Genomic DNA, 288,358 nt, shown 5'->3' on the forward strand with positions numbered 1-288,358 from the left:
TACTTTATTTATTAGATAAAATAGGATAGAACTCATTAGATAAGTATACCTTGATAAAGAAGCTTGTATAGCTTTGAAACCGGTCGGTAGAAACAATAAAAAATAAGTGGTTAAAAACAAAGTAATTTTTATTTATTTTACAATATTAAAGGTAAAATTTATATCGAAAACTGCTGTGTTAATGCCTGCATACTTAAATATAGTTTTAGATATGTATTAACATATTATCTAAAACTATATTAAAGCATTAGCTGGCATACTTTAATACTGTTCAAGATGTGTTATTGCTTGCATACTTTAATACTGTTTAAGATGTGTTATTGCTTGCATACTTTAATACTGTTTAATATGTGTTATTGCTTGCATACTTTAATACTGTTTAAGATGTGTTATTGCTTGCATACTTTAATACTGTTTAAGATGTGTTATTGCTTGCATACTTTAATACTGTTTAATGTGTTATTATTTGCATACTTTAATACTATTTAAGATGTGTTATTGCTTGCATACTTTAATACTGTTTAATATGTGTTATTGCTTGCATACTTTAATACTGTTTAAGATGTGTTATTGCTTGCATACTTTAGTACTGCTGTAGACTTGTTATTGCTTGCACACATTGTGTTATCACATGCATAATTTAATACTGTTGTTATAGACGTGCTATTGCTTGGATACATTAATAATGTCGTAAACGTGTTATTGCTTGCATAGTTTAATTCTGTAGCAGACGTGTTATTGCTTTCATAGTTTCATACTGTTGTATAAGTGTTATTGCACGCATGCTTTAAAACTATTTATGTTTTTAAATGTGTGCATTTCTTTGAATTTAAAACGGATTTATTTAATTGTTTTATTTACATGGCGAATGTTAAAAAAACGTTTTTTGAATATGGCATCAGTCTACCGAAATATTGTACGCGCAATTAGGCTGTTTATCTAAACAGAGCTTTTATTTCATTATGCATTAAGGCCGTTACAATTGACAAAACAGGTTTAGCAGAAAACGGGCCGCATAATGGGCCTGTCACCGTATAGCAAGGGGCTAAATAGGCAGTGTAATAATAATGGCGTACAAGTGTATTACCCCGCAGCGTTGAGTACTTGACGTTGATTACCCCACGAGACGGCCCACGGAAATACAATATACGGATATGATAATCTGATGGGCCAGAGTGCGTTTGTGGTGAACTTTTAATAGTATATTTAAGGTAAAAAAAAAAACATTTTGTATTTTTATTGGATATGACTGCTATTTTGAGATTCATGTAATTATTAATTCTTTTTTTAATATTCGGTATTCGGCCGAATACTGCGTACAATTCGGCTGAATACTGAATACCAAATAATGAAAAAAAAAACGCACATATTACTAAAAAATGTATTGTATGTAGTTTAATACTTAAAATCTGTCAGTGGTAAGTTGTGATTTTTTCAGCATTTGTTGGTAGCAAACGATTGCGCTTTTCCTCATAAATTATACCTCGCGAGATCTTGTAACACGCAAACACACAGCCAGTTTATTATCTTCTCTACAAATGTCATGGTATTCCCAAATAGGCGATTTTTTCATTAAATGGTGCAATGATGTACACTTAAAAAATAATTACTCGTTACTCATGATTAAAACTAATGAGTATTATTAGTAAACGTGATGGAATAATGAACAAACGCGTGTCGCGAATGAAACAAATACGCCCGCCCCGTCACCCCCGCACGCACTGCAACGAGACAGGCCGTAACCCGTCGCGCGCGAAATGCACACATTTTTTGCCGAATATTTGGCGCTTCGGCCGGGAGCGTGGCCGAATATTTAGTATTCGGCCAATGACTATTCGTGGCATCTCTAATTATCATCATTTCATGTTCGCTCCCAAGTTAGAGCATATGGTGTCCACAAAGAGCCTCCGGGCATATCTTGTCAGCTGCCAGCTCCTGTGCATCCTCCCAAGTCGGGTACGCGTCTCGCAGTTCTGACATGAACTGCCGGCGAACAGTCAGCAGCATACGTCCAAGCCGTCGAGAACCTAATTGTAAAGTAGGCAAGCCTGGATAAGGTTCTTAGGAGGCGGTTGTCACCGGAATTTGCTGCGTCTATTTTCTTATCTCTTTATTCATCACAAAGTCAAACGACATTATACATTAAAAAATATATATATTTAGATACAAAATGAAGAAATGTTTGTATTCTTATGATTTATTTAAATATTTCAATTCTAACGTTACTTACCAGTCGGAAAAAATAGGACTTCAAAATGGAACCTATTTGTGGTTCGAACTGCAGACCTATGATAGCATCATAAGTCACATATTATGTGATTCCGCGACATGTCTGTGAGACCGTAACCCGACCCGGTTAAAATAAACTATAATATGAATCTAAGTTATTATAATAAAAATATTTTGAAAAATTCACAGTATATTAAAAATATTACGTATCTCTAAACTAACTTATTCGTATGCAGATTTATGATAAAAATAAATAAGTTATAACATTTCTACAATTTTATTTTTTTATTTCTTGGAGTGACGTTAATTATTTGAATTTTGTTAATTTATAACCAATATTTTTTAAATATTAAATGATTAAATATTTTTTTAAAAAACGGGACCTCAACATGGCGAAGCAGCTGTCGTTGATGTTGATTATCAATAATTTCTAACATTATTCTTTTGAATATTTGAATATTTGAATACACAATCTCGAACAACATTAGGGTCATTAAACCTTTATCAACAATATTGTAGGTACTGGAACTTATTGCCACTTGTATCTTTAGACAAAATACATTATCACATTTGTCACAAAATGATAATTAAATATTTAAGAGCGTAAATAAATTTACAACTAATTAATGTTAGTAAATATTAGTGTGCAACAACTTTTTTTTTAATTTTAATAAATGTTTGCGTTTTTTTGATTTACCCAAATATTTAATTCTGGGGGCCATTTTCAACGAGTTGTAAATAACTCATTTTTAGCAAATGGGAATCAAGTTGGGGTAGAGAGGGGTTCGAACCACGGACCTTTACTTTTTATATCTACCGGTTTCGACACGTACCCGTAGCTTCGTCAGGACACTCGCCACACCAACATGCCAGTGGCGAGTGGTGAGTTTTTAGATTGGTAAGCTGCGAATATTCTAATAGTCCATAGCGGTAGTATGGCACATCCAAAAAAAATGTCTATTTAATACTTGATAAATAATCCGTAACAAACGGCTAATAGTTTTAGTTACAATATTTTATAATTTAACACAAACATTTGATTTAAAAAAAGGTTACATGATTAGTTCATTTTAAAATACTGATATTTACTAAAATTAATTAAAATGTTTGACCACAGAGTGAATGCTTTGAACATAAATAAAATTTACATCAATTTACAGCATTAAGATTGTTAGTAAATATGTCATGTTAGAAACTTCATTAGATAAAACGATTTAATGACTTTACTTCACTTGTAAAATAATAATTATTTTTAAATCATATGCATCTTTGAGTTAAAAAGATTCTCTTTATGAACTAAAAGCCGTTAAAAGAATTTAGAGTATGAGAGTAGAGTTTTTAATTTAGTCTGTGTCCGGGCGGATTAAAAACATAGTTATGTGCGAATAATAGAATCAGAATCCTGGAAGAGTATTTTCAAATTGAAAGTTGCCCTCAGGTAAAACCCTGAAAAAGGAAATCGGGTGGAGAAAATACCGCCACGCAGTGTAGTAGTTGGCGCATTCGCCTACCATGATCGAGGTCCAGATGATACGAGATAGGTACGCTGCATTTTATAAAACAATGCAGTGCCCTGTGCGCCATCGTGTGCGGATAAGAGTTTGATGATGATGAATTGGGAGTATTGTTTATTTATAAATTAATAACAGTATTATTTGGATGAATTTTGTACATATTTTCAAATGAGTGTGTAGCATCACCCAAACGCAGTGGAATATGAAATTAGTACAGATTAGTCAAGGTCAGCGCTGAGTGCAATGGCTCCTCGGAAGACTGCAAACTCTGCACAGTGCGATATGCTCACAAAGGCCTTTGTTATTTGGTATGCACCTTTTGTGCCAGTGTGTGAAATAAATACATCAGGACAAAACACAGTAATGCCTTTGCGCCACGACAGTTTCGATCCGCCTTTTTACAGTTATCGCGAAATTCGACACACCCTAAAAATATACAGACGAAAATACCACGTAAAAGAATGTTTATAAGAACATTAAGTACTTATGACTACTTAAGAACTTATTATTATAAATATGAAAAATTATGTAGCGCCCTTTTTGTGAAAATTACCGCAAAAAGCCTATATTTTTTAACATTACTATTTAAATGAAAATATATACAGGTTGTTCTTTAAACCCTGTCACATCCGAAACCACGATGATCAGTATGAGCAAGAAGACATATTGGCACATGAAAATATTTTTTTAGAACGAATAAAATTTACAAAAATAAAATATCAAATAAAACAACTGGTTGCTTACTTCTGCAGGGGAGAAACGAGGAGGAGGGAGGGGGAAGTCTGATACACTGTCAAACGCGCGGCTACGTTCCCCTCGCTTCTCCCCTGCAGAAGTCAGCAACCATTTGTTTATTTAAATATTTTATTTTTTTAATTTTCTTCATTCTAAATAAAAAAAAATTATGTGCTAATATGTCTTCTTGCCCATACTGATCATCGTGGTTTCAGATGTGACAGGGTTCGAAGAACATCCTGTATATATATTTACAATTGATACGATGAAATTTTGAACAAAAAATATCTGGCGAATGGAATTAATGTTTTTTAACAGAAAACATACTTTTAAAAAGAGACCTTTTAGTGGGTTCCTAAATATGCTTACTTTAAAACTAAGTTTCGTAGGATTTAGAGGAATTTCTTATTAGTTGCTAAAGCTCGAAAAAAGACATGTAACTGCATTTTTATTTGTTTCCTCAAATTTTCTCAGTCAGTAAACCGACCATATGGAAATCCAGCTATTGTCCACATACATTTTTTTTACTTTGTGATCATTGAGCGCTTTCTGAGCATTTTCGTTATTACGAAGGAGCGCGGATATTATCCATGGCTTTATTCCGCTGAGTTCCTCCAGAGTATGCTTAGTTACAGCAGTTTGGAGACCAGAAGGAATGAAATTATGCGGAACATTGGCTTTTTTACCTTAGACAGCGTCAGCATAGACTGTTTCACATTCCAATATAGAGGACCAACCTGCCAATGGTTATGCCTGTTGAAAGGACTATCTCTATGTTGAACAATATTACTTTGGACATTGACATTTTTCACGTCTCTGGAAGGGAACTTTTTTGTTACAAGATACTCTTACTTTTTTAACATATTATTATCTGAATATTATGTATACTTATGTGTTATTTTTATATATACTTAATTTTACCTTATTATTTTTATTATTTCTATATGTATGAATTAAGATACTCCATTTTGTAATGTAAACATATATGAATAAATAAAATTGAAAATCATAATTTTGTATATTATGTTGATCCTGCTGGTAATCGAACCCCGAATCTTGTGCATGGGAACTACGAGACTTTTATTTTCAGATTTGTCTTTCACATTCTAGATTTCCCTTCCTGTTTGATAAGATTTGTCCGAAGTCCATTAAAAAGTTTAAACTATGTGTAATGGACAAGAGAGAGTATGTGAAACTTTGTGCATCCATTAACGTAAGATTAAAATGCACATATATTGCTGCATCCAGATAAGCGTTTATCACAAGTTGTTAGACAGTACAAGTTTAACCGCCGACGCCCGGTTGAATGTACACATTTAGTAAGGGTAGGATTCTTTGACTGAAGATCTTTAATTACTCAACAAGTTAGACATATCCCAGACACAAAGCATAGAAGTTGAGTATCTTTCCGGGTTAACTTTAGCCAAAGACCCAAGAATTCGATAACAAGATGTAAAAAAAAACACAAGTATTTTCGACAATATTCTATTAAGCACTAACATATAATAAATAGTAACGTTATTATTTTACTAACTGCATATCATAGTTAGAAATTATTACGTTGCAACATTTTTTTAAAGATAGTAAATCACGATACACATGCAAATATTAGAGATAATATGCATATTTCATGTGTTCATAAGTAATGTAATATATTTATTTTAGATAGTTGTACAAATAAAACTTGAACACCTAGTTATACCTTAACTAATAAACTATATATATACAAAAATAAATTCATAAACAAAACATTGTTATAAAATCCAGACGCTTTCCGATGACACTATCTACCGACATGGATGTTTATTTTTAACAAAAATCATCGTCATCCCACGAAACGACGCGATAGACCCAGCATCCCTGATTTCTTTTGGAAAATCATTAAACATCTTAAGTTCTTTATGATGCATATTGTTTTGAGTTGCCAGGATTCTTGTTTTGGGAAAAGGCATAAAATTGGTCGTTTTTACTGTTACGAATTGAAGTAAGTGTTGAATAAATGCACAATTAAATAAAAGGCATAAATTTAATGGTTATTTTTTATGTTATATATGTATTGTCAACTATAGTTGTATTATAAATTAAAATGTGCAACTGCGTGACTAATATTCAAAAGTAGATATATTTTTTATAATATGTATTACATTTACATTTTTAGATATATTATAAGTTTTGTATGATTAGTTATTTCATGTTATGTTTAATTTTTATGTGACAACATTAACAATAACAATATTATGTGGAAGCATCGAATTGATGTCTTTATAATAAAATTGTATCTAGAAAATTGACAAATGTCGTTGGCTTTCCAATGAAATAAAACAAAATATAAAAAAATAAATAAAATAATTTATATTATGTAACAGTTCTTTAATGTACACTATGGTAATTTTAACTTATAAACTATAAAAGAAAAACAAAAATATAAATATGAAAGATCTTAGATCTTAACCAATCTGATGGATGCAGAAAACGAGGAAGACCGAGAAAGACATGGCACAATCAAGTCCATCAAAAACTTGAAGATGGATATGCCAAAAGTAGGCATAATCGGCGTGCGTGCATGAGAAGATGTATGAATGTAGAGGAAGCGAGGTTTGTATGCCAAGATAGAGTGATATGGCGTTCTATCTTCTCTGCCTACCCCTACGGAGAAACGGCGTGATGGTTTGTTTGTTTTGAACTCACAAAAACTAAGATTCACAAAACAAAAGATCCACCCGAGTGCAACCAAACATAATCCGACACATCCCGACCGCAGGTTTCGGCCATTTTTGGCCGAAACCGAAACTTCGGTCAGTCACTAAATATTTCACATTGACATTGTTAGGAATCGAGTTCGATAGCTAATGCATCGTTGCTAAATGCGTCTTTCACTACGCCACGAGGTGAATTTTAGCATTTCGAAAAGTATTTTTTATTTTATTTATTTATTGAACACTTTATATACATACACAACTTATAAACATATGAGGGCGGGCATATTGCCTTACGGCTATTTCTTCCATCCTTATCTCGGCTTACTCGATCCCACCCTTATTCGCTTCATAGCGAAGCTAATCAATTGCAAGTCAAAAATATACGACAGCGTAATAATATTATTTAATAAATAATATTATTTAATAAATAATAAAAACCCTTTTCCTTTTCCGTTACGTTGTAATTCTATCATTTATAATACCGTTTAATACAGAACAGGAATATACGATACAGCTCGAGAGCTAGCTAGCACGCTCGAAAATTTGACTGCAATTTTTTTCGCTACGCCCGAAGATAACAAAAAACAGGATTTTTTTTAGAAGGTCGTGTAACTGTGAATGAAGTTGTTGCAAAATATCAGGAAAATAATAAAAAAATACTTTTTTCTTTTTTTATTTATATTTTGAAGTCCCTCAGCGGGTTTTTACATTGAAAAAAAACTTTATATTTGTAAACTACGACTTTGTGAGGAATGAAGTAATAACAGTCATTTCACGACAGTGGGCCTTCCCTTAGGAAAGCACTTTATAACTTTTAATTTTTCTTTTTGCATTTCAGATATTCAGATATTTAGAACATTACAGAAAAAGACCCAATTCATTCTAAATACAATAATAGATCACAAATTACAGTAGAAAGTTATGTTATTTTTTCATGTTACATTATTTTAATAACATAACTATCTACTGTAATTTGTGATCTATTATTGTATTTAGAATGAATTGGGTCTTTTTTCTGTAATGTTCTAAATATCTGAATAAATAAATGAAATGAAATAAGAGAACGCACGCAGCAAACTCCGGTGACAACTGTCATCAAGTGAGGCGATTCGGCTGGCTGGGCCATATACTGCGGATGCCTCATGAGAGCCTTCACCACGCTTGCCAACTTTACAGAGCATCAGGTTCCCGACGTCCTGGACGTCCACTGCTGACTGTTCGCCGGCAGTTTATGTCAGGACTTCGGGACGCAAACCTGACTTGGGGGGACGCACAGGAGCTGGCAACCGATAGAGATGCATGGAGGCTCATTGTGGATACCATATGCTCCAAATAGGGAGCGGACATGGATTAATAATGACGGTGAAACCACGAAACGATATACGTTAAAAATAAAATGGAAAAAAAAGGAAAAATAAAACCAAATAATAATAATGGGACTTAAACATAAATTGGGTAAACTACAGCTTAATATTCAACAGCAAAAGATAGCAATAGAGAATTCATTGCAAGGTTTATGTATTAATAAAAGTGAGTTTTAATGAAATTAAAAAAAAAAACCTGTTTGTAACTGCGTCATAGTATCAAAGAATCATTAGGATGAATGGGCGATTTTGCATAGCTAAAGGATTTGCACGAACCCAAAAACGCATCAAGTGAAAAATTTTTTTTAAAAAATTAATCGCTTAATTAATTGCTGTGTTTCTAAGGTGATAGAAAACCCCAACAAAATTACGATTTTTTTCTGTATCATTATTTTATAGTGTCAAGCTGAACATCCGATAAAAAAAACGTCGCACGACAAATAATTTTACGTGCGAGAAGTCCCTTATATAGATTAACCGCCTACATCCACGGATAACCCATAACATTTTATATCACTTGGCCAAAGGCATGACGATACTACTAAAAACATAATGATATGATATAATATATTATATTGATGCTTTACAAATGTAAATTGCTATCATAAATAACTTATCGCTTTAAATTGGATCAACAATCATTCATTTATGGCAAGAAAAAAACGATTAACTTATAAGATCATATTGAACAATATACACTTTGCCTTATTTGGTGGAAACTTCTAAAAACTCGTTGCAACATAAGCCATATTTTAATATGCAAACATTAAATAACATAGGAGTTTTTCATATCACACATCGATTAATCAAAGAAGCGTGCCTTATATAGAACTGCACCTAATATTTTTGATTGTATTTTTTTATTTATTTTATTGATTTATTTTACAGAAACAAACAGTCAACAATGATAATAATAACATAAAAAGATACGGTTTAAAGCCAGACCAGCGAAGTTTCAAAATAAAAATCATACATATTAAATGATTGCACAACAAAAGGTGTTTGTGTGTATTTGTTTGAGAGTAAGTGTAGAGGTGTGTTGTGTGTATTAGTGTGGGAGTAAGTGTCCAGGTGTGTGTAAGCGTGAGCACCATTAAATAGCAAGAGGGAGCGTATCGTAGCCAGAAATAATGAGTCTTAATTTATTTTTAAACAAATCTAGGGGCATGTTAAATATATCAATAGATGAAAAAAGCATTATAGTTTGAGCAAGAACGATAGAGGAAAGAGTGTCGTGCATAGTTAGTGCTGCAGTCTGGCAGATGAAATAAATACTTATTTATTGTCACGTAAAACGGGAGATTAAAATGAACTATTAAAATTAATATTTAATATTTCAATTTATTGAACTCATTCAGAACAAAATGGTACTAATTGAAAAAATGCAGTGGGCCCGTTTTAGCCGTGTACCCTATAAATAAAGACATTTTCGTACATATAATTTGCTTTTACTTTATAGACAATTGAAGATAACTCTGTCGAGTTCCCATTGTAATCGGGGCCATGGTGTAGGTAAATACAACACATGGGCGTTTGTTCATGCACAATGTACACGCGTGAAATGCTCGCGATTACTACACGGAGAGCGCTTGCCGAGATAAAATCGACAAAAAATAAACGAAACAATGAACCGGGCGATCAATTAACGATACATGCAGAGGTCCTTGGAACACATAGTAGTGTACGGAATTATGGCGGCCAACAACAAAGAGCGACCGAGATCCGAGAGCACAATATTGCTCAATGCAGAAGTTTCGTACTCACCGGCTCAACTGTCTTGCATTTGCATATCGCGATAGCATAAGAAATTTGGTAAAACAAAAAAAACGCTATGCCACCGGATACGTTAAGAACAGTCGGAAGAATGGCTTTCACGGATTGATCGTAGTCGATTTTAAACTAGAAATTTTATCTGATGTTCAGTAAAATGTATGAAAAGAAAGTTACGCATTTTAAATGAAAGAAACCGTGTTTCCCCAAATCTCATACTTTAAAAACTCTCAAGAAATTGTAACATCCGAAAATAAAACAATTACTTTTGATGTTAATGACCTTATCTCCCTTGGTAGATTCACTACTTTTTTTTATTCTTAAAAGCGTTTTTTATTCTGCTTCTTCTATTTATTCTGCTTGTGTAAGAAAAGGTTTTAGGCGAGTATATTGTTTTTGTATATTTAGTTATAAAAGTGCTAAACTTGCTTTGTTTCTTTGTTGTTCTCAATATGTGTTATTTTCTAAATGCTAATATTATTTATGTCCCGAATTGAGTTGTTGTAGCTCCTGGGAATGTAATTCAACGTATTGTACTTGTAAAATACTTAGTGATATATTTATAAATAAAAAAATATTAATAAGAACAAGACACGATAAGAATTACTCATCATCCAAACGAGAATTTATTTGTGACAATAGTTTGAACTTCGGACCTCTGATCCGGAGTTGTCTGTACTCCGGGGATCAAAACTCGGTATTTTTTTCATAAGTAGTATAAGTACCAATTTTTAATCGATAATATAATTTCTGAACACCTAGCACATATTAATTTATGCCCCATTGCTGTGCCCATTATAATAAATTAATTATTTTGGTTTTAAATACTTCACTTTCCAGACGTCCTAACTGACAGCCATAGGTTCACCGGTATGGAAATAGTAAAAAAAAAATAATAATAATAAAATAAGAGTCACAACAATACATGTAGCCAGTATTTAAGAAGTATTATTTACCTCGTCGGCCTCGTGGTGTAATGGTCAGCGCGTTAGCCTGCCATGCAAGAGGTCTCGGGTTCGATTCCCGACATGGTTGATTTGAAATATAGATTTAAAAGGGTGTTTTCACACTAGAATATTTCATTGTCCCTGGACTGGTACCCGAAGCGTAAGACTGATCATCTTAGCTTCATGTAACAAAAATGGTCAAGATACGCTGCGATTGGTGTTCCAATGCAGTGCCCTTTGCAGCATTAGGTGTGGAAAGGGAATGATTGAGTGAGTGATTGATTTTTTACCTAGTAATGCTTCGTAAAAAGATATATCAGTTAAGTAAAAATAATTAAAATACGAATACTTTTTTGGTATAAATACCCACATCTAATTTTGTAATACTGATACCAGTCTCGACGGTGTCGCGAAAGCGCTGAAACCGAGCACTGGTTATTCTAAATTTGTGGATTTAAGTATCACTCGTCAATTATTTATATGATAAATAAAATTTATTGGTCACTACTTTCGATCTGACTGCTCCTGACGTCACTCCGATGGATCACGTGACGACTAAGGGCCGACATTGAAAACGGGAACGCGGTCTCTTCCAGTCTGGAAGGTCGCGGCGGACACGCAATTACTACAATATGCATGTGGCCAACATTACTAGGTATCTTTAGACCCATTTCACACGCGGATTGATATTTGTCGTAATATTATTTTATTTTATTTTATGTCTGACTAACGCAATAACAAAATCTCCAATATTGGTATAAACATATATTATTAAGTATTGATTTTTGTTGATAAATTTGTTACCGTCTGTACTTTATTATTTACTTAATCCATCCCCGCTCTTTGGTGGAAAATATTTACAGTGACGTGATATCAGACGTGAACTGTCGAGAAACTGTCAGCCGTGGCCCTCCAAGGCCCCGATCACAATGGGAAGCTAACATCGTTGTCTTCAATTGTCTACAAAGTAAAATAGAATTTTCTATACGAAAATGTATATTTTTTAAATATTTTTTTATTCATAAATTTCATAAAATGTACATATTTTTGTAAAATTCTAAACATATCTACTTTTACACGTCTAGTAAATGTTATTTTATTTTATTTTATCACTGTAACTCTCCAAAAAAAGAGACTAACTCTTGTGCTTGGAGAGTGACTTACACTTGTACAAAATTTATATATATTTGAACAAAAGTTTCTTTGTCGGTAACCTGTAATTGAACATTTTTCTGAAAAAAACTCGTTTTCATACACATTTTCACATTTTACACATTTTCGTACAAAAAAATTGATTTTACTTTGTAGACTAAAAAATGAAAACTCTTGTTAAGCCCAGGACAGCGAAAACTTAATAACTTGTAAAGTAGGCAAGCGTGGTTAACGCTATCGGTAGGTATGCGTAATATATGTAGGTGTAGGTGTGTACATTGTTTTTAATACCGTTATTTTATAACATAAAGGCGATTATTATCTTTGTACTGAAATCTAATGAAAATAAAATAGCAAGCATATGATAAATACATGATACTAAATACGATTTTTTAGCATTTTTATTCAGCTTTGAGCTTAAACGCTTTAGAGCTAAAAACAACGGAAAAATCTGTTTTTATTAAATTCTAATACTACAACCCAACAAACGTATTTGTAGATTAGAGTACGGTAAATATATCTTTTGGTGTATTTTATCAAAATTCTTACAAAAGATAGATAAATCCAATCATAAATTATTAAACGAATTATCTAAAAAGGGTGTTTATTGAACCACGGTGATATTAAACAACCTTATCTACCAGAAATTGATATACCACGTAAATCAACTCAGTATTGAGTAAATATTCGACGCACAAAAACGTATACATATTTCTAATAACTCACGGGTAAAAAGATAAATGAAAATGCTGTAATATCGGTATTTTTTCTGTTTTTAAACATCATTTTTATTCAACAATGTTTGAGTATGTCCAAATGCTTGCAGACTGGCTGGATTTTCTCCCTAGGAGTAATTCATATTTATTTATTTCAACAGAGAGGGAAAACATTTTTGAGAAGGGAATATGGAAGTCTAGGCATTCACAGGGCTTATGACCTGTCATTGGCTGGTTTAAGTGGCCACTTTACACAATGTGTAACATTAACCATTCTGCCCATGTTTGAACATCCACATTCATAAGCCCTGTAAATGCCTAGACTTCCATTTTCCGTTCTCAAAAATGTTTTCCCTCTCTATTGAAATAAATTGAAATATAAATTTTATTCTCAGGGACCCAATTACAAACAGATATATCTTCAACTGAATAAAATACAATCGAATTTTTTGTAAGAAACTATGTATATTTGTATAAAATATTCAACTATCTTCGCCAGTAACCTGTAATTCAAGATGTTTTAAAGAAATCGTATGAATATTTAATTTTTGGAAAAAAAAACACACTTTTTTTTAATGAAAATCGAATTTTCCATAATAAAATACGTATACTGTTCGTATACATACCAACCTTCTTCTTCTTTATACCTGTAATGGAACATGTTTCAATTTTTTTATGAATGCATAATATTCCATTTTTAATTCAGAAAATAAGGGTTTTATGTTAGACATTTGAAAACTGTCTAAGTAGAAAGATGAATATTCCATTTTATTACGGGCACTGATGACTATGCTTTGGAACTTACTTTTTATTTTATTTCACCGTGAATTGAATGTTATTTTGAATGTTTATAAATTATTACACAAAGGTAAATAATTAAATTGACTAATAATAAATCCTCAAACCAGCAGGCATGTATGAAAAAGGCATATGACTGTTGCGGTAGTCAGGTAACCTTTAATACCACACTATTTAGGGGCAATTCCACTGAGCCGGAATATCAAGATACCTAGTTAATTACGTAACGTTAAATATTGATTTTAGGGGTATTTAGTAGACTCCATTAATAATATTTTTTAATAACACGTCGAGTACAAGAATAACAGTATTTTACACCATGAATCTTGTCTCGACAGTACGAACATAATTAGTGAAATACAATGTATAACTTTACACTGATTTACGTACATACGATCTACATTACCATACGCGTTAGATTCGATAAATAATTCGGTCAAACGGCTTAGCGAAAGGAATGCTCACTGATCGAGTACCTTTTTCAACAATGAGTACATAAATTGAACTACATAATCACACCAAAATTTAATCGAACTGAGACACGCTATTTGCAAACACTTGTAAATTAAAACCGAACGATCGATCTAATAATATTCAGCCCTTTAAAAAAAGGAAAGAAAGAATTTAAGTAATAATATTTTATTTATTTATGCTTGTTAATATATACATTTGATTTGAACTTTAAAGTCCCGCTGATGAGGAAGGAATCTCGAAACTGGTCGACGTTAAACTAAAAAATTTAAGTGGTTTGTAGAAATTTATAAATAAATAAGTGTAAAATGTCATACCACAAAACGAAAAATGTTTTTTATATTTAAAATGTTTCGAGGCTTTACATTTACTTTATTTCTTCAGGTTACTCATTGTATAATACAATTTTAAACCCTTGTATAATTAATTTTGAGACTCTGTTTTTTTCCTCATGGATGGAGTGATCTCAACTTTTTATATCTAGTTTCTTACGTTTGTCATTGTTGGTTAAATTGAATGTTTTTTTTTTTTTATTTAAGCCCTTAATTATTTTATGAGTAAAAATTGCAACATTACACTTTATTTATTGCTTTACTGTGAGAAAGACAATTTCTTCGTGCATTCTTTCTTCATTTGGATATGTATTTTTTATCGTATAATCCTCATTGCCTTATACCCGTATCCAGAGACAAACCTTAAGGTGAGGAAATTACATTCTATTGTCTTCACCTTCGGGTTATTATTTGCATATGAGATTAGAATGTACTTTCCTCACCTTAAGTGTTGTCTCTGCATACGGGTCTGCAGAATTTTAATGTTTTCGATTTCCTTTTTATTACATAAAAAGAGTATCTTAGAACGGTCATTAAAATGCGGGTAAACTAGAACCTCGTTTTACACGTTTTTTACACGGTTTCAAAACAACACGGTGCAAAAATAAAACTTAACTAATTTTGAACATTCATTTAAAAATGCGCAATAGTATAATTAGACTATTCGTTATTAGAATGCCCTAAATCGCTCGTTTACTTCATCGTCATCGTTCCCTTTCCGCACCTAATGGTGCATGGGGCACTGCATTGGAACACCAATCGCAGCGTATCTTGATCATTTTTGTTACATGAAGGTAAGATGATCAGTCTTAAGCTTCAGGTACCAGTCCAGGGACTATGAAATATTCTAGTGTGTATGCACCCTTTTAAATAAATTATTTCACATCAACCATGTCGAGAATCGAACCCGAGACCTCTTGCATGGCAGGCTAACGCGCTGACCATTACACCACGAGGCAGACTTACTAGGTGTATAATATCTCCATCTTAAAGGATAAACCGCAGAAGTCATATTGAACTCTTAATTGCTCTTTTACTTAGCGTATAATATCTGCACCTGAAAGGGGTTCCGAGGGGTGGGGACGACGTATTAACCTCTGTCCATACAGTCTCCCCCCCCTCCTTAATCTGCATAGAGTTTGTATTCCTCGGGAATATTTATAATAACTTTCCTCTATGCGCAGCTGACAGAGTCCCCCAGGACTCTATAACAGCTGCGGGTAAATGGTGGGAAGGATCCCCCTCAATGCACCTTAAAGGATAAACCACAGAAGTCATATTGAACAAGATTTTTTAATTGTGTGATTTCCAAAACATCATAACTTTTGAACCAAATGAGATCATTTCAACCTTTACAGAACTTATAATGTAAAATAATTATTGTTTTTGATAATAATAACACATATTAAAATAGTGTATTTGGGACTATTGGTGTTTTTTGCATTAAAACAAAGTAAACTTCAGATTTTTATTTCAACATTAAAAAGCATAAGGAAAGTGAACTTAGGTGTTTTATTCAAATATAAAATAGCTTATTAAGATAATTTCTGCATTTTTAACTTCAAAGCGGCAAACAGTAACTCCAGTGTTTTTATCTTCTAAGGCACATATATATATATTCATATATTATAGTGAATCGCCTGTGTTACGATAATTCACGACCACTATCTAAATATTTTTTGTTTAAATCCCGAATAACATATCCAGCTCTGTATTTTCTGGATTCTTTCTTTTATTTATTTATTTTTGGAAAAAACAACAGTTTTTACACATATTGCATACATAAAATAAGAATATATAGAAACTAAAATTGTAAGAACAGTCATTTTAAATTTTGTACATTGATGTAAGCTGTTGATTAAGTTCATTATAGGTATCAAAATAAAAGTAATTTCAAAATTGAAAAATGTGAGGAATCTAGAAATTAAAAATAAAAAATTACAAAATTACATATTTGTATATATCTATTTTACACGGTACGGTGTATAACGCATTTCCCTGTAAAGAGGTTCCAGTGAATATTATTCTTTTATATAAAATAATGCAAGTATTTCAATCTAAAATATCACTTAATCATCCCATAAACGATTAAAAATAAATAAATATATGTATTGGAAATGTGTATACCGTATTTTTCGGACCATAAGATTAACTTTTTTACTCTGAAAATTTCAACCAAAAATTGGGGTGCGTCTTATCGTCCGAAACGTTTTTTTTCTCTAAGAATCGATAGATAAATTTTCGAGTGCGATTTGTGGTCCGATGCGTCTTATCGTCCGCAAAATACGGCACTCCGAGATATTTTATCGATGCAAGTTGTAAATATCAAAATATTGAATTTCATTTAACTTTTGGCCACAGATTCTCGACGCGAGTCTCTTCTTGTAATTCCAATGTAGGCGGAGTCGGCAAGCGATAAAGTTACGTTGGGTTACGCAAGTTACCGTCGGAGAAGAAGCGAGATCTCAGCTGTAATGCCACAAGTCAGTTTTGATCCGCATGCAATAATAAACCGTAAACAAAGATGAATTAGTGTTGACCGAATGTTCGGTCTACAATGTATGTAATTATGATCATGATTGCACTGTGTGCGAATAGGGGAATGATGGTGATGTCAATGAATAAAAAAAAAGTCAAAAGATTTTAAGATTGTCTCAAAGCGAAAGTCTGGGTTCTGTGGTCTCGTGTCTAGTATCTATATTTTAAATATAACAAATGAAAAGGCAGAAGGAGGAAGTTTAGTGGTTTATTTATGTATTTTTTTTAATTTGTTAATAGATAATAAAACTAAGCTAAAACAGATTTTTTAAATTTTTATGTACCGTATTATCAGCGCTCTGACTTTTAAAAGTTTTATATTTTTTAAATTACTCCACGTGTGGCGTCACTAGTTTCCGGTGAGTTGGTCGTGATTTGGAAGAACTAGTGATATCGTTCAAAGTAGTTAGTTTTTATTAAAATCATTTTTATAATGTTTTCATACATTTTCAAGAAACTTCGCCGTACAATCGAATGCTCTAATTTTAACGCGCGTAAGAATACATTTTTTATATCCAATTTCCCGTAGGGTTGAATTTTCTCATTTTGAGTATTTGTATTTATGCACCACGAAGAATTACAGTGGTAAATTCCAGTACAGACCCTTTAGCATGTCGTGTCTTCGTTTTGTAAGTTTGTTCGTATCCCAATCTTACTCTAATGCTATCAAAATCGTACATATTTAAATAGCTGTAAAAATCCAAAATAAAATAAAATAAATTGATACTTTACTCTCATTTTTGCTTCATACGAACCAGCAATCTACGACTCTTGTGCTAACAACTACCCTGTAAGGTAATGTAAAAAACCCTGTAAATTCCTTGACTTTTAAATTATCTTCCATTTCTATCTCTTAAATTTTATTTATTCTAGAAATCACAGTCTTACAAAAATATAAAATACCTATAGAGATAACATTTAAAAATTAAAAGACTTATAATTTCAGATCTCTCGGTTATAATTATAATGGTTTCATTAAAACAAAACCAAAATAAGGGTGTATTTAACTTTCATTAATATTAAAGAAAAATGCAATAATTTTCCATGTACCTACATTTAATAGTTTATCTAATGTAATGTATATAAATCATCATCATTCCCTTTCAGCACACAGTAGTGCATAGGGCACTGCATAAGTAATCCAAGTGCAGCGCATTTTTAACATCTGTTATATAAAGGTAAGGTGATCAATGTTAACACTTCAAGTACCAGTCCAGGAAAAATTAAATATCGCGTTGTAGAACCACCTTTAAAATAAATATTTCACGTTTCACCTCAATACCTCAATAATGAGAGGCGAACGCGTCAACCACTATCCATTATAAATTAGTTTTTTTTATATAAATATTTATTTCCGGCACACTAGCGCCAGTGGTCACATCTGGGGAGTAATGAAAATGAAAAGGAGAAAGCAATAATATGATATTACGAATCGCGACTGCATCTTGCAGAAGTGAAATGAGAGCAGCCATCGTGTGCATAACATTACATTCTGAATGAATAGTAAATCGTTATTATGTGTAATGAACGGTTCTACAGGCTATAGTCTATATTACTCACAATCACTCTTAATTACATTTTGCACTTTTTTATCGCGATAAATAGAAATGGATCAATACGGTTTCTTGTGCCAGTTTAGCGGGGTATTAAATAACGTAATTATTTCAATTAAGTGCAGTTGAATTCATAAAGGTCTCGCTGCCGTGCGAAGGCTCATGAGGTCATATATGAAAGTAGATCGACTTTTCATGCTCACATCGAGAATATAATATTATGTGACCTTGCACTGAAGATGTTGGGTTTTATGCTCCGAACGCGCAGTTTTCGAGAATCCCAATACCAAAAATACGTAATAAGTATGGAAATGGAACTCTCAAATATTTAGTACCTAGCATTTTTAATTTATTGCCGAAAGAACTTAAATTTAACTCACATTGTAACAAGAGCAAAATAAGAAAGTGGCTATTCGATCAAAAGTTTTTATATGAATAGTAGCTTATGTGTAAATATTTTAATTTTACATATATTTTCTTGTATTCCAAAAATAAATTTATATATTATTACTTGTACTATATACACGTATATTCTGATCTTTCCGGCTGTTCATTTTTATCTGTTATTCATTGTTTTTATAAATGTAAATAATATTTTTAAGTTAGTATAAATATAATCTTCACCAACAAGCTACAGAAAGTGGCTTGGTGGGATTTTAGTTTTAGTAAAAATATAACAAGTGAATTTTTTTTTTAAATTGTAGAAATGTATAATTATACAATTAAATAAATAAATAAACTCAGAATAGGGAAATATCACCATTTTTTCCTTTTTTAAAGTAATAAGGGCCTACGAAATACTGTCCAGTAAAACTGTATGTTCAATGGATCATTTTTACCAAAATTGAGTTATGAATGCCAATATGTTCATTATCTTATTAAATAATGATTATTTTTTACGTTATTAAATAGTATTTTCAGCATTTTTTGAGTGCCAATCTCTACTTACTGATTTTACTTAAAAAACAAAAAAATGTCTATTGTAAATTTTGCAAAATAATATATTGAACATACAAGAACTAGGGCAGCGTAGTAGCATAAAAAATATTTTTAAATTTGTAATTTTGGATTCTAGCAAAAACGGTCATTGTATTGGTCACGCTCCTAATACGTCACGATTAATGTTCATTATCACCTTTGTTCCAAACCATTCATTTTTTAATAGAACATCGTCACGAATCTTGACGTCACAACTATCAATAAACATGTCGCGTTTTTCTAGTGACATATTTTTTTAATGCTTTTTTTTAAAAAGTTATATATATGAAAACATTTCTCCACAATATCCACATTGATTTTGAAAATACAATATATAATACAATTAGTTTTCGTAGTACGTGATATTTCTCTATTCTGTACAGCTACAACTCGTTTATATTTATTAGTTATCCCAATTTAACGCCATAAATATTTTGTTTTCTTTGTAATATATTATTAATTCGGTCCAATAAAAATGTATTTAAATTTGAATGTGAAATTAAGTCATATTGATTTATTACTACGGGCTAGTTGCACCAAAACAACTCGAATTTTAAAATGTTTTAAGTTAAATTATTGTTGAATTTCCGTTTCTTTTTGACGAAAACGCAACAATATTTAAGAATAAACTTTTTTAAACTAATTTTTTTGTGGTGCAATAAGCCCCAAGAGCCGTCTTTTTGACTTACGTGAAACCTTCATTTTTATTTCAATATAAAATACAAACTCTGCCATTAAATAAATTAACGTGAAACACAATATCTGATAAATGAGAGCCTTGGCGTTTCTTGCGAGTATTCTTTTGAAAAAAGTTTAAAACACGTTTTTGTTTATTTTATTATTTAACTTTTTGCGCTTACAAATTTATACATAAGCGGGCTCTTAATCGAATGGCAATTTCTTTCAAACAATAAATACATTAAAAGCGTTATTAAGTTTTAGAACGTATGAGATATCAAAAATGGAGACAAACTTAGAACTAGCAAAATGTGCATATAAATCAACGAATATCAATACTATTTTTTTAATGGAAAAAAGGAACAAAGAGAGAGGAAAAGAGGAAAAATTGAGAAAGAGAAAGGAGATGTTTCTTCAGACGCGATTTAAATAGAGCTACTGTAGAAACTTATTTGATAGAAGATGGGGAATGATTCCACAGTCGGACACAACATGAGTTAGAGAAGAAGGAATTGTAGATGGGGATTAAGAGGGTGCTTTGAGAATAAAAACGAAGAGGTTAACTATGAGCTGACAAACCTTTTCACGGAGGTATATTGAAGCGTTAGGACTATGAAGCACAGTAAACAGAAAAGAGGAGGTGGATGGTTTCTGCTGTCTAATTTGAGCCATTTCAGTTACATAGGATAATAATCAGACATGTGGTCAGTGGTCATATTTCTTAAGACCGAATAACATAATCTGGGCTTATATGCGTGAGGGTCATAGTCGATGATACACACATGTGCAATATTTTCACCTAAAATATAAATCAACGACTAAAGAAGCAAGTCATCATTTTATATTGAATACAATACATTATATTCTACAAGACTAACAGAATTGCACATAACGCCGAAAGCAATGCCCTGCAGAAAATTAACATCGTTCCTACCATGGAGACATGGAAAACAAAGAAACGCTGCCTATAAAGAGACCACAGGGTATGGTAGCGTCAGTCAGCCCATCAAGTCATCTCAACGCAGTCACTCAGTTCCAGCATGTAGTTCAAGTGGAGCAAGTTCAACCATAATTAAATTCACTATATATTCGCCAAGTAATAAATACACCTTGAAGCATCAACCTAGCGTCTTCTGTCAATCTCCGACTGGGGTAGGAGCTCCACAACCCTCAACAACAGGGATAGGATCACCGACACTCACCATAAATCCTGCATATGTCAAGAAGTTCTGCTTTGACGTTTTCTTTTTAATTTTCAACATAACACTTTTTTAATTAGTATGTACGTATACTTATCGTGGTTTTAAGCATTTCATCGTACATTTGCATAGTGATGAAAATCACCATCACGGCGTTAGGTCGTAAGCATCGTGGTACTAGCATAAATCACTGCACGGGATCTCGATCAAATATAGGCATCATACATAGATCATAGGCATCAAAGCATCAACAAAGATCATCAGCATCATATTCAGCGCCAACAAATAAACTAGGCGAAGCCCCGGCCTTACTATCGCCATTCATTAATATTTTGTAAAGCATTGCAATACTTTAATTCTATACTGTAAATGCTTTCCTTATTTGGAGGAATAAAAGATAAAGATCAATCAGTCTAGAAAAGGAAATTCAAACATCCATTAATATTTGCATAAAATATCAAGATGGCGTATCTGAGCCAGTTGCCGCAACTGTCGAGCCCATTAATATGGATGGATTAACGTGAAATGAGGATTTAATACAAAAACAAATGCGAAAATACAACATATGGCGGTTAATTGGAAAACGTTATTCAGAATGAGACCAGTCCACGATAAAATCAAATTAAAAAACAATATTTTAGCAAACGAGATAAAAATGAGTAGGCAAATGTCTCGTCACCGTAGCGCAATTGGTTAAACGACCAGTTCAATTCCCGCCAGTTGCAAAGAAAAAATTCAACAAAGATTTTTCTCAATTGGTCTGGGTGTTGTGGTGTATTATTCATAACTTCATTGCATATCCTTTCTTTCGCACCCGCTGACAAGCCCCTAGAATAAAGGCTTAGCGGGTTATTGCTTTAAAAAATATATATTTAAAAAGTGTTGAATAATAAAAATCCCCAAATTAACCACTCTCTAGGGGGTAGAGTAGATTCAGAAAACCACCCCCGGTTGTCAATATTAACATATTACCAGAGATAAAGAAAATTCCGAAAAAGATGAAGAAAATTAAGCAGACAATAATGAACGGTGACAAAAAATATTTACACAAGCTACAGTGCATTTGTATATTTTCAAGGAAAATTTCGTTTTTCATCTTGTGGATTAGTGCATTAATGTGTAACGTCAGCCGATTGAATTACGTTTTCAATTCATTATATTTACATAAGGTTTGTCCTTGTATAGGTAGAACACGATCAATGCGCATTACTAATACACACAAACAAGGTAACCCAATTACCAAATGACACATGTGCCAAGGTACGTATTCTGGTGGGAAGTTAAAATTTATCTACATCGTAAATTTTTTTTTTTGCACCACAACAGGCCAGGACGCCCAATTACAGTGGTGAATTTCACCACAGAAAACCCAGGCTTGAGAAAAATCACATTTTATTTTTTTGTGTTCTCACCGGGAATCGAACCCGGAACCTTTCGGGTGTGAGTCAAGCGTCTTGACCACTACACCACGGAGGCCGCCGAATCTGTTATTATAACTAACTAACTAACCATCACGCCATTTCCCCGGAGGGGTAGGCAGAGAGGATAGAACGCCACACCACTCTGTCCTGGCACACTTCCTTTGCTTCCTTCACATTCATACATCTTCTCATGCACGCACGTCGATTATTCCGACTTTTCACATGACCACTTTCAAGAATTTGTTGTACTTGATCATGCCATGTCTTTCTCGGCCTTCCTCGACTTCTACAACCAGACACATTCGCATCATAAATCTTTTTAGCCGTTCTTTCATCATTCATTCGCTCCACATGACCGAACCATCGCAAAAGACCTTTCTTAATTTTGTCGATAATGCTTAACTCAGCCTTGCATTCTGCTCTAATTTCGACATTAGGGCACCTATCATACATTGTTTTTCCGCACATTCGCCTGAGGGATCGCATTTCAACAGCATTCAGTCTACTTTCGTCCCTTTTTTTCCAACTCCATGCTTCGCTTCCATACATTAGGGTTGGTACCAGAACTCCATTATGAACTGCTAATTTAGCCTCTTGCGATAGACACTTATTTGCTACGACAGACTTTAAGGCACCATTAACTCTGTTACCGGCACTAACCCTCCTTTCAATATCCTTGTCCATATTTCCATCTCTAGTAAACATACTACCCAGATATACAAATTCTTCGACCTGTTTCAAACTATCTCCATTTACTACAATCTTACATTCAGTCATAGTTACATTTCTTTCAAAGACCATGACGTTCGACTTTTGCACATTCATTAGCAAATCACTCTCCTTGCACACTTCGTAAACCTTTGTAACCAAGGATTGCAGTTCCTCTTCGCTGTCAGCTAGGAGGACTGCGTCATCGGCGTACAGAAGGCAACTGACAGTTAGATTACTCATTTTCGCTCCCACATTCATACTTTTCAATTCTTTCATACATTTATTAATTATTAAGGTTTCTGTATGAAAAATAGAATATGTTTCGAATTTTTCTTTCTGAACATGTTTAATTACCGGTTACCGACGAAGATACTTTGAATATTCATACAAATATACGCACTTTCGTACATAAATATCGATATTAGTTTATACCGTCTCAGTATATACCGATGAAGATAGCCGTTCATAATCGCGGCCCTGGCTAACCATACTGAAATATACCTAGGGTACATACAAATCACTCAACATGATATGAGTTTGAATATCAAACTAGCCAATTAACGAATACAAAACGATAGCAAAACCCACGTATTTTAATCATAAATGAGATTTTAAAAAACATAGATATTTTGTAAAAAAAATAATAACATGAAAAAACCGAATAAATTACGATTTATAAATTATTTCATTTATTTGATTTTATTATGGATTTTTACAGCCATTGCGCAATAATATGTGAACATTGCTAGAGGTCATTTAAAACATCCACCGTTGATTGAATAATACAGAATACACAACGAGATAGTTTACATAATCGTGTGTGCGAGGGTGCGTGTGGATGGATGCGTAAGTAAAAAAAAAACCACATATCGACGCTGGAAAGGAAAAAGCTACCAAGCGACATGCTGCAATTTAACAGAAGAGCCAATTCAATTTGTTTTGTTTTAATCAAAATATCATAATACGTATTATTTTGGCGTGATTCTTACATAATTAAAAAAAAACTTTAACTGACTCTTCCGTAAAATTGCTACATGTCCCGTGGTAACTTTTTCCTTTCCAGCGTCGATATGTATGTATAAATATTAATTTATAAGATAAGGCTAGCTGAGGAGTTCCATTGTTTCAAATCCCTTCAAGAAATAGCTCCAAAATACCTATCGGACCTTTGTATTAGGGAAAATACATGTCAAAGAAAATCTACTCTTAGGTCAGCATTTGATTCGGGAAGAGGAAAACTTGTCGAAATCCGGCGCTCCCCAAACACTAGATTTGGAGATCGTGCTTTTGCCGCTGCCGGCCCCTCTGACTGGAACCAATTTCCTTCAAACTTACGAATATTGGACATTCCCAGTCAGTTCAGATCCCAACTAAAATCCCACTTCTTTAGACTATCATACCCTCAATTTTAAATCTGTAAATATAATGTATCACTTAAGTTTAGGTATACAATTGTAAAGCACCCTTGAGGTGATTTTTTACAAAAATGGCGCTATATAAATCAGCCAAATATTATTAAAAAATCGTTAATACATTCAAAACTTTTTTTTGTGTTTTTTTTTTACTGAAATAATGCTACGATGCTTTAAATATGTTTTAAAAATATGGTGAATTACAAAATTTATTTTGAAAAACAGTATTTAAAAATAAAAAAAATTGGTAGGTATACATTGAATTAATAATGTGCAACCAGTCCCATGTAATACGTAGGTAACTACACAATGCAGTGCATACGGTGCACTGTCCACGATAAACGTATTTATCTAAGTATTTCCTTAGTAATTCATTGTCCTATGCACCATTAGGTGCGGAAAGGTGATGACGATAGTTTTTATTTACCGGCAAGTTTTAATGCTTCTATTTTGAATTAATGCACTTCAGTTTTTTCAGTCTGGTTCGGGTGCATTAACGAGGAATGCTGGATCGTGTCACAAAATGAGCGTAACAAAGTAAAAAAAAAAAAAAAGAAAAAAACGAGTGACCGCCGCGTCTCGTGGAGTGTAAATAAAAAGGTCATCCGGGGGCACTAGTCGAAGCTGTTCCTCGAGGTATCGCCGGCCCGCTCCCTCCCACCGCCGAGAGGCGCGAGTGAAGGAGACGGCCGAAGGGAAAAATAAGAAATGAAAAATAAAAAAGATCGTATTGAAATGAAAGACCGGACTGGTAAGTAGTAAGAAATGAGAACTCGGGTCGTGTAATATCAATGCTCTTTATATGGAGCCAAATAAATAATCTCGTACAGGAGTTACTATGCTAACATATCAACGTTAAAAAGGCAAAAATTCAAATTTTCTGCATGCAAAATTGAATATTTACATTAAAAAAATAAACAAACGTGTTTAATTATAGGTTACTTTAAATTTAAGACACTTTAAATTTTCGTACACGTATACACATTTTCGTACGGAAAATTCGACAGCGGGAAGTTACGATTGAATTATGCCCACGTAGAACGCTATTTTAAAAACACAAAAATAAAAACTTTTACTCAAAACTCTATAAAAAAATTTTTTTCCTTTATTAGGGCCTTCTACTAAAACTTGATAACATCGGCCAAAAACAAGTTACATTAATAAAAATAAAAAAAACATAAACAGAAAGGAATAACAATATAGATACAAACAATAGACAACAAAAATATAAGTACAAGAATAACATCAAAATATCAATTGTAATAATAAACACATATCCAAACCAACAAAAATTTCAACATAAATTGAAATAGCGTTGTTTTTTTTTTAAATTCAATAATTCTTATTACAAATTTTAATGATTGTCTATGAGTACTTTTTGTCGCTACATATACGTTTAATAATACGTTTTTTTGGTTTTCTTTCATTTGTATGATATAATATCTTATTTTACGTGGGGGGCACAATTCAATTGTCTGTAAAGTAAAATGGAATTTTCTGCATGCAAAATTAAATACTTTCATTAAAAAAATAAACTAACGTGTTTAATTATAGGTTACAGACAAAGAAACTTTAATTTTTCGTACATGTAAACACATTTTCGTACAGAAGATTCGATAGCGGGAAGTTACCATGGTTATCAATTAAATTATGCCCACGTAGATTGCTATAAAAAAACACAAAAACAAAAACTTTTACGCAATACTCAATTTCATTGTTTTTTTTGAAAAAAAAAACTTATTTTACAAATTTTAATGATTGTCTATGAGTACCTCGTTGCTATATATAGTTTAATAATACGTTTTTTTTTTTTTAATATTTGTATGGAATATGTTCTTTTACGTGGGCACAATTTAATTGTCAATGAAGTAAAACCGAATTTTCTGTATTTAAATAGGTATGCATATTTCTAAGAATTTTTATCGAAACATGTTCAACTACAGGTACCCACAAAGATACTTTATTTTTTTATAAAAATATATGCACAGTACAGACAATTCGATTTTACTTTATAGATAATTGAACACAACTCTGTTAACTTTCCATTATAACAAGGGCCGGGCTCTAGAGAGAAAATTAAAGATGCTTTAAAATATTTAAAAAAAACGAGTACTTACAACTATTTTAATTTTTTATTAATCCCAAAACAATGCAGGTAAAATAAGACAGGTGTAATTTTTTTATTAGGAAAAAAACAAACGCTTTAAAAACACAATTAGTAGATATTCTTTCTAATTTCAAGGCACTCTCTTAATACCCATCCACAATTCCTCTTTCTTCTGTAACTCATATAGTGTCCATGCGGCTCGACTGTGGAATCATCTCCCATCCACCATCAAATATGTTACTACATTATCTCTGTTTAAATCACGTCTGAAGAAACATCTCCTTTCACTTCCTTAATCTCTCCTCCTTTCCTTTTTTCTCTTTCCTCTTTTTTCCTTTTTCCCATTGAGTAATAGTTTCGATTTAAGGTAATTTATAAACAAATACGTTTATTTCTATTTTCTATAAGTAAATATTCGTCGATACAATTCCACGTGCATAATATGTCTTCAATAGCAGAATGATGAAGATCAGTGTTTTTTTAAATATTTTTTTAAATGTATATACTATTAAACTAAGCCATAATTATTATTTTTTACGAATCGTATTATCAGTGCTATGATTTTTTTGTTTTGTTTTTCTGAAATTACTCTGTGTGTGATGTCTCAAGTTCTCTTCCGCTCCTTCTCGGTCAGTTCTGTTGATTGGTCACCCCTCCCTCCCTTAAAATTACAATAAAGTAACAGATAAGCGCTAGATTTTAACGAGTCTGATGGCATTATAAAACAACTGCAGGTGTATTACACAGCAAGTACGTACTACAAAATAAAAACCGGTTCGATAATATTGTAGATAATAAATATGTAGAACTTGGTATATTTTTTAGTACAAAATGAGGTTTCAACGAATATCTACAAAAACTTCGCCTTTTTTTTCTTGCATTAAAAATAACAGAATTTGAACGTTCAATCAAGTTACACTTTCATGTTTAATTACTACTTTAAAGATATTTAATACAATACTGTTAAAATACACAAAAAAATATTAAAATTAGTAACCGTCATCAATAAATACTAAAAAACTACTAAACTGGCTTAAAAACTAGGGTAGTTACTGACGACGGTGCATCGACATAAAAATTACTATGGAGATAGAACGATAGGGAGTATAGTACCTACAAAAACTGTATAACTTTATACCTAGTGAAAATCGCGAGGAGAAAAATTAAATATATTTTTGAAAATCATCAAAACATATTAAAAAATGTGCATAAGAATATTTTCTTCGTTTTTTATTAAACTCTGTACCTCCCTTCTATAAATATATGCTCCTCTGCTTTACGGGAACAGCACTACAATTATGTATGCTATTTTATTGTCAAAATAAATAAATAATAAAAAAAAGGGCTGGTTTTACCCATTTATGAGTTGCGATTTTTGACACGCGATTTTAAATAATAAAAAAATCAAAGCTATGGGGTTCTTCTCCGGTTGATCCGAAGAAAGGGCCGACCCAGACAACCTTGGGGAAGCCCGTAGGCCCGATGAGAAGGGTCAATTCAGGTCAATAATAAAATTTAAAGAGTAGGACCACCCAAACAAGAAAATTAGAAGGCGGTATTCTGGGCCCCGATTACAATGCGAAGTAAACATTTATCTTCAATTTTATCTACAAAGAAAATATTTTTTCTGTATGAAAAGCAGAATATCCATACATTTTTTTCTTCTAAACATGTTCAATTATGGGTTACCGATGAAGATATTTTAAATGTGCATGCAAATATACTCATTTTCGTACACGAATATCTGTTTTTCTTTATAGACAGTCGAAGATAACTCTGTTAACTTCCCGTTGTAATCAGGGCCCTGCTATGCTTAGTGTATCTACATATCGTCCCGTTGGGGAAACAAGGTTTATGTAGATTCATATTTTTATTGAGACATGACAGTTTGAAAGGAAGACATTATTTTATTGAATATTTTTTGTCAACATCATCTTAATAAACTTAATAATAATTAAGGATTGATTTTGTTTTTCTTTAAAATTTTGACGCGGATAAAACCAATATTTAAATATAATTATAATAATAGTTCCATGCAAAAAAAACATATTTTGTTAGATAGAATCTTGTTTCCTCAACACGACGATATGGCTTTTATATTTATTTGAGTGAAAGATATTTAACTTAATAGGGAAACATTAAACACACATCTTCACCATCCTCTAATCCGTACGCTATGGTGCATAGAGCACTACATTGGTACACCAAATGCAGTGTAACTTGATCATTTTTTTGTTTTGGAAATCGCACAATCACAAAATCGTTTCTTGAAGATTTCGTTCAATGTGACTCCCGTGTTTTATACTTTAAACTGTAAGGTACAGAATTTATTTTTAAAGTATTAACTTTGTGGTCAAACATTTCCCTAAATGTTAGTATATATTTGTACATGATCACATACCGACTTTTCTATGTCTACCGGCTTCGAGACGTCTAAATATTTACTTACATATATTACAATTTTATTCGTTGAATAAACAAATAATACGAATCTAAATATAATGAAAATGACGAAACAATAAGGTAGATATCTGTTATACATGTCTTCGTACTAATTGTTAATTTACGATACGATGTTATCAATAAATGTGACTACTAAGAATATTTCAGAATTCATAAATTTAATATCTCTTTTTATTAAGTAGATAAAAAGTAATGCAATGAGTCATCGATAGTAATAATTATTCATTTAAAGTCGATCTGTCACATCAGCAAGCAGTTTACAATAATATTCACAGTGGATAAAACAGTTCCATTGTTATAAAAAGGAAGTTTGGTAAGCAAGCTGAGGAAAGCCAATCATCTTGAAAAGAAATATCTATCATGAATAAACATGGCTAATTGATAAAACATTAATTATTACGCTATAACAAAGGTGGATTGGTCATTCTGTGCAGGAATGTGGAAAGATTAAGCACGTCGAATGAGGTTATTATATCCTTCCTTGTGATAGAAAAATGCATAATGTTTTTCTTGTAGTTTCCTCCGTCAGTCAAGGCCCGTATTACAAAGTGAATGTACCGAGGTTAATTTCAATTCTTTTTGAAGTAAAATCTAAGTTAAAATTCATTTATTTTTAAAAAAACATCTTCAATTACAGCTTAACGAAGAATATATACCAAATATACAAACAAGTTCATGCATTTTCGTACTGAAAATTTGATTCTACTATGTAAATGAAATAAATTGAAGATAACTCTCTAATCCAGGTCCATTCCTAAATACTAACTAATGTAATCGAAGCCCAGAATGGAAATCAACTTTATACGAAATTCTCAACTGTAGTCTGACGAAACAATTGCTAGAAAAAATATACAGATAATGCAAAATTCATTAATCTATGCCGATATTGTAAAAACTAAAGTAATGGGCATCACTTTGTGCATAAGTATTTTTCTTTTTTTTTAAATTAAAATGTTGAACATGTAACATGATAGTCAAAATATTTATTTTCTTAACTTAATTCACTCCTAAAGAAGCGTAGGTCATTGCATTAGTGCAACAGTTGCAGCTAATCTTGAGATTTTATTACACGAAGGGAAAATGATCCGTTCTACGCTTCAAATGCCAGTTCAGAGGAACTATTAAAAACACTTAAATATAATATTTGTCCATTAAGGTGATTCAATTTTTTTTTTTTAAACTTTTTTTATCTAGCTTTGTCGGTCGTGTGTTTATTTATATCAAACGAGAAAAAGATGCCATGACGAAACGTCCATCAACCAAAAGATTAAAGAAAAAGCTTTTAAACCTGGTTTCCATGAAATATAGTATGAGTCTAGACCCTTACATAATATATTTATCAAAATAAAAATAATACTCAATTAACCCTTTATCTTCCCGGAACGGTTGAAAAGGCTTCAGAATCCCAGTAAATTGAAAATATTTTTGCATTATGTGGTAAAGCAGTTTTAACTAAATGCTTTTTAACTCGTGTTTTAGTTCACGAAACAACATGAGATCATGTCGCACATTTAGGACGAAAATGACTCAAAAAATCTACTTTTTGGGAAACTGCAAAAGAAGGAATGTATGTAAATTGTGACACTTTCGTATTCTTTCGACGATTGTTTCGTATTTTTCAAAGAGGGCACCAAATTTTGAGTGAAAATTTATACCGATGGCATTCAGCTATGAATCTATGAAAAGAAGGGTAATAAAAATAAATAATTATAAGTTTAAATAAGACATTTATTTAATAAGTCAGTATTAGATTGAAAAAAACAAACAAACAAATGCACTTTGATAAATAAGATAATGACATAACTTTTATTAGGTCAGATCAGGTCACCAAACACGTGTTTTTTTTTATTCACGAAATGACATAAGCTTAAATAAGTCTCTGAGATTATCGGTAAGTCGGAACGAAACAATTACAAAGCTAAATTGGTCGATTTAATATTTAAAAAATAAAGTAAACATTCCATTTGTATCGGAATAAAATCGACTCAACCGGCTTTTGGTCACTATGTTTGTCTGTGGTGCGTCCTTCACACAGCAATGTAAACACAACACTAATTGCGTCGCTTTCGTACTGACACGGAATCTAAATTCTCCGAGTAACAAGGAGACCGATGTAACGGTTTTGTCCTGTTCCCACCCGAGTGTTACGTTTTTTGAATTGCAGGGAGATGGATAATGTTCATTGAAGTCGTTTTATGATCTCAACTCATTTTAAGGTTTTTTTTAGTTAAGCCGTTTTCGTTATTACCAAAGGAATACACTATGATACATTGCTTCTGTCACTCCAAAACTGGAAAAAAATGTATTTTGTTTTTTTGTCTCGTACGCTATTTTTTTAAAGTTTTAGTTATCAGTTTAAGTGTTAATGATTTTTTCCGTTTGTCACTGAATTATTTTGTTTATGTACACAAGTGTTTTGTTTTTTTTATGATCAAAGCCATAAGCCGTTGAAAAAATAAATAAATCAATATTGAATGAAAACTTATTAATGACGGTATGAATTAATTACTAAATATTCAAACATTCCGCAGAAGCTTGAACACGACAAAGACACATGTACATTATATTATAATATACCTTTCTATATGTATGTAAGGCTGTAGTCTGTGCTACACTTTCGGCTAATTTCTGACCCACAAAATATCAAACGTCAATCACTTTGCGTGGGATTCTTTCTAAAACAAATTGAACTATTCTGGATCGACTAACAATATTCGGTGTAGATATAATACGAACGGCCGACTAACGCCTAAGTCTAAACGCCGCGGGCACATGAGAAAGGTGGCGGTCGATCGCTGTAATTAATCATATTTCGCAGTAATCGACTCGACACTTTTTTATGCACTCTAAAAACTCATTTACATAACTAAGCGTGAGTTAGATTGAAATATGAGTTCGTTGTGTTGAGTAATGTGTAAATTTTTCATACCTACCCCCCAGAATTCGACAAAGTCCTTAATAATCAATATTGATAGAGTTTTTAAAATATTCCCTCGGAGCGAAATCTTTCTTAATTTACTTTACAAATCTACTCGCCATATGTATTGTATGATAAAATTGAAATAAAAAAGGAATATCTAAAGACCAACTCTTAAGATACAGTGCTCAAAATCCCTCTGGAGACGAAGCTGTGATGTCGTCTGCATTAAGCAAAATACGGGATATTTTAGAATACAAGCATTTATAATAAATAGAGATACACTGAAATTTAAAAAAAACACACCGATACCCGAGCGATTCGCTCTTCAAAGAATTTCAAGTGCTGGATATTCGTCAAAAGTATATATTGAGATCAGTAGCGCTCACACATCTCAACAGAGAAAAATACGCAAGGGTTTGTCATGTTCATAATACTAGACACTCCAATAAGGATCTGATTCTACAGAGAGGAGTTAATACTTTTTTGGCTCAAAGGCAGCAATATTATATGGGCCCGAGGGTATATAACCTTATCCCAGATGCATGGAAATGTGGTGGGATTGCCAGGCTGAGGAAGGTGTTGACTGCATTTTTAATTCATATTGGTCGGAGGGAGTCAGAGAAATTGTTGTCCGATGTAGAAGGACGTAAGCTGATTTCTTGTTTTACTAGTAATGACTTAGGACTTAGGATATAGAGATTTTGGTATTATTTATGTTTTCTCTGGATATTTATTGTTTACTTTTGTAGTTTAGATGAACCAACAGCAAAAATAAAAAATAAATATGTTTACTTTTACTACTTAATTAATTTGTTGTATAAATAATTACCTGTAAATTGCTGTAATAAATATGTAAAAAATAAATAAATCATCGCTTTATTGTAATTTTTAAAAATAATCACATAATTAAGGCCTGTTACAGGCTTTACTATTTTGTAAAAATAAGATAGATATATCAAGTCTTTGTAATCTAACTGGACTTAGGTGACATCATAGCGACACTAGGGTTAATAGACTATTCAAAAAAGGTTTGTCTCAGAGTAATAATTCTCTAGAGAAGCCCTTAAGGTCTATTGCACAGAACAAAAGCGTTCCAAATTTTTAGTTGGGTTTTTCGTTTAACAACAAACGTGTAATGGACGGTTTCGGTTTGGGCTCGCAAATCTCAACCCAAGTACTTACGGCCCTGTGTATTGCTGTAATCTGTAGCTTACTTCGTGGTTAATAATCATATAATGGTTTTCCTCCGTATGGATGACTCTATTTAGTTGTGCTATAGTGGTGAATGTAGGAATATGAGCCGAAGAATGGCCGTTTTACTAATGTAAATTATTTTTATCCAAACAAAGCTGCAATTTGTGACCGAACTACCCTATGCAACACGGGGTGAAAAATAAACATAACTTACGTCTGAATAGATTAGATTAATAAATAAATGCATATGAATATTCTAAATGTAATAAATATGTGCTGCCTTTTATAAACAAAGTTTATGGAACCAAACAATACAATGCATCAAGTATTATTAAATAGTAGGTATATATTATATTATTCTTAATAGCCACTCTCTAAGCCTATGGTCTCAATTCTCCATATAAGGCCTTCTCTCACAGCAATACCATGTGCCTCATGGTGTAATACTTCGTTATTAATGTGCCTTAGTGCTATAATGGTTCAAGAACTAACAAATTACATTATTATGGCAAGTTTCATTCAATTATCGCTTTATAGCGTGTTCCTTTGAGCATTGATGGGTGGAAAATTGATAGTAATGCAATTATACTTTTCGGTATTGGAATGCCCTAAATCGCTCTTTTATTAACTAGGAGTAAAATGTATGATATTGAATAATCTTTGTCTAGTTTTTTTATTTAAGTATTTTGATGTCATGTTATAAATAAGAAAAAATAAGGTATAATAAATCGAAGCTATACTGACAGAATGCGTTAACAGGGCTTATGCTCTGTCATTGGCTGGTATAAGTGGCCACTCTGTGAAACATTCACCATTTTGCCTACGTTTAAACATCCATATTTCTTCAATCCTTCTATCTGTTGATTTTACTGAAGTTAAAGAGCTGAGACCTTTATCGTTGTGAAGAGATTTATCTGATCGAATTATTTCAGATATTAGATAACGCCTGAAAACAATTTTCCGATTTTTAGAATTCTTCTTGGACAAAAGGAATAAAGGTCTCAGTTTTCTTCAGTAAAATCAACAGATGGAAGAATCGAAGAAATAAAGATTTTTAAAAGTAGGCAAAATGGTGAATGTTACACAGTTTGTAAAGTGGCCACTTAAACCAGCCAAGGACTGGTCATAAGCCCTGTTAATTTTAGACTTACACGGGGGTTCCCAAAGTGTGCGCCGTAGAAAGTAAAGAGGGGCGCCATGAGTTGATCCTCTATCATTATCCGAAACAACACAAGAGCAAGAGTCTCATTGAACTCTCTTGCGACAACAGCCTCAAAACTAGATTCACCAGTTCCGATTTGGTGGAGTTTTGGATATCGATTCAAAATGAATATTCAACTTTAACTTCAAAAGCATTAAAAAATTTCATTCCGTTTGCCACATCATATTTATGTGAAGCTGGATTTTCAGCTGTAACCGTAATCAAGAACAAATATTGCTCAAAGATCAAGCTCAGGAGCAATAAATGAGAGTAGCAGTCTCAAGTCTTATTCCCCGCTTTGAAAAACTGTGCGAAAAAAAAATCATCAATCTCACCTGTCATATTGATTTGACTGAGTAACTATCGTATTTTATTTTTTCTTAAGTCTTTTTTGTTGTTCTCTGTTTCAATTCTGAATTCTTATAAATATAATAAAACTCGATTTTATATTGTTGATGTTTTAATTTTTATGCCCATCTACCTAACTACTATTATTGTAGGTACCGATTTCTTTCGACTATAATATATACAGGGTGTTCTTTAAACACTGTCACATCTGAAACCACGATGATCAGTATGGGCAAGAAGACATATAAGCATATTTAAATTTTATTTAGAACAAAAAAAAAATTTAAAATAAAATATTAAAAAAAAACAAATTGTTGCTTACTTCTACAGGGGAGAAGTGAGGGGAGCGCGGCGCAGTGTCAGACTCCCCCCTTTCCCCTCCTCGTTTCACCCCTGCAGAAGTAAGCAACCATTTGCTTTTTTATATATATATATATATTTTAAATTTATTCGTTCTAAAAAAATATTTTAATGTGCCAATATGTCTTCTTGCTCATACTGATCATCGTGGTTTCGGATGTGACAGGGTTTAAAGAACACCCTGTATATAGTCACTATATATATTCCAAATAGCTTACTAATGTAGGGCGCCGTGACAAAATACTTAACTTGTAAGTGCGCCGCGGGGTGAAAAAGATTGGGAACCCCTGGACTTACATATTCCCTTCTATAAAATGTTCTCCATCACTGTTGTAATTTGTTAGTCTTAATGACTCCCTAGGGGTGGAAACCAGTCTTTCGTCTACAAATATTTGGACAAACTCAAAACACTGTAAGAGATAAATAAAACTAACGAAACGAAAGGGATGACATGCTTAAAGATCAAAAAATTGAGAGTATGGGCGGATTACATTCGACAGATTTCTTTAAACCACTGGCATCTTTTATTCTGTTTCAGTCGTGCATTAAGAAGTTTAGTTCTACGTATTGAAATTTTCTACTACAAAGTTTGTAGTGCAGCTGTCCGTCCGCCATTGTTGCCCATCCAACCTTTGTACGCCTTCGGTCGTGACCGAACATCTCCGAAATCCGTAACTCCATGGTGACGAAACCGGTAATCGAGTACAAACTCTTCCATCTTGACATTGGCCATTGATAGCTTGTATCGACCACAGGACTCACGATTGTGAAAAAATACAATTCGATTCGTTGATATTTTTGTATTGTTGAAACATCACCTCTGAGGATAGGCCATTATTGACCCAGATTTTTAAATCAAAAAATAAATACTTTTTTTTATAATAATACAACTATTCGCTTCGGGACGTAGTGTCTATCGCAATGGACTAGCATAAATGAAATAATTTTTTAAAACCATAATTTCAATGTGTTATATACACATAATAACGGTTTTATATATTTTGATGTTTTGTATGTACATAACATAAAAAAATATAATCCATCATATTTTTCAGTAGTCTTCAATGATTTTTTTATATTTTTTTTTATTTTTTTATTATTATCCCTACAGAGATGAGGTAGAATTTTTTCAAATTCAGGATTATGGATATTCGAGCGTTTACAGGGCTTATGACCTGTCAATGGCTGGGTTAAGTGGCCACTTTACGTATTTTACAACATTCCCCATTTCCGCTTATTAGCGAATATCGACACAGGTAATTTTTTTTATGTTTACCCACACACAGGCCATGCCTTTGTGCGATTGTTTTGTTTATATGATAAGTGCATTTGTAATGTATACTGTAAAAAGCGAAAAAATACATATTAATAATTTTAAAAAATATGGTGCATAGTGCTCCGCATTGGTCTCCAATCGCAGCGTATCTCGATTATATGTTACATACTAATTTATTATTAATTTATTTATATATTTATATTATATGTAATACACACATATAATGTATTTATTAAGGTAATAAAAGACGAGTGATGCTTAAATCCACGAATTCGAAATAACCAGTAACCGGTTTCAGCCCTATTGCGACATCTTCGAGACTGCTATCATTATTTTAAATCCAATTGGATTTAGTTATCACTCGTCTTTTATTTTTATTATAAATTACAATGAACTTCCACCAAAAAAAATATTTCCAGAGAATCTATATAACGCTAAATCCTTTTAACATTAATATGGAAATCTAACATCACTCAGATAATTCTAAGGTGGAGATTTGATTGGAAAATATGTGGTAGTATTATTAATATTTAAAGCATTTACTTTGCTATCAAACATTTCAATTAATGCAAGTAAATATTTGCATGTACCACTTTTCTACATCTACCAGTTTCGAGACGTACCTGTCTATTCATCAATAAACTAATATGCAAAGCAAAAATAAGACCAAAATGTCAAAGTACAGCCTTTAAAGATTATTATCTTAAACGTGTTTTTAACGGTATCTAGATATAAGTGATAATTTGATATATCGCCTGATTCTTTGTTTCACAATTTTATAATGAACAGACGATCATTTCAGATCCCGACTAACTAGAAAATTCCTTTTTAAGTAGCACCTTCTTTGTTACATGTTTTTTTTCATTTAATGATGCTTAACAATTCAAATTGATAATAATAACATAAAGAAATAATTATAAATTAGACAAAATACCATAATTAAACATAAATGTAAATACTATTAATGATAAAAAATTAAACAAATATAAAATATGAAAAATAATGAGATATTTGAAAACAAAATCTATACAAATCTCAGCAAAAGTAATTAGTTTTGTATCGGAATGGGTTCACATAACAACTGGGAATATAATATGCATTAGTTTGTCTATTACGTGTTTTAATAAATAATCGCATTTTTTTATATTCTAGTGAGGGTACAATAGTATTTTAAATTTGAAATTATTGCTCAATTCAAACACATTGATTTGCAGCTTGCTTTTTTAAACGTGTAAAATAATGAAGTAGTGTGCAAGTGATGTACTTAGGTACAGATTTTTTTGTATGGTAATAATTATTTACATAATCTATACCTCCGCGCGTTCAATTTAATTCGCACGCCTTTTAAGTACGCTGATTAATGATCACATTAGCACACAAGAGAGTTTCAGGTTTCAATATCTATTGTTTAGCACTAAATTAAAGTTTTAACGATCGAGAAATCGAAAGGCGACGAGGTTATGTGGGCTTATAAGATTACGGCTTTAAATCATTTATTTAACGTGAGCTATAGGAAAATCATCGTGTGACGTAAAATATCGCAAATCGATACTTACATAAAAGTATTATTCCTGCCTCGATACGGGGTTACCTAGTGAGGCAGGTAATTAAAAAATAAAATGTTTTGTGGAAAAGAAAATATACAAGTTATTACAAAATACACGTTGCATTTTTTTATTCTTTTTTTGAACATTTATTTAACAATGCGTAATACTAATATAATAAATATATCAATCGTTACTGCAATGCTCTACATCGATCTTTTACTTACTTGGTGTATAATATATTTATGACAGATGTAGTGAATAATCTTTGTTACGATTTGTAAGTATTTTAATGTTATAATGAAAAAAAAATAAAGTACAATAAATAGCGAACATTTTTTTTTTTTCAAATCCAGAAATAATTTTAAACGAGGAAACCTTATTCATGCACAGTATTAGTAGACTTTGTTTACACGGTACTGTGTGAAATATATCCCCGTGTGGTGGTTTCAATGTATAAATATTTCAGCTCTACTTGAAAGTTATTAAAATCACTGTAAAAAGACTTCAAAACAATTATTATTATTATGTAAATGGAGGCTCGAATCTAGAATCGCAACTGCTCGCACTCATGCGCTCTGTAGTTGTAATTCATGTTGTGATGTTACTCGAACATCATCTTTCGGGTAATTTTCAAGCAAACGGCGCTTTGCAAATCATTCTAAATAATTGTTGATATTTTCCCAGGAGGTTTATAAAAATTTTACGATGATGCCAACGAAGAAACCGGTAAGTGATCGTAAATAAAAGCAAGTGATCGTACTGAGTACAGAGTTGACCAATATTAATCCGGGGAAAGACGAGCATTACGTTACACGTACATATTATGGTGTCGGTGCGCAGCGTGCCTTGTGAACCAAATCCACTCGCGAGAAGTTGTAAGAAAAAACAACTTGCGAGAATGTGTGTCGAAAACGATTTAAACCTGCCTACCCTGGCCATATAAGGGGTAAAACACGACCGCATTAATCAATGGCTGGGAATTGAGTCATGGATCAAGCGACAAGCGACCATATGTTCCGTTGCGCAAGGCGGTGTTATCTGGTGAACTTATCTACCGCTATCCGCTATTCGCGAGTTCTGGGCCTCGATTATGAACGCTATCTTCATCTGTACAGTGTACATATTGAGACGGTATACTTAACTTCTGTACTATCTGTATCTACCTCGGTATGTTCTACCGGCTTGTCATCTCGACGTCATATGGCCAAATCTAGCCAATGAATGGCCCCGAAATTTTAGTCCGCGTTTATTACTTCATTGAAATTTAAAATAGTTCTCATTTATATTTTAAATAGACTTGCACATTTCAAAGCGATTATAAACTCCAATAAATCCCAACTCAAGCCAAAAATGCTCGCTTATACATGATTTTTATATGGCTTTTGACAATGGCCAAAACGGTACGCTTAACGATCGACTGTATTTATGTACCGGTTGATTACAAAGCCGGCTCCTTTAACGTCTCGATGCGTACACTCAGAAAGATAGTAAAACAGATGGAAAAAATATAATAACCAATTATTTTTTTATAGTGGCAATTTTTTTTACGCCTTGATACTCTTATATCTAGACAGAATCTAGTCACATTATTTTTTGCACCTAGGCATTCGTTTTGCAAACAGACAGTTATGTCGGAATTTAATTTGACTTTAAAATTTACTCACTTCTCTCTCATGTTTTTAATAGGCTTTTAAGAAAAAAAGTGCCTACCTCAGAACGATTAAAAAGTTAAGTTAAGTTAGATATATGTGTCGAGGGGTACTAGACTCGTCGTTACAAACCGATGTACTTACATCAAAACTTGATGATGGGGGATCTTATCTTCAACCATGACATCATACTGAAGCTATGTCACTTTTATGTATACATACCTGCGCATGTGTACCGTGACGTACGCTTCCCCTTGTTTCATATCGATATACCTACCCGTGGGGGGTCGTTAGTGTATCTTCGTAATCGCTCGAGAGAATTTATCTTTAACTATACCGTCATGGTGAAAGTATGACGTCCCTATCTTTTCATCATAATCGAGCCCCTGGCCTCGATTGCATTGTAAAGCTGGCGCTGGCGATGGTGATGGATCATGGCGCCAAGCGAGGTTCTTGCTATGAGGGCATACGGCATCGATGCATTTGGTCAATAAAATTAGGGGTACTCCACAAGTGCCGACCGATGTTTTTGGAGCTATCTTTTAGAGATTTTGTAGGATAGTTGGTAAATCATATTTTATCAGAGGAGCCCAATGTCTCTGGGTACGAACTTAACTTATATTGTTGTTCTGGCCTTTCACGTCAAAGAGAAGTAGAGTTGCCTATATAATTTATATATGTTATAATTGTCAAATGTAGAAAGTACTAACATTCCTTTCACCGTGACTAGATTAAATTGAAGTAGTTAATTACATTGAAATAGGCGGTGTTGATTATGAAATTAATCTTTTGGTGACTTGCGCGAAGGGCGAAGGTAGAGTTAGGTGACCCTTTAAAATAATGATGATAATAACCTAATAACAGTAACTAGATTATACAAGTGAATAAACAGTTTTTGCTACTGTTGGTGTTATCGCAATTTGGTCATGGGGAAGAATGAATATATCCGACATAAACCCTCCATATAATTCGTCAAACTCACAGTGAAAGGGGCAATGAAAGCAGTAGAGTTCAATTTAATTAAAATCGCGGTTTATAAAATCATAAAAAAAAATTAGGCTAATCGGTTTTTGACATAAAAGTTTTTTAGTAACTGATAAGAGGACGCTTGATCTGTAAAACGTTTTTCGGGTACGTGAAGAGAATGCTTTCAATAAAATAGAATTTTACGTTTTATCGACGACGAGCCCGAACTTTTTCCGAAAGTTGTGGAATGCGGTGTACAAACTATTATTAAAGTTGTTTATAGTTTTTTTTTTTTGCGAATTCAAAATAAATCATAATAAAACACCAAATAGCAACAGATCTAGTAATTTTAATAGTATTAAAAATGGAATCTCGAGTTAAGTGTCGGTTGCCCAAAAAAATTTTAATATTTTTTTAAATTTTAAGTAATATATCTGTAGCGTTTACGTAAAAAAAACTAAACGGGTGGTTTTACCTTTATTCATACATCTCATTTTGACAAAAACGCATTGATTATTTGACTTTTTTTATGCAATTGTTCCCATGTCTTCAAAAGTGAAGCGTCTTTTACGATGAACATTCTCTCAATCATATATATTTTGAAGTAATAAGTTTAAAATTAAAAAAGAAAAAAAAACAGAAAGATTTCCAAACCCATTACTTACATGTTAAGGTAAAAATATCAAATAAAAGATCATGTTTCGATTGGAGCATTGTAGTAAATCAATTCCATTCAATTCCGATATTAATTACGCATTGTTTATTTTTTATAATTGTTCAGTCAAAGAGCAATGATAAGTTGAATAAAAATGCATTAAGAATACATTCTAAGCACTAGAAGTCAAGGAAACACAGAGAAAATACCGGTTTAACACGTTTTTTGCGGATTATTGTAAACCAGATTTCTACCATTAATCTACAGCAGATTGACTGCATCAAACGACACCCATGTCTAAAGCCCGTATTATACGAATCAGAAATCTGGTCAATCAGTTTTCACTAAAATTATTGTGTCGCGTGATACATAAATCGGTTTAAATCTTGTATACAAAAGCAAAGTATCAGAAAACGTCCCGATTTTTATCAATTTTTTCATTTAGCTCGCGCATACAAATACTGCAAAAAATCGGAAAAGAGACCGCCATGATACTATTTCTCGTAGTCATGACACGACTGAACCTCATAAGATTACATTCAATCTCGGACTTAATAATTTCTGATAAGAGCATTTGTGTACGCAGTATCGTGTGCAGGACGCACATTTGTTGCGAATCACTTATTGCGCATGCCTATAGATTAATTTCAAAACACAAACGTGTGTAGGTAGCTTTAGAGTAATGATTCGCTACCCGCTTAAAGAGATGCACTTTCGCTCTATTACATAGAACAAAAGCGTTTCAAATTTTCGGTTTGGTTTTTGGTTTAACAACAAACGTGTAACGGTCGGTTTCGGTTTGCGCTTGCGCTTGCAATTCTCGACCCGAGTACCTACGGCCCGTTGTATTGCTGTAAACTGTTGCAAACTTCGTGATTGATAATCATAGAATGGTTTTGTCCGTATGGGTGACTGTATAAGCGGGTGGGTGTAAATATAGCAGCTTGCACCACACATTCCGTCTGAGGGCTGTGTTTTTGAGCAAATACAAAAAAAATCGTTACCGAAAGAAAAAATCAGCCATAATAAGCTTTCTGTTAGCTGCAAGTAGGTATAATTATGTTTAGATTTTTAATCAATTCCAGTTTTCTGATACGTGTAAAGCAGCCGCAACGCTGTCATTACATTCTTCGGCAACTGATAGGGTTGTCAAGGAAATATTTTCACTCATAACCTGTACAGATCATATTTAATTCTTAAATTCCATAAAGCCGAGCATGAGGCGTAAAAGGTCAGCAAGACTCGAGATTGACCTGAATATTTAAGGAACGAGTTTGAAGTACCTTTATTTAGGTAGGTACTCGAAAGCAATTAAAATTAATTACCCATGTCAATTACCACACTTTATGGATTGCACACAAATTAAAAAGAAAGTATTACGCATTAAAATGAGTTCATACCGGTAAATCAAACTACGCTTATCTTTCAAATAATCGAATCTTATCATTTAAGATATTAAAAAATACGATATTTTTTAAATTATATAAGATAATTTGTTAACACACCGTACGTTAAAGTGTTATTAGTTTCAGCAAAATAAGATAATTAATTTGATTTATATGCAAAAAGCGATCAATTTATTCATAATCCATTACCTAAATTTATTTATTTACAGCACTTCTGCCATTACATTTTATTAAAGAGTGTTTATGTATTATTATAAATAGGGAAAAAGATATTTAGTATACACATATAAAAACATCAACATATATTTAACATTTAACCTAAGGTAATTTCAGACGGTTCAAATAAGTAAAAAAAAAAAAAACAAATAGCTCATTATTTTGTTGAGCTTAAAATTTTAGCATTTATTACATTGAGAGAAAAATCTATTGATGTAGGTGCTATATTATCATTGCATCCCGGGTGTTCATTCAAATATACACGAATTTTAAGATTTTTTTTTTACACTCGTACCAACTGAAATTCGAAAGCGGCGAGTTTATATTTAATTACTGGAACCTTTAACTAAGTCTCTGTTTTTTTTTGTACACATTTTTTTGTGTTTTAGCATTGCGCGGAAAAGTTCGTTGTTAACTTTGAAAGCTGGCTATTGGCTGGTTTGTCAGTTTTAGAGCGAATTCCTGTCTTATAAATTATATGTAAGGAAAATTTCAAACATATTTTGAATCAGGTTGTGGTCCTGTGGCTAGTATCTCGGACTCACGGACCAAAGGTCCGTGGTTCGAATCCCGCTCTACCCCAACTTGATTTCCATTTTCTAATGGCCGTAAAAATGAAATATTTGGGTAAATCATAAGAACGCAAATATTTATTTTGTTAATTTTTTTTTTTTTAAATGAGTAAAATTAAATTAATTTGATCGAATAAACATATTACGTAGTAATATAACAACACATTTTAAATTAATTTTATCGGTTGATTATCAGTTCGAGACCCATTGTTTATAAAAAATTAACGTTAAATAATTTTTTCAAGTATAGAAGAAAAAAAAACATTAAAATTGACAAAAATTTTAAAATAATTCCCTCAGTACATACGGAATAGAAAATATTTTTTAAATCGGCAGGAATTAATTCCGACCTGAACGGGTTAAACGTATATTTGTACACAGGATGCATGAAGGTATGTTATATTATTTGTATTGGCATTGGAAAGATATACATTTAAAAAAATCAATAATTAAGTCCATAAGTACCTAATAATATAGTAATTACGATTAATTACAAAATGCATATATTTTTACAATCTATGCATGGGTTCAGTTCTAAACATCATAAGTTATCAGTCATTGTCAAGTTGAAGAACCATCACCGTAATGAATATAATTACAGGCGCTTGCACTACACAAGTAACATTAATTATGCCTTCCTTTGGGCCTCGGGGTCGGGGGGTTATCAGTTTTGTGCCTCAGTGAGAGCAACCAGGGCCGCGATAATGAACGGCTATCTTCATCGGTATATACTGAGACGGTATGAACTAACATCGATATTTATGTACGAAAGTGTGAATATTTGTACGAAAATTCTAAGTATCTTCGTCGGTAACCGGTAAATGAACATGTTTAGAAAAAAAAAATGTAAACATATTCTATTTTTCATACAGAAAACTTAATTTTACTTCGTAGATAAAATTGAAATTTTAACTTCCTATCATAATCAAGGCCCCGCACTAGAGGAGCGATCAATAATAGTTATTTACAGATATATCGACATGATTATTTTTAATGAAAGTAATTTTATTTAATTTATTTAACACTTTATACATAAAAGGGCGGGCATATTGCCTTACTACCCAAACCATTCAGTTTGAGAAAATTACAAGAACAAGAAACATCTACCTACGTAAAACGTGTTTCTGCGCATCGTGTAAAGCACGAATGCGTGCTCGCTAGCCTACTTCTTCTCCTTCATACGAAATAATAAAAATCACTACTTATTGTGTATATGTTAGGTCTGTCCCATAAACACGGGGGTAGCAAACTTCTTTTAAAATTGACATGTTTAATATTCAATTAGAATATAAATACACTATTATATCATTAGTTTCAATAAAACTGCGAACCGTAAACATAGTAAGACAAACCAAGAAAATTAAGATCGTTGAAGTTCGGACGTAGACTATTAGATGGTATTATGCTAAAATCAGTTAACCCACAAGACAGGCCAAAATTATAAAGATCTATATTTTAGAAAGATGGTATTATTTTAAGTTGGCAAATTCGTTTGTACGTGCAAGTGTTTTACAAAATAATTAAAATCAAATGAAATATTATGTATAAATATAATTATGATCATTTCAGTATCAGCACCTAGTGGTGCATAGGCACTCTAATTGCAGCGTATCTAGATCATTTTTGTCACATGGAAGGTAAGGTGATCAGTCTTACCCTTCGGGTTCCAATTAAGGAACATCGAAATAATGCAGTGCAGAACCACATGCCAGGTTATGTATACAAATTATGTATGCTCAGGTTTTTAAATAATGTAAAACGTATATTGTACTTAAAATTAATTTTATGTTACTTAGGATACGTTGCTAGAGGTACAAAAAAATATCGATTTCGTTAGTTATGTAAAAACAATAGAAAGTTAAATTGCAATTTAGATCAAAAAAAAATAAATTATTTGTTCGTCTGTTAAACAAATTTGTGTAAAGGTTCTACTACTTTTCGTTTATGCATTCATGACATATGATATAAATAACTAATGCTAGAGTTACTAGACTCTACCCTGATGGTGACAAAATAATTGAACATCAACACGGCTTTTGTTTTAAAGAGGATTGGTCAATTTCACGATCAAAGTGTATAACCCACTTCCATTGTCCATAAGGACTATCAGTAAGAAGGTACTCTCTCTCTCTATAATAGCAATCAAGAAGTGGATAATGGAGGTGGGTTGCGCACGTATTGATGAGTGGATCAGGCCAAATTTGAAGAACGTAGTTTTCTTTGTAGCGCTACTTAAAATATAAATATATAAAGTATTTTTTTAGAGATGAAACGAATATCAGATAACTATCCGGCTAATTTTACTTTCCGGTCAGATACCGGATAGTAGCTCAATATCCAGCGGATACCAGATATTAATTTAGCTGTGAAAATTTCATGAAATCAAGCCACTAAATTGATTTATTGATATTGACCGTGTTTGGAAAAAAGGAAGTAACCCTCAAAAAAAATATATATACTTTTTGCATAAAAACGTTCGTCAGTGTTCAGTATATACTCAAGAAAAATAATAAAATAAAACATGTTTATTTTAAAAAAAAAAACATTTGCGTGAAAAAATAAAACGCGGGGAGGTGAAACTACTTAAAACCATTATGATATATTGATATGCAACTTGTCGATCGATAAATAAGAATTTAAAATATCAATCAATTATTTAGACCCCTTTTTGTTTTATGCCAATTAAATGTTTTGTTTTTAACTACGAGAAATTTGATACGCGGCGACACGGATATGCGAATATCCGGCTTAGGGACTCGCCGAATATCCGGTATCCGGCCAAACCACTATCCGTTTTATCACTAAAAAAGGTTTAATATGTATTAAGAGCATGTCCCAAAATGATACAAAATGTTTTTCTCGGCACAGACACCCGAACATATTTTAAAAATTATTTTTAAATACAAAAATGTGAAAGAATAAAAAAATGCTTTTTTTTCTTTCATGTTTCGTTGTTTCATTTTGAGGAAATTCAAAGCTTCTATTGCTAATAAGAAATACAGTAGAGTGCGTTTTTCATATTTATCATAGCTCGATTAAAATACTGAAAATGCAATATTTATGTACACTGCGGGTTGGTAGAGTTGTGATTAACGCCGTCCAAATAGGACTAAGCGAAGACGGCGAAACAATTTGATCCTTCCAAATAATCGTTTTGCGTCAATTTATTTTTAAAAACATGACGGTTATTCGTTTAACGAATTGAGACGTCAAAACCATTCAACGTCCGCTGTACATTACGCAATCCGAGTCGAGAGATTTACTGGGAAAACATTCACCCACGTACTGGGGATCGGTCGCTTGGCGAGACTGCTGTAAGACAAGCCAGACTGGAAGATAAAACTATGAGTTTTGATCAGAATGTGATACAAATAGAATATTTTCTGTACTTGCATAAATAAGCCAAGTTTGATTACTTATAAGCCTTTGTTAAAGCAACTATTACTGAACAAAAAACTACGTTTTATAGTAAATGTATGTGCATTATGTAAATGTTCTTACTATTAGCTCGTGATTATCTCTTTTGTGGCTATGATGCAAGTCTACATAGAATACAAGACTTGATATTTATATCTCTCTTGTTTTTTTTTAATAATGATAAGTCGTATTTTGCTTTAACTGTTTTTTTTGCAAATTATGGAAAATAGATTATTGAATAATACATAGACGTGTCAACTATTTGTTTTTGAATACCTGTATTTCAAAATTTCTCGTCTTTTGCTTAACGTAACACGACGTGGCAGCACCGTTTCCAAGGGATTTTTTAGCAGTCTAGTTATGCACATATGCATAAGTATTTACTTACAATTTAAAACATCATTAAGTTTGATGGAAGCGTGCAGTTACTAATTGTTTACTTATACCTTTCATTCATGTGACCGACGACACACGAATATATTCGATAAAAATATTTCATAATATTGACATTACCTACTGTTTTATAAAATATTTCAAATATGTTTTTGGGGCGTTTAAAAGGTGTATTCTACCGTAAGCGATGAATAAGAACGCGAATATAAAAAAAAACGTCCGTAAATTTTGAGACATAGAGCAACAAACAAAACTCTATAATTAACTAATTGTACTTTGCTCTGTTTCAATCCACTGCTACCTATGTAATAGCTGGCTGGGGGGGTCGTGCGGCATCCATTTTAAAACCTCTCATAATTTTACAGAAATTATTATTGAGAATAATAATCCGGCGCTCTCCAACATACCCGTCAGAACAGTTGCTCCAATACACAAAGGTGCTGTATATGAGACTACTGTACCTGAAAGAAACACTTACACACTTCTGGTCGAACAATAAGGAGAGGTCTCGGCAAAATGTTCGTACGAGGTTTTCCCAGAGCACAAATTATGTCATACCCAAAACCGTACGACTTTTGCTCAGAGACCTCTCATTTGACGCACCGAGATTGTTCAATATTTTGGAAGAGCGTATTAAGCTCTCAAGGACAAAAACTATTTTCAAGGGAGGAGTTAAGGATTGGATTTTCCTTAGTTGATGATTAATGATTTTCCGAATGTTTGAGTTTACTGTTAAGCATATTGATGTGCCATATACATATTTTTAAAAATATTTTTTTGAGTTTCTGATCCTATATCTGTGGTGATATACTCATGTGTCTGTTTCAACTAATTACTCGTCCTTTCTCAACACAGGAATTTTAGTCCCGTGGAGTTGGGACTTATGTCTCAAATAATGTGTAATAAACTACATGTATGTGAACAAATACATAATTATTATTTTATTTTTTCGTATCAAAACACGTCCTTAAATAATAGGGATAATATGGAACACTAAGAAATATGTTTAAAGACTTATCACCTTGTACAGGTAGTAAATTGGTAAGATTTCGTGAAATAAATTTGATATGGGGAAATGGCGAATTTCCGGCACGAAATAACGGGACCCACACAGCTAAGGGAAGGCCTACAGAAAACCCATGAGAGAAAGCAACGGGAAACCACTCTGATTATTATTTTATAATCTATCACTAAAAAGAAGTGATTGCCAACGCCGGGGACAACTGATAGGACACAAGCAGAAGAGCAACATGAAAAAACAAATATTTCAATTTGACGTTACATATTCAATCATAATATTATTCAGAATTTTAAAAACTTTCAAAGGCAGGATCGATCGCAATAAAATATTTCATAAACAAATACATATTGAAATTTGGCACAAATCTGGTTCAATATTGGATATTATGAAAACAGTCTAACCGGGGATCAATCAAGTCACTATATCCGGGTGCCGTGAACTCGGCGTGAAGGTTGGGAACACAAACCTTATAGTAGGAACATATTATTAATAGGAGGCACACAATTTCCTGAAATAGAAGCAGTGTTCCATTTTCGCCCAGTATCCAGCGTGCACAACGCGCCGCGGCAATCTCGAAATAGAGAGCGCACTTTTTCCGTCAATATTGCGCTGGTCGCAGGAGACGCCATGCGCCTTCTCGTCAAGTGCGTGGCTTAGGTCGGGAGTTCTATAAACAAGGGACTTAGGGCGGGTAGGCTGCGACCTGTTACTTTACATCATAGCGTCAACGTCAGAGATTAATGATGTAAAAAAACTCCAACCAAAAGGACACAATAATGAATGCGGTAAAATCGAAGATGCTCCGTATTCATTTATTTAATCATGTATACCTATGAAAAGCTGTTGGAATGTGAATATATTTCACTATCGATCATTATTCGGAGAATAAATGACCATTTAAACGTACCTGTATTTATATGTATCTACGAGTAATTGTATCCTGTATTTAAAGCAAATTGATAATACACGCAATAGGGCTGTTAGCCGGAGAGTTAAAACTCACAAGGTGAGGATAAATATTTGATAATAATTGGTAAGTTCCCGGACTTCTAACAATCAACAAATTCCAAAATTTTGTTGTATTTATTTTTCTCGTGAATTTACACCATTCTTCAGAGTTGATTTTATCTAATAAGGCAACGCACCGATCGAAGCAGCTGTATTGACAAAAAAATAACACGAAGGCAAGGTGTTCAATATAATTATTTAGGTGCCGATATAGAAGCGTCTTCTTAGATAGATTCTCGGAAATTAGTACGGCGAGGCGAAATTTGCTTTAGAAAAATTGCGAAGAAGAACCGAAAATATAACGATTATTAAAATGTAGTAATGTACAGCCTTGCGTGTTGCGTGACATGTTTTGTGACAACTGTTGTTTCTACACTCATCAAGTCATTTCTTCAATAAAATAGTCTTTTGTAACGCGGCCCTTAGATTCGCGAATCGATACGGGCGCGTAGGAGGCCGATTCCTGCTGCGTGGGTCACAGAATTCGTAATAGCATCGCTCTCTTTGCCGACGTGAAGGCTGGTCTTCAATAATACCATCTCGGTACTAAATGGTTCTGGTGGGTTTAGCTGTAGTATGCCCACACTAGCAGATGCGAGTCTCGTACCTTGTATTACAAGACAGCGCCAGCGGAGATATGCACTTGCGGACGCTGTCCGTCTTATCCGACCACGAGCCACGAGGCAGATTCAGTTCAAACAAATATAGGACAATGATTAATTCGGTTGGACAGGCGTATTTAATTTTAGAAGTGTTTGTAAAACACGAAACGATCGTCGGTAAGCTAGATTCGAGTTGAAATATTTACGTATTCAAATCAATACGCCACTGTTGGCGACATACAATGAACGTCATCAGCAACCTTCGGCGTAGGAACCGCGGAACCGCGGAGCCCGAAAAGTAGGATATTGATATGCAGATTTCGTAACATAAAAAGGCGATTGTTTTCGACGGAGTGTGTTCGTGAGACCAAAACGCATGGGAAACACATTCCTCGCTGCGTTTATTGCGGATTCCTCAAGTTCAAGAGTGGAATAATTGCTTCGGGTGTCGACAGGCGCGACATTCTACAAGATGTCGATGTCGGACAGAGTGGTAATGAAATATAATTCATTCTTATTGTGTATTTGGAATAATAGTTCATTCTAATGGAGATTGACAGATAGAAGGTAGTCACTGTACTGGCCAAGGTCGTACGAATACGGAGCTAAAACATACCAGCGCAAAACTTATTGCGAAACTGTCTTTCGAAATGTCGAAGGCTATTTTATTAGATCAAATTATATTCAGAATCCGATCATTTCTATACGAATTTTAAAGCAAATAATATACTGACTTTATTCAAACAGATTGGCAGATATTTGTGCAGTTTCGAGAAATACGTGAAAGGGCAGCGAACCAGACGTCGGACGGGGAGGCTTTCAGACTACCCTTCGACAGGGAACAGGTGCGTCCTGGAAAACCGACGGCAGATTGAGTGTACCGTTAATATGGTGGGGTGCGGTTAGGGAGGGGCAGAAGGGCCATAAACTAGTCGATCCAAAAGTTAGATTGCTGTTAAATTTACAACCAAACTATACACGTACATCTATAAATATGTGAAACATAAACCAGACATAATGTCTGTCCATACAAGGCTTTAATATTACAAAACAAAAATTATCGCACTTATTTTTCATTATTTTAAAATCAATCATAAATGCATTAGGCAGTGGTATTTAGTTTTCACTTTAATAAAACATAGCATATTTACCTGATGATTTCATTAATAAAAAATAAATTTTGTAAAATTACATTGTACTTACGATAAAACTTAACATGAATAATTTACGATCTATCGTCATGTACAGTCCTCCTTATAACAGGTTCCCCTAGTGAGAAGGACTCTTAAAATAATCTTGTATAAAGAATATTTAATTTAGTATATTTTTTTAAAATAATAAAAAATACATATTTTTGTAAATCTTCCCCTCAAGCCGGTTAACTCTAAATTCGTAGCTCCACAATATGCATGTCACTTTCTTATGTAATTTCGTAAACAATGTTAAATTTTTAACAAGAACATTGTGTGGTCGGTGGATTTTTATGGTATTTGAGTCATAAAAAATAACAAATTCTGCAGTAAAACTGCAGTTTAAGGGTTATCAAGGTAACAAGACGGGTAGAATTCTAGTGCATAGAACAGGAAATAAACAGCGAAGCAGAAACCTGGAACCAAATACTAATCATGGGTAACATTGTATTCATCATTTTGTAGCATTCCAGAAAACGTAAAAATTCTTTATTAAAATAATAAATAATTTTGGAATTTAAAACCATTTACTATTGTAATTAGATAATTGTTATCAGACGACATAATTCAAATTAAAGATACGCGCTAAAAATGGCTAATGATTACGTACAGGTATTATATTTGAACCGTCATATTGTGAAATAGTATGGATAAACATATTTTATAGATATTACCACTAGAGAAAAAACACGAAATAGCTTAATGTATAAAGGGTTAAAACTGTACGATATGCCTGAAAGTGTGAAGAATGAAAGAAAACTTATTGATTTTTAAAAAAATGTTATGGTTCTTGCAATAATGTAGTTTTGTAATAATGCAGAACCGTAAAAAACAGTAGATAGTAATTGGAATAATTGTAAATATTAGTTAATATACAGATGTAATATTTATCTTAAGGAAATATTTTTTTTTGAATATAAGCTCTTACTGTAGGTTGGTTGGTACAGGTACTTGGGATTTAACCTAGAATTTACCCAAACAGTGTTGAATTTTTACATCCAAATAACGAATAAGATGAATATTCAAATCAAATATTGTAAAAACTATAAAAATAAACTACTTTTTATATTTATATGAATGTCATATAAAATGTGTTTTTTAATTATACATAAATAAAAACGACGAATTCGTATGGTATCGCTTATTTTAATTTCTAAATAAATTTTAACTATCATAATTCCCTTTCCGCACCTAATGGTGCATAGGGCACTGCATTAGTACACCAATTGCAGAGTTTCTTGATCTTATTTTTTGTTACTTGAAGTTAAGATGATCAGTCTTACGCTTCAGGTACCAGTCAAGGGACTATGAAATATTCTAGTGTAAAAAGACCCTTTTTCATATCAACCATGTCAGGAATCGAACCCGAGACCTCTAGCATGCAAGGCAAACGCGCTGACCATAACACCACGGTTCGACATTATTTACAATTTTAATAAACATTGCACAATTTCAACAATCAACCACGACTAATTTATAAAAAAAAAGATAATTAGATCAATAATTGAAATTTTTCTGCCAAAAAAATTAATTAAATTTGTGAAATAGCATTTTTCACAGTACGCATACACAATAAGTTTAAAGAAAATGCTGTGAGTCTACAGTGGATGCACGATCGTTAGCAGATAGGAAAATAGAATATCATACAACACGTTAAAAAAAACATATTAATTCAACTCGTTCGTTGAATTAAATTCTTGTAATTTAACATGACGATAATAGGAAGTCTGCAAGTATAACATTTTATGGTTTGTCAACATCCCACAAGTCTGTATGAATCATGCAAAAGTTGACCAGGTAACAAACTAAATTAGGTAACCATACCATAATACATATTTTTTGTATTTAAACGTTTTTATTAAAAATTTCATTTATTTTTCAATTTCAATTTTATTTATTCATATTTATGTTAATTACAATATGGAATATCATAATTCATACATATAGAAATAATAAAAAGGTAAAATTAGGTATATAATATATAAAGAAGAAAAAATAAAAGAATTTGAGATGAATGATGGAATTAGGTACCAACATAATATTTAAATTCTTTAATTACACACAAGTCATGGTCAAAATAGTTTTGTCTTCAAAGGTGTAAAAAATTATAATAATCTTCCCAATGAAGTAAAAACTATTAAAAATAATATATCAATAAATAAATTTAAAGTAAATCTTAAGAAATTTTTTGAACACGTGTAAAAACTACATTAAATTTTAATAAGTATGAATGTATTATTGTTTTATGTTTTTTCTTTATATATCCTATGTTTTTTTTTTTTTCTCATGTACTCGTATTTAAAATTATATAAACTCTAATAAATAAACAACGACAACAGTGTAGGTCACTCTCCAAGCACAAGAGTTAGCTCTTTTTTTAGAGAGTTACTTATCCTACTAGTTTATTTATCCTACATTGATAAATTTTCCCCAAAATGCATAATTATAGTCCTTAAAATATAGCTTGATTAAAATGACAGCTGCCAAACTAATGTCACTAATGATGGGAAATTACTGATCACTGATCATGTACCGATCAAATCGATATTATCAGTTTTTTATGCAATCATCAATTTTTGGAAACTCTGTTGCCAAAAATTGATATAAAAACGCAAACACAAGCCTATTATAGTGTGTTTAAGACAATTATTTCCTAAAAAATAAGACATTAAATACTTACTTTTATTCACGAACAACAACAAATGAACTATTTTTTATTCGATCGATTTACATTGATCAATTTGTCCCATCTGACATTTTGCAAAATGACGTAACCTTGTGAGAACGTCGTTTATAATTAGGTTTATTTGAGTTTTTTTTTAGTTTTAAAGCTGATTTTATATGATTATATATTAAGTATTGTATAAAAAAAAAATATATTGGCAGATACAAATGATTTTTCGTGTGTCAATATAAATCACTCCTTATTATACCTATACGCAAACAGCGCACTAAATTCGGTGAACGCGCATTTACGGTCGCAGGTCCTGCGGCATGGAATGCTCTCTCTCTGCAGAGGTGCGAGGCTGTGAGAGTGAAGCGATGTTTCGGAAAAAACTTAAAACCCACTTGTTCATCATCATTTGAATATACTGTAGCATGTGATACCAAAATAAATTGTTTAACTTAAATGACTCATTTAGCCTATATTTACAATATTTAGCTTCGATTAATAATATAAGCCTCTATTAATAATATTTAACCTCTTTTAAAAAAAAGATATAAAACAAACACCACATTTCACACAAATGGAGTCATGCGTTAAACATAATCTTGTCACATTTTGTTGTCCTGTCAGAAATTGTATTATATATTGTGTTGTGTACGTAATTGGTGCTGCGTTAGGTTTATATTTTTTGTAATAACACTGTAATTATACCAATATAGCACTGTGTGTACAACAATAAACTTAAATAAATAAAATTTTAAAAAGCTTCGATTAAATTTATGTATCTAAGCTGTTTGCGTATAAGAGTCTAAGGCTTAGACGTTACTACAAAGTTATGTCGTCACTTTTTCTGACAACTGTCCTTCCAATCTAGTTATATTTTAAGGACTAAAGTTAACTCATCTTTCATACAATAGTACCAGGAACTGGGGCTTGATCGTGGACTGCTAACTTCACCTCTGGGACAACCACTTATTTTCTCAAACTAAATAATCATTATAGTTTACTAAGAGATTTCCACATAATGATCTTTGCAAAAAGGCGCCGCCGTTACCGCATCTTAATTCGTTTTGAAATTATTATTCATTGTTATTTTTAAATTTTATTTTCGCACTGTTAATAATATAACGAAAAATAAGGCAGGTACGTAAGGTACCCGCATACTTTGAAGCGATATGAAGAGTCGATTACACTCGGTAGTTCTATGGAGAGTTCAAACAATTTGATGAGCGAGTCATTGACCTTGTGAATTCGGAATACTAACCAGGAGAGGTGCTATTATGAATGGCTATCAACAGATTTATGAAATTGCGAATGATCATCGCCAGTAACATGTTACCATTTTTTTTTTTTTTTTTTTTTTCCTGGTTGTGTTGCATTGTTTTTCCCTTGCTTATTATTTATCAAGGTGATATATTTGTGCTGTTTTTAGTGTTAGTGCTTTGTGTATGATTTTACGTGTGAGTGTTTGTGTACTGTTAATTAGTTTACAATCACATCAAAAGCACTAACACAAATACATGTGTCAGCGCCCCCGAATGCGACTATACTCGTTTGTGTTATGTATTTTGTTATTTGTGTTCGTTTTTATGTGCGTCATTTTGCGTGTTTGTGTTTTGTGTACCTATAACCTCTGTTTTCATGGGCTAGTTTCGCTTTCCGACATTCGTCCAAGTGTTAAGGGAACCATGAGAAACCTTAACAGGAAAGGGAGGTATCTGTGGAGAAATTTTGATTAGTTTACATTTTAATATTGTTATTATCACAGATTGTTATGACAAGTATAGAGTGCCAGCCTCTTTACTTGTTCATGGGTCTTATTCTATCTATAATTACTTTAGCAAAGTTCACGAACATCCCGGAGAGTAACCTGTTTTGAAGTACCTGCGTAAAATCTTCAAATGGAACATTTAATCTGTTGCACTCTTTTTCGAAAGAGAATCGATCTATGGCAAACATGGGGCAGTGAAACAACAGATGATCTACGTTTTGCTCCGTCTGTGTGTCGCAAGGACAAGCCGGATTATCTTTCAATTTAAATCTGTGAAGATAAGAGAGTGTGGCTCCATGGCCCGTTAGAATCTGGGTTGACTCGAATGTTGGCGTGTTTGATTTTCTGAAGTTTTTGCACTCTTCTAGTGTCTTTAAAAAGTATTTGGTCCCAGAACCAGTGGTGCTGCTTTGGTATCGTTCTTCCCATTCTGTTAAAGTCAGACTTCTTAATTCTCTTTTGGCGTAACTAAGTGGAAATTCAGTGTAAAGCTTTGCGGTTTTTACGTGTAGAGCTGCGCTTTTAGCTAGTTCATCAGCTCTTTCATTTCCCGCAAGGCCATTATGGCCTCGAATCCACATAAATTTGCAATCGATGCCTTTGGACTTTAACCTCCGAGATGAGTTTTGGATGTAGAAAACCATCGGATTGTCGGGAGCCCCGTCTTCAAGTGCTTGAACAGAGCTTCTAGAATCTGACAATAAGTTGACAGTCTTCCAGTTGCTCGTCTTGCTAGAGACCCAGTCTAAGGCTTTCATAATGGCGAAGAGTTCGGCTTGGAATACCGAGCAGTAGTCAGCCATGGGAAGCTTCTTACTGTGTACTTCTCCGTCATTATTAAACACGGGCATGTTACCATTTACCAAACGCGTAGCTAACAAAATACTTTTTAAAAAAATACATTTTCGTATGGAAAAGTTGAGTTGACTAAAATCAATAATAACAGTACGACAGAGAAGAAGAAAATTTGAGAGAAGGTAGTATAGAAGTCTAGGCACCTACAGGGCTTATGACCTGTCATTGGCTGGTTTGGCTAGTAGTGGTAGCCCAGTATTCCTAGTAAGAAGTCAGTCGGGAAAAGCCACGGGTAAAATCCATAATCCCTGAGATACAGATAACGCTTTTTTTTCTGTACCCTCTCTATCATTAAGGAATACGTGGTTTCATTTGGCGACCAAATGATGGAACTAAATTTTAAGCGAATTCTTACCAAGGAATTATACAATGTTTTCAGAACTTGAATATTTGAAAAAATCTTGGCATTTCTAAGAACAATTTCAAGCATTTTAAGGGAGTTACTACATAACGATATTATATGTAGATTAAATAATAACTTAACGTCAAACAGCACCCCGAGATCCCTGGACGTCGACGCTCGTTCAAGCTTTACTCCATCCATGATATAACGGAAATAAATTGTTTTGAACGCTCTCGTGTACGACATGACAAACATTTAGAGACATAGAAGAACAGTTTGTTTCGTTTACTCCATCGTATAATATTTTGAATGTCGTACTGAAGTTTCAAACAGTCCAAAGGAGTTTGTATTTCACAGAAAATTTTCAAGTCGTCCGCAAATAATAAAATTTTAGAAAATTTTATTTCATTGCTAACGGCATTTATAAATATTGTGAACTATGCCTACCCCTACGGGAAAATGGCGTGATGGTAGTAGTAGTCTATTATTCCAAATACACGTGTGAATATATTATGTAGATTATTAGTTTTCAGAATTATTTGCCGACGAGTTGTACAAAATTGAATGTTTTTTGTTAATAATCTTGTGCTCGTGAATAAATTAACGAGGGTAACTGGACTCAACAGCTGTGCGAAGGGTAACAGGTGCTCAGGTAGGTACTAGGTACCTAGTGGCCAAACTTACAACCTTTATAGGGATGTGTGTACCCAGGGTTTGCCAGAATTTGTGCTGACATGGAAATTCTTAGGCACATCAGCACATGTCAGGATTTCGGCCGGATTTTAAGCCTGTCCAAAAGTTTTGATGGTTTTTAATGATATAAATATACTAGATGCATTTAATATTTTATTAGTAAAAAAACTTAAGTTATACATATTTAATACCAATTTTAAATTGGCTAATATTTGTACATTTTTGATGGTTTTATAATATTCATATTGTTATTTAATAAACATTTTATAACGAAATTAATTTAATAAAACAGAAAATTTAAAATAAGTATTCAATATAAATAGTACACTCCCACTTCACTTTACCTTAATAAAGATTAATGTTTAAAAATTGAAAAAAATATTTGATAGTTTTTGTTTCCAAATTAAATTAAATGTATTTAAGTAAACCTTAGCGAAACAAGTTTTGATTTTTACATATTCTTGTGTTAAGCACGTTCTTGTATTTATGTAATTAAATAAGTAAAGTAAGACGTGTTGTGGTCCTGAGGGTAGTGTCGCGGACTCCGGATCAGGGGTCAGAGGTTCAAACCTCGCTCTACCACAGCTTGTTTTCGATTTTCTTACACGGTTATTTACGACTAAAAGAAAATATTTGGGTAAATTATAAGAACGAAATCTGTATTGAACGCCGCAGCGAGACTTATTTTTGGAATCTCTAAATTCAGTCATATCACTCCACTACTTCGGGAATTGCACGGGCTACGTTTTCCACAGAGGGTGGAATACAAACTCTGTTGGCTTATGTATAAGTCACTGCACAACTCTGCTCCAGAATATCTAAGGGAACTCTGCATTCCAGATGAACTAGCTGACAGACGTCTTACGCTTAGATCAGCTACATCTACGTCGAAAGGAAAAGTTATTATACCTCTACGCAAACAGCGCACTAAATTCGGCGAACGTGCATTTGCGGTCGCAGGGCCTACGGCATGGAATGCTCTCCCAGCAGAGGTCCGAAACTGTGAGAGTGAAGTGATGTTTCGGAAGAAACTTAAAACCCACTTGTCCTCAAAATCATTTGAATAAATTCTTGGCATGTGATGAAAAAGTAGTATGAAAAAGTACATTATTTTTCTTAAATTGAAAAGTTAAAATTAAATTGATGTCTTTATATAATCACTTTGTAAAGCGCCCTTGATGTATTTTATTACGAAAATGGCGCTATATAAGTTATCCATAATTATTATTATTGAAACGCAATTTATTTTTACAAAAAATGTAATATATATTTTACTAAAGAATTACGCGTAAATAGCATCACAACAGGTCAGGCCCAATTACAATGGTGAATTACAGCACAGAACACCCCAGCTTGAGAAAAATCACATTGAAACGTGTTCTCACCGGGAATCGAACCCGGAACCTTCCGTTTGTGAGTCAAGCGTCTTGACCACTTCACCACTGCGGCCGCCTTTACAAAACGTACTGAATTTAAAGCAAAAGTCTGGCTTAAAACATCGGATTGTTTTTATTCATGTAAATCTGATTTTTTGAAGGGATTTTTCAGTTTTACTTGTGGGAAGTGGTAACCCTAGACGACTGGTTACCTGGAAATGGACGGGACGCGGGAGTTCTGATATTTGGTGGACCTGTAATATTAATTTACGATAGTGTATGAGCACGTATGATATCTTATTAGTGTATTAGTGCATTTACCGAACGGACTGTGTGGAATGCGTTTAATCTCTTGTGTATGATACCAAAGCACAGACCAGAATCCCCTACCGGCATAGACGAGGCGATCAAATTACTTCGGCGTACGTGAATCATTTCGGAAATTCCGAAAAACGCATAGATATTATAATAACCGGAATGAAATGAACAGCGATGGTTTCTAACACAAGCGGCACAATGCAATCGGCATTAGTGAAGTTCTATTGATAAGATAAAAGTTAATATAGTGTTACATAATCATAAAGAATTATGTAAATTGTAGATTTTATCCATGCAAAATAATGTATTTAATTAATTTCAACAGTTGAGTACTTACGCCATTGTCATGTAAATATTATTATTATAAGTACTAAGTCAAGCAAATTTAAATAAAAATAATAGAGTAAAATAAGCTCTAAATAAGTACAATAAATTCATTAAAGTAACTTAGTGATAGACGAATGCGTGGGGGAAATCAATGTATGACAGGGTTACGAATGATGGAATCAGGCGAGAGTGAAAATCCGACATCATATTTAAGTGTAATTGATAATATTTAGAAAGGGTCACTAAGATGGTTTGTATGAAGAAAGAATGGTAAAACAATATTAATATATGCAACAAATATTTAAGTATAATCAAATTTATATTGCCTAGCAGTCAATAATACAATTTTGAATGATTCTGTAGCATTAATCCAGTAAATTAAATTTACGTCACCTTCCCATACATTTTAAGAGATCTTGGGTAGAAACTAAAATAGTCTTTATATCAAATGAACAGGGTTCATTTCAAGTTTTGATAAATAATATATTTGGACATAATCAAAATATTGTCTAAAATAGTCTCGCCAATGGTAAAAATACAATATAAGATTAACGGGGATGTTTTTAGTACAAATCAAAAGCACTTGTTAACATTCTTACAGAAAAAAGTTTAATATGCTCGATGATAAATATAAGGATATTTAAACTAATAGATAGTTTTCGCATCATGCACAAGAATTGATTTTTATCTTTGACTATACATATAAAAGTGACTTAATTGTATTTCTGATACGTTTGTTTAATTTATTAAAAACAGTGATTGTCGATTCATGAAAAGCTTAATAGAACAATTTTTTTAGCGTTATGAAAAACTTTATTGTATACGAAAATTGAGGAAAAAATTCACAGTAATCACGATCTTTAAAAAATGTGTTTAAATTGTGAGTTTTTAAAAAGTATCACACTTGTGTTCTTTAAATATGTTTTGAAAACCTACAAGTAATATTTATTGGAATATCGTTTTATCTAATTTAACTGTTTTAAGTTTTATTTCAATTGGAATCATAATATTTGAGAAGCAAAATAATTAAGCCGATTTGGATACCGACTTTGGACAATTGACAATCGTACCAAAATGTCATTTTGACCAAATTCTTGAATACAGCTGGTTAAGCTAAATGCTAATATTTTTTTTATATACAAACATTGTGCGCTTTGAAGAGTCGCTGCATTAAGATTTATAGGAGGGAATGTCATATTTGGCAGGTGAGTCATGACCGAGTATAGACTATAGATACAGACTGCCACTTAGCATGTTCCATATAAAGGAGTGTATTGAAAATGCAAGTGAAACTATTTTGAATGATAATAAGGACGAAATACACTCGGAATGTTTCTTGTGTACACAATGCAGACAGGCGGATTGCGCATTCTATTAATAAAATCATGACATTTTGACGTTAATTTCTAAGTTAAATAGTATTTCCGACAAAAGCCCTAGTCGATCGCAGAAAAAACTAGTTGAAGATAAGAAAGGTATATAGTATAAAACAACATTCGCGAAAGTCACGACCGAAATCAAAAGTAACAAATCAATTTTGAGGTTATATTCGCCGACCGTTCAAAAGTACATAAAAGCGGGAGAAATAAAACTTTACTTACATAAATCAAGCCGGAATAGTAGCGATCCTTGATATTGTGTAAAACGGAGGCTTCGTTCAGACAGGTGAGGTCGGCCATATCCTCCACCTTGTTGAACTTCGGAGGGTTCATCTTCTGGATGTCGTCCAGGCCGACCATGATCCGTTTCCCCGTGTCGGCGATCTCCACCTCGACCTCATCTCCGTGCTCTCCCTTGATCCCGGCGGCCACGAAGCCCTGAGTCTCGTGGGGCACCCACACGAGTCTCTTTTGCGTCCATTCCGCCTGAGTCGCCGGATCGTTGAAATTGTTTCTGTCCACTGACAGGTACTTCAGATCCGGGTCGTTCCTGTCGTACAGCTCTTCAGCCATGTTGGCTGTTTGCGAGGAACGCTCAGTTCTATCGTGGATATTGCGAATAACCTAATGAAGATACGGTGTACGCGGACATTAAACGAGCGCGCACGCCGACCATGCACCAAAAATCACTAACAAACACGCCGCATTTACTCAGTGCGCGACAATATACACAATGCACTTTCTAGATATTATAAGAACTGATTACAGAGACTGATGTAAAAACATAAGAACGAGTTAAACACTAAAAGTATAGCGATAGAAAAGATAAAATCCTAACTGCCGCCGGGACGCCCAACGCGGCTCACATAAGAAATGATGACTGACAGCTCTCCCGCAGACGAGACGGTTACAGGCTTGTTGCCATTGGTTGACGCCCGGACTCGACCACAAGTGCTGCCAGTTGTATTCTTAGGTGGGTGTGACCATAGAAAACTTGTGAAGTAAATTGGCGCATTTTTTGTTAACTATTTAGTAGAAATAATATATTTTGAAAAATATCATTGGTTGTTAAAATGCACAATCATATATTGTTGTAATGTTTTTCAATTTAAACGTGAATTTTAATACCAACAAAAGTAATAGTGATTTTAAAACAGGTTTATTTTTTAATTTTGAATTTTTCTGTCGTGCTGCCATTACTGAAAATAAAAATTCCAATTGAATAATATGGTGTAAGTAAAAGGCAAGACCGCATACTTTATATATTTGTTTATAAAAATATACTAGCGCACCTTGTATTTATTTACTTTTTTAGATGCTGTACTTGGCGAGTTTATTACTAAAAAGCAATTTCTTTCGATTACCAAAACGATCAATGAGCAAAAGTTCGTGCTTTTTTTCTATAAAAATATTTTTTTAATTCAGACAAATATCTTGGTGCATGTAAATAATGAAGGATATTGCACAAAAATATTTTTTTTCCTAGATAATCGACATTTGTTTAAAAAACTTTATGTTTTTTTTCAATATTATGATATATAAAAATAAAAGTTATTATGTATAGAAATGTATATAAATAAGTTACTCGTGTAACAAAATAATATTCCTCACAATCATATCGAAGCATAAGGCATAGCATAAAATTTAAAATCAACATCTTTCATCTATATAAAAAAAAATATGTAAAGACTATCTCGATATTTGTTTCAGTTGATATTTAAAAATCAATAATATACTTTTTTTGTTTTGCATCGAAAAATTTTCAAGCAGATTCCATTTTATATGAGTGAAAAAAAATACAAATTATTCTTGTGTTTTATGAAATTATTGTGCTTCACAGAAAACTATTTGTAATGACTGTTTATACATAAATTTATTAGCCACCATAGATAAAACGTATCACAATAATAATACTCTATTGGCAATCAACCAAAGTTTGGTATTATCAGTGACATCTGTGTAGAATATTTGTAACTTTTTTTTTACAGATCCCTACATTATTTTTTTAGTTTTATACATTACGTATCCGTTTTTCTATTTAGCTAGATTATTCGTACTCTGATGTGGCTCAACCACATAAAAAACATTTGGTATGACGCAATAACTAAAATAATACGCATATTGTGTAGGTGTATTTATATACACACAGTTTGCGTGACCCCCAAAAACATGTTCCTGTATTGAAATAGGAAGACCATTGAGTTTGTAAACTTTATTATTTGAATGCAATATAATAAATTAAATAATTTAGTATAACATAATTATTGCTTCCTTACTCACACTTGGTGATGTAAAGGGCACTACATCTGCATTGGTACACTAAAATCAGAATAAAATAGATGTATTTATATGTTACGCGAAGGTAAGATGATTTAAACCACACTTTACAAAACATATTCTTATACAATTTTATACTTACAATCTAAGTTGACTTATAAGATAAACATTTAGCAAAAAGATAATTTCAAAAAGTACAATGTAAACATATTTGTACAGCGAAACAAAAATATTTACATACTATATATTTAGTACATCGGCATTGCTTATAGTCTTACGCTTCAAGTTCCAGTCCAGCGATGACGTAATATTACAGAGAAAAACATTTTATACAAATTTCAAATTTGTTTTAAAATTACAAAATTCCGAAAATATCTTATTTTGTCCTTATAATATTTCATTACCTTTGGAAAGATGTCTATTGGAATCGTGTATGGATCAAGGATAATTTTGCGTACCTACCTACTTCCCAGCTAGATTCCAATAAAAAACTTGTAATTTAGAATTGTATTATTTTTACACCACTTCAGATTTTGTCGGAAATTTAGATTAATTGGTTTTGTTTTAGGATATCAAAAATACATTTATTATTTCCCTATACGTAGCCAGTGATGTATAGGGCACTGCATTAGAACTCTAATTTCAATGTAGATATCTGTTACACGCAATATACAGTGATCGCAGTCTTATATGATTCAGGTACCAGTCCAGGGCTGGTATTCTGAACGCTCTTGCGAGAGTAGAAAGCGCTTCGCTTGGACGTAATTGATAAGTTTCCCCGCTACCTGGAAGGTGAATACGCCAACCATATATAACTAATTGTAGACAAGGTGGACTTTTGTTCACTCGATTTTCTTTTTCAGGATTTGCCTAGCTGAAAATACCAATATGGTCATCGAATTGAAAACACTCGTCCGGGATTCTGGTACTATTTCACACACATAACTATATTCTTCATCAGCCCAATACATCCATCAGACAATACAGCCTATCAGACAAACAAATGGAATGTAAGAAATTAATTATAGTACCTTATTTACTTATACAAAAAATGTTTGTCACGGAGATCACGGAGAGTTTGTCACGATGTTTGGCTATAAGGATATAAAAAAATAACTACTGTTGTAATTAGCTTAGGCCGTATATATATAAAATAAATAAATAATCTTATGGTCACATTAGGAGGGACTCCATAATGGTACGAAAAGAAGAGGGGGCTTGAATGTGTTCGTTGCTAATAATTTGCTGGCTTTATTTTTACTGTTGTTTAGTAGTTTTGTGAAACTATTTCACCTGCACCTACGCCATTTGTGTTTCGCTCTTCGTTGTTGCATGTCCTGTTATTATATATTTAGTTAGACGTTGTTGTTCACAACAATTGTTTAAAAAACTTATAACTTTGGTAACAACTTTTAAAAATAATAATTCTGTTATATTCTTCAAAGCTTGCTTTTATTTCAGTTTATGTTGTATATTACTCTATAATATGCAGATACAGTGTGTTTTATTTGTTTTCATTGATAATTTTAAACATTTCAGTCACCTAGGTGGAAGGATAGAGTGTTGACTGTTGGCATCATAAATAAAAATACATTTTCCGAAACTCACTTCTGCGCGGGAAACGTTTTTTAACCTCATTCGTTCAAATTTTAAAAGTATTTCTATGGTGAATGTCAGTGTTTTCATTTTCACGACGGATGCAGGCGTTTTTGAAAACTCCTGTGCTCCTAACTACTATGTTTTAGGGTGAATATCCGTGGCTTTTACCAGTGTCAAAACATCGTGAAATTGCGCAACCTGTAATTATTATAATGTAATAAATAGTCACAGTATAAAACGAAGTGCATATTATGTATACAATCATAGAATTCTATGTATACAATCTTAATTCATAACTTCCTTGCATTTTCATTTCTTTCTTTTATTTTCCTTGCTCTGATGTTTACCAAATATGTAAGGTATTTTTGTGATTTATTCATGCATCTACTGTGTTTATTTACTGAAGTTACTCAATGCTCAACTACCCTAGCGGTAGTTATTGTTGACGATCAGAAGGAAAAATACATTGACATAATAAATGCTACTAGGCTAGGAATGCGAAAATATTTTTAAAAAAATAATTGCAAAAAAAAATACTTACGCACAATTATATTTGAATAATTGAAGTACCAAAGTACTCGGAATTACAGTCATAATTGAAATACAAAATATGATAAAGATCACCCTCTTGCTGAATGTTATCAATATAGCGAAAAGCAGAGACATGCCCTTCATATTATAGGCATGTAAGCCGCGCCTACTGCCTTCCATACTTTACTATCATAAAATATTATCAGTCTTTCGAAATCGATTTGTAAAAATAATTATTACAAGTCAGTGTATAATTATTTATGCTTGCCTACATCATACCATCCTATGTGATATACAAATTTATCAAGTAGATATTTCTTTTTATTGTGTTAAAATACTTTTGATTTATTTAAATTTCATGGGTTATTCATTGTACAATTTTAAACCCTTGTAAATAAGTTTTGAGTCTTCGTTTTTCTCCTCATTGGTAGTTTTATTTATTTATGCTTTACTAAGTTAATTCATAACATCCTTTTAAAAACATTACACTGGCCGCGGTGCAGCTGGTTAGATGGCTAACTGTGAAACTGGCATCTCGGATTTGATTCTCAACACTTGCTAAAAAAAATCAAAGAAAGATTTATTTGGTCAATTGGTCTGGGTGTTATGTATTTTCATAACTTCCTTTCATATTCTCTCCTTTCCACCTGCTGATAAGCCTCTAAAATTGAGGCTTAGCGTGTTATTCTTTTTTAAAAAAGCGAAATTCCACCATTATCGTTCCCTTTCCGCACCTAATGGTGCATAGGGCACTGCATTGGTATACCAATCGCAGCATATCTCAATAAAAAAGTTACATGAAGGTAACATTATCAGTCTTACGCTTCAGGTGCCAGTCCAGGGACTATATTATATAATAATATATAATATTCTAGTGTAAAAGCACCCTTTTAAATAAATATTTCATGTCAACCATGCCAGGAATCGAATGTATTTGTATGTATTGCTCTATTGCTTGCGAATTTACAACCTCTTTATGTCTTCCCAGGTAAAATAAGCTATACTCTACAACCATGTCTACACCAAAAACTTACGTTGTCGACTTCCGTTCGGACACGGTTACCAAACCGACGGAGTCTATGAGACAGGCAAGTTTTAACGCCATTGTTGGAGATGATGTACTTGGAGAAGATCCAACTGTATATGCCCTGGAGAAGAAAATATCCATGATGCTCGGAAAGCAAGCGGCACTCTTTGTGCCAAGTGGCACTATGGCCAATCTTATAGCACGTAAGCATCTTGATTTGTTCTAATTATTAGATTCTAGACACAGGTTCCCAAAGTGGGCATATTCGTCCCCCTGGGGGCACTGAAAAGGACCAAGGGGGCAATGCTAACCCTGAAGAAAGTAGGGAGACGGTGGAAGAAAAAAGTTGGCGATGAGATAATAATATTTTAATCTTATGAAATATCTATTGTAAAATAGAGCCAAATATATATTTTTTAAATTGGCAAAACACCGGCAAAACATTATGAATTAATAATAGTAGTTAATGATCTACATCGATATAATATTTAATTATTTTATATTAATAAACACCTTAGAGGTTTTTATTTTGAATTGTTTTATTTCCAAAATACTTTTTTGAAATAAAAAAAAAACTAACTTATCTTTGCTTTGCTTAACAAAACTACATACTTTGGTGAAATTTTATTGCAAAACTGAGAATTGATGGCAGTATATCAGATTCATCTGTCTTATTTGGATTATTTAATAAATACTTTTACAATTTAAGTTTTAGCCAAACTTATTTATGATACAGATGATCTGTACATAAAAAATGCATTTATAGGGGGATGTTTACTGTGGTCAAGGCAAATGAATTAAAAACGAGTTGATAAAATATAAAAACACAGTAGAAAGTCTAAAACTAGTAGGTAGTGGCTGACCGAAGTTTCGATGGTGATTTCAGTTTTGGTCAAAAATTGGCCGAAATTTCAGCTTAGCTGAAACCTGCGGTCGAGATGTGTCGGATTAGGTTCTGCTGTACTCGGGTGCATCTTATGGCTCGTGACTCGGACGCGTGACCTTTAGTTTTTTTCTGCTTTCAACCGGTGTTGTCACTTGCGGTTGTTATGTTCTCAGTCAGTCAGGTTTCATGCTTCAAACCACGGTAAAATAATAAGTTATTGTATTGCCATTGTCTAACATAAAAAAATAAAATTAGACTGATTTCGTGATTTGTTGACTATAGTTCCTATAGTGTACATTAAAGAATTGTTACAATGTATAGCATGACAGGGAACCAAAAAACGCTAAAAATAATAGTTTTATTTATGCCTTTCTTTTTTTTGCATATTTTATTTTTAACACTTATTTTAATGAACTCATAAGGTTTAACAATAAAATCACTTAATGTCGGGTGTTTTGAAGTGACTTTTAACTTATTTAAATAAGTTTCGCCGAATCTAGAACAAAAGCTGAAATTTGGTTTCAGTTTCAGCTGAAAACCTTGTTTCGGTTGGTCACTTTCAACTAGTATGAAAACTGATCAGATTTTGTCTCAGAAATGGTTGTGTTGTGTGGTTGTTTGAAATCACATATATATATATTATATTTTTTAATGTGTCTTGGTTGAAATCACATATTTATATTTTGAGTTTATTTATTAATATACACGGCACGCAGTGCCTTTTATGTTACAAAGATACATATTTAAAAGAATATAAACACTTCAATATGATGTTAAAAACTATATAAAAATTATTTATATTATTAACATAATTCGTTTTACTTAACTGAAATGTGCTAAGAGCAATATGAGTCTAAAAACCAAGTTACCTCTTTTGTACATCTGCGGGTTCCCGTCGCCCTGGAAGGCTGTCGATGACACTTTTTCGGCATTATTTGGCGGAACTAAGGGCTTGACGTGGGAGGAGGGGAGACTGCTGGCTAGAAATAGAGTCTCCTTAAGGCATCTAGTGATGTACATATAGAAGGTATTTGTTTACAATTTTACAAAGAATCTTGTCTTGAAAATTATATAAGTGTTATTTAATAATGATCCCAATGAATTGAAATTCCCCACTTATTTTGTTATAATCTTTTATGTTGCAGTAATGGTGCATTGTAATAAACGCGGAGCGGAAGCGATTGTTGGTGACCAATCTCACATCTTTAAATATGAACAAGGTATGCGTGTATCTGATTTTATCCTATCAGGAGAGTCTGATGTCTAGCAGGACACCCAACTGTGCAACCCGGTTAAGTGTGCAACCCTGTCTGCGTAATCTATTAGTGCAAAAGCACTACAATCAATTATGAGAATCATTAACCTAGCCGGACTGAAGGGGGGATTCGAATCCCCCATAGACCGATTTTAATTCAATAACTCGAGTATTATTAAAGCCATTTGCCCTATATTTTTTGTAATCGTGAAAATAATAGAAAGAAGTATTTTTGTTTTTGTTTTCAAATAGTTGTTTTTTTTAAATATAAAAAAAAAAGATGTATATAATACAAGGGTCAATTTCACTTTATGTACATCAGCATTCGGCAAACTAACAAAAATGAATAAAATACACGAATAAGTTAAATATGTGCACGTAAAAACATGAATAAATTATTGCACGATCATAAAGACTTCCAACTTTTTATTCTTGTGACGCTATAAACAAGTAGGCGCTGGGGACGTTTGGTCCCCCCGTTCGGATCATGTGTAATTTTTGGATGCTCAGTGAGGAAAAGGTTAAACAAACAAGCTAATGACAAAAGCAGGAAAAATAAAATAAATTTACATACATGAATTAATTTTATTATTCAATAGTGTTGAAAAAAGAAAATTATAACGGCCCCCGTAAACTACAGACTTAACAACCAACTGATGGTTCTGTTGGATCAGGGCGTATCCGTGCGAACACTACGCAAATAAAACTGTTTAAGAGAGAATGCAGTCCGACCTTTCCTCATACAAATGTACTCTCATATTTTTCTAATATATACATGTCTTTTTTGGCCCCACAACAGGCCAGGAGGCCTAATTACAGTGGTGAGGTACATCACAGAACACCCAGGCTTGAGAAAAATCACATTTAATTTTTGTGTTCTCACCGGGAATCAAACCTGGAACCTTGCATGTGTGAGTCAAGCATCTTGATCACTACACCACGGAGTCCGCCTGACGACCTATACGGCGCTAGAGCAGTGATTTTTTTTTACACGCTATAGATATTTACCATTTTGTCCATCATTTTGTTTTTTTGATAAATACAGTATACGAATATGATAAATAATTTTGAAATACGGAAAATGTATCAACATGGAATATTTCATTATTCAAAGTATCAGAACATACTTCTTCTCAAAAAAAACAACCAAATTGGTTCAGTTTTGGGGTGCGAAAAAAAGGACAGCGAAATGTAAATTTTAGCTAGGCATTATCAGTCCGACGTGCAGTTGAGTTTTTCATACAGTATTGGGGATGCATCTACAGGAGAGTGACAGAAAGACAATGTTCTAATACAAATTCACCAAAATTGTCCGGCGCCGCACATCCTTTGTGGATGTGCATCTATCCAATAGTTGGTCGATTGCTTTATACTTCAGCCAATAGATTTTTCTTGATGTTTGCATAAGAGTACCCTATTACTATGATTGACACCATTACTGCAAGCGACCGTGCACAGCTTAGCCAACTGAGATCATCGCCGATTGAACAGTTGGCAAGTCTGCACGCTCACATAGCACGCCGAAGTTGAGAGACTTTTTAATCGGCCGTTTAAAAATTGTTCGATGTGAGTACTCGCATAGTCTTCATGCTTATTAAAAAACTGGTTAAACTGTTGACCGATCGAAAGACTGTAGTTTGCGAGGAGTCTAAAGTTATTACAGCAGTTCATTCCGAAGAAAGCCCTTAAGATAAATTTAACAAACATAAATCATCCGTAACGATAATAATTTATTAAATTTGAGGCCCCCCTGAAGTGAGGGATACGACACTTGCCTCTTGCACGGGAGTTCCAGGCTCAATCATTTGCTTTTTTGTATTTTTTCTAATTGAGAAACGATGTACTTAAACACCAACAAAAAAACACTATTTGTTTTAAAATAGTTAGGTTGCAATCAATTTTAAAGCCACACTGGAATTTTATACATTTTATTCAGCTATATCAGTACTTTTGTCTACAATCATGTATAAAATCGTAAGGTGCGTAATTCATCAAAATGAAAAGACACTAAGGAATCTTTATATCATATTGATTTCTTTTAATGTTATTCCCAACACTATTAATTAAAGTTAATATTGATTGCAAACAATTCGTTGTCAATCTATACTTTACTAGCATATTTATTTTGTTTAGTATAAAAGTCGTCAATTTAGTGGGATGTTTTTTGGTAATTAATTTATTTTGTAAAAAAGCATAATTATTTTTGGTTGGTATGTAATTACAGTAAGATCACATTCTGTGTGGAGACACGTATGAAATCCTCCAACTTATATTGATAGGCAAGATTGAGGGTCAATGTGGACCTGGCATAAGGCAAACGTTTTGGCTGCGCAATATAAGAGACTGGGCCGGAATGAGGTGTGCGGAGTTGTTCCGGGCAGTAAAAGACAGAGAGGACTTTTTAGAAGTGATTGCTAATGTCGGGGATACCTGAAAGCGCACAGGAAGAAGGAATATAACTATGGGCATTGTTTCAGGTGGTGCTTCTTTCATTGGAGGGGTGATGTTGACTACAATTAAAAACAACTTGGATGGAACATTTGATCTCAAGGAATTGGAAAGTCACATCAGAGGAGAAGACATTCACGAACCGAAAACAACTTTGGTTGTTGTGGAAAACACCCACAACATGTGTGGTGGAAAGGTAAGCATAAATTTGTATTTGGCATCTGACTCTCGTTTTACACGAGGATACATCGGATAAATTAATTATATAATTAGTTCAAAGTTTGATTACAATTTTAACAGTAAAAAAAAGTATGCTTGTAACACTTCTGACCTTCACACTTTTATTGCAACATACGATATTTATCTTTTTTGATTATTACAAATAATAAAATGTTATATTTTGTACTGATAAAAATTACTGTTACCAGGCATTGACCAAAGACAAATCTTTTTCTGATGCTTGAAAAATCACGTTGTGTGTGTTATCTTTTTTAGTTAACTGTAAATGAGTTCTGTTAAAGTATAAGGATTGAAACTATGGTGGCATTCAATATTACAAATTCCGCTTTTAACCGGTTCAGAATTAGGAATGGACAGTGAACAATAAAGGCTTCAACTTTTACTTCACAGAAATCAAAGAATTTATGAAATATGAAAGTTTTAGCACAGGCAGAATGTTAGTGTCTTTACACTTTGGCCACATGAATTAGACGTTTTTTTAGGTGATTCCATTGGAGTGGTTGAATAAACTACAAGAAGTTGCTACAAAGCATTCGCTTATGCTACATATGGATGGCGCTAGAATGTTCAATGCATCACAATTCCTGGGAGTTGATCCTGCGGAAATCGCCAAAGTATTCGACTCCATATCGATTTGCTTCAGCAAGAGTTTAGGAGCACCAGTTGGATCGGCTCTGGTTGGAAGTTTTAGCTTTATAAGGCAGTGAGTATAATTATTTATATAAACAATCATTTGTTTGTTTACTCTAATTAATTTGTTTTTAATCTTAATTGAATATATAGCTCGATAGTGTAAACAATAATATTCTGTGTTTTATAAACATCTATGTTTGTGTTTATAAATTCAATTTCTTGTATTTAAACCTGATAAATGAATGCTATGAATGAGGTTGAGTTATGTAAAAAATAATTTCCACATCTCGCTAATTCTATTGTATACCTATATGTTTGATAGCAAAATCAAAATTACCTACAATATTAATTTGAAAAAATAAAATGGACTTGAAATAAAATTAATATTTATTAAGTAATTTATTACTACTACTACTACTACTACTACTACCATCACGCCATTTCCCCGTAGGGGTAGGCAGAGAGAATGGACCGCCACACACGTCTATCCTGGCATACAATCCTAGCCTCTTCCACATTCATACATCTTGACATACATGCCCTTCGGTTCTGTCTGCTTTTGACATGACCAGACTTAAGATTTTGGTTTATCTGATCATGCCACGTCTTCCTTGGTCGTCCTCGTCTAACGTTGCCGTTCATTTTTGCCATATATACTTGTTTTACCATTCTCTCGTCGTCCATTCGTTCTACGTGACCAAACCATCTCAGAGACCCTTTCTTAATCTTATCAATTATACTTGTCTCAGATTTACACTCTCGCCTGATTTCATCATTTCTCAGTAATTTTCACTCAGTAATTTATGTAGATGTTAAATTGTATACATTTGATTGAAGAATAAAAATTGTACGTTAACTATACTCAATTTATAATAATGGAAAATAAACATTTTGCTTAAATTCCATATTTCTCTTGGATTCCCCAGATTTGATTTCTGGTGAGATCACAAAAATTAAACATGATTTTCAAAACATCACTGTAATTGAGCCTCTTGGCCTGTTGCGGTATAAAACAAATACCCGCAAATACCGACTTCACAATCGACAATAGCACAATCTTTCAGCGCCATTGTCAGAGCCGGACCTGCCATAGGTTCAGTTGGCACAGAGAACCAGACGCTCGCTTGCAAGAGAGGGCAGAATAATACGCTCGTATTAATTTACAAACATGTATATTCCCGTCGCTTTTCAGTAAGTGATGGGATGCTAGATTTGGTGCTGGTCACTGAATAATTTTTTTAATTATTTTATACACTAGTAGCTATTTATTTATTATATACGCCCAGAGGGCTTTTATATGACCGGTACAAAATTAAAATTCAAGCATTTCACGGTATAACAAGTTAGCTTGTAGGTCTAAAAATGTATCTAATAAAAAAAAAGTTTTTTTTAAAGTATTGAATTACTTTATGCTTTAAAAGATAAAATATTACACAAAAGTAGATAGATAGACAATTAAATGTTTTTGAAGAATTATAACAGTTTTAGTAAAAAAAATAAGTTTTCAGTACGTTTAAGTGTGGGTAAGTAAAATAAAAAGTCAAGTGATTTTTACAGCAATCGGATACTGTAAGTTATTTTGATTTTATCGCCGTAAGCATTTTTAATCTAAAAACTTACAATAGGAAATGAAACATATCAATTTCTCCATACTCTTTTTTTGTGCCGGTGTAGTCTGACGATTGGAGAATTTACAAAATAATTATGTCTTCCAGACGCCACATTTTTGTGCCACCCTTTTCGGTAGACTTCAATCAAATAATCTATTAAGCTGATGCGTGATGCACTGTGCTTTAAAAATAGGGAATACGAAAAGAAAACATTTTAAATTTATGTGTGCGTCCAGGCATTTTTTGAACTCATTAACCGAGCGTGCACCAATCAATTTCTTGGGAAGACCATTCCATTTTATGTCATATTCATAAAAGAAAATAGATTTATTTAATTCTTTGTTTAATTATATTTGTACATTGGCAGGCTTATTGTCAAATGTCAATTTTTTCCAACCAGCCATTGAAAAAAAAAAATATGTATCATAATTATATTAACATTAGTCGTAGGCTTATTTATTAATATTTCATTTATATTTTAAAATTTAATGGCTTTAAGTAATGCGGATGAAGTGAAAATGTTATCTCTTTATACAAAAAATATGTAGATTATTTGTGCTGGTATCAAACAAATGTATTTACAAATAATTTATTTTTGAGTGAGAGATCAATGTTCCATTGAAAAAAAAACTGCAGGAAAAAATATATTTACCTACATTAGAAAAGTAGATACATCAATCGTTACCAATAAAATGATTACTTTGCGACAGTATTGGAATTTGGTTTATTTAAATAAATATCATATATCTACTTTGATATTCCTTTAAATTTTGTAACCTGTAAATATGTATGCTTATTTACTTGGGAACATCCAGGTATAAAAGAAAACATTTAAGTTTGTTAATAATTTTTTTTAGTGGAAGTTCATTGTAATTTATTTGGAATAACCACTGACCAATTTTATCGCTTTAACGATACCTTCGGGACCAGTCTCGAAAATAACAATTATTGTTGTTCAAAATTGGTGGATTCAGGTATTACTCGTCTTTTATTTCTTTGTGAAATAATAGAGGTGAAACCTTTATTTTCTTTACTAGAAAATACCTACTTTAAGACTATGTACTATGTATCAAAGCACACTGTTCACCTGTGTTTTGGAAATGGATTTGCGGTGATGTGTCCTCAGCAGGTTTAGTATAAAGAATTAAATCAGTCTATTTGTTTCACTTACTCTTTACTTTAAGGGGAAACACAATCTACAAACAGGAGACACTGCGGAATGTAAAAAGAATACACAATTTTGATAACTTATTTAAATCTATGTTTAAGATCAGATTTGTAGGAAATAGGGAAGTTTTAGCAAATGTTTATTACCATAATCATAATGCCTGTAAATGGAGGTCAGCTTTCTTAAACCTCTTGACTTTAATAATTACTTCTCAAAACAATCACTAAAATAGACAAGATCTTGTTTCGAGGTTGCTATTTTTTCTTTTGTCCTAGCTTTAATTTTAGTAGTTATATTTTATTTTAATAGTTCCTGTGTATATTTTTTAAATGTATTTATTGTTTATTTATTTATTGAGTTTGCATTTATTTTGTAGAACTCCATATTATAATTTTAATTTTAAAAGCAAACATTGATTTGAGTCTACTAATTTAATTTATTTTATTTTTGAAGCAATTTGAAAATGCCCTAACAAGGCGAAACAATGAGGAAGTTCGGTGATTTTTTCTTCTTATTCTGCTTTCTCTAGGACTGCGTCCTGTTATTGTTCGGAGCCTGTTCCTGGGATACAGAAGTCCAACTGTCCCGCCATCTTTTTGGTGGACTTCCGGGGGTCTGCTGCCAACTGGTATTGCACCTGCCACTATATTCACCACTCTTTCTGAATCTGCTCTCTCCAGAAACGTCTTCTTGATCTTCCCCATCGCACAACATCCTCGACGTCGCAGATTCTTCTTATTTCGGAGTTTCTTACTCTGTCTCGGATTGTCGTTCCCGCAATGGGTCGGAGAGTTTTCATTTCACTCGTTCTTAGGAGGATCATTGTTCTTGTGGTGTCGGCCCTTGTTTCAATACCGTATGTCATGATAGGTTTAGACCTATAAAATGGCAGGTTTTATAAACTCGTACTTTGCTCTCCTTCAGCATATGTTTGTTTCTCCATACAGCATTTCTTAAGCATCCAGCCACAACAGCGGCTTTGTTTGTCTGTTCTCTTACTTCTTCATAGAGGTTGTTGCTGCTGGATATCTCAACACCCAAGTACTTAAAGTGCATTGCTTGTTCTATTATTTTATTTCTATTGCAAGTTTACATCGTACTGGCTGTCTTGAGGCTACCATGCTCTTCGTTTTATCTATGGAGATTTTTTAATTAAATCGTTGAGAGGATGTGTGGAATTTGTACAATAATCTTTGGAGTCTATTATTATATGAGCATTATCTGCCTAGCATTTTATATCTATCTTTTTGTCTCCCATGGTATGTCTCGATTATCTTATCCATATTGATATTAAATAAAAAAGGGCTCAAGCTGTCCTCTTGTCTGATGCCGACTGCAGCTGGGATTTCTTTTTATTTGTTAAAAGTTTTTAAGTTACTATGTCAAAAAAATAAAAATATTTATCATATTATCAGCACTATGATTTTTTAAATTTTGTTGATTCGAACTAAAGACGTTCAAAGTAGTTCATTTTTACTAAAATCTTTTTTGTTGTACATTCTCAAGAAACTTCGCCATACAATTTAATGCTCCAATTATTACTGTGCGTAAGAGAACATTTTTATATCCAATTTCCCGAGCACTGAACTTCCTTATTGTCTGATTTTTTTGTTTAGAGAATAAAATGAACAAAATTAGCAGACTCAAATCAGTGTTTAATTTTAATGTTCAAATGGTATTTTATTTGAACTAAATGGACTGTATAAGTCGGTAAATAAATAAATAAAATGTCTTTTGAGAAATCAACCATTTCTTTTAAAAAAATAAATATGTATCTGCACTCTTTCGATGTACTTTAATATTTTTCTAGAGCTCGCAGATTACGAAAAGCCCTAGGAGGTGGCATGCGTCAGGTGGGAGTTATAGCAGCTCCAGCTATTGTAGCGCTTGATGAAATTGTACCAGCTTTAATTGGTGATCACAGGCGAGCTAAATTCATTGCAGAAGGTTTGTATAAATCATATGATTTCATATTTGCCTCCAATCACAAATCATCTCGATTTTGTCTGCCTTTCTCCACATTTCGCTACACCAAACACCAAAACAGCCAGACTTTTTGAAATTTGCAATTCTGAAAGAATAGCTTTTTTATGTTATAATATACTATTTTATTTTTATATGAAGCGTAAGACTGATATGATGATGATGAAATGTATTTTTTTGTTAATATAATGACGACTTTTCTTAAATTTTAAATACATAATATGTATATATGTAGTAATATTTTTTATGTATTACAGATTGTTAAAAATTGGTGCTCATTTAGGTAATTTCAACAAAAATATATGCATTTTCGTTATTATTAAAATCCTACCCTATCATGATAGGGGTTAGAAAGCCTAAAATATTAGATTTTTTTTTCTAATTTACTTTTTTGTGAAAAAAAAAGACCTATAACTATTATTCACTGAAATTAGAAGTACAAACCTAGTGTAATGTTTTAAGTGTTTAAAAAAAAAAAAAAAACTAAAATTGATTCATGTATTATGATTTAAAGTTAAACAATCTGTATATAAATCCATTTTGACCTAAATTACACATATAGATGTTTTTTTTTAATTCTAATTATTATTTTGTATGTTTTATTTTAACAATGGTCACAATCCAATGATCCTCGTCCAATTATATAATAATCATAGATGTCAGACCATAAAACAGAATAAAAGTGTAATCTAGAACACCAAAAAAATAATTACACAATGATAATATAATGGAGTTTAATTAAACAACCTAATTAATGATAACAGGGTTCCTAAAAGTTACGGTCTTACTACATTTTTTTTGTACTATTTAATACTCAGATAACTTATACGATAATTAATTAGTTTTAATATCTCCACAACATAGATTTTATTTGGTTTGCTATGTTATTTGAGAAATTAGATATAAGTATGTATCTTAGTAGGATTTAGTGTTAATATATTTGTTTTTTTTTTTACATAGAACTTTTCTTTTAACTTATGATTGTCAAAATGTTTATTCTAATAAATGGCATCTGCTGGATCATAGAAAATTGATATGTTGTTTTACATTTTTTTTGAATAAAGCTAATTTATAATTTAATAAAAAGGGATATTTTTTATTTTGTTTTATTTATTTTTAATTTTGTATTTATTTCACAAAAAAGAATTATCTTTTGTGGTCGTTTTGTGCGAATAAAAGTGATTTTTGATGCTAACATATATATGTAACGTATTATATAATAAACATTGATTTTTGTTATTTTTTTTTGCATGAGAATAATAAAATTAAAAGTTTCTCAAGTGTTATTCAGATGATTTCATAGTGTTAAGTCAAGAAATTTGATTTCCATTAAAATACTGCAATTATGTTTCAGCTATCAATGCCTTGAAGTTGCCAACATTCTCCGTCGATACTAAGAATGTCCAGACTAATATAATCCTAATTAATATCGACCCGGCGACCGATGTCACCAGTGAGAAGGTTGCGGAAAGGTTGAAGACAGTTACCCAAGCGGAGTTAGATCAGGGTTGCATCACAGCCGAAGGGCAAGGCATTACTGTACAGCTTCTATATAGAGACAGCAAGACAATGAGGATCGTCACATATTTCCAGATATCAGACGAAGACGTCAGTTATGCCATCAAAAAAATTGGCTTTGTGTTCAAAGAACTACACGGGAATAAGGGATTCTTCGGATTTTAGGAATGGGGAAAATTAATTAAGAGAATATTAAAGAGTGAATTTGATTAAAAAATATTTTAAACACAGTGGTCTTGAACAATGCATTCAAAATGCTGAATAAGATGACACAAATCAAATAACATTTTAACCCATTTTATAGGTTAATATATATTTTTTAGCAATGTTCAAACCATTGTCATACATATGCTTAAATTCTTGTTGAATATTACAGCTAATGACATGTCATAAGCCTTGTAGATGCCCATACTTCTTTATTTCATAATAATTCCATTATCTCTGCCGAGATATCTGTCTACATATTTGTGTTGCTTAAACTGATGTGTATTTTATAGCACCTTTATATTTTTTTACTGAATTGTGACGTCCTATGAGGCTATTTTAAAATTAGTGATGTTAAATGTTATTTTACATTTTGACTCATTAACTAACGCAAATAACTACCTCCAGAAATAACCTTACCCACTAAACATTCCACTTTATTTATATGAGCCCGTATAGCTACACTTATTAGGATTCCTATTTACATAATAATAATTTATTTGAAATTTTATACACCAATGTACTTGTATATGCAGTTTTTTTTAAATCCAGCATGTTTTTATTGGAAATACTATGTACATATTTTATTTAACAAAGAATACATTATTTGCACATTTTAAAATTCATAATAAATTATATGGTTGTATTTAACTTTCTAAATAAATTCTGGAATATTTGTAGCTTTGTTTTACTTTTAAAACTACAATAATGTGAACACAATGCAGGTACAGTAAAACCTCGTTTTTATAAAATATTTAGATCCCATTTTTTTTCCATACATTCTCATTCGATTTTCCCCCTAATTAAAGTTTTTCATACCCGGTTTTACGTAGAATTTTTTTCATAACTCATTCGATCTGTCAAAAGAAGAGCCGCGCGCCGCCGCCGCGTGAATGGAGAATAAAATTGAGGTTAATAAAAAAATGTGTAAATTATTGTCTCAAACTAATTGTGTAATTGACCATTTTGTAATTTGGCGTTTTACTAAATAGTGACATGCAGTTGATGCATAAACAGGAAGAATAAAGTCTTTACATCAATAAATTACGATGCAAAAAAAATGGCATATTATTTGATGTATATTACTTGATGTTATACACACATAATGTGAAAAGGAGATACTTTAAACAGTTATCATAAAAGTGTGAAACAGTCCGCGATGTAAATGACAGTTGAAATTTTGTGGTGCCATACTAAAAAAAGTGATACCATATAAATAAAATTTCCCAATATTTAGGGAAAAAATCGTTATATGCATTTATGCAAATTCAAATTCTTATTTTCGTGTTTTTAAGGTTAAGTACCTTAATAAAATTATTTTTGCGTGTATTTTTTTAAATTCAATAAAAAATAACACATTGCAGTTTTGTTGGAAAAAATACAAAATATTATTGATTATATCATTGGTAAATATGAATAATCCTCAATCACGACAATTTTTACAATTGTTCTGCAGTAAATTTAGTACAGTCTTTTACAATAATTATATTTTAATGAAATTGAATTTTTTCCACACATTTTCGCATTTCCTCACTTTAAAGTTTTCCTTAGTTTTACCCTTATTTTGTTGCTCCTTGAAAAACGTGAAACAGGGGTTTTACTGTACATAAAACAAATCAAATTTGTCTGAATCCAGTCTGTATAAATCTAACAATGTTTAAAAAAGCGTTATAAAATAAAGAATCTCGATGAAATACTCGTAGATTGCCATATATTTGTGTCATAATGAATTAAAGAAATAAATAAAAAAAACAAATGTATCAAATAACATATTTTATTTGAATCGACTATCATAATATACATTATTATAAATTTATTGGAAGAGTACATACTGATAATATAAATATCATAAAAAAAACAAATCCAAATTATTTTTAAAATTCTATTTATTAAAAAATCAGCTTTCACCTTGTGGAAAAATTGTTTTTCACTGCTGAAAAGTTCTGATCACTGTTTTCAAGACAAAATATGGGAATATTTTTTATGAAAATACTGTAAACAAACGTCCCTTAAATTCAAATAAATGCCCACACTGCGTAGGAAAATGTCACAAAAGAAAACAAATTGAGCGGTTACTTAAATATTGTGACGATTAAATATTGATCACTTCTTGTTCCTATCACGAGGATATTTGATTAGAAAAGTTCAGTTCAGCCAGCTGGTAGAAGTGACGCTCGCTTTCTTTGTTAAGACACTGTTACCAAGATGGTGGGCTGTTTACATGCGCTTGGTATTAGCATAGGCATAGGGGGGAGCAAATGTATTTTCAGGACCTTCTTCACCACTTTCTTCAGTTCCATCCGACTCGAAGGTGTTGTCGGGAATGTCGTACAGACGAATCATCGGCTTGTTGGGATCTTTCATTATCAAGTATTTACCTACAAAAAAAAATTAAATCTAATTTGATGCATTCTTGCAAATCAACAAAAAATGTAAACAGTTGAAGCGAGCATTTCTGAAACTCCCTGAGTATTTTTACTACACTTGAGTATTTTTTTAAATAATACAAATCAAGCAAAATATCGAATTTTTCTGCAGGGATTAATCACTCAGTAGAAAAAATTACATTTAAATCGACAATTGCCTTCCAGTTGATGTAAATTATGACTTTCCCATTATTTATTTTAATTGGAGCATTATTTTCTTAGGGTACGGAATGTAAAAAACATACAATACTCGATTTCAGAGTGGTAGTATAAACAATTATGGTGATTATTTAGATATTACAATCTATAGTATTGTATTCCTAAAATAAATATTTTTACCATGTTTTAATATCACTAAAGTTTGAAAATTGAAAATGTATTTTTAGAAATGTTTTCATTTCAGTCAGTAATTTTTGGATGAACTAAAAAATTTAAAATCGATTGACTATATTGAAATGGACAATCATATTGGCTCGCTGAGTTCTTTGAATCTTAACAAATGAGAGTAACTGACCATCTTTCTGCTTCATGCAGATGTCCACAATGCACCTGAGGATGCCCCACGCATTGTCCATGGACAAGTTGATCTGGGCTGCCACTTCGCTGGGCTTGTACTGCTGCGTTCCCAGGATCACGTGACGCGAGGAGTCACGTACCATGGCACGGGACACATACCCAAACTTAATATGGTCTGAGCCAGCTAACAGAGCCTGTAAAAAAACACATTTACATCATTTTTTAAAGATTGATATTATGTACATATTGATATTTCTTCTAAAATTATGTCAAATGCACATTTTCAGCTTTGATCACATTTTTATTGCAATCAAAATCATAAGATTGATGAGAGGCCAAATATTTTTTCATGTTAAAAAAATTTGATATATACCTATATTTTAAAATTATTCGATAGATAAGTGTACATTAATGTTTATCTTCTAATTTTGAGATAAATGTAGAGTATGTGGCAAAAACGGGCTCATTAACAAATGACAAATAGAGAAAAGGAGAGCAACAAGAAGAATAAAAACTGTATTTGTGGGACACTGGATTCACATATTTAACACGTTGCGTGCTGGCTCCACGGATCCATGTATCAAGCATTTCACACAGGGTGTTGACTACACGGATCAGTGGCAAAAACGGTCAGTTTACCAGTGGTATTGCTAGTAAGCGGTAGTTTTTTTGATTAAAAAAATATGTACGATTTAAAATGCAATAAAATTGTAATAAGGATATAAATTAACATTAGAAACGAGAAAAAAAGTGAATGACATTTCTAAAAAAAACTTTTTTTTTATGGCAGTGAATGTGTTAATACAAATAGTACATTATGTTATAATTTAGATCTACTTTCAATACTTCTTCTTCCTCAGCCTTCATCTCTCCATTGCTGAATATAGGCCTCTTCCATGCTGTTCCATCCTTCTCTGTAGTTTCCATTTTGTAGGCATTTCCTCCTCCCCCACAGAGGCTATATGGTCGGCTTATCTCTTGAGGTCTTCAGACACCTCTCTTATTCTCCACTTCAGAACATTAGGATTCCAACTTGTGTAATCCGTGATATTCACCACTCTGGTTCTGCACCTAATTTAATTATTTGTTATCCTATCTCTTAGGCATATACCAAGCATGGGCCTCTTCATGGATTGTTGGGAGCATTAGAATTTTTCTGCATTTTTCTTTGTGTCATCGTCTCCAGTTCATACGTCAACACACTAACCAAAACAATTTAGGCTACAGAATGTCTCTTTCTCAAGTATTGCGGGGTGGTGAACATACCTGCACCGTCCACTTGGCCAGCTTGCACGCATTGTTCCTCAGCTCGTTGGCCAGGACAGCCCCCCTCTGGGTGTCCAGCTTCTGCCTCCACTCCACCCCATTAGCCACCTTGGAGTCCCACTCGTTGAGGGCCTTCACCGTCAGGAACTGCAGCTCGCCAGTCGGAGACGGGACTACAGCGTCGTGCTCACACCGAGCAACTAGAACCTGGAAGGAAAAAGAGTATTGAAAAAGAGGGATATTGTGTTTTTGTATTTATTAAAAAACATGTTTAACTATAATAAATAAAAACAATTAAGTTTTGGCACCCATAATTTTTTTATATCATCACACTGGAGATATTAAATTAAAGCCAAATATCTTCTTCCTTGACCTATGTGGTATGTTCTTTAAAGGGTTCTTCCTCCTATGAGGTGGATTCCAAGCTGTCCTTTCATTATTTCGGAGGTCTTTAACGAGGAAGAGTCCCGTAAGGTTGATTAGGTAGTGCAAATAAGGGAGTCTGCTGTCCATTCTTTGGACATGACTGTACCAGTCCATCTTTCACTGTATACTCCATCTTACGATGTCCTCAGCCTGACATATCTCTCCTAATTTGGTGTTCCTTACGCGATCTCTTAAGAGTTTTGTCTGCTATCATCCTTGGTGTTTCAGTGGCGAGCTGAGATTTATTTAAAAGGTAATATACAAAAAATTATCATTAATTTGTACCTGCATATAAGTACATAATATGTAAGTAATATAATTATAAATGACTATTTTTTGTTACAGTGAAAATCAACTCAAACAACAATTAATATCAACCACACGATATACGTAGCTTTATTCTGTACTATTTTGATACAATAGTACAAAAGTTTATTAAAAAATACCACAATGACATTCAGCAGATATTTCTTAAATGTCAACACTGGGCGCTGGCCGATTCCTTTCAAAATGAATAATGCCAAAAATGACCACTGCAAACGCCACATATTCTATGTGATACATGATATGTCAAAGGTATCCTATCAAAGAAAAATAGTCCTTCAGAAATAATGTTAGTAAAGAGTAAAGTAGTTAATAAAACTAGTGAATAGAAAATGAATACGGAGCGTTCTCTAGTTAGGATAGTCTCCATCTAACATGGCTCCGCCTGACTTTTTTATCTTTTAAAGTATAAGTAGTTCTATACTAATAAAACAATAACAAAAACAATGAAAATTACTTAATTATAAATGCATAGCTAATCAAATGTAAGAAATTAATAATCGTAATAGCACTGCATCGCAAATTAATAATCACACTGCATCGGAACATCCAACGAAGTGTAACTTCTTAATTGTTGTATGAAGGTAAGGTGATTAGTCTTTTGTTTCAGGTGCCGCCAGTCTATGGATTATGAAATATTGCCGTGTAAAACCTGCCTTTAAGATGAATATTTCATGTCAAACCTGCCAGGAATCGAATTCGGGACCTCAAGTTTGGTAGACGAACACGCCAACCACTCACTACGAGGTTGGCTAAGCTCTACTCAATTTATTTTTTGGGATTTTTACTCGAGTGACCATCAAGTCGAAAATTGACAAAAATTCTGGTTTCATTTAATACATAGAACTGTATATATATATATTTGCCCGGGCTCGGACAAGCCTATGAAATATCAGTGAAAAAAAAACAAAATGTCAGAAATCAAACCCAGTACCTTTAGCCTAATGTGCTAGTCATAGTACTTTTCACGTGTCTTTATACAAATATAAACTTACAATAATAATATAAAGTTAATATAAATGCAAAATAGAAAAAGTTCTTACAACTCCATTATTGAGATCCCATTTTCTGTAACGGTAAGCTACAGAAGCAACCTCTCCTTCTTCTTCTTCAGAAACGAAGGGATTAACCTCAGGGAATTTGAATCGAGGTTCACCAGGACCACTGCGCAACACCTAGAAACGTAGTATCAAAAATTGAGGTTAAATTATTTTAATATTATATTCTACATTTACTTTCAGTAAAGGGACGTTTGAGTATTATTCAATTAAAATCTATAACCTACTTTCACTGTAAGTCAATTAGTAATGAGAAAATGTTTAAAATGGCTGTAAAAAATAAATGATGGAGGCGGATGGAAGCAAAATGGATTGTGTTATTCGGCCAAACCAATTTTTAATTCTCTAATCTTTAAAAAATATTTTTGTAAATGTAATGTATGTATTTGATTTTAAAGGTTTTGTAAAATTAATCATATACTTACGAGGAATATTAAAAATACATGTACAGAATTTTGTGACTATGGATATTATTATTTTGATAAACATTTTCTGCAGTACTCTGGTTAGTAAAAAATAAAATAAATAAATTGTTAAGTGTTCTCGACACGGGACACATTATTGTTGTATGTTTTATTTATTTTACAGAAATGATTTAAAGGAGTCATGGTACCGTAGCTTGCAAAAAATCTATTTAATTTATTCATAAAAAGAACATTACTATGTTATTTTTTTATGGCATTACCATGCCATAATCTACGGATGATTAGTGTTAACATTACAAAGAAAAATGCAGATTTCCTTAATTTTAAACGAAACTGTGGTAACTATTTTCGCTTTCGATAACTCTCTGTCTTAGAGGTTAAATTATATTCATATGTTTATAAGAAATACAAAAATATTACACATTATCCCCATTATAAGTATTGCAAATACAATTATTAAGAATGTGGATGTCACCTGTTGGCTGAAGTTGTGGTTGATAAAGGTAGCTTCAAGGGCTAGATTTCTTGGGTTGTTAAGGGAACTGCTCTCGTCTGCTGGAGGTTCTACAGAAGTCTCGTTCACGGTCAGTAAGTCAAATTCGGTACTGTCTCTCTTGTCCATGAAGATCTTGTCACCTTAATGGAAAAAGTAAATTTTAGAAAATAATCTTCAATATTCATACTCTTCAGTAGTGAATGTTGTCTTTTTCAAAAAGTAATGAGGGAGTTTAGTGGTTTTTAAGAAAATAAATTATTTGTTTATGGACTATAAAAGTAAGCTAAAATTAAGCCAAAATGAAAAAAATATATAAGTTAGTATTATCGATAATACTAACTTATATATTTTTGAATTAAATGAAACAAGTAATGACGATAATATTTTTTGTTTTTATAAAAAGGTTGAATAGTGCACTATATAAACAAAAAAAATAAAATCAAAAAAATTTAGAAATAACCGATAAGGATATTAAATTGCAACAAAATGTAGATTGTCAAACACATTTTTCATTTTTTTTTTTGCACCACAACAGGCCAGGAGGCAATTACAGTGGTGAATTACATCACAGAACAACCAGGCTTGAGAAAAATCACATTTTTAACTTTTGTGTTCTCACCGGGAATCGAACCCGGAACCTTCCGTGCGTGAGTCAAGCGTCTTGACCACTACACCACGGAGGCCGCCAATTTATAACATTCATGATATTTTTCTTTGATTAGATATCTAGACAGATAGATAGACTCTTGATTTATATAATCGATTACATTAAAATAAATAAGAGTAACAAACCAATCTTCTCAATAACAATATCCCAGGAATAGTTGGAGCGAGTACAGCACATGATGGTGGCTAAAATAGTGTCGGTGGCATAAACAGTACCGACAGTCTTGGAGAGCTTACGGATGATGGGATCGTCAGTAGTCGTCACCTACAATCATAAAAACGTGAGGATAAAAAAATACATAAACAGCAAAATATATTTTTTTTAAATGAAATAAATTTTATACCGTGTGGAAGATTCTATCGATTCTCTGTAGCGGACGTTCGTGTTTCAAATTAACACGATCGTACGACTTATCATAGTACTCCAGAGTACCACAGCAGAGAATATCCTCACCTGTAAAAAAAAAAAAACATTTATTATGTACATATATACATACAGGGACTTTTTTGCACAGATATTTCATTGAATGTAATAGAAAATAAAAAGTAAAATTAGATCTCACCATCCTTGACGGCTGGAAGAGACAGCTTGGCAAGACGCAAGAAGTCCATTTCCTCGATGGTGACCCAGTCCGGTCGCACGGTGACAGAGGCATCACGTATCTTATGGGGGGCTCCTCTCTGTCCCCACCTCTTGCCCCTCTTTTGGTCACGGGGTTTGCCCTTACCCATAGGCCCAGTTCCTCCCTGGCCACGACCCCCGCGTCCTATAAACAAAGGTTATGCGATTTGTGAACAATAATTCAACTATAAATAAGTCATAGATTTGCAAAACCCGCCCTAGACAAACAGGAGGTAAGGGAAATATTTAAATGAGCTGTAAATTAAGTACCCATGGGGCCAGTTCCTCCCTGGCCGCGCCCCCCACGTCCTATAAACAAATAACATGATTCATTAACAACAGTTTAACTATAAACAAAACATAGATTTGAAAAACACGACATTGATATTTGAGTGTACACAGATAAATATGAGTCACATACTATCCCATTTCATTGTAACATGTTAAAATACCAGTTTTTTTTTGGTAAATTGCAAAACCAATTTTGAATTATGTTGTTTTATTCTGATATTGTAAAACAAAACAGTTTTTTTGATACTTATGACAAGTAGGAAAAGCTTCTAGACCAGTTTTGTATCTATATATGAGCCAATTGCAGGTGAAGCGAACCGACAAAATGGTCAAACTCTTGTATTCAAAATTTTAGCTCTATGAGCGTTTTGCCAATATTTTTTACTTAACTGTTTTAATATTTTTAATTAAAATTAATATTTTGTGCATAAAAAACCAGGAAAAAAATGTTTTTGAATTATACTGATTACAGAGAAGTAATATAAGCAACGAGTTTACTTCACTTTTAGCTATTTCTATCACTCGGTTCACTTTACTCTTTGTTAGCCATATTCATCTTTTTGGAACATTATAATAAAAAATATAATCATTTGGCTCATGTGGTTACGCATGCACTAGCCGGTTCTATGGCGATGGCACGTTAGCTGTGTTCGCTTCTATTGGCTGACAATGTATTAGTTGAGTCGTTGAAAATGGTGAAGTGACTTAATTAGACTAATTCACCACTCATAAAAAGATATGCGTATTTTCAATTTAAAAAAAAACCCAAAATTTCCATGTTTCTTGGATCACTTTACTATTACGAAACTTTAGGATATGCAGTGTCAAAACGCTTCTAACTATTTTTTTCTCAAAATGTTAGTTAGTTCACTTAACATGCAATGGGCTCATATAGGACTAAAAGTTTGATCTTTATTTTCATTTTTTGGTGATATTCTATAATACTTACACATCGTCTGTGATACTGTAACACTGGGTAAACAGTTTTTTTTAATGGAAATGTTTTACTGCAGTAAATTTATCATAGGGACTTTTAGTTTTAAATTATTGCAACTTTTACTCAAAATAATGATAGTTTTTCTGATACTCCAGCGGTATTTTTGGTTTGTTAAAATCATAAGTAATATAGTAACAAAACACTTTTTAGGTTCCTTTGCTAAAAAACTTATGTATAGTTACGCGGTATTGCAGTATCACCGACGAAGTCAGTAATTATTTGGTTGTAACACTTGGTTTATAAGGTTACAATTCAAAACTGTTGTTTAAAGTATGAAAGATAATGAAGCAAAATGAGCTCGCAATCATTATCTGCTCTTTAAGAATGGTTTTATGAATCAAAACCAGAATAATATATTTTTTAGAATTTTTTTTAAATACAAAATCAGTTTTAATAGACATCATCAGTCAGATGAAAAAATACAATTGTCACCAATAAAAAAATATACTGTATATTGTGAGACAATACAGGTGTTTGTTTATATATATAATTTACGCAACAACAGGCCAGGAGGCTCATTTAAAATGGTAAATTGCAGCACAGAACACCCAGGCTTAAGAAAAATTACATTGAATTTGGTGTCTTTACTGAGAATTGAACCCAGAACCACCCGTGCGAGATTTAAGTAGCTTAGCCATTACATCTCAGAGTGAAAACTTTGTTTTATAGATTTTTAATTTTATTACGATTCGCTCATTTATCAGACCCAAATATATAAAAGGGTTTTGATCCGTTAATTGGTTTAATAAATAAGATTTTGTTCAAGTTGTGGTCTCGTGGTAGTGTTGCAGAGTCACAGATCATGAGGTTTGTACCCCGCTTTACCACAACTCGATATAATTTTTTAGTACAGTTATTTACAACTCGTTAAAAATGATTTAGAAATATAAATATTCCGGTAAATCTTAAGAGCGCAAATACTTCTTAAAAATAAAAATACCTCCTCGCATGTTCCGTTGGTTTCCGCGGAACCTGCCGCGTTGGTACGGAGGCTTCTGTTCACGCGTCGTGTCCACCAGGTGGAAGGTGGACTCATCCTCTTCATGGTAATATGCGTACTGACTACCACTGCCAAACTGCGAGGCGTACTTATCTGAAAGTACAACGGAGAGAACATTATGAAAGAAAATGAATACACCGATGCATTCTGCCAATACTACGCAATCCCGTTTTGAGTACACATAAACATCATAGCTCAACTAATAGTTAAAATACTGAAACTATTAATCGCTCAAGGACTATGCCTGAGTACACTCAGGCGACTATTACGTGCCGATTTTCACATCCGAGATAACTCAGGCAAACTTTACCTGCAGAAAAGACCACCCCCGAATATACTCAGGTGAAAATAAATCCTATGAGGCAGAGTGCTGTCTGCTGCGAGCGTGACAAAAAGGGGAAAAAGATTCGAAGAGTCTCGGTTCTACTGCGAGCCCTGCAATATGTGCCTTTGTGGTGCTCCATTCTTCAGAATTTACCACACTAAAGAACAATATTGATGATATACCTAATTTTGGTTTTTATATACATTTAGGTTTTTTTCTAGTTCTTAAGCCATTATTTATTGATTACAATGAATAAAAAAGCTTTTTTTACGCTTGCACTATAATATCAACATTCAGTTCTGTTTTGACCCCGAAATGGCTTTTATGATGAATGTTTAGTAAATAAAATTAATTTACATAAAGAAAAAAAAATATTAGCGATTCTTTTTACTCCTTTTATGAAAAACGGATAATAAAAAAAAGTTTAATATAAGTCAGATATAAAGATTACAGATGACATATTTGGGAATTCATATACAAATTTATTTAACTAAGCTAAACAACGTAACAAAAGCCAAAATATATATCTTAATCATTCCCATTTCCACATTCAGTGGTGTATAGAGCATTGCATTTGTACACCAAATGTAGCATATTTTTATCATCAGTCACATGAAGGTAAGGTGATCAGTCCTACGCTTCAGGTGACAGTCCAGGGGCTGCGGTTCTGAACTCTCTCACGGCCATAGAGACCGCTTCTATAGCACGTATTTAAGTACTAAATAGAAAATATAAAAGCGTTTTTTACGGCTGCGAGAGCGTTCAGAATAGCAGCCCAGGAACATTAAAATATTGTGGTTTAAACTACTAATATTTCACATCTATCCTCCTGGGAATCAAACCCAGGACCTGAAGGACCAATATACATACTAAACAAAAATCTAATATATGACAACTACAAATTAATCAAATTATTGTAAACTCTTCGGTTAGTTCAAATACTCAAAAAAACTGATAATTAGTCTGTTGTCAAAGTATACAAGCAGGACCATCCTGAAAACAGTTTTAAGTACCTACTAGAAATTATAAAACGTTTATTTTTAGGTTTAATTTATTCAAAATTAGAAATACTTGATAAAAAAACCTAGAAAACTCTTAATTTAGACGCTGGCCATGTCTGTGTATATTTGTTTTATCAGCATGAAAAATAAATTTTGATTTTGGTTTAAAAACAAGACAATTTTCTCTAGATAGAAGAAATAAAGGAATACACATACTTCTCGAATACGAAATCGAATGTATAATCCGATATATTGCATACAATTTCCACGTAAATTTAGGTTAAGTAATAGTATACCAATATGGATACATTAGACGTGCGAATATCAAGATAAAAATTAATATGATAGTTACAAAAGTTACTTAAAACGTTTGTAATTGATATAATTGTACTGTAATTAATGTTTTTTTTAACTTACTGGCATATTTCTTGTCTTGAACAGCGGTCCAGTCGCTGATTTTGCCAAGCCGGTCTCCTTTACTGAAAGGTTGGTAAGGCATATCTCTGAACTGGTCCAACATTTCGCAAGGGCCCCATCCGAAGGGATTGTCCTGAATCACAGGCGCCACAAAAGTGACAAACTCTTCGTTCGGTTCCGTCATATTCACAAATTATTTACAAATTTGTGTTAAAACTTCTCAATGACAGTCAACAAAACTGCCACACCACGAGAGTGCAACCGGAAAGACAGATTCCATAGAACATGGAAATGTTGAGATCAAATATAACCATAGATTTTAGATAATACCACAAACAAATCTACAGACAATAATTTTGAAAGGCTGTCAAATAAAATGCCGTGAAATAAAAAGCAACCCAGCGTTTTGACATTTTTTCACGAAATAAAAATATAAATGTAATTGTCACGAAAATTCTTTTAAAACTTGAAATAAATTATTTATTATCAAATCTTGTTCTGTTCTTATAAACGAGGGTCAGTACTAAATAAGTTCATCGCTGTGATCTGTGTGTATACGTAGATATATATTGTGATGAGAAAAATATAATTCACTATTCGATGGAGTTGTTTATTTTACAACAAATTAGTTTTCTTCTTTATTCCCTCGTTTGAAAGCGAACAGAAGAACTTGTCGAAAACGCTCACTTTCGTCTACTTGACATTTCATTTTGAAGGCTTGTAATAAAATAAAAAAAAACATGCGACGTAAAAGCAAACACAATATCTTATTTTACAGAAATTTTCTTTACGAAACCTTTACTTTTTTTGTTTATTTTTGGTGCTAATTTTTAAATTGGAATAAAAAACAAAAATTTTAACATAAATTAAATAGATACAAAAATATACCCCATCATGTTTTTTTCTGGTTACCGAGGCCTTTTGCCAAAGTATAAAAATATCGGCTTAAATCTAAGTTTACTGTTTTAAAATCATAGTTAGGCAGCAATAGTAGGTTGTGTAATATTCGTTTTTTCTTCACTGAAACTTATTGAAAGTTAATCAATGTGATGCACACACAGTAAATTTTAATTTGAAATACATATCTGCGCTCTTATGATTTACTTAAATAATAAATAAATTTTCTGACAATTTCTGGTAGTCGTAAATAATCGTGTAAGAAAATGAGAATCAAGTACATAGGGTGTTTGATCTTTGGACCTCTGATCCAGAGACTGCGATACAAAAATGGAACTACTACTTTCGGGTTGTATTCGTACAAAGCATTTAAAATGCCTCTAGCGCCATAAATAATAATTGTAAGACAAAAATTATTATTGTGCTTTATGTTGACTTCATTTTAAAAAAAAACGTTCTCATGCAAAAAAGAACCCTTGCCATTCTTGGTGCCGGGGTAGTGACCCTAGTTAGACTGGCACCAATACAATGAAAAATAAAAGAAAATATAAATAGATATAATGTACACATATGCTCTTTACTTGTATTCATGTAACTATCAGTTATTTTTTTGTAAACTGTTTTGTAAAAAAAATAAATTATTACCGAGTATAAAAATGTGATTGAATTTTATCTGAAATCGCTCCTAAGACATTATTAAATATTGTATCGAATGTTTATAAAGTGAATGTAAGGCGTCGTGACGCAGTAAATTAGGTGGTAACTGTGTAACTGGCGTCGCGGGTTTGATTCCCGCCAGTTGTAAGAAGAAAACAAATCTTAATTAGTCTCGGTATTGAAGCGTATTTTTCGTAGCTATGGAAGGCCATATCCTTTCATTACTACCTGCTGATAAACCTCTAAAAAAAGAGGATTAGTGGGTTATTCCTTTAAAAAATAATACACATAAAAAATCGAAATGAAAATATAGGTAAATGCGTACTTAAAAAAATGTTTTTTACTTATTTACTAACGTAAAAAAAAAAACAGCCCAGCATGTGTTATGGTAAATGGATCATACACATAGTGGTTTGACATTCACAGAGGAGTCGAAAAGGGATGTGTGATGTCACCATGGCTGTGCAACGGATATATTGACAACCGTATGAAAGAACTAAGTACGGGAGGAAGGCTTAAGCACGGGAATAAAAGAGAGTGATTTAACAGTCAATTGTCTTTTATATGCTGATGATGCCGTGCTTTTTGCTAACAACAAAGAGGAACTGCAATCCTTGGTAACAAAAGTCTACGATGTATGCAAGGGAAGCGATTTGCTGATGAATGTCGATAAATCGAATGTGATGGTTTTTGAAAGAAATGAAAGTATGACCAAATGTGAAATCAATGGGGTTATACTAAAACAAGGAGAGGAATTTGTGTATATGGGAAGTATGTTTACTAGGAATGGAATGACTGAGAAAGATATTGAAAGGAGGGTGAGTGCCGGGAACAGAGTAAACGGTGCCCTTAAATCATCTCTGACAAATAAATGTTTATCGCAAGAGGCAAAATTAGCAGTTCACAATGGAACCCTGATGTATTGGAGTAAAGTATGGACTTAGAAAATCAGGAATGAAAGTAGGAGGAATGCTGTCGAAATGCGATCTCTTAGGCGAATGTGTAGTAAAACTATGCACGATAGATCTGCAAATGTCAAAATCATTATGGAAGGCTGATATAAGCATTATCGTCAAAATCAAGAAAGGAGCTCTGCGTTGGTCTGAACATGTAGAGCGAATGGACAGCGAAAGAACGGCTAAGAATATTTATAATTCGGATGCAGAAATAGAGGGAGACCTAGAAAGACATAGCATGACCAAATCCAATAAATACTTGAAGATGTACATGTCATAAGTCAGAATAATCGGCGAGCTTGCATAAGAAGATGTATGACTGTAGAGGAAGCGAGATCTGTATGCAAAGATAGAGTGACGTGGCGTTCTATCCTCTCTGCCTACTCTAACAGAGAAAAAGGCGTGATGGTTTGTTGTTGTTGTTGAAATTAAAAAAAAAAACTAAGTTGTGGTTCCGCGCCTAGTCGCGAACTCGCGGATCAGGGATCACGGTACCAGGTTCTAACTCCACTCTATCGCAACTTATTTCCCATTTTCTAATCGTCGTCGTCATTCCCTTTCCACACCCAGTGGTGTATAGGGCACTGCATTGGTAAACCAAATGCAGCATAGTTCGATCATCTGTTACATGACGGTAAAGTGATCCGTCTGACGCTTCAGGTGCTAGTCCAGGAACAATGAAATATAAAAATCATTTTTTTACGTCGTCCCTGCCAGGAATCGAAACCAGGACCCCGAGAATGGTAGGCGAACGCGTCAACCAATACTCAACGAGGTGGAATTATCTCCACTCGATTTCCTTATTCAGGATTTTTACCTGAGAGCAGCCATAGAGTCGAAAAAGCTCGACGAGGGTTTTGGTTCTATTTCACAAGCAGAACTGTGTTATTCATCCGCCTGGATACACAGATATTTACAACTCCTTAAAAATCTATTTAAAATAAACTACATAAGAGTTTAATATTTAATAACAAAGCTAGTTTCAGGTATTCTGAATTACCCACCATCAGGTGTAAATATGAACTAAACTCAACTATTTTAATTCTATTTACACCTGATGATGGGTAATTCAATATACCCAAATCTAGTTAAACCATTACAGTGGAACATCGTATAAAGGACTATATTGGAAGTTTGTTTGATTATTGATCAAAGGAACATTATTTTTTTAAGTTTTCCTAATGTGAAATATTTCTGTATTATTTACTTTTAACAATTTATTATTTGTATGTAAGCTTTTAACATCTGTATTTTTATTAAAGTCACGATTTAAATCGATTAGGTGAAAAAAATATTTTCCTTTGATCAATAATCAAACAAACTTCCAATATAGTCTTTTATACGATGTTCCACTGTAATGGTCACCCTATTAGACCTATTAAGCTTACCCCCTCCCTCCTTCCCCTCTACCTTTTTATTAATTCTCAAACAACAGAATATTTTCATAATTTAATCAGTGCATGTTTGTCCTAATCAGTGCATGAGCTTATTAAAATGCATGTCGTGATGGTTTTATATTTTTATGCAACAACTATGGTGAAGGTATAGTGGGTTTTGCATGTTGGTTTGCATGTTGGTTTGATTGGTGTCCTAACGAAGAGATGGGTACGTCTCGAAGCCGGTAGACATAGAAAAGTCGGTAAGTGGTTATATACAAATATTTAATAACGTTTAGTAAACAATATCGTTGAAAATGCCCTGTTGAAAGTGTAAAATTTGTGTAAATCATACGAACGCGAATATGTATTTTCTATAAAGACAGTTTTTCAGGGCCATACAGTGAAACTTCAGGGGGTTTTTTTTGGAAAATCGCATTTTGTAATTTAAAAAAGTATTTGACCAACGAAGCGATACGCACCGGACTCGGACTGGTGAAGCGGTTGGCTATTGGCTAGGGGAGGGTTGGGGGTAGGGGTTTGTGGTGTGGATGCTAGTCCGAGGCATAAAGGATTTTCCCCATTTTCGAATTATGATAATAATTAATTAAAAGGATTTATAAAAAAAATACCATAAGGAATGTTCCTCTGAAGTTTCGTGGTCTGGCCCTGAAACACCGTGCAAAGAAAAAAAAATATAGGATCGCAGAGCGAGTTTCGCAAAAGGTCTGTTAAAACCTTTGCCTAAATCCTGATCGAATTATTCTTAAAAAAGAAAAGAACAAAAATTGAGTGTGAGGGTAAAGAGAGAAGGTGTCTGTTATAATCTTATAAAAGCGGTAAAGTATTAAATTTAGCAGGTTTTTGAAAGGTCAGGTTAGGTTTCCGAGCGCTTTGACAGCTAGAACGAATAAATGCTAAGATGAGCAGTCTGTAAAGCCACAGCTTTTGTGCTAACTTTTCCGATGGAATTAATTATTTAGAGCTTTTTCTTGAAGCCTGTCAGTCTTTGGATTAATGGGAGAAATTCTTCCTGACGAGCGCTCTGTTCAGCCATTAAATTTATTTACTTTATTTATAGGAAATATCGCGCAACAAGCGAAATATAACGAGAACCCATTCAAAAACCCGGTTTGTGAATCCTAAATGATTTTATAAAGAAGAGAGATTTGATGAATATGCTATTAAGATTGGAGCTAATAAATCTTTTTCTACAGGGCTTTAACAATATGGAGAGAAATAAGTAAGGTCAGGCGTTTCCAACTTAATCTTATTTACATTCTTGGGTCATATTTTAATATCCATGGGGAGGAGGGAGTATTATAAGGAAAGGAGTAGGGAGTAGAAAGAGTGTTCATGAAACGGACACAAAAAAACATCGTAAAATTAATTAATTTCTACAAATATTAAAAAAAAATGCAAATCATCGATGTTTACGATGAATTCTTTAAATGAATATTAAAAAAATAAACACAAAGGTAATTTTAGGTGTATTAAAAACAAAAATAAAAATACTTGAAAAATGTCCGTTTCGTGAACACAGTCTCATGAAACGGACACAGGGTACCATGAAATGGATACAATACTTACCCGCATGAATAATATTAATTTATCGTGTTTTTTTGTCAAACATAAAAAAGTTTTATTTACAAACAATGCAATTTATAAAATTATAAACATGTTTTATAAACTAAAGACACATGATAGAACTACTTTGTTTTTTAACCACAAATTTGTGGTTAATTTTTTTTTCCACCGACCGGTTTCAAAGCAAACAAGCTTCTTCGTCAAGGTTTACGTAACTAACGAATTGATTCCTTTTTTTATTTTTATCATGTTCACTAAATACTACACGTTAAATCAAGTCGTTTTTTCCTTACACGAATGGTAATTTGATATCACTATTTTCGAAGTTAGACAGGAGAATAAAAAAAATATTTACAACGCAAATTAATATCCATTTGGCGATTCTCGACCTGAGTACGGCCCATTGTTTTGCTGCGAACTGTAGCTAACTTAATACCCAATAGTCATAGAATGGTTTTCCTACGTTTGGGCTCCTCTATAGCTTGCGCATTATTACTCCGAGGATCTATTATTTTTATTAATATAAAAGACCGGTAAAATAATTATACGATGTATTTTTAAAACTATTGAAGTAAAAAGTTGAACAGCGAAGGGTCATTAATGTTGCAGATCTCACGTGTGGTATTGTTTTTATACGTTTTGTAAGAGAAATAATTTTGTTACGAACAAAGCTTTCTTCGTATTTCATTAAGTGAAAACATTTCTGCGAAATGTACTATCTTATGCGCGAGTTAAGCAGGGCCGACATAATATTTTAATTAATAAATTAGCATTTTGATGGCGGAAGGTAAGTACTAGCTTTAAATATAATTATTATAATCACAAATTTGAAAGTAAAATATGACGGAGTAATGCTGAAAAGTTAAATCTTTAGATTAAATGAAATTATAACTTTTCGGTGCTAGGACAAAGAGGATCATGGTCAGTGTGTTATATTTACATGATTCCATACAACAACAAATATCCCCTCTTTGTACCTTGTGAAAACGAGTAGGCTAATAATGTTTGCTTCAAGTTTGAACATAATTCATCATCATTCCACTTCCTGCACTCAATGGTGCATATGGCAGTTGATTTGCAAACCAAATGCAGCGTATTTCGAACACCTGTTGCATGCTGGTGAGGTGATCAATCTTACACTTACGGTGCCAGTCCATAACAATGATTTATTTCAGTTTAAACAACAATTAAAATCAATATTTCACATCCACCCCGCGAGCAATCGAACCCAGAACCCCAAGAACGGTAGGCGATTATTAGGTAGGCAAGATTGACATAAAATATTAATAAAAAAAGGTGTTTTATACCGCAATATTTCATTGTTACTGGGCTGGTACTAAAAGCGCAAGATTAATCACCTTACCTTCATGTTACATATGAACGAGATACGCTACATTTATTTCACGAGTGCAGTGCCCAATGCGCTATCGGGTGTGAATAAGGACATGATGGTGATAATTATGTATTTTTAATTTTGATTTATATAATTTTATATCCGATTATTTGATAAATGAAATTAACACCTTCACATTAATGTAGATGTCGACTTTTTAAAAAATAATAACTTTGTTATATTTTATTGTAGGCTAGTAGCTAATACGAAGAGTTATTGTTCTGCCTCAATTCAAGAAAATTGAAAAATACGTAAAAAAAATAAAAATTATACGTACGTAAGTACTCAAATACACACATACATATATGATTACATGCATGCATGTACAATATGTAAATATACAGGATGATTATTTTGGAACATCAATAATTAAGTGATGTAGTTGTTCCTATAAAAAATATAAAAAAATATATGTATGTAGAAATTGGAATACGAATAATTTTAACAAAATTACCTTTAACTTCTTTTTGTACTGCCATAAATATATCGAGATCTAATAATTGCTTATTTTCAGTATGGTGGGTAATTGCTCGGTTGATTGGTGAATTCTTCACAGGATTTGTTTTATATTTCTAAAATTTGAAACAAGAGCGTATGCCTTATACGTCGTAATGGTACATGTACATTTATTAGGGAAAGTAAATCAGGACAGTCAACTTTGTCGTTGACGATGTTATACAGGAATACCAAATCTGATAAATTTCGCCTATGCTGAAGCGTGGCCATAATCGGAATGTTATCATATTTGTATAGGAGTCTTTTTAAAAGTTTATGTTGTATAATCTCTACGCTATTTTTGTATTTATCATATTGTGAAGTCGATATAGGTGACGCGTACTCCAGCGTGCTTCTCATAAAGCATTATATAGTGTTAGGAACTTTTGAAAATTTCTGACATGTGAATTCTAACAGACATTTTATTTATTTATTTATGCTTTATTAAGTTAGTTCATAACATCATAAGAACTAATATAAACTTTTTAATAACATTTAAAAAAAACATCAAAATTTCTCAATAACATATTTTTTCAAATGAATTTGAAATATTTCGATCTTTTGTACTCCTTTATTTCTTCAGGTTACTCATTGTACAGCTTCAATCCCTTGTACAATGAGTTCTGAGATTCTGTTTTTCTCCTTATTGGTAATCTTATCTTTTATTTATCCCTTGTTTCAAATGTTTGACATTATTGGTTAAATTGTATTATTGTTTTTATTTTATTCATCCCCTTAATTATTTTATGTATAAAAATTGGTACATTATATTTAATTTGCTGCTTTACTGTGATAAAGCCAATTTCTTTGTGCATTCTTTCTATATTAGAATAAATGTATTTTTTGAATATAACCCTCATCGCCTTATTTTGAAGAATTTGTATTTTTTAAATTTCTCCTTCATTACATTAAAAAATTATAGAAAAACAGTAATTTATGTGTGGACATTTGATTGTTTTATATATAAGAACACTACTCTTTACATCTATTACATTTCACAATCTTCCCATAAATGTTTTTTTTTGTTACATATTGGGAATGTGTTTTAAAATTCAAATATCTATCCAAGTAAACCCAGAGATATTTTATTTCGTACACATAATTTATATTTAAATTATCAATGTTAATTTTGTATCCCTGGGGTATATTTTGTCTCCTGATATTCATATATTCGTTGATAAAGTAACCAATTTTTTTATTGACCGTCCAGATTTACTGGAGTTGGTGTGTATTCATGTACCTGGTCGGCATACTCGCCATAGATCTCCTATTTATTTTGCTCAAGTTCTAGAGCCAACTATTACGTGTACGGTGTATCCCCAGACTCCTCAGATATGGTAATAAGTACCAGGATGATCCTCGCATATGGGTTCTGAACTTGCTAATTATAAATCGAGTTTGATTTCATTTTTGAACTCGTAATATAACTCATAGACATTTCTCAAGGTGTGAAAATGTTTTTTTAAAATTAATATTTTTAGTTACTTACGTACAACCAATTTTATTTTGTACATTGTACGTATTTTTTATTTTGAATGGGCATTTTATTATGTTAAAGGCAATTTGTGCAAAAAATCATAAAACAATGGTATAAAATTTAACAGTAATTTAACATAATGAAAAATCATTAAGAATCTCTAAAATATCTAGTCCTAAATATATATTTTTGAAATTGATACGCTTTAAAAATAATAAAATGTTCAGCGCGATGAAGGATAGGACAATAAATAAATAAACAAATAAAACGTAAGGGCCCTTAATGTATAATTTCCATCAAATAACCAACTAACAAACAAGCCGTTACGCTGGCGCCGTTTCCCCGTGGGGGTAGGCAGACATGATTTTTCCATATGTTTTGTATTCAGGTTGTAGTCCCATTCTTGGATCACAGTCTCTAGATCAGAGATCCAAAGTTCAAACACCTCTATACAACTTAATTCTCATTTTCTAACACAATTATTTACGAATATCAGCAAATTAATATATATGCATAAATAAAATAAATATACTTTCAAATAAAAAGTTACTCTTGACTAACAGTAAACAAAAGTCAACCTCATGGTGTTATTTATTGTCAGCGCGTATGCCTACCATGCAAGAGGTCTCGGGTTCGATTCCCGACATGGTTAATATGAAATATTTATTTAAAAGGATGTTCTCACATTATAATATTTCATAGTCCCTGGACTGGTACCTGAAGCGTAAGACTGATTCTTACCTTCATGTTACAAAAATGATCATGATACGCTGCGATTGGTGTACCAATGCAGTGCCCTATGCGCCATTATATGCGGAAAGGGAATGATGATGAAATAATAATGTTCCACAAAGTAAGTGATTCAAACATAAAAAATATAACATTTACTTTACTTTGGGTCAAACATTTTACAAAATTTTATTAAATATTTGTATATAACCACCTACCGACTTTTCTATGTCTACCAATTTCGAGACGTACCCGTCTCTTCGTCGGGACACTAATTAAACAAACATGCAAAACCCAATAATAATAATGCAGCAACTATGGTGAAGGTGTATAGTGGGTTTCGCATGTTGTTTTAATTAGTGTCCCGATGAAGAGACGGGTACGTCTCGAAACCGGTAGACATAGAAAAGTCGGTAAGTGGTTTTTTACAAAAATTAATAACATTGTATTTTCTGATTATTTTATTTCAGTAAGTTTAGTTGTACGTAGGGAATTTAAATATGACTGTGAGTAGAGTGGTGGGCTTTATGCGGTAGCTGGAAAAGGTAATAAAAAACACAATGTAATCACTCTTTCGGTTTCATTAACCATATTCGGTTTCAGAACAATAAAACGAAATACTTTTCGTGAAACCGTTCCCCAATTTCCCAAGAGATGAGTAGGCTACCCTAGTAAACGCGGCATATTGGCGAAACGAGCGTTTTCGGTACACGATTGCTCGTTTAATTTTTGATGAAAGTTCGGACTGTTGTATCTAATAAATGAATTAGCAGTCTATTCAATTATTTATTTTTAATTATTTTCACCGCCGCTGAAAATATCATGCTGATGCTAGTTGACATTTGTGACGCCGCGCCGCGCCGTTTTAATAAAGTAAATATGCGTAGCAAGATAAAATCTGTGTTTTTTATTTTCATAATTAATTGTAATATTTTATACAAAACGTAAACGAATATAACAGTATACTTGAAAATATTATTTTTTCAATTTCAATTTTATTTATTCATATATATGTACATTACAAAATGGAATATCTTAATTCATACATTTAGAAATAATTAAAATAATAAGGTAAAATTAGGTATATATAAAAATAACACATAATTATACATAATATCCAGAGAATAAAATGTTGAAAAAGTAAGACAATCTCGTAACGAAAAACTCCCTCAGAGACGTGAAAAATGTCAATGTCCAAAGTAATATTGTTCAACATAGAGATAGCTCTTCCAACAGGCATAACCATTCGCAGGTTGGTCCTGTGTATTGGAATGTACAACAGTCTATGCTGACGCTGTCTAACGTAATTATCCGGAACATAAAAGTTAATGCTCCGCATAATTTCAGGGTTGTCAATAATACCGCGCAACAATCGAAAGAAGTGCGTAGTTAAATACACATACCTTCTGGTCTTCAAACTGCTGTAACCGAGCATACCCTGGAAGAACTCAGTGGGATAAAGCCATGGATAATATCCGCACTCCCTCATGTAGAGAAAGCGAAGAAATTTCTTCTGAACCCTCTCCACCATAAGAGAGTACTCCCAAATCATCGAGCCACTCTCGAGTCTACTTTGCACCAATGAGTTATAAAAAATTCTCAGTACTTGTGTATTACCAAAAACCCTGGCTATACGCAAGACGAATCCCAACATCTTCAACGAACTACTACAAACTGTTTCGATCTGATCATGAAATGTCAGGGAACTCACAAAAGTGATGCCTAGATCTTTTTGACTATATCTGAACAATATAATGGAACAATTCCATATGAAATTATAGATATTTGGAGTACCAGATATAGAATTCAACGAAGTACCTAAATACATGTTCAATGTATTATGAAATGATCATTTTATTTTATTATTTTAAGAATTTTGAGTTTTGGATAGTGTTCCAAACCTCCTGTATACAAATAATTCTCATGAATATGATACACCAATATATCTATTCACATACATTTCTACATGCCGAGGCCTCAATTACTAATTAATAAGTCAATATAAAGTAATTCAAATTTAAAATGTCTTCGTAGGTAACATATTTTAAATTAAGAAAATAAAAAATATACACATTTTTGTAGAGAATATTTAAAAACATTTTTTTTAGTAAAAGAAATATTAGAGCTCTTATAATTTGCCCAAATATTTCAATTTTGGTGGCCATTTTCAACAAGTTGTAAATAACTTTTTTTTAAAGCCAAGAAACAGGTTTATGTAAGCCCTAACAGATTGGCATTAATGAGTATACATAACACTTAATCTGAACAGCCTTAAAATCTATTTAACTTTACAAAAGGTATAAATATGCATAATCTAGGGGGACACGGCAAATGTGTCATCGCGAGTCAGGAGTGACAACACCGCTTGCTTCTTGAATTCCAACTCTAATTTCCAACTCTAATTTCTTAATTAATGCTGAGCAAACGTTGTCCAAAGCTTTTTTTTTTTTTTTTTGCATTAACATTTTTTTTTTGCACCACAACAGGCCAGGAAGCCTAATTACAGTGGTGAATTACATCACAGAGCACCCAGGCTTGAGAAAAATCACATTTTTAATTTTTGTGTTCTCACCGGGAATCGAACCCGGAACCTTCCGTGCGTGAGTCAAGCATCTTGACCACTACACCACGGAGGCCGCCAATTCTTTCCTTGCTGTAAGAATACATCGACAGTAACGTTTAGTGAGATTTCGTTCACTGTTCTGAGGATTCTTGGCAGGGGGGAAAAGAATCAGATGTTAGTTTTATAATTTTCTACAGCAAAGACAGCATTGGTACGCAAGTTACGGCGAGGAACATTAAGGTTTATCTGAGCAAGGATATCATGGGAATCTATACAGTTAGATATTAATTTGTGCAAGAATATCAAACCAGCTAAAATCCTTCTGAATTCTAAACTGAATGAAAGTACTCAAGACGATCATAATAGTTATTTATACATAATAAGTATTTGGTCCAATTCCAAATATTACGATTTTAAAAATTTACGTTGCACCGAACAAATCCGCGTTATATGAATACTATAATTAGGAAACCATATTATAAAATTTAATTCAAGCAAAATACGAACAAATGATTGATAAAATGTGATTGCAATTTTTGGGCTTTTGAATGGCTTAGATATTCGCAAAATAAATCCACAGATTTTGGACGCTTTCTTGGAAATGTGGTCAATGTGATGGTTAAATTTAAGTTTGTAATAAAAAAGTATCCCAAGATCTCGAATTGTCTTGACGTTCATTAAATTTGTGTTGTCGATTGAATAATTGAAAACGATTTTATTTATTTTTCTTATAAATTTAATAGACGTACATTTATTTATATTTAAAAATAAGTCGTTTTCATAACATAGAATGTAGGTCATTTTGTAGATTACTAAAGTCATCACTTGATTTTATAATTTTTAATATTTTAAGGTTATTCGCATTAAAAAAAAAATGCAAAATTTAATTTCGATATAGAACTTGCTATACTTTATAGACATTTGAAGATAGAACTTGTACGTTTTATAATTGTCATTTCTCCTACTGTATGGGCCGAGACTGGAATTCCGTACTTCTTTCTCAAAAATATTCTCCATCTCTGTTGCAATCATCTCCCTTCGGTTGAACACCATACTTTTCGAAAATAATTCCGAGTGATTTTTTATTCGGTTGAAATATCTCGAATGCATCAATATAAAATTCAATGAGAGAATAATGATGGTTCAATCGTAGAACTTTGATTAAAAGCAGCTTTTATCCCTTTTAAAATCCTATCTTTTCGACAATTTTCTTTGTTACCTATTCGATAAAAGGGCCAAACTTTAGCAATTATCCGAGTTAAACGAAAGATTTATGAACTTTTTGGTGCAGGGAAGATAAAGGTATTAAGACCAGGGACGAAGGAACGCCAAAACATATTCCTTATCAGCTTGTATGTATAATATATTATGTGCGCACACATTTGTACGGCACGTCCTATGCAACTCGGCTTAGGGTTTAGGTATTCCATAATCCAGATCCTTACATCCTCTGTATCTTCCCTTTGTGTACAATCTATGACAGCGTGCATTGTCAACATAAATTGTCTACCCAAAATGGCGGTCTATTCGTTAATTCGAGCTCCTCGTAGCGTTCCACGCATTTTGTTTAGGTGTGAGCACATGGCGCGTTCCTCGGCGGCTGTATTTAATATTCAATTTCATTAAAATGCAAATTCATCCACTTTTGGGAGGAGGGTGGCCATGTTTTTATAGTGTTTGTAACCACCAGACGCTGGTTAATCTATTCCCGCCCTCAGGTAAACGGGAACAACTTTCCTCAGTAAACATTCTACCTTCCGTCGATAGATGGCAGGAGTAGTAGGAAAATTGATGTTTTCCCATTTAATAACACAGGTCTACGAGACGCGTCAAGATTCAACTATTCAGTTCTGATTAGAAGAACTTAAGATTGATTTTTCACAAATTAGATATAAAAGCATTTCTACTCGTTTTGGTGGCAGGATTAGCAATGTTTTAACGGAAATTCTTCATATTACACACAAAACTTTTAGTTAAAAAGGACTTTGTTTTAACACAAGCTCGAATTTGCGAATGTTGCAATTTTTATTTGAAAAAAAAGTAAAATAAGTTCACACTGAAGATTTTTCCGAAATATTCAAATTTGTAACCGCAAGTTGATAAAATTGCCAAAAAAAAAATTTTTTTTTACAGGTTAGAATTCAAAATACAGTATGTAACTTCTTAATACAATGAATCAGTGGTTTGACGGTTAATAAAATGGTACTTATAATATATAAATATCGTCACCATAAGTTGTAAAACTCGTAAGCCCACAAATGGTCAAAAATAATATTTTGGCATCTTCTGTTAAGACTTCAAATAAAAAATAATATGTTGGGTAAACGAAAAAAAAAACACGTCAATCGATCGCTCCGTTGCGATGTGATTTTTTAATTATTTTTTTTATGCAAAGAAATATCCCGAGCACACTTTCGCATTTATAAATGCCATATTATAATAATATATTAGTATGGATAAATGCGGTTCGGCAGCACTGAAACAAAAAATATACATGTATTTTATAAAAACATAAAAGGAAAATATTAAATACATCGAATACCGATAAAAACACACGAAACGGATTTAAAAGAAAATTGTATTCAAAATATGATATTGTGGAGAAATCATTTCATACATGATTTTTTAAATTAAATTTTAAAACGTCTACAAACGCGACATGTTTGACCTTGACAAATGTGACCTCAAGATTTGTGACGATGCTATATTTAAATTTAAACGGTTAAAAAGTTTGAAATTTAACCGAATCATAATGAATTAGGGGCGTGGCTAATGCAATCAACCGTTTTCGCGAAAATTTAATATTATAATTTTAAAAATGTGTTTATTTTATAATGCTACTTATAAGTAAAAAACATTTTTTTTTACTCGACAGTATTTTGTAGATCCTTATTAATTTAAATTGTTAAAAAAATGTTATATTTCCCCATTCTTGTACAAAATTCTCAGTACGTTTTATCTTTGCTGAATACGAAATAAAACAAATTATTTAAGCAAGTATTTCTCTTGAAAATTTGTCCAAATAGTTATGATTAGAATTCTTTAACGTAGAAAATAAAAATAAATAGTTATAATTAGCATTCCTGGGGTTTAGTAAAGTTAGTAAGCCAAAGGCTGACGGCTAAACGAACATAAAGCAATCGAGCAAGTAGTGGCGAACTAACAATTTACGTATTCTACATGTGGTCCTTATTAAGGACTGCGCTCCGCAGGTACTTTGTTTAGAATGGTCCTGCTCGGGACCAATTGAAGTTAGGGGTCCTACATCGCCACAAATATGCTTATCGGTTTTTAACAGGAATGCAAAAATATAAGAGGTAAATCGGAACAACTAAGGGATATAATCATTAGCCGTGTGATATATAAATGATGACGTGATTCCTATTTCTAGCACAATTTGCGAACATTTAAAAATGGTCCCAAAACTAAAGATTTTCTGTTAGGTTTTTGAAAGATTGTTGAATAATCTTGGAATGACGAAATTTGATGTCCCTTTTCCGAAGTATTGTGAGTGAGGGGAAACTTTTTTTTTTTATGTTTCGGATCAACAAAGTGATCTACGATCAATTTGAAGTCATAAAGTTGTTTTATCGGCAGGACATAAAATAATTTAAAATATTGGATTTCACCCATATCTAGATCTCTAGATCTATAGGTAGATCTCTAGATAAACACAGTGTGGAATGAAGATGGATTGGCATGGGTTAGTTCAAAGTTTTATGTGTTGATCGTATTATTTTATTTTTTATTAAAATTTTTCATTGATAAACCCTTACGGGTTACATACATTTAACAAAATATTTTTACTTTTAAAATTTACATTCTACTGTTAATAATAATATTTTTAACATCTTTTGTAAAGGTTGTCTGAGTCTTTTGTTTAGTTTTGTCTGGTAGTTCATAGTATAATTTCAGTACACGGTTTATTAGTCTCGATTGTCCTTTTCTCGTTTTAAAAGGTTGTATATGATATTTTTCTGATATTCTCGTATTGTGTTCTCGTATGTTTACTACAGTTTTTTTCAAGTTTTAATTCTTCGTCTACAATTACAACAGTGACTAATTTATGAATAAATTTAAGGATTCTAGTTTAAAAAGTTAAGTTACATTTAATTGTTTAGTTTGTTTAAAAAGTTCTGTAGTTGCTGTTAGATAGGGTAGGTCATATACTTACTTTGATACGAGTATTATATATTGCTGTCTTTGTAGTCTGTTTATATCGTTTTGATTTCCTATTCCCCATAGTAGTTGATATAAAATATTTTAGTTTTTACATAGGCTTCATACTTCATACATTATTTCTATTGTTAGTCCTTAGTATTTAACATGTTCAATTTCAGTTAGTCGTTCATTATTTTTGTCCTTGTTTGTCTTTGCTACATAGTTTTATGTTAGTTTTGTTCAATTTCTTGTGTACCTATATGTTCCTTAATATATCCGCTGTAATTGGCTTAGATCGTACATATCACAGTAAAAAAATATGTTTTGCCTCACGGATTACGGTATTCGGTACAATCCCCCTTCGCAACAATTTATCCTATGCTGGTTTTTCCTTGACCCATATTCTAAATCTTCCGAATTTTAATGATTTTTTATGCTTAATTACGTTAGATTATAACTAAACACTCAAAGCTGCGATTTTAGAACGTAGTACATAAATATAGTTCTATGGGTGTTCCAGTAAAAATCGATTAGGTTGAAAAAATGTTTTAAAAAATGCTTTTCCTTAATTTTTTTTTTTTTACAATAAATTTCTAGGTTTATATAAAATATTAAATTTCATTTAAGCTCCCTTGCGTTTATTTTTAAAATTGTTAGAATGTATAAATATTTTAATATTATGTTTGTTACTATTTTGATTATTTTGTTGTAATTCTAGTTATTGAGTTTTATCTTCCTTTATATATTTTGCTGTAAGTTTCTCTTTTCTGTTAAATAGGCGCTATCAGGTTTTTGGTGGATTTTTTATGTTAGTGCCTATTTTAATTTATGTTGGAATTTTGTTGGTTTAGTTATATGTTTATTATTACAATTATTATTTTATATTATTTAGGTACATGTATTGTTATGGGTGCATTTAATTAAGGAATGCGATTTTCAAAAATGTAATGACTGTCAGTTAATATTATTTTATTATTACCAAAAAAAATCAGGAAAAAGAAATTAATGATTAGAAACTAATATGAATTTAAGCAAATAATCTGATTGGGATCCATAAAAAAACGAATGTTGTTTGTTAACAAGTTTTTTTCATACACAAAAAAATATAATCTTTACAATTTTTTTGTATACGTATTCTTAGCAAATGCAGCCTTGGTGAACGATAGATTTATTATATTTATAAATATATTTACGCTCCTACCTTTTTTTCTACTAAATAAATTGAAAATTTTAAGTGCTATAAATATGCTTACGGCAAAAATCTACATTTCGCTAAAAGCCGCACGTAAATCGGTCCTGTAGTTATTCAGTGTATCGTGAGACACATACGAACATTGCCTTTTATATTTATAGATTGGTATAGGTGACGCGAGAGAGGCGCAAAAGTTAATCCTCGATAGCCAGAGAGCGCACGAACTAATCCAAGATAGTCCAACAAGGTCAGCCAACACACACTTTATTAAGGACACTTACTGCCACCTTATATACAATGGAAATCAACTTACCTGTTTGAAGTGTTCCCCCTCGCTCCACCAGATATTATATACGGGAATGATGCGGATGTTTAGTTCTTTCTTAATTCGGCTTTGTGTATCAGGGTTATCAGATATTGGATGCGGTGATGATAACAATGCTATTGACACTTGTATATGAAGACAGCGGTAGGCATATAATTTTTCAGTTTTTCATGCGGATCACAGAAGATATATTCTTTTGTTTTTCAAGAAAAATTCAGCAGTCAGTTTAATATTTGAATGTGGAATTTTTTAATTGTTGCAATGCGGTAGGTACTACTGGGCCGCTCAGGTTCCTACTTCTCAGAGCAAAGCCGACAACCAAAACATATAAATGGCAGTAAACATTCACGCGTAACCCAGGTGTGTACAAAATATTCAACTTGTCTTGTCGGCAATCTTACCCGCAGCTCATATTGTCAATGTGGAGAGTAATTATTGTTTTACAGGCCACTTATTCTTTTTTTACGATACACGGTGAGACTATTTACATGCCAACCTCATTTACCGGTTTCCGTTTGGACCGGTGAAGATTTGAAAGCCCTACAAAGGTGCAGTGCCTCACAGAATATTGGATTAGCTATTTCTCATTTACAGCAGCGGTAAATAACTCAATTAAAACTGGAATACGGAATTATTTCTGCCTCATATGAGAATTCAATTATGAATAAGGAACTTCACTTGCATAGATACCCCTTAAGGCACTTACATATGTATGTACCCACGAAGCCTAATTCGACTAACAATATAAATTACTTTGTAAACGAAAGGAATGTGCTGGCTTTTCAACAAGCGAAATATACATAACTATGGAACTAGAAATATAAATAGGATAAATCTAACTCTTAAGAAAAAAAAACCCGAAATAAACTAATAAAAAAATAAATTACATACCTGTTTTTACTAGAGATGTGAAGAAGTCTCAAATGCTGCTTGCATCTGATTTTTTAAATTATGTTTCAACGATTTTCCATTGTGCGATTTGTTGTACATATATGTATTTAAAAATACCGTATTTTTTGTTTGAAAAAAGTTCCGTGGACTCAGTATCACCTCTGTTCAATGTACTTCAAAGTCCTAACGCTCTTTTATACCTGCGTGAAAAATTTCAACGCTTATCAGTTCTTGGTTTACCTCTTCGTTCTAATTCTCAAGGCACTCTCTTAATACCCATCCACAATTCCTCTTTCTTCTCTAACTCATATAGCGTCCATGCGGCTCGACTGTGGAATCATCTCCCATCCACCATAAACATTATCTCTGTTTAAATCACGTCTGAAGAAACATCCCTTTCTCTTCCTTAATCTCTCCTCCTTTCCCTTTTCCTCTTTTTTCCTTTTTCCCATTGAGTATAGTTTTGATTTAAGGTAATTTATAAACAAATACGTTTATTTATATTTTTATGTATCTTTAGCGTTTTCATATTTCTTTTCTATTAAATATGTTCTGTAACTTGAATTATAAAAATAAAACTTTTATATTATTGGTTGGTTGGAAGAAATTGTCGTTTGGCAACAACCCCGCCAATGTACAAATAACATTAAATACAAAAAGTTAAAATAGTAAGTATTCAAATTAAAACAAGTGATAATTTAGCAATGGGGTAAACCATTTTTTGGCCTCGTGGTGTAATGGTCAGCGCGTTTGCCTACCACGCAAGAGGTCTCGGGTTCGATTCCCGACATGGTTGACATAAAATATTTATTTACAAGGGTGTTTTCACAATATAATATTTTAGTCCCTGGACTGGTAACTAAAGCGTAAGACTGATCATCTTACCTCAATGTAACAAGAAAATGATGTAGATACGCTGCGAAAGGTGTACAAATGCAGTGCCCTATGCACCATTAGGTGCGGAAAGGGGATGATAATGATGATTTTTTTATTTGAGTGTTTCAAGTAGCCATTTTAAATGCAAAAATAAAATAGCCATGGAAAAAATAACGTTACAAAATCGAAAGTAAATATTCCGTTTTCATGAAAATGGCCGGCTACTGATATTTTTGCTGATGCTAAATATTTTTGTAGCATGTTTTGAAAGGAAAAAGTAATTAACAATCTTTATATTATCATTACATTACAATTTACCCTGTAAACACCTTTGAAACTTGTATTTTTTCCGTTAAATTTGCAAAATATACTTTTCCTCTATTTGTAGACTTATTTATTTTATTTATTATCATATTATATTACATACACAAAATTATAATTTATACAAAATGGCTTTGACTATCTAACTAGGGTTATTTACCCCGTTCTAAGACAGTCAAAAAATTATAAAAAACAGTAATCAATATAAAGAAACAGTTATAAAGATAGAGGACAAAGTGAAAAACATAGTAAAAAATGGAGTAAAAACATAGTAAAAACAATGCAATAAATGTAGTGAAAACATAGTAAAAAACATAAAAATATATTAATATAGATATAAAAATATTTAAAAACTCAGAAATGCGAAATAAAAACAGAATACATACTAAGAAACATATTTAAAGTCATAGTAAAAAAATTTATGTAAATTGATGTATGGGCAAAAAGCATATTTAAAAAAACATAGCAAAATACCGAGTAGAAAGAAAAAAAAAAGTAAAAGATGTATTAAAAAAAAATACATAGTAAAAACAAATTAAAGTGTCACAAGGATCTTAAAAAATTAAATCAGTAAAAAAATAAAAATATATACATATAAACAATTCAAATTAAAACATGTGTTGGCCATCTAACAGCCACCATCAACCCCTCAGACTCTCAGCGACCAATTTCTCTGAGAAAAGTAGTCAGCGACCTCTTTAGCTTGTGGTTTTCGTAACGTTTCCATGGCTCTGGCATTATATTATATAGCTTTTGTCCTATGAAGGAGTATTGCCTCTGCGCTAAAAAGGTTCTAACTATTTTGTTTATTCTTTCCATACTCCTCTTTATTCACACCAAAACGACGCATAAAGTACTGCAATTGAAAAAAAACGTGTATGGAACGATAGTATAAAAAGATTAGTTATAAAATTTGGGCGCAATTAAGAATTCAGTTCTGTGTGATTTAAGACCAGAACCCCAAACGACTGTTTTTGACTCGATGATTACTCCCAGATAAAATTCCTGAAAAAGGGAGTCAGATGGAGATTAGTCCGTCTCATGATCCAGAGGTAAACGTGTTTGCCTTCGATGCTTGAAGTCTGGGGTTGATTCCAGCCAAGGTCGATGCGAGTTGTTTATTCGTTGTATTAAAAGAATGTTACAGTTTTAGTTATTCACTAAGTCTAGAGACTTTATTTTTTTTTAAACAGGTTTGTTTTACACGCACAAATAAATATATTATTATATATAGGATTAATTTTATCATTTTTTGTTATGTATATATGTATGTAATTTTTTTTCATATTTTTGATCAGTATGTGTTAAAGGCAATTTATGCCGTTTAAAATATTTTTTCAGCTATTTTTTTATTTTTTAAAGATCTTCAGTTTGAAAAATGATTTTCGGAAGATCATTGAACAATCTTAAATGTGTAGTTTTTCATTGCAATGTTTTATGGGACAAAGTAAAAATGCACATTTTTTTTGCTATTTTTCATTAAATTATACCCTCAGCTGTTAAAGAGTCCCCGAGGATTCTGTCAGCTGTGCATAAAGGCAAGTTATTATAATTATTCCTAAGGAATACAAACTCTATGCAGATTAGGGAGGGGGGAGGAGGGTGTATGGATGTGGAGGTCTACAACCTTAATAATTTTGTCTAAGGGAAGAGACCATTGCAGGAGACTGCTGCGAGACATTTCGTAGATTTAAATATAGTTTTATAAGACGTGTTGTCCAGATGTTTGTTGAAATTTATGTTTATGTAAAAAAAATATATTTGCAGTATACTTTAGCATGCTTCCACTTTCTATTATGTTGTGTCCCAACTCAACACAGGGCTTTTGGCCATATATGTATAGTTATTATTATTATTTTTTTTATGTATCTTTATATGAATAAATAAAGGAATAAAAATGTAAGTTATTTACATACCGCAATAAGGAAACGTGATGACCGTCAATTATTGACGTGATGTTATGTGATTTGGATTATTATCATTTTTTTTTAAATTTTGTTTATTCAGAAAAACAACAGCAATACAACAAAATATACACAACATTATAAAAAAAACATAAAAAAAGCCAAATCAGTTTTCCACATAAATACAATTATAAAAAATCAGTTTAGTAAGATATTAATTCATATAAGTGCATGAGTGCGAGTTTTTTTGCTGTGCAAGGATGCGTGTGTAAAAAAGTGGAGTGTGGTTTTGGTAGGTGTGTGAATATGTGTGTGATTGTATATGGGTGTGAGGGTAGGTTTATGGACAGGGTGAGTGTGTGTTTGATATGAGTGAACAGAAACAACTTAAATTTATAATGTAAATAATTTGAAAATAATTTGAAAGATTAATTAGGGTTTACTGACGACCTTCAAAATATTAACCTCATAATCATGCAATTACGCAGTTCCCTTTTAAGTGTTTTTTATCTGTTGATTGGTTTAAAAAAAAACAATATTCAATATTTGTTTTTCAGAAATCATAATTGACAGAAATCACACTCACGAAGGTTTGGACATTAAAAGTAATCAATATACCTAAACAATAGTTAAACTCATTAAAATATAATTATATCAATTCATTAGTTAACCCGATTTTTTTTTATGATCCTTGAGACAATTTTTTTAAAATTTAATTTACTTAAAATATAATTTTGAGTTCTCTATCCTTACCTCTTTTTTTTGTATAAATACACTGAACTCCTTAATAAAGTGACCAGTCTCGAAGATGCCGCGAAAGGGATGAAACCGGTCACTGGATATTTTAAATTTGTGGATAAAAGTATTACTCGTCTTTTATTTCTAAAATAAATTGATGTATTCTTTTGGAAAAACAACAAAAGATTTGCAAACAATTCACATAGTAATAGTAATGTATGAGTCCAATTAAAGTTTTTTGCAACTATATAAAACTTTTTGTAAACAAACTAATGATTAAAAGATATATGAACGAGTTAGAAAATAATAAATACGTTCCCAAGGCGTTAGGACTGATGCAAAGGATCAACGATAATATAGTTTATTAACGACAAAATCAAGAAAGGAGCTCTGTGCTGATTTGAACATGTAGAACGAATGGACAGCGAAAGAACGGCTAAGAATATTTACAATGCTAACGTTGATGGATGCAGAAATAGAGGAAGACCGAGAAAAACATGGCATGACGAAATCCAACATATACTTGAAGATGGACATGTCAAAAGTTGGAATAATCGGCGCGCGTGCATAAGAAGATGTAGAGGAACCGGGATCTGTATGCAAAGATAGTGTGTTGTGGCGTTTTATCCTCTCTGCCTATCCTTACGAGGAAACGGCGTGATGGTTTGTTGTTGTTGAATAACAACAATTCCTATAATCTAATTAATTATTGTGGGTTAAGTGCAGTCTGCCTAACTAGGCACAACTAGTTATAAGGCTGACATTGATTACTTGTTATAATAGACAAAATACCAAAATAACTGTTTTAAATCCATAAAATACGACGCCGACGGGCATTGGCGTCGCGACGCGATGGATACTTTTGTTACTGGATCAGAAATCTCACAAACACCATAAAATGTTATGTTTTCTATTTAGCTTTGACAAATTCATCTAAAAATTTACCGTTTTATACCGGCAGACTAAAAGAAAATTGTTAAGTCGCGCGAGTCTTGTGTTGTTTCTCGTCCAATGTTAAAAGGCTTAAGGCGGGCTTTCCTAAACAATGTTCCACGTAACACTAGTATCCTACGGAGCCTTAATAGATGTACCAGAAAATAATATTTTTTTTACGAAAACAACTCTTTTACACTATTTTCCCAAAATAAGTAAGGACGATATCCGAGTTCGGAATCCATTTTCCGTGACAGATAAAGTAGGCTTAAGCGAATATAATTGATTTGATGAGTGACTGATTTGAAACGAAAATACAAAGATTAAATGATATCAGGACAAGTTTGTTAAAAGGGTACAACTTGTTTATATGAAGTAGGATTTTCTAATTATGCGTAACAGAGTCAAAGTGCAGAAACAAGCTCGATGCCACAGCAGATATTTTATGTAAGAATGCTTACCTAGTGCTTGATGACAAAAAGATTTACGATTCCAGAAAAATCATCCGAGTTATCGAAAGTTTTTTTTTTTTTGAAAGAAACTTATATTTTTGTGAATTGTTATAATTCCCCATCATCATCATTCCCTTTCCGCATCTAATGATACATAGATACTGTTTTTTAATTGTTTTTTATTGTTAACTTTTTTAATTTTTTATTTTTATTCACTTTTCACGCTCATGAGGCTTTTACATACATGAAAATTATATAAAATATGAGTAAATAAACAACATAAAATTTAAAAAATACAATATAAAGGAACAAAGGATAAAACAGTGTTTAGAAGTAAAGTTGGTATAAAAAAAAGAAGATGAGTATATAAACAACATAAATTGAAAAAAAATACAATGTAAAGAAATAAAAGATATGAACAGTGTTAAGAAGTACAGTTGGTATAAAAATAAAAATAAAAAGATGAGTGTATTAACAAAATAAATTTAAAAAAATATATATAAAGTAATAAAATATAGAACTGTGTTCAGAAGTATAGTTGGTTTTAAAAAAAAAGTATGTATAATAATATATTTTTATTTTTTATTTTTAAATAAGCTAAAGAAATGCAGTTAATGGTTTAAAGCAGCTAGGAACATAATGTTATAAAATACAATATAAACAGAATATATTAAGTTCTATTTGATATGGAACATATACATTGATATTTAAAATTTACAAGACTCACGTAAAAATTCTACTCGTCGATGCGTTTTGTAGCTGCAAGACGTTTCGTGATGTTAGCTATTATATTATATTAATCATATTATGTAAATGTTATCAACTACCAAATATCAAAATTTAGTAAATACATTGATTACCTTAATATGTAAATAAATATTTTTAATTTACATATCTTTGAGTCTCAACTTATCACGGAATTTTCTAACAAGTCGAGACATAAAAAAACATATAATTGTGTCTATGTAAATTTGTGTATTTTGTGCATTAAATAAATAAATAAAAAAATAATTTAATCCCAGTCAGTAAAGAATTCCCTTCCCTCTTTTCTCTATCCAATGAAGTGGATATCATGTACTTTTGGGTTACTTTCTTTCAGCACAAAGATGCTAAGGCTATCATATTACAGAGAGATCCTTCTGGCAGCTTTTCTCGTTCGGCAACGAGCAAATTTTTCATGTATCTGGGCATCGCCAAGGAGACTTATGTCCTCAGATGCGGTGTGCGGCATGTGGTGGGCAAGCTGTTGACCTTTTCAGGAATTTAACCCAGGATTTCAAGTATACTAGGCGAATACGCCAACCGCACATATCTTTACATTACATATATATTTCTCTATTCTATACATTTATGGTCATTCAAATATGTCAAAAATTTAACATTTATTTATTTCCGTATCTACTGTAATTCAAAAGCGGAGAGTTTCTTTTTTTATAATTGTCAGTATCCTAAAGTACCCCTGTACTTTTTCTGCTTGTAATCAGAATTACACAGAAAATTTGGTTTTTAGTTTGATAGCGGTTTTTGGCTGGTTTGTTTGTTTTGGGGCGAATTGTTTGAATTGGTGTCATTATAAATAATATTTAAGCCGAGTTTGAAATTTTTCACAAAAATTAAACCAATATCATTAAATAAACGAACTTGAAATTTGTAGACTTGCCATCACTTGGAGACCTCTAATTGGAAACCTCTACTATATTATATATTTTTGAAATTAACGTAAAATAATTTAACAAAGTTTGAGTATGTCCAAATTCTTGCAGGCTGGCTGGATTTCCTCTCTAGAAAGTTATTCATATTTAAATTTATTATAACAAAAATGGAAAACATTTTTGAGAAGAGAATATGGAAGTCTAGCCATTTACAGGGCCTATGACCTGTCATTGGCTGGTTTAAGTGACCATTTTACACACTGTGTATCATTTTTACCATTCTGCCCATGTTTGAACATCCACATTTCCTCAATTCTTCCATCTGTTGACTTTTGTGAAGTAAAAGAGCTGAAACCTTTATCATGTGGGTAGGATTCATCCGGCTGAACCAAATCACCTACAAGGCAACGCTTGAAAACAATTTTCCAATTTTTATACTTCTTCTTTTGCCCTTATCGTTTTCGGTAAGAGCAGGTATGAAGGTCATAAAAACGTATATAAGATGTTGTTTTAAATAAAATATTACAACCAGAATTACCTTCTATAAAAAAATATTTAAAAATTCTGTAAAAAAAGGTTTCACTAAAGTATTTTCATAAATTTTATTTTTTTAAAGTATTACCGAAGGCATGATTTTACGTAGAAATAAATAAAAATAAAGTCACAAAAATATATGTGATTTAAAATGCTTGTATTTCTTTTCGAAGCAAAAAAAATAAAATTTAGCTTAAGCCACTTTCATGTTATTTAATTTATTATCTTCAAATTATTACAACAAATTTTATTTCAATACTTAGTCTTTATTAAGATCCCAGATACCTGAGTAGAGTGTAAATTTGAAATGGCGTAATCTGTCGGTCAAAAAGTAATTATATTTTTGTTACAAAAAACTTTTAAGTACATTTTTCAACAGAAATACTTTTAAAAAATATTGTTTCTATCTAATTCATGTTTTTGTGTCAACATTGTATGATTTTCCTAATTTTGCGTTCGTTTTACCAAACTACAGCCTTAAGGACCTGGGGATTAGTGATTATTTACATGGAACGGCGTCATCTATTTTATTTTTAATCTAGGATTTTGTAGGGTCCTTTTATTTGCATACGAACTAGGTCACATTCTGACGAACAACTATGTTTTAATTAAGTTAAGTCCCTCGGATCCTTATCAAAAATAAGCTTACGAAATAACATGAGGTTCGGTAGGCTCACGCCTACCAAAAAGGATTCAAAATTTTGCTTAGTAAAATACATCAATAATAATTTGTCCAGTTTTAGTTTACTTTACCTTTTTAGCTTTTAACTCAATTATATATACTATACTAAAATATGTTTGTAGATTGAATCCAAGTCTTTCTTGGATGCTGTAATGCAAATATGTGTCAAGCTACAAAATCGAAAAAAAATATTTAAAGTCAGCCAAAAGTGATATTCTTATTTTAAAAAAATTGTTCAACGAGTTTAAAGTTGAAAATTCTCTGTAATACCTCGACGTGTTAACCAAAAACTACGCAACTTAATTTTTAAAAATGTAACACTGCTTTAAGAATAGATATACTATCGCCTGGTAACAGAGGACTCATGGATTTCTACAAAACGCCAATATCACATATGCATAAAATGCGCCAAAAAGTGAAAGGAAATTTCACAGAAAGAAGAGCTCTAAATGCGTATGGAGAGAGGACCAGGGCGTATATTCTCCCCCGCATAGTAAATAGACTCCCGGACGAAATAAAGAATAGTTATATAAATAAAAAGAAAGTAAAGCTGGTTTTAAAAATCGTTTTCTTAAATTCTTAGTTTAGTGGGTAAAAAAAAGAGGGGAAACCAAACAATTTTAAACAGTGTCAAAAAAAGTGTTTGTTTATTATTTTTTATATAATTTGGTATCAAAACGACTTGATTTACTTGTATTTCATTTTTTCAAACTTTTATTTTATTGATATATTTAAGATTTTTTATATTTTTGTATAAAAATTATTATATTGTGTTACCAAAATGTTTAAAGAGAGAAATCCCTGCAAAAAAACTGCTTGTGCAGTTTAGCGGGAATTAAAAAAATTGTTTAGAAGAATGCTTATGTGAAAAAAAAATTCAATAAAAAAATAATAAAAAGATGCTTAACGTATTGTTGCAAATTCAGATGGTTAATACGACAGCAATATTGCGAAAAATGTGTTCACCCCGCAAGAGACACTTTTTTTTACAAAATGAATGTAAGCAAATGTTTTTCAATATCGTTCACTAAAAAAATTACTTAAATTTTCTTTGACTACAAAATTAATACAATACTAACTACAGATTCCCTTAAAACTTCGTATAACTCCTACGTTCGAAGCCACATTGAATTTGGTTCTGTCGTCTGGAATCCTCAATATCTTACATACATAAATCAATTAGATTGAATCAAAAATAAATTCTTGAAAGTTCTCGTCCGTAAAGCACGTGTAACATTCGATATTCGATTTGTATGATGACTCTTCCTCTTTCCATAATTTCACTTATCTCACAAAACGAAGAACTGTTTCTGACTTGTGCTTCTTATTCAAGGTCTTGAATAATATAATTTAAAGTACTTATATCTTGGAAAACATCTATCTAAACTGCCCGACCAGATTTCCCAGACAAGTCCAACTTTTTTACAATCCTGTACCATCCAATAACTTCGCTCAGAATTCCTTCATTAACCGTAGATGCACAGAATATAACAAAATTTGTTCCTCCCTTGATATGTTTGAATCCAAACTTTCTTTTTTTTTTTACTTATTAGAACTATTTTAATCAAAATGTTTTACTGTAACGTTATTTTTCTGTCTTTATTCTTTATGGATATTTTAAAAGTAATGTCCTCAACAGGATCCCTTCTTTTTCTTATTTTATCCTCATATGTTCATATCCTTTTCATCCCTCCTAACGCTTTGGGAGAAAAATCGTTATTATTTAATTTAATTATCTCGTATGATATTCTTTAAATATTATAATTTACTGGTACATATTTTTATTTTTTCATCTGTTCATTAGTATGTCTACAAAAAGGTATTATATAGTCGTGAAAAACTTTAATTGAACATACACACTGTATTACAGTATGAATTGTTTATAAATTTACTGTTGTTTTTCCAAATAAAAAAATAAAAAAATAATTAGAAAAATTGTCGACAAGTTTTTTTTATTACCAACGGCAACTAACTTTTTGTAATCAGGGGATTCATAAGAAAGTAAATCCCAAAGTATTTTCAACGTCTTGTTTAGAACACGCAGCATTTTTCAAAATTTATTATATTTTTTTATCATAATTTTTCATCATCACAACAGGGTGTTCATTAAACCCTGTCACATCCGAAACCACGATGGTCAGTATGAGAAAGAAGACATATTGGCACATTAAATAATTTTTATAGAATGAATAAAATTTAAAAAAATAAAACATCAAAAAAAGCAAATGGTTGCTTATTTCTGCAGGGGAGAAACGAGAAGAGAGGAGGGGGGAGTCTGATACTGCGCCGCGCTCCCCTCACTTCACCCCTGCAGAAGTAAACAACCATTTGTTTATTTACATATTTAATTTTTAAAAATTTTCTTGGTTCTAAATATTTTTTTTAATATGCCAATATGTCTTCTTGCCCATACTGATCATTGTGGTTTTGGATGTGATAGGGTTTAAATAACACCTGTATACTATTTATAATTTCACACAAGAAAAAAAAAATAGGTTTTTTTTTTTCAAGAATTATTGTTTAGAACATTTTTGCATTATTGCAATAACAATGGTTTTAAAAGTGTTCAGCGAAAAGGTGTTATTTAACTTTTATTAAAAAAAAAGTAATTTTGGTTCCATTAAGTACTTTTAACGTATTAATCTTAACAGCCAAGCTTAATAATAAATAATATTTTTGAAAAATGTGCATGATGTTAACCATATATAATCTCATTTCGAGGTTGATCTGGCTTAACATATTTTTGCATAACACCATCCATTTCCGCTCTCCTGAACATTTTAGAAAATGACTGATGGTCCCTTCTGCCATTTGACTACCGACATTTTTATACTTTCGTAGATACATACTTTGTGTGATCATCATTATCAGTGTCTTTCATCTGTACCTGATGGTAGAACTTATCTTTAACATTTTAGAGTTCATTTATCATCTCAGAGGACATTTATTGAAATTGAACACTGTCTCCTTTTACATCCAACCCCAAAGAGAACGTCCCGACTAACCGATTTCTGGAGCAAAGGAATGATTTTAAGTTTTATATACTAAATATATATCGTAAATATATTAAAAATAACAAAATATTACATTTTAATTCGTAAATATAATAAAAAATCTCAATGAAATTAATGCGCGGTCCGTTCATAGAACGCATGGAACCATTGGTTTCCCTAAATTTAGACAAATAATATTTATAAAATAGCATGTTAAATAAATTAATTATCAGGCATAATATCTTACATTCAGATTACTATAAACAAATAATTTTATAAAAATAATCGCGACAAATTTCGGAGGAATTTTAATATCGCCTTATAAAAAATGTTATAAAGCAACATGACCTCCCGACACATCCATTTGCCAGCGCTGTCATGCGCGTACTGATCGCCTGGTCAGCGCGTACTAGCTACTGGCTGGCTGGGTATCGATTTAAAGAACGATCGCGATGGAAGCAAATTCGAAATTCCGTTCCAGCGCCGTAGTGAACGCTCAGTCCGGGCGCAGGCGCAGACTAAAATTCTCACTACGCAACGCAACGAAAGCAATCGAAACATACCAATACATTATTTTCCATGTAGTTTACATGCGATGCGAACATTGTGAACGCAATGCCGCGCCGCTGCCGCGCAGCACAGATGCGATTTTAGTATTTTGGCGCTGAACATAATATTATAATTATTATTTTGTGGTTGAGTAGGAATACAAAATAAAATTTAATTCAAACATTACATCAATATAATGTTGATTTGTTTTAAGAAAAAAGTTTATAATCTACCAACTACATACATATGTTGATTTTTCCAGTTCAAATAATGACCAATTCTTTTTCGTTGAAAAGTCATGTTCTAAATTCATGCCCTGAGTCCGTGCAAAAGAACTACCCCCAACGAAAGCCGGGCAGCTGCTGACGCAGCTATTGGGCGTCAGGGAGAAGTACAAGAAACTTTGCTGTTCGCGTGTGTGACGCATAAAAATTGTCTCTTTCCCTCCCAAATATACCCGTATTATCCAGAGCGAGACGTAACGAGTGTGCAAAATAATTATACATTGGGATTACTCTTTTACTACGAACGCAACATGCGACACATTGGTAAACTTTTTATTGTATTGGTGATATCTCCGATTTTTGACAAAACGCTTTTATGTTCCCAATAAGCATTAATTATTTAATAAAAAAATCATTATTACCGATACGTAAATGTATAATGAAGAAATAACGAAAATCTCAACCCATAATTCATTATATTAATGGAGATATTAAGGTTATTAGATGCAATGTGAACTAGCTACACATCACCGGGAAGGGAGAGTTAATAATCAAGTCACTCGTTTATCTACTTCGCATTAACTAGTTGTAAATAACTTCATCATACCCCTTATCCAAACCTGATGGTTCATAGGGCGCTGCATTAGTATGCCAGTTGCAGTGTATTTAAATTATTGTAACATAAAGTCAAAGTGATCAGTCTTACACTTCAGGAGTCAGTCCAGGGAAAATGAAATATTGCAGCGTAAAACCATATTTAAAACAAATATAAAAATAGGAACCAAATTTGAGACCTCAAGCATGGTAGGTGAACTTGTCCACCTCTACACTATAAGGCGGACTCAACTTTATTTGAATTGATTTTTCAGAATTTTTACTTGAAAGTGCCTATCGAGTTGAAAACACTCGTCTAAGATTCAGGTTCAATGTCACACAGAGAATTGTATTTTACACTTTTCACGACATAGACAGAACTCTGAGTACTCGCGTTTTACCAAAAACTCAGGAACTACGCAATTAATTGTGGTTAGGCCGATTGAAAATGAGTCACAGCGTAAATAAATTCCTATACCTGTCTCCTTTTCTCTCGCCCCCTTGAATCCTGTCCGTTTTGCACATTTGTAGTTCCAATAACTATTCAGTTGATTATTTTGCCACCTGGGGTCACTGTCCGCTTTGACCGCGATTGAAGTGCATGTTCGGTTTGGAGTTTTGCCGCTTAAGCAGAAAAATAAGAAAATCTACAAAAAAGGTCAGTCCATTCACTCCATTTCCTTGTGATCCATTTGCGCTGTGACATTTACAAAATTTAATATACCTACTGTCGAGAACCAGCTCACGAATCGCCAAATTGTCTTAGCGGAAAAGTGATTATGCACGTTCGGTCAATAATGAAAAAAACAGATTTGTATTACTTTTTTGCAACCAGTTTTTAATAAGCAAGGCAAAAAATAAGCAACTGCCATTAACAAAATAAAAAAAGTTGATAAGTTTTTTTTCATTATTAATAATTTTCTAATTCCCACCCAATGGAACATAAAGAACTACATTGGTAATCGTATTGCGGCCTATTTTTTTTTATTTGATATATTAATAAAAAAAAGTCTTACGTGTTGGGTACAGTCCAGGGACAATAAAATATTGCGGCAAAAATAACAAATTTAAATCAATATTTCATGTCGAGCTTAGTGGGATTTGAACCTAGAATATCAAGCGTGGAAAGCAAATGCGCTAATTACTACACTACAACGCAAACGTAACTCTAGTCAATTTCCGTTTTTATAATTTATACCTAAGACCTAAAAGTCATTGAGTTAAAAACCCTCTCCAGGATTCTAGTACTATTTTGAACTATGAATTGATAAAAAGAGGAAGCAAAGAAAACTTCCAGGACTGAGATGGAATCGATTGCACCGGATCAAAGCCTTTTCATATGAAAATTCTTTTTGGAACCCATCGAATTTTGAAATTTGCGGAGTGATGTGTGATAATAGGATTATTTTTCTGCCAAATTGTTTGATACGCTTCCACGTAAATTTACGTAAACTGATAACTAACAATATTTCAAACGAGAAATCAAAATATGGCTGTAGAACATTAGGGTAGAAGAAATAAAAAAAAATTATTTGAATGACATGTGAAATACATACAAAACATATTTTATTTTATTTTATGTTTATATTTATGTTTATTGTTATATTTATGTTTATTGTTATATTTTTGTTTATATTTATATTTATGTTCATGTTTATATGTTTATATGGTAGAATTGGCTCTGCACTTTATAGCCATTTTACTGGAATAAAAATTTAAATAAATAAATAATAAAACTCTGGAAGACTCTTAAATGACTGTTTTTTAAAAATATTTCATATTGTATATCATGTTGTAGTATTACGAGAATGATGCATAGCCACTCATTTCACTTGTTTGATTGCATTTAGACAACATTCAGGTAAGTTTAACAATTGTTTTTCCTCCAAGCTTCACTTCCATGCATTGGAGTTGGAAGCGAGTCTTCACATCATAACCACAACGGATTTGAGCGCTCCTATAACTTTTCTGCTTAACATTTTCTCACTTAACTCAAGAAGCAGTACTTTCTAACTCGGTATTTATAACTTTTCCGACACTTTGTAGTGTATGATGTGTTTATTCGATGTAAAACTCCGATAAAGTGCTGTTAAAAGTTAAACAACACTTTTATTTAAATACGGTACCTAACTAGTTATTTCTAACTCGACCGTACAAAATGAAACATAGCAAAAACATCACAAGTTTCAAAATGAAGGTACCTACTTGAACCAATATTTAGTACTGAAGTATATTATATTCAGATACTAGACAGGGTTTCTCAAACTATGTTCCGCGGAACACCAGTGATCCACTGAGTCGAATAGGTGTTCCGTAAAGAATTAGAGTAGTTCTATATGAATGAACTTCTGTCGCAACATTTTCTCAAAACAAATAAGGCCGGTTTCTTGGTTCAGAATCCACTTTCCGTGACAAACAAAGTATGCCTAAGTGATTATGAAAATACAATTGATTTGAGCGACTCTGATTTGAAACATAAATACAAAGATTAAATAATATCAGGACGAGTTTGTTAGAAGAGTACACCAATGTATCAAAACAAACTACCATTGTTTTACTTCTGTTCTCTACAACTTTTTTATGCGATGTGGGATTTTCTAATTAGGCTGCAACAGAGTCAAAGCGCAGAAACAGGCACAATGCCACAACAGATATATGTAAGAATTCAATTCACCAAGCGTCTGATATAAAAAAGATTTGCTATTCAAGAACTTAAAACCATCCAAATTATTGAGAGTATGTATGTAGGTCATATTTTTATGGAAACTGTTAAAATTACTAAATAAATAATAAATGTTTGAATAAAAAAAAATATTTTTGCTATTATGAATTATTCAACCTCAAAATAATCGAAGTGTTCCGTTGAAATGGGCAATTATCATGAATTTCTTTTATTAGCTATAATAATTTAGAAAATCACAAGATTATCGGTACTCTTCTTATTAAAATCTGTTAAGAAATAAGGGAGATATAAAGGATCAAAGTTTAGTTATTTGAATAAAGGTGAAAACAAACAATTCGTGACGTCATTAATTCTGACGTCATCGGATGCGAAGATAGTTTTTACGTAAAAATCTATGATTTTAGTAGAGCAATTGGAATGGGGTGACTTTGTAAAGATAAAAACAAACAAATATTGACGTCACAAAATATGACGTCATCGGATGCGGAGACAGATTTTACGTAAAAATCTATGATTTTAAATAGAGTAAGTAAAATGACTTCGATCAGTTTCGAACTTCAAAAAAGGGAAATTTAAATGAGAAAATATTATGTTGTGTGAGCGAAAATAAAATAAAAACTTGGTGATTAATGTCAACGCTTCGGAGAGGGGTTGCTCTGATACATCATGATTTTATGTGTTTGTTTTGAGAATTTTCCAATTATAAATTTCCAACAAAATTTCTACAAATATAATTGAAATATAAATCAAGTTTAAAATTTAAAAATAGTATGGTGATTAAAAAAAAAAACGTTTTTATTAAATATTTCTTAACTCATTCACCGCGGTGCTCACATACGTCTGTGAGCGCCTAAGACAGCACTACTATGCAGTTCTCACAGCATATGTGAGTAATTTATTATCAAAAAGGTTAGTAGCTGAAGTTTTCATAAAGTATAGAGTCTATATATTCATGGCCAGTTACAAAATTATTGTTTAAACTAATAGATAAAATATGTAAAATAAGTATTTCAACTAATAAATTAAATATGGAAAATTTAATTTAAATAATTGATACAGATGACATAATAACCTTGTTTTCTGATCAAATGAAATTATCAGTAATTAATGTATTGTCTATAATACTTTGTTAATTAGCTGTCATTATTATCGGATCAAAATGAAAAGTTATTGAGTCCATTTTATGAATAGTGGAAACTATTTTTCACAGCTTTGAAAAAAAATATTTTACCAAATGATTTAGAATCCATTACTTTTATTCTAGTAAAGCGATTCTTGTATCAGCTAATTTATTTCTTACGAAGACGTAAAACATACCTGGGAAATCAATATTGGCCATATTCAACAGTGTTCAACAAGATTTCACAAGAAATGCAATTGAAGTGTATGAGGTTCTTCTGCAAGCATTTCGTCACAACTATTTGATTTACTGGGACGAAACCTCACATTAATTTCGCTCATTTTTAAAAGAAAATATTTTAGGAGAAAATAATTTATAAATTTATTAAAACTCGTTCATATAAGTCATAATATTTTTTATTTACATTCTTAAATCCCGTTTGTTGAGCGTAAATTCCATCATCTCATTTTACTATCGCTTGTTTAACAAAATTTTCCTTCTGTTCTGGAAATACTGGCTAAAATGCTTTTAAGGATGTTTACTTTATATTATTCATTGTATAGTGTTCCAAAACATATTTTATAATGGTTGGAAGCAGCCCTTATTTTCATAAGAGCTATTTCTAGTAATTCAGCGAAATATATTTTGTAGGCCCTGTCTCAAAACTTTTATTGATAACTTCGAATCAAGTCGCTCGCAAAACATGTATGTAAAAAAAATCATAAATTTCTGCTCATTTTAGAAAACTTTTTATTATTCGTTAAAAAAAAATATGTACAATAATAATAATATATATAAATCGAGTTGTGGTCCTGTGGCTAGTGTGTTGGACTCACAGCCGAAAGGTCCGTGGATTGAATCCCACTCTACCCCAACTCGATTCCATTTTCTTATAGTGAGTTATTTACAACTCGTTAAAAATGCCCCTCAAAATGAAATATTTGGGTAAATCATAAGAACGCAAATATTTATTTTTTCTAAAAAAAAATAATATATATATTATAAAAATGGACACTCAGTGATACACAAAATTACTTTTATCATTAAATAAATATTTTAAAAACTAATACTTTATTCTATCACAGAATTATAAAATACAAACAGCTTCACGGTTCCACTACTAATTTCTTTAAATCTCACTTGAAATAATATTGGTATTTACAGCGTATTTGGTTTTACCATATAGGTAAAACAGTTAACATTTGTCAAAGGTTTCCAAGTTATTGAGAAAAATATGGACAGTGTATTTGCTGATCAAAGTCACCTTACGATTCAAATGTCGCTTCATTTTACTATTGGTACTGGCTTCAATGTTGGCGAGAGAGGGGAAAAAAGCATAGACAAAAATACGGGTTGTTTTAATTTCTATAAATGGTATTGCCAACATTAAACTAAATGGATGGTTTGGTGGATTGGTGTGATTTAATTCAATACCAACCGAATAAAATAGCTTTTCTGAATTTTGTAAACGAAATTTATGAATTAAATTTTTGATCATCAGGACTTTTATAAACACTTAAAGAGTCACAAATTACAAATGTGATAGAGAATACCTTAAATAAGAGAATATGGAATTCTAGGCATTTACAGGGCTTATGATCTGTCTTTGGCTGGTTTAAGTGGCCACTTTACACACTGTGTAACATTTGCCATTTTGCCTATGTTTGAAAATCCATATTTCTTCAATTCTTCCATTTGTTGATTTTAGTGAAGTTAAAGAGATGAAACCTTTATTGTTGTGAAGAGATTCACCTGACTGATTTATTTCACATACAAGAAAACGCCTGAAAACAATTTTCCAATTTTTAAACTTTTTCTTGGAAATATGAGTAATATGGAAATATGTGTAAAATGTGCAATAAAACATTAAAAAAAATAATTCATGTCAACCATGAAAGGAATCGAACCTGAGACCTTTTGCATGGTAGGAAAACGCACTAACCACTACATCACGAGTCCGAAATATTTTTAGGGAATCGAGAAATTCGAAATGTGAAAATGGAAGTCAACTACCTACATGCGGCAGGACGAATATAACATAATGTGTAAAGTGATCATTTAACCCACCCTATAACAGATCATAAGATCTCTTGAAACCTAGGCTAAATTCCATGTATTCAGCACCTTTATATGTTTTTAAAAAATATATCTTAGTTTTTTACACTTATTCCACATATAATATTTTATTAAAATTTAGGGCCTTACTTATAAATCGGGGATAAAGTTAAGCTTGAGAATAGTGGTAAAATAATGATAGTATAGCAAAAAGTAATACTTATTAACCTCCCATAGAGTTTAACTCGGTTTAAATCTGGTATAGCGGCCATGGAAACTTATACCTGCACATTCTGTTAATTAAGCACGCGATCTGTTAAAAGTCATATTTTTCGGTAATCAAAATGGATAGTTTATCAGATTTTTTCTCAATTAATTCAAACGATTTCGAAGTCCTCTGACCTTCCCATTGCGATTCAAGTGATTTTTAATAATTTGTTTCAATAATATCTGAAATGTTTGTATGTATTTTAATTAATTGTGATAAAAAACAAACACGAATAAACTAAAGAACTCGTTTGAATTTTTTTATTTATTTAACACTTTATATACATATACAATTTATAAACATATAAATTTTCTTCATGTTCTCCATTACACTGACATTAGTCTCCGTTTGACTTTGACGTTTGTTTGTTGTTGATATAAAAGTTACTGCGCACGCGCACATATCAGTGTTGACTGTTTTAAAAAATTAAGCATGAAATAACCTGTGAATTGTTATTCCAGGTAATAAATATTTTTAAAAGTGAGCTTTTTTTTATATCGGTTATAAATAGTTAAACCGGGTTTAGTTATTTCTTAATGTAAACCTGGTATAAGGAAATCTAATAAGTAAAGCCCTTAAAGTGAAATGGAAGATTTACAAAGTACAACAGGGATGGAGAATACCTTAAATAAGGGAAAATGGAAGTCTAGGCATTTACCTATCATTGGCTGGTTTAAGTGGCCACTTTACACACTGTGTAACATTCACAATTTTGCCTATGTTTGAACATCCATATTTCTTCAATTCTTCCGTTTGTTGATTTTAGTGAAGTTAAAGAGCTGAAACCTTTATTGTTGTGAAGATATTCATCTGACTGAATTCATTGTCTACGAACATTCGGACACACTCAAATATTGTAATGCAATGGAAGGCACTGCGAACGTAAATAAATCAATAAATATAAGTAAATCAATTTACGAATTATTTATTGATAGTAATTAGTAATGTATATTATTTAAAAAAAAACTAAGTAAGTGCCTTAGTACTGGATTATACCCACTAGAGTGAAAATCAATATTATTACCCAAGACGATAGTTTGATGAAAAGTAAAAATACGTAATTAAATATAAAAGGGTATGAACCGAAAAATTGAAAGCTCAAACTCAGAATTTAAGATAAAATATAGTGAATTTTTTTTTTGTTTTAATGCTTGTATTTCTTTTTTGAAAATAAAGTATTTTTCCACGACTTTCTTGATCAATCTTTAAATAATAAAACAAATTTTACTTTTACGTTTCGTTTTCATATGAGTACTAATGCACCATATTTAAGTCTAAATTTCAAAAAGCGTAATTTGCCGGTCAAAAAGTTAATATATTTCAATTACATAATTTTTTTATGTGTATTTTTTATAAAGTATTCCTTTGACATATTATTTGTCTAATGTTTATTTATCTTATTTTTTTAATAGCTCGATTTTTATAAAGAAAACGCCGTTATTAAATGGCTAAATCGTATTGTTTTATTAACATTTTATCAGACTACAGCCCTAAAGATACTGTTTTATAAGTCCCAAAAACTCAAAATTATCTGTGTATGTTGTTCAATATTCAATAATATCTGTGTGTTATATCTGTGTATATCAATAATTTATATACATAAACAAGGTAGTTAAATTCAGTGCTTGACGAGAAATGTTTTGATATTCTCAAAACATTGTTAATTATTGTCTTAAGTCCATTTTGTATTTCGTAACGTTGCTGGCTGCCACAGCCAAATGGCCGTTTTCAGTACGCGGGAAAATAATTACAACATCAATTCTGTATACGTACTATTTACATAAATTTATGTTCTTACAGGTAATTCTTAGTCATGATAACAAACGATAGATTAAAATGGTTTCTTAATATGTAAATTTAATTAAAATGTAGAGGCTGAATACAACAATTACGGCGTAAATGAAATAAAATCAGTAACTCAGAACCAGAAAAGAAATAAATCAAAAAGTTATGTATCACGCATCACCACTGATTATTTGTAAAACAAAGATGAACAGATATAAGAATTCAAGAAATAAGGATGCTCTTTAGGCAAAATGGTAAATGTTACACAACGTGTAAAATGGCCACATAAATCAGCCAATGACAAGCCATGAGCCCTGTAAATGCATAGACTACAATATTCCCTATGTTGCATTGAATTGTGTGAAATCTAGTGTGTGTAAATCCAGCTTGACGCTTGACTCACAAACGGAAGGTTCCGAGTTTGATTTCCGGTGAGACCACAAAAATTTTATGTGATTTTTTCAAGCTTGGGAGTTCTGTACAAAAATATTTACTGAAGCAATTGGGCTTCCTGGCCTATTGTGGTGCGAAAAAATCCAGCCCTTGGGAGTGAAATATTTGGAAAAGCTTAAAACATTTTTGATTAACGGTTATAAAACTCCTCTCTTAATACCCATCCAGATTCCTCTTTCTTCTCTGACTCATATAGTGTCCATGCGGCTCGATTGTGGAATCATCTTCCATCCACCATCAAAGATGTTACTATATTATCTCTGTTTAAATCACGTCTTAAAAATAATCTCCTTTCTCTTCTTTAATCTCTCCTCCTTTGCTTTTTCCTCTTTTTTCCTTTTTCCCATTGAGTAATAGTTTTGATTTAAGGCAATTTATAAACAAATACGTTTATTTCTATTTTTATATTTCTTTAGCTTTTTAATCTTTTTTTCTATTGAGGGGAGACCCTTAAGCCCACCATCCACCCGCAGCTCTTATAGAGTCCTGAGGGACTCTCTGTCAGCGGCGCATAGAGGAAAGTTATTATAAATATTCCTAAGGAATACAAACTCTATGCAGATTAAGGAGGGGGGAGGAGGACGTATGGACAGAGGCCAACACGTCGTCCCCACCCCTCTATTTTAAATTGAATTTTAAAAATAAAACTTTTATTTTATTGGTTGGTTGGAAGAAATTGCCATTTGGCAATAAACCCGCCAATGTACAAATAACATTATGTACAAAAAGTTAAATAAAAAATAAGTATAAAAAAAAGTGTTTTCAAGCGTTGCTTAGTAAGTCAAATAATTCACCTCAGAATGAACCTCACCCACATCAACAAAAGTTTAAACAATAAGATGGAAAATAAAAAATTGGACGTTTCATTGGCAGAATAGTGAATGTTACACAATGTGTAAAGTAGCCACGTAAACCAACGGGTCATAAAACCTGAAAATGCCTAGACATCCATATTTCCTTCTCCAAAATGTTTTGCTGTAATTAAAACTTAAGAATTTAAATAAATGAGCACAAAAAACATGCTCAAGAGCAAAAAAACATTTTCAAAACTGAAAAAAAAAAAATTTAAGGAATTTAAAAAGAATATATGAAAAGCAATAATACAAGTAATTAAGGTAAATTGAAAAAACTATATTAAAAATGATAACAATCCGTAAGACAAATTAAAAAAAAAGTAGTTTAAAAATCTAAAAACATGCTTAGAGTAATTAAAAGAATAATAAACTATATTTAAAGTAATGATTTAAAAAAAAAAAAAACATATTAAAAAACCGGGTTGTGGTCCCGTGGTAGTAATGTGGACTCACAGGCCAAAGGTCCGAGGTTCAAATCCCGTTCTACCACAACTCGATTTCCATTTTTCCAGCATAAGTTATTTACAACTTTTAGGAAATGGCCTGAAAATTTAAATATTTTTGTAAATTTATTTTCTCTTCTTTCTAAAAATTTTTTTTAAATAAATATATACATATTGAGAGAAGATTTTAAACTAACAAGAGTTGAAAAAATAAATATTAAAGTGATTTCAACAGAAACTAAAATTTTTAAAGAAATTTAATTAAAAAAACCATTCCAAAATATAAATATATGTGTAGATAAATTAGTTCTTCAAATCCCCAAAAACCCACTTAAGAAAACATAAGTAATAAATTAAATATGATACTCATAAAATAATTACTCGCATGAGGCGTCAAAATAAGGGAACCTTATTCTCGTATGTGTTTTTACGTTTCCAAAAGATATAGGATCTCGATATAAGACAAAGCTAGGGCGTACTATAGTGCCGTTATCCTTTGTAGCCTTCATCTATCGCAGGACATTCGTCCTCGGGGTCAGTTTGCGAAGAGTTATGGTATGGACCATGCGAATTGGCTTTATGGACGAGAGAGTTCCTTCGGATATTGGAAAAAAGGAACCGAAAGAGTAGGGAAAATAAGAAGGTCGTTGTCTGATTTACTAGTGTTGTCAGAAAGAAAATTATACTAGTCAATAGTTAAAAGTATACGACGAAATTTCTATTAAGTCGTTTAATAATAATTTATTTTATTTGCAGAGTTTTTTCTTAAGACACATAATTTAAAGGGTATGTTATGTATTGTAATGGTTTAATTGATTAATGAAGTATTACATTAATATTGGCGAAGTATTACTTAAAATAAGACACTTGACTCACGCACAGGAGGCTCCGGGTTTTATTTTCGATGAGAATAAAAATATAAAAAAAGTTTTTTTTATCAAACCTTAGTGTTCTGTGCTGTATTTATTTATTTTTATTTATTCATTCAAAATTACACTAGTTTAAATATAAATGAACTTATTAAGGCTTTTCAGGCTATGCCCGTGTCAAGCCACAATAAGTAACAATAAAAATACACAGTAAAATTAATTGAATCAAATTATAATGACATAGAATAACAATCTAGAAAAAAAAGGTAAATGTAATAAATAATAAAATTCCAAAATACACAATGCAAAAAAGATAATCAGAATAAATTTTTGAAATATAAATTGTACAAATTAGTAATCACACATAATCGAATATACAAAATAATGGTATGCACCGCTATATAATATGAACATATTTATATAACCCCAACGGGTTTTTCAAAATTATCAATACATAAAAAAATGCTAACAAAATAAGTCTATTAATTATTTGCATTAGTGGCGGCCTCCGTGGTGTAGTGGTCGAGACGCTTGACTCACCCACGGAAGGTTCCGGGTTCAATTCCCGGTGAGAACAAAAAAAATAAATGTGATTTTTCTCAAGCTTGGGTGTTCTGTGGTGTAATTCACCACTGTAATTGGGCCTCCTGGCCTGTTGTGGAGCAAACAAAAATCACCATAAACATCTCATGTAAAAATATAAGGTGTGATAAAAAATATTGGGAATAAATTTTTAAAGCAGAAACTGCTGAAGCTACATCCATTTGCATTAATTAGTCTAATAGTCTGATTTGTTTAGATAGTCAGTGTCAAGTTTGAATAAGTTGTGATATGTCAATCAGCTTCCAGAGCCGTGTTTTTCGTGTCTGTCGCGCATCATGGATTTCTAATATTGCGTTCACATTAGATTTTGTTTGTTGTCAAAATTACCAAAGAAGCATATGAAATGTATATGCCGATAGTGTGGTAACTCCGAAGACAGTTTATGAGCGAAAATGAGTTAAAGATGAGCAACGGTCGGAATGTCCGTCGACCTCAAAAACACACGAAAACGTTTAAAAAGTTACAAAAGTGAGTCGTTCAAACAAGCGATTGACTTGAGTCTGAACATCTTGATTTAAGACTACTTCAATTTTGAATTCAATAGATTTATTCAAATTTGTCAAAAAAAAAATGTCATAAGCGTACCATGCAAGGGGTCTCGGGTTCAATTCCCAACTTGGTTGACATGAAACATTTATTTAAAATTGGTTTTTACACTAGAATATTTTACAGCTGGCTGACTTAATTTGGACTAAACTTTGGATATTTTGATTTTCATATAAATACTAAGTATTGAACAAATTTTGCTAAAAATAATTTAAAGACAATAAATTAAACATTAAAATAGAGGATACAAAATCTTATTTTTTTGTTTTTAAAAATAAATATAATAATTTTAAATCAGATAATTTATGTAACGTTTTCCTTTATTTCTACGTAAAATTATACCTTCGGTAATACTTGAAAAAAAAAATAGTTATTCAAATATTTTAGTTAAAACCTTTTTTTATAGAATTACATTATCTTTTTTTTTGTTTTTATTACCTTCATACTGGTACCGGGGGGATATTGTTAGAAATTGAATATTACATATTACAACCAGAATTATCTTCTTAAAACAAAATGAGAATATATTTCTATAAAAAAACGTTTTAATTAAAATATTTCAATAACTATTTTAGTTTACGTATTACCAAATGACTTAAAATGATTGTGCTTCTTTTCGAAAACAAAAAATTATGATTTTGCATCCGCTATTTTAATGTTTAATTTAATATCTTTAAATTATAACGATAAATTTTAGTTCAATATTTAGTCTTTATATGAGAATCAAGATACCAAAGTTTAGTCTATATTTGAAATGGCGTAATCTGCCGGTCGAAAAGTAATTATATTTTAGTTACATAAAAATTTTTGGTATATTTTTTAATAGCAATACCTTTGAAAATTATTGTTTTTATCTAATTAATGTGTTTTTAAATATTATTGCGCGATTAAAAAAAAAATGTTTTGAAATGGAAAAATCATATGATTTCCTCATTTTTCGTGCGTTTTACCCGACTACACTCTTAACGTTATAATGTGGACGAGTATATGTTGTTTTATAAAAACATATTTACTTCTGACATTTACTAAAGAAATTCGCAATAAATAAAATATTTATGATAAAATAAAATATGTTTTACACCTTAATAGAGCGCTAGCAACATATCGATAATAATTCAACGCCTGACGTCACGGGGAGCGGGTGTCGAGCGCGCCCTTGTGATTTCCCTGATAATCATAAACCACCCCAAACCCTTCCTTACCTTCGAACATAGCCTGCCAAACGTGACATGTTACAATATTCGGGGGGAATAAATAATACAGGGAGAGGGAAGTCTAGTGGACGTGTTATTAACGAGAAAATGTACCCGTTTGTTTATGTTTGGTTTTGATTTTTGAAAAAATCTGGAACATTATGTTAACGTTTTAATAATGCTATCTGTCAAAAACATGACATTGGCAATACACCGAAATGGCGATACGTTACTCACTTAATAATCAAAAAAAGATGTAACCTTTTTAGGAGGAAAATATTGAAGTCTTGTTGTTTATGACAAGATCAGATAAGAATTACCAATGATAGTGAGGCACCATTGCTAAACACATAAAATGTACTAATGATAGTAGGGCACTAATGCCAAACACACAAAATGTACCAATGATAGTAGGGCACTAATGCCAAACACAAAAAATGTACCAATGATAGAAGGGCACTAATGCCAAACACAGAAAATAAACCAATGGTAGTAGGGCACTGATGTTAAACACAAAAAATGTACTAATGATAGAAGGGCACCAATGCCAAACACACAAAATGTACCAATGGTAGTAGGGCACTAATGCCAAACACAAAAAATGTACCAATGATAGAAGGGCACTAATGCCAAACACACAAAATGTACCAATGATAGAAGGGCACTAATGCCAAACACACAAAATGTACCAATGATAGTAGGGCACTAATGCCAAACACACAAAATGTACCAATGATAGAAGGGCACTAATGCCAAACACACAAAATGTACCAATGATAGTAGGGTACTAATGCCAAATACACAAAATGTATCAACGAAAGTAGGGCACCAATGCCAATCACACAAAAAGTACTAATAATGGTAGGGCACCGATGCCAAACAAACAAAGTGTATCGATGATACTATCATCCATCTATCATATATACTATATATATCATAGATACTATCATCCATACTATCATCCATGATACTATCACCCCTACTAGGGGACCAATGCCAAACAATGTGGATCGGAAAATCTATTGATGAACGATAATAGACTGCCTTCTCCTGGCGAGTTTAATCATTTATTTTTTTCATTTTTAATTAAATTAATTTACGGGCTAATTAATAAGTACATATCCCTTTGAAGTAAATATAAACTTTGCAACTCATAGGCAACGTAAAAAATTGTGCAACTACAATATTAAAAAAAAAACCTTTCAGTATTGTTGGCAGGTTAAAATATCCATTGGTTAATTGTTGTTAACTCTCTTGGGTATAAAACTGGGTACTCGTCCACGAATTTTTAGACAAAATTAAAAAATGCGGTAGATGTATAGGAGAATAAAAGTTTGTGTCTGGGCGGATGAAGAATACAGTGCTGTGTATGAAATAGAACTATTATCTTGATCGAGTGTTTTCGGCTCGATGACTACTCTCAGCTAAAAATCCTGTAAGAAGAAATTTTGTGGAGAAAAGTCCGTCTCGTAGTACAGTGATGGCGCATTCGCCTTTTATGCATGAGGTCCTGGGTTCGATTTTTGAGAAAGTCAACACGAAATATTCATTTTAAAGGTGGCTACACTGCAATATTTCAATATACCTAGACAGGCACCTGAAGCATAATACTAAGAAACTTAATATAAAACTTCTCAAATACCATAATAAAAGCAAAGGGTTTACATTTTGCAATTTCAGGAGGAACATTTAACATGTTATTTAATTAAAACTCAATTTTTAGTAAATTTAAATTAAAAAGTACATTACACATAGGTATATAACTGGTTCATTAAGTACATTTTAAGAATTAATATGAAAAATTAGATACAACAACATTAATAACAACATGTATCAAGAGCATGAATTTTTTTCATTAATTTAATTTATTCCTTTCCGCACCTAGTGGTGCATAGTGCACTGTATTAGTATACAATCGGTTCAGCGGGGAGGAAGAATGCCTGTAAAATGTAAAGCACGAAATACAGATTTTTGTGGTTAGGTCTAGAAATAAGCGATCAAATGGCAAAAAACGCACACGTCCAAACTGACCAACATATCAAATATTATAAAACAGTAATGTTTGCTGTTTCGTCTTCCTCTGCTTCGTCTTCCTTCCGGAGTGGTATAAAGATTTTTTTGGGTTAATCTAAGTATGCTTATACACATTCATATACGCATTTAAACATATATGCGTGTAATCCTTTTTTTTCTCTCACTGATGATTGCATGTATATCCTGATTTGCTATCTCTTAATAATTGCTAAAAATGACATGTTTTAATAAGTAAAGAATATCGTGTTTTTTACCAATACATAAGTGCTTTAGACTTAACTATGCTTACATATATAATTTTGAAAATAAACTTATGAAAAATATCACAATACGCTAATCGGTAACATACGTATGAAAAGATATCCTAGATTTGGTAATTATGGGTGTTTAAAGTTCGTCTTCGTGGGATGTGTTTGTCCCTAGCGAAATATTGAAGATTAAATCCGTTATGTAGACGTCATCAATCATCCAAGATCTAAAGACGTTTCGGACCAGCCATCCCCTTCCTACATTCATCTTCCATGGCCATTACAAGGGGGGTCCATTTGGACACTATACAGCATTATTCAAATAATAATCTGTAGTGGAATACAGAATACACCTAACCCAGATTCGCCTACTTTGAGCCAGCCGAGAGATTAAATTAAAAAAACGATTTTAGGGAGCAAACTTTTATTCTCTGATATATGGCCAAAATTGCGAAAGTTGGCGTACAGTGTTGCAAGTTGAACAAAAAATATTATAGCATGAAAACATAATTGAATTTGACAGCCAGAAATAGAGGCATTGATGAAACAAAATGACAATATTTGTAAAAGTCACGTTTCTCAGGCAATTAAAGATACTAAGAACAGTATTTTGGGTAAGTCCAAATCTTTTTAAACTTACAAGTCTCAAGTAAATAGTTCGTCATCATAGGGAACGAAGGTGCATAGGGATCTACATTAGAACACCAGATGCAGCGTGTTTCGATCATCTGTTACACGGACATCACTAACGAAATAGTAACCTAGTTTTTATTAGTCCTATTGAGTCAATTATTTGTAAATAATATAAGTCTTTTTAGTGGATTTTGTTGTTCTTAAATAAAAACATTGATGCTTGAGATTTGGTCTATTCGGCTACTTTTAAAAAATTCGGTATTCGGCTCAATACCGAATACCAAATCATGAAAAAATAAAACGCACATATGGCTCAAAAATATACCTATTTTAATTACAAATTTTCAGTGGTAAGTTGTGATGATTGAAATCATTTTTTTCAGCATTTCTTCGGGATCATAAAAGGACGACGCATGTGATTTTTTTCAACTTTACGTGAGAGTGGTATAATTTTTTTTGAGACTTGTCACAACTTTGATGAGTACAAAAGTATACCATTTGATACTTGGGTTAGTTTTAGTTAATAAAAATACTGTTTTTTTCAAACCCGGAAAAAAAGCCTTTATATTTTTTTCAAAATCAGGTTCAAGTTCAATGCCGATATATGGCGTTTATCGGTAAAAAATAAAAGTAAATACATGCAATACAAAATAAAACAAAATAAGTATTTGACATCGAATTGAATTGCAAGAAAATAATCATAGCAGCTTTACCAGATACAAAAATACCTGTTCTAAAGCTACATTTATAATATATATATACACTTAACTATTTTATAAAAGAAAGTCCATGTCGCATTTTTCGCACATGCGTCGTTGTTCTACGATCCCAACGATTTGATGGTAGCCAACGATTGCGCTTTTCTTCAGATATCCCATAGAACTCGTAGTTGCACTCAACATATTCTATTTTTACAAAGGCTTCATACATTAGATTTTTTTTCCATTTTTGGAACAAAGTTTTTGACTAAAAAAAAAGACTCGATATTGTCGCCACTTTGCTAATTAAATTGTTGACATGATTTTTTTAGACGACTTCTAACCAGGGAGTAATGAAGTGACGTAATTATTGTGATTTTAAAATGTATTATTAATTTAACGTTGTTTCCTGGAATACGTGATTTTTTATTTCTTTATTTAACCTGTTAGACATAATTTAATGTACATTGGTGGATTTAATACCGAATGGCAACTTCTTCCAACCAACTGATGATGATGATTTCACTAAATAAAGGTATTATTTAGTTAATTTAAGTTTATTTTTTTATTTTATTGCTCAAAAAACTGATATTTTAAAAAAATACTAATGTTGTATTATTTTTAACATTATTTTTATCTTGTTATTCTCAACTTTACTGTGTTGTATTTATATTTAGAACATAAGATTTTATCATGGTTATTGTTATCTTTTATTTAGAGATGTTATGTTTCTTTTTTACTTTATGTTTTTTGTATTATATATGTTCACTAATTATTTTGGTTTTGATTATTCTATTATTTCATACTATGTACTACATGTTTATTGTGCACTGATATGATTATTTATTTTTTGTAAAAGATTCTTTAAACCGTTGATGTATAAATAAATAAATAAATATATATGTAAATTTGCTGGAAACCCTACAGATTAATTCCAACATACTTAGCGCCTCATTTGAGATCTTGAAAATATGTTTAATAAATGTTAGTGTATCATATAATTTACGCCAATTGTGTAATAATTATAAGTTAAAAAATGAACTTCGTTGTGTATCTATTAATATTAATGTTCTTATTTTCATATTTATTGAGAGGCATAATTGAGAAAATCAGTTTTTCGTTTTAATAACTTTCAGTTTTTACTGTAAAATTGATCGATTCAATATAACTGACGCGTTTTTGTTCAAATCTGTTGATTAATCATACTTTTTTTAAACATTATTAACTTATAACTTGTTTTAGTTACCGTCAAATTAAAAATGTGATTAATTTTGTAAATTCTTTATTTTTGGATGCGATGAACATGAAAATTTCACTGTGCTGCACTGTGCTGCACTTTTCAGGCTGATGAACAATCACGCTAACCACTACCCTATGAGGTGGACTCTTTTCTTTTTGGATTTTTTCGGATCTACAAGATAATGAAATTGCTTTAAGATTACAAATTTTACTATATTTGATTACAAGCCTTTAAAATGAAATGTCAAATAGAAGAAAGTGAGCATTTTCGACACCTCCTTCCGTTTGTGTTTAATCGAGGAAATAAATCAGCCAAAGCTGCTCGTGATATTTGCGCAGTGTACGATGAAGATGATATACATTATTGACTAATTTGTTGTTGTATTCTGTTGTTATCTTTATTTGAAAAGAAAAGGATACAAATTATGATAAAATCCAATGTTATATTACATAAGTGATAAAAAAAATTAAAAAACATATTTATATTTTTATTGGAAATATTGTTTTGCGGAGATTACAATTTTTTTAAACAAATTATGTCAACGGTTTTACGAAAACGCATTTTTATTTTTATACTGTCATAATAAAATGGAATAAGGAAAAATGCCCTAAAAACGAAGATAGTGGAAACCACACATTCTTCGTTCTATTTTTAAATTCAAATTTGAAACCCTCGCCTTTTCCAAATGGCGCTCTCGATACCTTGACCTCTCAAGGGAAAAACATTCTTACACAAGTTTGTATTAGGGTCCGTATTGTATAATCGCGTGGGATGTTGTGTCTGAGACGCTTTCTGGTCTTGATCGTTTTAGATATTAGATGTTTCGATGAACTGACATGACAGTTTGATAACCTTAGAAAGGGTAAACAACAACGGTTTGTGAAATGTCAAATTATCAACCGACAATCTAGAATATAATTTAGTTAAGAATTGAGAAAATCAAGGTCCATGAAAACATAAGCTTTATGTATCAGATGATATTGCCTGTATCAGAAAATATCATCTTATGCATTAAGGTTAGGTGATACCTTCAAGTATCAGTCCAGAGATATATTTATAAAATGTTATAACTTTGTGGCCAAGTAAATAAAGATAAGTTTTTACTCGATCTGTATATAGAACTGTATAACTTCTTCGCAATATTTTTAATAATCCCACTTCGCCTGCTTATCTAAGAGAGCTCCTTCAACCTCTATCACAGCATGGGCTAACACTTCGTTCTAGTAATGAGAGAACCCTTTCAATAACTATTCACCGCTCCATTTTTTTTACCTCCTCTTTTACAGTAGTAGCTGCTCGATTATGGAATAATCTATCCACTAATGTCAGAGACGACCCTTGTTTATTTACATTCAAATCACGTATGAAATTTCACTTCCAGAATATTTGAGTTTTTCCCATCTCCTCCCCTTTCTTCCCCTCTTTACCTTCTCCTCTCTTCATAGTACAGTGTAGATATTAAGTTTTTTTAAATATTTATTTTAAGTACATATGTTGATCAATATTTTTTTTCATTGTGAAAATATTATGATATACCAACAACATGTTCATGTACCGCAGATTTTCTTAAATTTAACGGTTTGGGCAGGTAGAAAGATATTGCCTTAAGGCAATATGCCCGCCTCTATGCATATGTATGTAAATTGTATATTTATATATAGTTTATCAATAAATAAATAATAGAAGTATACTTAATATCTATGTTCCTAATAGGGCACTGCATTGGTACTTCAATTGAAGAGTATCTAATGACATCACTTTTGTGACATGAAAGGTACTATGAGGACGTACTCACGCTGCATTTTAACTACTAGCAACACCGCATAAGGCACACCGAAACTGCTTGAGGCCGGCACGATCGAGGCACGCCAGAACCTCCGTGTCCCTCGTTGACTTCGGTTCGTTAGCGTTTTGTTTTCTCTAAGACTTTCAATTACTCACATAATATAAATTCGTGTCACGGTTAATTCATTCAGTTATCGCTTTTTGTATCATCTTGTATTCATATATTATTTATTAAACCTCAGAACAATTTAGGTGAATCTTTCTTTTAATTTCACGCAAAATTACAACAAAACTGCGGTAAGTCAAATCAACCATTTCGTTCCAACAAAAGAGTTCACTACATAATTGATGCAGCGTGAGTGCGTGTCCATAGTACCTTATCTTAATCAGTCTGACGCTTCGGGTGCCAGTCCAGGAACAATAAAATATTGGGATGTAGGACCACCATCAAAACCGATATTTCACATTCACCCTGTCTGGAATCAAACCTGGAATCTCAAGAGGTGGACTAATCTTCACTCGAATTCGTGTTTCAGGATTTTTACCTGAGTAGCTTTCTGGTCGAAGGCACTCGTTCAGAGCTCTAGTTCTTTTTCACACTCAGAACTGTATTTTTTATTCGCCTGGACACCGTCAAATTTGCACTTAAATCACATCAATGTGTCATAAAGTAAAGCATCTCAAAAATGTTGTCGTATTTTAAATTAAACAGGTACTAAAAATAGTAATAAAAAGCAACTAGTTAAGAATGCACGAAAAAAATAATAAATAAAAATACTACAATTACAATGAATTCAATGATGCGGTATTTTTTGTATTTTTGAGTGGAAAAAATATGTTGAAATGAAAAGTTTTATCAATTTTTTCTCTCAAAAAATTCGACAATACGAACATTAATATAAAAAGATTCGCCGCTTAGGTTTACAACTTACAACAATAGATCCCTTTTTAAAAAACATTTTTAAAGTAATAAGGATCAATGAAAAAAATTTTTTTTTTTTGCTAGTAGTATAAAAAATATTTGTAAATTTGTATTCCCGCAAAATGGTCATTGCATTGGCAGATAGGCCCAATACGTCACAATTCATGTTCATTTTCAACTTTGTTCCAAACATTTCAAGTTTTTTTAGAACATCGTCACGAATCTAGACGTCACAACTATCAATTTAGTATTAGATTTTTCCACCTTAAATCACCTTTAATTGATGCATACCAGCAAAAAAATTAATGATAAAACAGATTGTTACATAAAACTGTCTAATGATAAATGATTAAAGTTTCAAAATTTCACTAATTGTAACATTACGGAATTAACAAGATTTGTTTTGTTCGGTAAAGTAATTTCCTCAGCGCCAGGAGGAATAAATCTCTAATTAAATATGAATTATGGGGTAAGAGGGTAAATTAATAAATTTAATTTAACCAATTAACATCGTAAAGATTTTATTTGACTTCTAACCTAAAAATCCCTTTAATAGTAGTAATAAACAAGATAATTTTGTGCTAAATAATTAGGATCACAACAGTTCAAAGTTCTTAATAAAATTGTAAAATTGACATTTTAGATTGTATTTCAGTGCTGCAGAATAGCGTTTATTATTAACGTTTACATTTATTGATTATATTTACGACCTTAGCCAATTACAACAGCATTATTTAAATAAATAAAAAAAATGGAAATATATGCGTTCTTATTATTTACCCAAATATTTAGATTTTTGGGGCCATTTTTAACGAGTTATTAATAACTCACTATTAGAAAATGGGAATCAAGTTGGGGTAGAGTGGGGTAATATAAGAGTAGCGGAGGACCGAGATGCTTTCTGCAGTGATCACCAACGAGGACCTGACAAGGCACCGCAAGAAGAAGATTTGATAAATAGCAAATTTTGACTTCTGGTGACACGGTTGGGAACATAAAAATATTTTTTTCGGAGCACAGGTAGGACATTACTTATAGCATTAAGTATTTTGAAAATGAATACAAGGTCCATCTCCGTTGTACGTTTCTCCAATGAAGATCGATGAAGAGATTGCTCTATTTCAACATAGAATAATTACCATCTTTGCAATGCGAGCAACCATGCTACTTTTCTGAAAACATGGTGTGCGGCAGACTCGATATTTTCAATGTGAGTCCCATAGAATGGATACCAAATTGAAGAAGCATATTCTAGATGGGGTTGAACTAGTGAACAGTAAAGGTTTTGATGGTATTACTATTGTTGAAGACCGTCGTCATTTTATAGATAATACGGAGAAGTTTGAGAGATTTGAATACAATAATATCAATGCGTTCACGATTGGAGAGTTTACAACTTACTATCTAACCATTAAACGGGAAATATTTTTTAGTTTCTAGTTTATTTATTTGACACTTATATATACAAATACAATATACGTATGTCGTATATACATATAAGGGTGGGCATATTCTTCCTACCTACCCAAACCGTTCAGTTTGAGAAAATTATAAATACATGGACATATTGAATCTTACAATTTTATACAAAAATATATTGAGTATGTCCAAATCGTTCTAATTCTGAATATCTTTGTATATATAATTCCTCTATACGTGTAATGTCACCGAACTCCTCCTAAACGGCTTAACCGATTTATGTGCGGTTAATTAATTTAAAAAATTTTTTTGCAAAAATTAACAAAAAAAAAATAACACTATTCTATGAAGACAGGAGAAGGGATGGAAAGAAAAAAAGAAGGATAAAGAAACGATTTAAATATTTAGATAGTGACATTTCAATCTTGACTTAAATGTAAATGAAGAAGGGGCGTCTCTAATATTAGTGGGTAGATTATTACACAATCAAACGGCTACTACTGTGAAAGAGGAGGCAAGAAAATTAGAGCGATGACAGGGTATTAAAAGGGTTCTCTCGTTACTAGAACGAAGAGATAGTTCGTGTTGTGAAAGAGGTTGGTTTCTAGTTTAATTAAATGGGTTTTTTTCGTGTGTCAATCCATGTGTTATTAACTGTATTTTTAATTTAAGTGACCGCTTAAGTTTAGAGACTTTTTGTTCAGACAGTTTTTTTTAACACGTTGTTTTACACACACAATTCGATATTAATATAATTATTAATTAATATCTCTTATAATATATAAAGCCAGGATTTTTTTATCATTTTTTTGTCATCTATATTGTCATCTATAGCTCTTTCGTGTTTTTTTATTTTAAAAATTTTTTTGCCCTGTTTTGAGTTGGAATACAACATAACGGAAAATAGTGGGTGGATCAAAAAGTTTGAAATAATCCTAAGAGATGGCGTTAGTATGCACTAATGCGAATCAATCATAAAAAGCTTAATTTTTTATTAGATGTCTGTCAATTTCAGCCATTTTTGTTTACAAATTTACAAGTTACGACACTGAAAAGCGACTAACCTCCGCGTTTTTTTGACATGGAAAAATCTGAGTTTCGTATTCTGATTAAACATTATTATTTACCCCAAGAAAACGATAACCGAGACAAAAGCCAAGCTACATAAGTATTATCCGGACTCTGAACCGTCGATGAAGATGATTCCAAATGATTAATAATGGTTCTTGGGAGATAATTGAACAATCGTGGAATAACGCAATTATATTATGTTCGTTATCCGAAGTAACTTTTAGTTTGGGGAACGACCAGTGCCGCGATTATGAACGCTATCTTCATCTGTACATATCGAGACGGGACATTTAACTTCTGTACTATCTCTATCTATCTCAGTATGTTCTACCGACTTGTCACCTCGACGTCATATGATCGAATCCGACCAATGAATGACCCCGAAAATTTAGTCCGCGTTCCGTACTTCATTAATATTTAAAATGGTTCTAATTTATATTTTATATAAGCTTTAAACGTTAAACGCGACAAGTGATTGTAAACTCCCAAAAGTCTCAATTCAAACAAAAAATGCTTGCTTGAACATGATTTTTATATGATTTTTGTCAATTACCAAGACGATATTTTATTATTATTATATTGAAAACATATTATACATAATTATATACAATATTCCCAAAGAGTTTTTTTTTTTAAAAAAACTCATTTAGGGACATACAGATAACAATTTTTTTTAAAGACGTTTTTAAATTTTAAACTATTATATTATTTACAAAAGCAGAAAAATTAAAATTATGATATAATACAAATTAAAAAGGTTATGAAAAATACTTGAAAAAAACAAAATAAACAGAATACTAGGCATGGAAATAAATTCAAAATAATTTGTTTAACGATCGTCTGTATTTATCTACCGAGCGATTACAAAGCCGGCACCTTTAACGTCTCGTTACGTACACTCAAGCATATAGTAAAACAGATGGAAAAAATATAATAACTAAATTTATTTTTCATGGTGGCAACATTCTGACATCCAGATACTCATATATAATATGTTAATAGGGAAGAATCTAAACACATTATTTGTGCATCAAGGCGTTCGTTTTCAAAACTGACAGTTATGTCGGAATTTAATTCGACATCAAAATTTACTTATTTCTCTCTCATGTTTTTAATAGGCTTTTAAGAAAAAATTGTCTACCTTAGAACGATTAAATTTTTTAACTAATAGTAATTAATAGAAAAATTTCTCCGTGGAATAATTTTTTTATCGCTTTTAATGCGTAGATATGCGTATCGAGGGGTACTAGACCCGTCGGTATAAACCGATGTACTTAAATCAAAACTTGAAGGTAAGGGGGTCGGTAGTGTATCTTCGTAATCGCTTAGGATAATTTATTTTCATTTATATCCCTACAGAGATGAGGTAGAATTTTTTCAAATTCAAGATTCAGGATTATGGATATTCAAACGTTTACAGGGCTTATGACCTGTCATTGGCTGGGTTGAGTGGCCACTTTATGTAGGTACTACAACATTCCCCATTACGCTTATTTAGCTCGAATATCCATAACCCTGAATCTTGAATTTGAAACAATTCTACCTCATCTCTGTAGGGATATAAATAAAAATATATACCTACTCCTGTCTTGGGAGAAAATCCAGATTTGTGTGCAGGTACACGAACCAAAAAATGTTAAAAAAAAATAAAAAAATATGTTCAACTATGGCGTCATGATGAAGCTATGTCACTTTGGTGCGTAGATATGTGTACCGCGACGTGCGCTTCCCGTTGTTACATATCGATGTAACTACCCAAAACTTGAAAGTAGGGGGGCCGGTCGTGTATTCGTATCTTCGTAATCGCTGAAGAGAATTATCTTATCTTCAAATATTCGTACTTAGGTCTAAGTGATCAACTAGATTATTATGCTGTGGTGCAAATAAACTAATATTATATTGGTGGATTAATTTTATGTTGAAAATCAACAATTAAAATTTCAGAGTTCTTAACATACTCAAAAATTTTATAATAAGTTTCTCAAAACCAGAAATAAAAAAAATAAACTCAGAATTCGATTTGCAAAAAACTGATTGTTTTAAAGAGAGCCCATATGTATGGCCTTAAAAGTATACAATAAGCCATCAAATCATTTAAGGGAGTGAACTGTTTAAATGTTTTTTCTAAATATAAACCAGTTTTACCAATTTGCTCATTATGACGTCAGGCGTACGTGTATTTAAAATTAGTTTAATTTTAAGACAAAAGTATTATTTTTGTAATACATGTCATTCAAGTTTGGCCTGACATTTAAATTCTTGTATTGTTATTGAGTCAAAACATTGAATTGAACTAATTTCAATTGGAAACAAATTTCATTCCATTCGACTACCTAAATATTTGTTTTTCAGAATCCAAAGGCGCAGAGAAAACAACCCTCAGGCTAAAGGGTGTATAATATATTAGGTTCGGTCTCTTATATTGTTACAAGAGAAAAAACATGAAAATCTCATGTGTCAGGGCTGGAAAATCCATAATCGGTAATATTTTTTGTCAGAATGTCCGAAGTCGCAGATCCTTGGTACTTTGATAAAAGAGTAAGAGTTTGCATTAATTTGGGAGCCGGTGTAGAAAGGGGAGACTAACCCTTTAGTACATCTGTCTACAGTACCTATTCTGATTTATTCAGGGATTACAAGGGCGTCGCCGTCCTGGTCAAATCTTATTCATTTATGAGCACATGTTTGCGCGCTGTGGAGTGAAGATTTATGCAGGGAAAATTTTATAATACTTGACCCAAGGTGTTAGAGAAAAAATAAGTAAATGCTGATAAAAAAATTGGTTAAAAGTATTGAGTCGTGAATAAATAAATGAAAATAATTATTATTCCTGTCTTACGTAATTTTGCATATATACATATATATATATATCATACACATGTTATAGGTTTCAGCTCCTTTTCAAAACAAAAGTTGACAGATGGAAGAGTTGAGGAAATATGGATGTCAGAAATATTGGTAAGCTGTTCATAATTGCTTATTTAGACGATTGGCCCCTGGTACCCACTTCCGGAATATTGGCGCTGAATCAAGTTAGTAAACGAAAAAGCCGTAACTTGTTTTTTTTTTAGTCTACAAAATAGACGCCATCTTAAGAGGCTTCATTCGTTAATAAAGTTTCGTTTGTATGGTGTTTCCTCATTGCTGATAAGCGCATGATTTATCCAAGGTTTATTAGCCCCTTAAGTGCTGTAAGAGATAAATAGACACCACTCGCATTGGACCTAAATGGACCAAAATAATTAATGTCTTATTTTACAAACAATAATAAGGTACCCGCTAGTCGTTTGACTTTTTTATAACGTCGCTAGACATAGTCAAGTAACAAATTAATTAATTAATTAAAATTTGATTTCATTTTTTTTTTTTTTTGTTTTATTAATTTTTCACGCCCATAAGGCTTTTACATTCATGGAAGTTATATAAAACGTGAGTATATAAACAAGATAAAATTTAAAAAATACAATATAAAGCAATAAAAAATAGAACAGTGTTTAGAAGTAAAGTTGGTATAAAAAAAGAAAATGAGTATATAAACAACATAAATTTAAAAAAATACAATATAAAGAAATTAAAGATAGGATTAGTGTTAAGAAGTATAGTTGGTATAAAAATAAAAAGATGGGTTAATAAACAACAAAAATATAAAAAAATACAGTAAAAAGAAATAAAATATAGAACTGTGTTTAGAAGTTTAGTTGGTTTTAAAAAAAACTAAATAATAATAATAAAAAAATAATAAAAAAAAAAATAGGATAAAAAAATGCAGTTAAAGGTTTAAAGCAGCTAGGTACATAATGTTATTAAATACAATATAAACAGAACATTAAGTTTTATATCATATGGAACATATACATTGATATTTAAAATTTACAAGACTCTCGTTAAAGACATCGATGTTGTTAGCATATTAGTTCGCGAGTACTGCATCCGTACTACTGGTGAATTTGCGCTGTAATTGGTCGATGATGGACCGCAGTAGAACAGAGTATTAAATCGGGTAACTCGACCAGGCACTCGCACATTAATCAAATTGATAAGTTCATAACAATCAAACATTGATGTTATTATTTAAATGATTTATTGACAATTCTTGATGGAATTCCACTGTATTGATGTAATAACACTTTTACTTATTTGTTTGACCAATTGGCGCTTTCACCCTCTAATAAGCATCTTCAGACTGGTGAATATTATACAGTGTAAGGATAATTTATAAAAAACGAAATATTATATTAAATGTAGATACATTTAAAAAATAAGTTGAAAGATATACAATACTTAATATTTTAATGGAACAGAGTGGAACAAATTATTGAAACGTACACTGAGGATAATATTTAGTACACTACACAAAAACACACAAAAAAGTACACTACACTTAAGACTATTTAGTGTTATATAAATTATCTTTACACTGTATAATATTCACCAGTCTGAAGATGTTCATTAGAGGGTGAAAGCGCTAATTTGTCAAACATATAAGTGGAAGTGTACCAAGTATTTTAAAATTATTAACTTATATGTAAATATAAGTTATTACATCAATTAATTATAAATTATTTTTATTCTTCAATAACAACGGTTAGAATGCGTACGCACAAGCGTAAAAAATAAGATATGTATTAATGAATTGCTTGCCAAAAAAGAACCTTTTTTAATGGTATATTTACTAGCACAAATTAATTTCGTTGCTTAAACAAAATTTGTGCGTTTTTTTTTTTTATGGATCAGTTTTATAGTATTTTATGTTTGTACGAGAAGTTACCTGACATCACACGTACAGAAAAAAAATATTTATAAAGATTATCATAATTTCTCTTGGCGATATTTCACATTTCTCACGAATTTTTAAATTTATTATGTAAAAGATTAAAAAATCTAATTCAGGTAGGTAACTTTTTGTATATTTTGGGTAGGTGCTTATACAAAAATATAAATTCGAGTTATGAAAAACTATTGCTTTCCATAAACTTGTTAAAAGTTTTAATGAGATATTCAATTTTCAAAGTATCTCATGAATAGTATAAATTTTGTTTCAATGACTTTCAATACAAGTTACTTAGAACTTAAAACAACTTTAATTGAAATATATTCTTTTAAAACGATACACGTTATCTGAGATTGAGCTTAGGGGCACATATTTAAATTAAATTGTAAACCGATACAAATAATACTAGGGAGGTTTTTATAAAGTAATTATTGCACTACAGTAGGGCTTCGAAAATCTGGAGAGGAAAAAAACAGGATCTTGGCAGATTACTAGTGTCCGGATTGTGGTCTGCAATACTTTTATGCTAATAAAACATAGATGTCTAACTTTAGAAATTTCTTGAATAATTATCCAAAGGCAACCTTGATAATATGAACAGTAGTAAATAATAAACATGTAGGAATGCTGCGACTCTGAAATAAAGCTAAAAAAGCAGAAGCTTAAGTAGCTGTCTTAAAAAACAGGTGAAATGCATCCCTCCCCATTCGTTCGGATTACTGCGATCACCGGAGAAGCAGGGATCCGGATTAGCTAGGCCCTACTGTATTTTATTATACATTAAGATAATTTTATTGAATGTGACATTTGAGTTGCAGTTTTCAAAATTACCGCTTTTAAATTGTTATATCCTAGTTTAACGAAACTAGTGTTTTTTCGAACAGGTGTTATTAATCGGCGAATTTATTTGTATTCTGATTTATTGCAACGGGGAGGGAAATCATTTTTGAGAAGGCAGTATGGAAGTCTAGGCATTTACATGAATTATAATCTGTCCTTGGGTTGTAAGTGGCCACTTTACATACATCAAACATCCAAACCTCTTCAACTCTTCCACCTGCTGTCTTTTGTGAACTAAAAGAGATAATTTTTTTATTGATATGGGTGAGATTCATCTGGCTAAATCATTTCACCCATACAAATTTTCAATTTATTTAATCATCATCATCATTTCCTTTCCGTACCCAATGGTGCATTCTTCTTCTAGTGCCTTGCCGGGTCCCCCCGACGTTGGCGATCACTACAGCGAAAGCATATGTATCTGTCTTGCGCTAATTTTACATTTCGCAGCCAGGATGACTGCTTATTGATGTACTCGTCGTAGTGATTCCTGGGAAAAGACGACCAGAGTGGTTTCCCGTTGCCTTCTCTGGTGGATTTTCTGTCGGGGCTACCTTCCCTTAGCTGGTTGGTTTTGGTTTTGAGGCGCTAAAAACTCGCCTTTCATCCTCTCGTTATCTGCTGTGATCACACCGTTATGAGTGTGATCCCATTGCCCGGGGTTCGCGACGTGGACGCTAACGAGTTGGACTAGTCAGTAGTGTTGCCGGTGGAATGCAACTGGGCGTTTGCATCAGCAAGATGTGACTTACTGCGACCCTACCGACAATTTGAATAATGGTGCATAGGGCCATGCATTGGTAAATAATAAATAAAAAAAATGTTGAGTTGTGCATTTGGTACTTACACATGCATTTGCTACTTACACATGAAATGTAATCCCATTCTGTTTCTTGTTGATCCCAGCAGCATTTCTACACTTTAAAACGACACAACACGGCATAGTTAAATTCAAATCGGGAATTGCGTACTGAGCGACGTCTACAAAAAAAATAATGGGTCAACACGTCGACTCGTTTAAGAGTAGTTTAGTCGCCTTCTGTTTGATGCGCGTATGCGGTTTCTGGACTATTCTTAATTCTATGATAAAGATAGTGTCAATTTTTATACACGATTTTTTGTTATATTTTCAAAGTACTTTGATAATGTAACAACTGCATCGAAAATCAGTTTTCTTTTATTCCACGAAAAAAGGCGGAGAAAAACCTTCCATTAGGGTATCGCGAGTCCAGAATAAGGCAATTAGGGGTTCCACTGAGTACCTTTTCCGGTCCGTGGAACAGATAATTGAATATTGAGTTCCATGTTCAAAGTTCCGAGTTCCGTTCCGAGTTCTACGTTCGTCGATGCATCAGTGTGCGATTTGCATTAACGCGCGGTGTAGAGGTATAAGGGATTATTATAGTTCCATTGAATTACAGAACATGAGCCGTGCAGTATGCAAATGTACCCAATACAATAATTAGGTATCTAAATTTCATACCAATATCCTTTTAGGTATGTCTAAAAATATATTTTATAAAAACGCAGAAATTTTGTGTGTATTTTTTATAGTTTCAAAACGAACTATTTAGTTCGTAAAAAAAACATTTGTGAACATTGACATATTGGTACACATAGACATGCCCATCAAAAATGATGACACTTAGCTCGTGCCCGAGCGCTCACTCATGCCCAACGGCGAGACAATTAGAATCAAAACTAAAATACCTGCTTGTGTCATGAAAGCTTATAAAAACCTTTCTCATAAACATTGTAAGAAGGATTGTGTAACTTTCATTAATAAATATTTGTCCATGAGTGAATAACAAAGCTTAAAACAGTTGACATTAAAATATAAATAATATTTTTTGTAAACGTCAAACTACGCCTAGCGTAATTGCAAAGTTCTTCTTGCTTATTTATTCAACACTTTATATACATATACAATATATATACATATGAGGGCGGGCATATTGTCTTAAGGCAATTTCTTCCTATCTACCTAAACTGTTCAGTTTGAGAATATTACAAGCACATGGACATATTGAATCTTATGATTTTATACAAAATTAAAATTAAAGATTAGATAGAAATGCGTTTTTAAAATATAATATATGTGAGCTAATATTATTTTTGCAATCCTTGAAATCCTATGAAAATGAATAAATGGGTCGAAATAAAAAATAATTTAAGTTAAAAAATTGGTTGGGTTCCACCAAAAACAAATGATGATTGTTAAAATTAAAATTCAAACTTTGATATAGAGAAAATAAAAAATACGAAAAACCAGGTTAAAAACTAAATAGAAAAACCAAATAACTGCTCAGAACTTCATAGATGAAAGTATTAAAGACAATCGCGGGGAAACCCCAAAGAGGCAGAATGCAGAGTCAAGAAGGATTTGGGTTTAGGTTCTCCTGAGGCATGCGTACCACGTGTCTAAGCCAGGTCCACCGCCACACCCTCAAAACGCTTGTTAAAGGAGGCTTTAAAAAAATATATATATATGGGAGTTGCTTTATTATTTACCTTGCTTATAATATACAAGGTTTATATTTCAAAATTTATCTAAGCTATTGGGATCAGGAGGAATATATAATTGTGGACTAATTAGGAACTTCTCAGCATTTGCGCACGTGGAGAGGAAACGACTTAAAACTCTTCAGGAGAAGCCGGCCTGTTGGCAGTAGTCAACAGGCCTTCCGTTCCACTAGAGGAGTGTTCGGCATTTTGTTCCCTACTTTGGTTTATTTTACCAATTTCCTGCGCTATATTTATCATGTATGATACTACCTCTCGTGTGAGTTCTTTATTACCTATCACCGATGGGATGTCGCATAGATCTTCACCCAGGCCTCTGCATCGCGCCTCCAGCTGTTGTCTTTGAAAGTTTTGTTATAGGAGGCTGTTATAGGAGGCTGCTGCGTCCGTTCTCGGACTTCAATGTTAGATATGAAATGTGTTGTACATTGAATTAATTAAACATCTTTTTTATCTTTGGGTATCTGTTTTTTTTCTCTCGGGATTATTCTTGGAGCTTTGTATTCAATTATGGTGAATTTGTTTCAAATTTGTCGCAGTTTGATTGGATAATATGCTGATGCGGTGGTTTGTGAGTGGTTCAGTGATTGTGTTGTAGGTGGTTTTCCATGAACCCTTATTAATAAATCTTCCGGTTCAATCTATTTTATTACCGCCTTAGTATTGTAAGAAAATGTATGTTTCAAGTGTACATATATACCCGATCACTGGACTACGCAGTTTACATCAGATCATGGAAAATTTAATCAAAAATGATTTGTTTTTAATATTGTTGACTCCCCTTTGTGCTGCTGCGGATATCCTAACCAATCTTCTGAACACATCCTGTGGTTTTGTCCCTTTCCCCTATCTATAATTACCGAATGGAGCTTCTCACTACTATCCGTGGCTCTGTTATAGGTCCTGCCAGATATACAGATCTGGTGGCTTCCAAAAATAATTTCAAGGCTTTTAAAATGTTTTGTAATAATTTCGGAGAATTGATCATGTCCAATCAATTTAATCCCAGTCAGAGAGAATTCACTTTCGTCTTTTCTCAATCCAATAAAGTACATATTATGTACTTCTGGATTACTTTCTTTCAGCAAAAAAATGCTAAGACTACCAGATTACAAAAAGCTCCTTCGGGCAGCTTCTCTGGTTTGGCAACGAGCAAATTTTCTGTGTATGTGAGCACCGCCAAGGAGATTTATGTCCTCAGATGCGGTGTGCGGTATGTGGTGGGCAAGTTGTACATATATAGTTTAGAAATGTTGATAATTAATGTATAGTTAAATGATAATTAGTTATAAGTTAATTAATATAAGGATATTTATATATTTGAACCATTTTAAGACCAAAGAAAAAAAATCGCAATTCAGTAGGACTTATGCATTTAATACATTTTTTTGTTCAAATATATTATTGAAACAAACAAAAGAAAATATGGCGGAGAGGTAGTTTTGTTTAGTTTTATTTGTATTCTGATGCTATCATGTTTAAAATGAGTATTTTAAATCTAGCACTCATACCTCAGACAATAGACAAGTGTTTTAATTGCAACATGCACCCTGGGGTGAAAATGCGTCATCGTGCGCTAAATGCATACACAAGTATTTACATACTCGCACATGATGCACGCCAGTACATGAAGTTGCAATAAAGCAAAATAACTACACAATGCATTTATCGAAAATCCGATAAAACAGAGTCATAACTAAAAAAGCAGAATTTCTAGGAAAGCCTAAAAACAAATAAAAGCGTTATTTTAAAATGATGTATTTTTCATTTTTCAGATTTTTCGGGTTTTTTTGGTAACCTTTAAAACAATTCCGATGTGTCATAATTTAATCTATATTTTGATTTATTTTGAAAAATTCATTAAATTTTTTTAAAGAAAATTTTGATTTTCGTAAAAAAATTGTTAAAATATGCCTCTGTTTGAGGACGGCGCGGCGGCGCTCGAATAAATAATGTTAGTGTAAGTGTGCGGGTAAATCAACAAGCTATAATTATGTCTAAATGTGTTGCAACAGAGTAAAAAAAATATTTTTAAGAAGGGTACATGGAAGTCTACGCATTTACAGGGCTTATGACCTGTCGATGGCTGGTTTGTGTTGCCATTTTACACACCGTATAACATTTACTATTCTGCCTTTATTTAAAGATCACGTTTCCTCAATCTGTTTACTTTTGTGAAGTAAAAGATGAGATTCATCCAGCTGAATAAATACACCTACTGGCAACGTCTGAAAACAATTTTCCAATTTTTATGCATGTTCCCATTATTTTCAGTTTATTTTTATTTTTGAATCTTGAAATAGGGCACACGTAAACACATTCTTATGTGTGCTCTAAAAATAACGATGTTCATATGACTCATTTATAAATTATTTGACACATATTTCATAACCTTCTGTTCCATTTTTTTTTTTCTCATAAATGTTTTTTTCCCAAATCATTTTTTTTTTTTACTACATTGTATGAAATTGAATTTGTGACTTCGCCTTTATTCTTATTGGGAGTCTTATACAAGTTAGTTTGACTCTAAAATGTTTTCTTTTTGTTGCAACAAATTTAGATCTAAATAACTCCCTAGGAAGGAAAACGCCTATCTACAAACGTTTGGACATACTTAAAACATTTTTGACTGTAATAATTATGTTTTCTTAGCAGATAAAGGTTTTTTTATTTTTTTTTTTATTATTCTGAATAATTAACTAAAAACATACACATCATATCACTTCTTCACTATATATATTAAATAATCCCGTTTCGCCTGTTTATCTGTGAGAGCTCTTCCAATCTCTATCACAGCATGGGCTAACTCTTCGTTCTAGTAACGAGAAAACCGTTTCAATACCCATTCACCGCTCTAATTTTTTTGCCTCCTCTTTCACAGAAGTAGCGGCTCGATTATGGAATAATCTACCCACTAATGTCAGAGACGCCCCTTCGTTATTTACATTCAAATCTCGAATAAAATATCACTTTCTGAACATTTAGGTTTTTCCACTTTCCTCCCTCTTTTCTTCCCTTCTTACCCCCTATTCTTTTCATAATATAGTGTAGATATTTAGTATTAAAAAAAATATATGTGTATCATTATTTTGTTCCATAGTAAAATCATTAGTAAACTAGCAATATGTTCGTATAATGAAATATAATAAACTAACAATATGTTCATTGACAAACAATTTCCTTAAATCGAACAGTTTGGGTAGGTAGGAAGAAATTGCCTTAACTCAATATGTATATAAACTGTATACGTAAAGTGTTTAAATAAATAAATGTTTTCACCTTGAATTTTTTTGTGTCAGGAGAATCCACATATATTTAAATATTCACAGCTTGTACGGAAAATAGAGTTCAAGCCTATTTATTAATAAACATATTGGTTTATCATAAATTTAATCAGTTTTACAACTTTTTTTCCATACTATAATAATTATTTTGATAAAATTATAAATGCTTAAATCGTATATTCCTTACATCGAACACATTTCAATTCTAAACATAAAAATTATGTAGGTAATTTTCACAAAAAAATATCTCGAAAAATAAAACCTTTTTTAATGAATTTAGTAGTTTTGGGGATTCACCCGGAAACCAAAGCCCACCAGTCATCTGACCAACTAAAAATAATCGAAACATCCAAATTGCCGATTACCTAGCACGGATGTCAAATTGCTGACAGTCAGATAAATTGAATATGACCTCAATTCCAAGGCAATATGCCCGCCCTTATGAATATGTTTGTTTACTGTATATGTATATAACGTGTTTAAATAAATAATTAAATATTACGATAATCAGATTTTTTTGAGTTATTACTCTATTTTATCTGATGTGCGATATTTATAACACGTGAACGTACATCTCGTAGCTCACGTAATACATTCTTTAGAGATGGAAAGAATAATAACACCAGTCTTAACCCTTTACTCTTAAAAGACTGCTAAAAATCCCTCGTTGTGTTACTTTAAACAAAAGACAAGACATTTTAAAATATGGCATAAAAAAATAAATTAATTTAACACATATATATATTAACCGCTTAATAATCTAATTACAACAATTTATTTAAAACATATACAATGTATAATTCAGGCATGTTATAGCAAAATACAACTTCAAGATCAAAAAGAGAAATAATATTGTCAGGTTTCTAGCAAAAGTTGATAACTACATTTTACTAGTTGTGATCCACGCGATCCACGATCATTCGATCAAATATTTTTCTATTCTTTTGAATGACAATGGATGACCCCGCTTTCACCCTTTGCCATATTTCCCATGAATATGATTAACACTGGTAATTTGTGTAAAATAAAAAAGATTACAAAAACTATCAGTGACGCAAAGGGCCATGGAAAAGAGAATGCTAGGTTATGTCATCAAGAGAGAAGAACTAACACGTGGATAAGAGCAAGATCAATGTGATCCACATGGTTGCCAACCAGAAATGAAGCAGAGCTGGTCATACCTAAAGCTAGAACCACAGACTCTAGATGGATTTAAAAAGTCCGCGAATTGCGACCCAGAACAGGCAGAAGAAGTTTTGGCAGGCTTCGGGCAAGGTGGTCTGATGCCAGGATGTGGCTCACTCAGAAAAGGGAGAAAAGAAAATTCACCATTAAAAAAATTGAAAGGAAAAAAAATCGCGATTTTACAGCGTATCGCGCCCTATCCAAAAGCCACATCGCCACTGATCTTGGAAGACATAATAATATAATGCAATTAATTTAATTATAAAATTTCTAATTAATTTACATTATTAATCAAGATAAGCACTTTAAAACACTTTCAGCTTCGTAAAGAATAAGGGTGAGTTGCAAAAGGGGACCACCATATTAGAGTAAAGGTCTACGCAAAATAATGAAGTAATTTGGAGTGTTGTCAAGTTACGGAAGGTGTTGACCTCGCTCTTTCATGACATTGGTCGTAGGGAGTCAGAAAAGTTGATGCATGCCACGGATTGGAGAACCTTACTGGATGTCAAAAATAAAATATAAAAAATAAGGAATAATTTTAAAAATATATATTTATAGATGACAACCATGAAGTTTCGCATAAATAAATTGTCTATGTTTTTATGAATGTATGTATTGTGTATGCGCATGGGTGTATGTACGTGTGTGTGTATGTACATGTGTATATATGTGTATATTTATATATACATGTGTGTATATATGTGTATGTCTGTATGTATATGAATCAAAATGTGTATCCGAATAAGTTTATATTTTGTTTGTCTGTGCTTTATATTAATTTGTTAAGTATTATAATATATTAAAATGTAATTGCCTAGCTTGGAACGGGGTATGTACCCTTGTTAGCTGGGCAAAGTGAATATGAAATTGTATTTTGATAAAGAGTGTGAATAAATAAATAAATAAATAAATTTGTTTTCAAGTGCTGCTTTCCTTAAAAAATAAATACTTGTCAAATCCGAATTGCCATATTTTTTTACTCTTAAAAAAACAGTTGCAAAAATAAAATGAAAAAAGATTTTAAAAATTTCAGAGAAGCTTTATAAGATATCATATCATAATATGATCACTTGAATAATTTAAAGCGTTATGTTGTATATTTTGAAATGTAGGTGGTTGAATTAGTTTGAGTTTCTGACAAATTATTGATTGGGTAATGTTTTTTAGAAATTATTTTAATACGCTTAGGCAGGTACATTTCAAAATAGAATATTGTTCAGGTGATTTTAACCTTAATATTCACAGGTCATAATATAAGAATTGAAACATTGTATTGTATTTATTTATTAATTCAAAATTACACTCGTTTAAATATTTATGAACTTACACACTATCGCATACACTCTGCTTTGATAGTGCCTTAACTTATGAAGCGGGAAATAAGAAAATAAAAAGTACTTTGTCATTAGTCATTAGGATACAAGTATAACAGATGAATTTGGATATCTAACAATAACTTACAGATTCAAAAACTACCCTTACTCAAATAAAAGACAGAACCCCCACAATACATCACATTCAAATAATATAATCACTAGATCCTAAACCCAACAATAACTTAAACAAATACAAATTAATACCTCTTTTAAACAAAGGGATTTTGAGTATTATTCAATTAAAATCTATAACCGACTTCCACTATCAATTAGTAACGAAATTAGTAACGAGAAAATGTTCAAAACAGCTTTAAAAAAATTGAACGTGGAGCTAGGTAGCAGTAAAATGGATTGTCTCATTCGCCCAAACCAATATTAAATCAACTGCTCCACAAGTGTATAGCTTATAGTAGGTTTTTGTTCTTTCATTGTGCGTTTTGTTATATAAATAACTAGCGGACCCGACAGACGCTGTCCTGACCAAACGTTGGCAAATGACTTTTTATTGATAAGTAGGTACCTAGATACTTGTTTGTGATTGAATTCCAAAACTAAAAATTGTTAATATTCAAATATTGAATGCAAGTAGGTACTTGTTTATGGTTGAATTCCAAAACATAAAATAAATATTTTTTCAAATATGACATTCTTTTTGCAAACGTCAAGCTCCGGCCTTCTCACCACCAGAGGGGTGTACATATGTAGGAATACGATTTTTTTTTAAATATATTGAATTTAATATTATTTAAGAATTACCAAAAATCTAGTATAAAGAGATAAATGGGTAGAAATTATAAGGAATTAAAAGAAAGAATCTCATTGAGATCCACAAAAAACAAATGCTGTTTGTAAACATTAAAAAAAAAACTTTTTTTATACCCAAAAAACCAACATCTTTCCATTTTTTGCAAATGCATTCTCCTCGAACGCAACCCTGGTAGACCGATGAGTAAAACATTTATGCCCCTTACATCTCTTTTACATATTAGATTGAAGATTTTAATAATTACGAACACGCACAGCGCAAAGATCTATATTTCTCCGAAAACTACACGAAAATCCGTTAAGCCGTTTAGGAGGAGTTTGGTGACATCACACGTACAGAGGAGTTATATATATATAAATATATAGATGTACATAAATGAATTATAAACGTAAATACGTAGTGTTTAAAACTGTCTGAACATTTTGTTAAATATCTCTATATTAAGTTAGTCTTCTTTGTTTATTCTCAAATGTAAAAAAATTAAAAACAAGTATATTCTTAAGTGTCCTCGGCATGGGTAACCCCAGTGAGGTCACATTCTTTTTATTATTTATTATAGTTTATAATGAAAAAGTGTGAATAAATGAATAAATCAACAATATTTTGGGTACATCTGAATCTTTGTAGTCAATTATTGCATTTAAGCCCTTAGTAGTTTATCAAGTTCAAATAATATTTCAAAAGAGATGAGCACCCTTTGAGAAGGAAAAATTAAAATCTGGTGGTGTATGCATTTATGTATTTCAAATATTATATTCATAAAATACTCGATGTTTTTAAAATATTGGATGTTTTTATCCGCTATTGCTCCAAATAACGTGTTGTAGGATTATTTATATTTCAAATATGAAATCCGCTTTTTCCTGTCAAGAACAGTATTTGAAAAATACGGAATGTTCTGACAAAAACTAAACATTTTTTACCAAATAAAAAAAAAACATTTATCTGTCAAGTAGTGTAAATTGAAAGTAAGCAAATATAAAAGTTTTTATGAAAATTCAATTTACCAGTATTTAAAAAAATAGAATTAATAAAATATAAACTAATGGATATACATGCATATTTTATACTTAAAATGTATAATATAGGTAGATGCGTCACCCTTTATGACAAGGAAGCTCAGTGCAACGGGAAATTGGATAAAATAAATGTTTTCTGACGCGCGGTAAAAATGAACGCATTTAATTATACGGTGAAGTTTCTCGAAAACGTATGAAAGAATTAACTAAAATGATTTTTATAAAGACGAACGACATCACTAGTTCTCCGAAAGCAACCAATGACATAGTGTTATGATACATTTCCGGTTGCCGGGAAGCCGACCCACCAATCAGGATCGCAGAGAACTTGAGACATCACAGGCGGAGTAATTTCAAAACCATTTGCCTACCATTCTGTTTTTTTATTAAATTAATAAAAAAATATTTTTTTATATATTTTTAAGTTCAACAATATTTTGAGTTTGTCCAAATTTTTGTAGACAAGGACTGGATTCAACTCCCTGGGGAGCTGTTTAGACTTCTATATTACCTTCTCCTTAATGTTCTTCATCTCTGTTGTAATATGTTAATATAAACAGCTCCCCAGGAAGTAGAATCCAGTCCTTGTCTACAAAAATTTGGACAAACTCAAAATATTGTTGATAAATTACCTGGTCCATGAAGAAGTATAGAAATTAAAAAAAATAACATTTTCAGGCGTTGCTTAGTACGTAGGTGAAATAATTCAATTATATGAATCTCACCCGCGTAAATAAAGGTTTCAGCTCTTTAACTTCACAAACATCAACAGATGAAAGAATTGAAGGAATATAGATGTTCAAATATAGGCAGAATGGTGAATGTAATGTGGCCACTTAAACCAGCCATTGACAGGTCATAAGCCCTGTAGAAGCCTAGACTTCTATATTACCTTCTCCTTAATGTTCTTCATCTCTGTTGTAATATGTTAATATTTTTTAGTTATTTCATTACATATTAAGAACTAGTATGAACAATTTTACAATTTTAAATAAATTTCTCAAAAAACATATTTTTATAAATTAATTAAAAATATACTAAGGGTTTCAATTTCTTTTATTTCTTCAGGATACTTATTGTACAGTTTTAATCCCTCGTACGATGAGTTTTAAGACTCTATTTTTCTCCTCCTTGGTAATCTTATCTTTTATTTATCTCTAATTTTGTATGAATATTTATCTCTAATTGTTGGTTAAATTCAATAAGACTTTTTAATTTATTTACCCCTTATTTTATGTTAGAAATTTGTTTCTTTACTGCGAGCCTGCCAATTTGCCTGTACGGGTAGGCAGAAAGGATACAACGCCACGTCACTCAGTAGCAAACGTTGATTTTATTTACAGGTAAGCTGTAAAAAAATATCATTTATTTGTACCTACATAATATAATATAAGTAATATATACTATAAATTGCTTTTTTTTCTGTGATTGTGTGTAATACAACAACTTGTCTATGAAATCAACTCCAACGGTTTAACTTCGAAATACATTATTATGTAGTTATGTTATACATTAAGCTTAATACATAACTTATATAAAAGTTTATAAATAATAGCACATTGAATTCAGTCGGTATAAGATATTCTCATTACGATTAAAATGTCAACTGGCCGATTTGTTCTAGAAATGAATAATGCCAAAAACAGCCGCGTCGAGCGCGAGATGTCCGGCGATATGACGCATGAAAGTAATTATGGTCATATGTCAAAGGCATCATCTTAAAGAAAAATATCCCTTATTTATTTATTTATTTACGGACATTGTACATTTACACAATTCATAGGGATAAATATTACACTAAAAGAACAATAAAAAAATAATAAAAGAAGCATTGACAAACACAAGCGACATCAGGTCAAGATCTGGACTATTTAATTAATGCTCGTTAAAATCATTGTAAACTTAAAGTTGTATGAGTTGTATGTTTACAATTCAGCAGGACTTAAATTTTAAGACTATTGTGTAAATGTGGCGGCCTCCGCGGTATAGTGGTCAAGACGCTTGACTCACGCACGGGAGGTTCCGGGTTCGATTCCCGGTGAGAACACAAAAATTAAAATGTGATTTTTCTCAAGCCTGGGTGCTCTGTGAAGTAATTCACCACTGTAATTAGGCCTCCTGGCCTGTTGTGGTGCCAAAAAAATGTAAATGTAAAAAAATGTAAAAAATGTAAATATTTTTGAAAAATAAAAAAATCCAGCTTTTTTAGTGTCAGAAAAATGTTTTTTTATTTTTGAAACGTCCCAAATGAGTTTTTTTAACTCCCGGGTCGCGATTACAAATACTATCTTTATCGGTATTTATCGGGACGGTATAAAGTAAAATTGATATTTATGTACGAAAATGTATAATATTTGTATGAAAATTTAAAGCATCTTCGTCAATAACCTGTAATTGAACATGTTTAGAAAAAATATAGTTTACATATTCCATTTTTCATACAGAAAACATAATTTTATTTAGTAGATAAAATTTAAGATAAATGTTTACTTCCCATCGTAATACGGGCACTGGGTGTTTTATAAATAAATGAATAATAAAAAAAATGTTTTTAGATCAGTCTCTGATGACTACGTATCAAAAAATAAATGTTCGCGAACATTTTTTTTGTATTTTGATTATATTTTCCAGGAAATGATAAAGGTCTTTTCTTACTAGGAGCATGCCTCGTGTTTATTATTTTGATTGGGAGCAGTGACAAATTGCCACCAGAAGTAAATATCTGTGGCGCTCAGAGCACAATAATTAAAGCATGGTGATATATTCGCCTTGGTGGGGCGAGAGATGATAATGCGAATCGTAAGATTTATTAACATTCCGCGAACGTTATATTAAACTCAGAGGAATAATAAATTAAAAAAATCAAACGAGATTGTTAGTTGATTGGACAAATCTGTTTTCAATGCATCAAACTTCATGATATTCTGTTTTTTTTTACGTGTGTTTTACTCTCCGTAATTTTTTCCATTTTCATAGCGTAATGATTGACGCAATGCGCTTACTTAGTCACCCTCCGTAGCAAATTTAGTTAGCGTACTGTGCTACTTTTGTCCGCTTCTATAGTAAAATAGATAGCGCATTGTGCTAATTTTGTCCGCTTCTATAGTATTAAAGATCTCACCTACGATGCTTATGTAAAAAGCAAATTGAGCTACATGATCGCTTTCTGGGTAGCTGGTAACAAGACAGACGTACCAAGGATACAAAGACAACAAAATACAATTATCAAACCAACATACAACTTACCCTACCTGAGTCTCAATTATGAACCCTATATATATATATATATATATATATATATATCGAGACGGTATAGTTAATTTCTGTACTATCAGTATCTACCTCGGTATGTTTTACCTACTTTCTATATCGACATTATAATATGAACGAAACGAACCAATGAATGACCGCAAAAATTAGTCCGCGTTCCTTACTTCATTAACATTTAAATTAGTTCTTATTTGTATTTTAAATAGGTTTCTGTGATAGAAAGTGCCCACTTCAAAGCGATTATAAGCTCCAATATATCTCAATCCAAGCAAAAAATAAACTTTTGACACTTGCCAAGACGACATGCTTAACGATCGTCTGTATTTATCTACCGAGCGACCGAAAGTCTGGATACGTACACCCCGGAAGATAGTAAAAAAGACGGAAAAAATTCAAAAATGAATTATTTTTTTATAATGGCAACTTTCTTACGCCTAGGTACTCTTATATGTTGATAGGGCAGAATCAAGATAAACTAGATTAAAAACTAAGGGCCCCCTGTCTGTTCCCCGAATTACAAATAACTTCGGAGAGCGAACATTAAATTGCGTTGTTCCAAGATTGTTCAATGATCTCCCACAAACCATCTTTAACATGAAAAATCTTCAAATGAAAAAAAAAGAACTGAAGAAATATCTTCTAGATACTTTATAGTGCCTGTTTATAAATAAATCTGTAAAATACAAATAAAATAAATGTAATACAAACCTGTCATAAAAAAAAATTTAAAAAATGTTTCCCACCAAAAAGTCTGTAGACTTAGTGGGTAACAAATTCTTTTATGTATTTTTTAATTATAAAATAAACGCTGCGCTAAAAATTTTAATCGTGACTTTAATAAAGATGCAGGAGTTAGTAGATAAATTCTTTACGTTAGTACTATATCCACATATGTAACAAAAAAAATACCAAACAGTATCGAATCTGCTTTTTTATACAAATATTGGTAAATTCAGGAGTTTACTAAATAAAATGCAATTCTTGTCCTTCAGTTTACGTTGGAAGAACATCAAGAAATTTTGATATTCGTGTTAAAGAACATATGAAGAAATATCTCACATTAGAAAAGCTTTAAAAAAATAATGTTCCTTTGATCAATAATTAATCAAACAAACTTCCAATATAGTGCTTTATACGATGTTCCACTGTAATGGTCACCCTATTAAACCAATTAAGATTACCCTCTCCCTCCAACCCCTTTCCATTTTTCATTAATTCTCAAACAACAGAATATTTTCATAATTCAATAAGTGCATGTTTGTCCCAATCAGTGTACGTGCTTATTAAAATTCATGTCGTGCTGGTTTTATATTTATGTGCAACAACTATGGTGAAGGTGTATAGTGAGTTTTGCATTTTGGTTTGCATGTTGGTTTGATTGGTGTCCTAACGAAGAGACGGGTACGTCTCGGAACCGATAGATACAGAAAAGCCGGTAAGTGGTGATATACAAATATTTAATATCTGTTAGATATTATTTTACACCCACTGGAATTAATTAAGGTCTGAAAGGGTTAAGAATACATATTTATTTGATTTACAGCAGGATTTTTATGATTGCAGTTAATTATTAATATCTTTGACCATTTTCAGTCTATTATAAGGTAAATTTTTTTACCAAAAAAAACATAAAAAATTAGGTATGTAAGTACACAGAAGTTTTTTTTAAAAATAAAATACCACACAAAAACAATGTTTAATTAAGACCGTTGGATTTTATCTTAAGAATAAAGCGGTTAAAAAGAAGGTAAAAATGTGATAATATCTTATTGAATAATCAAGCCAACTTCAAGCTAGAACCTATTTATAACAGGTATATTAAACGGTTATGCTTGCCATCCAAGAATCAAGATACCGACTTAGAGAAGACGTTTGTAGTCTATAGGCCCATAGTATTGATCAATCTAATCAACTCCGTAGAAGAACAACGCAAAGCGGAAAGATGGCTTTCTAGATCAACAAAAGGGAATTTGAAGGCATCTTTGAAATAATTTTCTACCTACTTAAGCATTCCCGTAACTTCGGCAATCAGGAAAACTGTAAGAAGGATAAAGGAACTAATCAAACCACAAGGAGAGGAAGGAATGTATATTTCCTTAAATGGGGGAGATGTAATAAGGGCGGGAGTAGAGAATGAACGTAATTTAATTACTCAAACCGCTTTGGATGTTAGCGCTCAATATACTATCCCTGGTAGGGTGTGCAAAATGAACGAGAAACCTTTACCGGTAATTCAGTAAACCGTGTAAATATTGAGCGAAAAAGATTTACATACCGTGCGGAGAAATATTCCTATAGATGCAACTAAAGCTTTGGTAAATGCTTATGTCGTTTCGCGTCTAGATTACGTAATGGAATATACGCAAATCTCCCAAAATATCAAACTAATAAACTTCAATCTGTTTTTAATGCAGCAGCAAGGCTTATTACGGGAGTAAAAAAATATTCTCACATCTCACAACATCTTCGAGATTTGCACTGGTTAAAAAGCCCAGAGAGAATAAAATACGAGCTTTGCAGGACAGTATTCAAATCCCTTCATGAAATGGCTCCAAAATACCTATCGGAATTTTGTATTAGGGAAAATACATGTCAAAGAAAATCTACTCGTAGGTCAGCATTTGATTCAGGAAGAAGAAAACTTGTCAAAATCCGGCGCTCCCCAAACACTAGATTTGGAAATCGTGCTTTTGCCGCCGCCGGTCCCTTCTGCCAAGAACCAACTGCCTTCGAACTTACAAATCATGGACAGTCCCAGTCAATTCAGATCCCAACTAAAATCCCATTTTTTTAGACTATCATACCCTCAATTTTAAATCTGGAAATATAATTTATCACTTCATTATTATTATTATGGATATAGCGCCATTTTTGTAATAAAATACCTCAAGGGCGCTTTACATAGTGATTCTATTGTTAAATTAATTTAGTTGAAGCTTTTAAATTTGTAATTTAATGAAAACATTTTTTTTAGTTTAGTTAGAATGTAAGTTTAGGTATACAATTGTAAAGCGCCCTTGAAGTGATTTAAAAAAAAAGGCTCCATATAAATCAGCCAAATATTATTATTATTATACGAGAAATAAAATCAATGTTTATGGAAAATATTTTCAGAACAGCAGGTTTCGGACAGTTGTTTGCATATAATTACTTGATGTTATAAGTGATGTCCCATCTATGGTGCAAAAACTTTCTTTTCATATTCCCAACCATGTCACCAGAAGTAAAAATTTGCTACTTATCAAATATTCTAAGAGCAGTTTTTTTTAATGCCTCAATGTCCAGAATGTGTAGATTGGTCCATTTGTCCTACAAGTGGGAATTTTTTGGGATAGATCTTCCGGGTTTTTGTAGATCTTTTTGCTACTAAAACAGTATAGGATGAAGATGAATTGAAAGTAGTTATGCAGAAAGCAGCCAGGCCACAATTTTGGAAAAATGAGATATTGATGTTATCGGGTGCAGTAAGATCGATTCTATGTTCTGCTGTACAAAAAACTGTACCACCTTCGGAAAAAGATGTTAATCACAAAAACGGCATTTCTCAATTCGAAGAAAACACCCAAAAAACTAGAAAAATCTTATGGTACTTTAAAAATCTTTTAAACTGGTCAAATACATAATAAGATTCTTGTTTGTTATATTTAAAAAAAACTTATGTATTCATTGCTTATCGTTTGTTAAAATCAAAAACATTCCAACTATTGTGTAGATTTTATAATTCACTCTTTTCACAAAAAGGCTATTATCTCAGTTTCACTTTTCTATAGCTGGCTGCTTTCTGTATAACTACGTTTAATTGGCATGGCTTAACTTGAATTTATAAGTTGATTGTGTTTATAAATATATTGTAAACTATTATTTTATTGCCCTTGTTTGTCTTTGCTTCATAGTTTTAAGTTCCTTTTGTTCAGTTTCTTGTACTTATGTTTCTTCATATAACTGTTGTAATTGGCTTAGGCCATGTAAAAAATAAATAAGTGTAATATTATAACATTAGAAATTTAAGTAATACTGTTTATACAGTTAAAAAGCTTTAAGTTCAAATAATTTGGATGATGACTACAGTTATGTGTGTGAAATAGAACTAACGTGTATAAAAATCCTACAAAACGAATTTGAGTGACGATAAGTTCACTTCACAGATTACCAGTTATTGTTCGTTTCCTGGCAGGGTTAAGGTCAAATTAGTTTTGATTATGTATCCACACTGGTTTTTTTGGTGGCATTGCAATATAATTTATTCCAAGAGAGATTCTCGGGGGTGTCTCATTATATGGTGATCTATATGAGCGATATTCTTTAAGACAATTTGTAGAATAGTTGGTAAATTATATTTTTACTAAAGATCCCAATGTCTCTGGGCATGAACTGAACACAATATTTAATACTTTGTCCTGTCTTTTCATGATAAAGGAAAAGAAGTCAAGGAAGTGTATTACTCACGAATTAAAAAGTTATGTACCATGCGCTATGCGCTATTCTTATTTTTGAAAATTGCAATATATCACAATTTTTGCAAAAAAGAATCAACAAAAAAATTACACATTGCAAACAATTCAGCTCCAAACTACAGCCAGGAAGTGCAATTTGGAAACAATTCTCACAAATTCTTCAACGTCTGAGCGTGGGCCATTCTCCTTTTTCTTATTCTATGTTATGTGAAATTATATTAAATATAATACGACAATGAGGAAGTTCAGTGGTTTAATTTTTTTTTTATTTGTTAATAGACTACTAAACTAAGCCAAAAAGTTTTTTTCAATTTTTGTAAGTCGTATTATCAGCGCTACTATTTTTTTAAGTTTTCTATTTCTAAAATAACTCCGCGTGTGACGTCAGAGGTTCATTTTCGCTTAGTCTCATTCAGTTCTTCCCATTGGTCCAGAAACGACAAGCAGGCCGGAAATCTTCCATAGCTCTCAGATCATTGGTTGATTTATATGAACCAGTGACGTCATTCAAAGTAGTGCGTTTTTATTAATATATTATTTTTTCCGTACATTTTCAAGAAACTTTGCATTTCAATTTAATGCTCCAATTTTTACCGCGCGCAAGAAGACATTTTTTGTATCCGAATTCACGTAGGGCTGAAGTTCCTCATTATAGGAACCTACATAGAAACGAATTTATAAAGAGATACCTATACAATTTATTGTTGTTGATAAGCAAAAAATAAAAATTACCCAAATACATTAAATACCCAAATACATTATATATTAAAAAAAACATTTCGCTATCCAAGTGACTTGCTCTTCAAAGAATTCAGAGTACTGAATATTATTCAACGGTATATATTGAGAACGGTAGTGGTTACACACATAAAGAGAGACATTTACCCAAGCGTCAACCACAACCATAATACAAGATACTCTAATAGGGATCTGATACTAAGTGAAGGGGTCAACACTGTTCTGGCATCGAGACAACACTATAACGTAGGCAAAAAGGTCCATAACCTTTTGCCAGAATCGTGGAAAGACGGGAGTGTTGTCAAGTTATGGAAGGTGTTGACCTCGCTCTTTCATGACGTTGGTCGTAGGGAGTCAGAAAAGTTGATGCATGACACGGATTGGAGAACCTTACTGGATGTCAAAAATAAAATATAATAAATAAGGAATAATTTAAAAAATATATATTTATAGATGACAACCATGAAGTTTCGCATAAATAAATTGTCTATGTTTTTATGAATGTATGTATGTGTATGCGCATGGGTGTATGTACGTGTGTGTGTATGTACATGTGTATATATGCGTATATTTATATATACATGTGTGTATATATGTGTATGTCTGTATGTATATGAATCAAAATGTGTATCCGAATAAGTTTATATTTTGTTTGTCTGTGCTCTATATTAATTTGTTAACTATTATAATATATAAAAATGTAATTGCCTAGCTTGGAACGGGGTATGTACCCTTGTTAGCTGGGCAAAGTGAATATGGTATTGTATTTTGATAAAAAGTGTGAATAAATAAATAAATAAACAACAAAATAAACATAACTAGTAAAACGAGAAAAGAAAAACTCGTACTCGTACTCATGACTAAAAAATATCCACCAAGAAAGGAAAAGCAGGATTAAAGTTTGCTGCTTTACATATACGTGACTCAAAAACTTCCACAAAATCAGTATTTATTTTCAGCACAATAATTATTAAAAAGTGTGACTACCTGTGTTTTTCAGGCTAATCCAAGACCTCAAACCTACTTTAAACATACATGCAATACCTTTAATAGGAGATTGAAAGATTTTGGACAAACATGAATCTTGAACCAGCTTTTAACGTGTCTATCTGATTAAACGTCATTGTTAACCACAGTTTCTTTAATACCTGCAAATGGAAGCCAGGCACTGACTTGAAATCACCGTTCAATCAAAACGGTTTTCCAATGATAGTACTAAGCTTCATTTACTTGTAAACCGGTTAATCGTAAATAAGTAGTGCCTTCCCTAATCTAACGTAAAATATTTAGCGTACAGAGGGCAGAAAGCATAATCATCCAGCGATTTAATTCTAAAACGTATTTCGGAACATCAGCCAAAATTCTTTCTTAATTTAATCTACACAATGTCCTAAGTATTCACCTTTAACTTCCATTTTCTTGGAAGTAACTAAATATACTTGTAATATAATAAACAAACGTAATTGGCTTATAAAATTTATACGTGAAGCACTAACTTTGGGGTTATAATCAAAATTAAAATAAAACAGCTTTGTTTTGAGCCATTTCTTTTATATTTTTCTACCGACTGTTTTCAAAGCTTTACAAGCTACTTTGTCAAGGTATAATTAACGAATAAATATTATAGACAAAAAAATATTAGACAGGAGAAAAACTTCTGTGGAAAATGCATGCTTAAAACAAAATATTAGACAACTTAAAAATTTCAGAAATTAAAAATGTGAAAAATAATAAGAAAAAAATATAAATTATCAAATAAACAATATTACCTTTAATCACTCTTATCTAGTTCTAAAAATAGTACCCTCCTCACTCCACACGCATATTTACAGAGAAAAACATGTCAAAAAGACTAGACTTATTAGCTCAATATGTTTAGTTTTAATATTCTGTCTACACTGTTGAAATAAAATCGGATAAGATTAATCAATTAATTGTACCTTGATGAAGAAGCTGTTTAGCTTCAAAACCGATCGGTAGTAAGAAAAAGTGGTTGAAAACAACGCTAGTTTATTATAATATTAATTATTACCTGATTTGTTTTTTCTCTGAGTCCAGGAGATGAAGAATATAGTACTAAATGTGAAATAGAATTAGAAACCTGGACGAGTGTTTTAGATTCAATAGCTGCTCTCAGATGAAAATCGAGTGGAGATAAGTCCGCCTTATTGTGTAGTAAACACGTTCGCTTACCATTCTTGAGGTTCAGGGATCGATTCCTGGAAGGGTGAATGTGGAATGTTAAGAGGTTATTTAACTGTTTCAGAAGCGTAAGGCTAATCACTCTACTTTGGTTGATGAGTTAGGTTGTCGAACTGTTTAGTATTAATCGGTTTTGTTATACTTAGAGGAAAGAAGAATGACAAAATAAGGTTGAGATTTTCTTCCGTTCACCCTTATCAAAACCCAATTTACTTATTTAATTATTCAGGTTTAATGTTTATGAAAAATACGCATTATGTTCAAAAAATATATAACAACAAATACAAGATTAGTTTACTGAATGTTTTTATAGATTCACATATTAGAACAGACACCGAGAATTTGTTTTAGGCGTTAAATATGGAATTCTAGAAATTTACAGGGTTTGTGATCTTTCAAGAGGCCACCTGGTTGGTTCTGAAATTTCAACTCAATTAGAGTGATGTCTAGAGATGATGGACAGGTCTATTTTTTTTCTATTTTTTTTGCATTTTACAAGAGGTATACCCACATAAGCTGCAAATATCAAATACACTATTACATAAACACAAAAAAACCCACAAAGGCTTGGCTTGTGTGTGGGAATACATATTATTTTAATATTAAGTATAATTACTTACGCAAATACTTGAAACTCCTTATAAAAATTCCCGGACTACATCCAAGTCACTTGTATAGCGGAAGATTTTCAACAAAAAAAGAGCTTAGAAAAAGGTCTGTATTAGATAGTGCGCGCCATAGATAAACGAAAAAGAAGGTTGTCAGAATAATTAGCAAACGGGGCGCGTTCCGACGGATAATGTTACACGTTACAACAAATAAAATGACAATTAATCACTGGCGGTTCCGGACTAAAAACCTTGGCAGTGCATTTATTTACATTTTTTATTTTAAGTATTAAGTTTTATAATATTAACACAATATGATGAGCCTGACATGGTAAACTAGTGATAATAATATGACAACCTGCGCATCGGAATCAGGAACGCAAAATTCGCCATTGTTACCACGCATACTATGCGTATAATAAACAATATGCTAAATTCGTACGTACGCATAACGTACGCAAACGAACTTCGTACTTCAAATCTGCGCATGCGTTAGCAATGCTCAGAGTATATATATTTTCTTTTCCTTCTAACGCACGATTCACCGATATGAAGCATAATCTATCTCGCTCAATTCACGGTTTTAGTGGATACGGTATTTTATAAACAAATTCCAAGAAAAGGATTGTGCAAAACTTTAAAAAAAAAAAATATTTTTACTATCAATTAGTTATTTATTTACACATGTTTTACTTGGCTATGCACTGCACTTATACACATACTGAGGAACCGCCTCTGCAATACATTTACATTTAAAAGGTTTTTTTATTAATTTAAAATAGTTTCTTAGGCAAGTATTAACTTGTTCTTGAATGGCGTCTTAAATTTCACAAAATTAATGGCATGTCTCTTAGGTAATTATCAGTTTTGTTCTTTATCCTGTTTACGCCATATTCCTAGTATCCTTGGACAATAGACCAGGGGTAGTTGTAGGAAGAAAAACTGCCTTGACAGCCTTTGTGGGGAGCCTGAAATTGCTTTGTATTACCTGACCACGCTCCCTAACTAGGTCACCGCTGTAAGACAGAAAATGAGATCAAATTCGATATCAGCACTATCACGATTTTAATACTTTTAAGAGTACAGAAAATATTTCAAAAACAATATAATTTAAAAGTTGCTTAAATGAAAGAAGTTGTTTTTTTTTTTTTAAATCTACTCAAGAGTTTTTATTTCCTGGCGGGATTAATTGATTCGATGAATGAATTAAGAAGGAAACTATTTTTTTAATCTACACTTACTTAAAAGGTTGCAAACATTTTTGCCCATTATTACTTCATGCTCACTCGTACAAGCATTAACGATTGCGATGATTTGAATGCATGACTTGTCTATTTGTAGCTTTCATAGGGCTTTCAGTACGTAACTCACAAACGCTGAGTTTGAAGTTACCCAATTGTAGTAATTACCCCGCAAAATGATTTAATAATCATAGCCGATTACTCCCACCTAAATGTTCCTTTTAACCTAGGCCTCGATTATGATGGGAAAATAGAGACGTCATACCTTCTCCTTGACGGTATAGTTGAAGATAAATTCCCTCTAGCGATTATAAAGACATACTACCGACCCCCCACCTTCAAGTTTTGGGTAGGTACATTGATATGAATCAAGGGGAAGCGTACGTCACGGTACACATATCTACGCTCTAAAATGACATAGCTTCAGTATGACGTCATAGTTGAAGATAAAAGTCTCTCGACCAACTACAGAGGTATAGTACCGATACCCCCACCATCAAGTTTTGATGTAAGTACATTATTTTATACAGATGGGTCTAGAACCCCTTGATACGTTTATCTACGTATTAAAAGTGTCAAAAATCCACCGAGCAATTTTTCCGTTAATTATGATTTATTAAAATTTTTCATCGTTTTGAGGTTGGCACTTTTTTTCTTAAAAGCCCATCAAAAATATGAGAGAGAAATAAGTAAGTTTTGAAGTCGAATTAAATTCTGACATAACTGTCACTGTAATAAAACAAACGCCTAGATGTGAAGGTAATATCGCTAAATTCTCTTCTATTAACAAATAAGAGTATCTAGGCGTCAGACACAAATTATATGCGTCAGAAAGTTACCACTTAAAAAAAGTATTTGGTTATTATATTTTTTTCATCTGTTTTACTATCTTTCAGAGTATATAAATCGAAACGTTTTAGGAGCCGGCTTTGTTGTCGATCGGTAGATACATACAAACAATCGTTAAGAGTACCGTCTAGGTGATTTCCAAAAGTCATGCAAAACTCATGTTCCAAGCGAGCATTTTTTGCTTGAATTGGGATTTACTGGAGTTTATAATCGCTTTGAAGTGAGCACTTACACTTAATTACAGAAGCCTATTTAAAATATAAATGAGAATTATTTTAAATGTTAATGACGAATGGAACGCGGACTAATTGTTTGCGGTCATTCCATTGGCTTGTTTTTATATATGACAAATAGGTAGAACATACCGAGGTAAGATACAGATAGTACATAAGTTAAGTATACCATCTCGATATACACAGATGAAGATAACGTTCCTAATCGAGGCACTGGAGCGGATCTTATGAGTGAAAAGTAGATTTCAATCTGCGTTACAATAAAATATACATTTAGTTCATTTCTTTGCTCATTGGTGGAATTGTTTTACATGAAACAGTAGAAGCATTTATCAGAAAAAACTCGCGATTATGGTGGTGTATGTCATTTTGGAACACAAACTTTTTATTGAATAATGTATTAATTGCAGAAAAATAACACCATATATATCATATTACTAATATTTAACGCATTAACTTTGTAGTCAAACAATTTATTAAATGCCTACCGACTTTTTACCGACTACTTACCGACTTTTATATGTCTACTAAGAGGGAGGGGCGTGAGTTTAATATATTAAGGATGACCATAATAATGGAAAATCGTAAATCGGGCTATATTGAACCATACCTGAACTCGCTTTTTTCAACTATTTCTCCCATAGCATAAAATATTTTCATAACCTAATCAACGCATGTTTGTCCTAATCAGTGCATGTTTTTATCAGAATGCATGTCGTGTTTGTTTTATATTTTATATTTTTATGCAACAACTGTGGTGAAGGTGTATAGTGAGTTTTCCATGTTGGTTTAGTTGATGTCCTGACGAAGAGACGGGTACGTCTTGAAACCGGTAGACATAATAAAGTCAATAAGTAGTTATACACAAATATTGAATAACATTTAGCCATATATATTAGTTGATTGCTCCTATAATTACATATTGGCTACTACTACTACTACTACCATCACACCGTTACCCTGTAGGGGTAGGCAGAGAGAATGAAGGGCCACACACGTCTATCCTGACATACATACACCTTGTCATACATGCTCTTTGGTTCTGTCTACTTTTGACATGACCAGACCAAGGTTTTGGTTTATCTGATCATACCACGTCATCCTTGGTCGTCCTCATCCTACGTTACCGCTCATTCTCGCTATATATATTTCTGTTTTACGATTCTTTTGTTATACATTCGTTCTACATGAACAAACCATTTCAGTAACCCTTTCTTAATCTTATGAATGATATTTATATCAGATTTACACTTTCGCCTTATATCATCATTTGTAACCCTGCCATACGTTGATTTCCCACACATTCGTTCTTTTTCACTTTGTTGTCATCTTTGATCTGTCATTTCCATGTTTCACTTCCATAATAAAGTAATGGAACTAAAACTCCGTTCACCACAGCAAGTTTAGCTTCGATTGATATATTTTTATTGGCAATTATTATGCTTTGCGCCGTTAATTTTGTTGCTTCATTGCTTTCTCTCCTTTCAACATCTTTTTCTACTCCTCTCCATTAGCTTTGATCGCTTATTTGTTGTGTAGAAGTAAATCTTTTGACTGTGTCCGAGACATTCTGTGTTTAAAATGGGGGTGATTGAGACTGGATGATAGGTAACAATACTGAACACAGAAATTAATTGAAGGTAAGTAAGCCTCGCAGTTAAATGTGCATTTTTTTTGAATGCTCAACAAAAAATATTTGTTTTAAAAATAATTTTTCACTACAATATTTAACTAGCAACTGAAGAATTAGACGGATCAACTTACTCTCATGTTACAGATGATCATGTTATTCGGCACTCAGTGTATTAATGCAGTGCTCTATGCACTATAGCGGGTAAATGAAGAGTTAATGATTGCAATATGTTTTTCAAAATCTTTGTTTTCAATGGTACTATTTTTAATTGTATTTAAATAACGCGATTTTTTTACAGAAATATTTTTATTTTTATGATATACCAAGATATTTTTTATTTTTTTTATTTATTTTTATTTGTTTTTATTTATTAATCATTTAACACGAAGTATTTTACAAGTATAATACGTTGAATTACATTCCCAGGAGTTACAACAACTCAATTCGAGAAAAGGATTAAAATTAGCATTTAGAAAATAACACATATTGAAAACAACAAAGAAACAAAGCAAGTTTAGCACCTTTATAACTAAATATACAACAACAATAAATACGCCTAAAACCTTTTTAATTTTGTGGGCAATTTCTAACGAGTTGTAAATAACTCACCATTAGGAAATGAGAACCAAGTTGTGGTTTGAGAGAGGAGGAGTTTGAACCTCCAACATCTGATCCATGAGTCAGCGACACTAGCCACAGGACCGCAACCCGATTGTTTAAATCAATAATCTAAAACTGTAACGGTTAAAAAATATTATGTAGTTTAGATTTATTTTCAGAGTAATAAAGGATAAAAATGACATGTAACAAGATGGCACGGAGTCGGCGATAAGCCGTAAGTAACAAACGCTGCAGTAAATTAAAGGGCCAATAGATTCTAGAAGAAAGTGGAAAGTGGTGGATTCGACCGGGAAAGATATAAATCGCCGGGAAATCTTCCGGGGGAAATGAGGAGAAATCGAGGCAGGAGTTAGTTTCCGTGTAAGAAGAAAATATCCAAAATTACTACGTACTTATACTTTTTCTTTCAACATATTAATGATATTTGGCTGATTTATACAGCGCCATTTTTGTAAAAAAAAAACGTCTCAAAAGCGCCTTACAATTCTATACTTAAACTAACATTCTAACTAAGTTAATATTACATATCGTCACCGTTCAGGCAAAAGTCACTCACCCAAAATATCTCATTTTGAGAAATTGCAATTTGAAAGTTTAGAGACCAATGAAAAATCAGGTTATTATATTTTGGCGGTTTTATGTAGGCAGCATAATTTATTTATGTATTTTAAATAAATTACATTCGTTACTTTTTCCTTATGACACATTGAAACATATCTGGGAGGTTTATAATGAGGCAAGGTGGCCAAAATTTGGATAAGTGACTTTTGCTGGTTTATAATCTGGACAACGTAAGTCGTAAAAATTAGTGAAATGAAAGAAATATTAAACGTAATAGGGAAATATAACTTTTTTTTTTACATTTAAAAGTAAAAAAGGTCTATGAAATACGGTCCAGTAAAAACATATTTTTTTGCTATTAGTATTAGTAGCATAAAAAATATTTTTAAATTTGTAATTTAGAATTCCCGCAAAAAGGTCATTCCGTTGGCCACGCTCTTAATTGATTTGTTCCTGGCTATTGAAATTATATTTGAACATTATCACGAATATTGACGTCACAACAACCAACAAAAATAATTGAATCAAATAATATAGACCTAAAACTAAGAATACTCCTAATCATGACCTATGTATGGAGTATCTTGATGTACGGCTGCGAGACATGGTGCCTATCCGAAAGAAATAAACGGAGACTAGAGGCTTTTGAGATGTGGTCCTATAGAAGACTACTAGGAATTTCCTGGAGAGACCACATTACAAATGAGGAGGTTCTCCAAAGAATCGAAGGTGGAAGGCACCTGCTCAGGACCTTGTCCGAAAGGCGAGCGAGATGGATCGTCCATGTAATACGTCAAGAAGGCCTCCTGCATGTCATATTGGAGGGGATGACCGAAGGGACAAATTCTAGGGGACGCCCCCGCCGAGGGTACCTGGAGGACCTATTAGAGGACGTGCGCTGCTCATCATATGTTGACTTTAAAAGAGCCGCACAACAGGGAAGAATGGAGGAGAAGAATGAATGTAATTGCTGCCAGCCAATCCCAGGATTGAGACCAGAGAAGAAGAACAACTAAGGCCAAACACGTCGCGTTTTTCTAGCGACGTATTTTAATTAAATTCCTTTTTTACATTTATGTATAAAAACATTTCTCCACAATATCCATATTGATTTTTTTTTTTAAATATACATTTTAAATCCATTTCATATATTTATATCGGTATTCGTATGTAATATTTCCCTATTTTTATACATAGTTTTGTATCCCTCGGTCTCGGGCGAGGGTTTGTAGGTATAAAGTTGTCTGTTATACCTTAACGAGAGCCCAGCTTCTGGGGGACTTAGTTACCTTCTCAGTTCTCACTGTCAATAATTTTCATTCATCGCGTCCACGTCGCGAGGGTAGGCACCTTTCATTTCAGTAAACCGAAGTGTTTGGGTGGCTAAGTTTGGACGAGGAACTAGTCTTGCGGGGTATAACGCGATCCTTGCCCACGGCTACGGGTGAACGGCCGTGATGGCGGGGATGTAGTTCAACAGTATGGCGGAACAGGCGGAAGGGGCACAAACCTTCTCTCAGGTCACCCGGACATACTTCGGGCTATGGGCTGTTGGCAGAAAGCGCCGCCGGGCAGGACGTTGTGTTGAGGATGGCAACGGAGGATTTTTTTTATCAACCGTGGCATCCTAAGCCCCGGCTAGCAAGAGAGTTTACTGTCTTGGCGTCAGGTGGCCACCGGTCGTAAATAAACAAACCAAACAACAGATCTCCTAGACCGACGCGACGTGTAGACTGAGGACTGGGAGGGCTGACCCCAAGTAAATAGTACGTAGTAGTAGTTTTAAATGTTTTTTATTTTTTTAAATTATTGGGCATATTAATAGTTATACAAATACATGTAACAAAAATAATACAAATAAAATATACAGAGAACACAATCGATGACAGATATTCACAAAAATCCATTAAATACACGTACACGTACAATACATACTAGTGTGTTTGTGTGAGTGTAAGTGAGTAAGAGGGTGGGTGAGTGGATGTTATATTGGAATGAGGGTGGACATGTGTGTAAATATTATTGCACAAGTGTCGAAAATATAAATATATCTAAAATAATAAGAATATTAGAGATAAAATAAAATAAAATAAAATAAGATAAAAAAAGACTTTATTATTGAAACTAAGTATAAGACAAAAAAGTATGTTTTAAGGCGCGCATTTTTAATGTTATTTTTTACAATCAAATGGATCGATAAAGGGAAAGTTCAAATTATATTCACGAGCAAAGCGTATAAGTGGAGAGTTCTGGGCATAGTTCGTACGAACTGCTGGCACATGAAATAGAGAGCTCGACGTGTGACGGGTGCAGTAGCCGGGGACATTTGATGATAACTCTGACATAAGAGCCGGACTATCGAGGCGTCCACTAAGTATGTCAAGAAGCACCCCCATGTCTAAAAGTAGACGGCAATCTTCTTAAGTAAGCAAGTGGTGCTTTTTGCAGGAAGACATATAATTAAGATCGGTATTCCTGCATCTCCAGTAAAGATATCCAAGAAATGTCCATTGAATTTTCTCGAACCTTTCTTTATGTGTGACATATTGTGGAGACCAAACAGAAGAGGTATACTTGAGGCATACATACTTTAATACTCGTAATATAAAGTCACCTAATAAAAAACAAATAGTTTAGGTTTATGCAACTTTTTTCTAACCAAGTTACCTTGGTGATGCGCCGTTTTACGCTTCAAATGGAAAATTTAACTTAAAATTGTCATTTTTATGGTCAGTGACTTTTGCTTGAACAGTGAAGATATTATACTTTAAAATTTTAAAATTGAGGGAATGATAAACGAAAGAAGCGACATTTCAGTTGAGATCTGAACTGACTGGGACTGTCGATGATTCAAGATATCGATAGTAGTATCGAAAATTGTTTTTTTTTGCGTTGCAAGTAATTCAAAAGGCAAATTTTTAGACCCCTTTATCGAAAAAAATATCGGTCCACGCTATTGTACATTTTGAACGATTCCCGGGAGTCGATACCAGGTGGAGCGATATAATTTTTTACTTCTAAGCTACAAAGAGCGACATAATTACGTATAGGTACAATGGATTGTGGTGAACGCCTTGTAGTTAATTAAGCTGCTAGTAATGATTTATTCATCTTTCAAACTACCTAAAAAGTTTTCTGTTAGTTCGCGTTCGTTTGTTATTCTAAGCTTCATTAAGAACACGGCAAATTGTATAAAGTGTAATAAATTATGGAGTTCATTTGATGCGTTAATTAAAACACTGAAATTGAAATAATATCAAAATACGGCATATCCTCATTACAGATTTCAAGATAATTTATTTATTTGTTTTTCATTTTAGAAGTAAATTGTCGATTCAAGTGAAAAACTGATAATTTGTTTGCAATAGTTGAAATACGAATTACAAATGCGTAATTAAAAATATATCATAAACGTACGGTATTTTGAGTATCTATGTAGACGAATATTTGTTAAGCTCTTTACGTTGTGTAGAAAGATATATACATAATAGTATGTCTATATTAACCTTTTAACATATAATCTATTATTATTATTATTACTTTAACCAGCTAATGACATGTCATAAGATCTGTGGATGCCGAGACTTCTATATTCCCTTCTGTAAAATATTTTTGTGTCTGTTGAAATACGTTAATATTAATAGCTCCCTAGGGAGTTAAATTCAGTCCTTATCTGCAAAAATTCGAACATACTCAAAACATTGTTGTATGTCAATATCTTTATAGACAGACTAAGAACTTTAAGAATTGAAAGGATTTCGAAGGAAAGTACGAGTAGATGGGGGTAAAATTAAGTATTACTATTATTATTCATCATCATCATTATTCCCCCTTCCGCACCCAATGGTGCATAGGGCATTTCATTAGTAATGCAAATGCAGAATATATATAGGAGAATTGAAGGTGAACTCGTCAACCACTACACAACACGGTGGACGTTTTTCCAATCGATTTTCTATTTTTTGATTCTGGTTCTATTTCACACACGTAATTGTATTCTTCATTCTTCTGGGCCCAGATAATTAGGTAATTAAGAAACATTCCAAATATGAAAAAAAGAAATTATTAGGTAAACGAATCGGGTTGTTTTCCCGTGGCTAGTGTCGTGAACTCATGGATTAGAGACCCAAGGTTCGAACCCTACTATAACATAACTTGATTCCCATTTTCTAATCATGAGTTATTTATAATTTTTTTTTTTTGCTATAGCGGCTATAGCCGTAAACAAAAATAACATTTTACTACTGACGTAGCAACTTAAGTATGAAAATATTATATTAAGCAAAATGTTTTCTATAATTTATAGTTAACTGTTTTTTCTCTCTTTTTTGGTTAGAAATAATTTATTTCAAAGTCAATTTTGTATTGAATTGACAACTATGATACCAAAAGCTCGATTTCAAGTAAAAACAATATTATTTCTCAGAGTAAGTAATACTTCCAATGTATACGATTCTATCAGCGTTACCAACTCTACGGATTTTTCGGTAGATCTACCGATTTTAGGAGCATTCTAACGATATTGATTTGATTTTTAATTTGATTTTCATTTTAACTTTCAATTTTAACTTTTTAATTTTAATTCTTAATTTTAACTTTTAATTTAAACTTTTAACTTAATTTTAATTTAAATTTTTCATTTTAACTTACAAATAAATTTAAATGTTCATGGAAACAGAGAGAGAGGGAGGAAAGTAGAGTAGCTATACAATGTCTACTCCTTTTTATGTAATGTTTTTATTTTTACTTTTATTAGAACACAATTATTTTTCCCCTCTCATCCTGCATTCATAATAATTAGTGTGAAATCTGTAATTGGTCTCATTTTTTTAAATTGTTTTTTTGTACTTTGTTTTATATAAAGACAGTATGATTTTATTAATAAATAAATAAATAAATCTACTGAATTCAATGGTAACTACCAATTTCAAAAAATCTTGAAAAATATGTTATTTTTATGACAAAACAGTAGCCACCACTTCTTCTACCACCCACTATGGTTTTTGAAATGTTTGTGATATGCGGAACTGTTTTGTAAAAAAACAGTTTTTAGAGTAGCGCAGTAAAAAATCGTGGCTCCTCCTCGGGAAAAAACAACGCAAATCTGTTTTCTAAAAAAAAACAGTATTTCACAGTTTTTGGCAACGTAGATCGGCACAAGTAACAGTTTAATTACTTTTTGTGAAATTGTTCCAACTGATAACGAATCTGCCGAAATCTACCGATTGGTTTTTAAGAATCTACCGATTTTAGCTTGATGAAAGTGGCAGCGCTGAATTCTATTCTTGAATAGACGACAAGAAATCCTGTTATCGTTTCCAGGAGGGTTGTTAGCACACAAGTCTTTGTTTGAAAAACATTTTTATGGAGCTGAAAACGAACGAAAATACGCATGCCAATTAATTTCACCAAGGTTACAAAGTTTGTTCGTACTTGTTACTACAGTTAAAAAATGTGTACGATGCGTATTTGCACAACTATTTGCAAAACGTCACCAATGCCACTCGGTTTAACACTTTAGATAACGAAAGATTTTTTAGGTGTAAAATATTATTTAATTCCTCCGAATTAGCTTAAAAACTTTGAATATACGCAAAATTCTCATGTTTTTTATCTGTTGTAAAAAACATTTAATGATTTTTTTTAAGGTCCTAAACGAATTAAATTCAGAAGAACATTCCTCCCATAAACGGCTGTTAACAAATGTTATGGCCAGCAGCTCAATTTGACGCGACGATTACCCCTGTCAGAAAGGGATACATTAAATCAATTTATGACAGAAAATTTAATTGAGTTCTTCAATTCGTACTATATGTATTTTTAATAAGTTAACTCCCCTTACTAAAAAATAATCAGTTAAAACACATTCCACCATTAAATCACCTCTAAATAAATAAAATATTTTGATGATTATGAAAAAAAAAATCAGTTTGTGGTCCCGTGGTAAGTGTTGCGGAATCACAGATCAAAGGTCCGAGGTCCAACTTGATTCCCATCTTCTAATAGTTAGTTTTTTACAACTCGTTGCAAATGGGCCCAAAAATCGAAATTTTTGGTAAAAATCAGAACGTAAAGATTTCTTTTAATTTATTTTTTTAAGAATAGGCGTGAACGGACGGAATAAGTTCGTTTTTCGTAATAAACATCATGGTTTTCCATTTAATATAGAATTTGGTAAAATTATTCAATTAAATCAACTAAATCTTCCGTTTAAATTATTAGTGGTATGCTATTTAGAATATAGATGCATAAAAGACTTTGTATTTATTTAAATAAATCTTGTATGAAGGCTTATAAATCTTTGTTCAACCACACAAAATTGTGATGATTTGTTTGATGACGCAGGAGCCATGCTTAATAAACGTATATTAGTATCAAGAACGATTTTTTGTGTTAACGATAGCGCTTTTGTTTGTTTGATTCGGTCTATGGTAGGGGCTCAGATGCATTCCATAGTGAATACATAGTTACTAGAAAAATAGAGATCGTATAAATGGAAGATCGATAAGACTTGGAAGAAGAAAGAAAATTAAATTACCTTCAAGAAGGTGCAAAGAAAATGAACGATTTCAATGAAACATCTTCAATGTTTCAGATTTCACTTAGTTTTGTAAACTTTGGAAATACATTTTTCGAAAAGAAAACTTTGCAACAGACGCAATCTTATGATTCATCTTATAATAATATTTTGATGAGTAATTCAACGACGTAATTAACAATGTTTGTCATATCGTTGGTCGGCGTGTATTACCTCCAATCGACTAAATCCACTTTTTACAGGAGACCAAAAAAACTGTTCTTAAAATCAAATCTAACATCATAGAATTATAATATATCAGAAGGCGTGTAGGATCAAGTTTGCATATACATCCTACTGTGTCCAAAAGTCTACCAAATGCCCCCCTTCTGCCCGACTGCGCGCATGCGTGAATTGGCTGCGTAATGTTGCCAAACCACGAACAATATATTATCATTACACAAATGCACGAAAATATTATGCTATATTATGTTTACTAAAAATATTTTACTGACTGGACTACAAAAAAACAGGTTCTTTTGTAAGGCAAACGTAAAAAAAAATAGTAATTAAGAAAATTAATACAATTTAAGTTATAAAATGGGAAAAAACATCCATGGTGAAAAAAGTTATCAATATTCAAATAGAAGGTTAAGAAATATGTGTTCCATAAATATATATTGTACATTGTTATTATTAGAGCACATATAAAAATATTTTCATATGTGCCTATTTTAAGATTCAGAATGAATAAATATTAAATAAAGGCTTATTAATAGAAACCCAGGTAAAATATTAAAATTCTAGACAATACTTACAAAATGTCCACCTTGTTTTATTTAACAATCTGACAGAAGGTAAAATAAACGAATTCTCTGTGAATTTGCTTCTTATAGACATAAAACGCGATCCTACCTTTTTTTTAAATCCCAGTAATAATAAAACACTTACAAACGACACAACGCAGCATAATTAAATTTAAATCGGCAATGCGTACTGAGCGACGTCGACAGAGTAACTAATGGCCAAAACGTAAGACTACTCATTTATTATGAGTAGATTTTATTTATGAATAGTTTAGTCGGCTTCTGTTTGATGCGCGTATGCGGTTTCTGGACTATTATAATTCACATTATTTACTCCGATCCGCGGTTCTGATCATCTTCAAAAAGCTCGCCTCCTATTGATTCCGCGCATATCGTACGATTAGGGATCATCCAATGAGAGTTATAAATCCTCCAATACGAAAATATAATTTTTAGACCACGATATGTCTTTTTCGTTTACTCCTTCTATTTATTTATTTATTTTATTTATAAATTTATCGCAAAAAATAATATACATACTTGATAACAGGGAATCAATTAATGTAAAATGAAAACGGAGTGTTCTCTGTTTATGATAGTCTCCATCTAACATGGCACAGCCTGTTCTAAGATGGAGATTTTCTATCTTTAGAGCATAAGTAGTCCTATACTAATAAAACAATAACATAAAAAAGAAAAACTAAAACTACTTTATTATAAATGCCTAGCTAATCAATTGTGAGAAATTAAAAATCGCTATTATACAAATATAAAGTACATATATGTGCCAAGAATACATGTTACTTAAACATTAATAGTAAAGTATAATTTATAATAAAACAAATATAAAGCAATGATATACATAAAAATATTAATAATATGTGTATCCATTATATAAAGTACAAGGTTTTTTGATTTACACACATCTTTCAAAAAAATCTCTCGCTACACTTTATATGTGCAGTTATTTTATTTTAAAATTTGTTTCACATTTTGAGCCTTTTATATTTGGTAATAAATCATTCAATATTTTTGGAGCAATTACATTGTATTGCTTTTTACCAAAGGCCGTTGATACAGCCTTGGAACTCTAAGCCTTTCCTGTTTCCGAAACGCGTTCGAAGAAAATTACTTATGTTCGATTTTGAAATATAAGTTACGTTAGAAGCGACCATCCAGGAATTAAATAAAAATGACAAGGACTTACGTTTTTCTCCCGCTCGGTCGATTTTATCAGCACTTCACGTTGTTCGATTTTGCATTTGTTTACCCGCGCTCGGCACGTGATCTTCCAATGATTTTGAAAAAGTTGTCTTTCGTGTTATTACAAAATGTTACAAGCTACTGCTTGTTTCTTGACTTGCCACTACGAGTGAAAATGACGTCAGTAGCTCAATCACAAATGACTATCGACGTGCTAATAAGCGACGTGATAACAATTGATCACCATGGTTGTTTATAGTATTCGCGATCACTATGTGAAAGTAATCGATCGGGATTTTTTTTTTTGTTATTGTCACACTTCAACCTGATGCTTGGCAACACCTAATATTAAATATCAAAATATTTACGTTTCGCGATGCGTAATCCTGCTGCGCAATCACATGCTTGAATTTTACCAGTATAAATATATAAAATATTCCAAAACTGTAAGTAAAGTAAAATATTTTAGTTTTATATGTTTGTTCACAATTTATCCTGCGATTTATTTGCTTTGAATCAATTTGAGAAAACAATTAAATGAAACAATTGTTAAAAAAGGCATGTACATAATATTATGACGATATAGTCATGATAAACACAAACACAACGTTTTATTTTCTTTGATTTTACTGGGCAGTTTATTGTATTATATTACATTTATATATCTTAATTTTTCTCGAGTGCCGTATTGTATTTAGCCGGCGCGGCGGTCGACAACCCGAATGTCAAGAAAAGCAGTGGCCATAGTAATTTAATTTTCACTTTGTTTATATTAGATACTCCTAACTATTTTGCAAATGCAATATATTGTGTTTTTTTTTTAATAAACGCCGATTTTTTGGCGATGAGCTGTATTTATAATATTTACGAGGAAAACAAAAAACAAACCGACCCGAGCGTTGACGAGATTACACACGCGTTGACTTTTTTGATTTGACGTTTGGCTACAGAATTTATCTATGGCGTTTGGCCACGCGACGGCAATAACTTAAGCATGTTCATTATTGTTTATTGTGAGCATGTTTTTAAGCACGTCAATAATTATCTGTGATTGAGCTACAGGACTGTAGGAATCAAAACAAAGGCCACCGGGTTCAAAGGAGAAGACGGTTTGACATGAATCAAATACACACGAATCCGAAACAATGCCAAAATATTTTTTCTGGATATAAAAGACATAAATCCGCAAATTTGGAATTATCGGTTTAGTTGCTTTCGCGACATCTTTGAGACTGGTAACTTTATAATTAAATTACACGTAACTAATGTTAGTAAATATTAGTATTTAACCACTTACCGACTTTTTTAGTGTACCGGTTTCGAGACGGTTTAAAAAATGATATTCCCTTAATAAATAATCAAATAAGTTTTCAGTACAGCCCGATTTTTGAATTAAAAATTAACCAACCGGTAACCCCATCTCTACCCCTCCTCCCTCTCAACTCCCTACCAATTCTTCAATACAAGATTAAATATATTTTTAGTGCATGACTAGACACGGTGACGTTCGCATCTCTATAAATCTGCATGTTATTTATGTATTTTTGAAAAAAAATATATACTACGGTGATGGTGAAGGTGGAGTTGTATTTTCGTATTTGCATGTTGGTGTAGTGAGTGTCCTGACGAAGAGGCGGGTACGTCTCGAAACCGGTAGACTCAAAAAGTCGGTAAGTGGTTATATACTAATATTTACTAACATTAGTCAAAATGTATGACCGCAAAGTTAATGCTTTAAACATAAATAAAAATTACACGTATTCATACACTAAAAGTAAGGATAGAGAATTGAAAATAAAACAAATTTAATATTTTTTACCAAGTGTTACGGGGTTAATAAAAGAGTTTGTATTATTGAGAGTTTATTTTTATGAGTTGAAATACATAAATATATTACTGTGGCTCAAGTTCTAGAAACCAGGATGAGATAAACTTCATAAATTAGTAGCTGCAAGACGTGTTGTAATTTTACTCTTTTTTATTATTCATATTATTATTTTTTTTAGTATCATTTAATAGTAAAACTTAATTTATTTTTCAATTTTTAAAATGTGTAAATGGGGCTAAATTTCTAACTGTCTATGCGCTCTGTAGCTGCAAGGCGTCCTGTAATCTAGCTCCTATCTGTTATAATTTTTGATTGACCTTAATTGAAAACGAGGAACTAGAATCCCAACTGTCCATGCGCTCTGTAGCTGCAAGACGTACTTCCCAGGATATTTATTAATTGTATAGCGCCCTTGAGGTGATTTTCACAAAAATGGCTATATATAAATTATCCAACTATAAATATAAATAGGGTAATTAGCTTTATTACTTTACATATAAAAAAAATAATTATAATAGAAACAAATAAAAATGATAATAAAATAAAAGAAAACAGACTAATGTAATGTAGCCACTTAAACAAGTCAATGACTGGTCATGAGCCCTGTAAATGCCTAGACTTCCATTTTCCCTTCTCAAAAGATGTTTTCCCTCTCTGCTGCAATAAATTTAAATTTAAATGTTTATTCGATAAAAATGTCAGTAATGTTCCAAAGCACCGTTTGAATGATTTGATCCAAGCTTATTTTTAAATATAATACAAAACGAATGTTTACATGTTCATTTTTCAGGAATGTCGGCAGGATATCAATGTGAATCATATATCTTTCCCTTGTGGATAAAAAAGGAATAAGTATCACGTTTCTTGGAGGAAACGGCTGACATATTCTGAGACTGACCTCGTAAAATTGTCAACAAGGGACCGCGCAGTTGGCTGACATCCCCATCTCCATTATATAACGGCCGTAATAATATTTTAATCTTTCTTTTCCCTTTCGTCACCCCGTTGTTATGTACCAAGCTTTCTTTTAAAAAAAGATTTTGTTGCCTAACTCTAAAAAAATGCGCGTTAATATTTTTTTCGTGCCACGTCGGAAACATTTTGTAGAATGGTTTTAAATATGCATATTTTGAATTACCCGAAAACGAGACGTTTCGCGCCCTGTAGGACAAACGGCACGAATGACGTTTTGGGGCCAAATTTGTACGCAATGTGGTTGCGAATTATATGGGTGTGCATTTGTAGATTATTGTCACACTTCAACATCCTTTTCACCCACAAAAACTGTTCACTTCCCACCTCCAGTATCCTTTGATAACCCGCCACAGCAAGTCCTCGTGTCGTTTATATTATTTCGTTGAACGTGTGCCGCATCATAGACTTTGTTTCCACCAATCAATAGTGTTCAGTTCCAGATCGGAAGCCTGTTCTAGTGTTGAAGCCGCTTGCAATGGAACAGTCCGACTACCTCAATTCCGTCAAGAACGAACCAGGTTAGTGGCTTTCATTCCTGATCCATTTCATTTGTTGGGGTTGTGACTGATTGACATTGCATATCGCATATTTATTTATTTATTAGTGTATACACGGCACAAATGCCTTTTATAAACATAAACATAAATACAATTAACATACAGTGTTCTATTACATTATTATGAAATGATATAATAACAATATATCTATACATATTACACAGTTGTTTTATAAATGTTCTATATAATAACTTTGGGATTTTAATACTTAACATACTTAGGTAGAAAAATAATCAAAATAAAGATAACGCGGTATATTCGAAATAGCAAAAATCATAAATCATTGATTTGTTGGTATTGTTGCAATGTATATTGAATGCCCTAGGAATAATACTAACTGTCTCTTGATAAGAGCTCAGGGGTTCTCAACCGTTTTAAAAATAAAATAAAAAAAGAAACAAAATAATAAACCTTTAAAAAAAATTAAATATTAAAAATAAAAAAATAAAAAATTTTAAAAACTAAAAAAAAACAAATATCTAGTCGTATGTTTATAAATATATTTGACATGTATTTATTTTTACATTTATTTTTATTATATCGAGGATATTCATTCACTAATTAATATATTAAATTAAAAATACAGTCCACTTTATTGTAAAGGCCCTAGGGCTTCGCCCCCCGCTATTTCTCGTCCCGCATCCGCGTGGGAATCCGTTTTCCCACCACAATGTTTATTAGAAGCGCATTCGGCAGTCATAACGCGTGACGTCAAAATGACGTGATGCCAACTGTGGGCCGTTTTATATGGGCTCATTTTTAAACCAAAAAATATAATTAAAAACTGGTTTTGAATACATTGATAGTTATATTATTAGAATCGCAAAAATTCGCTCTAAATACAGATTACATTTTAAGCGTTATTCACGACTTATGAAATTTCCCCTTTTGTAGGTTTTTTTATTGCCTTTGATCTAAACAGAATCAATATGAATGTTTTAACATAGGCAGAATGGTAAATGCTACACAGCACCTTAATCAAGCAAATGCCACGTCACTCGTCATGTAGTCTTCTTCTTTGCAGTCTCAATCCTAGGGATTGATTTGCAGCAAAGTCCTGCATCTCGTCCTCCATTGGTCTCTATTTTCTGCAGCCCTCTTCAGCTCAACATAAGAGGCGCAGTCAAAGTCTTCGCACACTTGCTCTAAATATTCCCGTTGGGGGCGCCCTCTATAATTTGTCCCCTCAGCCATTCCCTCTATAATGTCAGGCAGGAGACCCTTATGGCGCATAATGTGGCCGATCCATCGGGCTCACCTCTCTGAGGTGGTTTTGATTAGGTGCCTACCTTCTTTGATTCTGTTGAAAACCTCGTCATTAGTGATGTGGTCTCTCCAGCAAATTCCTAATATTTTTCTGTAGCACCACATCTCGAAGGCCTCTAGTCTTTTTTGATCTCTTTCGGTAAGGCACCATGTCTCACAACCGTACATCAATATTCTCCATACATATGTCTTTGCAAGTTGCTTGCGGAGTTTTAGTTTGATATTATTTGACTCAAAAATCTTTAGTCTAGGCTTATATATCTCTTCTCTAAAATGTTATCATCTCCATATAATTTATTACTGTTCATTATTTATTTATTTATTTTGTTCATTAACGCCCAAAAGGCATTTACAAAAATGAAAATGAAATACACGCTAACATACTAAATAATAAACATAGAATATACCGAAAAAAAAGTGAAAATAGTTAAAAAGGATATGATAAAAAGTTTTACAAAGTAAAAAAAAAAACAATAATAACAAAGGTTTGCAAGAAAAAACAGTAAGCATATAAACAAAAAATGCAAAGATATAAGTTTATGAAATAAATTCTGTAAAGCAAACAATAAATAAAGTGTTATGGTAAGCAAGAAAGACATCTTTAAGTTAAATTAATAAACAAGCAAGCATATATTATCACGAAAAAATAAGAAATAAAAATATGTATCTATGAAATGCTTATTTGCCAATACTACAATGTAATTTGATATAATAGTAAAAAATAAAAAACAAGTATTAGGTAATAAAAATAAACAAGTAAGTATTTTTTTTTTAATTTATGGAATTGAATTGTCAATAATAGTTTGACGAGCAGCTACAAATAAACGTTAAAAGCGTTTATTCGCTGAATCAGTTGAAATATAAAGTACAAAGAGCTATATTTTTACAATATCTAGAAATTTTATATTTCGGAAGTTTCAGCGAAGTCAAATAGAGTTAATCAAATAATTTAAAGTTTTCGAGAAGTTTGGAATTTCTTTTTTTGGTTCACGTTGAAGTGAATAGCGATCGAATTGCAAAACTCATTGTTCGCGGATGCTTCATACTTTTAATCCCGAAATTCAACTTTGAATTTATTTCCTAACGTAAGGGTAGAAACGAAGAATGCGGAACTCTCCACAAATTGGATTTGAAGTCTAAAACGGTGGAATAACCTCGACCAACGGCCTACCACTCAAATTAATGAAAATTTTCACTACATTTGACTTATTCTTCGAACTAATTAGACTTTGTTTAATGAGGCGCGATGGCATTGTATTGAAAAAAAAACAAAGAAAATAAACAACGAAGAACATAACAGTTAGACACTTATAAATATAATTAAAGACAATAGCAACAGAATTTAATTAAATCATATCTTTTTTAGTTTGATTGTGTGTACTGTATATGATGGAAATAGAACCATATTAAAAAAACAAATTATTAATACTTTTACAATGTTTGTATTCTTTTTTTATACAGAATGTACAGTTGCTATAAAGTCTCAAGGTAGCACGAAACACCTGTACATTTTCAAAATAAAAAGTTCGTTGCACATTGGGTAAAAAGTACTACTACCATCACGCCATTTCCCCGAAGGGGGAGACAGAGAGAATGGACCGCTACAAACGTCTATCCTGGGATACATCCCTTGTATCTTCTACATTCATATATATTGTTACACCTGACCTTTGGTTCTACCTGCTTTTGATATGACTGACTTAAGATTTTGGTTTATTTGATCATGCCACGTCTTTCTTGGTCGTCTACGTCCCATTTCGTCATCCATCGTTTTACATGACCAAACCATTTCAGAGACCCATTCTTAATCGTATTAACTAAACCTGAATCAGATTTACACTCTTGCCCGATTTCATCATTCGTAACCCTCTCATACATTGATTTCCCACACATTCGTCAAGGAAATCGCATTTCGACCACGTTCACTCTGCTTTCATACTTTCTCTGCCAGTTACATGTTTAGCTTCTTGTCATTGCCATGTGATTGCATTGTTGTTATTGTTGCAAGAAGCAACAATAACAATAAGTGATCATATGGTAGGTAAAGATAGTTGTTTTGGCTTTTTAAAAAGAGTAGCAGTTACAGTTACCGTTTCGCAAATTAATCCGTTTCTAAAAACAGTTAAGAGCAGCGTAAGCTGAAACAGTTTCAAAAAAATAAATCGTACTCTTACTTGTGATGAAAAACTAGTCAGAATATGTAAAACTGTTTGTGAAATAACAGTTTATATTAGTTTAAGCAAAACAACATGTGACCACCGCAACGCTCGAGGAGTCGCGATTAAAAGCATGGTATGAAAATCCGCAATCCTGTGGCGGGCAGAAGTAGTCTTGGGTTTCAGAAACTGAAAAGTTTTAAGTTACGGTTTTACACAAGCTGCTTTAAACTATTATTTAATTTAAAGTTTCGCGAAACAGTTGAGTTTGTAAATCAATAATATCTTGACTAGTTTGATTTTGTGATAAATCTTTATGACTTTGAAACAGTTCAAGTTATTCATGAAACGGTTTTACCTGTTTTAAGGGAATAACTATTTATTTTTTTTAACCACCTCTTATGCCAATAAATGAACACGAACTCAATTAATACCCATTTTTTTTTCTTATTCTTTGTGATAATACGTATCTGACATTACTTTTCTCTGTAAAAATTATGTTATGTTTCTCGTAAGTTTTCATCACATTTTAGTGTTTGAGGGTAAAATAGTATCTATAAATAACTAAATAATAGCACCGCTTTCGACTCCTCCACTTAGAAAGGCTCTAGATTTCGACCATATACCGGAAATAATGAGTAGAAGTGGTCTCGACTTCCGGTGGAAACCGGAAAGAAATGTCTCTCAATTACGGGACGCTTAACCTAATTAAGGTTAACGTTAAAGGCTCTCTCTTCGTCATAATAGTGGAGTTATGAATTCTGAAGGATTCTCCTGAAAAGGGCACCAAAACTTCATTTATAGAGAATTTATTTATAGTTAACCATAATAGAAAAGTTAACTTGTAATTTAAGACGTTCAAAAACGTACAATTTATACACATACACAAATAACTAGAAAATTGAAGAAATATGGACGATCAAACAATAGACAAAAGTATTGTTACTATTTAAAGCACCAACTTAGTGGTCAAACATTTTACTAAATGTTATTAAGTATTTGTATATAACCACTATCCGACTTTTCTGTGTCTACCGGTTTCGAGACGAACCCGTCTTTTCGTCAGGATGATGGAGTCGTGACAAGACGATGAAATATGGATGTTCAAACATAGGCAAAATGGTGAATGTTACACAGTGTGTAAAGTGGCCACTTAAACCAGCCAACGACAGGTCATAAGCCCTGTGAATGCCTTGACTTCCATATTCCCTTAATTAAGGTATTCTCCATCCCTGTTGTAATTTGTTTATCTTAATGACTTCCGAGGGGGTGAAATCCAGTCTTTTGTCTACGAACATTTGGACAAACTCAAATATTGTCATTAATAAAACATAATATAATACATGAACAAGATATTATACTCCCAGGAGTTATAAAAAAGAACTCGTTTGAGACGGTACATAAAAAAAAGTGGCAATACTCAATATCAGTTAATACAATCCGAAAATAGTATGAAAACATAATATTACAAACAAAAGACACAGTATTTTATACTATTTATAGAAATTTTATTTACAATTATCACTATCAAAAAGATTAGAGTCATCATCATTCCCTTTCCGCACCTAATGGTGCTTAGGGCACTGCATTGGTACACCAATCGCAGCGTATCTTGACCATTTTTGTTACAAGAAGGTAAGATGATCAGTCTTACGCTTCACGAACCGGTCCAGGGACTATGAAGTATTCTAGCGTTTTTACGCAATTTGAAATAAATATTTCATTTCAACCATGGAATCGACCCATGGCATGGTAGGCAAACGCGTTGACCATTACAGCACGAGGCCGACAAAAAGATGAAAGTAATGTTTTTTAATTGATACACTTCTAGATGTACTATTCGACTAATCGTTTTTACGTCATCGGGCAGTTTATTAAATTAGGAACAGCCAATATTTAAAGGGCATTTTTTTCTGAGCTTTGTTGGGCGAAAATTACATAAATTTATTTTAATAGTTTTCGGTTTTGGCCAAAACTAGATCTAAATTCAGTTTTAGCTGAAAATCTTCTTTAGGTCGGTCACTATCAATCATATTACAAATCAAATTCAAAATTTCATCATCGTATTTCATTCTGCATAGCATTTCTAAGAAAAGTGTTGCCGACGTAAAAGTACATGCACCAACTTGGCGGCCCTTCCTGGGGCTTTAATGTAGCATAGGAGGCTTCAGTATGTGTAAGCGATCTACCACCTCCTCAATAAAGACTAGTATTTGTCACTTTCGGGGGTGGTGATCGCCATACTGAAGCCCACATATAGATTAGAATTCATGAAAATATTTGTATGCCCATAATGTGTTTTTATGTTGTTCTGTATACGTGTTGATCGCCGCGCGGTCGGCGGGGAACTGCGGCCGGTAGCGGGAGGGTGGGGACCTTATACGTGGCGCGAGAGAGACCGATAGAGCCGGCAAATGTGCTCGCTATCTCTCTCGCCGCGTGATTGGTCAACCTAGCACCGCCCGCTATTGGCCTAGCCCACCGCCGCACGGCAAAATGTTGTATATATAGCCCCGCCGGGGAAAAATAAAGTCAGTCATCTCACCACACTACTAAGGCTTCTTACTCTCCACTTCACCTCCCTACCTCGCTTCAAACCGGACCTCATCGCCACCTGGATTCGAACACCGCTACCCCCCTGGACTTGGAACTCGGATACTCTTTGGATTGGATTTTGGACCCCGGATAATTTGGACCCTTGGATACTTCCCCGGAACACACCCCGCCGTTCCCACCAACGGAGAGATACCGGCCTTACAACCCGGTTGCCTGACTCAGGATTGCGGCCGCCAGCGCTACTCGCTAGCGACCCCGCAAGGGATCTCTAGGCGACGATACCTCCCCCGGAGCTTATCGTTCGTCGGCCGAGGCCCGCCTACGCCCGGCCACTCTGCGTTTGACACCAGCACCTATAGAAATACAGTTCTTGTGACGGGCGCGATTGCTACGGACGAAGCAGTGATCCGCCGCGTCTGTTACAAGTTGGTCCTTCGAACCGGATATTCATCGCAGAGCGCCTAGAGATGACTTCGAGAACCCCTTCACTCCGCTCGGGTCGAGGAGGCACGGAACCGAGAGAAGACCCTGCTACAGATCAGGACTCAGCCGAGTCGGACACATCCGAAGATACAGTCCAGCGGCTGAGGACGCAGGTTCGAACGCTCCGTGCTTCACTACACGATCAAGACCGACGCGTGCCCTTGGAGACGAATCCCGAGCCCGCGCCACGTACTACGGATATGGACGGCATCATGACGGTGCTGTCAAAAATGGCGATTCTACTAGAGGCTTCGCAAGGAAGAAGCCCGACTTCAGCCCCAGAGGACGTTAGCAGAGTCGGCGCCATGATAGCGCGCCAATCTACTGCCAAGGACCTACCCGCCTTCGCCGGAGAGCCGCAGGAATGGGCTACTTTCAAATCGCAGTACACTCAGTCGACGGAGATGTGCTGCCTTTCGGATCCAGAAAACCTCCTGCGTCTACAGCGTGCGTTAAAAGGACGGGCAAGAGAATCTGTGTCGTCATTACTAGTGGATCCAAGCCAAGTGAGGGTGATAATGAAGACGTTGGAGCTACACTACGGCCAGCCGGACATTGTAGCGTCTTCCTTGTTGGAAAAAGTGAGAAGGCTCCGCTGCATACAGAACGACGGATCTACGCAAGCATTAGTAGATCTGTCTAGCGCAGTTCGGAACGCGATAGCGACCTTAGAAGGCTTCGGTGGCGATTACATGTCTACGCCACAACTACTAAGTGAACTAGTGAGCAAGTTACCACTGTGCATGAAGTCTCTCTGGTGGTACAGCAGAAGAGGAAACCGGGTGAGGCCCTCCGCGAAGGATTTCGCGCTCTTTTTGGAAGATTTAACGGAATCTTCGATGATAGGCGGCGGAATAGAGCCGCAAGTGTACAGCGGAAAACAACGCGAGAAGCCACAGAAGCGAGAACAAGTGCATACAGTGATTTCAACAGAGGGAAACGGGAAAAGTATAGCGTCATGTGTTTTGTGCGGACGAGGACATTTACTACAAACGTGCCAGGAATACATAGAGTGTAGTATTTCGGAAAGATGGGACATAGTGAAGCGAAAGAATTTGTGTTTTTCGTGTTTATCGAACACTCATCGGGCGATAAAGTGTAGAAATGTAAAAAAGTGCGGCCTCGATGGATGTCGCCGAACACATCACAAGACATTACACGACAGAAATAGTGCCGATATCAGTGAAGCTCGGTCTAGCGCCGATATACGAGCGCCAGATAATAATGCCCGCCGCAACACGCCTGCAGCGGCGGGCGCCGGGGGAAACAGACCGACCGCGAACGAAACCCGCGCCGCGAGTTCAAATGAAAGAAACTACGATTACGGCCACAGTTCGCGGACGAATAATATAGTGACGAGCACCTACGCTCGGGAGGAACCGGTCCTCCTAAAAGTGATTCCCGTCATGTTAAGTGGTCCGCGAGGACGAGTGAACGCGTACGCGTTACTAGATGAGGGATCAACCGTGACATTGATTGACGCAAAAATAGCAAACGACATCGGCGCGCCGGGAGAGACTCGAGGATTAAAAATCCACGGTGCCGGCGGAATGTGCGTAACAGATAGTGCATCAAGAAAAGTCACAATTAAAGTGCGCGGAGTTACGGAAGATTTATTCACTCTCCGCGCAAACACAATACAGAAGCTGAGTCTGCCGCTACAGCCCGTGATTGAAGGGGAAGGCAGGATGCGACAAGTGTGCCCGCAGTTACTCATCGGCCAAGATAACGCCTCTCTCATAGTGACGAGAGAGGCACGGAGATGCGGGGAATACATCGCCTCAGTGACAGCCTTAGGAAGGGTGATACACGGTGGGCGGACACGCCAGACTAACGCCAGCATACTAATGGCGCTTAGTACAGAACAGAGACTAGAAAATCTAGTTAAACAGAATTACGCCGTCGACGCGTTAGGTATAAGTTCGACAGCCAAGATATCGCGTCAGGAGGCGCGAGCCACAGAAACCATGAGAGCCACGACACGTTTCCTACCGCAAGGACAGTACGAGACAGGGCTACTGTGGAAAGACAATCGAATATGCTTACCGGATAATCGCCGTACAGCGCTGAATCGATTTTTAAGCATAGAGAAAAAGTTCAGTAAAAACAGTGAATTCGCCGCGGCTTACAAGTTAAAGATTAAAGAATATCTAGACAAGGGGTATGCCCGGGAACTGACGCTGGCTGAAAGACAAGACACTACGAGTGGGCTTTGGTTTTTGCCACATTTCGCAGTGACGAACGTGAATAAACCGGATAAAATACGGATAGTATTTGACGCCGCCAGCCGCTGCAACGGGAAGTCATTGAACGACATGTTGGCCAACGGCCCGGACCTTCTCTCATCGCTTATGGGAAATATAATGCGACTTCGCGAGGGAAAGATCGCGCTGGCAGCAGATATAAGGGAGATGTTTCTCCAAATTAAAATAAGAAAAGAAGACCAGAGGGCGCAGCTGTTCCTCTGGCGCGATAGTCCCGAAGAAGAAATTCGGGAAATGATTATGACGTCGATGACGTTCGGCGCGGCGTGTTCACCGAGCAGCGCACAGTACGTGAGAAATCGAGTCGCAGAAGATCACGGGCAAGAGATGGCCGCCGCCAGGGATGCTGTGCGAAATAAATTCTACATGGACGACTATATGGATGCCGTAGACAGTGCAACAGAGGCGATACAACTGCGCCACGATGTCAGCGAACTACTACGGCGGGGCGGATTCATCCTCGCGAATTGGGCGAGTAATGATCCCTCCGTAATGGAAGCGATTCCTTCAAGTCTGAGAGGGAAAAGCGCACGCGAAATAATTAGCGGAACCTCCGTAACAGAGAGGGTCCTCGGCATCAAATGGGACCCGGTGACAGACGAGTTTCAATTTAAATTTAAAGTGTCACGGGAGGTTCCAACAGAGAGGCCTACAAAACGGCAGATGCTAAGTGAAGTTATGAGCATTTTCGATCCACTCGGTTTCGTAGGGTGTTTGACAATACGCCCGCGAATACTGCTACAAGATGTGTGGCGCTCCCACATAGAGTGGGACGAACAAGTAAATGAAGAACACGCAGAGAAATGGCGCACTTGGGTGGACATATTACGCAATACCGAGTGCGCTATACCGCGGCGCGTATCGAGCGCCAAGGGCCAGCCAGTAGAGCTACATGTGTTTTCCGATGCCTCGGAACAAGCGAGCTGCGCCGTAGCCTACATCGTGGAGGAGAACGCCGCCGGAAGGAATGCGACGTTCATGGCCAGCAAGTGCCGAGTTAGCCCGCTACGAGCGCTATCAATTCCACGCCTGGAATTACAAGCCGCGCTCATGGCCGCGCGACTGGCGGCCACAATCAAGAAAGAATGCGGAAGTAATATACGCGATACCTACTACTGGACAGATTCTACTACGGTGCTGTGCTGGGTCCAGAGTGATTCGCGCATCTTCACGCCATTTGTAGCCCACCGCCTAGGGGAAATAGATGAGCTAACGAACGCTCAAGAGTGGCGGTGGGTACCAGGAAAGAAGAACCCCGCTGATCTCGGGACGCGGGACGGCGAGATACCAGACATCTCCCCGGCCGGCATGTGGTTCAGTGGGCCGAGTTTCATAAAGAAAAATAAAAGTGAATGGCCGCCGCTCAAGGTAATAACGGCGACCCCGGATACAAGCAGTGAAATAAAGTGTGCGAACAGTGCCATCGTGATGACAGCCCTCCCGGACGAAAGAAGATTTTCCTCCTGGCGGAGACTGATCAGGACTACAGCGTGGGTGTTGCGCTTCATAAACCACTGCAGGAAAAAGAATACAGGAAGCGCGACACTCATCGCCCCGGAACTCAAGGCATCAGAGAGGGCGTGGATACTTATAAGCCAGACAGACAGTTACCACGCCGAGATAGCCGCAATTAGACGGGGGGAGTGCCTCCCGCGGAACAGCCGCCTGCTGGGTCTCACTCCCTACCTCGATAAAGATAGCGTCCTCAGAATGGGGACGCGAATTATGGAAGCCCCCGCGGTGAGCGAGCAACTAAAGGCGCCCGTCATACTGGACGGAGCGCACGCCTATACGCGTCTATTGATAAGGCATTATCACGAGTCGCGGCAACACGCAAGTACAGAGCGGACACTCAGCGAACTCAGACAACAGTTCTTTATAACACGATTACGGACAAATATAAGGAAAATTATATACGAGTGCCGCTACTGTCGAATACAGAAGGCCCGCCCGCAGCCCCCGCTCATGGGACAGCTGCCTGCCGGCCGACTCGATCATCACGTAAGGCCTTTTACCCACTGTGGGGTGGACATGTTCGGGCCCGTATACGTAACTATCGGAAGACGCCGGGAGAAACGATACGGGGCCCTGTTTACGTGCATGGTTACGAGGGCCGTGCATATTGAAATTACACCGTCGTTGAGTACTGACTCGACGGTGCAGGCCCTCAGAAGGATGGCGGCCCGCAGAGGACATCCGACAACGCTCTACTCGGACAACGGGACGAACTTCAGAGGCGCAGACAAAGAGATGGCGGCCGCCATGAAGGAACTAGCTCACGATCCCGAACTACAGAACGAGGCGACAAGGAGAGGGATCAAATGGGTGTTCAACCCGCCATCGGCGCCACACATGGGGGGAGCCTGGGAACGGCTCGTCCGGTCGATAAAGGGGGCGCTTATGGTGATTCTAAAGGAACAAGCCCCCCGAGAGGAAACGCTAATGACAGCGATAGCGGAGGCCGAGTACACAGTAAACACTCGGCCCCTAACCCACGTCTCGCTTGATAGCCGAGACGACGCTCCGCTGACTCCGATGCACTTTCTCATCGGGTCGAGCGGGGCCCAGCCGCATCTGGCCGATTACAGAGACGCGCCGCCCGAACTGTGCCTCAGAAAACAATGGCGGGTGGCGCAGAAACTAGCCGACGCATTTTGGAAAAGATGGATGAAGGAATATCTCCCGACGTTGGCACAGCGACGGAAGTGGCAACAGGCCGCCACACCGATCATGGTCAATGACCTGGTCATAATAACGGACGCCGCCCTCCCGCGGAATGAATGGCCGCGGGGACGCGTCATAGCAGTCACACCAGGAAAGGATGGACAAGTCAGGAGCGCCCGGGTCCAGACAGCCACCGGAACCTACACACGACCCGCCGTCAAGCTCGCCGTGTTGCAAATCAAGGACGACGTCGGCGCAGAGATGCCTCCTCGGCAGGGGGGAGTGTTGCCGACGTAAAAGTACATGCACCAACTTGGCGGCCCTTCCTGGGGCTTTAATGTAGCATAGGAGGCTTCAGTATGTGTAAGCGATCTACCACCTCCTCAATAAAGACTAGTATTTGTCACTTTCGGGGGTGGTGATCGCCATACTGAAGCCCACATATAGATTAGAATTCATGAAAATATTTGTATGCCCATAATGTGTTTTTATGTTGTTCTGTATACGTGTTGATCGCCGCGCGGTCGGCGGGGAACTGCGGCCGGTAGCGGGAGGGTGGGGACCTTATACGTGGCGCGAGAGAGACCGATAGAGCCGGCAAATGTGCTCGCTATCTCTCTCGCCGCGTGATTGGTCAACCTAGCACCGCCCGCTATTGGCCTAGCCCACCGCCGCACGGCAAAATGTTGTATATATAGCCCCGCCGGGGAAAAATAAAGTCAGTCATCTCACCACACTACTAAGGCTTCTTACTCTCCACTTCACCTCCCTACCTCGCTTCAAACCGGACCTCATCGCCACCTGGATTCGAACACCGCTACCCCCCTGGACTTGGAACTCGGATACTCTTTGGATTGGATTTTGGACCCCGGATAATTTGGACCCTTGGATACTTCCCCGGAACACACCCCGCCGTTCCCACCAACGGAGAGATACCGGCCTTACAACCCGGTTGCCTGACTCAGGATTGCGGCCGCCAGCGCTACTCGCTAGCGACCCCGCAAGGGATCTCTAGGCGACGATACCTCCCCCGGAGCTTATCGTTCGTCGGCCGAGGCCCGCCTACGCCCGGCCACTCTGCGTTTGACACCAGCACCTATAGAAATACAGTTCTTGTGACGGGCGCGATTGCTACGGACGAAGCAGTGATCCGCCGCGTCTGTTACAAAAAGAATACGCTATTTCTTTAGTACGGGCGAATTCTTCTGTGTGGTTCATTGCATACGAAGAACGTTCTAACTAGAATGCAGAAAATGCACATCATAGATCCGACATATGTAGACATTTTTCGAGTGAAAAGACGGGCACTGTATGAAACGGATTCTCTCACAAATATGAAGTTACAAATCTAGGAAAATATTTTAGAGAAATGGCCCTGAGAGAAATATAATTCCACAAATACGAGGGTTGTGTAAAAAATAAGGTCCTCAATTTTTTTTCAGGTTTAAGGCATTTTTTATTTGAACTGAAAAATACATCGTTGGAAAGCTTAATTTTCCAACTAATTTTGAACATAATCACCAGATTTTTTAACGCATTTTTGTTGACAACAAATCCAGCTTCAAAGAAGTCCGCCGCCAGTCCGTGGAGGAATTTAGTGACAGCTTCCTGCACTCTTTCATCAGTCTCGAAACGTTGTCCACCCGAGTGTTGCTTTAATTTTGGAAAAAAATGGAAGTCACTCGGTGCAAGATCAGGGTTGTAGGGAGCCTGTTCAACGAGATCCCAGCCGAAATTTTCGATTAAATCCTCGGTTTGGCGAGAGACGTGCGGGCGCGCATTGTCGTGGTGCAGTCCAACGCCTTTCGTCAGTCTTCCTCTCCGGTGATTTTGGATGGCTCTTCTGAGTTTTTTCAGGGTCTCGCAATAGTTTTTCCGAATTTATTGCGGACCCTCGAGTCATAAACTCAACAAGCAGGACGGTTACCAAATACCTCCACGGACTGGCGGCGGACTTCTTTGAAGCAGGATTTCAAAAGTGGATTAGTAGTCAGCAAAAATGCGTTGAAAAATCTGGTGATTATGTTGAAAAATAGTTAAGAAATTAAACGGTCCAATGCTGTATTTTTCAGTTCAAATAAAAAAAATTATAACCTTATTCTTTACACAGCCCTCGTATAATCTTTAAAATATAATCTAAAAAAAAAGTAATTCTTGAATTTATTTTCACGTGCTTGCGCCAATATGCGTATGAGACTTATCATGACTTATGCTGTAGAATCGTAGGCTGTCACTGTTCGTACCAAAAGGCTACTCAGAACTGCTGAAATGAAGGTGTTATAGTCCATTACTGGAAAAACGTTTCGGACCGAATCGGCAATTTGTTTTATTTATTTATTTATTTTATTAACATAAACGGCAAATCTGCCTTTGACAAAAATTTATAATACTAACATATTTGGTCTAATATATATATTTTTTAAAACATAAACTTTCTTTTACTCAAGATTTATAAAAAAAAATTAACATTAAAATTATACAACATATTTTGTAGAAAATTCAAACAATTCAAGAACAAATTTAAAAAACCAATTAAATAATAAAATATTTTAAAGTAATATAACGAAAACATCGTTATTAGTTATTTTATTTTATTAACATAAACGGCAAATCTGCATTTTACAAACATTTATAATACTAACATATTTGCTTAATACATTTTTTTTTAAACATAAATTTCCTTATACCTAAGATTTATTAAAAAAATAAAACCTAAAAATTGTACAAAATTCATATTTAAAAAATTAACCTAAAAATTATACAGCATATTCAGTAGAAAGTTTAAATAATAAAACGTTCTACAGTAATACAACAAGAAAATCATAAGTACGGTTTTATACAGCTGGCCAAAGTGAACAAAAAGTTGTATATATTTTGAAATTCATAAATAAATAAATATAATTACCATTCACCATCTTAGAAAAAGTTCAAAAGGTTTGTTCTATACGAACAATACCCTGCACTAAATATATCAGATGCGTGGGAATAACTATTGTCGAGTTCATGAAGTCTGTTTAATTTTAATTTTACTTCTGTAATTAGAGATACGTGTGAAATAGATGGATGGAGCAGATCCAGAAGAAGATGCTGGTGGAACCATGTGGACAGAATGAGCAGAGAGAGACTTGTGTACACTGCAGCCAATAAAATCCCATCTGAACAACGTCCGCCTGAAAGACCACCTGGGAGATGGAGGAACAGTTGGACCTCATCATCTTAGGAGAACAACTAGTTTTTAGTAACACGCATCTTAGGAACTCGATGAAAGATGAAGAAAAATAAAGTAATTGTTTGCGCCAAAGGTTGCTTAGTAAAGGTAGGATTATATTGATCTCGTGTGATGTGGAGTGGTGTTGGGAAGCCATCTGTCGAGAATTGATTATAATATGGATATTGTTTAGACAGAATTACATAGAATTATTAGATCGTTCGTTGGTAGATCAACAAATAAGAAAGTTCAGACCTACGAGAAATTAAATATAAAAAATACATTCTTCGAATTATTTTAAAAAATTAAAGGATTAAATCGTACGGCGAAGTTTGATGAAAATTAAAAAAATAAATAAAAACGAACTACTTTGATCGACGTCACTAGTTCTTCTAAATCAATCGATGATAAGAGAGTTGTGACAGATTTGCGGTTTACGGTAAGTCAACTGACCAATCAGCAGAACTTACCGAGATGAAGGGGAAGAGAACTTGAGACGTTACACCCGGAGTAATTTAAAAAACACAAAACTGTAAAAAAATCATAGCGCTGATAATACGACATATATTTTTTTTTTAAAGAATCGGTTTAGTTTAATAGTCATTAATAAATAAAAAAAAACACCGAACTTCCTCATCCTACTCATACATTATCCATATGAGCAATATGCGCCAGATGGTTCTTCAACACATCACTCTACAACATATGAGAACAATATAACTCTGCATTAAGTAAGACGCATCGTCTCTCAGGTCTCTTAATGTCAATGGTACCTATATACAATACATGAAATCAGTGAAAGTACTACCGGATGAATATTTATGCTGACTATCTCATACCAATGAATGAAGACACAAAATGTTGTACAGTCTTTACTAATTTAGAAGATTACAAAATTCTAAGCGATTAGTATTAAATGCCGAGTCGTGATTCAAGATAACGCTGATGTTTTGATGACTAATTCACGTTGTGAACTGCTTGATAAATTTGGAACGACTTCAAAATACATGATCTAAGAAAATATGACCGTATGTCTGAATATTTTTTTATTTATATTTACATACGGCATTTCTGCCATTTACGTGGTATCTTTATACCTTATACATTGTTGGTAGATCAACAAATAAGAAAGTTCAGACCTACGAGAAATTAAATATAAAAAATACATTCTTCGAATTATTTTAAAAAATTAAAGGATTAAATCGTACGGCGAAGTTTGATGAAATAAAGTGCTAAAAAATAAAACTATAAAAAAATCGAGTATGATATATTATTATACTCGTACTATAAACATTATAAATTACTTGAAATACATACATATTTTAAAGAAACTATACAATAACAAAATACATTAATCAATAAAATTATAACTATTCCAACCCAATCTCCTAAAGTTGATTTGCTCTTGTTGATAAAAATATGTTGGCCACTTTAATTTTTAGGTTAGGCAGAGATAAACTAAATATATCAAAATATGATGCATATTAATTCCCGGTATTCTGTCATCTAAATATAGGTGAGTGATATTGAGCTACCGTTCGAGAATTTTGACATTAAAATATTGTAGATGTTCTGCTTAACCTAGGTGGTACATAGAATGAAATCAACTTCAGTAGATCAGGCAATTGAAATGGTTTCAAATAAAATAGCAGACCTAGTTTATGTTTAATGTACTCCATAGTCCCAACGTTCCATTATACTTTTGTGAAAATTTTCAATGCCAATCAGATCATGGCATACCTCTTCGTTCACATTCTCAAGGAATCTCTTAATTCCCACCCATAATTCCTCCAATCGACAAATTCGAAGTACACATTTACTATTGTATCTGTATTGTTTTCCATTTTGTATTGCTGTTTTTGCTACAGCATGCTTTGAATTGCCTTTTCTGAGATTGAAACTATTTGAATCAAAGCAGACCAGTATTTGCAGTGTAAGGAAAAGGCAGCTAGCTCCGGATACTGTATAAAATTCTAAAAAGTAATATTTTATGTCGGTGAAATTGTGAAATACATTACGCACTATCAAATAATGTGAAAAATAATTAAAATCAGGGATTAAAACTTTCACATACCTGTAATATTTTTATGGTTTGCCAAAAGTGTCGTGTAGCCCCGGATATGATATTTTAATGTAAATAGCGCCTTTGTCTTAGTAGTTATTTTATAAGACATATATTATTAAAAAAACATTTCCTTTGTAGAATGAATAGTTATTCCCACGTATCTGATATATTTAGTGTAGGGTATTGTACTTATAGAACAAACCTTTTGAACTTTTTCAAAGATGGTGAATTGTAAATATATTTATTTATTCATGCATTTCATAGTATATACAGTTTTTGTTCATTTTGTCTAGATGTATGAAACAGTACTTATGATTTTCTTGTTGTATTACTGTAGAATGTTTAATTATTTAAACTTTCTACTAAATATGCTGTATAATTTTTAGGTTAATTTTTTTTAATATAAAATTTATATAATTTTTGGGTTAAATTTTTTTTTTTAATTTTGGGTATAAGGATATTTATGTTTTAAAAAAATAAAAATATAAGGCCAAATATGTTAGTATTATAAATGTTTGTAAAAGTCAGATTTGCCGTGAATGTTAATAAAATAAAATAAATACCCGAAATTTAAAAACAAGAAGAATATATGACTGATCAAATGTAAATGCCTAGATTTTCATATTCCCTTCTCAAAAATTTACTATATTTCTCAGTGATATCAATAAATCATGATACAGAATCAGGTTTTTCGCACAGAAAACTTTAGAACTAATAACGGATTTTACTCTTTAAGTTTGTAAGTGAAAATTTCAGGCGGAAGTATTTGTATTGTAATTGTAATTTAAAGCAATACATTTGGAATAACTAGTGATCGACATTTTCGAGACTGATGTGAAGATGTAGCAAAAGTGCTGAAGCCGGTTACTCGTTATTCCAAGTTTGTGCATTCACTTGTTTTTTGTTTTTACGCTTATGTTAGCCTACAATTTCTCTTCTTTTGACTACTATTAAGTTTGTAAGTGATAATTATTATTAGTGGAAGTTCGTCGTAATTTACTATAAAAATAATGATACTGAAAAGAGTGATATGTACTTCGCTAATTTGTATCACTCGTCTTTTCATTTTATAATAAACGAGCTGAACCTGGTAACTCTTTGCTATTACTAGATTTGAAAACATACTTGTTTATAGACTAAATGAACAAAATAGAAAGTTTGATATCAATTATTGTATTTAGTCCAAATTAGATTTGTACGTATTCATGATTATTTTTGTGTTTCGGTTTACATATTGGACATATAATTTTGATAAACAGATTTTGGAACATCGTTTCTCTGTCACTGTCTTGCAGATGCCTCCCCGATACTTTGCAAAATAGACATCTGCATGTCAGACCTTTTGTTAGAATACACAAAATCGACGGTTCGCTGTCCCATTTTCCGCACTTGAAAACTAAACCGATTTTGTTATTTGTTAAGATACAGTATCAGAATAAAATTTTCTGTATAGATCTTCGAATGGGGTTTTGAATGGGTTTTTGAATGGTTCTAGTTCCCATTAAAAACATTTTTATAAATTCGAAACAATTGGGACACGCCAATAGTAAATATCTTTAGTGTGTAAAAAAATCACTGCGCTGATGCCATAATCAAGAGAAAAAATACGGAATACGTATTTATGAAAAAAAGTTGGACCGCGTTTCCTCTTAAGATTCAGCATTATTAAGTAAACATTACTTCATAATGCTTTTATAAAACCATCAAAACAGGTTCGGTGTTTTTCAATAGACCCATCGACATATTAATACACATAGACGCACCCGGATCCCTTTATAACTATGTCACTTAACTCATGCCCTAACACTCAGTTCTGCTCTACGCGTATTTAATCGTTCTTTGCCCACAAGCCGGGTTTTGACGTGAGCTTGACCTTTAATTAAAAACCGAAATTCTTGGTTGTGTCGTGAATGCTTCTAAAATCCGGGTCGGATAAACGTAAAAAAGGTAGTGTAACTTTTCATTGGTGAGTAAGTACCTAGGTTCTCGTTAATGATTGAATTCCCGAACTTAAAATAATTCATTTTCAAATATTGAATTTAAATATGTACCTACGTACCTAGGTACTTGATTATGGTTGAATTACAAAACTTTAGATAGTTAATTTTCAAATAAAAAAATATTTTTATAAATGACAAACTCTACTCTTCTCACCAACAGGGATGCACTCTATTTTGCAAAGTGATTTTCAATAATGTATTGAATCCCAGTTATTGTTTTTTTTTAAATTTTTAATCTGACAGAGTGATGTTTGTGTAATCTATATTTTTAAATGTCGTATTATACATTGAAAAAGTCCTACGAAAAAAAGCATTTTTAACATACGATGTTTTACTTATTGGTACATGAAACAGGTGGTACCGTCTTCAAATCCTGGCTGGCACATGTATTGTTATTAAACCAAGCAGCTCTGTACAGTCAACCATTCCTGTCATAATTTTGTAGAGCAGTAGTTGGTCCGCACACACTCTGCGGTATTGTAGATAAATGATTCCATGGAAGGTGGAGGTAGTGAGAGTAGATACATAAGAAATACCGGTTTTGTATTTAAGGTACTTTATAAATTTGTTTTGAATATTTTCTATTCTATTTATACATATATATGGCATACTGGGGATTTCATATCTGAGAGGCGTATTCTAAACGGCTTCTGACAAATGTATAATATAATGAAATTAGGGCCTTTGGATTATCAAAGTGTTTACTCATTCGAATTATGAAACAGTATTTGGCAGTAATTTGTCTTTCTTCATGCTATCAGCGAAAAAACTGTTACAATTTTTTGTTCTTTCCTTTCCTATTTATACTGTTCTTCTCAATGGTCTCTTAAATTAAGTGAGTTCTGTTTCTATTTTCCTTGTTTATTTTTTGTCAATTTAATTTTTAATTTTCCCAATAATATCCCTCTCCAATATAATAAATTCCCGTTTGGCGGAAATAAACAAAATTTGACGACGGGTTATAAACAAGTATTTGTTTACAACATTTTGTAAATTCTCAAAAAAATATGAAAACTATCAACTATCCGGGGGTAGAAGCCTAGCCCTTACACTTTGCAAATAAAATTCCTGCACATGTCTCCAGGGTTACACGGGGTTATTTGAGTTTGTATATTTCGTACACTTGTGACGTGGTTATAGAAAACATGTATGTACAAAAACGGGTTGAAAGAAAAGTTAACGGCAGTGGAGGGGGTAAGCTGTGAAAGCATTCTCTAGAAATTATACGATAAAATTTTAAAGAAAAGCTTTTCCGAAGAGAAACTTGCATAGCATGCAAAATATCTTGTTAGTTCGATAGAATATAGTAAAACAGTGGTATTTTTATAACTCTCAACAAGTAGTATATTTAAAAGATATCTTAAGAAATACAAAATACATCTGTTAATTATTAAGTGATTTAGTAAACTAGATTTTAGTAAGTTAATTATAAGGTAGGGTGTTATTTAAAAAAATACCTTAATAACACTGCAACTATTTAAATCACATCAAAATGTTTATTCGCTAATTTTTATATATTTCTTTCATTATTTTTATTTATAAATCATAAAACACAAAGTATTTTACAAGTGTTATACGTTCAATTACATTCCCAGGAGTTACAACAACTCAATTCTGAATTACCTAAAACTACCTGATACATTTTACCTTCCAATATTTAAACTTTATATAATATTTAGGTTTAATTTTTTTTTATAAATCTTGGGTAAAAGGAAATTTATGTTTAAAAAAAAATATTAAGCCAAATATGTTAGTTTTATAAATGTTTGTAAAAGGCAGATTTGCCGTGTATTTTAATAAAATAAAATAAAAAATAATAATAAAAACGTAACTAACCTAATTATCATTAACATAAAATCAATATAAACTAAAATAATCATAAAAAACATAACCAATTTGAGACACAAGTTCCAATTGCATGGAACCAAAGTCATGTGCCAAGTTCGGACACATATATGTATAGAGCTTTTAGACAATATCACAATATTGACTAAATATAACAAAAACATCATTTAAAATACATGGTAAATCAAATGTAAAAAAGAACATGAAATTAAAAAAAAAAATTAAAACATGAAACAAAATAAAAAAAAATAAATCCAACTCAAATATTTGAGAAACCATCAACCTTCACTCAAATCGCTCCCCCTAAGAAAGATCCAGCTCTGATACTCTTTTTTGAAAATAGATTTTGCTGTTTTACACGCTCTTCCAAAATATTAAACACTCTAGGTGCGACAAAAGAGAGGTGTCTCTGAGCAAAAGTCTTCCGGGTTTTGGATTTAATATAATTCATTCGCTGAGAAAACCTCGTACAAATGTTTTGCAGAGACCTCTCCTTATTTTTTGACCAGAATGTCAATGGCTCTTTTAGGTATAGTTCCTTCACACCCAGTATCCTCATGCCCTGGAACAACTGTTTCGATGGATATGTTGGAGGACGCCATTATAGCATTAAAATGAATAAATATTACAGTAAAAGAAATAAATTGAACTTCTTAATATCTGGTGCAAGAAAATGTTAAAATATTTAGGAATGTGGACAAAATTTTGGCGTGGCTTTCTAAGTTTAGATTTCTGGAATAATTGAACGTAGTTATGTAGAAAGCAGTCAGTCCACAATTAAAAAAAAAGAGATTTTGGTGTAATCAGATGCAGTAAGGTTAATTCTATGTTCTGCTAAAAACAGCCGGACCGCTTTCATACAAAAAAGTGTAATAATCACCTTCCAAAAAAAAATTATCTCAAAAACGGCATTTCTCAATTTGCAGAAAACACCCACAGCTCTAGAAAAATATTACAGTACTTTAAAAATATTTCTAAAACTTGTCAAATACGTAATAAGGTACTTGTTTTAAATAATAAAAATACCTAATTTATTAATTGTTTATCATTTATCAAAGTCAAAAACAATCTAATTGTTAATATGTTGAGTTTTTTTCCTGATATTTCTTGGTGGAACTGGATTTTTATTATAATAATAAAAATACGTATTTAGTTTTATTCCACTTTTATTTATACATTTTTACCAGTGAACGGGTTTCGTCGTGACCGACATCGTCAGACTGATGGGAGACTAAACAAAATTTCTATGTTATATACAAGTGCAAGCAGGGGTTGTAAATCATGATTTTACAGATTTTATTTTTATTTTTTTTATCTAAGGTAAAAACATGAACAGAAAATATAAAAGGAAAAATAATTAAACCCACTTAACCGCGAAACCGGCTTGTCAGCAGGTTTCTTATTTTTCCTCTACCAAGAGAAACGTTAGAAAAATCATATAAATTTTAAAAGTAATATAAACATTATTAAGAACTTAAAGCATACCTAATTTTCACACAAAATTTATTTATAAAAAAATAAAATAGATGACATTAAATAATAATCATTGTAAAACTTTGTTACACATTAACCATTTAATTATTTTTTTCTTAAAAGCTTGGTCAACATTTTCTTTTAAAATTGATATAACAATGAATGCTTTATGATATAACTGATGAAACCATATACGTATTTTTAATATTGAAATCTAACGGTTGTTTAGATGTGATTATTCACTGGTTTCATAAAGGTGCTATTATCTCAGTTTCACTTTTTTATGGCTGGCTGCTTTCTGCATAAGTACGTTCAATTTGAGTACACGTCACTGATGAATCATCCGTATTTCGGGTTATTTTATATGTGAGCGGTAAACCTAATAACGGTTAACACCTACACACGTTTCTACGTGTTACAAAATCTCGCCAGAAATGAAAGTAATAAACGCGAAGGTACACGGGCAGATGACCTATCATAGGGTATTAAAAGTTGAAGGGTTTATGTTTGCGGGATGTAACTTTATATCCCTTCTGAATTTCAAAATCCTTTTACCAAAGTTTGTCATGTATATAGTCGGGCGACAGTTCATACAAACATTACTGTTTGTTGGTGATAGTAAAGTACAGTTGCTGAACTTAAAACAAGTTTAGTTCGATGTATTCAATCAGGTAGAAGTTTTGACTGAAGGAGGGTATTTTATTAGATAATACATTTGGGTTTAAGAAATTTTATTCCAAATTGAAATGGCGTGGCGTGGTGGTGTTTTTGTTTAGAGATAGTTCCACCCAAAGACATATTTGGGAGTTTCTCGGAGATAACTTAGCTAAATGAAAATATGTCAGTATGAATATCGTTATGTCGATTCTAACAATCAGTTTTTTATTTATCTTTCTTATATATTTTTTTCTTTCCTCATTCGCATCGTTTTCTTATTACTGAGGATAGCGATCAATATTACCAGCTACAATTAAACGTAGTTATGCGGAAGGCAGTCAGCCATAGAAAATTGAAACTGAGATAATACCACTTTTGTGAAAAGGGTGAATAATCGAATCTACACAACAGTTAGAATGTTTTCGACTTTAACAAACGATGAATAATAAATAAATAATTTTTTTTTTATAGAAAAACGAGAATTCAATTATGCATTTGACTAGTTTTATTGATCTTTAAAATACCGTAGATTTTTCTAGTTTTGTGGGTATTTTCTGCAAATTGAGAAACGCTGTTTTTGAAATAGACACCATTTTTTAAAAGGCGATTATTACATTTTTCGTATGAAAGTGGTCTGGCTGATTTTGATTAAACATAGAATTGACTCTACTGCACCTGATAACATAAATATCTATTTCAAAATTGTGGAATGGCTGCTTTCTGCATAGCTACGTTCAATTGAACTACGTTCAATTAAAGTAATAAATATTACAACTGTTGTGGAGATTTTTTTATTCACCCTTTGCACAAAAGTGGTATTATCACAGTTTCAATTTTCTATGGCTGACTGCCTTCCGCATAACTACGTTCAATTGAAGTTATGATTATGATTTTGTTAGAATTTAGAACTATAAGAATTATACTGCTCTAAAATGATGCAAAACCACAAAATTTCTTGAACTGGCAGAGTTTGAAGTGATTTCTAGAGCGCTTTTTTGGATTTTCGGATGGTCCTAGCTTTCATATCAAATAATTTACAAAAAAGGCAAAACAATAGAGATTTGCCAATGGTAAATATATATAGAATGTAAAAAAAACATCTAGCGGCATAAAAGAGGGAGAAAAGACGAAAATACCCTTATATGAAGAAAAAAATAAAAAAGCAAGACAGCGTTTGCTCTTAAAATAATATATTCTTTTACTGAATTAGTTCCTTTTTTTTTTATTTTTAATTAAAATTTTTCATTGATAAACCTTTACAGGTTACATACATTTAACAAAATATGTTTACTTTTAAAATTCACATTCTACTGCTAATAATAATATTTTTAAGATCTTTTGTAAAGGTTGTCGGAGTCTTTTGTTTAGTTTTGTCTGGTAGTTTATTGTATAATTTCAGTCCATGCTTTATTAGTCTCGATTGTCTTTTTCTCGTTTTAGAAGGTTGTACATGATATTTTTCTGATATCCTCGTAATGTGTTCATGTTTACTACAATTTTTTTCAAGTTTTAATTCTTCGTCTACAATTACATCAGTGGCTAATTTATGAATAAATTTTAAGGATTCTAGTTTAAAGAATTCAGTTACATTTATTTGTTTAGTTTGTTTAAAAAGTTCTTTAGTTGCTGTTGGATAGGGTAGGTCATTTACTAACTTTAATATTTTATTTTGCTGTCTTTGTAGTCTGTTTATCTCATTTTGTTTTCCTGTTCCCCATAGTAGTTGCATTTAACATATTTTAGTTTTTACACAGGCTTCGTATATTATATTTTTTTCCATTTTTGGAACAAAGTTTTTGATTAAAAAAAAAGACTCGACAATTTCGCCACTTTGCTAATTAAATTGATGATATGAATTGTCCAAGTCAATTGTCTGTCTATTGTTAGTCCTAAGTATTTAACGTGTTAAATTTTAGTTAGTCGTTCATTATTTATGTAAGCATCTACTTTATGACATTTTTTTAAAGATTCAAAATGGATAATATTGCATTTTTTTCATTAAGTGTAAGTAAGTTTGTGTTTGTCCATTTAGTTAACATAGTAAGGTCTTCGTTTATGTCATTGTTTGTTAATACGTATGTTTAATTTTTAAATAATATATAATTTATATATTTTATAACTATTTGGAAGATTATTGCAAATAAATAGCCAAAAGATAGACAAAACCAGGGCAACTATTTTCCTGCCCGATTTTTCCCAACAATCTCGGAGGGAATGATTTAAGGGAGCATTCAGTTTCATGACTTCTGAGATCAATCTTCGCACTTCAAAAAACGCCAACAGATGGCCGATTTGCACCCCCGAGACACCGAACGATGAACTTCCATTTTCTCAAATCCCATTCTGCAAACTACCTACTAGGTTTGTTTCACATTTTGTCTCTTGTTATTTTATTTTAGTATATAATGATACAAACGCAAAACACCAAAATATTTTATAAATTGATTTTAAGCACACACTAGTCTTTTTTATGAATTATTATTTTGTACGTAGAGTTAATAGACAAGATGAAAATTCAATGGTGTTCTAAAATTCTTCAATCTTTGAATACACACATACATACTCGTAAATACATTAAACGGATCAACAAAAAATATATATTCCAGAATCGATAACCTATAAAAGTAATATACCTAAATAAATATAAAACATTATAACGAAGATGTACAATTTGGACTTGTTTAACGACTCAGTTCTCCGCTATAAACAGACACTTATTCTCATTGGCAATAATTTATTTATTTATTTATTATATATACGACCTAAACCAATTACAACAGTTACATGAAAAAACATAAATGCAAAAAACTGAACAAAAAGAACATCAAACTATGTAGCAAAGACAAACAAGGGCAAAACAATAATGGTATACAATATATTCATAAAAAACAAAAGACATAAGACTTCGAGCTAAACCATGCTAATCCAACTTCATCCCACACTGTTTAGTCGCGAAGAGATCAACAAAAGCCGGAAGATCTATCCCAAAGAATTCGTGTCGTGGGATGATTTGACTAATCTACACATTCTGGACATTGGGGCATAAGAACAAAAGTTGCTCTTAGAAGATTTAATAAATAGCAGATTTTGACTTCTAGTGACACGGTTGGGAACATGAAAATAAATTGATTGCAACAGAGATGGGACACAACATAAGCACCATATTTTAAACACATCACTCCATAAACCTCACTCCACACTTCATATTTACAGTAATAAACACAAACAAAAAAAACATGCATTATACACATTCCCGTTAAATATTGTCATGGTATTATATTATATTGTGTTGTGTACGTAATTGGTGCTATGTTAGGTTTGTGTTTTTTTCCAAAAAAAATATTATATTATACCAACACATTACTGTGTGCACCACAATAAATATAAATAAATCTTAATTTATTCTAATAGAGAGCGAAAAACTTAAAAAAAAAGAAATTTGTATATCTAGGCGTTTACAGGGTTGATGACCTGTCATTGGCTGGATTAATTTTCTTTTACAACAGGGACGAATGAGCATATGAAGCAAGTAAGGCTGAGCCTCACTAAGAAATCATTGCTATTAACCAGTACCTAATATGTATTTTAATTCGCATTATATCAACACATTATGAAGATAAAAAACTAGCAACCAATATGAAAATGCTTAAAGATGTCTACAAACATGGTCCGTACTGTGTTATTTACTGTAGGTACCTACTTGATATTTACGCATATTATACTTATCCTTAAAATCTGAGCTTCACTAGAAATTTGGTAGCAAAGACGCCACTGCTTTACAACAAATTTAGATTTAAATAACTCCCTAGGGAGGAAATCCAGTGCTTCAATCTGCTAACATTTAGACATACTCAAAACATTGTTGAAATAAATAAATAATCATTACAAGTAAGTATATTTTTTAAATCTTAGACTTAATTGGAAACATAGAATAAGCGCTTTTAGATACAGGGAGCTCCTACTCCAGTTGGAGGGACAGAAAAAAAAATGTTGTGCTTCAATGTGTATTTATTACATGTTTAATAATACATATTCGGTAATGGACAAGCTGCTTGAACTAAGTGAGTAAACTGAGTTAAGTAACTCAGTAACTGCTAATTCCTAAGGGTGCTATTATTTGAATACAAATTGTCCATTGTGTTTTTCTTTTACTTTGTAGTGGAGAATTGAGATCATGTTCTATTTTCTTTAATGTCAGCAATTTGAAATCCGCGCGTGTCAGCAATTCGACTTGATAACTTCGTTTTGATATTTTAAATACTGAAAATGTATGATTAAATTTTTGCACTGTCCTTAATATGATGATGAAAGTTGGCGGTCATATCGGGATGAGTCCCATAGTAAAATATAATTTATTAAAACGGTTAATCTTTTTTTTGTTTATTCATTGAAAAACTTAACCAGCGACCTTAACCGCCATCCTTACCTCCTGAAACAGATGATCGAATTATGAATTATACGGAGGGTATAGTGTAATGTTAAAGAAGTCTATTAACAAAATTGAAAAAATAACTAAAAACAGAAGGGGGGTGGGTGCTCTAGTAATTGGGCAATCTAAATCTAATGGTAAAAAATATGTGAAGGTAAGAATTTATCTCCGTCATAAAACAGATACTTTTTTGTGTATTTTTTCATCAAATAAACGCATTAAATTGATTTATTTTTGGCAGATAGATTAAAAACGTCTAATTACTATAGTACCCACCATATGTATTCAAAAAAATAATTTTAATAAAACACATAATGAATTTGAAACGTTTTGGAAATATGAGAGAATTTAAAGCAAAACTAAATAAACATAAATGAAATCAATCCATCTGTTCGAACCAATGCTCAACCTGATCTAAACCTACCTACCCGTCGTTTCCATTTCCTAGCGCACTCCATGTAACAAAAATTCTACACGCGAGTGCAGGAAAAAAAAATATCAGTACACAAATAACATTCTACGAGTGAAATGGTATTTTTTTCATCAAAATCCATCATCAAGCGAGCTGTGCCAGTGTCTATTTAAACCACCAGCTCCATACAAGACCACCAGTTTCACCAACCAGGTTCCAGCACTTATCACTCATCATCAGCAGGTTAGTGGAGTTGCGCAACTTTTTTCCGAACAATACAGTCCACTTACTAAATTTTCCTCCTCCTAGGACGAGGTATTTTTCACACATCGTCCACTCCTCAACAATATCTTATATTCTATACGGTATTTTTAAAATTGTTTTTAAAAAGTCGGAACTTATTTTAAATATTGATATTATCACAGAGTAATAATGCGCCAAGCTATAGAGGAGCCCAAACGTAGGAAAACTATTCTATGACTATTGGGTATTAAGTTAGCTACATTTCGCAGCAAAACAATGGGCCGTACTCAGATCAAGAATTGCTAAATGGATTTTAATTTGCATTGTAAATACTTTGAAATATGTACATGTGTATTTATTATTGCAGGGTTATTTCAATTGATTTTTCTATAATTCAACTATATTTATTTTATAAAACTGAAAATACACGTGTGTTAATTTTTTTATTTATTTATTCATTTTATTCACAATATACTTATGTTACATTAATTGAGACATAAATCCTAACTCCATGGAACCAAAGTCCTGTATGGAGTTTGTTTGTCCGTCACATCTCCGAAACGGCGGCGGCGAGTCGTAGCGGCCTGAAATTTGGACACGTCATTTTAGATGCGATTTCAAGGTTAACGTTGCTGTTTTCGAGCAAAATTTGAATCGACCTCTACTCGATAAAAACTCAAACTTTATATGGATGCCTAGTGCGGCCCCGACATATTGCCCGTAATCAACCATCATTATCAACAGTAAACATACATTAATTCACAAATTTATCCCCTAAATTGAGAAAAAATAGTATCTGAAGTTAATATGTTGATATAAGGAAAGTTTTCAAGCAACATAATACACGTATCGAGACAATAAATGCCAAAAATTAATGTAAATCATGGGAAAATATTCGAAATCAATTACCTTTGAAAACTGTCTTCTTTGACACCTTTGACGCTCCTACTGCTGCAACCAAACATACTGCTATTCACCATAGTCGATTTTTATTTATTATAACGTAAATATTCAAGTTATTGACAAACAATGCCAAGCACAGCTGCAAAAGCATCCGATCGAACCATTATGCTTATGTTGTCAAAAAAAAACAAAGTGGCCACCAATTTGTTGCTAGGCAACAAACCTACATCGCTTGCGTTTTATGAAACATAGTGATAAGTTCACGCATTTTTACTCTGACGGTATTATAGTAAAAAAATGTAAGATGAAATCCTTTTCTTAACACGAGTTTGCTCCGTTAGAAAAGTAGCAAAGTGAAAAAAGTGTTTTATGAATATAAATACGTAAAAAACATATTATTAAAAAAATAAATAAATAAAATAAATATTTCGCAACTTACAAACACAGCTGTATATTATGAAGTAGGTCTATATCTCGTCCAAGCTAAAAATAATCTTGTCTGAGCTTGAATAATATATTTTCAGATTCCCGATGATGCTCAATACCCCAGTTTCAGAGTTCGGGATTACTCGGGCACTGGAGATCGGTATCACCCCATCGCAGAGCAGCCGTGAAATATTCAAGAAAGCAATATAGCTTTGTATCCATCTTCAGACAGGAAGTTTTATTTCCGACCGGAAATCCATGTTAGGGCTGATTCAAGTAAACAGAGAGGGTTTCTGACGTATTTTGAATGGTGTTCCACTTTTAGGAATTGAATTAAATAATTATAGCTTAAATCAAAAGCTCGATAATAAGTCTGCATGTATTTACAATAGAGATAGGGACCTTTATGTGAGGGGTTGTGATTCCGTAATACTGCCGAGGACTTTGGATCAAAAGTTCCGATAAAATAACCCCGTTGATTTATGTATAAAACTCTAAATAGTTTACCTTACGAAATCAAATGAGTAGATAAATATCAAACGCCAGTATATTGACCTTTGTTCTACAAAATGTAGTGAAAAAAAATATGATCGTTTCGGTATTATTCAAATTAAAATATATTTATTTATTTATTTTGAAGAAACATACAGTCGACAATAATATAAAAACACTTTTTAAAAAATACAGTTTAAAGACAGACAAGCAAAGTTTCTAAATAAAAATCATACATATTATTAAATTGTGTTACAACAAAAGGATGTGTTTACGTGTATTTGTAAGTTTAGATGTGTGTTTATGTGTATTAGTGTGGGAGTAAGTGTTTAGGAGGGTGCATCATTAAATAGTAAGCGAGATCGTATCGCAGACAGAAATAATAATTTTATTCTTTTTTTAATTTTATTTATTTTTAAATAAATTAAGGGGTATGTAAAATATATCAATAGATGAAAAAAACATTATAGTTAGAGCAAGAACGGACAGAAAAGAGTGTTGTGCATAGTTATATCCTCATAATAACAATGAAAACAATGTCAAAAAACTGATCAATTTAGAAGCTAGTAGGTCCACTTGGACATTGTGGTGGTTTGTTGTAGAGATGCTGGCGTTTGATATTTATCAACTCAAATAATATGTTGATGGTCTTATCGTATATAAATTTAAAAATTAAAATTAACAATGAGCATTGAATTAAATATTTTTATAAGTAATCATATTATTAAAAGAAACATGTTCCAATATAAACACTATATTTTTTTTATTACGAAATTGGTAAGGAAAAATTAAATTCCTATATTGATTCATTTGAATATTTTTATTTTTCGTTTTAAGTATTTATTTTCTTTCCTCGTATTCAAAATGCCAAAGTAATATTTTTTAAATTTTAATTATAAATAAACATTAATAATGATAATAAAACAATTATTCATTGATATTTCTTGTTACATGGTGGTAAGATTTTCAATCTTACACTTCAAGTGTCAGTCCTGGGATAATAAAATACTTTAGTGTAAAAAACATTTAAAAATAAATATTTCATGTCAACCATGTCGGATGTTGAACCAGAAACCTCTTGCATTGTTGTAAAAAGTACAAACCGTAGGATCGCTTAGGAGAAAAAATAAATGCTAAATTTAATAATGCGTTTTAAATAATAATGGATTATTTATTAATACAGGTATACATAAATTAAATACATACACACGCAATGCTTAAAACGTACTGTTTTAACATTTTGTAAGTTCTCTCTGTATATTAAGTCTTTTTGTATATTCTCACATAAATAGAATTATTACAAAATATATAAAAAAGTACATTAAGTGTTTTCGGCACGGGAACCACCTCCGGGAGAACACATAATTATGATTATTTATTATTGTTTTCCATGTAAACAAAAAAAAATAAATTATTAAATAATCATGATTATTGAACTTTTCTATTTTGAATAAATTTCTGTATTCAGGCGGAGGAAGAATTAATTAATTGTGTGAAATAGAACCAAAATCCTGGTCGAGTGCTTTCTACTCGATGGCTGCTCTCAGGTGAAAATCCTGAATAAGGAAATCAACTGGATATAAGTCCACCTTGTTGTGTGGTGACTGACGCGTTTGTCTGCTATTCTTGGGGTTTTAGGTTTGACTCCTGTTAGGGTGGATTTAGCAGAAACTCCTGGACTGGAACCTGAAGCGCCAGACTGATCACCTTATCTTTATGTGACAGATGATTAAAATGCGCTGCATTTGGTTGACGAATGCAGTGTCCTATGCACCACTGAGTGCAAAAAGGAAGAAACATGATGATGATTTCTGCATCTGGTTTGACATTATTTATTTATATTTATTAATTCATACATTTTTGCAGCACAGAGCACCCAGGTTAGAGAAAAATTAAATTATTTTTTTTGTTCCCAATGGGAATCGATCTTAGAACCTTCCGTGCGTGAGTCATGCGTTTTAACCACTTTACCACGGAGACCGCCTATCATCATCATCATACCCTTTCCGCACCTAATGGTGTATAGGGAACTGCAATGGTACACAAATCGCTGCGTATCTTGATTATTTTTATTACATGAAGGTAAGATAATCAGTCTAACGCTTCAGGTACCAGGGACTATGAAATATTCTTGTGTAAAAACACCCCTTTCAATTAATATTTCATATCAACCGTATCGAGAATTAAACCCGAGACCTATTGCATGGTAGGCAAACGCGCTGACCATTACACCACGAGGCCGCCTATACATATTACAAAATAATAATAACGTAATCCAAACTCCATGAGGCGAACAGCCTATTTATTTGAATTAAAGTAAATAAATAGCGATAGTTTATCACAAGAGCAAAGTTATGTTTTATGTATTATCTTTTGAAATAGGTGAGTTTCAGCAAAGTCCTAAATTGTTGAAAATAAAATATTTCTTTGGAAAAGGTAGATAGAAGAATAGGACACGTGCTTCCTGTACAAGACCAAAGCTGACTAAGGGCATAATAAAACCAATCTTTTGCACATTCCAATGTCCCTTTCGACCCCCTTAAGGGCGCTAAGGGGTTAAATATAATTTAGTCTTTGACACAACGAAAGAAAAGGTTAAATCAAATTGAGTCGCAAAAGAGTCAGAAGAAAGGTTGAAAAAAGAAGGAAACACTGACATAACGATTATATGTGGATATTCTATAAATCCAATATTCATAATATTATAATCATCATTTCGACTGCTCCAAGTAAGACAGCACTAAGTCATAAAAAATAGTTTTGCAGAAAAGCAAATTGAAAGTTTGTTTTTTTCCATATTCTTGGGTCAGGATTAATAAGTTTTTAAAAATTGTAAAAATATATTATTGGTATACACTTTCTAAGTAATCTAGTACTTTATTAGAATTCCTACTATTTTATAGTGTTTTGGGACATAGTGCTGATTTCTTCGGAATTCGTATTTCAGCTATGTGTATTATGTTAATTTACTTCTCTATTCCAGGGAAAATCAAATAAATTATTAAACTTTCAATGAGATATTTTATTAAAAAAAATGAAAAAGATATCAATTATTAACATAAAAACCACCCAAAATTATGATATTTTCGAAAATCCTAATAAGTTTCTTGTGCGTTTGCGCACATTTTTATCTGTTGGTGTCATTTTTCTTTTCCGAACAGAAGATATACCTATTACGGAACCCACAATATCAAATGAATCTTCTGAACTCTGTATAATAAAATAAATCATTAATAAAACCGACATATAAATTTTTCATGTTACTAAGTAGGTATGTATCTACAATTGACTATCGATGCAATATACAGTGGTAGGAATTCCATCGTACAACTGTTGTATCAGTAGCATCGTAGAACATTCCCGTTTCCTCATTAAGATTCATCATTTTTATTTTGGCTGTTCTACTTGATATACCCATTTTTAACACACCACAGAGTACGTATATCTCTCTATTTTCAATCGAAACACAATACACTAATTACTCGAGACAAGTAAGTAAAACTGAAGCAAACTTAGCAAAATAATCAGCAATTCAACCAGCAAGTCAACCTGTCAAAATTCAAATAATAAAGTTTTATCGACATTATTATTTATCGATCGAAGAAGAAAGTAAGTCTGACTTACAACCATAGACGAAAAATATTTCCCGGAGAGTAAGGAAGTAAATCAACTTACTTCTTTATTCCATGAAAAAAAATTGCTTTTTGACATACAACTATTTTTTATATTAATTTATTAACCAAATTAAAAGAGATAGAGTAATGAAAGTATTCTTGAAAGGAAGACACTGATTTATAACCTTCAGAAATGGAAGTAAGTCAAAAACCTCTATTTTGGAGTTACTGCCTTCTTCCTTGGAGCAGTCGATTTTATGTATCTACAGACCGTCGAGTTTCTAGCACAAGTTGATTGCTACAAAATTTCTAAATCTTTAGTTAAAAATTATATAAGAATAATAGGAAAATATCACATACTACGAATACCTATAAATATATATAAAATGGATTTAGAATAATTAATTGTACTTTTAAAATCAATATGGATATTGTGGAGAAATGTATTCGTACATAAATGTATAAAAGAAGTTCAATAAAAAAACGTTCGTACAAAAACGCGACGTGTTTGGGCTTGGTTGTTGTGACGTCAAGATTTGTGATAATTTTTGAAACAAAATTTAATGGCTAGGAACAAATAAACATGAATCGTGACGTATAAGGGGAGTGGCCGAAGGAATGACAGTTTTTGCCGGAATTCGAAATTACAAATTTAAAAATATCCTTTATGCTACTAATATAATTAGAAAAAAAAAATATACTGGACAGTATTTTATAGAACTTTATTACTTTGAAAATGTAAAAAAAAACCTGATACTTCTCCATTCATATTTTTTGAACACAAGAAATAATATTTTATAACAACTAGCTTTCAACATATCACAACAGACATGAAGAACATTTTTCAAAAGGCTATATGGAAGTCTAGGCATTCACAAGGTTTATGACCTGCCATTGGCTGGTTTTTTGTGGCCACTTTACACACTGTGTCTGTGTAACATTCACCACTCTGCCTGTATTTGGACATCTACATTCCTTCGGCTCTTCTATCTGTTGACGTTTGTGAAGTTAAACAGCTGAAACCTTTATTGTTGCTGGTAAGATTCATTTGATTGAATTATTTTACCTACATTCTAGGCAACGCAACGCCTGAATTTTTTTTTACACTTTTTCTAGGACCAGGTGGATCCATCAACAATATATATAGTTGGATAATTTATAAAGCACCATTTTTGTGAAAATCACCTCAAGGGCGTTGTACAATTAATAAATATCCCAGTACGTCTTGCAGTTACAGATCGCATAGACGGTTGGGATTCTAGTTCCTCGTTTTCAATTAAGATCAATCAAACATGTTTTGAGTTTGTCCGAATTTAAGGAAGGAATGTAGATGTACAAATAAAAGCAGAATAGTAAATGTTATACAGTCTGTAAAGTGGCCACTTAAACCAGCCTATGACAAATCATAAGCCCTGTGGATGCCTAGACTTCTATATTCCCTTCTGTAAAATGTTCTTCATATCTGTTGAAATATGTTAATATTAACAGCTCCCTAGGGGGTTGATTCCAGTCCTTGTCTACAACAAATAGGACAACTTGAAACATTGTTGATTAAGCTTTCAGTTTTATTTGAGTAGGGAAATATCATATATAACGAATACCAATAAAATAAATAAAATGGATTGAGAATAATTATTTGTATTTTCATAAATATTGTGAAGAAATCTTTCCATACATAACTTTAAAAAATAAATTATAAAAAAAATGTCACTAGAAAAACGCGACATGTTTGGCTTTGATAATTGTGTCGTCAAGATTCATGACAATGTTCTATATAAATTTTAAACTTTAGGAATCAAATTCAAAATTAACATTAATCGTGTATTTAGGGGCGTGGCCAAAGCAATTACCGTTTTTACAGGAATTCAAAATTACAAATAATTTATTTTTTTATGCAACTAATAAATAAGTAACAAAAAAATATCTTTATCCATAAAATATTCACAAGTATACATGGATGGAACAGATGGACGCACAAAATCGCAAATTGACCAGCTACTCCCAGCTCAACAAACAGGCGGGAATTGCTTGACGTTAGAGCGGTGGTGGGCGGCGATAGTGGTCACAACTTCTTAACTTTAACGGATTTGATTGAGAGTTAGTGGAAAACTCTCAAGGCCCCAACTATGTTGTCCACAAAGACTGTTCTAGGAGCTAAGGAGAGCGTGCGTCCGCGGTGGATGTCAAATGGTACTTGTAATTAAACTCCGCGTTAAGCATCGTGTTTCGATTACTGATTAAAGCTGTGAACAACTCGATAAATTTGAACGACTTCAGAATACATTCATAAGGTATATTTTTGGTCTTAGAAAATATGACTACATTTTTGATTATCGTAGGCAACTAAAATGCTCAAAATTAGACAGCGGAGAGACTATCACTTCCTCTCACTTCTGTTTAATGTAATTCATAGTCCTAACGCTCCTATATACCTGCGTGAAAAATTTCAACGCTTATCAGTTCATGGTTATTATTTTCATTCTAATTCTTAAGGAACTCTCTTAATACCCATCCACAATTCCTCCCTCTTCTCTTACTTATATGGTGTCCATGCGGCTTAACTGTGGAATCATCTTCCATCCACCTTCAAAGATGTTACTACAGTATCTCTTTTTAAATCACGTCCGAAGAAACATTTCCTTTTTCTTCCTTAATCTCTCCTCCTTTTCTTTTTCCTCTTTTTTCCTTTTTCCCATCGAGTAATAGTTTTGATTTAAGGTAATTTATAAACAAATACGATTATTTATTTATATATATATTTTTTCTATTGAATATGTTTTGTAACTTGGATTATAAAAATGCAACTATTATTTAATTGGTTGGTTCGAACAAATTGCCGTTTGGCAATAAGCCCGCCAATGTACAAATAACATTATGAACAAAAAGTTAAATAAATAAAAATAAAAATAAATTATTCATTTTCACAGCGTTCCTCTTTTGAACTAGGGTCGAATTGTTGTATTGCCCCACTGTTTGGTCCTGCGTGGTCAAGGTTGTTCACGGAGCTGGGACATTATAGTATTGTCCTGTCTATTGTATTGTCCTCGTGTGAGCTTTCCTTCAAGTTGTTGTATTACACAAGGCAAGATGATCAGTTTTACGTTTGAGGTTTCAGAAACCAGTACATGGTCGAAGACTGATCACGTTACCTTCATGAAACAGATGATAGAAATACACTGCATTTGGTTTATAAATGCAATGACCTATGCACCACTGGGCACGCAAAACGGAATAACGATGATTGTTGACTTGTTTGACATTGCAAATGTCAAAGTTACCGATTTCAATTTTAATTTTTTAAATTATCAATAAATCTACGCTATGACTATTATAGTAAAAAAACGTTTACTTTTAGATTCATGTCTCACTCCTATCTGAATTTTCCAGTGGGCTCGATTTTTGTGAGAATAATTTCCTAAAGTGATTCCGGAACGTTCTAGAACTCGCTTTGGAAGCTCCCGAAGGGATTTCACCTTATTTTCCAGATGGGTTTTTTCAGTTTTCATTCCCTGGTTTGATAATACGTGTGAAAAATAACACAAAGCCTTTGGAAGAAAATATGATGTGCTAAAAGCATGTATGTACCAAAAACTGTTATCATTCACGTTCTATAATGGAGAAATTTAATATTTCGATGAAAAGGCGGTGATTTCGATACTGGAAATTTATAAAAAGTACATTACATCAAGTTTGTACAGCTGAAAATCGTTTGAGCTCTTCTTCGTCTTAATTGTAATATGAACCAATATTTTAAAATCTCATTCCTTTCCCTCTTTTTTTAAATAACGAATGAACCTTCTCGCTATACTATCCGTAGCACTATTAAAGGTCCTTTTGTCGGCCTCGTGGTGTAATAGTTAGTGCGTTTACCTACCTTGCAAGAGGTCTCGGGTTCGATTCCCGGCGTATTTGATATGATATTTAATTAAAAAGGTATTTTTACACTAAAATATTTCAAAGTCCTTGGACTGGTGCCTGAAGTGTAAGACTGATCATCTTACCTTCACGTCACGAAAATGATTAAGATACGCTTCGATTGGTGTACCAATGCAGTGCCCTATGCATTATTAGATGTCAAAAGGAAATCTTGATGATGATGATGATGATGAGATATACAAATCTGGTGGCTACCAAATTAACTTTTACTATTATTTAGCAATGTAATGTATTGATTTTAGATAGTTATACAAAAATATATAAATTTGAAACCTTACTTATAAACAAGATATGTATAAAAATAATTTCAAAAACAAAAAAATTACATTAAATCAAGATGCTTTCTGATGAAGTCACATAAGTGTATATAAATAGAACATAAGACTTGATAAATGCATCTCTCTTGTTTTTTAAAAATAATAAATTTTATTTTACTATAACAGGCCTAAATAAAATGTTCTTAATAAATTATTAAAATGTATTATTAAACAGTATAAACATATGTTTTTTTTTCCAAAATATACTGTATTTTTCTTTATGTAACACGACGTTACAATACCGTTTGCAGATATTTTTTTGACAAAACCTTTTTAATATTTAGGGGTAAAAAAAGGTCCTAAAATTATTTGATCATATCCACAGATATATGTAGCATCATTATCTATTCAGTAATTATATCCGATACACTCAATGCAATAAAGCATTTATGACTTTCGTACATTTTTTTTCCTATATACCAGAAATCTATAGTGAGTGAAACAATTATCACTCTAGTGCTATAATCTAAGGAGAATACTAATATTGAAATACGTTTGCATGATAAAAATCAGATTTGGTTAAGTCCTCAGATGCTGTGTGCAAAATATAGTTGAAAAACGAAAAGTTTCGATCTCTGTTGAATTACATATTAATTAAAAGAATAAGATTGCTTTTAAACATAACGGGTCCGAATAAAAAAACTAATTTCTAAAATGTCAATTAATAATTGTACTTAGCAAAGTTTGTGTTGATGCTTATTTCGTTAAGACGGGAAGATGCAAATTTGATGTCGGTATACGATACTCATTAAGCTAATTTCTAAGCTTGATAAAACAAGGAAACTTTCATTATTCGAATTTAATTATATTATCAGATTTTAATTTCTTACATTAAGGGGCGAGACGTAGATTCCTCGAGTTTGGTATGTAAAGCTTTTGATGAAATTTGCAATTTGGGGTATTAGGAGGTGATTTTAGGTACGAGTTCAGTAAAGTAGGCACACTTTACTTCCAGTCTTAGGGTGCTTCAGAACTATGCAATGATAAGGTTTTGTATTAAGTTATCAAAGAGAATGGCTTTACAACAGTTTTAACGAGACTTTTAAATGATCGTATAGGAAAATCATCCAGTAAAGCTTTTTATAGAAACTTAGGAGGGTAGAGTTACTTAAAGATATTAAGTAATTGATATATGAAGGAGCTAGAAGTCTCTAGCAGAGCTTAAAAAAATAGCTTTTGAAAACAAAATAAAATTCACATAAAAAATCTACCGACCTGGACAATTTCGCATTTCAAAACAGTCCATCAAGAAAAAATTCCTCTTCTAATAGGATGGATTTATTATAAGGATTATAACATTGTTTCTTCTTGTATAAGTCATACCGAATTCGTGTCTATGTTCGGAGTGAATTCAGATGTCATAAAAGGGTTCGCTAAGCCGTTCCTGCTCTCTTTCTGCAAAATCTCTTCACAGTCTAAAGTTTCTTGATTTTAAACGATTATTTATTTATTTATTCATTTTTTTTAACACTATAAACGATGATTAATAACTTATTTATTTATTTATACATCAACGGTTCAAATAACCTTTTACAAAAAATGATTTACAGAAATAATTACAGCAGTGCACATTAATAATGAAGTACATAATATGAAATAATAGAATAATTAAAACTAAAGAATTTAGTGAACATATAATAAAAAAACCAAAAAAGTCGAAAAGAAACATAACATTTCTACATAAAAGATAACAACAACTATGAGAAAATCTTTTTTTTTTTTTTTTTTTTTTTTTTATTTAAAATTTTTTTTATTGATAAACCCTTACGGGTTACATACATTTAACAAAATGTTTTCACTTTTAAAATTCAAATTCTACTGTTAATAATAATATTTTTAACATCTTTTGTAAAGGTTGCCTGAGTCTTTTGTTTAGTTTTGTCTGGTAGTTTATTGTATAATTTCAGTCCATGGTTTATAAGTCTCGATTGTCCTTTTCTCGTTTTAAAAGATTGTATATGATATTTTTCTGAAATTCTCGTATTGTGTTCATGTTTACTACAATTTTTTTCAAGTTTTAATTCTTCGTCTACAATTACATCAGTGGCTAATTTATGAATAAATTTTAAAGATTCTAGTTTAAAGAGTTCAGTTACGTTTAATTGTTTAGTTTGTTCAAAAAGTTCTTTAGTTGCTGTTAGATAGGGAAGGTCATATACTAACTTTAATATTTTATTTTGCTGTCTTTGTAGTCTGTTTATGTCATTTTGATATCCTGTTCCCCATAGTAGTTGCATATAACATATTTTAGTTTTAACATATGCTTCATACATTAAAATTTTTTCCTTTATTGGAACAAAGTTTTTGATTTTAAAAAATAGACTCGATAAAGTTGCCACTTTGGTAATTAAATTGTTGATATGAATTGTCCATGTCAATTGTCTGTCTATTGTTAGTCCTAAATATTTAACATGTTCAATTTCAGTTAGTCGTTCATTATTTATGTAAGCATCTACTTTGTGACATTTTTTTCTAGATTCAAAATGGATAATATTGCATTTTTTTTCATTAAGTGTAAGTAAGTTTGTGTTTGTCCATTTAGTCAATATAGTAAGGTCTTCGTTTATGTCATTGTTTGTTAATACGTCTGTTTGATTTTTATAAAAAAGTCCAATGTCATCGGCATACATAATAATTTTCCCTTTAAAATTATACAGTGATAAGTCATTAATATATAAAATATATAACAGTGGACCCAAAATAGATCCTTGTGGGACTCCAAAATTTACTGTTTGTATTTTACTTTTTTTTTCATTTACTTATGTTCTAAATATAAATATAACACAGGAATGTTGAGAATAACTAGATGACAATATTAAAAAATTAATACAATATTAGTACTTTAAAATCTATAAGTTAAAAATAATATTAATGTGACCTCACTACCCGTGCCGAGGAAACTTAACAATATATTTAAAAAATATTTTGACATGTAAGAATACAAAAAGAAGACTTAATATACAGAGAGAAATAACAAAATGTTCAGAAAGCTTTAAACCTAACTTATTTATGTTTATATTAAAGGTATGTAAACATGTATTATTAATATTGTAAAATGCACAATTAAAGAACAAAAACATAACATAAATCATAAATTTGTGGAGCAGGTGATTACATATTGGTTTGAGCGAATGAGAAAACTCACTTAACTTCTACCCAGTTCCACTATCCATTTTGTAATAGCCTTTTTGAACATTTTCTCGTTATTAATTGTTTTAATGGACAGTGGAATTAGGTTACAGATTTTTATTGCATTATACTCAAGATCCCTTTGTTTGAAAGTGACATTAGTTTGTATTTGTTTAAGTTGTCTTTATGTTGAGGATCTAGTGATTATATTATTTATGTGTTGTATTATTGGGGTGATGTATTCTTTTAAATGATAATAGTTTTTCAATCTGTAAGCGAATATTGTTTTAGCGTATAATTGCTTTGGTGTCATATTGGCCCAAGCGAATTTAGCCACCATTTTAACTTAATTACCATATTATATTATAACACTAAGGTAGAGTAATTTTACAGCTATTTTGTAACGTTATAATAAGCTGTTTAAGGTGTCTGAAAAAATTTTCAATAAAAAAACACCATTACTTATGTACGAGTATGTGTGTATTTAAAGAAAATTAAACGCAAATAACATTTCAAACGTTTTGATTCGCCCTATTGATTACGATTTAGGGTATAAATATTTGATTGATTCAAACCCTGATGTTATATCAATCAAACAAAGTAATTAATGCAGGAATCTAGAGGGTTAAGTTCAAACTGTAGCAACATATAAATTAACCCATTGCTACCTGGGTTTATCCGGAGGTGGATAGCGAATAAATTAATTGAAATATCCCATAAATTAATGAATCAACGTGGTTAGTATTCCGTGTTCTATGTGCAAAACCTGATGGAGGGTAGAACAGTTTATTCCAAGTAATTGAATAAATTATCGCGTGATTTATAACAGAATATTAGTCGTTTATAAGGATTCGGTTTAATTGAGCCGGGAAGGAAAACGAGCAATCAAAACAATATCATGAAAATAAATTAGGGTTTTTCAAATTAAATAAATATTAAGTGTTTACTTAATGATTTTCCTTGTATCTCCTCCGCCACTCTACAGAATTCTCCCGGAGTGATTTTGTAAATAGCAGTCGTGTCAGATGGAGTTACCTAACCCCATTTATAACCAAAACAAACCAGATTATTAAAAAATATATTTATGACGTTGCCCTGTTGAAAACAGAAATGTTTATGATTTAAAAATAATAGTGATTTTCCAAAAAAATATATTAAAACTTAGAATACAGATGGAATTTTTACTTACTCAAAATTTAAATTTCGGTGACCATTTTCAACGAGTTGTATATAACTCACTATTAGAAAAATGAAATCAAGTTGTGGAAGAGTGGGGTGCGATCCTCGGACTTTTGATCCACGAGTCCACGAAACTAGCCACGGGACCACAACCCGATTTTGTTCCCTCAAAGCGTTAAGAGACGTTAGTATGTGCTACTGAGGGGCGATTTTATGACATTACAAAATTGATCAATGCTTACTAATAACGAGTGCCCGAGTGATTCCGAAACATCCCGACAGAGAGAGGTATTTTCGAGTGACACTGAAACATTCCAGATCGGTAGCTCGTTGGGTATTTACGAATATGCAGCTTGCCCACCACATACCGCACACCGCATCTGAGGACATAAGTCTCCTTGGCGGTGCCCACATACACGGAACAGTTGCTCGTTGTCGAACGAAAGAAGCTGTCTGTAATATGGTAGACTTATCATTTTTGTGTTAAAAGAAAGTAATCCAGAAGTACATAATATGCACTTCATTGGATCGAGAAAAGAAGGAAGTAAATTCTTTATTGACTGGGATTAAATTGATTGGACATGATCAATTTGCCGAAATGATTACAACATTTTTTAAAAGTCTAACCATTATTTTTGGAAGCCACTAGATCTGTGTATCCGACAGGATCTATAACAGGGCCACGGATAGTAGCGAGAAGCTTCATTCGGTAATCATAGAGAGGAGGAAAGAGACAAGACCACAGAATGTGTTCAGAAGATGGATTAGGATATCCGCAGCAGCACGAAGGGAATCAACAATATTGCAAACAAATAATTTGTCATTGTCATTTACGAATATGCACTCCGGTCTGTCCTTTGCTGTCCTCTTTGGTTCTTCATAAGACCAGCAGCTCGGACATCCTTCCTATTATTTCATGTAGGAGACTCTCGCATCGTGTCCAATTAATTTAGCACGTTTTTCATCACAACGATAGTCTTAAGCAGGTGCCTTTCTCTTTTGATATTTCTAAGATCCTCGTCATTCGTGATGTGGTTCCTCCAGAAAAGCACCTGAATTATTAAATAGGACCACATCTCGAAAGCCTCCAAGTCTTTGTTTGCCTCATTTAAATATACAAAATGTCTCGCAACTCTACATTATGACATTCCATTCATAGGTCTTGACAAGGAGCTTACGTATTTTGTGCAAAATCATTAAAATAAATATACTTTGATGACTGGTTTGAGAACACAACTTTTTGTTTATCAAGGCTTAAAATACAGTAAACAGTACTCATTTTTTAAAATCTTACAAAAGCTAACACCAAATTAAAGGTAGCTAAAACATATCTTTAAAATATTGTCGAAATTGCATTCTCGGAAGAAAAATTAAAAAATCAATCGTCTCGATGTCGCGTGCATTTACGCGATCTGGGCTGGTATTCCAAAGGAAGTTATAGCGCAGTATAGCGCGTTTTTACGTACTAAATACGTATTATAGCGCGCTGTAAACGCGTTCGGAATACCAGCCCTGGTGTGAAATCGATAAAAAAATATACATATCAAACTTTTGATGATAATTTGAAGTAATAATTATCCCTGTCTTATTTTTAAATTATAATAACCAAACCATGAAAAGCTTGGAAACTTGTAACAATGTATTATGTACAAGACTATCACTAAAGTGCTCTTGGAGTATATATTCACAGATGTTTCTTGTATTTAATGTATTATTATAATCAAATATACGGGTAATATTATGATTATAGTATCATATTAAGCATTTCAGAGATCAGAGATATTTGTATAAATGATATTCCCGAAATATGTTCTGTCTGAAATACCATTCGTAATTTCATGGAATAGTTGATATTCTAGATTATCATATTAATTATTGTAAATCTGCTTATTAGTACCAACTAGAACCATGTATTACTTAGGAATAGAGAAGTGTATTATGTTTAACTTATGTGGGGTTAATATAAACAAATTGACTAAAAGAAAAGCCATAAATAGTCATCTCCTAATCACTTATTCCTTAATCATTTACAAATTTATGACCGGCTAAATTTTTTGACCGAACTCGCACGCACATTTGATCGAAAAATTTGTGCATTGAAAATATTCATAACAAAAATGACCCTTCTCAAAAATGTTATTCATCTTTGCTGTAAAATGTTAAAAATAATAATTAAATGAACCACATTTGGGTATTTGGTTTTATAATACCAGAAGATAACAACACTATCATATTAAAAAAGCAAGGAAAAATATTATACGATAAACTAACATTACAATAATTAACACGGTTCCTTGAAAAAACTTATTATAATATTTTTAAAAACCCTACTGGGTTTGTAATATTGCAAATTTATGTTTTAAAAAACAAACATGTATTAAATCAATTTTATGAATTTTTTCCAAAAAGTTATTTTCGAAAAAAAAAATGTAATCTCAAAATGTAGTAAATTCTTAATTTCTCGGACAAACAGTTCCTCCACAAACCTTTACCCCTCTCCTACCCTACCGCTTCAGCGTGTATCGCTTCATTAGTCAAATACGTTTTCATCGCAATTTTTTTTGTCGAGGAGGGGTAGTGGTTTGCGGAAGTGATGTCAGTCTAAGAAATTAAAGATTTACTTCATTTTGTGATCATAAGACTGAAGAAAATTTTTATTAGGGTTTTTTCAAAGGTTACCAAGAGGAAGGTTCCTCTAAAGTTTCGCGGTCTGGCCCTGAAAACCGTGTACCTATAGTTTTATTCCATTACAGCAGTGGTGGCGCTGGGCCGATGTGGTCCTTAGTTTGGGAACAATGAGGGATTTGATTGTGTTAGCTCTAGTGTGGTGTGAATGGTCTGTATATTTTTGCGTGTATGGTTTTATGCATAAATACATTTGATTTTTTAGAAATTAATATCTTATATATATATATATATATATATAATTCCTTTGTACGTGTGATATCACCGTACTCCCCCTAAACGGCTTAACCGATTTAAGTGCGGCTTTCATAAAAATATAGATCTTTGCGCTGTGTGTGTTCGTAGATATTAAAATCTTCAATCGAATGTGTAAAACAGAAGTTAGAAGCATAAATGTTTTATCCATCGATCTACCAGGGTTGCATTCGAGGAGAATGCAATTGCAAAAAAATGGAAAAAGTTGTTTTTTTGTGTATAAAAAAGTTTGTTTTTGAATTTTGACAAACAGCATTTATTTTTCGTGGATCTCAATCAGATTCTTTCCTTAAATTCTACCCATTTTTTCTGTTTATTGGATTTTTGGTAACACTAAAATAAAATTAAATTCAATACATTTTTAAAAATCGTTTTTCTACATAAGTACACCCCTTTGTTGGTAAGATGACCGGAGTTTGACGTTTGCAAAAATAATTCCATATTTGAAAAAATATTTATTTGATGTTTTGGAATTCAACCATAAACAAGTACCTAGGTACCTACTTACATTCAATAAAAAGAATTTTTAGTTTTGGAATTCAATCACAAACAAGTACCTACTTTTTTTTTTTTTTTTGTAAAAAAGAAATATTTGCGTTCTTATGGTTTACCCAAATATTTAATTTTGAGGGCCATTTTCAACGAGTTGTAAATAACTCACTATTAGAAAATGGAATCGAGTTGGGGTAGAGTGGGATTCGAACCACGGACCTTTGGTCCGTGAGTCCGAGACACTAGCCACAGGACCACAACCCGATTAATGAAAAGTATTTTACCAACGTTCGGGCAGGACAACGTTTGTCGGGTTCGCTAGTTAATAATAAAACATAAAAAGTAGTGTTTAGTTTAAGTTTTTTACAAATAAAAATATGATAGTTAAAAGGACAAGTTACAAGTTAGTTAAGTGACAAGAGAAAAAATGATGCAATTAAATAATGATAATATATTGAGTAACCAAATCTTCTTCCTCTTGGCTGGATGTCCTATTTACTTGGATTCAACTTATCTAGTCTATAGCCTTACACGTTGGACTAGAAGATTTGTTGTTTGGTTTATTTTGCACGGCCGGTTGCAACCTGACGCCAAGACAGTGACCCCTCTATACATATAACCGAAGCTCAGGATCCCACTATTGACTATTGTTCTTCCGCTGTCATCCTCAGCACAATGTCCAGCTCGACGCCACTATCTTCCAACAGCTCATGGCCCGAAGTATGTCCGGGTAGCCTGAGAGAAGATTTGTGCTCCTTCTGCCAATACTGGGTCTTCATCCAAACTTAGCCACCTAAACGCTTCGGTCGACTAATGTGAAAGTTGCCCACCTCCGCAACGTGAACGCGCTGAATGGTCTCGTTTAGGTATGAGAATCAAATATGTACACATTAACCATCGCCCGATACCATAGGTTTATGACCTTAATTAATATCCTTGACACATATTGAATAGAATAAACATGAATTTATTTAGTATAAATATTTTTATTTTTTTTGTGTAACACTGATAACAAAGTTTTATTTTCATAATAATTTAAATATTTTTTCTTTATGAACACTTCATTTGCCACAACCCGTGTCAAAGCATTAATTTAATGTAGGTACCGAGCCGTGGCGAATGGTGATTTTATTTACAGGTAATCTATAAAAAAATATCATATCTTTGTACCTACATAGAAGGTACATAATATAATGTTAGAAATATATACTATAAATTGATATTTTTCTGTGGTTCTGTGCGATACAACAACTCTCATCTATTAAATCAACTCAAACGGTGTAACTTCGTGATATATTATATTATATAGATATATTATCCACGAGTTTAATATATAATTCATTAAAAATAAATAAAAAATACCACTACGAATTCAGTCGATATTAGATATTCAATTGAAATGTCAACTAGGCGATTGTTCTAGTAATTAATAGTGCTAAAAACGGCCGCGTGGAGCGCTATATGTCCTGCAATATGACGCACGAAAGTAATTATGGTTTTATGTCGAATATACCATCTACAATAAAAATAATCCTCAAGAAACATTATTTGAAATACTGTTTCCCAGATCAAAAATCTTCAAATAATTTGTGTAATCTGCAAGTTTTATCTAGGATAAAAAACCCGCACTGGGATTAATACATTCAAAATATAGTATACTTATTTATATGAAAAAATAAGCTGGAATAATCAGCCAGTTTCTTGGCTCACCGCAGGCGCTGGGCGAGATTTAATTAAAAATATATTTATATTAGGATAAAAATACTAACGGTGGAAATGATTTACAATAAATGTTAATTATTTATTTGTTTTTCTGTAAATAAAGTTACAATAAAACATTATTATAGTTGGTCAAATATAACGGTTAGCTGCGCATAATCACTTCTATACACTATTCGCCCCTGGTACCTAGTCGTATGAGTACCTTCATGTAAATATTTTTTTAATAAAGCTTATAAAAAAATGAGAATAATATGAAACAGTTAGACTGTAAAACGGGAATGGTCATTAAAGACTAGGCTTGGTAAGATGAATTAAATCTACACTGGTGGACTCGTGATTTGTTTTTTTTTTTAAAGATAACTTTTGTGCCTTTTTAGGGTCACTGTACACGTGTACTCTGTAGCCCATAGAAGAGCAGACAGTGCTAGAGGGTAGTAATTTCACGTGATGTGCTGAAATTAGCGAAGGGTAATCAGCAAATTAGCTTAGTAGCCACACCCAAAGGGCGCGCCTGGTCACTTCGCAGGGTTAATAGCCGCTTACGAGAGAAAGGAGCCTTTCCACATCACGCAACCATTATATTTTATGAGAATCAATGGGAAATTTCGTGCTTAAATTATAAGGTATTCTGGTCGTTAAATTTTGTCTTTAATCATGAAGAATGTTCGTCCGCACGTTTTATTTTGAATACGTATTTCAAAACTTTTTTTTCTTCAACAAGACAAGTCGGAAATGCCGAATTTGTATTATCTGAATTTTGTCATTACTATGGCGAACGATGATTACTAGTTGCTATCCTCAGAATATTCAATTCTCTACCTAGGTATATAATTAGCATTAGTAACATATTTACATTAAATAGGGTCAAAAGATAACAACTTTTACATCAAATAGTACAGGAAGGTCTTTGGAAATATGAACACATTTCAGATTATCGTTGGCAATTGAAATTGATCAAAATTAGGCAGCGGAGAGACTCCTTCTCACTTCTGTTCAGTGTACTTCATAGTCGTACCTCCATGAAAACTTTCAACGCTTATCAGTTCATGGTTTATTTCTTTGTTCATTATAATTATTTTCTCTAACTCATATAGTGTCCATGCGGTTCGACTGTGAAATCATCTCTAATCCACTATCAAATATGTATCTCAGTTTAAATCACCCCTGTAAAAATATCTCCTTTCTCATCCATAATCTATCCCCCTTTCCGTTTTTTTCTTTATTCCTTTTCCCACTGATTACAAGCATTGATTTAACACTAAAGTACTTGCCCGGACTACTATAATAGCAATCTAGAATGACACTTTTATCGATATTTTTTTTACCTGTAGACGAGTTACGAGAGACGTTTGCGAGTTAAGGGTCTGTGTATTCAAAAACAAATGTACCTTTAGAATCAGTGCCACGCAGACAATGAGTGTGAGCGCGCGAGTATTAAATTTGGACTTTAATCGGATGAACTACCATAGAAGTCCACGCGAGCATTTATGTTATATTTTTGTTTAGAGTACTTTTTTATTTAAGTAGTTTTGAGCAAATTTTTTCTTCAGTTGGTTATTTTTAATACTACTATAAACAATAGTATTGAATTATATGGTGTCTTAGATGGTTTATGGTTAATCATATTTTTAATATTTATTTTATATAAACAAAACTTTCAAACATTTAATTGGCCTACAAAAAAATGTGTAAACGGCTGTAATATGTAGTCAATTTTATGAAACAGATTTGTTGATCTCTCATAAATCTATGTTTTTTAACATTGTTCCTAGAATTTGACGTAATGTTAAGTTTTTCTCTGTTTTATAACTTCATGTTGCGTTTTTTACACAAGTAATTTTATTTTTAAATCGGAAACAATAAAAAATCGTACACAATTTGGCCTAATATACTGGCCACGCGAGCAAAAAGGTAACAGTTTAATCGCGGGCGTAAAGGTAATTTTTTCTTTATTTTTATTTTATTTGAAAGTTAAACAAAGATACATAAAATACATATAATTTTTTAAGTACGCATTGGTATCATTCTTCATATATATATATATATATCTTCAATTATAGATCTCCAACATCTTTCATAAATTATATAAAATACGCGTTTAACTTAATTTAATCCATTTAAGTAATAATAAAGATAAGACTAACTTTTTCAAAGAAAAGAAAAGAGAAAATTAGAAGATATTATAAGTCATAAAATAAACTAAAATTAATTTACAGACACAAAAAAAAAGATTAGACATTTGATTTCAGAAACCCAGAGATATTTTTTTGATAATCATTTACATTCTAAATGTCAATGTGAACTTTTTTTCTATTTCGTTGTAGTCTTAATATTCTTGTAAGAGAGTTAAAAGGCGCCGTTTTGTTCGTAAAAATTGGAAGGTAAACGGTATCAGGTAATCTCAAACGCCTGCGGGGAATCTACTATGACACATTTTCAACACAAAACACTAAATCAACATTATTGTGAATTATATTATACAAGTACATCATATCTGCAATTCGTCTCATAGTTTCTAACTTTTCAATTTTAATATACTTCAAGGGCTTTTCATAACATTGAAGCATTCTGCCAGTATTAAACATAAATGACAGAACGAAGGTTTTTTTTCTGTACAGTTTCAATTTCGAGAACTGCCTTGAGATGGTCACCCCACCAAAACAGTAGTCTATTTGAACTCCGAATTATTATAGCATGTCTGCTTTTTATAATTTATGTTTATATCCATACCGTGTTTTGATTATCATATAAGACATTTTCGTTTATGTATTCTTATAGGTATTTATGTGGATGTTGAAGAAACGGCAGCTGGCCGGTGTAGAGGAGCGAAATAGCCTGCGACGCCAACGATGTGTATTATATTACTACTGTTTTGATTTTTCAGTTACTATTATTATTGATTAAACTATTAATTTAAATATATACATGTATACATCTATGCATACATTTATATGTGTGTATGTATGCGCATATTACGAGTATTATTATAAATACCAACTACTGTAAAGAGAACATAATAAAAAAATAATGTAAATGAATGCCTCGACACGGGTTATGCCCAGTGAGGTGTGCATATAGAAAAGAAAATAGAAAAAGTTTTATTGTATTTATTAAAAAATGCAAAAAAAGAGAGTAAAAAAAGAGGGAGATGCTTTATAATATTTTATACAATATGAGAAACAATTATTTTCTACTGTCTTTATTATAATTACAGTAAAAATATTACTATGATTGTAGATAAAACTATAGACATATTAAATGATAAGAAGACGCAGGTGTTAGTTGAAAATTATTTTCGAGGATCAAAACAAAAACAAAAAGAGAATACAATACATAACGTTACAACTCCCTTGGACTGATTTTACAATTCTACAGGACCACATTCAAAATTCCTAGTGTATAAATTACAAATATCATCATCATCATAATTACTTTTCCGCATCGGATGGTGCATAGGGCACTGCATTGGTACACCAATCGCAGCGTTTCTTGATCATTTTTGGTACGTGAAGGTAACTTGACTAGTCTTACAATACTAGTACCAATTAAAGGGCTATGCAATATTCTAGTGTAAAAACACCCTTTTAAATAACTATTTTATATCAATCATTTCGGGATTTGAACCCGAGACCTCTTGCATGGTAGACAAACGTGCTGATCATTACACCACGAGGTCGACAAAAACACACGTAATAATTCATAATATCATAATGTAGCTGCTCTTAATTTAACTTACTTTGTCCTCATTTAGATATTCTTGAAACACTAAAATGAAATATTTATCAGTGTGTTATTAATTTATGTAATTTTTACTATGTTTATGTTATTAAAGTTAGTAAATTTAGAATTGGTGAGTTATATATAATTAAACTTTATTATAAAATTCCTCTCCTCCATATTTTTCTTCATCCCCTACCTTCTTACAGTATTCTTTCTATCTTTTCTTATATAATATTTTATATTTTCTCTCTATTATGTAACATGTTTTATCATTTTATTGAAAAAAAATAGAAACTGGAAATATGTTCTATATTGAATACTTTATCTTTATATATATATATTATTCCTATGTACGCGTGATGTCACCGAATTCCTCCTAAACGGCTTAACCGATTTACGTGCGGTTTTCAGATAAATATAGATCTTTGCGCTGTGCGTGTTCGTAGATTAAAATCTCATCTAATGTGTAAAAAATAAGTTGAGAGTATAAATATTTTATTCATCGATCTACCAGGGTTGCATTTGAGGAGAATGCATTTACAAAAAAAGGGAAAGTTGTTTTATTTTGTGTATAAAAAAAGTTTGTTTTTGAATGTTTATAAACAACATTTGCTTTTTATGGATTCTAATCAGTATTTTCTTGAATTCCTTGTAATTTCTTCCCATTTATTTATTTTTACTGGATGTTTGGTAATACAAAAATAATATTAAATTCAAAAAACTTTAAAAAATCATATTCCTACATAAGTACACCATTCTGTTTGTGAGAAGACCGGAGTTTGACGTTTGCAAATAGAATGCCATATTAAAAAAAATAAAATGTTTTGGAATTTAATCACAAACAAGTACCTAGGTACCTACTTATCAATTAAAAGTATTTTTCCAAGCTAATAGCAGGCTGCTAACGTTCGGGCAGGACAACGTCTGTCGGGTCTGCTAGTTATTTATATAAAATCTGTTGCCTTTCATCATAAAAATGAAATTAAAATCCACAAAAATAATTCGTTCAATAAAGTATAATGATAAATTCCAAAATTAAACAAAAAAAAACACGAAACAGAAGTATTATATGAAATAATTACCTCTTATAATATCTTACAATAATAGGAGTTGGTAACTTGAAACGCCACTCTATAAAAATGACACAATATACTAAACCCAATATTATTTCCGAATAATATTTTGTGGGTTTCTTACTGTTTACCTACGTGCTGACTACGAGATTCAATATTTTACTCTTAATAGGGATGCGCATAAACGATTTATACGAACAGCATAATATTTTATAATCGATTATAAAAATAATCTGAATGAACAAATTTTCATGACAGTTATGAAAGTCATTTATTTGTTTTAATCGAATAATGGCAATTGGAAAAAAAACAAATGCGTAAATTCAATTATTATTTAAAAAAGTGAAAACATTCAGTTCAATAAAAATATTAACTGATTCAACATATGGAATACAGGATTGAGTTAGGAACGTGTGGCTTACATAAATATGTTTATTGAAATCATTAAAAAAATACGAAACATCACAAAAACGCTGTGGTATTTTTGGTGTTTTTTGTATGTAGGTATTATTTTATTTTTGCACTACAACAGGCAAGGAGGCCCAATTACAGTGGAGAATTACATCACAAAACACCCAGGCTTGAGAAAAATCACATTGATTTTTTCTGTTCTCTACAAGAATCGAAACCGGAACCACCCGTAAGTGAGTCAAGCGTCTTGAGCAATACACCACGGAGGCTGCAAAGTAGAATACTTTGTTTAAATTGGTAAAATGTACTTTTTTACCGAATAAAATAATTTTAAACAAGATGCATTTTTAAACGTGTATAACTCTGATTAAAAAAATTTCCTTATTTAAACTTCATCCTCGCCATGGAGACGTAAAAATAAAGGAACATGAGATGTGAAAGGACATAGGGCGTGGTAAAGTGAGTCAGTCCCAGCAAATAGTCCAAATGCAGTCAGTAAATTCAAGTCGTTATCGCTGTTACTCTTACTCATCGTTACTCATCCTCTATCTATCAACCAGCGAAATCCTACAAAACTAAATTGCAATATAAAAGACACCGTGAGCCACGTATAAGTGTATCGATATGATAAAAAATATATGATTTATAATGTTGAAATTTTGTTTTTAATAATTTCTTTTTGCATTTAAAATATTCTCTGATTTTGTATCAAATTATCGGATCGAATAATTTTTTGTTTAAAAAAAAAAATAACCCACCAAAATAATATTTTAGAGGCTCGCTAGAAATAGAAGATGTGGAAGGAAGTTGTGAATAATACATGCCGAAAAAAAAACCAAAAATAACGCCCAGACCAATTCAGAAAAAATCTTTCTAGGCTTTCCTTTTTGCAACTGACGGGAATCGAATCCGCAATACAAGTTTCATAAATGGCTACCTAACCAACTGCGCCACGGCGCCTGTCAAAGTGATTTGCTGTTATTCATTACAATTTAAAAAATCGATCGTATGTATATAATAATCGATCGGTCATCAATGTGATTTTTCGCTTCCCTATCTCACAATGTTTATACAAGTCGATGGATTTTCACTTTGCTGAGTAGGAAGTCTAAGGGGTATAGTCTTATTAATTTAATCGGCAAATAGAACCAGAAAGTAAACAAACCAGAGCTTTTGCCAGTTGGAACTATATATTTACCTGCTAGCACAGCCATATTATATTATAATTATTGTGTATCTAAGGACGAATATATTAGCATTCGTTAACATGAGATGATTTTAAACTGCGCATATTTTCACTAGAAGCTCCGAGTAAACAAACAAATTTCGTAATATCCACCGGACAATCACGTGATGGGATAAAAACAAACGTAACCAGTTTTAAGCTTCCAAATAAAATTAAGAGTAAATTTTAGGCTTTTTTAAAAATGTGTTAAAAGTAAAAATATTTTGTTAAATGTATGTAACTCGTAAGGGTTCATCAATGAGAATTTTAAATTAAAAAAAAGAAACAAAAACAGACTGGGATTAATCAATTCTAGAAAACGAATGGACTCTAGGTAACATGAATAATTAAAAAAGGTTGCGACTTTGATACAGCTGGGAATTGGGAATACTTAGAAAAGCAACATTTCATAGGCGGTGAGCTGTTATTGATTGCAAAGGATTGAAAAGAAAGAACCTTGGCTGATTCAAAAGGGTCACGAAATTAACATGGCTAGATATAAATTTTAGTATGTTCAGGTCGCTTGATTAGATTCGCAACTTAAAAAGGGTAGGCAATTATCATTGACTCTAAAATATGAAAGTAACACGATGGTCATAAAACTAGGAATAAAAACTGAAAGGTAGAAATTAAAATTACTGTGGTATTTAAAAAAAAAACAGTTTTTTTAGTGTTGAGAAATACAAGTCGCTTGTTAAATAAAACATTAAATTATTATTGAAAATAAAAGACGCAGCCGATTTGACTTACCGCAACTTTTATATTGTGGAGGTCATCACTATTAAGCCGTAAAGTTGACAGGTCCAAATACCGTTCTGGCCCGCAACGCGTAACCCGATACAACGTCAGTTCGGACAAGTAATTAAACGTCGTGCAGAGAAAGAATATGCACATTTCATCTTGGTATTTCGTGTCACCCGTCCACCAGCTCCTCGCCAGTGTTTGCTATTGTAAATTCCTCCTGAACAAAATTGTAAGGATGTAACTCGTATGTGTCTACTCAATAAATATCTTCAATTGTGATCCATCTTTCTCATTCGACCTCAAATCAATTCACGCGCACCCATCCATAAAATATGACTGGACTTATTGAAGACCATTTTAAAGTTATTAATTTAAAGGATCGGGGGTTTAATAAAATAAGGAATCAAGACAGTCAAGGACAATAAAAGTTAATTGACAGAAATGTAAATATTTTAATGTTGAATGAACTTAGAACCTCAACTTTGTAGAGTATTATTTATCATTGAATCAATAAAATATACCAAAATTACTCGTACTTTTTTATGACTATTTTATTTATAAAAAAAAACCATTCGATCATCTTCGTTGTGTTAATTTCAATTGTATTATGTTAATTTATAAGTAAAGAGGACGCGTTGCCCAAAACTAGTTGGTTTAAAAAAATCAACATAAATTGTGCAAATATGAGCAAAGAAATGAAAAAAAAAAAACTAGGAACTTAGAATGCAGGATTATTTTGGCTCATACATATTTGTAAGTAGTGCGGTGCTTGCACAACAGAAATCAACCACAACAATATTTGGCAAGATCAGGGTATCCCAAAGGGGACAAAAATGTACTTGGTGTTCAGTGAGGCAAAGCCGATCAATAAATCATGTTTTCATTTGTCTTGTTTAATGATTACAAAAAATTTGAAAAAAAATATTTAAACAATGGTAACATAAACTTTTCGGATTAGAAATTTCATTGACAAATGTGAAAAAAAATTCCGAGAACTGCGAAAAGTTTACTAAACTTTTTTTTCGCAGTTGTCGATGAAATTTTGAAAATTAAAGTGTAATCGGCGTCATCAACGTAGGTTGAGTGATTTTGTCACCGACGAGTTTCCTTAGAAATTGAGACTTTAACTGTAAATTGGTTGTAAAAATGAAAGTTCAAGAGACATTTATTTATGTACGTATTTGTTTTATTTTTCTAATAAAAGCACATTCGAAGTTATTCGATGTTCGAAAGAACAATATTAAACAACAACAACAAATCATATCGCCGTTTTTAATAATAAAACGTCATATCACTCTCTCTTTGCATACATACCTCGCTTCCTATACATTCATACGTATTATTATTTCCTGATATCCCAACATAAAACTTTAGTTATTATTATTGTTCCTAATACATGAATACCTGACATATCTGAATAAATAAAATAGACATATTTGACGCTTTCCCCCCTTTGGAAGAATGATATTTTATATTGTTGTTTAATGATTTTTTAACAATTTTTTTTAATGAAACGGCTATCGCGATTTTCTCTAGGAAATTGGACCAATGAAGTATGTTATTCATCACATTGTGTATTGTGAAATTAAATCTCCACTCACCAGATTTAACAAGACCAGCTACAAAAAATCCTCATCTTCAGTAGACAGAGTTTGTCGCATACAATTCCAAGAAAAAAGAAAAAATCCAAGAAAGTTTTTTTCTCAATTAGTCTAGGTGTTGTGGTATGTTTTTCATAACTTCCTTCCATATCCTATTTCTCACCTGCTGACAATTCTCTAAAGAAGAGGCTTAGCGAGTTATTCCTTTAAAAAAAAATTACCGCAGCTTTTCTAACACTCATTTTCCCGCTCATACTTCTCGTAATGCTTTTTCAATCCATTTTGTATTTATGTTTTCCTATAAATTCCTTTTTTTTAAGGTTCGTAGCATGATCGATTTCACTTGCAAAATGTCGAAATTATATTTAAATCTTAAGAGTGGATAATTTATCTACGTTTTGACCAAATTCAACTATCGATATTATGATGAACACATCAGCTCATATATTTAACATATATATTTGTCTATCTATTTTAAGATTTTACTATTGATTTTATCAATTTCACCTGAGCACTAGTTTGTTTGCAGCAAAACACAAAATGTTCAAAATAAATGTCATATATGCGAATATATGTTTAATCGATCACTCGTATTTTATTAGTTATTCATCATAGTCTAGATTCCAATCGATAATAAAGCATCGATTAAAACCGTTAGATGACATTAGTAAAACTATCGATAAATCATGAAAATTACGATCTTTTCTCCACCCGATCAATTTTACCTTACATGAACGGAACGCTTGTTTCCAATATTCTTATATGGCGCAAAAACGTAGACACTAAAAACACGCGAGCAGGAGAGAAAATATGCCTTGGACAGCCAGAAGTACGAACACCAACATACTGGAGTATGGTATGATGCCAACGTATTCTACAGTTTTTTGGACACAGCTAGAGGTGACCCAGAAAATCTGGAGGAAATAATAATCGAAGAAGATGAGACATTCATAGGCCGCGATTGAGACGTTACGTGTTGTTTTGAAGTCTGGTCTATCGTGATGGTGACTTAAGGTAGGATTACATTGTTATGTCGTGTTGTGGAGTGGTAAGATATGTTGAGGGCTCTTCTGACATTTTTTTGATCATTTTTGGTGTTTGCTTATCTTGCTGAACGTGCTTGCGTAGCTGAAAAACATTGATGCGTTAAGGAGACATGCATATTTTATAGGCCCAAAATTTTTAAATTATTTTTTTACTGATAATATTTTATTGATTCCAAACTTTCAAAATTTTTCTTCTTTTAAAAAACATGCACTATCCTGGATTCAAATTAAAGATATGAACTCTTTTTTTCTATGATTTATTTTATTCCCCTTTAATAATAAGGAATATTTTTATGTTTTTAAAAAAAATTTTTATTTCCTTTTTTAATTGCTATAAAAAAAAACATATTATCATTTACAAAATATCTTATTTTTTCTTATGTTATACAAAAATATTATAACGGTCCATTTTTCCCAGCAGGAGCAAAAATTCATTATCATTTTCTTGTATACCCACGAACAGGCCATACCTTTGTGTGTGTGTTTTTTTTAAACTATTTTTCTATTAATATGTATTTCATTGATATGTGATTATGCTTTATTTTTTTTAATACTCTGTTTTATTATTATGTTTATTGTAAAAAAACAAAAAAATAAAAAAATAAAAAAATAATAAAAAGGAGACGTTTCTAGAAACACATAGTCGCGGTTTGTTGTGACGCGCCATAAACCCCTCTCCGTCACTCTGGCGCAGACTAAAAATCGTTGGAACGAGACTGCAACGGTGGCGCACGACGACACACCGCATAGAATTGATATGCGCCAGATAGCTCCTTAACACACCCCTCCACAACACGACATAGCAAAGTAATCCTGCCTTGAGACCGAAGAGACTGAAAAGCACGATTAATTTTGGGAGAGAGGGATAAAGGGCACTCGACTAATGTAAAAGGGTCGCGACATCAAAACATTGAGAACCTGTGGATTAACCAATCAAGATGGCTTCGCGTCCTTGTCAGAATAGGATTATGTAGCGATATTTCCTCCACTTTCTAATGACGGTGCGGTGTGATGGGGAGGGACGGGGGAGGTAGACGTGAGAAGGAATGTTTGTTGAAAGTGTGCAGGATTCCTTCCGCACGCCATTCGGGCTATACAGGTAGAATACAGACACACGTGTGACTAATACTTCAGGAATCGATACTTAACATCTAATCCTTTCACACACACGAACAAAATATTTTTTCCTTACATTGATTCTTTACATTATTTTCACATAACGAGCTATAATGTTTCTCATTACTAAAACAGTAGTATTATATTGTTTTTGGCAACTGAAGGGGAAAAAATAAACTTACTGTTCTGCAGAATGAGAGTAATTTTGAGAAACAATAAATACACTTGAATAAAGTTGATGATGAAACGAATAAAAATTATGACAGTACGTCAACTAATATATTTTTATGTACTATTTTTTTGTTCAAAAAATGATTAATGGTTATACCTCAAAAGAGTTGACTCAAAAGGTTTTTTCTTATCAATGTGAACACGTATATGAAACAAGAAATAAACATGAAGTAAGACTATTATTTCGTAAGAAAACAACACAGAACTCGTTGATGCACCGAGCTGTACAGTTATATTATAAGGAAATACCATTACAAATAAGAGAGCAAAAAAATATTATTTCATTTAAATGTCAGTTAAAAAAACACGTGTTTAGCAGATAAGTTAGTTTTTAAAAAAGTAATCTTATTCGTGTTAGCTTTATAGAAGTTTTCTTTTTAAGTGTGCGTATATTGTTTCTAAATGTTAAAAATTAGTAAATGTTTAAATAAGAATTAGATATAAGTAATTATTAGGACATTCATTTATTATGTTTGTACTATTTTAAGACTAAATAAAAAAAAATAAAAAAAACAACCTTGCAGATTACAAATAGTGTTTGAAGATTCTGTATTTGGAAACTAGTATTTCCCACATTATTTCCGAAGGACTATTTTTCTTTGATAGGAAACCGTTGACATATATCACTTAAAAACTCACTGAGTCCATCTCAACATGGCTTTCTAAAAGGGAGATCTACTGTTTCAAATTTAATCTTACTTAATGATTACCTTACTGATTCAATGGACGGTGGTCATCAGGTAGACGTTATTTACACCGATTACAGTAAATGCTTCGACCGAATCGATCACAAATTACTATTAAAAAAATTAACTAAAATCGGTATTAGAGGTGACCTCTTCAGATGGTTTTCATCTTATATAGACAACAGGTCGCAAGCGGTAGTGGTTAATAATTTTATTTCTTGTTGGGTACGGTCCCCAGCGGGGTGCCTCAAGGGTCTCTTTTGGGACCTTTGCTCTTCATAATTTTTGTAAACGATATTGATAAATGCTTTACCTCTTCGCGTTTGCTTTGTTTTGCTGACGACATGAAAATTTTTGCAACAATCAAGACCCCAGCTGACGTCTTTGATCTGCAGTCAAATCTCGACCGTCTAGAGGATTACTGCAACTCCAACTGCTTGGACCTTAATCCTTCTAAGTGTTCAGTTATTACATTTAGTCGCAAGTAAAATTTTTACGTACTAACTATGTGCTTAAGGGTCAAAACCTCCAACGCTCATTATGTGTAAAGGATCTAGGTGTCTTCCATGATAGTAAATTACTTTTTGACGCCCATGTTGACAGCATCATAAAAAAGTCATCGCGTGCGCTTGGCTTTGTTATGCGTAGCTCTACGTCGTTCACTATGGCAAAGACACTTAAAATCCTTTACTGTACATTAGTGCGAAGCAACTTAGAATATGCATCACAAATATGGAATCCTATGTACAATGTGCAGATATCACGCATTGAAAATATTCAAAAAAAATTCGTAAAGTTCATGTGTTTCCGGTTGAAACTTGAGTTTAAATCTGACCAGTATATTCATATATGTAAAAAACATCACCTCCTGCCTCTGCAAAAACGTCGTGAAATAGCGGATATAATTTATTTACTTAAAATTGCCTCTGGTTCAATTGACTGTCCTGAACTACTTTGCAAACTTTCTATCAATGTTCCTTCCAAAGTTTTAAGAAATAACCCTCTTCTTCACATACCTCTTGTTTCATCTAATTACGGGCAAAATTCATATTTATGGCGAACTTTTAATAATTTTAATGTACTAAATAAATAATTTAACATAGATTTATTTGAAAATAATCTTAAGAACGTGCGGCGTTTGCTTTCAAAATAACTCGTAGTATTTTTTTCTTTTCTTTTAAATTTACATTTAATTACTATTCTTTTTATGTTCGAGAATCTTTTTCAACTTACTGTGATGCTACTTGTGAAAACCTGTAATTGGCTTATTTGTTATTTGTTTCGTTATATAAATATGATATAATTATAGCTGTTGGTTATCCAAATAAATAAAAAAAATAAATAAAAAAAAATAAGACATGTGGGGTTCGAAGTGGCCGTTTTTGCATTATTCATTTTAAAATGAATAAGCCAGTGCTAAGTGTTGACATTGTAACCATAGTGAAAATACCTGCTGAATGCCATTGTGGTAATTTTTAATAAAAGTTTGTCAAAGAAAAATAGTCTTCGGAAATAATGTTTGAAATACTAGTTTCCAAATAGAGAATCTTCAAATAATGTTTGTTATCTGCAAGCTTGTTTCAGTACTAAAAAAGCTGACTTGGTTTAAATACGAGAAATACAGTGTATTTTTCGTATGGAGTAATAAGCTGAGGTAATCGGCTAGTTTCATCGTTCACCGAGAACGGTCTGGGCGCACTTCATAGAATTTTTTTTGTAGGAAGATAAAAACGGTGGTGGTGATCTTTATATATATAATTCATTTATACGTGTGATGTCACCGTACTCCTCCTAAACGGCTTGACCGATTTACGTGCGGTTTTCAGAGAAATATAGATCTTTGCGCTGTGCGTGTTCGTAGATACTAAAATCTTCAATCGAATATGCAAAAAATAAGTTTCGAGCATAGATGTTTTATTCATCGATCTACTAGGGTTGCATTCGAGGAGATGCATTTGGAAAAATATGGAAAGATGTTGTTTTTTGTGTGTAAAAAAAGTTGGTTTTTGAATGTTTACAAACAGCATTTGTTTTTTGTGGATTTCAATCAGATTATTTTCTTAAATTCCTTTTAATTTCTACACATTTATTTCATTTTATTGAATTTTTGGTAACACTAAAATAATATTAAATTCAATACATTTTTAAAAATCGTACTCCTACATAAGTACACCCCTTTGTTGGTGAGACGACCGGAGTTTGAAGTTTGCAAAAAGAATGCCATATTTGAAAAAAAAAAAAATTTATGTTTTGTAATTCAACCATGAAAGAGTACCTACTTAAATTCAATATTTTTTTAATATTGACAATTTTTAGTTTTGGAATACAATCATTAACAAGTACCTAGGTATCTACTTATCAAGGAAGACTTATTTTAAGGTAATAGCAGGAAAACCAATGTTCGGGCAGGACAACGTCTGTCGGGTCCGCTTGTTTATAATAAATAACGTTAATGTAAATACATGCACGTAATTAATATAAAAAAATGTAATAAATAGCAATATTGTAGATTAAAATCTTTGTTATCAGAATAAAAAAAGTAAAAAAAAACAATTATTTTATTTATTTTCGTTCAAACATATTTACTATGAAACATTGTTATCGAAAGTCAAATATAATGGTTAGCTGTGTCTCAGTGGCGGTATTTCCATAGAAGCCCATAAGCCGGGCTTGCCTATTAATTTTATTTCAAAATTACCAAATCTGGACCAAACGCTTAAAAATAATTCATTTCGTTGTTTAAATTTCGCGCCAAATGAGAATTAGAGATCTGTTCGACGTTGGTACTGTACGCATCTCGAGATCCGAACCGTATGAAATCCGTGGGCGCGAACGACACTATGTCTTCTTATCTCGCTCTCGCACGTGGGGTTCTTATGGGGCTTATTTCACGGTGCAATTCGCATGTAAACAAACAGTAAACTCATAAAATGTTTGTCTGTATATGTTGAGTTTTATATGGGAATCTGAAGCCAGCTTCTTTAAGGCAAAGTTGGCAGAGAGCGTCTCTTGTATTTCGTATCGAACAAACTTTACGATTGTTTATTACGCTCTTTTTTACGGAATTTGATAATTTTAAACGGTTATTTTTATCTTCATTGATTAAAGACCCGTACTGGTTAAGATTTATGATAATTTACTTCATTTTGTGCAAACGTCATATATAAAAAGAATTCGGAGATGGCCGACGTTTCTTTTTTATTTGCCTATCTACTATCCTTTTCCTTTTCCAATATTCTATATCAATTATAATTTATCTTTATTATATTTATTTATCTAAGGGTTCCGATGACTATTATTCAACTCTACGCATGCTATATCTTATTAATGCTACTTATTGGTAATGGTTGATATCTGAAGAATTACTTTATATAAAATAATATTGTGTTTTCTTTATTTCGTTTATTTAAACGAATTCAGAAAGATTATCCTATGCATATTTTCATAAAATATTGTTATTCGTCATAATATACCTTTTGGATGCTTTGTAGACTGTACAACTGTAGTGAAGAAAGCATACATCATGTTTTCACACAAGTGAATTCATCATCATTCCTTTTCCGCACCTAATGGTGCATAGAGCACTGCAATCGCATTATATCTTAATCTTTTTTGCTACATGAAGGTAAGATGATCAGTCTTACGCTTCAAGTACCAGTCCAGGGACTATGACACATTCTAGTGTAAAAACACCTTTTTAAATAAATATTTCAAATCTATGACGGGAATCGAACCCGAGACCTTTTGCATGGTAGGCAAATGCGCTGACCACTATACTATGAGGCCGTCAGGGAATTACACCACATGTGAATTAAAAATATACATATGGGCTTGCCTTACTCGTAAACCCTAGGCACGCTACTGCTGTGTCTAATAGCTTATTTTGACGATACGCCCCTGTTACCTTCACGTAACAGATTATCGAACTACGCTGCATTAAGGTTACCAATGAAAGAGTAATGGTGATGAAAGCATATTTTTATACATGGGCGTATAATTTATAACTTATAAATCATACAGGTTCTGAAAGGGTTCTCGTACGATGTAGCAGAAATAGTATACAATTCGGAAGCGTTTGCGGCTTCTGTACTCACCTTGATAAATGCCCTCGGTGAAGTGTGTGTATACATACACGGAGGTGTAGCGATTGTTCTCAGGGAAATCAGTTTTCCGGAATATATAATTACACAGAGCCGGCGCGCGGTGTCTCGGGAAACTCTGAGATAATCGACCTATTTACTGACTCGAGCTAGCTAGCACTCCCCCGCTGAAACGCCGAGGCAAATTACTTCATGAAATTTTCCCAAATTGAATTAAACAAAAGAAAACACGAACCAAAATCAGTAAACAATGAGTATTCTAATCACTTTGTGATTTTTCATGAAAAGTTCAATAATTTATCTGTGTAAAATTACTGTAAAACATAATGCATTGAAAAATGAACAACCAACAATGCTTTAAGATAATAACTAGTTACTGTAATTATTATTGTAATTGTAGATCACTTTATTGATCCGGAACGTATGAAAAGAATTTTCCACACTCGCAAACCCTAGATTAATAAAAAAAAATTTTTTTAATAAAAATAAATATTTGCGTTCTTATGATTTACCCAAATATTTAATTTTGACGGCCATTTTCAAGAGTTGTAAATTACTCACTATTAGAAAATGGTAATCAAATTGGGGTAGAGTGGGATTCGAACCACGAACCTTTGGTCCGTGAGTCCGAGATACTAGCCACAGGACCACAACCCGATTATTAAAAACTAAGGGTTCCCTGGTAAATCCCCGTATTACAAACTACTTCGGAGAACGAACGTTAAATTGCGTTATTCCAAGATTGTTCAGTGATCTCCCGAAACATCATTAACAAGGAAGGTCTTGAACGGAAAAAAAAGGAACTGAAGAAATGTCTGCTTAACACTTCATAGTGACTGTTAAAAGGTAATAAATAAATACATATATAATATAAAATTAACATATTACAACAAAAATTAAGAACATTTAAGATAAGGTAATGGTGAATGTTACATAGTGTGTAAAAAGGCAACTTTAACTAGCCAATGATAGGTCATTATCCCTGTGAATGCCTAGACTTTCATATTTACTTTTCTAAAATGATCCCCATCCCTGTTTAAAATTGATATGATTTTATGAACGACAGATTTTCATACATTTTCGCATCGTTTTAAAATGTATCCTTAATAATTGTTTGTTCTTAAAGGAATGGATCAAACTATAACAGCAGAAGTAAATAAATACATGTTTATGTATAAAAATAAAAAAAACCGCCATAAACGCAAACGGTTTCTTGAAAAAAATACACGGTAACACTGCTTTTTGATGTTTTACTTATATTATTTGACTTTTCTTTCTATAATTTTATTTACCTTTGATTTGGGTCAAACCTTTTGACATTTACAGTGTCACATGAAAGAAATTTCCTTGAAAGGATATGTTGGGCTGGTGCGACATGACATCACCATACAAATATAAACAGGAAAAACCTGTTTTTGGGAAACGTGAAAATTTTATTCCAAACGTCTTAAAAATAACATTATTTATTTAATATACAAAATTCCGTCGTTACGTTTGGCGTAGGTGATTTTGAAATGAGTTTTTTAATATTCTCACAAGAAACTCTGACGTAGATACTTATATATGTATTTTTTCCCGTGTGGCAACAAAAATACGCCCAGTCTAAACCTAAGCTAATTTACTTCTTCTTCTGCTTCTTCTTCTTCTTCTTAGTGTAAGTCGTACAACCTGTGACGGTGGGCTATCTTGGGATAATGATATCTTGCTGTCCTTTAATCTTTTTGGCGGCATTCTTGGTAGACATCAGCTGCAGGGGTTTTCAGACTTAATGATTTTCGCAAGCCTTGGAGGTTACATGCGGTCCACGTGGTCCCTCCGAAAGCGCCTTCCGCTTCTTTCTGACCTCACTATGTCTTAAACATCACAGACAGACTTTATCGTCTCACTTCTGATACGACCTCTAAGTGCTTTGTCTGCGATAAAGCGTGGGGTTCTCGTTTGAGTTCTGTGACTATGGGAATACAAATTTACTTCAGTCAAAAAAAAAATACAAACCTAACCAAAATGACTGTAAAATTTGTATTTGTATTTTTTACACCATCTCAGTCAAGAGTATTGAAGTATTGTGTTGAATTACATAACAGAAAATCCAGGTTCGAGATGAAAAAAATAACAGATTTCACCGAAAATCGAACCCGGAACCTTTCGTGCATGAGACAAGCGTCTTAGTTTTTACACCACGGGGGCTACCAAATTATGCACTTGTTAGAATGATAGGCGGTGTCGGGAAATTCCGATGAATAGTTATTTGAACATTGTTTTTTTGTCACTCTCTCGCAAATGCCTCCCCGATACTGTGCATAAAAGAAAATTGCACGCCGGACTGATTTTGCCGAGAATCAATGAAATCGATGTTTCACTGTCCCGTTTTCCGCACTTCAACTGAACCAATTATTTTTTTTTTTTTAAATGGAATTTTGAAAGAGAATTTTCTGTGATGTTTTTTTTATTTTTTATTTTTCTCTAAATTTGTATACTGTACGATAAAATACGGTCGATAAAACTATTTAAGGATTTTGGATGGTTTTAGCTTCCGTCAGAATTAATTTATCAAATAATCAAAATAACACAGTCACGTCAATGATAAATATCTATAATATGCAAGAAAATCACAGCTCTAGTGTCATAATCTAGGTAAAGAATACGAGAATACGTTTGTATGAAGAAAACTGAGACAGCCTTTCCTCTTAATTACAAATGTAGGTAAATTAAAAGTAATTTAGTGTAAAAAAAATAAAATTGCATATTCACCCATTGTTAAAATAACAAAAACACTTAATGATAGTAATTTAAAAAAAGTATATGAATTTTTTTCCATAATTTAAGCCTTTAAAATTCAATTATAATTTTATGCTAAGACCTAGCATCTTGAACTTTAATTACAAAATAAATTAAGCAAAATAAATGGCTGATTCCTATATTTATTGCATCAGTAAAAGAAAATTTATAAACGCACAAAACTATCTTTGCAGAATCCACTATTCTCTTACTTTATACGCCCGACTTCGTTTAGACAATTCAGAGGAACGTTAGTGAACATTATTCATTTAAATATATGCCGTGGGTACGCTTAACATTTGAGCTATTTTCCTACGAAAATCTTGTGTACACTCTTAGAAAATTCAACATACGCGAAAACATAGATCAAGAAAAATAAAGATGTATTTGGTAAAATTTTGAACAAAAAAATGTAGATTTTCAAAATTGAGCTCTTTATACCTATATTAAAACCGCACAGTTTTGTATAAATAAAAATTGTGGATAAGAATAGAAGCTATGACCAAAATTTCAAGCCTTCAAACGATTGGTAGAACTCAAAAAATAAACCAGCGGTTCCAAGAAGTATAATAAATAAAAAGAACTATATTAGAAACACTAGTCAATATAAATGAGCCAGACGAATCTCATTGAAATTACTAAAGTTTGAAGCTCTGTCACTTCAGAAATTATTATTATTGCTCACTTGTTCATCCTCTTGATGGTCTTCCTTCTATGTAGGCCGGATAAATCATATCGAATCGGTGCAACATCGTTTGCTAAGAAAAGTAGCATGGATGATCAGCCTCGAGAGGGGAGACTACACTTACGGAGAAATGGAGTCAATGTTAAAAACCTCAAGTCTACAAAAACGTAGAAATAACATTGACTCCGTATTTATGTTTAGTTTACTGAATGGCTTAATTGATGTACCATCGTTACTGGAACAAGTGGCATTCAATGTTCCAATCCGCCGGTTGCGAAATAGTAATGTGCTGTTCCTTGATCAACACGGCACAAACTATGGCTCGCATGCACCAATGTCCCGATTGTGTCGTATTGTAAATTTGAGACAAGATCTGGACTTTTTTGGTGTAAGTCTTTATACATTCAAAAATCACTAAGGTAGACCGGATCTCGTCTTTAGGTAGTAATTTTTTTTTTTTTGTCCTAGATTTATTTTTATTTAGTTGTATTTTATTTTATTAGTACCTGTATTTATTATCAAAAAATGTATTTACCATCGTTAGAATGGACTGCATAAGTCCGTCAATTAAATTTATAAATAAATAAGTCAGAAAATGAAAAAAATGCAGAAATATGAATCTTCAAACATAGGCGGGATGGTGAATATTATTTATTTATTTATTTATTATATATATACGGCCTAAGCCAATTACAACAGTTACATGAAGAAACATAAATGCAAGAAACTGAACAAAAAGAACATAAAACTATTTAGCAAAGACAAACAAGGGCAAAACAATAATAGTGTACAATATATTTAAAAAAACGGAAGATCAAAAACTTTGAGCTAAACCATGCCAATCCAACTTCATCCCACACTGTTTAGTAGTGAAGAGATCTACGAAAAGCCGGAAGATCTATCCCAAAAAATTCCAAGTCGTGTGATGAATTGACTAATCTACACATTCTGGACATTGGGTCATAAAAACCAAAGTTGCTCTTAGAAGATTTTATAAATAGCAAATTTTGACTTCTGGTGACTCGGTTGGGAACATGAAAAGAAATTGATTGTAAAAGAGATGGGACATTACTTTAAGCATTAAGTATTTTGAAAATGCATATAAGGTCCATCTCAGTTCTACGTCTCTCCAATGAAGACAGATTAAGAGATTGCTCTATTTCAAAATAAAAATAATTACCCCTTTGTAATCCGAGCAACCATGCCACTTTTCTTAAAAAACGGTGTTGGACAGAGTCGATATGGTCAATATGAGTCCTGTAGAATGGAGACCAAATAGGCGAAGCGTATTCTAGATGGGGTCGAACTAGTGAGCAATAAAGAGTTTTGATGGTATTAATATTTTTGAAGTCCACCGTCACTCTATTGATAAAACCGAGAAGTTTGAGAGATTTGTTTACAATATTATCAATGTGTTCACGATAGGAGAGTTTACTATCTAAAGTAATGCCAAGGTCCTTTATTGACGAAACCATTGAAAGGGAAGTATTTTTTAGTTTGTAGTTGAATTGTATAGGTTTTTTTCGTCGCGAGAAAGATATTATTTTACATTTGTCAATGTTAAGTTGAAGACAATTGATGTCACACCATTCATTAAAACAATTAATATCATGTTGAAAAAGAATACAATCACTGGGAGATTCAATCAGTTTAATTACCTTGTTGTCATCAGCAATTATATTATACATGGTGTAAATGAAATGGCGCGACTGGTGTCCGGCTGGCTTAAACCCACACCGGTGCACAAACTTTACCCTTTAATAGGAATCGCTCCACCCAACATCAGAAGAAATGTAGCAGCGTACATAGAGAGACACAAACAGATCCATGACCCTAGACACCCCCTTTACGACCATCGAATAGCTCCTCCGAGACTTAGATCGAGAAAAAGTTTCCTCTAAGTCACAACTGATTTGGAGACCTCTGCAGAAAAACGCTGAGAGGATCTGCGGAGAGAGGAACTCGGCGATAGGCTCTGGATAATGCCACCCAAAAGCACAAATACCGCCCACAGACCACATGGTTGGCAAACGCGCAAACCAATACACTATGAGGTGGACTTTTCTCCATTTGATTTAATTTTGCAAGGTTTTTATTTGAGAGCCGCCATCGAGTCGAAAACACTCGTTCAGAATTTTGTTTTATTATATTCTGCCTGGAAACAGACTAGACAAATACTAAATGGACGACTTCTCTATTTATTTCTATATCCACGGTATAAACTGAAGATTATCCGAGAAATATTTGTACCCATTCATATTTCAGTATTTTCCTAAGCAGTTATATCTGAATCTAATTGTACGGCTGAGATAAACGTTGCACGAGTATGTACATTTATAATTGAATTTGCTCTGGAAAAGGTAGTTTGTTTGCAGAGCTCCGTTAATTTTGTGTAATTGTTTGGCGGAATATTATGTAAACAGATTGTCTGCCACCAAATATGATTAATATTTGTTAACGAGGTAAAATTTCAGCAAAAATATGGGAATTTATGTCTTGTATACACATAAATATAATTAAACTCTTTCAGGTTCGAGTTGGATCATAATTGAGGCATTTGCAAGTGAAATAATACAAGTCCGAAATCCGATTAGTCAATATTATTTTATAAACAATAAAATGAAGCGCTATTGTTTTCCAATGTCCAAAAGTCACAATGATTTGATTGAATTATATTTTGAGAAGGCAATGTTTTTTTTTAAATTTTAAGTTACAGATATTTTTAAAATTTTATTAAGTAAGTTCAAACTAATTACATTTTTTTTTACCATTATATTTCATATTATAACAGAGATGAAAAACATTAAAGAGAAGGTAATATATAAGTCTAGGCATCTACAGGGCTTATGACCTGTCAATGGCTGGTTTAAGTGGCCACTTTACACACTGTGTAACATTCACAGTGTGTTATATTCACAGTGTGTAACATTCACAGTGTGTTATATTCACAGTGTGTAAAGTGGCCACTTAAACCAGCCATTGACAGGTCATAAGCCCTGTAGATGCCTAGACTTCTTTATTACCTTATCTTAAATGTTTTTCATCTCTGTTATAATATGTTTATATAAACAGCTCCCCAGGGAGTTGAATACAGTCCTTGTATACAAAAATTTGGACAAACTCAAAATATTGTTCAATATGGATAGGCAGAGAGGATTGAATGCCATATCACTATGTTTTTTAATACAAATCTCGCTTTCTCTACATTCATAGATCGTTTCATGCACACCCGCTAATTATTCCGACTTTTGATATGTTCATCTCATAATGTATTTGTTGTTTTTGGTCATGCCATTTCTTTCTTGATCTTCATAATAATACAAAAACAGATATATACATATGTGGGGGGTCCAGTGGTTGATGACACCCACACGAGCCATTTTTTTTCCCTAAAATAGAGCAACGACTAAAGAAGCAATTTATTCTGTAACACCAACAATATTGTATACAGGACGTTAACATAATAACAAAATCGGATGACATACTCAGAGTAACGTCCGAGTACATTAACTTCATTCCCGCCATAGAGATATGAAGAACAAAGGAACGTGGCCTATGAAATACCACAGAGCGTGGTAACATCAGTAAGTCAGTTCCAGCATATAGTCCAATCAAGTCGGTCAGTTCCTAGTCAGCCGTTATCGCCGTTACTCTAGCGCTTCACAACAAAGTTCCTTATCTTAAAAACCATATAATAAATACGCATTGAACCTAAAACATAGTTTCTTCTTTCGGTCTTCAACTGGGTTTGGAAGCTCCAAATCCAACAACTATGAAAATCCTACATACGTGACAAAAATGAGTGATAACGTAGGAAGAAGACGACCAAGAAAGACGAGGCGTGATCAGATAAACTAAAATCTCAAGTCTGGCCACGTCAAAATCGCTTGTATAACAAGATGTGTGAATAAGGAAGCTAGGATAGACGTGTGTGGTGGTCCATTCTTTCTGCTTTTGTCTGTGGGGAAATGGCGTGATAATAGTTGTAGTAGTAAGTTTATATAAAATGTTTTAATTAACGCAATAATTCATTGATATCTTATATGAAAAACAGGAAACGGCAGTTATTCTGTTAAATGTCCGACCTCCTCAATTAACTGTTAGTTTCAAGCGCGATAAATATTTGACGTTCATCGTGATTAATAACGGACTATTAAGTTTATTATGCCACTATAAATTATTTAGAGCCAAATACGTATTTCAAATAAATTAGCGTAGGTCTATTATTCGGAAGTTTTGGATAGAGGCGTATGGTAGATACAGCGCCAGCGTAACTTATTATAAAGAGATGGAAGGAAACCATTTTTAAAGTACCTGCCTGTTTCACATATTTTAAAAATTGTTTTCATGGATAAACGGTGAAGAATACATTGCTTTTAAATAACTTTTTATCATTTCTTGGTTTAAATTTTCAAACAGAACATAAGATTAAATGATGAAATATACGTCATGTTTTGAAAAAAAAGTGACAAAAAAATTTGATTAGAGTAGTTAATTTCGATGCTTGGAAAGTGGAGTGGAATTTTTCTAAATTGTCAAAGGGAATTTTTTATAGCAATATCCAGCCTGATATTCCCTCCAAACCTTGGTACAATAGCGCGTGTAAACTCAATAGGTCTAGGATTGTAACTTTTTGCCGTATCAGATCTGGCTACTGTTGCACTCCGTCCCATCTTTTTAAAATTAAAATTTTAGACTCCAATGCCTGCGAATGTGGAGGCATTGGAGATCTTTATCACATTTTTTTACATGTCCTTTAATGACTGGGAGGAAAAAAATATTTGATATTTTACTAATGTTTTTTATAACCTTTCCAATTCATTTATCTCAAATGTTTTCTTGTACAAATTGTTTATTGATCAATTTTGTTTATATTTTTTTAAGTTCAAACTGTTCCCTATTATGATTTGTAATAATTGTGTCATTGAAATAATTATGTTTAAATTAATACTTTGTTTTTTTACAATAAATTTATCTTACATTTTTAGGTTTATGTAAAATATTTTGTCATTATTACTTCCGACGTTTAATTTTAATAGTTATAATTTATCATTAATATAAGATTAAGTTTGTTAATATTTTGATTATTTTGTTGTAATTTTTCTCGTTATTAAGTTCTAACTTCCTTCTAACTACTGTAAGTTTCTATTTTCTGTTTAATAGGCACTATCAGGTTTTGGTGGGTTTTACTGTTATGCCTATTTCAATTTATGTTGAAATTTTTATTGGTTTGGATGTGTGTTTATTATTACAATTGATATTTTGATGTTATTCTTGTTCTTATATTTTTCTTGTCTTTTGTTTGTATCTATATTGTTATTCCTGTCTGTTTATGTTTTTCTTATGTTTATAAATGTAACTTGTTTTTGGCCGATGTTATCAAGTTTTGGTAGTAGGCCCTAAAAAAGAAAAAAAAAAATACGAAAAATCATCCCATATAATGGCCTGTACACCGGTTAGAACTTGGTTGTGATGTGGTTGTGATCATTGTCTTACATTTGATCATACTTAAAATATTATTATTGAAAACAATAGATAAAAACACAAGTACACACGTATAAATCAAATAAAAAATTGTTGCAACAAAAAGGGAAAACATTTTTGAGAAGGGAATATGGAAATGTTGGTATTTACAAGGTTATGATCTGTTATCGGCTTGGTTATGTGATAACCTTTAAGCTGTAACATTCACTATGCCTATAGGTAATACTTCTTTATTTGAAATCTTTACAGCTTTCACATAAAAAAAATAAGTTGAAATATATTAACAATGCTAGAGCCAATTTAAAAAAATCCACTGTTAATCTAATAATACATTATACATAAGAAAAGACTTTACGAAATTGTATGTGTGCGACGTTTGTACTTATGAATTTTTCAGGGTGTGTGTGAATGCGTAAGAATTTTTTTTTTAAATTTAAACCGTGTATTTATATTGGAAAGGGAATAAAAGAGAACTTGGTAAGAAGTTTGACTTAAGAAAAAAAAAATCTTATACCTACTTTCGAAACCTTAAAAATACTTTTCTTAAGTAAATTATGATGTTTCGATTGTGTTTTTAAAAAGTTAAGTAAGTTTTAAAACTTTATTCTGAATGAAGCATTTAAATTATAAAACTAACTCGTACAAATTGAATGAAAAGTGTGCAACGAGTCCCATATAATACAAAATTCGATGTATTGTCAGCAATAAACAAGATATGTATCACAATACGCGTGCGTTTGTTCAAAACGAACAAACATATTTATTATATACACTTAGATAAGTGAATATGCATCATATTTTGATATATTTAGTTTATCTCTGCCTAACTTAAAAAATAAAGTGACCAACATATTTTTATCAAAAAGAGCAAATCAACTCCAGGAGATTGGGTTAGAATAGTTATAATTGGATTGATTAATGTATTTTGTTATTTTATAATTACTTTAAAATATGTGTGAATAGTAATTTATGTATAGTTCGAGTATATTAATATTTCATACTCGATTTTTTTATATTTTTATTTTTAAACACTCTTTGAACCACATATATGTAAATGCCAGAAGTGCCGTGTATAAATAAATGATATATAAATAGGGATAACTTATAGGATTGATTCAATTCGAACGATAAACCATACGTCTATATTCACGAATGGCTCGTTTGATTTTCTAATTATGTTTCTTTGAATATTACATTAATTCGCATGCGTTTTGTTGATTGACTATAGAAAATGAAATGTATAGAGAAAACTTGCGACATCTACTATTGGAAAGAAATACGTTTTTAATAGATCATAAATCTTTATATAAAATAATTTTCTAAGGTATGCAAGGGGGAGAATTTTAACGCTCAGTTTTCAAGAAGAGTTAGTAAAACTAACTTAACTCATTTAAAGCAATATGTAATTTTACCTACACATCTATATTATCAAAAGCTTCATATTCAAAATACGTTTAAGGTCTTTGAATAATCGTACTATCATTTCCAGTTTGGATGAGTCCTAAAGAGGATTTCAAGATAAAAATAGTCGATTAAACGTTTATTGCAACCGTAAAAGCTCACAATCCATTTAGAAAGTTAGTATTTTAGATCTTCACTTGAAGTACTTCAACATAATGGATGTCTAGTTACTAAGTCGAGGACTTAGATGCGTAGGAATTAAATTATAAAACCAATGCAAAAGTTTTTTTATATTTTTTTTATTTATTTATTATTTACATACAATGTTACATTTTGATTATTTTTTAAAACATTTTTAAAATGATTTTTTTTACAGGACTCACCAAGCCAATTATTTATTTATTTATTTATTGTGGATAACTTATATAGCGCCATTTTCGTAATAAAATACCTCAAGGGCGCTTTACATGGTGATTCTATTGTTAAGTTAATTTAATTGAAGCTTTTAAATTTGTAATTTAATTAAAATAATTTATTTTGTTGTCACGTGCTACGGATTTATTCAAATGATTTGAGAACAAGTGGGTTTTAAGTTTTTTCCGAAACATCACATCACTATGGCTTGTCGGTAAAGATCCTTTACATTAAATCTTGTGATAACATTACATAGTTGTAAAATAATAATTACTACTTACTTAAATATAAGCAGCCAAAAAAAAGTAAATATAATTTATGTTTTCAAATAATATTTAGAAAAATGTAAAAAAAAAACAAGAAATAAGTAAATGATATCGCAATTATAAGATAAAAAATAAATACAAATCCGGAGTACCAATATTTAAAACCGAAGTGTGTACATATTAAAATATAAATTAAATAATAAATAAAAAAAAAAATAATAATAAAAAAAAAACATTTTTTGTAAACATATCTATATCTATATCTATATCTATATCTATATCTATATCTATATCTATATCTATATCTATATCTATATCTATATCTATATCTATATCTATATCTATATCTATATCTATATCTATATCTATATCTATATCTATATCTATATCTATATCTATATCTATATCTATATCTATATCTATATCTATATCTATATCTATATCTATATCTATATCTATATCTATATCTATATCTATATCTATATCTATATCTATATCTATATCTATATCTATATCTATATCTATATCTATATCTATATCTATATCTAAGTAAAAAATATTTTAAGTTATTCCCTCACGGACTAAAGGTCTCAGGTTCAAATTCTACCTGAACTCGATTTCCATTTTTCCAGCAATGCTATTTACAACTTTAAGGAAATAGTCTGAAAATTGAAAAATTTGAATAAATAATAAAGACGCGAGTATTTCTGTTATTAAAAAAAATAAATTAATGTGATAAACATGTGGTATTTTTTTTTTCCGTATCCAGACGGATAAAGAAAACAGTTTTGTGAATGACATAGGATTAGAATCCTCAAGTAGTGTTTTCGATTCGATGGCTACTCTTAGCTGGTAAAAATCTTGAAAATGGAAAAACCCATTAAACGACTTTGCTGGATTAAAATGGCTAGTATTTCGCTTTAAAAACTTTATCATCATACTATCTGCATCGGATGGCGTTGGGGAGAGCAACATCAACCGCTTTGATCCGCTGCAACATCAGATTGGACAAGATATTAAATGTCGCGTCGTACACCGGAAGATATCTTGTCCGATCTGACGTTGCAGTGGATTACGCGTTGCGAATTAAAGCAGGGTTCGGCTCTGCCAACCACACGCCTTTGGTGTTGCTCTCCAGAGCGTAAAGGACAATATATAAAAATACCGATTTCGGAGTACCTCAATTTTATGTAAAATGAAGGAAGGCAAAATGAGGAGTGGACGAGGTGTGTAGAATACCTCGTCTTAAAAAGAGGAAAATTTAGATAGTGGACTGTATTGTTGGGGAAGGAAGGTTGCGCACCACCACTAACCTGCTGATGATGAGGCGTGACGAGTCTGGAACCTGGCTGCTGAAGCTAGCGGTCGTGAGACGCTGGCACAACTTGTACGGAGCTGGCGGTCTAAATGGACCCTGGCACAGTTAGCTTGTTGAAAAGATTTTAATAAAAGAAAACGCACTTCACTCGTAAAATGTTATTTGTATACTGGTAATTATAATGTTTTTTTCTAGCACTTACGCGTAGAATTATTGTTACATGGAGTCCTATAGGAAATGAAAAGGACGGGTAGGTAGGTTGAGCGTCGGTCCGAACACAATCAGTTCCTCGCTTTAGGTGCCAGTTTAGGGACGATTAATTATTTTAGTGTAAAACCACATTTAAAAAATATATTTAACTTCTACCCTACCTGAAATCGAACCCAGGATGGAAGGCAAATGAGCCGATCCCAACCCTGCAAGGCGAACATACTCGTATTTCGATTTGAATTACATTGTAATTGGAAGATTTTCCCTAAAATAAGCCATCGAGCCGAAGACGCTCGGTGAGTTCCGGTTAAATTTCACATGCAGAAATGTTTTTCATATTTCGCTCTGACACGGAAATTGTCGGTATTTTTTGTACTCCCAGGAGTTACAACAAACTCATTTTGGTTAAAAACTCATTAATGATTTAAAAACTAAAGGAGCGTTCACACAAGGACAATACAATATTTTCCTGTCCCAGTATTAAACCTATTGTCCTCGTGTGACTAAAAATTTGGAGGAGAGAACAATGGATTATCCTCATCACAGTGCGGGGCCGCATTTTCCTCATGTGAACGCGCACGGAAAATATAGTAGGACAATAGCCGCTTGCGCGGTGCGTGCGTGCGCTTCCGCGCATTTTTCTGACGAAGATGTCTTCGTCAGAAAAATAAAAAATGATTTTTATTCATTGATGACGCAACAATTTCAATACATCTAGGTGTAAAATATAATTTTTTTCGCGAACTCATTCGTAACGCGCGTCGTCTTGTATTCATTTTAGCAGCGTTCCGCGTTTGAATGACTATTGAATTGTTCTATTGTCCTTTCCTGAGCGGTCAAGGCTGTTCACCGTGCTGGGACAGGACAATATTATCTTGTCTATTGTATTGTCTTCGTGTAAACTCAGCTTAAACGAATGAAACCAGCGTCTGAAAAAATGCTGGTCTAAATGTGATTACATTTTTAAGCTGCTCATTTTGCCCGAGATAAGTAAATAGTTTTTCCACGGCATTATTATAATTTCCTCGATCCCCACTCTTTACGGTCGTGTCTGCAGAGCTCAGGTGGGAGAGCATGGCAAAAGGTTGGTTGGAAATAAGGGGCGGGGGGAAGAATGGTTGGTTGAGTGGGAGGAAATGTAGAAAGGGCAGGAAGGAGATAATTCCCTGCACTTTACAGTTAGCTGTCTGCAGTTTCTGTGAACCAGATGAAAATAATTATGTCGGTAACTGATTTAAAAAAACACGTTTTTATTGCATTTCAGATAGCAGCCTTAAGAAAACGAAGTCGGGAAAATATCCAATTATTAAGCGGTTATTTTTTTTATTTGCATCGATACACAAATTGCATCTAATCTTTTTAATTTGTAATGTGAAAGCAAAATGATTAATCATCCGCTTTAGATATTTTTAATTTAAAAAGGTCATCTTTATAATTGTTTGCACTTCTCGTACACGAATTCCTCCCAAACAACGAGCGCATTTTTTTAAAAGGCGTTTTCTCTTTAAATCTTACAAGCAGCAATTTGTACAAAAATAAATTTAGGCCTTCAAGGACACGAAACATGAAAGCGATAAACAAATACCACTGTTTTTAGCAAAAAAACTAAATATTATCCTTTTTCATTTCTTTAACAAAATGATTTATGCTTTTTACTTATTGATTTTTATTTTTTTCCCTTCATCGGGTAGTGTATTTAAGAGGAAAAGCGGTCTAACTCTTCTCCATACAAACGTATTTTTCGTATTTCATCCCTGAATTATGGCACTAGTAAAGCATTGATTTTTTGCACACTTAATATATTGACCATAGGCAGGTTCTCCCGATCGGACTTGTTTCTTTCAGCTTACTAACAAGCTAATGAACTAACATACCCCATTGCCGTCAGAGTTGGAAAAAATTGATTGAGGGTGTCAAACAGATTTACTGTATATACCTAGTCCTGCCATAAATACTGTTACACGAGTTCTAAAATTCATAAAATGTAAACAATAGGAAGTAGAGACCCGTAACCCCTTTTCAGGTAAAGTACCAACCCTTATACTATTGCTATAATTAGTCAGTCGTTGAACGTCAACGAGTAATTTTGGAGTGGGGTGTTAAAAAACCGAATCGCTGTAATCGCGCTACACAAAGTTGGGAAGAAGCCGGGAAAAACTGTAATAATTTATTTAACTGAGATATTTTTAACACCCTAAAACTTTTAGGTATAAGTCGCCAGTTTGTGTATCAAACTATTAATCAGTTCAAAAATAGGGAATCAGTTCATCTTCAGGGAAAACAGATGTTTTTCCTGAAGATGGCTCCTGCAATGGTAGCCGAAACGTCGGATCAAATCCAACATACACGGTATCACCCGAAAAAGATACATAATATTATTAACAAAAATCTTGTCCAAGGAGATGAATATATCGACTCTCGCATCATCAAATCTGACCTAAGGACGGGGACTTACCTAAGAAGTACTGGTCATTTGCTTACTCCACCTTTAAGGGACTTTAGGAAGACCAGAGCAAAAAAACTTATTTCACGATACGCGAATAATTTGCATCGCAAAATTCTGTTTTCTGATGAAAAAAAATCTCAATTCTCAAGTCATTCCTAAAGTTCAAAGATGTCATCATCCAGCAGTAGTGATGATTTGGTGGGGTGTCTCCTACAAAGGGGTTTCTGAGCTTCAATTTTGTGCGTAGGGTGTGAAGACAAGAGCAAAATCGTACCAAGATGACATTTTAGAGAATGTTGTTAAGCTTTCCAATGACGCAATGTTCGATTCGAGACATCAGATCTTCCAGCAAGATTCTGCTCCAGCTCATAAGGCAAAATCTACCCAGCAATGGCTGGAAAATCAAATACTGGAGTTTATTAGAGCTGAAAATTGGCTTTCTGGAAGCCCAGATTAAAATCCACTGGACTACAAATTATGGTCAGTGTTAGAGACCATGCTCTGTATCAGACGACATCCAAATTAGGAGAGCTTGAAACGGTCTTTGAAAAAAGCAGTGTCCAATTTTCCCATGGATATCGCGCGTGCTGCCATTGACGATTGGCCGTCACGTTTAAAGGCCTGTGTGAAGGCAAGAGGAGGACATTTTGAATAAAATATTTTTTTTAATTAGTGGAATATGCATGTTGGCCTAGTAATAAAAAAAACTTTTGTTAAACTAATTGCTTTTTTTTTTTAATAAGAACAGTTTGAAACAGTATTTATGGCAGGACTAGGTACTTATGAGATTCTGACGGCGATCGGAGCATTGAAAGCAGTAAATGTATATTCAATAAATAAAAATACGTGAATCTTTTGGAAACAAAGATTTTAAAAAAAAAAAATTTTTCGTTCATTACTACTAAAAACACATAAATTTGTTTTTGTAATGTGCGGATCTAAAAAGAGGCCACAAGATCTTTAAAATAGACTCGGGTAAGTGGGTGGGGCGCTTTCAATGTACCAAATAAAAAAAAGTCCTTTATGCACCACCAATTCAATTAATTGTATGAATTTTTCACTTGGGTCCATTTCCTTTATGATTATCTTAATTATTGCACTTAGTTCATTTATATTTTGAGCGGTGAAAGGCGAGGGAGTTTGCAGAAATTCCCTTAGTAGATTTATTAACATGGGAGTCATTTGTCTCTATTATGCAGTGCAGTTGGAAGCCATTACGAGCAAAATGGTTCTGGAAAAGTCTACACAGAACGTTGGTCGACAGGTGCAATATGCAACTAAAATCCCGTCTCTACTTCGTGAACAATAGTCAGTTTGTACATTTACATTAGTAAAGTGAGTAACGATGAACTGAATGCAAATAAGTTCTTGAAATAAGGAACTTTTTAATTGTAATCAGCAAGTAATTACATAAAAGAATAACGTATTAAACGTTAAACTATTTCGGATAAAATAAAAAATTGATAAGTATGAAAAGTAGTACGTATGTAAGAGTCACCCAGAAACCAATTTTCAGTGTCAGCACTTGCTATCGTATGAAGTACACGCAGAAACAAAATCACACATTTCCTTTTTGTAAACAATTATTTATCAAAACATTCAATTGACTATTAACAAACTGAAACATGGAAATGACTTATTTTTTCTTATAAATAAATGTTTGTCTATTAAATTTACAAGAAAAACAAAAAAAATCGTTTTCAATTATTCAATCGCCAACACAATTTTAATGAAGGTCGAGACGATTTGAGATCTTGGGATACTTTGTAATAGCAAAATTAAATTCAATTACACATCACATTGATTACATTTTCAAGAAAGCGTCCAAAATCTGTGGATTTATTTTGCTAATATCTAAGTCATTCAAAAGCTCAAAAATTGCACTAACATTGTATGAATCATTTGTTCGTTGCTTGCTTGAATTTAATTAAAAAACATGCTCTCCTAATTATAATATTCATATAACGCGGTTTGAATCGGTGCAACGTAAATTTTTTAAATCGTTAATATTTGGAATTGGACCAAATACTTTCATAAATAACTATTATGATCGTCTTGAGTACTTTTATATCTTCAGTTTAAAATTCAGAAGGATTTTGGCTGGTTTGATATTCTTGCACAAATTAATATCTAACTGTATAGATGCCTATGACATCCTTGCTCAGATAAACCTATTTACTTTATTTTAAAGATTCATTGACACATTTCTAGTGGTTATGCGATTAAGAGAGAAGATCCCAGGAAAATACTTGTACGAGGTTTTCCTGTAATTTGAATTATTTAATACCAAAAACAAAAAACTTGATATAAAAATCTCCAACACGAAAGCCATTTTTAAGAGAAGTGTACAAGTTCTGTTTTTTGAAGGAAACACACTATTGGAGGAGACTGCTGCGAGGTATTGCATAGATTGATATACTATTCAGCGTATTGTCGATGTTTAATAAAATATTTGTTTATGTAATAATTTTTTTAGCTAGTGTTTAAAAATGTGCATGCTTCCACTTTCCATTATGTTGTATACTAACTCAACACAGGGCTCTTGGCCTCATAGAGTTAGGGATGCGTTATTATTTTTTCTGTTTTGTACATTTATTTGCATGTATAAAAAAAATAATAACGATAGCAAAATAAACAATAAAACAAGTGACAGATCGTGAGACTTCTTAATGCCTAGACTTCTATATTCCCTTTTCAAAAATGTTTTCCCTCACTGTTGTAACAATTTAAGATCTCACGTGCTACACACTAAGGAGAAAGAACAAAAACACAGAAGAAGAGTGCTCAAAGAAGGTAGAGGATGAGGAGAAGTAGAAGAAAAGAAGAGAAATTTTAAAAATATAAATACAAAGTTGGAATTCGCTTTTGGTAAACTGCATAAACGCTAAGAAAGATCCCGTTTTCATGAATTTAAGATGTTTATTTTTGAAGATACATTCGGAATTTCTTAGGCCGTGTGGTGTAGTGGTCAGCGTGTTTGCCTACCACGCAAGAGGTCCCGGGCTCGGTTCCCGACAGGGTCGACACGAAATGTTTTTTTTGAAATGTGTTTTTACACGATGGTATTTCATAGTACCTGGACTGGTACCTAAAGCGTAAGACCGATCATCTTACTTTCCGGAAAAAAAAATATTAAAAATTAAAAAAATATCAAGATACACTGCGATTGGTGAACCAATGCGGTGTCTTATGCACCATTAGGTGCGGAAAGGAATGATGATGATATGAAATTTCAATTTTAAAATATCTAAATACGAACAGAGACTTTACACTTGGAGCAACTACGATGATCAATTAAGTTTCGAACAAACGTATTTTATCTAATTTTATTGCAACAGAGAGAGAAAGCATTTTTGAAAAGTCTATAAGAAAGTCTAGGCATTTACAGGGCTTACGACCTGTTATTGACTAGTTTAAGTGACAACATTATAGACAGTTCTACTGTCACCATTCTGGCTATGTTTGAACATCACACTTTCTCAACTCTTCCATCTGTTTACTTTTGTGAAGTAAAAGAGCTAAAACTTTTAATGATGTAGGTGAGATTCATCTGCTTAATTATTTCACCTAATAGGCAACGTTATGCAATACTTTTTTTTTTATTCTTTATTTTGTACCGGTTAGTCTAAGAAACAATGTTTTGAGTGTTTAAATGCTGGAAGAGAGTTGAGGAAATGTGGATATTTAAACATAGGAAGAATTGTAAGTGTTACACAGTGTGTGAAGTGGCCACTTATACTAGCCAATAACAGGTCATAAGCCCTGTAAATGCTCCGAAATCTTATTCTCGTCTCAAATAAGCGTTCCCTCTCGGTTGCAATAAATTTAGATCACAATTACTCCCTACATAATGAGATCCAGCCTGTTTTCAAACGTTTGGATATGCTTCAAACATTGTCGATAGTTTTTTTTTGACAATGGATTGAAAAAAAAAAATCAAATCAATTTATTGCAATGTTTTGTTTTTATTCAACTGCTCGACAAATGTTAAGTTTTTGTTTTGTTTTTGTCCTTTTATTGTGCTTTTTATAATATAGGTATTTATAAATTAAATATAAACATCAATAAGTAATATATAAAACTGACGAAACGATATGTTAATTATCTCTGTATATTTAGTCTTCTTTTTATATTCACAAATGTAAAAATATTTTTTAAAAGTATGTTATTAAGTGTCCTCGGCACGGGTAACCCTAATGAGGTTACAATATGTTTATAATTAATCATTGTTTATTATGTGAAAAAAGAGAATAAATAAATGTGCTTTTAAGAGATATGAATTAATGATAAGATTGCTTAAAATTTTGAACTAAATAGACATGGGCTTTACTCATAAACTGGGTATAAAGGTATGCCAAGGCAAAATGGTAGAATAAGGATTATATTTTCAAAAATAAATTAGATTAGAAGTTTGCTTCTAATATAATATTTTCGCGTCGTGATAAAATAATAAGTTTTGACAAATTTATTATTTAATTACGACGCGACGTATAAATGTGAATCAGTGTGAATCTTTTTCACTTTATTAAATTTTTCGTACTACGTTTAATACAGACAATTTAAAAATACTTAAATTGCATTTAATTTTGTGCATAGAGTGTAAACGTGTATTTCAAAAGCGAAATCTTCCTCTCCTGAAACTGAGAAGCAAAAAGACCATCCTTCTATGCATTCACGGGAAGGATATTTAATCCGGCGTCTTTAGAGTTTCAGCGCCGTTATAGGGCGGGCGTCGCGACGCCTTTTCCTGACTCAACACTTGTGCCATAGAGCCTTTTTGCTGAGCCTCAGTTACGTTGGGCATCTGTGTTTCCGGATGCATGCTCGTGTACGTAATTATATACTACGATCCAGAGACGAAGGTAAAGGAAAGTTCTTAGGTAAAGAGAGCGGCATTTTTTATTTTTGTTCTCATAAAGCTTTGCAGTATTTTTAGAATTTTGTGGATAATGGTTTTCTTTATTTTTATTTTTTTTTGGAAATACAACAGTTGTATGAAAATATAAAAAATAGTTCACACATCCAGTTAAAGTTTTTCAAAAGTATAATGAGAGAACATGTTACACAGTAAAGAAAAGAAATAATATATTACATAAAACAGGAGAAATAAAAAGAGGAAAAAGGTTAAGGGATGAAAAAATAGAACGGAGAAATGGAAGAGAGGGATTTTTATAATATAGTTGACCGATTCAAAAATTTTATATGATTACAACATGAATATAATTAAAGGTAGTTAAACTTATTACATACTGTCAAATGATTCATGAAGTGTTTCAAAATGTTTTTTTTTAATAACAAAATTTTGTATTAAAGATTTACGTAGGGACATAGTATGTTAAATTTTGAGCAGCTAAGTTAAATAAGAAAAATAAACAAGATTCAAAAAAATTTTTGGGCAATGCGTTATAGAAAATATCACTTGTGTTGATTTTTGACGTGTCATGATACGAGTATTTATCAATGTATTGATTTTAATATAGAAGAGTCCCAACTTAACACGGCAGTTTCAAGTTAGGACACACAAATGAATAATTATGCTTTTATAAAATTGTGTATTAATAAAATATAAGTTTAATCACCGACCAACCGAGGCCAATAAAAGTAAAAGGTAGAAAAATCCCGAGTAATTACGCTTTTCAAATATGCTTTTATTCGATTTAATCATCTGTTTTTGCTTTAGTTTAACAAGAGGGTGGCGTTTTTTCACTGAGGCCAAGTATTCAGAACGCAATTCAAAGGATAAATGTCAGAATTTACTTACCAATGGACTAATTTAAAACGTAAATGAATATAAAAAAAGAGATAAACAAACGCCAACATTTCAATCTCTCCAGCAATTCGTTTTAATCCAAGTTGTTCAGATTTGTGAGCAGTCTTAATTGTTTTGTTATGCTAATTTATGATGTTTTATTTACTAAAGGCGGGAATGGGAAAACCTTCGAGAATTAGAGTAATGGCCGCCGTGACTGCTTGAAAACTTGGGATAAGGGACATTCACACTTGGATGAATTTCTATACACGTTTTAACAAGTTTATTCATAATTAAAATAAACAAGGAGAACTTTGTGTATTTACATTGGGATAATTAATTAACAAGTCATTTGATGGTTTTAGTTATTCTAAATAACAATATTCTTTCCGAAAAACTTTGAAAAAATAGACCAAAACTTTTTTAAAAGGCGAACATTTATGATATATTTTTGCATGTAAAAATTTACTCAAATATTATCACTACTCACTGGTCCAACTCGTTAGCGTCCACGTCACGAACCCTAAACAATGCGATCACACTCATAACGGTGTGATCACAGCATATAGCGAGAGGAGGAAAGGCAAGTTTCTGGCGCCTTAAAACCAAAACCAACCAGATAAGGAAAGGTAACCCACACAAAAAATCCACCAGAAAATGGAACGGGAAACCACTCTGGTCATTTTTTCCCAGGAATTACAACGGCAAGTACATCAATAAGCAGTCGTCTTGGCTGCGAAATATCAAAGGAGCGCAGAACAGATACATATGCTTTTGCTGTAGTGATCGCCAACGTCGGGAGGACCTGACAAGGCACTAGAAAAAGAAGAAGAATAAGTGTTTTAAGAAGTATAAAAATTGGAAAGAATTTTCAGGCGTTGCCTAAGAGGCAAAATAATTCAGCCAGATGAATCTCACCCACATAAATAAAAGTTTCAGCTCTTTTACTTCCCAAATGTCAACAGACGGAAGATTTTCAACTACCGGAAAAAAGATGTTCAAATATAGGAAGAATGGTGAAGTTACACAGTGGCCACATAGACTAGTAAATAGTGTGATTAGTGCTGTGTGTTATTCAGATCGTGATATAAAATTTTCATTTGTGTTATAATTTGTTTTTTGTATATTTTAATAAAAAGGGTACGCATGCTTTTCATATTTCTTCGTGTTGTATCCAAGGCTTTTAGTCTAATGAAGTGTGGGATACGTTAGTTATATTTTTATAATATTACTGGCGGACTTGACAGAAGTTGTCCTGCCAGAACGTTGGCTTGCCTGCTATTACCTTGGTAAAGACTATTCATTGATAAACAGCTACCTAGGTACTTGTTTGTGATTGAATTCCAATGCTAAATAAAATAATTTTTAAATGTAGAACTATTTTTGCAAATGTCAAACTCGGCTCATCTAACCAACCGAGGTGCACTTTATTCTTCAATGCAATTTTCAAAAATGTTTGAATGTCAGTGAATAATATTCTAGTTTTACCAAAAATAAAGAAAAAGAAATAAATATGAAGAAATTATAAAGAATGTACAGAAATAATCTTATTGGGATCCATAGAATTATGTTTAAAAACATTGAAAAACAAACTTTTTTAAACACAGAAAAACAACATCCTTCCACTTTTTGTATATGTATTCTCATTAAATGCAACCTTGGTAGGTCAATAAAAAGAAGATTACGTTTCTAATTTTTTTGTTATAAATATCTTAAAATGTCAATATCTGCGAACAACGCGCAGCGCAAAGATCTATATTTCGCTCAAAACCGCACGTAAATCGGTTAAGCCGTTTAGAAGGAGTTCAGTGATATCACGCGTACAGAAGAACTATGTATATAACTAGCGGACCCGACAGACGTTGTCCTGCCCGAAGGTTGGCAAAAGACTTTTCATTGATAAGTAGGTACCAAGGTACTTGTTTATGGTTGAATTCCAAAACATAAAATATACTTTTATCAAATATGTCTTTTTTTTCAAACGTCAAACTCCGGTCTTCTTAACAACGAAAGGGTGTACTTATGTAAGAATACACTTTTTAAAAATGTATTGAATAGAATATTATTTAAGTATTACCAAAAATTTAGTGAAAAGAAATAAATGGGTTGAAATTATAAGGAATTTAAGGAAAGAATCTGATTTAGATCCAAAAAAACAAATGCTGTTTGTAAACATTCAAAAACAAACTTTTTGTGTACACAAAAAAAACATCTTTCCATTTTTTTGTAAATGCATTCTCCTCTAATGCAACCCTTATAGATTGATGAATAAAACATTTATGCTCCTTACTTCTTTTTTACATATTAGATTGAAGATTTTAATATCTACGAACATGCACAGCGCAAAGATCTATATTTCTCTGAAAACCGCACGTAAATCGGTTAAGCCGTTAGAAGAAGTTCAGTGACATCACACGTACAGAGGAATTATATATATAAAGATAGAAGATGCACTTTTGCAATAAATAAATAAATGACATATTGTAACCCGTAAATGCCTAGACTTCCATATTCCCTACTGAAACATGTTTAACGTCGTTGCGCTTTTGCAATAAATTTAAATGTTCACAACTTCCCAGGGAGGAGAATTTAGTTTTGTCTACAAAAATTGCAGGAGACTGCGGCGAGATATTGCAAAGATTTAGGGTCAAAGCAGCAGTAAATGACCACCCCCCAGTAAATGACCATTGGTTAATAAAACACAATATAATAAGAATTGCTAGACGTGTCCAGTCAAAAAACTTTTAACACTAGAAACTATGACAAAAGCAGTAGGCGGACACATCTTTTGGTAAGAAACAAATCTATCAGTTTTGAACTGTGAGTTATCAAAAGGTAATAGTGCGTCTTCCCGTTATTGTTCTGAGATTGATAGTGTTTTTATAAGGAAAGCTGTGGTTAGTGTCTTATTTGATGCTATTTCTAATGCAATTATTTGAATATATCCATATTCTAATGTGTTAGGGTGTTTTATAATGTTATGATGTAACTCAATCTGAGTATTATTTTTACTGGGGTAGTAGTGGTCATTCACTGGTGATTCTACTATTTTTTTAAAGTAATATTAATTATTATTGTAATACTCGTATTTCAATAAAAAGTAAAACTACTTGGAAAAATTAGTGTGTTTTTTATTGTTTTCTTTTGCTTTGTACGCTTAAATAATAAAAATTATTTCTTTAATGTGGATTTTACTACAAGCTGAACCTTAAACGGTCATTCATTGGTGCTTTTACCCAAAATACTTTTAGACTTATACGTGTTGTTCTGATGATTATTGAAATACACGTTTATTTATAATAATAATGGTAAATTTTTATTTTTGCTATTATTTTATATTGTATTAGTACCTGCTTCCACTTTCCAATATGTTGTATCCCAACTCAACACAGAGCTCATGGCCTCATAGAATTCGGGATACGTATTTTTTTTGTAATATATAATAAATATATTTGTTTTAGTAAATATATGTAAATTACTCATTATAGAAGCGGAAGAGATCTTGAGACGTCATTCGCAAAGTATTTTTAGAAATACAAAACGTAAAAAAATTATAGAGCTGATAATACGAAACATATATTTTTTTAATTGGCTTAGTTTGATAAATACGTACTCTTATATTAACAAATAATAAAAAAACCAACTTCCTCATTCAACACGGTAAATAATATATGTGAAGGCATTTGTATCGCGAATACTAACAATAAAAATACCCTTTGGCCGGTGTCAAGATTTTTTGCGAACATTTTAAAACAAAAACATATTACAAAAATGTGTAGCGGTTAGCTTTAAAAGCTCAAACAGCTTTTAAAAAGCTTGCAGTATAAAGGTTATTAGATTTGGTTATTAATTAAAATGATTACTCCTTTCATAGAAGTTCAAGAAAAGCTATTTACTGAGGCCAGTGAATCCGAGTGCCCAAAATAATCTGAGATAAGATAAATGGCCCGGCTTAATTGCTTCATTTTTCATTCCCTAGGTATTCACATTTGCAACATGAATGCTTTTAATGTTTTAAAAGCTTTTTTGAACCGTGTTTCTCCCGTTTATTGCAATTTAACAAATTATACGATGTATTTTTAGATTTGAATTCTAAATAAAGTGTTCTTTTTTTACGTTTGTTTGTAAATAAACCAGTGATGACTATTTGAAGATGGTTTTAAAAATATGTATTAAATGTTTAGGTACTTCATAGAAGTGAAATATTAAGGAAAAATTAGTCATTTTTTTGGATAAGCTTTTTTTACTTTAAAAGAAAAAATCGAATTTATTTAGTTAAAACCGTTTTAAATGGATTATTTTAGACCTTTTTTTAGGTAGAAAGTTTTGGTTTCAAATATTTAATTTTAACTACACGTTTTCAGCAAAATTGAAATATTCTTATCGGCCCTCGACGGAATTAAAACTTTGCTAAAAACATAATGTAGAAATAAAATATTTATAAGTAAAACTCTACATTATACTTAAATTTATTTAAATGTCTAATTTCCATTTTATTTTTGTATGAATGTAAATGTAAAAAAAAATACAAATAGTGGAAATGATTTATAAGAAATACAAATTATTTATTTGTTTTTCTGTAAATAAAGTCACCGTAAAGCATCATTATTAGTCAAAATAATGGTAAGCTGCGCATAATCGCTTATAAACACGATTCTCCCCTGCTGTCTTAGCATACGGATTTCGCTTCCTTTACATTTATACATCTTGTCATGCACGCATGCCGATTATTGCTACTTTTGACATGTCCATCTTCAAGTATTTGATGGACTTGATCGTGCCATGTCTTTATCGGTCTTCCTAGTTTTCTGCATTTATCAACATTTGCATCGTAGACCCCTTTAGCCGTTCTTTTGCTGACCATTCGCTCTACATGTCCAAACCAACGCAACACCCTTTCTTGATTCTGTCGATAATGCATGTCTCAGCCATACACACTTCACGGATCTCGACATTTGTGCACCTATCATACATCGTTTTACCACACATTTGCCTGAAGGATCACATTTCACAGCATTCAACCTACTTTCATCATCATTTTTCCAATTCCATACTTCGCTCTCATACATTAGAGTAGGCACTAGAACTCTTTTTTTCTTTTGAACTTCTTTTAAACTTTTTCTTTTAAACATGTTTAATTATAAGTTACACAAGATACTTGAAATTTTCATGTAAATATACATATTTCCGTACACAAAGATTGTTTTTTTTTTATTTATAGAAAATCAAAGATAACTCAACTCTGTTAAATTCCCATTGTAATCGGGGTCCAGGTTTGAAAAAAATGAAACATATACAACTAACCCAAGCATCACGTGATATACTTTTGAACTTATCAAATTATGACATGAAGTGACAAAAAACATTAAACCGCTCTCATATAAAGTTGAAGCAAATCACATGCGTCGTTGTTCTACAATCATGACGATATATTACATTATTTAATAATTTTAAAAAAATAAATAAATATACTTAAAAAATAAACATATTTTTGCACCTATGAATGCGTTTAATAGAAAGTGTAATATTTAATTAAGTTAATATTTTCTCGGCCTCGTGGTGCAATGGTCAGCGCGTTTACTTGCCATGCAAGAGGTCTCGGATTCGATTCCCGACATGATTGATATGAAACATTTATTTAAAAGGGTGTTTTCACAATATAATATAATATTTCATAGTTCCTAAACTGCCACTTGCAGCGTAAGACTGATAATCTTACCTTCATGTAACAAAAATGATCAAGATACGCTGCAATTAGTGTACCAATGCAGTGACATATGCACTTTTAGGTGCGTAAAGGGAATGATGATGAATATTTGAAGTTTTGTTCAAAATAGTTGTTTAAGATTTGATTGATTTTTAAAAACATTATTTTAGATGATAAGCTGATGATAATGTATTTACGTATTGATTAATTTATGTACCTACAAAATTAGTTATGATGTTTGCACAGGTCTCAGTTGTTAGTTGTTAAATGTATTATTGACCCTATCTATTAATAGTATGAGGTTGTTGCTCAATATTTGCGAAAAATATGCAAACGACCACAATATGATATATAATGCCAAAAAATCTGCCGTACTTAGATTTAAACACAAGATGTCATTTTCTGAATTCTTCCACCCATCACCACCTGTATTCCTAGTTCCTAGACAACAACAGTTTAACGGTAACTGCAAAAGTCAAGTATCTAGGGCAAATACTGACTGATGATTTTAAAGATTATCAGGACATGGAGAGACAGAGAAGAGCCATCCATGTCAGGGCCCCTATGCTAGCAAGAAGATTCTTTCAGTGCAGTGACGAAGTGAAGAAAATCATCTTTACATCGTAATTGACGTCCATGTGTCCAACAATAGAACAATTATACGCAAGCAGGAATAAATTAAGAGTCACGTATGATAATTTATACAGGGAATTATTCGGACTGCAGTGCCTCCGAAATGTTCATAGCTGGACGGGTAAACACCTTCGCTGCCCTACTTCGCCAAAGAGCCTGGAGCCTATGGGAACGCCTGAAAAGCTCCAATAACGCGCTTCTACAAGCCACTGCAGAGTGGATCCATTTAAACTTGTTCGAACGATAGCGGAATATATTGAGACCACCATAAGTGCTTCGAATATAAAATTTTGTTTTGTATGGTAGAATTGGCTCTGCAATATGCCTTTTACTGGTATAAAAAAATAAAAATGTAACTGATTATTTATATTGCATATACCGGCGATACTTCAGTAATTTGTCATGTGATGTAACTTTATATATGGTTCGTTGAAATATAGTAAGTATTTGTGTTTTGTGTTTGACATCGATAAATGTGGCAATTTTAAGAAAGCCCCTAATTGAACTTTCATTTATTTTATTACGAAATATTTTATTTATAAAATGCCTATATTTCTTGGCCATCAAAAAAACATATTCACGGAGTAAAGGAACCTAACACGCATAAATAATTTTGCGCGCATAAAACTCGTATGAAATACAAATAAAAACAATTCTGATAAAAAAAACCTTTGTTAACATTAAGCCGATGAATAAAAAACAATTGAAGAGTAGAAGCTTTGTGATAAACAAGAAAATCTGTTAGTACAAGTGTTCCGAATCATTTAACAAAAACACGTCTGAGTTCACTAAATTACTTGAGACTTTCTCAGGGTAGATGGAGCGAATATTTCAGTAGACAAGCAATATGTTTTCTTAATGAGCTTAATGATATAAAATCCGTAAGGAGTTTGTCTGAAGGTGCCCGTTCCAAAACTGTTTACAAAAAGGATAGATACTAGAAGGCCATAGACACTGATTAATAAGTCGCTGACGCTGGTTTGATTGTAAATTGATTTATAAACGCCCGTAGGGCTTTTATATTATGGTTCATACTAATAATTTACAAATCAATATACACAATGAAAATAAAAAACGGAATCGGAACGGAAAGTAATAACGAATTACAACAGAGATGGAGAACATTTTAGATAAAGGAATATGCCCAGATTTCTATATTCCCTTCTCTAAAACGTTCTCCATCTCTGTTGTAATTTGTTAATCTTAATAACTCCCTAGGGGGTTATATCCAGTCATTTGTGTAAAAACATTTGGACAAACTCAAAATATTGAAAAAAAAATCAATTATTAAAAATTAGAAATTGTTTTCAGGCGTAGTATGTGAAATAATTCGATCAAATAAATCTCTTCACAACAATTAAGGTTTCAGCTCTGTAACTTCACTAAAATCAACAGATGGAAGAATTAAATAAACATTGATGTTTAAACATAGGCAAAATGGTGAATGCACAAGTCCTGTAAATGCCTAGACTTCCATATGCTCTTCTCCAAAATGTTTTCCATCTATGATGAAATTTGTTGATATTAATGACTCCATAGAGGGTAAAATCAAGTCTTTTGTCTTTAAACATTAAGAGAAACTCAAAATATTGAGAGAATAGTAATTATTAAAAAATACTGAAAATTGTCGTTTATTTATTAATGCTTTATTAAGTTAGTTTTTTTTTATCAAAATTTCTCGTTAAATATTTTTTATAATTTATTTTAAATACTTCGATTTTTTCTATTTCCTTTATTTCTTCAGGTAACTCATTGTACAGCTTCAATTCCTTGTATTATGAGTTTTGAGATTCTGTTTTTCTCCTCATTGGTAATCGTATGTTTTTTTTACTTATTGTTTCATATGTATGACATTGTTGGTTAAATTTTATTATTGTTGATTCATTTCCAGGACACATGACACCTAAAAAAAGAGTTATGAAAAAATCTAAATCATCAGTGGCATTATTTATGTTATCTGATCTTCAATATTAAATGACTCGTGACAAATATTCTCGTGGTCAGGCTCGATGGAATGATGTTTTGAACAGGGTTTTTCTTGAAATGTGTTGCAACAGAGTGGAAAAACACTTTTGACAAGGGAATAAAATGTCCAGGCATTTATTTTACAGGCCTTTTAATCTGTCATAGGCTAGTTTACGTTGTCACTTTACATATTTATGAATTCTTATCTCAATTAATATCTAGGGAGTGAAATACTTGAATAAACCTACTTAAAAAAACGACAATCATGCCACTTAAATAGTCGTCTTCGATGGTATCTTATCTAGATATATTTGATTGATTTTGTTAAGATATAAATTGCAATGACTGTAATAAATTATAAGGAATTACGTGGTACAAAAGGGTTCACAAATTACTATCACTCAAATCTATCCTAATGTTATAAATGCGAAAGTGTTTGCTGATTTGAGCGTTCTTAACGTTTCAACGGAAAGACTGATGGACTTGATTTTTTGCATTGGGATGGCCGGGAGATAGGAATAAAATAGCCTACTACATCCCGAAAAACAAAAAAAAGACACGATAAAAATAATTGAATACAGCAACAAAAAGTAACATTATTTGAAAATGAATAGGCAATACGTTGGGATGTAAGAAACAATCATATTAAAATTAATTCATGAAATTTCTATAATTGACTTGCTTTATCTATTGTTAGTTTGGTTTGATTTTTTTATAGTTTTGTTGCAGGGTTTTGGATTTGTGATCAGAATAACTATGCTAAGTCACCATAGACTGACGGGTCATCGTATTTTTTTCATAGAAATTATTTAAAGACAAAGCTATTTTCAATCCCAATAAAGTATTAATTCCACGGAAAAACTTCTTATTTATTATTGATAAACGGCACAACTAATTAATTACCTTAATAATTTCTCCATGTAAGCGAAGCGGCGGGAAAAATCTAGTCTCTTTATATAAAAGACAATGTTCGGATGTGTGTCCTCGATGGACTGAATAACTACTGGATCGATTTACGTGCGGATTTCAGCGAAATGTACATCTTTGCCACGAGTGTATTTATAGCTCATAAAATCTTCAATTTATTAAGTACAAAAAAAGTTAGAAGCGTCAATGTTTTTTTTATCCATTACCAGGGTTGCATTGCAGGGTTGCACATATATAAAAAAATGGATCGATGTTATTTTTTCGTGAATAAAAAAAGTTTGTTTTTGAATGTTTACAACCAACATTCGTTTTTTATGGATCCCAGTCAGATTATTTTCTTTAAATTCCTTATAATTTCTACGCATTTATTTTCTTTTATTGGATTTTTGATAATACTTAAATAATATCAACTGACATTCGATACATTTTTGAAAATCGCTTTCCTGAATAGAGTTCGCCCTTGTTCGTGAGAAAAGAGATTTTGACATTTGCAATAAGAGTTCTTTATTTGAAAATGAATTAATTTAAGTTCTGGAATTTAATCATAAACAAGTACCTAGGTACCTACTTACACCATCTATTTTACGTTTATCCGAACGGTTTTTACTAAATGTTTTTGGTAAAGTTTTGTAAGTATACTTGATAATATTTAATCTTAAGAGAAAACGCGGTCCGACTTATCTTCATACACACGTATTCACGTATTTTCTCTCTGGATTATGGCACTAGAGCACTGTTTTATTTACAACAACAACAAACCATCACACCATTTCCCCGTAAAGGTAGACAGAGAGAATAGAACATGACTATCTATGCATTCAGATCTCGCCTCCTCTACATTCATACATCTTATCATGTATGCGCGCCGATTATTCCGATTAAGTTTTTGTTAGATTTGTTCATGCCATCACTTTCTCGGTCTTCCTCTATTTCTGCATCCATCAACATTTGCACTGTAAATATTTTTAGCCGTTCTTTCGCTGTCCATTCGTTCTACATGTCCAAACCAGCGCAGAGCTCTTTTTGACACTTTATAGATATTTACCATGTGTGTGTCCCTATTGTTTCGTTTTTATAAAAATTCAAAATTATTTTTAATTTAATTATTATTAATTTTTCAATCTTATTATTTAATTAAAATTTATTATTGTTTCGTTTTTAAAAAGTTTTTTATGGGAACTAGACTCCAAACTAGTAAAAAAGCACAGTTTTATCTGCTGTCTTCGAGCGCACGGTATACAAATATAACTATTTTTGAAAAAAGCAAAACGTACCAAAACAGAAAATTTTATTTGAATACTCTGTTTAAAAAAATAACAAAATCGGTTCAGTTTTGAGATGCGGAAAACGGTACCGCGAAACGTCGATTTTGTTAATTCTAACAAAAGGTCTGAAATGAGTTGGCTTTTTTGCCCAGTAGCAGGAAGGCATCTGCAAGACAGTGACATAAAAACAATGTTCGAACACATATTTATCAAAATTCTCTGTCCTCAAAATTTATGTAAACCGAAAAACAATAAAAATGTACACGTTCATGTCTAATTTGGACTAAATACAATAATTGATATCAAGTTTCGATTGTGTTCATTTAATCTCTTTGGCAAGTACTTAAATCTCGCAATAGCAAAGCATTGCCGGGTTCAGCTCGTAGCTTATAAACGATAGCGGGGCGATGATAAATCACAAGCACTCGCGGAGACGGTCAGTTCCTCATTGCCATAGAAAAGGGTATAGTCACCCAAACTGAAGTCGCAACATTTTGTTTATAGTTTTAATTTAATTTTTGTTTTTTAAGAAAAACAACAGCAATACAAAAAAATATACACAACATTATAAAAAAAAACATAAAATAAAGCCAAATCAGTTTTCCACATAAATACAATTATAAAAATCCAGTTCAGTTAAATATAATTCATAGAAGTGCATGTGTGCGAGTTTTTTTTTGTGTGAGGATGCGTGTGTAAAAAAGTGGAGTGTGGTTTTGGTAGGTATGTGAATATGTGTGTGATTGTATATGGGTGTTTAGGGTAGGTTTAAGGACAGGGTAAGTGTGTATTTGATATGAGTGAATAGAAACAATTTAAAATTATAATGTAAAAATATATATATTTGTTTTTATAACGAAACATAATTTTTTTCAAATAATAGTTTTTTAATTTTGGTTTTAAAAATGAGTTTACTGCAGTTAAATATGTCTATGTTTTTGAAAAATAAATTATAATTACGCGTCAAGCGAATCAGAGGAGAGTTCTGTGCATAGTTGGTGCGAGCTGTGGGTACATGGAAAAGAGATAGATTCGTGTGACGGGTGCGGTAGCCAGGTACGTTAAGGGCCAACTCAGAAACCAGAACAGGACTATCAAGACGTCCATTAAGAATGTCATGTAAAATCCCCAAATCTAATAACAAACGACGATCCTCAGGACTAAGTATATTATGTTTATGACAAGAAGTTTTATAGTTAAGGTAGTTTACGAGGTAAATTCAAATTTATGTGGCGCAACCACGTGTTTTCACGTAACATAATTGATAAAAAAAAACGTATTAACGTGGGAAAAATGTATGAATTTACAAAAAAATGGTTTTTTAAAATTTCGTATTAAATTTTTACGTCATTATATCCTTTGAATTTAATTTCGTGACCTTAATGCATGTTATAAGTTCTGGTCTAAAGTTTGATTGCTCAATACGCACTTAGTTAAATATGTTTTTTTAATATCTCTGAAATGCTTAATCTTTCACTACATATCAGAAATTTTTTATTTTAATGTAAACACGATTGAACTTTGATCTGAATTAAATATACTTTTAACTCATATTACAAAATAGTAAAATGGCTGGCAGTATTTTAAGATATTTTTGATCACGGAAATGTTTAATTCAGGTATTTCAAAACTCTGATAAAAAGACTCAGAACGCGTATAAAGGTTTTACTGAGTAAGGTTCAAGATACCTTTTTGAGATTTCGGCCATTTTGTAAATACAAAAAGAAAAATGGAATGTATCTACAGCAAAATTTAAGCCCCAAGATTCATAGCTAAAGTGGTAACTTACTTTTACTCTTAAGTGTCCAATCTCTTATAAAAATGGTGTCTTTGATAGAAACTCCTTTCAACGAATAATATTCTCTGAATTTTGTTTCTAAGAGGAAGCGAATTTCGTGAATTAAATTTTGTTTGTTAAAGAGACGTCAGTTCCAAGTTTTTGCAGAGAAACATAAAAGCAAGTACTTAATATAATAATTCAAAAGTTATGCGTTTGTTGTCATAACACCGTGTTGATTAAATACGTTAAAATATACTGAGACATTATACCTAACAATGATTAAGAGCCTCAGAGCTTTTGAATAAATGAAGAGGTATAAAATTATTATTTAATAATTTGACTTTTGTGAACCTATCGTAGATAGTTTTATCACACGTTGCATGAGATACCGTATTTCCACAGCATTCAGCCTACTTTAATACTTGTTTTTACAACTCCATAGTTCGCTCCCATGCATAATGGTCAACACCGAGACTTCACTGTGATTAGTTTATTTTACCTCCTGCGATAAAAATCTATTTTGTATTTTTCATTCTTCATGGACATTGGAAACAGGAGTAAAAACATAATATGACCACTATCAGTACGAGTACCAATAACGTTATTAGTTAAAAGGTTGGCATTTTTGGGTAATTAGATTGAAAATATTGTTGATATTTTTAACACAAGTGATAACACGAATAATCTCACCCACGTGATAAAGGTTTCAGCTCTTTTACTTCAAAAAAGTCAACAGATGGAAGAGTTGAGGAAATATGGATGTTCAAACATGGGCAGAATGGTGAATGTTACACAGTGTGTAAAGTGGCTACTTAAACCAGCCAATGACAGATCATAAGCCCTGTAAATGCCTAGACTTTCAAAAATGTTTTCCCTCCCTGTTAAAATAAATTCAAATATGAATAACTCCCTAGGGAGGAAATCCAGCCAGTCTGTAAGCATTTGGACATACTCAAACATTGTTATATACAGGGCGTTTTTTAAACCCTGTCATATCCGAAACCACGATGATCAGTATGGGCAAGAAGACATATTATCATATTTAAAACAATATTTAGAACGCAGCAATTAAAAAAAAAAAAAAAATTTTTTCTGTTTTTAGCAGCACATATAATTGAACGTAGTTATACAGAAAGCAGCCAGTCATAGAAAAGTGAAACTGAGATAATAGCACATTTGTAAAAATAGTGAATAATCAAAACTATAAACAGTTGGAATGTTTTTGACTTTGACAAATGATAAACAATGACTGCATTAGTTTTTTTTTAATATTATAAACTAGAATCTTATGACGTATTTACCAGTTTTAATAACTTCTCAAGTATCGTAAGATTTTTGTAATGCTGTGGGTGTTTTTTGCAAATTGAGAAATGCCGTTTTTGTGATCGGCACTATTTTCAAAACGTTATTATTACAGTTTTTTGTACGAAAGCGGCCTGGCTGTTTTTAATAAAACTTAGCATTGACCTTGCTGCACACGATAACACCAATATCAAACTTTTGTAAAATTGTGGACTGGCTGCTTTCTGCATAACTACATTTAATTGACCTCACTACACCCGATAACATCAATATGGCATTTTTTTGAAATTGTGTGCTGGCTGTTTTCTGCATAATTACGTTAAATTGACCTCACTGCACCCGATAACATCAATATCGCATTTTTAAAATTGTGGACTGGCTGCTTTCTGCATAACTACGTTCAATTGACCTTACTGCACCCGATAACATCAATATAGCATTTTTTTAAATTGTGGACTGGCTGCTTTCTGCATATCTAAGTTTAATTGACCTTACTGCATCCGATAACATCAATATGGCATTTTTTTTAAATTGTGGACTGGCTGCTTTCTGCTGGCTGCTTTCTGCATAACTGCGTTCAATTGTTAGTCGGTTTCGTCCTGCCCCTAGCCAGAATTCTTTGTATATATTGTTCAGAGATTCCCAAAATGGGTGACGCTTACATCAAGGAACATTGCTTGTACGAATCACATATGGACCATACTATGATCACATAATGTTTTGTATATCCCATCCTTTTCACGTATAAAGTGAAAGTTTTGTATCTCTGTCAGTTCTCCTGATTTGATCGTTTACGGTAAGGAAACCGGACATCCTTCACAGTTCTCATGTCATTGGTTGGTTCATATGAACCAGTGATATCGTTCAAAGTAGTGCGTTTTTATTTTTTCTTGTACATTTTCAAGAAACTTTGCCGTAGAATTTAATGCTCTAATTTTTACCGCGCGCAAAAGAATATTTTTGTATCCAATTTCCCGTAAGTTCATCATTAACATCACTCATAAAAAACAACGTATATGGTATATGGGTATATTTAATTTTGTGTTATTTCGTATTTTATAAAAGGAAAAAAGCCGTGCATGCTAAGAAAATTAAATTAACTTATACATGTGTTTATATGTACCTGTAAAAAGGTGCACAGTGAAAAGCAGAACTTTCCAATTAAAAAGTATGATGAACGCTCAAGGGTAGAAAATTATCTTATTTGCTCGGGTAATAATATGACGTATAATAAATTACAAGTTCTCATCCTCTGAAAGCCGCTTTAGGGGCTGAATTTTTAATTTTGTTTTATTGTGTTTACATTCTCCAACGTAAAAACACGAATTAAAAATACCAACTCACTTTAACTTCGTTGACTTTGGAGGCAATGTTATTTTTTGATGTCCTTTACCGAGGTGGGTAGAAATGTCCTTTTAATTTGTAGATTTTTTTTAGTAATGCTTTGGTGGACATAGAAGTAAGAACATGTTATCAAGGCCCCGATTACTATGAAAAGTTAACAGAATTATATTGAATTATCTGGAAAGTAATAGCGAATTTGATGCATGAAAAAATCAGATATTTTAAAATTATTTTTATTTTAAGTAAATGTTTCTGTCGAAGATACTTTAAATTTTTATTTATACAAGTAAATACATTTTCTTACAACTTTAAAGTCTTATTTTTGGTACCAGTTTAGGAACATTGAAATATTGCAGTGTAGAACTACCTTAAAATCAAATTTCTTACGTCCACCCTGCCAGGAATCGAACCCAGGATCTCAAGAATGTTAGGGTTTGCGCCAACCACAAAACAACGGAGACCGACGACTCAACGCCTTATTCTCAATAAATTTTTTTTTGGATTTCTATCTGAAAGCAGAAATTGAGTTAAAAACGTTCGTACAGGGTTCAGATTCTTATTAACACTCAATGTATTCTTTATTCGCCTGGACAAAAATGAAACAATTTATACTTTCTATAAATGGTAAACT

The 288,358-nt window shown here is 32.5% G+C and overlaps 3 protein-coding genes, 1 long non-coding RNA gene and 1 pseudogene across 9 annotated transcripts; 2 read left to right on the top strand and 3 right to left on the bottom strand.

The window, feature by feature from the left end:
• Window positions 1-60,869: 60,869 nt before the first annotated feature.
• On the bottom strand, window positions 60,870-62,389 carry LOC148280167 (myosin heavy chain, non-muscle pseudogene; annotated as a pseudogene). Its single transcript, XR_015822678.1, has one exon. The product of XR_015822678.1 is annotated as a myosin heavy chain, non-muscle pseudogene (transcript).
• Window positions 62,390-64,927: 2,538 nt separating this feature from the next.
• On the top strand, window positions 64,928-79,513 carry LOC148280168 (uncharacterized). Of its 4 annotated transcripts, none has more exons than XM_088228817.1 (7): window positions 64,928-65,137; window positions 66,854-67,095; window positions 68,924-68,998; window positions 71,511-71,677; window positions 72,204-72,424; window positions 76,943-77,079; window positions 78,470-79,513. In XM_088228817.1, exons 2-7 carry the CDS (start codon window positions 66,879-66,881, stop codon window positions 78,796-78,798), a joined length of 1,146 nt encoding a protein of 381 aa, XP_088084943.1. In that variant the 5' UTR covers window positions 64,928-65,137; window positions 66,854-66,878; the 3' UTR covers window positions 78,799-79,513. The 4 variants fall into 4 exon arrangements, with proteins under 4 accessions (XP_088084943.1, XP_088084944.1, XP_088084945.1 ...); XM_088228818.1 differs by lacking the exon at window positions 64,928-65,137 and adding an exon at window positions 65,269-65,481; XM_088228819.1 differs by lacking the exon at window positions 64,928-65,137 and adding an exon at window positions 65,401-65,534.
• Window positions 79,514-80,595: 1,082 nt separating this feature from the next.
• eIF3d1 (eukaryotic translation initiation factor 3 subunit d1) lies at window positions 80,596-91,364 on the bottom strand. 2 transcript variants are annotated; one of them, XM_088228814.1, is made up of 11 exons: window positions 91,094-91,364; window positions 89,291-89,443; window positions 87,333-87,371; window positions 87,004-87,207; window positions 86,785-86,894; window positions 86,567-86,705; window positions 85,754-85,914; window positions 84,839-84,970; window positions 83,046-83,252; window positions 81,778-81,973; window positions 80,596-81,215 (listed from the first exon to the last, which is right to left on the bottom strand). In XM_088228814.1, exons 1-11 carry the CDS (start codon window positions 91,275-91,277, stop codon window positions 81,055-81,057), a joined length of 1,686 nt encoding a protein of 561 aa, XP_088084940.1. In that variant the 5' UTR covers window positions 91,278-91,364; the 3' UTR covers window positions 80,596-81,054. The 2 variants fall into 2 exon arrangements, with proteins under 2 accessions (XP_088084940.1, XP_088084942.1); XM_088228816.1 differs by lacking the exon at window positions 87,333-87,371.
• A 14,258-nt stretch (window positions 91,365-105,622) lies between these two features.
• On the bottom strand, window positions 105,623-172,263 carry LOC148280170 (uncharacterized). Its single transcript, XR_015822679.1, has 3 exons — window positions 172,218-172,263; window positions 109,793-109,992; window positions 105,623-105,699 (listed from the first exon to the last, which is right to left on the bottom strand). It is a non-coding gene; the product is annotated as an uncharacterized LOC148280170 (long non-coding RNA).
• Window positions 172,264-195,674: 23,411 nt separating this feature from the next.
• On the top strand, window positions 195,675-200,915 carry LOC148280171 (uncharacterized). The gene is made up of 4 exons (XM_088228813.1): window positions 195,675-196,601; window positions 197,334-198,302; window positions 198,723-199,655; window positions 199,896-200,915. The coding sequence occupies exons 1-4, from the start codon at window positions 195,675-195,677 to the stop codon at window positions 200,913-200,915; spliced, it is 3,849 nt and encodes a 1,282-aa protein (XP_088084939.1).
• Window positions 200,916-288,358: the final 87,443 nt, after the last annotated feature.

Source organism: Micrasema longulum, unplaced genomic scaffold (assembly GCF_059751315.1).
Source record: "Micrasema longulum isolate JH-2025_06_02 unplaced genomic scaffold, ASM5975131v1 h1tg000610l, whole genome shotgun sequence".
Lineage (NCBI taxonomy): Eukaryota > Metazoa > Arthropoda > Insecta > Trichoptera > Brachycentridae > Micrasema > Micrasema longulum.

Excerpts from the sequence above, each read along its gene's own strand:
- LOC148280168 (XM_088228817.1), top strand. The coding sequence starts at position 66,879 with ATGTCTACACCAAAAACTTACGTTGTCGACTTCCGTTCGGACACGGTT. Across the intron at positions 71,678-72,203 it reads ACAACATGTGTGGTGGAAAG|GTGATTCCATTGGAGTGGTT; the intron begins GTAAGCATAAAT and ends ACGTTTTTTTAG. Across the intron at positions 72,425-76,942 it reads AGTTTTAGCTTTATAAGGCA|AGCTCGCAGATTACGAAAAG; the intron begins GTGAGTATAATT and ends ATATTTTTCTAG.
- eIF3d1 (XM_088228814.1), bottom strand. The coding sequence starts at position 91,277 with ATGACGGAACCGAACGAAGAGTTTGTCACTTTTGTGGCGCCTGTGATT. Across the intron at positions 86,895-87,003 it reads TCTTCCAGCCGTCAAGGATG|GTGAGGATATTCTCTGCTGT; the intron begins GTGAGATCTAAT and ends TTTTTTTTACAG. Across the intron at positions 81,974-83,045 it reads TGGCCAAGTGGACGGTGCAG|GCTCTGTTAGCTGGCTCAGA; the intron begins GTATGTTCACCA and ends GTTTTTTTACAG.
- LOC148280171 (XM_088228813.1), top strand. The coding sequence starts at position 195,675 with ATGACTTCGAGAACCCCTTCACTCCGCTCGGGTCGAGGAGGCACGGAA. Across the intron at positions 196,602-197,333 it reads AGCCACAGAAGCGAGAACAA|AAGCTGAGTCTGCCGCTACA; the intron begins GTGCATACAGTG and ends AACACAATACAG. Across the intron at positions 198,303-198,722 it reads TGGCCGCCGCCAGGGATGCT|TGGGACGAACAAGTAAATGA; the intron begins GTGCGAAATAAA and ends TCCCACATAGAG.